Below are 288,358 nucleotides of genomic sequence, written 5' to 3'. Positions count from 1 at the left end.
TACCCTCCATCAAAATTAGCTCCAGAACCACATCTGTTCGATTTTTTTCATCACCTCCAGGCTCTCCTCTGTGCTTCTTCAACACTCTCTGGTTTATTTATCTCCCTCAGTAGTCTTTGATAGGGACTGGCAAACAGTGGCCTGGAGGACAAAGTCAGTCCATTGTCTGTGTTTGTAAACAAAGTTTTAAGGAAGTGAGGTATCCTTGTTTGTTTGCATATAATCTGTAACTGCTTTACACTACGCTGGCAAAGTTGGGTGCAGACAGTGACCATATGGCCTGGAAAGCCTAAAATATTTACCATCTGGCCGTTTACAGAATAAATTTGCTGACCCTTGGTCAATGAGCTCCTTTATTTACTTTTTGTTGCTTCCTGTACCTATTAGGTACCTCACTGCTGCTGAATACTTTTGTAAAATTATAAAGGAGTCCAGGTATGGGAGATAGGGTAGTGAACAACCCTATCAGTAAATTGAGGCTTGGGTGACTTCTAGATGTGTTCTAGTTCTACAGATGGACTGCATAACAATAAGACCCAACTGAGCTTAATTGTCATCTTCTTTTTGTACTTGATTCTGACCTTCCATGGCTGAATTAATTGCTCTCTCAGTGTGCTAATTGCCATTGTAAGACTCGCGCATTTTATTATAGGTATTTGTTTACATTTCTCCATATGAACTCCTCAAAGTCAAAAGAACTGTATTTCATTTTTTTCTCACAGTGCCTTATGCGAATATGGAAAGGATCCTAAAATTTGTGTGTAGTCCTTAATAATTATCTATTGAACTGAACTGGGAGGTTTGCTTTTTTTAAGAAAATTAATTTTAGGTTATTTTAATGTAATATTTATTCTTTTAAGAATGCTAAAGAGATAATAGTAAAAAGGGAAGCTTGTTACTGACCTTTCATTCTGTTTTCTGAAATTTTTTTTCCTTTAGGTAAACACTGTTACCTGATTGGTAGCTATCCTTCTGGTTGTCCTCGCTTTATTCTTTCTTTCCTTCTTACACATACCACCCACTCCTACACAGTTATGTTGAGTTAGGTGTGTAATATACATAAACATATACTTTATGAGACTGACGCCCTGCCTACTGCGCTAACGAGGCACCTCATAAACATAGACTTTAAAAAGTAGGAGTATGCTGTGCATAGTGTTCTGTAACTTTCTTTTTTTCACTTAGCAGTGTACATAGAACTAACTTCTTTCTTTTCAGTGGCCGCATAGTATTTTAAGTACAGTGATATCACAATATATTGAACCAGGCCCCTTGATGGACGTTTAGGTTGTTTATATTTTTTGCTCTGACAAACAGTGCTGGGGTAAATATCTTTGTAAACACCCCTTTATATGTGTGATACTATATCTGTAGGGTAAATTTGAAATTGCAGTTTGCTCTTTCAACTGGTATGTGAATTTAAATTTCTTACAAACTTTGCAAAATAACTGTAATTAACTTTCCCACAAATAAGGTGTGCAAAGACCTGTTTCCCCACATTCTGAGCAACATTGTGTATTTCATTTTTGTCAAGTTCAGATGGCATATTTTTATTGTTATTTTTTAATTTGGAAGGAGGTCAGTATTTTGTATATGTGTTTATTGGTTTTTTTCCCTCTGTCATTTGCCCTTCCAGTCTTTTGTCCACTTCTTGTTTTGGCTGCCAGCTTGAAAATACATAAGCTTGATTATGTATTATTCTCAGTGATTTGAAAGAACTTGTGCATACTAGAGAATTAGCAATCTATCAATTTTGTTGCAGATATTTTCTCATATAATTATTAAGCTTGATTATGTATTTTGTCATGCAGATGCTTTAAACTATAGAGTCAACTTTCTCATTCTTGTTTCTTGTGAGTTGGGGGACTTGTGTCATGTTTTTGAAAGTTCTGCTTTAATCAAGGATTATAGAAAATTAACATGCCTCTTTTATTATCTATTATTTTTTTGTTTCAAAATGCCAACAACTTGGAATTATTTTTGTATGGTCTGAGGAATAAATTAAGCCTTTTTACTTTCAAGTGTCTAACTCCAAAATTTGTTTGTATATGGTAAATATGGGGAGAGAAAGAAGGAAGAGATGTTGTCCGAGTTTCCAGCCTGATTTTTTTCCTCTCGTGGTTTTTATTCATGTAAAAGAAAAAGCATTATAGAAAAAAAGATTAGTTTAAAAACAGTCACTCACTATCATAGTATCATACAATATAAATTATTTCCATTTTCAGTCCTGTCTAGAAATGTCTTTCCATATTTATTCATATTTATAAGAGATGCTTTGGTAGCAGTCTCTTACATTTTAAAGTTAGTATGTGCTTTGCACATAACGTGTCCATTGGCTTGAGTATTTATGTAATGTTAGTGACTAGACATTAAAAACAAGTTATAGCCTAAATTTTTTTAAAGGATTTAGTTCCCTTCAACCCCAACTATTCCTGAATCCTTTTAGTGGTCAAGGAAAGAGTGCTGTGAAATGTAAATTTTAAAGGAAATAACAGATCTCATTTCCCCCCCTAGATTTTGGACTGGTTTGTACAGATATGTTTGGCCCTGAAACATGTACATGATAGAAAAATTCTTCATCGAGACATAAAATCACAGGTATGTTTGTTCTATTAACTAAATATCTTCTGAATGGACGTAGAACCAGCATTGTCTTGGGCCAACATTTTTGAACCCAATTCAGTCCGCATCGGATTATGCTTTCTCCTTGCACTCTAATCCTAGGAGTCTTCATCAGCATCTTGGGTTCGATCTCCTACTTACTTCCTCTTTCTTGATTTACTTTCTCATTATAACAGAAAATATATACCAAAAATGGATGTGTGGAAAGTATATTTTTTGAGATGAAATTATTCCATTCTCTTTAATGATAATTTGTGTATCACTTTCTAGGTTGGAAATTATTTCCTTACAGAAATTTGAAGATATTTCTGATTTGTCTCTTGTCCTCTACTTGATGTTTAGGACTTTAAAGCCATGATTATTTCTCATCCTTTTTTCTTCTCTCTGGAAGATGTCAGGATATGCTGTCTGTCCCATTTTTGTGAAATTTCAGTGTTGCGCATTGGTGAGGGCCTGTTTTTATTCATTTTGCTGTGTACTTTTGATCAGAAAAGGTGTATTTCCCAGGGAACGTTTTGGAAAATGTTGTGTTATATTTTTTCAAATATTATTTCTCTATTACTATCTTCATGGTTGTCTTCTGGATTTTTTTCTAGACATATGGTGGAGCTTCTTAATCTATCCCTTCGAGTATCTTACTTGTTCCATACTTTAATTCTTTGTCTCTCTATTGCGTTCTAGGTGATCTCCTTACCTTGCCTTTTAAATTTTGTGTAAATTAGTGATTAATGTAATCTATTTTTAATAATAATTTAGTTCTCTTCAAGGTTTTAAAGTGAATTTTCACATGCATCTGTTCTTACTGGTTCTTCCTTCACAATGTTTTGCTTTTTAACTGGATATTTATCCCTTTGTTTATCTCTTTGCAATTTCTTAAGATCTTAGGAGTTTTTGCTGGACTGTTTTATAATATAAATTCTATCTGGAGTGACCTTTTTGTTCTGGTGTTTTTTTTGGCTATTTTTCTTTGCATTATATTCCTTCGCATGTACGGTTTGTCCCCACAATTCATTCATCTTTGCATAGAGGTTTCAACATTACCTCACTTAGGCTCTCTCAGTTCCCAAGTGAGCAGTACAGAGGGAGTTTGTTTCCTGTGTTAAAGCCTGAGTGACAGTTTTCTTACCTCACACCTGCAGCTTTTTTGTGGCCTAAGAGCCCCTAGATGAGTAGTGGGAAGGAGAGGAACTGTGGTGGAAGTTCCACGCCCCATCTTTCCTGGCCCTCAACGCCCTGACACCTGGTCCCATTTCACCCCATTTTACCCCATCCCCATCAATCCCACTTTGTGTTATTTTTAGCTGTGATCATGTGACTGATTCAAGTCTCCTGACTGATACAGATAGAATTTTAATTCATGTTATTCCACAAACTCTTGACTTCACTGTTTGCTAGACTGCTGGAGTTCTGTATTTATAAATGTACTGGAGTTCTGTATTTATAAATGCAAAATATTTAGGTAAATTATTGGAAATTTTAAATGTTTTTATATCTATTTCATTAGACTTTTATTTTTTATTTATTTTTATTTTTTGGATGGTGCCCAGGGATCTGCACTAACCCAATGAAGATTTATTTCTCTATTTTCCTCTAGAAGTTTTATAGTTTTAATTCTTGTGTTTAAGTATAGAGTCCATTTTGAGTTAATTTTTGTATAATGTGTGAAAGGGGTTTGTATTCATTCTTTTGCATGTAGATAACGAGTTATCCTAGCATTTCTTTAAGCTGCACAAAAATAATCCGCAATTAGTTTTTATGAAAAAAGTTGACTCAGAACTGAACTGTATTAATAATTCTGTTTTTTTCTCTTTTATAGAATATATTTTTAACAAAAGATGGGACAATACAACTTGGAGATTTTGGAATTGCTAGAGTTCTTAATAGGTAAAATACTAGTTTAAGATTTTGTTTTGATATGTCTTCTTCAGTGAAATTTTAATTCACGATGATGTGTATATGATAATTTATATCTTTAAGTATCTTAGGCTTCTCCAATAATTCTTTTTGTTTCAGTACTGTAGAACTGGCTCGAACTTGCATAGGGACCCCATACTACTTGTCACCTGAAATCTGTGAAAACAAACCTTACAATAATAAAAGGTATTTGAAATATTATTACATATATATTTTGTTTAAATCTTTTTGTTAACTATATATGTTAGCCTTAAGAATATTATTCTAAAATCAGTAATATACATATGTGTATATTATGTATATTCATACACACATTTTTTTTTAAGTCCTCACTCAAGGATATGTTTGTGATAGAAAAAATTGGTTTCAATTTTGAAAGTGCTCATAGAAGATAAAAGGCAGAAAGTGGTAGCTGGCCATAATGCGTGTTGTTTGTGATTACAGTCTGTCCTCTCTCTCCCCCAATTTTATTTATTTATTTTTTTGAGAATGAGGACGAAGCTGTATTTCAAACTTTAGCAGTAGAGACTGAGGACATCGTTCTAGCAATGTATTTTTGAAATCAACCTGTATTACAATAATCAGTCTAGTCCATGGAATATATTATTAGTAGATATTCTAAAAGATAACAGCATTTTCTTTCAGCTACTTTCACATTTTGATGTTACATCTGTGTCTTGTGGATAAGTCAACTGTAAAAACAAATAATTCTTTAAATTAAGAATGGATTTAATCATCCTTTAAACAATTTTATATAAAATTAATTTTGTGGAGAAAATTCTTTAAAACATAATGGATGAGCATCATTAATTATACTTCAAAATTCATATTTTTATAAAAGTATTTTAAAGTATTTTATAATAGGATCATTAATATTTTTTGTTTATACCATTTAATTTGTAACATGCGCAAGTTACTAACTAGCTTAATTATATTTACATTCTTTTCTCAGCTGAATCTAGAAATTAAACAGAAAATAGGGATTATAAATTTATATTTGTAGATTTTTGTGAGACTTCTGGTAAAGATAACCTTAGGATTTCAATAATGTGTTTTATTCTTTTCCCTTAAGTTCAGCTTTCGGGAGCTGTAGTTTTTGCTTTGTTGCCTTCTAAGGACCACTGTAATTCTGAACTTTGAGTATTTTTTTTCTTTCAAAAATAGAGGTACTTTTTTTAATTATAAAAATACCTGTTTATTTTAAGATAGAAGAGATCATGTATAAGGAAGATAGTATAACTAAGTCCTCTCCTTTTTAAAAAGATTTTATTTATTTTTAGAGAGAAGGGAAGGGAAAGAGAAAAAGAGGGAGAGAAACATCAGTGTGTGGTTGCCCCTCATGCACCTCATACTGGGGACCTGGCCCGCAACCCAGGCACATGCCCTGACTGGGAATCGAACCCGTGACCTTTTGGCTCACAGGCCAGCACTCAGTCCACTGAGCTACACCAGCCAGGGCCTAAGTCTTTAATTTAGAATAAAATCAGTGAATATATTCACTCTTATATAATATTTCACTCTTATATATTTCACTTGACTGTCACAGGTTTGTTTGAGACATGAATTTAGTAAATTAATATTTTCTTTGTGTTTATTAGATTTTCCTTTTATTTTTTTTGTCATATATTTTGCAAATAAATGAATAAAGCAGTTTGACTTGTGAAATAAAATAACAATGGAATACCTGAAATTTTTGTAATTAAATTTCTTTAATGAAGCTTTAAAATAATTGTGTGGACAGCCATTGTTTTTCTCATCTGGGATAGCTGCTTTCATTATTTGCTTATGGTTGAAATTTTAAGTTTTAAAGGACATGTTTTATGGAATACATTTTTGCAATTTTCATATTGGTATTGTTTTTTTAAATAAAAAAAATTAAGTAAAATCTGATACTTACAAAACTGTTTTTATTCATGTTTCCTAGTGACATTTGGGCTCTGGGATGTGTCCTTTATGAGATGTGCACTCTTAAACATGCAGTAAGTAGGAGTTTCTGAAATATTTTAAAAATTATGTCAAAAGTGACTATACTACTTTTATTTTTTAATAGTCATAATGCATCTTTCAGATGACCCTGTTGTACTAGAAATTCTGTCAGTTTTTAAATTTCTCAACTTCTCTGAAGTATAAATTTTAATTTATTTTCTCTTAATATGTATGCATATTTTACATATTGCATATTGTATATTTATTATAATACATATACTTTTTTCTAGGAAATTATTTCTAAAGACAAATTTGCCATCCTTTTAATGTTAAATTCACATATGAACTTGATATTTTAGCTTAAGAAGTGTTATTATTTGGCTTCTGGCCAAGATGGAGGCATAGGTAGATAAGCTTCTCTTCCCCGCACAACCAAAAGAAGGGTAACAACCAATTTAAAAACAAAAAACAACCAGAACTTCCAGAAAATCGAACTGTATGGAAGTCTGACAACCAAGGAGTTAAAGAAGAAACATAGATCCAGACCGGTAGGAGGGGCGGATAGAGGAAGCTGGGGCGAACTGGGTGGGCAAGACAGTGGCTGTTGGACTGGAGTATCCCACGTTCACATGCAAGTAAGCTGGGAAGAACAACTGGGGAATGAGACGGACTGCATAACCCAGGGTACCAGAGTGGGAAACTAAAGCCTCAAAACCTCTGGCTATAAAAAACTGTATGGGTTGCAGTGGCAGGAGAACTCCTAGTCTCACAGGATAGTCCTTTGAAGAGATCCACAGGATCCTAGAACGTACACAAACCCACCCACCTGGGAGTCAGCACCAGAAGGGCCCAATTTGCTTGTGGGTAGCAGGTGAAGTGACTGAAAGCCCACCAAGAGCTGAGCAAGTGGCATTGTTCCCTGTTGGACCCCTCCCCAACATACAGAAGAGTGGGTTGCCCCCTTACAATGTAACAGGTGTACTAAGACAAAGAAATATGGCTCAAATGAAAGAATGGATCAAAACTCCAGAAAAAGAACTAAGTGACCAGGAGATATCTAACCTATCAGATGCAGAACACTGCATCAAAACACTGGTAATCAGGATACTCACAGAAACATTGAGTATGGTTGCCAAATAAAGGAAGAAGAGAAGGCTATGCAAAGTGAAATAAAGCAAAATATACAGGGAACCAACAGTGAAGGGAAGGAAACCAGAACTCAAATCAACAATTTGGAACAGAAGGAAGAAAGAAACATTCAACCGGAACAGAATGAAGAATCAAGAAATCAAAAAAAATGAGGAGAGGCTTAGGAACTTCTGAGACAACTTTAAACATTCAACATCTGAATCATAGGGGATCCAGAAGAAGAAGAGGAAGAGCTAGAAATTGAAAACTTATTTGAAAAAACTAATGAAGGAAAACCTCGCCTATCTAGCAAAAGAACTAGACATGCGAGTCCAGGAAGCTCAGACAGTCCCAAAGAAGTTGGACCCAAGGAGAAACATACCAAGACACATCATAATTACATTACCTAAGATTAAAGAGGAGAGAATCTTAAAAGCAGCAAGGGAAAAGGAGACAGTTACCTACAAAGGAGTGCCCATAAGACTGTCAGCTGATTTCTTAAAAGAAACCTTGCAGGCAAGAAGAGGCTAGAAAGAAGTATTTGAAGTCATGAAAGGCAAGGACCTACATCCAAGATTACTCTATCCAGCAAAGCTATCATTTAGAATGGAAGGGCAGATAAAGTGCTTCCCAGATAAGGTCAAATTCAAGGAGTTCATCATCACCAAGCCCTTATTATATGAAGTGTTAAAGGGACTTATTTAAGAAAAAGAAGATCAAAACTATGAATAGTAAGATGACAAGAAACTCAAAACTATCAACAACTGAATCTAAAAAAACAAAAACAAACTAAGCAAACAACTAGAACAGGAACAGAATCACAGAAATGGAGATCACATGGAGGATTATCAGTGGGGAGGCGGAGGGGAGAGAATGGGGGAAAAGGTACAGGGAATAAGAAGCATAAATGGTAGGCACAAAATAGACAGGGGGAGGTTAAGAATAGTATAGGAAATGTAGAAGCCAGAGAACTTATATGTATGACCCATGAACATGGGCCATATGGACATGAACTAAGCTGGGGGGGGGGGGCGAGCGTAAGGCTAGAGGGAGGGGGATAAAGGGGAAAAAATGGGTCAACTGTAATAGCATAATAAAATATTCTGCAAAAAAAATGTTACTAGTTTCATTTTTGCAATTACTATCAAAACACCTAAATTATTTGAGTTTGGAATTGAAATTAAGGAACGTTTTCCAATATATTTATCTAGGGATTGTATCATTTAAATACTCTTTAATTCAGAGTTCTTAAAATTTTAACTCCTGAGATTCTTTTGAGACGGCACATACCACACCAAAAAGGGGAAGTTACTGTCTTTAATAGGTTGATTTTTAATGACTTTCCATTTCAGAATCTGCTCTTTAAAAAGTCTTCTCCCACTGATTAAAAAATAGTGTATTTTCATTAGAGAAAACTTAAAAAAAAACATAAAAATATAAGGAAAGTGAGTAAATATCAAAAGCAGTTCTTTCATCTGGTAATGACTACTTGTAATATGTTATCACTTCCTTCTAGGCTTTATTCTAGAATAATTTATAAAATGAGTTTTGTTCTGTTTTGTGTTTCCCCTCAAAAGTTTGATTACCTTGTATAAGCAGTTTTATAGCTTTTTTTAAATTGCATGATATTCTTTGAGCAGTATTTTTTTTCATGTTTGCGTACTCCCCCACTGTGTTGCTTTAGATTTTATTTTTGTCTCTTAAGGAAAAATTACAGACTGCTCGATGGTGCGCGATGGTGGTTGTTAGACCTGTATTTGAAGGGATCGGTCAGTTTTTCTGTGACAGTCATTTTCAGGGTAAATCAGAGTTTTGTTTTGTTTTTAAATATTTAACTGTCACCATTGCTTCTATATTTTGGTTACTCTTAAGTGGACATATGAAATTAAGTAATTGACTAACCTTTATTTATGGAGAGTTTGTCAGTTGAGAGATAAGTGAAAATTCTTTGTAGTGAAGAAATAAAGTAACATCTTTCTGTATGTAAGATTTCTTACACACATAGATATTTCTGGACAATTGAATTGTATTCAAAGTTTAATAAACTGAGCGACATATTTTAAATGTGCTAAGAGGATTCAGCATTTAACAGAAATATTTTATGATTGGTATAATCAATGCCTGATTTATGGCGTGTTTTATTTTCCTCGTGTGTATAGGGTGGGGCAAAAGTAGGTTTACAGTTGTGAGAACATGAAAGGTTTTTGTTATTATTTATTAATTATTGTATTATTTTTCCATACAAACAACTGCTTTTGTCCTACCCTGTATTCAGAACACATCGATAATGGACAACTCTTCTGTACCATTTTAGCTGAGATGTCAAAGTTTCATTTTACTTACCATCCAAATGACATCTGCTTTCGATTTTAAACTACCTCACTTCTGGTTTTGTTTTTTATTTCAGTTAGAATTCATATTCTGTTTAATCCTGAAATATATAGTATTCCCATTGGTATGACTTATATTCTCCTTTGGAATATTTGCCACATTGTTGATTCCGTGGCTTTTGGGAACATCACACGCTTAATAATAATGAGGAGTGTTTAAAAGGAAAGTAATTAGTACTTTTATTTATCATATTTTACCAAAATACTTTTAGTTCTGCAGTTGATTTCTTGTTGTAGTTACTACAATAGCAGCACAGGAAGGTAGGTCTTAAATGAATACCACCAGGTTTGTTTTGCCATCTTTGTTATTGTCATGTTTTAATAAAATCTTTAATTATTCCTTATATCCCATCTCTTAATGTGTTGAATAAGTAAAAATCTTATAGCAATTTATACATATTATGAGGACTGGTATTCTCTTTTAAATATGTTTATAAATAACTGAGTAAAGGAAATAACCAAGAGAACCTTGCTCTAGAGAACATATGCTGAGTAAAATATTTGAAAGAGGACTGTATTTCTGTTCTACACTGATAGGAAATGAACTACTTATCATTGTTGATATTTATACTTTCGAGATACATATATATTAACACATGTATATATGTATATACACTCTGTATATGTTACTTTGTTTTTTTGAATTTCAGTTTGAAGCTGGCAATATGAAAAACCTGGTACTGAAGATAATATCTGGGTCTTTTCCACCTGTGTCTTTGCATTATTCTTACGATCTCCGCTGTTTGCTCTCTCAGTTATTTAAAAGAAATCCTAGGGATAGACCATCAGTCAACTCCATATTGGAGAAAGGCTTCATAGCCAAACGCATTGAAAAGTTTCTTTCGCCTCAGGTACGTATTTTCACGTTAGAATTAAACTGAACAGTTGGGTTGTGGTACTTAACTAGAACATGCCCTCCTCTGTTCTGAGAGAAGTGCACTGGGACTTTGGGAGAATTAAGTGCTTTTTTCAAACCACACTGGAGTCACCTTCCTTTCCATTCCTGTGTAACTTCCCCTCCTGATCTGCTTTTCAGTTGTGAGTCTGTAGGAGGGAATACATTCCTTCTGTGTCTCCTCTTAACACTTAATCCTTGACTGCTGACCACCAGTTGTGTGGTAGCTTTCCCCCACACCAAGCAATTTTGTGGTACTAGCTGGTTGGATGTCCTACAATTGGACTCACTTCTGACACTATCCAAAAATATGTTTCCAATTATATATTGATAAGAGTGAAAACTCACTGGAGATGTTGAGAAGATTCAGAGTAAAGCTGAGGGAACTGAGAGGTTAATCTGAGAAGGGGATTATGAAGTAATTCTTCATCAGTTTTGAAGTAAATAAGGGATATGGGTACACAGAAATATAGAGGGAGGTTATTTCAGGTAGGAGGTACCTGTGTTAAATCGCTGGGATACAGCACAGGTGAGCAGTGTGGGGGGGGGGCTTGTGGTGCATTAGGCTAATTTGAAAAGAAAGCTTGTTTGGAGAAGTCATAAAAATAAATTGGTGAGATTGGGAGGATGTTAGTAAGAGGGGAATTTCTGTGAATAGATTATTTGGGTTTAATTAGTATAGTTTATTTGGCAGCATAATTGTTACTCAAAAGGAAAAAAATGTGTTCTGATTAATGGGTAAGTTTTTTATTTTGGAAATTTAACATCTTTTCTAACTTTTCCCCCCTCTTTCATTCTAAGCTTATTGCAGAAGAATTTTGTCTAAAAACATTTTCCAAGTTTGGAGCACAGCTTATACCAGGTAAATAAGTCCTTTCACCTGTTTGCAAGGGAAACCTATCACCTGTTTAGTAATTAGTATACTAATTATGCTAATTGGTAATACTTATTCTACCAATCACTTATGTCACTTGTATCCTAGTGATATATGTGGATATAATCAATTGGGGTAATTGTAGATAAATTTAATCCAGAGAAAATGCATTTTAAAATTATTTATGATATGACAATATACTTTCTCATGAATTAATAACAAAATTTCCATTTGTCTGCCTTATTTAAGTGAAATTTGCCTGAGATGTGAATTACAGCGTAGGGAATGTAGTCGGTACTATCATAATAACTATGCATGGTGCTAGGTGGGCACTACATTTATTGGAGTGATCACTTTGTAAGTTACACAAATGTGTAATTGCCAGATCATACACCTGAAACTAGTATAATATTGTTCATATACTATAACAAATTTTTTAAATTTTTAAAAATTAATAAAATGGTAGTGGAGGAGGAGAAAATTGGGAGTCACTCTGTAACTTGGTACCCTGCTGGTGCTGCACTGTCAGCCTCGCGAAGAGAAGCCTGGTCTTTGGATGTCCTCCAGGACCAGTGCTGGCGTGATAACCACACTTAGGCATGACCTTCGGCTGAGTGTTTCCCTTCGGGCCCTGTTTGTAGGCAGCTTCCGTCTTCCTTGGTCATTGTGCAGCACCAGCTAGGCACAGTGGTCTGTGATGGCCACACATTGGGCTGTAAGACATGCCATCCCTGGGCGAGGGATTAAAAATTTCTAGGACATTGAGGATGGTCCTAGGGTTTAAGAAGTGCCTGTAGATAAACAAACAAAGCTTGATCGATGCCTTGCTATACTTCCTGACCCAAAAAAAGCTGCTTTAAGACAGTGCACTGAAATTGTATAGGTGAATATGGTAACGTGCATTGAACGCAGACTCATTATTTTAATGACCACTTTCAATGGTAGGTTCTGTTCCTTCTCTGGTTGTCATTTGGTGATGGGTTTGCACTCCATTAATGTGGTAGAGTTTTTATAAACCAGCACGTCTACACTGAGTGAAACCTGCAGTGAGGCCAAGGAACACCTGATGTAATGGATCTGTACAGAAGGCCCTTTGTTATGTTTCACTGTCTGTCTTGAATAGTCAGTCTGTCTTGAAATTTTTTATCTTTGTCAAAAACTTAAGTGATATTCTGGAAATATTGTTATAGAATGTTATGAAATGTCTTAACTAAGTGTGTACATCTTTTTAAAAAATATTTTGATGCTTCGTTTTTGTGGGTTTTTTTAAAGGATTTTATTTTCAGAGAGAAGGGAAGGGAGGGAGAAATAGAGGGAGAGAAACATCAGTGTGGTTGCCTTTTGCACGCCCCCTACTGGGGATGTGGCCTGCAACCCAGGCATGTGCCCTGACTGGGAATCGAACCAGTGACCCTTTGGTTCACAGGCCTGCACTCAATCCACTGAGCCACACCAGCCAGGGCAGTGTGTATATCTTTATGTAAAATGTTTTTCTTTGAGAAATCCTTCATATTCTATAATTAAAAATAAATAATGTGAAGTTAGGTACTTTGCCAAATGTGGGCATTAACAGTATATTTGTAGCATTGTGGGTATGGTTTTTATGCCATGTGCATATATATGCATATATTTGTGTGAAAGGGAAATTATACTTTTTCTACATAGAATGACCTCAGAATGGACTTCTAAATTCCATGGACATTATTTAAGATTTGAAGAGTATATTGTTTTTAAAACATAATGTTTTTCATGTTCTACTCCATTATGAGTTTTGAGTATTAATAAAAATAAATACTGTATCATGAAACTGAGTTTCTGTAAGCTGGAAGCGGTGTGGCAGTGCCTTCTCAGGAAGACCAGCTACACTTAGTTCTTCTTCAAGACTCTTAGACTCATCCTCTCAGTGTGAGAGACCCAGTTCCTGGAAAATCAGTTCACTCTAGATAAAACTCACAAGGACAGACACAGCGGAATCAGCATGTCTCTCTTGGCAGTCAAAGTCCAGTCCCATGAGAAGTCCAATCTTAATGAAAAGCCTCATTGACACAAAGGCCAGAAATACCCCATGCCAGCACATTCTTTCCACATGGGTAAGCCTACGTACAAATTAGAAAATTATTTTGTTGTAAGAGTTGGATAGATGGAATGTTTAATAGCATGGGGCTAAAATAGGAGTTGTATTGCTGATCGGCCTGTATTTTGTGGACTCCAACTCCCTGTATTAAACTTCATCCCACTGGTGGCCTTGTCTCTTGAGCCTGAGAAATGCTCAAAAATCAGGTAAGTAATTCTCCTTCTTCTCTAGAAAGTGAATGGAAACTACTCATACAGTTCTTGGGACTCTTCATTTTTACACTTTTGTGCCTCTTGCCCCTTTTCTGGCATACAGAGTATTTCTTGAGTGACACTTATACATGTGTCCAGGTTACAGTGTTGCGACTTTGTATGTCCGTAGGCTGGATTAATACAGTTGAACTCGCACAGGGAAACTTTTTTCACATTTCCTAGTTCCTGTCAGGATACAGTTGGAATGTGTGTTTGGAAAACCTTACTCTGACGTACTCACTCATATCTTCTACCCAAATTACTTATGAATCTGTAAACTGCCAATCAAATAGATAATATTTTTTATTTTTATGAGTTTACCAAGTTAGATGAGTAATACATATTCATTATAAAAGTTGAAGAAATAAAAATTACCTCTAATCTTAACACATAGTTGTATTTGTTTTTTTTTTTTTTTCTGTGATAGCATGTGTATAGCAGTTGAAAATTGGGGTTGTGTTTTAAACAATGGTTTGTTTCTTTTAAATCATAGTAATAGATGATGATTATTTTCTAATACAGCTAAATATTCTTTGAAGAACTGAGTTTAATGGTGGTATTTCACTGTCAACTACCAGTTAATTTCTTCCTTCTTTCCCTTCCTGAAAAGGAAGAATGCTTGTTGGAAGAGATTGATTTAAATTGATTTAGCACATGGTCCAATCCTGACAGAGCAGGCTGGAAGGAGCAGAAAGAAGGCTGCTCTTAGGCTGCGAGCCAGCTTGAGCAGAGAGGTCCCTTAGCGGATGTGGAAAATAGTTAGAGAAAAGAGGGTCTTGGTAAGCGCTGATGTTGACTGTACTCTTTGACCTCCTTTAATGTCTTTGGAAGATGTAAATAGTTGACTTTCCTTTTAGTTACTTTACTTTAATTGTGTTTTCTTGAATGTGTCATTGGCCTAAGACTGAACCTTGTCTGGGCTTCAGTAACAGTTTAATGCATAAATGCTACAGGGTTTATCCTTGTGTATACATTTTTGTTTCTTTGATTATTTTTTTAAAGTCATTTCATAAACATTGTTCTTGATCTAGATAGTCCTCTAGAAAGTTTGACCAATTTTTATTCCCACCAAGAGTGCATAAAGGTACCTGTTTTATGGGATCATGAGCTATAATGACTGTTTTAAAGTGTTTGTTCTTCAATGGTCTGTAGTATAGACATTCAGACTATTTATGAAGAATATATTATTAAGCTTCTCACAGTGATAGAATTAATGTTTAACAGTTGTTCTTGAAGTTTATGTTCTGATTTTGAAAATAATTTCTAAAACAGTGAATATTCTTTTTAAAACTTAAACAGCTTTTTTGAGGTGTTAATTCACATACGATTCAGTTCACCCCTCTGAAGTCCTCAATTCAGTGCTTCCTAGTATGTTCACAGACACTGCAGTCATCACCCGTTGTCCATTTTAGCGATGTGCTTTTCTTGCATGAGAAATTGCAGTATCTTGGAGGAGCGTGGCTTTGGCTTCTTTTAAGAAGTAACGTTAGTAAAATAGTTATAATTAAGGCATTGACTTATGCTAAGGAGTGAACATGTTTAATGAAAAGTTTCAAACTAAGTGCTGTCAATGATTATGAAAACGAGAAAGTGCAATCTTGAAGAATTTTAAAATTTAAGATTTAACAAAGAACTCTGGAAAAAATTCTTTTCACCTTTTCATGTAGCTAAAAGACCAGCCTCGGGACAAAGCTTGGCTTCTGTTATCTCTGCTCAGAAAATTACCAAGCCTGCTGCTAAATACGGAGTGCCTTTAACATATAAGAAGTATGGAGATAGAAAATTGCATGAAAAGAAACCACTTCAAAAACATAAACAGGTATGATCGTGTTGCACACTGTGTCATTAGTAACAAATTCACTGTGACCTTATTTTATGGCAGCTCAATTCAGTTATCTTGGTATTTATAGGATTGCTTTTATTTGTTGCTGAAGAACATTGCTGTTCTCTGCTTCACCAGTCTTCCAAACCAAGAAGCCTAAACAGAAGTTATAAACATTAAGTAAACATATTAACTGAAGTAGCTGGTACAAAAAAGAAAGTGATGTTACAAATGAAATCATTTTTTAACAACCTAAGCAGAACCATTTGTTTTTGTGCATAAAACAAGTAAATATCTGTGACACACTTGATAAAAATCTGGGAAATTTTTATGTTTGAAAATTCACAAGCAGACAGATATGTCCACAAAGCCCACTTATAGTAGGGTGTCAGCAAAATCCATTGTATTCCAAACTTCTAAAGATTGTCCTCACTGTTTTTGTGTGAAGCCTGGCTGTGTCTGAACACACTGTTCGGCAGCTCTCTCACTTGGTGACTGCTTTCTTTCTAATCGGTTAATACCACTGAGTCTAGGGATGGAGTGAGGGAGGTAGTTTCCCTGTCATTGCCAGACTCTTTCCTGATCCCCCCTCCCCCGCCCCTTCCCCAAATTTCGACGCTAGACTAAATAATCCGTTACCCCTCTGTATTAGGTCATCTGCAGGGTCACTGTTCTCAGCACTGTCTTAACTCCTAGTGATTTCAGCATCCAAAAAAGATGGCCCTTCCAATAATACATGGCCTTTTATTTCCTTGACTGTTCTTTTTCAGTGCTCTTGTCTCCCACCATACCTTAGAACTTTCATCTGTGGTAATCATGCCATCAAACTTGATATTATCAGTGATAGCAACTATTCTGTAGTCTGTGTTATAAACATCCCCCTCCCTGATCACTACTTTCTGTGTTTGCTGCTCATTCCTCAACAGCTCTGCCTCCAAAACTTTTCTTATTTGGACTCATGGAACTTACCAGCTTTTCATTGCCCATTCCCTCCTAGTTTATATTTTCCTTTTCCAGCTTAAATTCCATGTTCTCACATTATAATAATTTCCAAAACCTCAACTCTCTTGCCCCTATTGAATCTGTTCTCACTTTAAATGTTTAACCAACAATGTCAAATGAGTACCTTCCGATTACCCTATTATATTTCCTCAGTCCATTTACTCTCCTCTTTTCTAGATGATTATTTTTTTACTTTTTGTTTTTCACTTCAAGCTACTGGCCTTGCTTCTTATTTCATTGAGAAAATAGAAGCATTGGAAGAAAAATTTCCTACACTCTCAAAACCAGTCCTGCCAATCAATCAGTCATATCCGTTTGAAATACTGTCTTTGTTTCTGTTACTTTGGATAATCTGTTCTCAACTATAGTCAGTTCTGTAATTTTTGTATTATTATTATTATTATTATTATTATTATTATTATTATTGCCTTCTAAAGGTCTTCGGGCTCTCCTGCATCATTGTATTTCTCCTCTCTACTGAGTCATTCCTGTTAGCAAACAAGTATATTGTATCTTTAGCCTCTAAAAAAATGTTCCCTTATTTCCCATATCTCCCCTCCAACTATTTCCCTATATCTCTGTTTCCTTTAACATCAAGACTGACCCAAAGAATTGTCTGTGCTGTCTCCTGTTCCTCTCTTCCCAGTTTCTTTTAGGTCCATTTTGCTTAGGGCTCTCTTGTCATGCTGTTATGTAATAGCTCCTGACTTGGGACGTCAGTGACCTCCCTATTGTTAAGTCCAGGGGTCAGTTGTTGTCTTCTAATTCCGAGCTTTTTTTTCTCACCTGAGGACATTTTTCCATTGCTTTTAGACAAAGGAAGGGAAGGCAGGACCAGAGGCAGACAATCGGTGTTTCTCACATGTACATCTGTCTGTCTGTCTCTCTCTCTCCCTCCCTCCCCTCCCTCCCCCCACCTCTCTTTCTCCCTCTGAAATCAGTGAATGTATCCTCAGGTGAAGATTAAAATGATTACATTGGTAAATTTTGTGTGTCTTTTACTACAATAAATAAGTAGAAAAGAATTTAAGAGTGGAGTAAAATAGAAAAAAAGAAGTGGCAATCAAATGTCTGGAAAGTTTTTCAAATCTTAACAATTAATGGAATTAAAGGAAAAAAATCTAAATTAGACAAGATTTTTAAAATCAGCTTTTTCCTTTTGGGTTTTTACATGACTCTTTTTTTTTAAAGATGTAATTTTTTCCTGAAAATCTAAAGCATCTTAGATTTTTTAACTTTCTATTAAGCTTAAAAATGAGAAGTTCTTAAGGAAAACCATACTGCTTAATGATACTGTCTTTTATTTAATTTTATTTGCAACAATTTAAGTTAATAGGCATTAAGTTATTATTACTCATCATACTTGTGTATTTTGAGTATCATAAAATGCTTGTGTATCATAAAACTTTCTTTACTTCAGTTCCTCTAAAAATCAGGTTTTTTTGAAGGCTTCTGTTAAAACAAAGAAGTGGTTATTTAGCCACCAGAGGGCACTCCATGAATACATTTCAGTATTTTGGCTCTGCTTTTAAAAAAGAAACAAAAAACATTTCTCTTAATATGGATGTTTTATGTTACCATATTTTTCTCTTCTGCATAAACATAGTGTTCTGAAAATACCTGTGTGATCTCATAGGAACAGTTCGGTATTTTTATTTATTTGAGTATTTTATATTGTAAGGCAATATGGAACATGAAAAGGTGAATATAATTTTTTTCTTTTATGATTATTTAATTCTATTTTTATTTTATCTTTTCCATTACCCTTTATCCCCCCATACCCTCTTCCACCTCCACCCACCCCCTCCCCCGAAATCACCACCCTGTTGTCCATGAGTTCTTTTTTATTTTTGCTGAATCCCTCCACCCTCCAACTCCTTCCCCCCAGAGCTGTCAGCCTCCTCTCCATCTATGAGCCTGTCTCTGTGTTGCTTGTGAGTTCAGTTTGTTCTTTAGATTTCATATACGAGTGGAATCATCTGGTATTTGTCTTTCTCTGACTGGCTCATTTCACTTAGCATAATGTTCTCCAGGTCCATCCATGCTATTATAAAGGGTAAAATTTTCTTATTTTTTGTGGCTGAGTAGAATTCCATTGTGTACATGTCCCATAGTTGTTTTATCCACTCATCTACTAATGGACACTTGGGCTGCTTCCAGGTCTTGGCGATTTTAAAAAATGCTGCAATGAACATAGGAATGCATATATTCTTTTTGACAGGTGAATATAATTTATGACTTCATGTAACGTACCTAAGAGTACGTAGGTATCTTATTTAAACATTCTTGTATTGTATTGTATTATATAATATATTTAAAACCTAGTCATTTAGGGTAAGAATGTATAATACTTGCATTAACATTTTTAAATTGTTTGGTGTTGTGGTTCACAAATTCTGAGACCTGTGCTGGATCTGTTATAAAGGAGTTAATCTGTGGGACTTGTCAAAATACAGAATGCAGGGCTCCAGGTTTAGAAGTAATGGTTCAGCAACTTTTGGGGATATATATTTTTTAGAAATAGATTTATTGAGATATAATTCTCATACTGCACAATTCATCCATTTAAAGTTTGGAATTAAATGGTTTTCAGTGTATTCACAGAATTATGTGACCATCACCACAGTCAATTTTGGAACATCTTCGTCACCCCACCCAACAAATCTTTTTCCCATTTGCATTCACTCCCCATTTGTTCCCACCCCTATCCGACTAGGGAACCACCCTTCTATTTCTGTCTCTGTGTAGATTTGCTTATTCTGGACATTTCATGTAACTGGAATAACACAATATGTAGTCTTTCGTGACTGGCTTTTTTTACTTAGCATAATGTCTACAAGGCTGTAACAGGTACCCGTTTTGTACCATGTATCAGTACTTCCTTCTTATTGCCAAATGACATTCTTTTTGTGTGGAAGGAATATGTATTTTTACAACACTCCTGGGTAGCATTCCTCAGTAGTTTAAATTTTACATACTTAAAACATGCTTTAAAATGTTAACCGTGTGTTTATAATACTATGAAGAGCATTATCTACGATTGTATTTTTTTCCTTGTATTTTAGTAATAGTGCCCTTAGAGCTCTTTCTGGATGATTTTAAACTGTGAGTTGTTTCTATTAATAGTGGCAAAATCATTTTAGTGGGTGAAGAGCAGGAACGTTTCTTTAAGTGATAGGATGGAAAGTAACAGAACCCACTGAACATAGTAAAGTTATTTTATGAAACTTTGGGAGTGGTTATGAAACATATTTCTTACTGTGGGTTACTTTTAGAAAAAGCTTGAAAGCTACTGTTCTTCAGGTATACTAACATAGAAAACAAATGTAGATACAAATGTAGGTAACAAATCCTTATCTAATTTGTAGTTTTACTTTTTGTCCAGGCCCATCAAACTCCACTGAAGAAGGTGAATCCTGGAGAAGAAAGGAGGAAAATGTTTGAGGTATAAAGACATCTGTCTGCTTGTTTTAAAGCTTTGCAAAAATAATTATAAGAAAAGAAGCAAAAGCTATAGAAACCTCCAAACCTTTCCTCCTTATTTCTTTCAAACAAATACCTTTAACTTATTTTTTTTACCTCCCTAGGCATAGCCCTACAATTGGTGTACTAACTTTCCTGATGTAACTAGGGAAAATAGAAATTATTATTGATAAAAAAAATGTTCTTTTTTATTTAAGGAAGCAACAAGAAAGAAAGGGTCGGAATTTACTGATAAAGAAAAGAAACAAAAAGATCAGGTAGTTTTTTTGCTCCTATTTTTCTTCCCTTGCCAAGCTGTAAATGATATTAGTTTCAACAGTTCTAAGAAGTTTTTCTCTAAAATTATTACAGATTAGTTTAATGAAGGCTGAGCAGATGAAAAGGCACGAAAAGGAAAGGGTAAGGGGATCATTCACGTTCCTGCGGTATATCCCACACTCTCCCTCCACCACACGCGCACTTTCTCTTTAAAAGGAAGACACTGAGTTCCATTTCGTTACTAAATGTATTTTATGTACTTTATATTAAATACTTGAAGTGGTGTTTTGTTTGTTTCTTTTCCCCAAAGTTGGAGAGAATAAATAGGGCCAGGGAACAAGGATGGAAAAGCGTGCTAAGTGCTGGAGGATGTGGTGAAGTAAAGGTAGGCATTTGATACCAATGTAGATATACTCTGCCATTTTGTTTTAGCTTCACCTTGCTCTTTAAAATAAAAGTAATTGGCTTTTTGTGTTCATTTATGTTTTATCTAGAATTCTTCAGCATCTCTTATGAATTCTTAGTTTTATTGCATGTATCTGATATGTAACTTGTATTGATAACTAATACGTGATACACTATTCCTGCCAGAGGAATCTATTTAAAAATCAAATACAATAACGTCACACCTTTGCCTCAAGTGCTTCTGTAGCTTCATGTAGCCTCAAAGATTGAGTTTTCAGAAGACCTGTATTAACTTGGCCCCTGCCAATCTCTCTAAGCTTATCTCCATCCATTCCCTACCACACACTATGTGCTCTAGTCGTGCTGAACTGAGACCATACTTACAGTTTCCTTACTGTGTGCAGTCTGCTGAATCTCTGTCTTTGTGCTCGTGTTTCTCTTTATTTGATAGTACTCTTCCCTACTTCCTCACTTTCACTTCTACCTCCAACCTTAAATAACCAACTACCTGTCCAACCATTAACCGGCAATTACCTAGCTGACAATTTACCTAGACCTCTTAATTCAAACATTTCTTTTGGATAGATCCAGACTGTATGACCTTATGCAAATCCCTTAAGTTTTCTGAGCCTTACATTCTTCATTAAAAAAAATAAAGAAGAAGAAAAATTTCAAAAACAGTACCTGAAGCTTGGCTAGCAAGGTCTCATATGTTAACTTCCTCTTTCTTTTCTTTTTCTGCCAGTCTTTATATTTCACTTCTTCTTTGGCTTCTTTGGCATCCCTTGCATATCTGTGGTAGGCTGAAATGTGAGTTGGTCCCTCAAATTCCTGACCCCTGGTGTATGCATCTTGTGTATTTCCCTCCCCTCGAGTATTTGTGGAACTTACGAATGTGGTGGTATAGCAGCTCCTTAGTTAGGTTTTATTTTATGGCAAATGGTGATGGGACAGTCTCTCCTGTGATTACATTGATATTTTATAAGACTTCCTGATGGCAGACTGGGGGGGGAGGAGAAAGTTAGAGATATGCTTGTGCTGGCCTGGAAGAAAGCAAACATTCTTGTGGTAAGGAAGTTAGGTGGCCTCTGGGGGTTGATAGTGATCTCTGGCCAACAGCTAGCAAGAAAAGGGTGACCTTGGCCGAGACAGCTACAAGGAAATGAATTCTGCCAGGAACCAGTGAGCATGGAAAAGACCTGAGCCCCAGATGAGAATTGCAGCCCTGGCCGACACCTTGATTTCTGCCTGGTGAGATCCTGAGCAGGTGTTCAAATAACCGGTACCCAGACTTCTGAGCCAGGAAAATTGTGAGATAATAAACGGGTATTGTTTTAAGCTGCTACGTTTGTGATCATCTGTTACAAAACAGTGACATTGAACACACTATTATTCCTCTGTAGTATAATTTTAATTTGTATCATCCAATCAGCTGTTAGTCAGCATGACTTTAAACTGTGAATTTTTCTGACCCGTGATCATGAAACTCGTTATTTAAGTGCCGAATAGATTATTTTTCAAGTCAAATTACCATTCTTACTTGTTTCTTTCCTTCAGCAGTTATGAATAAAAGCTTGCTTTGTCTGTTTTATGTAGACAAATATGTTCTGTTCTGGCTTTCTTGATTTGTTTTTCAGTCTCTTGACATGCATAAGTTTTTTTATATTCCATATCAGTAATATTCAGTAATGGTTACTTTTTTTAAACTTCTGTATTAATATAGATTTATACAATCTTGAGTAATACAATTTTATTTAAAATTTTACTGTTATTTTTGTACTGTACTATCTACTTTACTATGAAGTACAACTTACTACCTCCTGAGTGATAAGGAATGACTCAGACAGAATTTGGCCCATTCTCAAATAACTAACTTCGTATCTTATCTGACTGGAAGGTAAAAACTTACCAACCGAGGTGTAGGCCCTCAGAAATTGTCAAGCATTTTATATCAAGTCTATGATCAGTGTTGAGAATTTGATTATTTTCTTCTCCTTTTGTGTTTATCTTCTTCTATGAAATAAAATATCTTACTATGATACCTAAAGCTATATTTAGTCCTAAAGTCCGGTTTTATCAATATTGTTTGGTAACTGAGACAATTTTTCAATGGTGTTAGATAGTATGTACTTAACAGATTTCTGCCTCACTTTATAAATTCTATAATGCTTTCATTTAGCGTTAATAAAGTAACTTATTAGCCCTAACAAAAATTTCCCATGAGTCTAATTCTGTGTTAGTTTCTGTACTTATTCCCCACAGGGTTTGAAATATTTACTTCTTAGGCTATTCTATTTCTGTATAGTTGATAAGGATCTGGAGGCTCCTTATAATGTGAATCAAATTAAGGAGATCCCCAAAATAAAGATGAAACAAAAACTCAATATTAAGGGAAGTATCTCAAAATTAATATTATTACTATATGCCTCTAAATAATAGGACATTATTTACTGTATAAATAACCAACCATCTTTGATAATTTAGATCTGCAAAATCTGGGACATTTTTGCTTTATTCATTTTTATGTTAAATCTTAAGAATGTGTTTTAAGAAAAATTAAATATTCAACATATGTAGTTTAATCATAGTATGTCATAGTATGTAATCATAGTACGTTAGAGCATGTCTGTTTGAAACTATATTGGAATACGCTTCAGCAATATAAAGGAACAGGCTATTAATACATGCAACAGCATGGAGCAATCAGAACATTATACTGAGTGAGAGAAGCCAGACACAAGGGTGCATACTGCGTGATTGCATTTGCATGAAGCATCAACTTATGCTTATATTTGGTGAATAAGTGACTTTTAAAGGATCATATTGCTTCAGTACTCTAGTATAGTATTTTCGACACTATTTTGAGTGTAGGAATCTTTGGTGATGTTTACATAACTTTGTTAAAGAAAAACATTAAAACACTCAAATTCAAGTTAACATGATATTAGCACCAGACTAAACTTAAAGAGGAAACAGTCTCATAAGAGATGTGACTACCTTTGACCAGAATTCTGATTCTGGCCTTGAGATTCAGAGTTTGGAGATGTGTGTGAGGAACCCCTTGCTGGAGTCTCCTGCCTAATTGTCTCTCCTATTTCCATCAACGAACATTCATCTCTTCCTATTCAAATATATTTAATCAGTTATCTGTTTTTATCTTGAGCTGATATGTTAAAAAACTACGCTTTCTTACAATATTGCATGCAGCCTACAATGTCAAGATGTTAACACAAATTCTATCTTGTTGAGTACTCTGAAATTCCTTTTATTTGACTCTAATATGTTTCTTTGTATCTTTTCTTAGCCAGGCTTCTTCCTTAAGATGTTATCACTTGGCAGCTCTTCTTCCTTTACTGTCAGTATTCTGGATTCGGTTCTGACCACTTCAAGAAAACGGGTTTTTTAAACACTCCCGCTCAACTTTAGTCATGGCAGTCAGTCTTATTTTCAATGCCTCGACCTCCGCATTTGAGGTGATTGATTTTCTCATCTCGGTGAGATTTTCGCATCTCAATTCTTCCACCACGACTTCTGTAACACTTACTCCTTTTTAACTCCTACCTTCTCCTGATATCTCAGTTTTCTCACTGTGAGTTTCTTGAGTTCTTAGGTATCTCAGGTTGCATCCTTATGCCTTTGCCTTTATCCTTTGTCACTGTCACAGGGAATCCAGATCTCCCTTCAGCATTTACTTTTTAGTGGATTGCCTTTTTATTTTTAGGTTTCTTGGCTTCGAGGCAGGGCAGCAGGCCTTCTAATTAGTCCTCCGCCTTGTTCTCTCTCTTACTCCTGCTTTTCATGTATAATTTGACTTCCTGAACTTCTAAAAACTGTCTGCTACTCCTACTAGAAAGTTGCTTTCTGTAGTTTATATATTACATGAACTCAAACACCCGTGCTTGGCAGCAGTTAGCTGTACCAACTTTCTATGACCAAGCTTAGTGTTCCCTGGTAGCCTGCCTTCTAATTTTGTCTTCTTAATCCCTCCCATTGCTGCCAAAACCCAAATACAGTCTATGCATACGTTGCTTATTTTTGCTGTAATACCCTGGCTCATATTTAATCTCTCTTTTTTGCATTGCTTTGAAAGCTGGGTTGAACAATATATTTCTCCAGTGTTTTAGTTTTTAATTGTTTTATTTCTAGGGTTTTTTACTTCGGACAGTTATTTTTCTATTTTGTAAATTTGCTCAGTGCCTGCTGCTTTAGAGTGTGCCTATTACCATTCATTAGCCACAGGCCTGAAATATTTTTCCAGTTTTGTGCTTTGTTTGCCGACCTGTTTGTAAACTGCCTAAGGATAGATAGATGTTTTGCTTCTTTTAGTCATACCTAGAGTATGTTTCAGTGGTGTTTATATCTTTATTGCTTGTTAAATTGAATGATTTGGGGTATAATAAATACCATGTGTAAATGTTTTTGTTAAATTATAATTTTGAGCATTATAAAAGCAAGTTCTGCTTTACTTACAAGCTATACATATTAAACAATAAAATGGGATCACATAAAATGTTCACTAGATTCTTGTTTCAAAACCTGTTAAGACCAGATTTTTCCATATTTACTTAAATTTAGTGACATTTTATATTTTTTGTTACATTAAATTATATTTTATTGTTAGTAACAAAATATGCTACTTTTTATTGTTAATGGTTATAATATAGCAGAAAGACATTTTCCTCTAGGATATATGTTTATTAATATTTTCAAATTAGATAACTATATTTTAAAAGAGTCAAGTGTTGAAATTTTTTTCTTCTGAGGATACTGTAGGCGTTTTAGGCATTATGAGATAGACATGTAAGAGCTGTTTGTTTAATTCCTAGGCTACCTTTTTTGGCAGCGGAGGGGCTGTGACTCCATCTTTTTCTTCTCGAGGACAATATGAACATTTTCATGCTATTTTTGATCAAATGCAGCAACAAAGAGCAGAAAATAATAAAGTTAAATGGAAAGGAGGAATACATGGCCAAAGGCTTCCAGAAAGGTATGGCTATTCTTTGCTTCAGAGAAAGTAGTAAAACTTCTTGTGCATATTTACCTACAGAGGAATTTCACCTGGAGTACATGCAGGACTTCCTAATGGGGCTGCAGGTCATCACTGTTTTCCTGATGGTGACGCTACCAGAAAAACTTTGAAGAGATTGAAGGCCCTGTCTAAACAAACCAGTGCAAACCGGTTGGACTCTGATGATTCATAAATTCATCCTTGTGTGTAATTTTGTCTTATGTCATGTCTAGCTCAGTATCTATGCTTTGTGAATATTTTCTTTGTGGATTTCATTGACTATTTTTTGCCTTCTGGATGCAGTAATTTTCTCAGGTGCAAATTTGGTTTTTGATTACACATGGCAAACATGTAGTTCTTCAATTCAGCCTAATTTTTATAGGCTGAACATACTAGTTAAAGGAACATGTGATAACTTTGAGCTAACATATGGTTGTAATAACTTCATCCACTTGCTTTAAATAAATCAGAATATATTTAAATGGAATCACACTTTATGCAAAACTACAAAGCATGTTTTTTTTTTCTTTTCCTCATCACTTAGAACTCCACTTTTCTCTTTGTTGTTTTGGCTTGTTTTCTCTTTACATTCAGCTCTGATTTATGACTCTCTATGATCCTGTTCATCCGATTTTTCCTTTTCTTCCATTGAATTAATTGAATATGGTAGTAGTCAGTCGTTTTAGTTCATATAGTTCCTTTTTTCTTAAGTATGCATATGTGTTTTCTTAGACATTCCCATTTCTTTTATAAAACATTTTAGTTTTCAAAATATCATTTTGTGAAGCTGTAGGTACATTGCTTTCTCCTTGTCTTTTTAAGGAGAATACTTTTGAGTATAATAAAAATCTTTATGTTCCCCCTCATTAGAAAAGATGATTAAAAGATAGTTGAGCAGAGGTGAACATAAATTAACATCATGAATTATATGCAATAGCCTGAGGTATTAAGCTAATTGGAGATTCTCCATTTTTGAGAGAGGAAGGCTATATAGACTCACACATAAATGTGGTTTTTTTATGAGATGGCAAAACAAATTTTACATGTGGCTTTTATTCTTGTGTTATTGATCTTTCTAGTATGTAATTGGTTTGGCTTTGTTTTATTTTTATCATATCTCCTAAAATAAGTACATGTAATATAAAGAAAATAGGAAAAACTGTGTTTTGCTTCTTTACACTGTTCATCTTCCCGAATGTTTCTTGCTGCTTCACACTTGAAATGACAAATAATGGACTACATTGGGCCATTTGCATCAATCTCCTATTATAACCTTGAAATATTTGCATGTATTTATACTTGAGTTTCAAATATTCTTAAACAGCTGTGTGCCTCAGTTACATCTTCCAGTATGCCACACTTTCTAGTCAGTCTTTTTTTTTGAGCATCAGTTTCAGTATTTTAATTTTTCAATTTTTAAACCATTTTTGGTTGTGAGATCATTAATCCTTTTATTTGTATCAACTTTGGTGGGCTTAGCTCTACTCAAACGTATAGTATACATTTTCTTTTTTTGTGCTGGAGTTATTATCCATGATAGATACTATTTATGGAACACTTATTACATAACAAGTTGTATCAATTCATCACAGCAATTAGATATTATTTTTTAAATAAAGATGAAGAAATTAGGATTTATAGAGATTTAAAACTTGGACATGGTCAGGCAGCTAAGAAGTATTAGAGCTGGGATTTAAATTAAGTCCATCTGACTAGAGAGTTCAGCTCCTTAAAACAGTCTTCTGTGAAGCTTTCTCAGCTTATTGAGATACTCCTAATGAATAGGCTAAAAAGTTATTGATTTAGTTGGTTTTAAAGTTTGGGGAACTTTAAAAATGAAACATGATACCAAGTGCTGAATGAACTTCCATATACAGTGGTCCTTGAACAACATGGGTTTGAACTGCACAGGTCCACTTATACATTGAGATTCTAAAAATAAGTAGACGGTTGGCCCTCTGTGTCCCCAGGTTTTGCAGTGGACATGTCTGAGCACCATACCCTCTGAAAGTTTGTCCGCCCTTTTCAGGCCCAGCTTCATATAAATGGGGCGATAGCTGGCCAGCATCCAGCCTTGCCTGTATCATGTATTGGTATCTACTACCTAAATCAGATTCTTTCCTGTGTTAAATAGAAGTCATACTACTACTACACATCTTAACAAGGTCACTCTTACATTTATTTAATCTCTTCTACTTACACCACATAAAATTATTTTAGATTATACTTAATTACAGAAGAATGTCAGGAGCTTCCAAGTAAAGCTTATTTCAGAACTCTGTATAAAATATGTCTAACATCCTTCTTTAGTCAGTGTTGAAGTAAAATTAAAGCAGTATAGTAGCAATTTCAAAAATGAACAAAAAATTTTATTTGTGTGAAATTTCAAAATTATAGTAAAAATCAATGTCTGAATTCCTTGAATATCAAAGCTATGAAAAAGTAAAATAAATAGGTTAGGAAAAAATTAATAGCACAGTTATTTGTTTTAATCTTTTCCAATTATATTTCTGTATCTACTCTGAATCACTAGAAAGTATAAACATGTTGTCTAGACTACAAATAAAAAATACCGATAATAAACATTTATTGAACTTCTAATATATATTGTGCCTATTACCATGCTAAGTGTAGGAGATGCAGAAATAAATACAACCAAACCCCCAGTAATCATAGAGCTCCCAGCATAGTTAATTTTGGAGTCGAGGAATAAAGGGGAGTGAGTTGTTGCCTGTGCTTCTGCTCGGACTTTGTCTGCTAACGCGCACAAACTCCCTACAGCCTTTCTTTAGGACTGTATCTCAGTTATGCTCTGAAAACTACATGCAATAATGTGTTTCCTGTCTTCCACTAGATTTAAACACTTCTGATTTTTATGCCTCAAATACTCATCTTTTACATATTTTGTTAACTAACTGAAACTTTAAAATATTTTAGAAATGAAATTAAGCTATAAAAACTTAAAATCTTTTCCACCACAAAGCTGTGAATGAGCATGGCCTAAAGTTCATTTACCTTATGTGGTACTTAAAAGAGATTCTGGGGAAATTTCCATCATTGGAATCTTCTGGGATTAGATAATCTCTGAAGCTGGGTAAGAGCCTCTTATTATGACTCTCAAATATGTCTAGGCAGCTGAATTTTCATCTAGTTCCACATCACCAAATTCAGAAATAAACTCCACCCAAGTCACGGTAGCTTGAGGATTAGGAATAATGAAAGGGAAGTTTGTGCCTGTGCCGTGCACGTGCGCTGTCCTCTGCCTGTCCTACTACGCACTGTATGACTCCGGGGTGAATAAGGTGCATCTGGTCTGGATGCAACATCAGTCCTGTGCACACAATGGTATCTCTTCATTACAGAGGAAGATTTTGTGTCCTGTCAGCCTTTCTTCCTATTCTGCAACAAAGAAAACATGTAGAGTAATTTTTAACTTTATGGAATATTTCATGTTCAGATTTCTGACTTTGCCATTTGTTCACATTGCTCAGGCAAAGAGGGCAGCTAGCTGTGGAAAGAGCTAAACAAGTGGAAGAGTTCCTACAGCGAAAACGGGAGGCAAGGCAGAATAAAGCTCGTGCCGAAGGACATATGGTATGATTGTTTTTCTTCTGAGGGTTTTGAACGTATTAGTGTTCAAAGTGAAGGTCTGGAATAAGGTAGGTATAAGTGGAAAGAACTGTAATCTTTTACAAACATTTACCCTAAACATTTGCGGAATGTAAAGTTGTGATATATCTTAACTTATTTAACCCCTCTTCTGCTATATCTTTTATACCAGTGGTAAAATTCTGTTGTTGGTTTGATTAGTTGGGAGTAAGTTCATAGCTGTATCTTTCCTATAAAAAGAGTTGAAGTAGGTATAGCAACCCAGATATTTATATTGAATAAATTAGTTCTTACATTATTGCTTATTTTATATCCCCATATGCTTTTGATTTTAAATACTTTTTAGTAGCAGAGAATGTAAAGAAAAATGAGGGAAAATATGTGTAATGCACATTTACTCAAAAACAAATTAGAAACAAAAGTGTATCCATAGTTTTGACTTGCAGAGGTGCCCAAATGCCTTTGGAGCTTTTGTCCACAGAAAACGGATGACTGTTCCTTTCAGCTCAGCATCCCATGAAACATCATGCTCATGTAGGAAATAGTCAATTTATGGTAACATATTTTGATTAGACTTAAATCTACGATAAGTTCATAAGTGGTATCTTTGTGACTTAATGCAATCATTTTCATTTAGGATTTTGGGGGGAGAAATATATCATAGAAAGCTAATTTTTTTAATGGTTATCCTTTATATTTTTAACACACAATAGTTTATATTTCTCTAATATCTGGAATTAATCTGTATTTGTATGCTTCCTGTAGACAGTAGAAGAGAAGGTCCAGCATTTTCCCTTGCCCCATACCTCTCATATTAGCATCTGGAATTTTAGCTTCAGATTTTAATTTAAAATATTTTAAAATAATTATTAGAATTATCCAGATTTACCGATTTCTTTCCTTAGTATTGTTCTTTCCACCTTACTATTTTTCCCTCAGTTTATTTTCTTCATGCTGGGGAATGTTTTCTGGTAATCCTTTTGGGGAGAAATTTTTCAAGATTTTTTTGGAAATGTCCTTATTTTGTCTTCATTATTAAATGATAATTTATAGTGGTTGTCTGCTGGTGAATTTGTTCAGCGTTTGTGTGTCTGAAAAAGTATTTTGCTGCCTTTTTTGAAAAATACTTTTGTTGGCTATAGTATTATGGGTTGAAAGACTTTTTCTTTCAGTACTTTAAAAGTATCTCCCCACTTATCTCCTGGCATGTCTGACAACAAGTCCACTGTCATTCTTACCTTTTATCTTTGTATGTATGTACGGTTTCTTTTTCTCTGATGGCTTTTAACATTCTCTCTCCATCACTGGAAGTGATTTGGTTATGCTGTAGCTTAGTATACTCTTCATGTTTATTTTGCTGGGGTTCATTGAGCTTCTTGGATCTGCGGGTTTATAATTTTTGTCAAATTTGGAAAATTTTCATCTGTTATTTCTTCAAATGTTTTTTTCTGTTCTTCTCTCTTTCCTCCTAGGATGCTCAGTACCCATATATTAGATCATGCAGTGCTCTCTCAACAGCTGACTGATGTGTTCATTTGTTTTCACTCTTTGTTCTGTGTTTCACTTTGGGTGGCTTCTGTCACTGTATCTGTAGTGCATTGAGTTTTCTTCCACTTTGTGTAATCTGCTGTTAATCCCATCCAGATATTGCATATTTTTACCTCGGATGTTGAATATTGTGTGTCTTACCAGTTAATTTATTTAGTTAATTTTTATACTTTTCATGACTTTCTTTGGAATACTTATGCTTTTCTTGCCCTGGCTGGTGTGGCTCAGTGGATTGAGTGCTGGCCTGCAAACCAAAGGGCCACAGGTTCAATTCCCAGTCAGGGCACATGCCTGAGTTGCGGGCCAGGTCCCCATATGGGGGTGCACGAGGGGAAACCACACATTGTTGTTTCTCTCCCTCTCTTTCTCCCTCCCTTCCCCCTCTCTAAAATAAATAAATAAAATCCTAAAAAAATGATTATTTATGCTTTTCTCTACTTTCTTGAACATATGGAATATAATTATGATAGCTATTTTAATGACCCTATCCACTAATTCTATTATGCTTATCATTTCAAAGTCTGTGTTTGTTGATTGATTTTTATCCTCAATGGGGTCATCTTTTCTTGCTGGTAATTTGTGATTGGATACCAGGCATTGTGTATTTGATCTTTTTTTTTTTTTCATTTAAATATGTTAGTTCATCCTGGTACGCAGTTAAGTCACCTGGAAATAGTTTAAGTCTTTCGAGGGTAGCTTCTAACCTTTGCGAGGCAGGTTCAGAACAGCCGTCAGTCTAGAACTAATTTGGCCCACCGCTGAGGTGGTACTCTGGAGTACTCAACACCCTGTAATTTGGAGGCCTTTCCACTCCAGCTGCTGGAATAATGAAATACTCCCAGGCCTAAGTGAGCCTTGAGGTATTATTGACATTATGCTAATTGTCACTCAGCAGGAGACTCAGAGGAAACCCTGAACACATTTCCAGTACTCCTCTCTATGCAGCTGCCTGTTCTTTGGTTCTCCATCCTGCAAATTGTAGTGATCTTCAACTTCCAAGCTCTGGCTGCTGTTTCCTTAACTCAGGGAAGCTGCTGCGCTGTGTGGGGACCTGTACTGCAGCCTGGAAACTGCCAGGCAAGCAGTCGGACAGTCACCGGGCTTAGCTCGCTGGTTACCTTCTCTCAAGGATCGTTGTCCTACGGTCCAGTGTTTGGTAAACCATTGCTTCATTTATTCTGTCCAGACTTCGCGTCGTTCAGGAAGCGTGGGAGATCTGATCGTGGCTGCGGCTGAAGGTCTGGAATTATTATGTGGCCGGATAATGAAATCTAAGTTTGAAATTCTTTTTCATTCCACTCTGAAGATACTGCCTTATCATCTTCCTTTCATTATTGCTAATGAGACATGTGATAGTGTTCTGGTTCCTGTTCCTTTTTAAAGGATTTTCCCCCCTCCCCATCTCATAGCTTTTAGGACTCTTGCTATTCTTGATATTCTAGAATTTCACTTGAATGTTTCTTAATTGTTTTTTCATTAACGTAACTCATATTCTGACTGGACGTTTGCAATCCGAGGACTTATCTTCTGTTCTGGGGTATTCTCAATTAATATTTCTTCAAATGCTACTTCTTTTCCTTTTGCTCCCTAAGAGAACTTCTGCTGGACAGATTGGAACCTCGGCATCAGATGTGCTTTTTCCTGCATCCAGCCCCTCTGATGTTTCAGACTCCCAACTGTCACTCTGCACCCAGCAAGAGAAAGCTCTGCTGGTACAGGGCTCACGTGATTTTTTGAAAATAGAGACTTTGAGAGGTTTTCTGGTTATGATACCAAGAAAGAAAAAACTAACAAAAAGATCATAAATTACTCAGGTAGTAACATCTGTGTTGTAACTCCTGCCTGGCCAACAGTTCATAAGATTATAGCAGTTTATAAGATGTCATTAAATTAATGATTAGATGTACCCATTTCAGAGATATTAAAATGTGAAAAATATATGACGAGAGATGATATTCACTTCTTGTTGGGTTTTACTTTTATAACTATATTATAAAAGAGAGCCATTTTTGCAAAAGTGGCTGAGATTTTGTCAGTTTTCCAAAGGTCTTTTCTTAATTTTTTAATACCCAAAACATTTTCAGAAGCCAATGTCATAATTCTTTGTAGTTTCTTTTATTCACTTAACTTACTGAATTCTGTCATATTTGTATGTGATTTTGCATGGTATCTGAGGAGTTTTCCAATATCACTGTCATCTTCACGAAATCCTTTATCTTTGGCAAGATTAGCAACTTCCTTTGTCAATCAGTTTGTACCAGATGTGCATTATGTTGTCAGGTATTTACACCATCCGACAATCAGGGAGAGATGGATCCAGCAGAGGTGTTGGTGTGATGAATGTGACTCGACACTGGTGTTAAGTGCGGATGGAGTGATGTGTGAGGGCTAATTTCATACTGGTTATTAGTGCATGTTTCTGGGCTGTGACAACTTTTGCTTCTCAATCCAACATTGTAACTGCTGAGATCTTTATATAATAACTGTACCTATAGCACACTACAGTGAGGAATATTTAAAATAAGAACCCTCACTCTTTAAGAAAAATATGTCAGCATCAGTAATTTCAGACAGCACATCATATTTTTCCATTGATATATATTAATACTTATTATTTGTACAGTTTAAAAGTGTATGTACATTTACATTGAGACTCACCCTTCTGTCCACTCACAATACCTCTTCTTCCTGACGAAGGGAAGCAGCAATCTTACACAGGTTGTGGCACATGTAGGTCTTAGACTTAATGTGTGTTTTCTAATACTTTTAAAAATCACATAAACAAACGAACTAAACAGTTAAGATTCAGTTCTGGATCTTAAAGATTAATTCTCTGGAATTGGAAAACTGCTGTAGTTAAGTTATGTGCTTAGTACATTTTATTTACTGCTTTGGGAAATCCTAACATTGTATGGCAAATGAAATCAAAATCCTTGACCTGTGAATAAGCATTGAAAACATAACTAATTTTTAGGTGAAATTGTAATTTCAAGAAACTATGGATTTTAAAGTAACTTCATGTGCTTGTGTAGGAGTTCAAAATTTTCGATGTTTGGGTGACTGAAAGTTTAAAAAATACAGGTTAGGGAAATTGTAACAAGAACGACTTCAAGCCAAGTGGTGTGTTTATTTTTGTCTGAACAGTATTAATAAAAATTTACTAAAGTTACTATGAATCTAAACCTGACAATAATTCTCTGGGATGGGGTTATTAGTCCAAAGTTGCAGGTTTAAAACTGGCTCAGAATCACTGGTACTTTACTGAAGACCACATAATATGTCCAGAGGCAGGTACAAGCTAAGCTGTCTGACTCTCAAGGTTATCCTTTCAACTATTTTACTATACTGTTTGTTCCTTTTAAAATCCTCTATTAGTTTTTGCGTTAATTTCGGTACAGCTTGTAGACATAATAATTTTGTAGAGCAGGGATAGACAAGCCTTTTCTGTAAATGGGCAGATAGTAAATATTTTAGGCTTTGAAGTCCATATGGTGTCCTAACATAACTATTCATTCAACCCTGCCGTGGTAGTGAAAACCCAAACAAGGGGGTGTGGCTACACACTAGTAACGTTTTCTTTACACCGTCAGGCAGCTCGCCAGATTTGACCTGGAGATTAAGTACTGTAGATACTTAATCTACAGTATCCTAATATTAAATTCTTAACACTAAATTGTTTATTTTGAAAAGATTATTTTTCTGGTTTTAAAATTTTTTTTCTTTTATCTTTCTAAAGTATAAAGTTTGCATAGAAAAGAATATATATAATGTACATATAAATTATGAAGCAAAATAATATATCCAGGAGCCACTAGACTAACAATAAATTTCTGTGTATTGTTCCCTAATCTAGGGATCAGGAAATGTTTTACAGTGAAGGGCCAGAAAGTAAATAATTTAGGCTTTCTGAGCCATAAAGTCTCTGTCAGATGCACTAACTCTTCATTGTAACACAAAAGTAACCATAAATACCGTGTGAATGAGTAAGCATGGAGGAGTTCTAATAAAAGTTTAATTATAGATGGGGAAATTTGAATTTCATGTGACTTTCATGAGGTCATGAAATTTTCTTCTTTTCATTTTTTTCCACCATTGGACAAGTGAAAAACTATTCTTAGTTTATGGCCCATACATAAGTAGGTGGCACACTGGATTTGTCCTTTGAGACATTTTTTGCTAATCCCTGTCCTAACCTGTTCCTTTGTCCTCTCCCAGTGGTATCATTATCCTAAATTTTGGATTTATCATTCCTTTGAACTTTTTAAAATACTCTTTTCCACTTATGTATGTGTGCATAAATAATGCTTCTGTTTTGCTTATTTTGAGCATTATAAAAATACACTGTATATAGATTAGCACTTGCTTTTTCTCATCAACATTATTTTTTCTAAGATTTTCATGTAGTTGAGTATAGCAGTATAATATTCCATTGGTGAATATATCACAATTATTAACTCTCCCGACAGTAGGTTGGTTCTAGTTCTGCTTTGAACATTCTTGTACATGTTTCCTAGCACACATATACGAGGATTTTTCTTGGTTATCTATTTTTTTCTTTTGAATAACTTAACAGAAAAACTTCTGAATTTTATAAAACGTAGTGGAGTATTATTTCCCTTGAGAAATGTTACATTCTTAACTCATTTTAAATCATTCTGTGTCATACTAATAGGAAAATGCCTTTAAAATGTGCAGTTGTATTAAATATTTTATTCTTTCATGCGTATACTTAGTATTACACAAACATTTATTGTCTATATTATATTAGGTTTTGTGTCAAGAAGCATTTAAGATAAGGAATAAAGGAGATAGATAAAAAATAATAGCAACTGTTTATTGGAAGCTTACTGTGTCAGATGTTATGTTAAGCAATTTGTATGCATTATTTACGTTATTAGAGCTACTGTAACAAAATACCAGATGAATGGCTAAAACAAAAATTTACTATCACAGTTCTGGAGGGCAGAACTCTGACAACATGTTGACAGGATTGGTTTCCTCTGAGGGCCATGAGGAAGAATCTACCCTGTACTTCCTCCCCATCTTCTGGTGGTTGTCTGGTAATCTTTAGCATTCCTTGATATGTAGAATTATCACCTCTAATCTTTGCCTTAATTTCACATGCTGTTCTTCCTACATGTGAGTCTATCTCCAAATATCCCCTTTTTATGAGTATACTAATCATTGGATCAGGGCCTACCCTAATGATCGTATTTTAACTTGATGAAGATTGTATCTCCAAATAAGGTCAAACTCTGCGGTACCAGGAGTAAGGATTGTAACGTAGAATTTGGGGGGAACAATTCAACCTATAACATTCTCTTTAGTTTTTACAGCGATGCCATCTAACTCTGTTGAACTTTCATGTACTGGTCATATCATAGAATATATTGCAGTACAAAACCCTAGCCACTAAAAAGCAGTTCTGCACAGTTTGAGAACAATAAGGCATAGATTCACTTTTCCCCGCTCCTCCTCTCTAAATACAATTAAGTACTTTGGAAATTACTTAACACACAATGATAATGGGATTTTAAATGCTGGAAAGAAGAGGAACTGGCTAGGGACTTCAGGATTTGAGGAATAACCATGCAGTTTCATCCCCCATATGTTCTGGACTGAGGTTGGCCATACTTGCAACCCAGATCCACCATAAACACAGAGAAAACAAGAAAACAAGAAAGGCCTCTCACTCCCCAAAATACTAGAAAAGAAGAATCCCAATTCCTGCTACAGCAGGACTCCTGTGAGTAATTTTAAGCTGTGGGCAGCAGTGAAGCCTTAGGCTGGTCCAGCCCCATTCTGCAAGTGGAGCATGGGCAGGTGACTCACAGGGCAGTTGACCCATCATTGGCAACAAAGCCCTTGACCATCTGTCTCCCACTCAACAACTAGGGCACTAGTGATGATTCAATCTGCCCCACAACAGCAGTCACCACAAAGCTATCTTTCCGTGTTCTCCACCTAGTAACATAGGAGACCAGGCCCAGTGGCGTGTATCTACCTCTCACCCTGTGGAGCTCTTCCCAGAATAGCAAGTGGCCTGGGGAGGCAACAGGCATCTTCCCAAGATGGCAGAGACTTCCATAAGCACCAGAACAATGAAGCAGACCAGAATAGCGTTACAGGAGTTCATTGGAACGAAAGCCCACAACAGTAGGCCAGAACATAAATGCTAAACCTAAATGGGGTTACTGCCCACTAAAATAGAAGGTATAAATAGGATTGAGTCTTTTAACATAATAACTAAAATATTTAGGGTATAAGAAAAAAACTTGTCACACCAAGAGCCAGGAAAACCGCAACTTGAATGAGGAAGGACATTGAGCTGACGCTACTAGTACCAGAAGAAGCAGATAATTGGAAATAATCTGGCAAAGATTTTAAAGCTGCTTCAGCAAGCAATTAAAAATTCTCTTGAATGAATGGGACAATTTCAGTGAAGTAGAAGTTTTAAAAAAGAACTAGATGGATATTATATGATTGGAAAAGATAATCACCAAAACTTAAAATTCACTGATAGTATTAGTAGTGGTGGTGACAGAAAATAGAATCACAGCAGTGAACAGGACAGATGAATTGAATTTACTCAGTATGGACAACAGAGCTAAAAAAATACTAATAAAAATTTATGAGAGTCTTACAGATTTGTTGGATAATAACAAAAGATTTAATACGTGCTTCATTGGAGCCCAAAGCACAAGAGAGAGGGGGTTGGACTGAAAAAAAGTACTTGAAGAGATAACAGCTGAAAATGTTCTACGTTTGGCGAAAGACATATGTCTACAGATTCAAGAATCTAAGCAAATTCCCAAATAGGCTACACTTAAATTTTTACCAAGAAATATTATTAAGTACCTGGAAGTAAAAGACATAGAAAATATCTTAACATTACCTATGAAGGAGCACCAATTGGAAAGACAGCAGATTTCCTATCTGAAGCTGTGGAGTCCAGGAGGAGGTGGCATGGTCTTCAAATACTGAAAGAAAAGAACTGTTCTGAAACCCATGTCTAATGAAACTGCCCTTCAGAAATGAAGGGGAAGGGAAGACATTCTCAAACAAAGCAAACTGAAAAGAATTTGTTGTTAACGTAGCAAATAAAATTACTAAGGGCAAAGAGATTAAGATATCTATCACATAAGAATAGAAGAATCAGTTCAATAAGAAGTTACTGCAATCCTAAATGGATATCACCAAACATCCAAGTTTTAAAATACATAAAGGAAAAATAAATAGAGCTAAAAGGAGAAATAAACAAATCCACAGTATCACTGGGGACTTGAACACTCCACTCTCAGCAATCGACAGAACTGCTAGACAAAAATCATCAAGGTTATAGAATAGCTAAACACCACCACAAGCCACCCAGATCTAATTAACACTTGCAGAACATTCTACCTCACAGTAGCAGAATATCCTTTTTTCTTTTCCAGTTGCCTATGGAACTTTATTTAAGGTACACCATATGCTGGGTCCTGAAAGAAACCTGAACAGATTCAGAAGAATCAAAATTATACAGTGTATTATTTGAACATAATGGAATTAAACTAGAAATCAATAATAGAAAGATGACAAATTTATAAACATTTGAAAATTAAAAAAATAAACTTCTAAATAATACAGGATCACAGAGGAAATTTAAAGGGAAACAAAAATACATAGAACAGAATGAAAATGGACACATTACCTATCAAAATTTGTGAGATGCAGATAAAGCACTGCTGTGAAGGCAATTTATAGCACTAAATGTTTAGGAAACAAGAAAAGTCTCAAATCAATATCTAAATTCCCCTTAAGATTCTAAAAAAAGAAAAGAAAAATAGACCCAAAGCAAGCAGAATGAAGGAAATCATGAGAGTAGAATTCATTTAAATTGATCTCAGGAAAACTATTGAGAAATTTAATATAACAAAAAATTATTTCTTAGAAAAAAATTAGCAAGATTGATAAATACCAAGATTTATAAAATTAAAAAGACTCAACTCACCAATATTGGGAATGAAACAAAGGATATCACTATAGATTCTGTAGCGATTAAAAGGATAATTACAAACAACTTTCCACTTATAAACTTAGAAAAACTTAGATGCAACAATCCTCAACAAAATTTCAGTAAGTCGTATCGAGCCATGACCAAGTGGGATTTAGTGTGGAAATGCAATACTATTTCAAAATTAGGAAATCAGTGTGATACACCAGGCTAAAGAAGAAAATCATATGATTGTCTTTATTCATGCAGACGATCTTGGACAGAGTTCAACATAGATAGTAAAAACTGGCAGAACACTGAGAATAGAGGGGAATGTCCTCCGCCTCATAATAGACATCCACAAAAACACTTGGATCTGAGTTCCTGCATACAGGTAGAAGCCTGGGTGCTTCCCCTCTACAACTGGGAAAAAGGCAAAGACTCGTGCTTTCGTCACTGCTAATCGACATAGTACTGGAAGTTCTGTTACTGCAATAAGGCATGAAAAATGAAAGGCATACAGAATTGAAAAGAAGAAATAAAAGTATTGCTATTTCCAGTCGACATGATTAGCTGCATAGGAAATTCCAAGGACTTTACAAAAACACTCCTGAAACTAATGACTTCATTGTAGTTATAGGATACAAGATCAATACACAAAAATCAACTAAATATTTATACATTGGCAATGAACAAGTGGAAACTGATATATAAAAAAACCCTGAATATCATTTATGGTTGCTCCAAAGAAAATTACAAAATCTAACAAAACATGCAGAATTTGTGTGATTTCCAGTGACAAAATGACACAATGTTGATGAAATCAAAGAAGATATAAATACTTGGAGAATCAAACCAATTCCATAAATTGGAAGACTCAATATAGTAAAAATGGCAGGTCATCCTAAATTGATCTATATGTTTAATGCAATTCCTAGTAAAATCTCCGGAACCTTTTAATAGACATAGACAAACATTCTAAAATTTATTTAGAAAGAGGAATGCATTAAGGCAGCTGAAACAAGTATGAAGAGGAATGAGGTGGGAATAATGGCTATTCCTGATGATGAGGCTTATTTACAGCTGCAGTAATCAAAGCAGTACAGTGCTGGTGGATGGATAGACACATACAGCAGTGGATCAGTATGGGTAACTCAAAAATAGATCCATACAAGTCTGCCAGCTCATTGTTGACAACGAAGCAAAACCAATTCAATGAAAGAGGAATTGCCTTTTCAATAGTAGTGCTGAAGAAATTGGACATTCATTCCTAGGCAAAAATATAAACCTTGATCTAAACATCACACCATATAAAATAACAAAACAGATGTTCTGTAATGTAAAACATAATATTATAAAACTTCTATAAAAAGACATAAGAAAATTTCAGGACCTAGGACTAGATAAAGAGGTCTTGGACATGACACAAAATCACAGTCCATAAAAGGAAAACTCGATAGGCTGGACTTTATGAGAATTTAAAAATTTTTGTTCTGCAAAAGACCCTGTTAAGAGGAAGAAACAGCAAATTACAGGTAGGGAGAAACAAAGAACTTTATACCTACAATATATAAAGAATCACTCAAACTCAACATTAAAAACACAAAGAACTCAGAATATGAATTTTAAACACTTCACTTTTTTTAAACACTTTATTAAAGAAAATCTACGCGTGGCACATAAACACATGAAAAGATGTTCAATAACATTAGCCATTTGGAAAATGCAAATTATTACCACAATAATGTTCTACTGCACTTATCAGAATGGCGAAAATAACAAATAATGCTAAGACCAAATGCTGGCAAGGATGTGGAGAAACTGGATCACCCATATGTTGCTGGTAGAAATGTAAAATGATGTAGCCATACTGCAAAATAGTTTGGCAGTCCCTTTTAAGACTAAAAATGGATTTACCACTCCAAGAGGATGTAATTCCACTCTTGAGCATATGTCCCAGAGAATGGAAAATTTATATTCATTTAGAAACCTATATTTGAGTGTTCTTGGCAACTTTACTCTTAATAGCCCGAAACTTAAACTACCCAGATGTGCTAAAGTGGATTAATGAATGAACAAATTATGCTGTATTTGTACCATGGTATAATAGTTTGCAGTAAAACGTAATGAACCATTGATTAAATGCACCCAACACTTTGGATAGACTGCAAGGAAATAATACTGAGTAAAAACAGTCTCAAAAGGATACATACTATAAGATCCTATATATGTAAAATTTATGAAATGTAGAGATGGAGAACAGATTAATAGCTGATGGGTCTTAGGGATAGGAGTAGTAAATAGGGCTATGAAGTGTTATAGTAATGGTACAAAGTATCTTGGTTATGGTGGTGGTTACACAAAGCTATACGTGTGATAAAGTTACACTAATACAGATACACACGTGTACATGTATAACTGGTGAAATCAATCTTTGTGGTTTCTACCATTGCTAATTTCCTCGTTTGATAGTGTACTGTAGTTAAGCAAGATGATAAAGTTGGGAGAGACTAGATAAAAGATGCACACAACACCCCTGTACTTTTCACCTTTAATACTGCAAACTAAAATGTTAAAAAGGTTACTTCAAAGTAACTCGGATTATTTTTACTTGTGTCTTTCAAATACCATGGAGGGAAGGTATAATCAATCACAATGTTCAGTTTGCCGCCCACTCTCCTGTAGATACTCCCATACATCGTTCCAGAGTTCACCTCGTATCTTTGCCCAGCGCTGCCTCTTCCTTGTTTTCCCTCACCTCCCCCATCTCTGACCTACATCCCAAAAGCTCAAGTAACTGCCCAGACTTTGAAGAGGGGAAGAAACTGAGTGGGCAGGAGCCTTTTTTTCAGGCTGGAAGCGGAGAAAGGCAGAACATGCTCCTAGGGTAACAGTTTTGGTTCTGGGACACCCATGAAGTAGGTAGTATTGTTATGCCAGTCTTACTGCAAGTTTAAGTAATTTTACCGAAGGTCAGCAGTGCTTAGGTGCATTGACCAATATGTGAGCTGACAGATTTCACAGTCTGCCATAGTCCATGTTCTAACCATCATAGCATCCTGCCCCTGTACCACACTAATGAGTGCAACTGCAGGAGGCGTATATACAAAGCGGTATGGTAGGTCACACCTAACTCACTAAAGGAGGCATGGGCAAGGCCTTCCAGGGTGAGGCGTTGGTTTGCCTTTTGGAAGGTGAGTTAGCCATTTTAAGAAGATGAGATCATGGCCTAGTCCACAAACTGCAAGCAGTTGCCATGGCTAGAATGTAGACGTTATGATTGAGCAGTGGCAGAGATGAGACAGGAGATGCTTTATCTGCCATTCATCAGAATGTGGAATATGCCCTGAATGTAGTGGAACCATTTCGGGATTCATGTGGGACTCAGTGTGAAAGAGAATACTGGGAAGGTAACCCTGCCTCCTTGTAGAGATAGACTGGGGGAATGTGAGAACATGTGAGGTAGAGTGGTAAGTTAGGAAGCTCTTCTGGAAATCCAGAAGTCAAAAGAAGAGCCTGAGCTAAGGCAGAAACTAGGGATAAATTACTGAGCCAGTAAGAGGTAGAATTAGTAATTTGGTAGTCATTTGTATTTGACAGAAGAGAGAGAGAGAGAGAGAGAAAGGTAACTCCCAGCTTTCTGACTAGGGTGACTGGCTGTGATTAATAACCGAGGTAGGAATAAGCTCACGCAGTAAAAAGAATGATGATGTCCCATCTATACATTATTTGAGGAAGCTTTGCTACGTAAGAGAGGAGTTGTCCGGATGCCAGTTGCGTATACTCAGAAGTTCAAGAGATAGGACTATGAAGTTGGTTCAGATTTGGGAATTGGCAACATATCTTAGAGCCTGGGAATGAGAAGAAAAGGTGGTCCAGAGAATGAATCTCTAGAAAATACTGACATCAATAAGCCAAGAAAGAAAAAATCCTATAAAAAATAATGAAGATTGGAAGATCTCAGGAGAGAGTATTGTTTTAAATACTCAAAGAGAATATTTTTTAATGTGTAAATTATAATTCACGATTTAGTGGAATATTATGTAGTCAGTTAAGAGTAATGTTTTTTTAAAGATTTTATTGATTTATTTTAGAGAGGGGGAAGGAGGGGAGAAAGAGAGGGAAAGAAACGATGTAAGAGAGAAGCATTAATCACTTGCCTCGCACACACCCCAACCAGGGACCGAACTTGCAACCTGGCACGTGCCCTGAACCAGAATTGAACTACTGACCTTTCATGTTGCAGGAAGAGGCCCAACCTACTAAGCCATACCAGTCAGGGCACGAACAATGTTTTTAAGGATATTGAATGTGGAAAGAAACCCTGAATGTTAATGTTAATTAATATTACATGAAAAAATCAGAATAGAGTAAAATTCCAATTTTGTAAAAATAAATGTATATATATTCATACATATGCATAGGAGGAAATTCAGAAGGTAATATTCTTAAGCTTTGTCTTTCAAGATGGTAGAATTATGAATGATATATATATTCTTTATAAATTTTCTATAGTGGACATACATGATTTTTATGAGAGAAAAAATACTTAATGTAAATTAAGTAGATTTAGTCCAAACTAGTTTCCAGTGGAAATGTTAATTGCCAAATTTGCTCAAAAGGGTCCATTTGAATTGTGAACTAGAGGTTATAGGTAACCATAGAAAATTTTCACCCTGGCCGGTGTGGCTCAGTGGACTGAGTGCTGGCCTTTGAGCCAAAGGGTCACCGGTTCAATTCCCAGTCAGGGCCCATGCCTGGGTTGTGGGGCAGGTCCCCAGTAGAGGATGCACAAGAGGCAATTGCACATTGATATTTCTCTCCCTCTCTTTCTCCTTCCCTTCCCGTCTCTCTAAAAAGAAATAATAAAATCTTAAAAAAAAATTTTAAGAGTCATAGTGCAATCAGAAAATAGATTGTAGTGGGTTAAAAATTAAATGGCAAGCAGGAAAATGGAGGCAGTGAGTATAAAAAGTACACTTTCAATAAGCTGATAAAAAAGACATTAGATGGGGAAGTAGGACTGAAGAGTTTGCTAATTAGGGGGAACATGAAGCATAGTTGTGTGCCGAAGGAAGAGAAAATAGATAATTCAACAATCTAATACTTTTATTGAAGGATAATTCTAATAAGGTAATTTTCATGTTTATGATAAACTATGTTTAAAAATGAATCAGTTTGTGATTGAATATGATTATTTGTGGTATAGTAATAGGACATGCCCAAGTGCAAAGAGTTTAAGCTCAAATATTTTATATTGTGGGTTCAGTATATAAACAAACACGTAGAAATGATTGGCCCTTTGTAGAGGAAAAGCTTGACTTGGGGATTAGCTAACCTCCCAAGAGGCTAATAAAAACATAGCTGGTCTCTGTTTCGAATAATTATATGTGAGGTTTAATTGCTTCCTTCTGTTGTCACTGAATGAATATGTTGATTAAATTGATACAGGAAAATGCCAGGGTTTGTTATCAGTTTATCAGCTAGAAATAAATGATCAGAATTACCCAAAGGAAATAAAATGGCACCTGGATATTCCTAGGTAAGATGCTGATGTAGCCTTAGTCATTCTTTAAACTTAGTACATTAAATGATGAACAGGGAATCCTGCAAAACCTGGCAGCTATGTATGGAGGCAGGTCCAGCTCTTCAAGAGGAGGGAAGCCAAGAAACAAAGAGGAAGAGGTATGCTTCCCGCATGTTCGCTACCTCTGTCACATAGCCATTTTTGAGTTTTTTGCCTTCCTTTCCTGCATGGTTTAAATGCTTAACAATAACTTGAGGTTTTGTAGGTCTATAGGGACCTGTTAATATTTTTTTGACTGATACACTGTGTCATAATTTTTCCCCATAACTGTTATTCAATGTTGAGTTCAATTTCTTTTCTTTCGATAAAATTAAAAATTTGTAATTACAGTGTATTTCTTTTCAGAAATAAGTTGATCTAAATTAAAAACTCGAAAGCTAATATTATATTTCCATTAACCAGATTTCAAAACTTTTATTTCTTGTATTCAATTAACCCTTTTCTTTAATTGAAAAATAATTGAACAGTAAAAATGATGGTTTTCCTTTTAAATTAAAATGTTGTGTTTTTTTCCTCCTTGTAGGTTTATCTTGCAAGGCTGAGACAAATAAGATTGCAGAATTTCAATGAGCGCCAACAAATTAGAGCCAAACTTCGTGGTGAAAAGGCAGGTTGAATGAAAATCAATTTTTAAAAAAGTAATTGAATGATGTTATAATAGATTGAGATTAAAAATGTTGTGCCACAAACACAAGATAAAAATCTGATTAAGACAGTGGAAGTCCAGAAAACTATACATGAAGATAAAGTAAATCTTATTTAAAATTGATAAGACCATTTATTTGTTCCAGAGGAACTCTAAGAGAAAAATATAAATAGTACATGGCCATGAGCATGGAAAATGGTAAATTTTCTTTTCTTTCTTCTTTTTTTTTAATCCTCACCTGAGGATAAGTTTATAGATTTTAGAGGGAGAGGAAGGGAATGAGAGAGAGAGTGAAACACCGATGTACGAGAGAAACATTGATTGGTTGCCTCCCATGTGTGCCTCAAACGAGTCAAACCCACAACCTGGGGATGTGCCCTGACCAGGAATTGAATCCACAACCCTTTGGGGCACAGGACAATGCTCCAACCACTTGAGCCACCCGGCCAGGGCAAGTGGTACCTTTTCTATCATTCTCTTTTTGTCTTTTTCCTCATTTTCCTTAAGGGTTGATAGTTGTGAAGAGTTCACATGTAGCTGTGAAAAAAAATTAGTAACACTGTACAATTTATCATTTTAAATATTTTTGTTTGGTTTTATTTTTGACTTTTTATTGAATTTATTGAGGTGACACGGGTTTAAAAAATTATACAGGTTTCAAGTTTATTCATATTCTCTTCCACAGAGCTCTGCACTGAATTTGAGGTTCTATCCTAAGTGGTTTGCTCATCTACTTACTTTACAGAGAGAAGTTGATAATTCTGAAGGACAAGGAAGTGGGGAAGCTGATATGAGGCGTAAAAAAGTCGAAGTTTTTAAGGTATAGACTAGAAATAGTTTTCTTAGAGAAAATTGAAATCTAAGATAGAGAATTGTGTTCTTAAGTCATTTGTAGTTCAGGCACATATTCTCTTGCCTTAATTTTTCTTTCCCCTTTATCCCTCACTTTTTGGTTTCTGAAAAATAGCACTATTTCACACTTTATATCATATTTATGGAGAGAAATTTGATTAAACCATGGCATAAATATCTGAAATTATTACACAAGTAACCTTAAAAAGAAAAAAAATGGTAACCTTAAAAATGAAAGATATACATGGTCATTTCTATGAAGAAAAATGAAGTTCATGTATAATATAGTTTAAAATTTTTATGTTTGTATTTCTGTTAGAATGTATCTGAATTTATTTTCATTCAACAAGCATTTTTGAGCAGCTGCTGTTTGTGGAGCCCTGACATAGGGGCTGGGAATATGGAATATGGGGCTGGCTTACATTTTTATTCTGAAACACCACACCCACACGCACACACACTTCTTTTTTGGCTGATAAATAAGTATCTTTATAGACCTGAAAAACTAAAAAAAAAACCTTACGCCCTTCTTTCTGGTAACTTGCTTGTTGTTTTTATTTGCAGGCCCAAGCAAGTGCACGGGCCGCTGTTCTAAAAGAGCAGTTGGAGCGGAAGAGAAAGGAAGCATATGAGAGAGAAAAGAAAGTGTGGGAAGAGCATGTAAGATGCTTAATCCTGGTTGTGTTAATGCTCTTGTATCGCTTACCGGGTAGTCTGCCAGCATTATAATTTTGTAACTCTATTTTTGTCTTTTTGACTTCTTACTAGTTCTCGCTTTCTCTTCCCGTCTCCCACTCCTTTCTCTCTTGCTCTGTCACTCTCTCTCTTTCATATCTAAGTATGATCTATATGGAAATTATTTGGGGGTTTGATTTATTTATTTATTATTGCCAAGTAGCTAATCAAAGTCCCAGCATCATATAATGGCAACACTTTCCTTCCACCACTGATTTACAATGTTCCCTTTAAAATAAATTCTTATATATACTAGAGAATGAATCTCTGGTATATATGTATCATGCTTTCTTCTGCTCCATTCTTTGTTTTACCAGTACCACATTGTATTAGTAGTTACGGGTTTAGAATATATTTTCATTTCTAATACAGTTCATTCCTCATTTCTTTTTCTCTCTCTTTTTTTAATTTATTGATTTTAGGCAGCGAGAGGGAGAGAGAGAGGGAAACATTGATTTGTTGTTCCACTTATTTATGCATTCATTGGTTGATCTTGTATGTGTCCTGACTGGGGATCGAACCTACAACCTTGACGTATCAGGATGATGCTCTAACCAACTGAGCTGCCTGGCCAGGGCCTGCTCTCTTTTTCTTTATCAGATATATTTTAGGGTAGTTTTTTTTAAAATCCTGCTGGAATGTCTGTATTTATAGGTTTCTTTTTTTGACAGAATATTGCTGATATATGGAGAAATTACTGGGTTTTTGTTTTTTGTTTGTTTGGGGATTTTTGGTTATCTCTTGTGCAGTGAATTTACCTATTCTACCAATTTTCAGTTAATTTTATGGGCTTGTAACATGAGACTATATAATGGCAGGTAGTCATGGTATACACATAATAATTCCTACAATTTACTTGCTGTTTACTGTACGCCAGGCACATTATAACTGCGGCACATGTATTGCTTTGTTTAATCTTTACAACTTTACAAGGCAAATGTAGAAAGGATAACACAATTAGGTGAGGTCACATTTCCAGTAAGTGCCGAACAGGGATTTGAACCTGGTTCTACCCTGTGTCAAAGTCTTTATTCTTATGCACTACACCTTAATTACTTCTTCTTTTTATTAAATTGTACCTTGTATTACCATTTTATCCTTACTGCATTGGCCAGAACTTCTAGGACAATGTTAAATAAGAATAAGGTTAATATTTTCTTCCTGTCTTTAATGGATGTGCTTTATTCATTTCTCTGTTATGTCCGGTAAGATAGAGTTGAAGTTAGCATTACTGAACTTTCTGAAATGTTAGTTAAAAGTTTGTATGTATGTTGTTGCATTTTTCTTCATTAAGACCACATAGCTTTCATTGAATTCTCAAAAGTGTCTTTGATCTAACAAATGGTAAGAATTGCTGCCTTAATTATTAAATCTTTGGCTTGTATAACCAATTTTATAAGTTCTTCTCTCTGACATATTTAATGGTAAAAACTGTAGTACTAAATAGGACTTTAATATGGAAAAATTTTCATGTATGATGATAGGGTTTTTTCCCTCAAATAATATAGAGTTGCCTTTGTCACCTAACATATATGATCATATTGTGAGTGAAACATATAAGAAAGATACTCAATTTTTTAAAAAGATACAATGTATTTAGTAATCAAAATGCAATGAAAAATACAACTAGAGAAATTCTGTCTAAGGTAGGTTAAAGACTATATTTTGATATGATGAGTTCATATTTAATTTCATTTACCTTTCTTTTGTTATTTTACTTTGCTGCTTTCTCCTATTCTTTGGACCTGCCATGTAGGTCTATAGGCTTCCCCCAGGGTGGAAGCACTGCCCCCTTCCAGCTGCCTTGGGATGTTCTTTTCCGTAGACATTGGTATAAATGCACTGTAGCAATACTAGTTCAGAAACAATTTTTAAATACACGTATTTTTATATTTTTGGTTCTTTAGAGACAAGAATTCTATGAATTTGATAAAATTTGGCCATGCAGTATCTTTAGCTATATAAAATTACATGTGGAATTACTCTCTATTCAAAATATAAAATCAGGTCACTTAATGTTTTTCTAACATACATCAAATCCTTATTAAGCATTCAGTATAGACAGATGAAACAGTATTTGTATTTATCTGTGCACCAAGTAGGGTAAACTAACAGTTTCATGTGTTTGCAAACCTGGCCTCAGTATTTGGTGAAATTTTGAGTTTTGTCATTTGGTGGCACTGCTGGTTAATTTTTTAGCAAATAGAATTAGTGACATAAAATAAATTAAGTTTTACGTTGATAATTAAAAAACATTTTATGGAAAACTCTTGAGTTTTTGAACCTGGTGATAAAATGGCTAGAATAAAAGGCACCTAAAACAATTTGTTTTTTTAACCTGAGCTATGAAACTTTCAGGTCAATGTATTTATCTTTGTTACAATTTTTAAAAAGTCCTCATCTGAGGATACGTTTATTGATTTGAGAGAGGAAGGCAGAGACAGAAACATCGACATGAAAAAGAAACATCGATTGGTTGCCTCCCATACATGCACCGACCGGGCATCAAACCTGCAACCTAGGTATGTGCCCAGAAATCAACCCGCAACGTTTTGGTGTATGGGAAGATGCTCCAGCCAACTGAGCTGCCCAGCCAGACCCACCAAATGATATTTTAATGACATAAATATTCACTGTACCTATTAGTTCTTCCATGCTATGTTGACATTTTTATAATGAGGGCTCTTATGTTGGGTGATTGATATTTAAACTTTAAGAAGATTGTACCAAACTTGTACAAATTGCAGAAGCATTTTTAAAAAAAGATTTTATTTATTTATTTTTAGAGAGGGCAAGGGAGGGAGAAAGAAGGAGAGAAACATCAATGTGTGGTTACCTCTCAAGCGCCCCCTATTGAACACCTGTCCCACAACCCAGGCATATGCCCTGACTGGGAATCGAACTGGAGACTCTTTGGTTTGCAGGCACTCAGTCCACTGAGCCACACCAGCCAGGGTGTAGAAGCAATTTTTAAGTGTAAGATTAATAAGTATAATATTTTTTTCTTTCCACAAAATGTAATGGATGAAAATAAAAGTGAGAGGACTAATATTTAGTCTTCTAGAAGCCCATTTCTTTTTTAAGCTCACTCTATGAAACATTGTAATGCCGTGGAAAGGAATGATTTAGTTCTACATAATTATGCTTACAGCTGAGGCCTGAGATATTTTTCTTTATTCACTGATCTTTCAAGACCTAACACATTGCTTTGCATTATGAAAATGGAGGAATAACAAAAACTACTCTGGATAGTACATAAACAAACAGTGATTTTGTGTATACCTGTTATCTCTTCATGCACATATAAATTTTCCAATATGTATTTAAATTCTTTATTATAGTTGGTGTCTAAGGGAGTGAAGGGTTCTGATGTGTCTCCTCCTTTGGGGCAGCACGAAGCAGGCGGCTCTCCGTCAAAGCACCAGATGAGATCTGTTATTTCTGTGACTTCGGCTTTGAAAGAAGTAGGGATGGTAAGTTTCCTAAAATTTAGAGCTCCCTAAAGTCAAACAGTTATTACAGGATTAAATGTAATGAAATTATATTAATTTCTAATATTCCCTTGTTTTTTTTAGGAAAAAATTACTACTTGAGATTTTTGTGCATGTACTCTGAATATTAGAGCTTTGCTGCTCCTAAGTTTTATATCTAGGGCCACCTGGGAGATAAAACCATATTAAAATGATTTTCTCTCTCTCTCCTTTACTTTAAAATAACATTGAACAAATAAAATATATACACAAATATACCAAAAATAAACCAAATACATCTTTATACGCCAGCTTTCACAATAAACAAAGATTTACTTTTTAAGACATAATGTCTCATTGGTACTTAAAGTAATTCTAGGACATAAAGTTTAAGATATATTTACATTTATTTTAAATTTTTTTGGCATAGCAAGTATTAGCGGACTCTCTATAATTATACTTAATACATCAATTGTTTCTTTTACCTTCTATTTCTGAATCTCTGTAATGCCATATGTAAAACACAGATATATAGGGAACTACCGAATTTAAACTCTGAGGTATGTGTCAGGGATTCATTTAAAGTGGGAAGAATTTGGTCTTAGGATAAGGGAAATGGGCTCATGATGTGGAACTTCAGTCTAGAATTCATCAGACAGAAGGGAAAAAGTCTCCTGAATCATGTAATATAACATATTAACCTGATTTTCTTCTTTCCTGGTAATTAATGTCTGTGCCTTGTAATTGCTAAGTTTCATTAATTTTTTGTAGAAAACACTGGTGTTATTGGTACACCAATTTTTACACCTTCGTGTTTATCTTGAAAGCAAGACTGAGTAGGAAAATACAAATACAAGTTTCTTGGTCACTCCCAAGAACTTGATAGAAAAAACCATTGTTCTTCAAGTAGGTTTAGTTTCTTATCTTTCTGATAACGACTTTGCGTATGCTACGTTGTTCACTTCAACTTTAGATACCACTGTGTGGTCCCCCTCCTGGTACCCAGTTTCACATCTCTCAAGTAGCTGTTCATCTCTCTGGTTGTAGCGACTGCTAATTCCTGACTACTTTACTGGGTAAAATGCTCTTTGTCTCATTCCTGTATTGCTTTGAAAATGACCACTATACTTTTTTGTATTTTCTCAAATACTACAAATTGAGGTAACCCATGTAACTAAATGGTTTCTCTTCATGTGTTTTCTTGGTAAATATTGCTTACTTAAAACTTTGAGCATTGCTCTTCCATATACTGAGTCTTCCAGATACCTTTGCTTTCATAACTACTAATTTCTTCTTTTCATATATTTAAATATTCTAGGTGTCTAAGATTGCTATGATTTTACTAATCAGAAGACAGAATTTATATTATCATTAGTACATGGGACTCAGCACTCACTATTGTTACTCTCTTTGCTTAGGGAGAAGAGCCGGTTCTCAATTATGTTTAGTGATTTTGCTTTAAAAGAATGCATATATATATATATATATGAAAAAAAGAAAGTGTCAAAATAACACAGCCTATCTTGAAATGCTTTATTCATCATATAGTTAAATATGATGATCAGCAATCCAAAAATATGACAAATAATTGAGAATTGGCCCTTTTACTATATATTTAGTCTATTACTTGATCATATTTAACTGTTTCTCACTGCTGATAATGAAGGAAGTTGTGTTAACATTTACAGGAATAACATAATTTCACAAGGAGCAATTCAATGAAAAATGAAAGTAACAAAAATATCTAAAATTTTAAGGTAGACTTTTATAATAACATTATTTCTTACTCTGAAACTATCTGTATTTAAAGGACAGAAGTTTAACTGATACCCAGGAAACCTCAGAAGAAATGCAAAAGATGAGCAATGCTATTTCAGTAGGTACAGTTTTCATTTTTTTCTCTGCCATTTTACTTAATCATATACATCATAAAATACAGCATTTTAACTGTTTTAGAGTAAGCGAGAAATACTGCGTAGATTAAATCAAAATCTTAAAGCTCAAGAAGATGAAAAAGGGAAGAAGTGCCACTCTGATACAGGTGAAGCAATTGTTAATGAAGATGACAAAAAGCATGAAAAAGAAAAGTCGGTATCATCCGATCGCAAGAAGTGGGAGGCAGGAGGTCAACTTGTGATTCCTCTGGATGAGTTTACACTGGATATGTCCTTCTCTGCAACTGACAGTAAGTATAAAAGTGTTTGTATCCTATTTTGGTCTAGCACACATGTAAACTTGTAGACTGGACACTCTGAAGGAAAGAACACTTTAGAAGGATTGAAAGAAGCTGGAAGAACTTCACATATATGTGAAAAATGGGGAAAAGTATTCAATCTTAAGAACAGCAAAGATTGCCCTGGCCTGTGTGGCTCATTTGGTTGGAACATCGTCCAGTAGCTGGAAAGGTCATGGGTTCCAACCTGGTCACGGCACATACCCAGATTGCAAATTCAATCCCAGGTCAGGGTGCATATGAATAGGCAACCAATAGATGTTTCTCTCTCTCTATCTCTCTCAGAAAGCAATGAGAAACAAAAGTGTCCTCATGTGAGGATAAAAAGAATAGCAAAGATTGGCCCTGGCCAGGTAGCTCAGTTGATCAGAATGTCATCCTGATATACCAAGATTGTGGGTTCAATCCCCAGTCAGGGCACAGACAAGAATTAACTGATGAATGCATAAATAAGTGGAACAACAAATTGATAAGAGTCTTCTTTTATTATTATTTTTTATTCTTCTGTATGAATGTGCCTCATTTCTTCTCAGTGCTTTTTAGGTTTTGCCCCTAAGCCTTGGTTTTAGTAGATGTGACTATGATGTACCTTTGTGCCATTTTCTTCATCTTTCTTTTGCTTGGGTTTTGTTGAGCTTCTTGAATTTGTGAGCATATAGTTTTCATCAGATTTGGAAAATTGCCATAATTTTTTCCAGCCTTCCTTTCTAGAAGTTCAGTGTGGATCTTGTTAATGTTTTCTCTTTTTCTAATTATGATCATTAGTCTTGTCTCTAATTTGTTGAACATGTATAATTTAGTCATAGTGACAACTGTAAAAATTCCTATCTACTAATTATACCATCTTTGTTGTTTTCTGGTTGGTTTTGATTGGTTAATGTTTTTAATTTTTTTTTTAATTTATTGATTTGAGAGAGAGAGCTGAAGGGGGAAGGGAGAAAGAAAGAACATCAGTTTGTTGTCCCGTTTGTGTATGCATTCATTGGTTGCTCCTTGTATGTGCCCTAGCCGGAGAGCAATCCCACAGCTTTGGCGTATTAGAACGATGCTCTAAACTACTGAGCTACCCAGCCAGGGCTTGATTGGTTGATTTTTTCCCCTCTTTATTATAAGTTGAATTCTCCTGTTTCTATACAGGCTTGGTAATTTTTCTTTGGATGCCAAACAGTTAATTTTACTTTGATATGTGCTATATATTTTTGTTTCTATAACCTTTTTTTCTGAGACACAGTTCACTTACTTGTAAATGGCTTGACCCTTTATCTCTTGCTTTTAAGCATTGTTAGGTGGAACCAGAACAATGTTTAGTCTGTGGCTAATTTTTCCCCTTTTACTGAGTCAAAAACCTTTCTGAGTAATATACTTGATGCCTTGTGAATTATAAAACTTCCTCTTCTGGCTGGTGGGAAGAGGAACTATTTCTGGTCCTGTGTAAACTCCAAGTTTTGCTCCTTTTGGGTGTTCTTTTGTCTAGACTACAGTAATTTTTTCACACATGTGCTGATCAGTATTCACGTTAAGACTCAACAGGACTCTACCGTTCTCCCAAGTTCTCTGTTTTACTTTTGTCACCCTAGACATCCAGTTCTGTCAACCCTGCCCCCTCCCTGCATCCAAAGGGATGAAGCATAAATGTTTTCTTATGCACATTCAGTTTTCCAGTTCTATTTGTTAAAAAGACCACCCCCTAAGAGATTGCTTTGACATCTTTTTCAAACACCAAGTGGCTGTAAATCATAGGTCTGTTTTTGGGTTCTCTACTCTTTTTAACTATCTTTAAAAAAAAAGTGGCTCCCTGATCATAATCATTTTGGCTGTACAAACTGATTATTACCTGCTAATTTGCAGGTACTTACTTTCATGGAGCTGGTACACAAAAATTTGTATCAATGAGTATTTGGATACCATTGAAAGTTTATATGACTTATACTCTATAATATTTGAAATTTCATCCTATCGCTGCTAAATGTATTAACATTCTAAAGACTCAAACGTCAGTAGATAATTTTCCATTTTTCTGCTTTCCTAAATTTTATTTTTGAAGTGTACCTGAAATTATGATTGTCAGAAAGAAAGTGTTAGTTGCCTTCTTAAGATAGATAAAATAAAACAAAATTTCTTAGATATATTTTTCTCTACTTTTAATCCATAAGTGCATTTATCTTAGGATTTGTTTTCTATTTCTCTTCAATTACATTCATAGAAAAAATATTAATTTATATCTTATCTTTTCTGTAATCCAAATAATTGCTCAATTATCTTAGGTTTCTTTTCATTTTCTCAAGTAAAAATTGTATAGAAACATACATATTTTTTCTATTTTTATAGAAACTAAAGTCTCTATAAAACTCTAGAAACTAGAATTTGGGTTATAGAAAACCCAAAACTAGAGTTTAATTCCTTGGTATTTAAAAGGCAATTATAGATAGATGTTTTTCATTACTAGTATCAGTTGCTCCTCTTCTTTCTGTCTTTCCTCATTCGTCCCCTGCAAGTCTTTTTTAGGCACCTTCATCATATGGTCTTTGTGCCTCGTGAAACGCTCAGTTGAATGGAAAACCTCAAACCTGCCTTATAATGCAGTATTTTATTATTTCATTGAAATTATTTTCTATGTCTTTTTTTTATAGAACATACAGTGGGAGAGGTTATTAAATTAGATCCTGGAGGATCGCCACGAAGAGTCTGGGGGAAAAGCCCTACAGATTCCGTTCTAAAGATACTTGGAGAAGCTGAACTACAACTTCAGACGGAACTGTTAGAAAACACAACTGTGACCAGCGGTGAGCAGAAACTAGCTGTTTTTCTATACTGGAAATAATATTAAAAAATAAATGGTATTTTTAACATATGGTTAAGTAAATTTTTTGTAAAAGAATTTGTTTTGTTATAATAATTTCCTAATTAGATGAAGAATAGTTTTATTTTCTGGGGAGTTGTCTCAAATGGTAGTCTTAAGTTTTGATCTGCTGTAAGTTCAATGGGATCTAAAGATAAACAGGAAAGGAAATGTGGATGGGAGAACCAGAAAAGTAGAATTGTCAGAATGATGTTTTATGTTAAGAAAGATGTAGGAGCATTATATTGAAATGAATGGTGTATGTTTTAGGGTGGATTCAGGAATTCGGTTGACTCACAGACTAAAAGATACCTGTAGTGGGTATGACCGATATCCTAGGACAGGAGGGTGAGTTCTTGTGTGGAAAACATTTATGATCCATGAGTGTGTTGGCTCTTGGTATTGCAACTGTGCATAAACAAGTGTCTGCATATGAAACAGGTATTTTCAAATTGCACAGGTTATTCAAATGAAGAGGAAGTTGGATGCAGTATCTTTTAACGTTGTGTCTAGGCATGAACGTGTGTTCCTCCGTGTCTTTCTACAGTTTGATAGCTCATTTCTTTTTGGTGCCGAATAATACATTGTAAGGATGTGCCACAGTTTGTATGTTGCTCACCTATTGAAGAACATCGTGGTTGCTTCCAAGTTGTGGCAATTACACGTTAAATTGCTATAAACATTTGTGGGCGGGTTTTCATATGGACATAGTGTTGCAGTTCACTTGAGTGAATACTAAGGAGTATGATTGCTGGATCGTATGGTAAGGTATGTTTAGTTTTGTAAGAAACTGTCTAACTGTCTAACAAAGTGGCTCTTCCATTTTGCATTCCGTGAGAAATGAATGAGTTCCTGTTGTTCCACATCTTCAGAATTTTAGCCATCGTAACAGATGTGTGGCAGTGTCTCACTCACTATGTTAGTTTGCAGTTCCCTGATGGCACATTATGTGGAGCATCTTTTCATATGCTTATTTGTCGTCTGTGTGCTTTTTTTGGTGAGCTGGCTGTTCATAGCTTTTGCCCATTTTTAAATTGAGTTGTTTGTTTTCTTATTGTTGATTTTTAAGAGTTCTTATACATTTTATTTAACAGTCCTCTATGTGTTTACATGTTTTGCAAATAATTTTTCCCAGTCTGTGGCTTGTGTTCTCATTCTTTCAACAGTGTCTTTTTCAGAACAAAAGTTTTTAATTTTAATGAAGTGTGTACAGTTTATTAAATCTCTCTTTCATATTTTATGCCTTTCTTGTTCTATCTAAAGAGTCCTTGCCAGCCCTGGCTGGTGTAGCTCGGTGGATTGAGCGCTAGTCTACAAACCAAAGGGTCACCGGTTTGATTCCGTCAAGGCATGTGCCTGGGTTGCGGGCCAGGTCCCTGGTGCGGGGCACACAAGAGGCAACCACATATTGATGTTTCTCTCCCTCTCTTTCTCCTGCCTTTCCCCTCTGTCTAAAAATAAATAAATAAAATCTTTTTAAAAAATAAAAATAAAAGGTCCTTGCCAAACCCAGGGTCATCAGGATTTTCTGTTGTGTTACCTTCTTGAAGTTTTATAGTTTTGCATTTTAACATTTAGGTTTGTGATTAGTTTTGAGTTAATTGTTGTGAAGTGTGTCTAGACACATTTTTTCTGCCTGTGGATATCCAGTTGTCCAGCATTGCGTATTGTAAAGATTATCCTTTCTCCATAGAATTGCCTTTGCTCTGTTGTTAAAGATCAGTTGACTATATTTATGTGGTCTATTTCTGGCTCTATGCTGTTCCATTGACCTGTTTGTTTATTGCAGTACCACGTTGCCTTGATTACTATAGCTTTTAGTAAGTCTTGAAGTTGGGTAGTATCATTCCTCCAACTTTGTTCTTCTCCTTTAATACTGTGTGGACTATTGTGAGTCTCTTGCCTCTCTGCATAAACTTTAGAATCAGTCTGTCAATACTCATAAAATAACTCGCTGGGATTTTGATTTGGATTGCATTGAATCCATAGATCAAATTGGGAAGAACTGGTATCTTGACAATACTGAATCTTCCCATCCATGAACATGGAACATCTCTTCAGTTACTTAGTTCTTTTTTGATCTTTTCCATCAGAGTTTTGTAGTTTTCCTCATTATGTAGTCGTCTCCCCACCCCCAAATTTAGGAAAGTATTCGTAAGTTCACTTTTCTGTTTTGTTCCTTAAGTCTACTGAGGGACTTCTGCTGTGTGTACTTTGGATCTCTTTTGTCTTTCTTCATCTTTCACCTTATCTTGAGTCTTTTTTGTTGCTTTTCTTTCATTTTATTTTTTAATTATAATTTAGATTATTTTTGAAGTCCTCAAGGATATGCTGAGGGGGGGGTAGAGAGAGGCAGAGACAGAGACAGAGACATGGATGTGAGAGGGAGACATTCATCAGTTGGCTCCCTTGCGTGTCCTGACCCAGGATCAAACACGTAACCTTTAGGTGCAGGGGATGGCACTCCAACCAACTGAGCCTCTGGCCAGGGCTATTTAGATGATTTTTTTCTTCTTACTGCATTTATTAGGCCTTGCAGAGCCATCTTTAGTAATGATGATATCTGGCATTTTTGTACCTGATATGAGTAGACATTATTTATAGCAGAAGAATACAGCTGAATGAGTGAAAACACAGATATGACCTCTACCGCAATCAGTTTGTTGATGGGCTTGGTGAAGGGAAGATATTTCAGAACATGAGCAGCACCGGTTTTGTTCTCTGTTGACTAGGAAGAAGTAAGAGGTAACACAATTTACAAATACCTGGACACTACATTTTTCCTAAGGAAGCTAATGGAACCAGGGGCAGTCCCTGCCTGCCCAGTGTTTTAGGATGACTGCAGGCAGCACAAAGGGCCTACCTGAATTGCAGTCCAGACCAATAAGCTGGTTCTCTGTTTTTCTCCCGCCATTTCAACCATTTGTGTACAGACATAGTAGGCAGAAAATCGAGTTTTTACAGGGCTGGGGTTTTGCTGTGGGAGCACAATGAGTTGAGGATGTATGCAAAAGAATGATTGTAATGATGGACTTTAGATGGATTTTAATGGGGATGAAGGGGAGAGGAAACATGGTAGGATCAATACATTGTAGGTACTTGTGGAGAAACATTTATTAGAATTGGGGTGGTAGAGGGAGAAATAGGATGTTAGAAATTAGAAGGTGGAATATTTAACAATGAACATTTTGAGGAGCTGTGGATAATGATATGGTCTCCAAGGTATGACCATCGGAGTAACTGAGGTGTGGTGAATGCAAGATCATTGGGGAGGAACTGAGAAGCCCAGGTGCTGGAAGGATTATTGATGTAGGTCAATAAGAAGTCAATTAAGTCAGGTAAGACAGAATTAGTATTGAGAAGATCTGTCGGTGAGCTAGAAAGTAACACCTTAAAAGAATGAAAGGGAAAGACTTGGGTGTCTAATAGATAAGTGCAATGAGTTGTTCCGAGGTAAATCCATTCGCTACTGGCATCGATTAAAAGTATGGAGAGTTTCTGAGCAATTAGAAGTAACTAGCACTACCAGAAACAGACAAAACAATTAGTTAATAATTTCAAAACTACCATTGTAACATATATATTAGTGTCACGAAAAGGAAGAAAAAAGTAAAGCATATATTAACCACCCTAGAAATCGTTATGTATAATTTAAATAAAATTTGGCTGTTATGTATTTCAATGAATTACTAATTTCTAATATATAACAGTTTAACCAGTTACCCGTTATAAGAATGCAATTTTGAACTTTTTTCTAAATGCTGTTACAGGTAATATTCGAGTCACTTTGAAAATGTAGTATGATTTTTCATTTTTATTGTTTCAGAGATTTCTCCTGAAGGGGAGAAGTACAAACCCTTAATTACTGGAGAAGAACAAGCAAAGGGTATTGCACTTGAAATGAATGTATCAGCTACTGGTGATTCTTCTGTTGAGACAAACAGCCCGAAGTTTAGGGAGGTAGCTCCACAGATGTCTTCGCAACCAGAAGGAAATTTGGATGGTATGTTTTAACGGGTCAAAATGAGCTATATTTAATTTATTAATACTTTAATTTCTTCTTTGTAAAGGAATCATCAAAATATGTGTATATGTTTGGGTAATCATCTCAGATTAGATTCACTGTTTTTATACTTCTGTTAACTGGTCTGGTTTCTTTACTGCAGCACAACAAATCATCTCAAAACTTCGTGTTAACAACCGTCTTATTATATCTCATGATTTTGCATGTCAGGAACTATTTCAAGGCTTGGCTAGTGTGTTTTTTTCATCCATGTGCTTTTGTCTCTGGGATGGCTTGGGGGGGCTCAGCTGGCAGCCAGGATGATCTGACGACCCCATCGGCTTAAGTAACTACCTGGAAGGCTGGCTAAGCTGGATCCCTCTCCCTTTTCATGTAGCTTCCAAGCCTTTCTGTGCACTCTTTACAGCAGGATAGTCTGGTTTCACATATGGTGGCCCAGGGCTCCCAGAACCTTAGGTAAAAGCTACTTGTACTCCTGAACACTAGTCTTAGACTGGCACAGCATCACTTCTGTCTCTCTCCATTGGTCAGAGCAGTCACAGGGCAGCCTGGATTTACAAGATGGCAAAACACACTCCTCCTCTCAAGAGTTAAAAGAACTTGAAGCCATCTGTAACCTGCCATAGTCTGCCATTTAATCAAAAAATTATTCACATTTCCCCCACATGCTAAATACCCCTTCTCAAAGCTTCATCTTCTTATGACATTGGCTCAAGGTCTGAAGATGTTGTCAATGTCAGGCCCCTCTGGGGGTGCAAGATGATGTCACTCTCTGTCTTGTCAGGGCTCGGCTGGACCTGCTCAGCTGGGTGCCTTTTCTTGGTTTTAGTCTCATGGCCTTGCCACGTGGTCTTTCCTGAATAGTTAAACTCCTTTTACAGTGGCTTTGGCTTCCAGGTTCCAAGGTGGACAATGCCAGTTCTCTCAAAGGCTAGATCTAGAACTGACATAGCAGCCTTTCAGCTGTACTCAGCTGGTTAAGGCAATCACAGTGCCAGACCAAATTCAAGGGAGGGGAAACACAGGACCCTCTAGGTGAGGCAGACATCAGAGACTTGCCGTATGTGTGACCATCTTTAATTCACCACAGTAACTTAAATAGTCTTATTCATTAGAATCATAGTTAATAGGTATCTTAAGCCTTTTTTAAAATATAAAACACTGTGAGGCATAGAATAGAGGCTGTATAGCCTAGTGCACGAGTCAGCAAACTTTTTCTAACAAGAGCCATATGGTAAATATTTTAGACTTTAAAGTCAAACAGTCACAGATTGAGTTTGCAGAGTAAGGCATGTTTATACGGCTTAAGGTGCTAGAAAACAATTGTTCTTTAAAAAGTAGATTAAGCCCTGGCTGGTGTGGCTCAGTGGATTGAGCACCAGCCTGCGAACCAAAGGGTTGCAGGTTCGGTTCCCAGTCAGGGCACATGCCTGTATTGCAGGCCAATATTTCTCTCCCACTCTTTCTCCCGCCCTTCCCTTCTCTCTAAAAATAAATAACCAAATCTTAAAAAAAAAAAAAAGTAGCTAAAAAAGGATTCTCCCAAGTGCTTACCTTGTATGAGTGACCCAAAGAAATCATTTGAATAAAAGCTAAAAACTTTAAGGATTGATACAGTATCAATTATCTTTCTAAATAGGACAGATAATTGGAAACTTAAAATCTAGAAGGAAAGAGTATCTGAATTTCAGGAAAAAAGAGGGGGTAATGGTGGCTTAAACAAGATAGCATTGATATAAGAACTGGAAAGGAAAAAGAAAAGTCAACAAATGAAGAAAAAAGAACTCTTCTCATACTGTTTATTATCAGAAAATATCAACCAGGTAAAAAATGAGCCACTACCAGAAAACAGTGGTCATGCCCTGGTTGTTAATTATTTGAAGGTCTAGGAAATTAGATTTAGTGCACTTCCAATTATGTTCTCAACATCATTGTAGAAGTCTGGGTAATAGGGTTTTTTTTTTCTTTTTTGGTTGTTCAAAGATAGATTTTGATGATTGAATTTTCTTGTCAGTTTTCGAATCCATGATCCTTATTACAGTCTATTCTTCCTTGTTTCTAACCACAGTATTGTTATTTTTAAACTACTTTTTATACCTTCTTTAAAACAATTTGCATATTACTGAAATTTGAAGGAAGAGAAAATTTTATATACTAATGAAAATTCAGTGTACAATGTTTCTTTTCAGTATTTTTATTGCAATGAAAAATGTGAAAGGAAAAGTCAGAAATAGAAATAGCTGAACTAGACAGTTAACACAGTAATAAGATTAAATATCTATAAATAAAACATTTACTTTTTTTGTTATAATCAATATATTAGCCTAAAACTAGGTAATGATAATTTATGGAAATTTATTCCATTCTTTCTAAACTGATTTTGCTTTGAGACATGTTTTTTGGCATGTTTCTGCTTTTCAGAACCAGATGACTTGGAAACAGAAGTTCTGCAAGAGCCGAGTGAAGCAGACCAAGACGGTGGCTCGCCTTGCCCTGTTATTGACGTATGGGTTAGTGAGATTAAAGAAACAAAGGAAACTGAGTATGTTACCTCTTTTTTCTTACATGTCAAAACCTGGGTCCCATTTTGTACTTCCCTTTGAAGAAATACTGTAATAATAATTTAATATTATCTACATCCTGTTATTATAATACCTTCTAAAAATAATATGTTTTGGATATTGTATTTATATGGTTCAGAAATCAACAAGTATTTAAAAACATACAGTAAAAAGTCTCTCCCACCCCCACCCCCATCCAGCAAATTCCCTCTCTCCTTCCAGATATTTTTCATATGTACATAAGCAAAAACAAATATATTGTCCACCCCCCTTTTAAATACAAGCGTTAATATAATATACATAGTATTTTTCACATTTTTTATTTTTAGGCAGCAATTTGGGAATATTTTTCATAGTAATACATACAGTGCTTCTTTTTATTTTATGTCTACTTAGTATTCCATTATATGGATATACCACAACTCAGTGTGTCCTACATGAATTCATATTACCAATGATGCTGCAATGAGTAACCTTTTAATAAGGTCATTTTGCATGAATATAAGTATATCTATAGCATAAATACATAGCTGTATAATCCTGGGTCAATTGCATTTTTGTAAATTGCATTTGTAATTAAATTATTATTCCCTTTGGGGGTTGTACTAACTTATGCTCTCGGAAAGAACATATAAAACATCATATTTTCCCCACAGCCTTGCCGAACTTTTATTGTCAGTGTTTTTATTTTTGCCAATCTGATAGGTAAGAAATAGTATCTTGGTTTAGGATCTTTGTTTATCTCTCTTATTATTGGTGAAGTTGAGCAATTCTTTTCAAATCTTTGTTTCATTTCTATTTTTTGTGAGTTCTCTGTTTATATGGAAATATATCCAAAATATTGAGTGATTAATGAAACAAGATTATATCAAATAAAAAGCATTTCCACATAGTAGAATAACACCAGTGATAATTCTATGTAAATATTATTATATATGTTCTCAGGTGCATATATATGTATGTGAATTTAAAGGGAAATTATGGTAGATGTCCACAAAACCGACAACAGCAAGGGGTCTGATATTTGAGTGGTTAGGGCTGTCCTAAAACACTTCTTTTTGGGGGTTGAGGTAAATTTACATAACATAAAGTTTATCATTTTAACTATTTTAAAATGTAACATTTAGTATTATTTAGTAAATTCACACTGTTGTCCAACCATTGTCACTGTATGGTTCCAGAACATTTTCATCACCCAGAGGAAGCCCTGTACCCATTGCACAGCCACTCCCCATTTTCACGTCCTCCCAGCCCCTGGCAATCACTGTGTGCTTTCTGTCTATGGATTTGTCTGCTCTGAATGCTTCGTATGAAATTTCATACGTGGCTTTTTCTGCCTGTCGTCTTTCACTCAGCACAATGTTCTCAGAGTTCATCTATGTTGTAGCATGGACCAGTACTTCTTTCCTTTTTATGGCCAAACAATATTGCATTATATGAATGTGGCATACATTTTTATCCATTCAGCAGTTGGTGTGCATTCAGCATATGGTGGTGGATCCTTTCCAGGACTGTTTCTAACTTTTGGCTATTGTTAATAGTAATTTTGTGAACATTTGTACACAAGGTTTTGTTACAACACCTCTATTCACTTCTTTTGGGTGTAGACCTAACCTTGGAGTGGAATTTCTGCAGCGTATGATAATTCTGTGTTTGCCTTTTTGAGGAACCAAGGAATATTACATTTTAAACAAAGAAATGTGTCACCTGTCTGATTAAAAAGAATTTTTTTAAGATTTTCTCTACTTATTTTTAGAGAGAGGGGAAGGGAGGGATAAAGAGAAGGAGAGAAACATCAGTGTGTGGTTGTCTCTTGTGTGCCCCCTACTGGGGACCTGGCCCATAACCCAGGAATATGAATTAAATAAACGACCCTTTGGTTTCCAAGTTGGCACTCAATCCCCTGAGCCGCACCAGCCAGGGCAATTTTTAAAAAATAAAAATAGAAAACTATTCAAAATTTAAAACTGAAAAAGTAAAACTACTTAAATTCGAGATGGATTAAAAGTATTAAGAAAATAAAAATTGCCTATAAACCAGACCTCCAGAAATAAATTACGGGTACCTTTTGGAATATATTCTTCTCATCCAGCAACTTTCAATCTTTTTCATCTCATAGCACATGTAAACTAATGATTTAAATTCTACAACACATCAAAAAATACATTTTTTGTCAATCTGAAAAAATAGGTAGAATTTTGATTCATTCACACCAAATGGCTATTGTTGTGTTGCCTGTTGTCTTTTTTTATTTGATAATCTAAGGGAAAAGAGATCAGTGCAGCTGACTAAATAATCAGGTGTTGCATGTTTTAAAAATTCTTGTGGCACACTGATTGAAAAACCGCTGTTTTAGTCTTTAAATTTTTATTTAAAATATAATACATGAGTTTAATTCCCAGCTATATTGAAATAAAAATTGAGTTCTTCTTTACCTTTCAGCCTCGGTTAATTCATTCCCTTTGAGTGTTAAAACATTTTGTGCCTGTCATTCTATTCTTTTACTTTGCTACGCACCATTTTTTCAGAATCTAAACTAGTACCATTTAATGCTAATCGGCCTACAAACTACCTTGCTTACTTTAATAATATATCTTGACTCTCATTCCATATCAGTTTATATAGATTTCTGCTTCATTTCTTAAAGAGCTTCATGATATTTCATAGTATTACTATATCATGATTGCTTTATATTCTCTGCTATTAAGGGGTATTTTGATTGCTTGAAGTAGTGATTTTCAAACAGCAAGCAGTAGAATTGCTTTGAGATTTATTCAAATAAATTGCTTGAACTTATCTCCCCCCCCCCAAGTTTCTGATTATGGGGACTAAGAATTCACATTGCTAACAGTTTCTGTGTGTGTGGCTGCTGTCTAGGGACCATGCTTTGGGAATCACTGTTATAATAAATGGTGAGGCTGGTTGTTGTGAATGATTATAATCGGTGAAGGTTTGTACAGGGCAAAAATACATTGTGCTTGTGAGAGAAGGTATACTCGTATATATAAATAAGAAGAATATTTGGAAGAGGGATCACAACATGCTAGTGAACTTGAGTTCTCTTTTTTTTTAAGTATTTGAGTGTCCTATTGCTAGTCAACTGTGGGCTTTTTTAAAACTGGTGTATTTGTGTGGCAGATTTGAAGACCGCATTACCATGCAGCAAAACGAAGTTTCTGAAGATGCCGTCTCGAGGAATATGGATCAACTTAGTGAAGTTCACATAGGTAAACATCACTGTATTGGTCTAATTACTTTCTGGAACATTGTTAACACTAACCAGTTTTAGTTGAACAATATATTAATAGAGAGCATTCCTTATCAGCCACCTCAATCATTTAAAACATGTCATAGGCACAGGGCACTGGACTCTGCATTTATAGGCCTGGATTGTTTGACAGTGTGAGCAATAAAACTTTTAAGTCAATTATTGTATTGAATGTTCCAACTGAAAAGAATTGCTTCCCCAAACTAACCCAATAAACTAAGTGCTTCGATAAGTTGTACCCTTGTTTTCAATAGCATTAATTAAAATATAGGAGAAAAGATAAACTGAAACTAAAGATGAATGTCTAAACATTTTTTCTTCATATTTTCTTGCTTTAGTGTGTACCTTTTAGAACTTATAATGTGTTGGAAGTATGTAACATTAACTCTGCTTTCTGAAAATGAAACATATCTTGTTAAAGATTATTTATAAGGTAGTGTAATTATATACAGCAGGTCCTCTAATAACATCATTTCATTATAACATTGATGAGACCCAGTAGGAACTTTACTCTAGTGTATATGAATTAACCTGTCATAAAATTGGTATTGCTGTGTGTCTTTTCGGTTAAAGTTGCACAACATACTGGCAGCATTACCTGAGGACTATACTGTATATATTTTGATTTGGTTTTTCTGATAGACATGAAGGGTTTTTTTGCTAGACTCTGTTAAATACTATGCCTTATCAATAAAACTTAGAACTTTTATTTAAGTACTATATGCGCTTATCACATAATCTTTTGCTTTATACCACAGAACCGAGAGCAGATGATTCTGAGCACTCTAAATGTGACATAGATAAATCTATGCAACCAGAACCATTTTTCCATAAAGTGCTTCAATCCAAACACTTGAATGTAGTCTCTCAAATTCAATCAATTCTGTGTTCACCAGAAGAATCCTTTCCACTTCGATCTCACTCTAATTCACCACCAAAAAATAAAACCAAGAATTCCTTGCTGATTGGACTTTCAACTGGTTTATTTGATGCAAACAACCCAAAGGCAAGTATGCTCTTTGTTCACATGGAAAATGTTATTCATTTGATAAAATTTTTATGAATTTTTTTGGTAAACCATAATGAGTTTTAATCCCTTAAAAACACAAACACATATTTTCACACACACGCATTAGAACAATTTACAGAAACAACAAAAAACCTCCATTTTATCTTCTGAGATACTGAAAACAATCAGGACAAAGACTGTTTCATTGACTTCCTGTTCAAGATTCTTTTTATAGGGTCTTCTCTTATTTAGCAAAAGGTCCCTCTTATACCCTTTTATACTAAATTTCTTTCCCACTACCCAACCCACATCTCAGTTTGAGTATGAGACTAGGCTTAAGCAATATATCGTAAATGGATAGAAGTGCCATATTGCCTAATTTATACAAAGAAAGATTAATGGATGTTCATATGCACTTTCTGATAAAAGTTTTTCAAACCTCTTTTCTCATTTGCTAAATATGGAATTAATTTACTTCTTGGTAAGAAATTAAACATTATAGAGAATTTTAAAATGCAAATAAAGAAATCACATATCATTTTGTTATGTTACTTTGCACATATATAATTTTTATATATATCTTTTTACCAAAATAGGATATAGACATACTCTTTCCTGCTTTTCTATGTAATATGGATTATAAAATTATTACAAATAATGATACAAAAATAGAATTTTGTCATATTGTCAGGTTGTCTCATATCATCTTCAATGACCACAAATTTCATTTGTTGTGCTATATCATAATTTTTAAAATCTATTTCTTTAGGTTTGGGCCTTTACATTTCAGTTGTGATTGCCACCCTCTACATCTGCATCTGGACATATCTACAATTATTCCCATAAAATAAATTTCCATAAGTGAAATTTAAAAAGTTATGTATTGCCTAATTTCCCCATCAAGAAACAGTTCATAGTGCTGTCAGCAGTGTATGAGAGTCTGTCCCCTAAACAGCACCAACTGCTATCGTTTACTTAAAAATTATATATTTAACAAATGAGTAATTGTGTTCATGTTTTAAATTTTGTATTTCTGTGTTTACCAGTAAGGTTGATCATTTTTAATACATTTCTCTATATATGAATAAATTGCCTGCATTTTTTGGTCCTTTATTGGTTTTTAAATATGTCATTTTGATGTTCAATTTAATTTCCCAATTATACAAGCTTTTATTTTGTGAAGTATTTTTTTTATCCTTACCTGAGGACATTTTTTATTTTTTTGCTTTTAGAGAGAGAGAAAGGGAGCTAGGAAGGGAGAAAGAAACGTGGATCGGTTGGTTGCCTCCCACATGTGCGCAGACCAGGGATGGTAGCACCCATACCAGGTTTGGTTGTGGGATGACGCTCCAGCCCACTGAGCCACACCGCCAGGGCCAGGGCGGTGGAGTATCTTCTTACACTTATCTTAGATGTAGAGATTGCTGACTAATAGCAGTTAGACTTTCAAAGATAAACGCTTGGTGTATCCTTGGTGGAATAGACAAGGATGATCATATAACCCATTTACTTCCTTTTGTAGTAAAGGTGTATCACTGTCTTCAGCCCAAGGCTTTTTAAAAACTTATCGCTGTCTTTAAAGTTACTACTCCTCACATAATACATTTGATCATTTGATTTTCTTTCATGACCTCAGTTTTAGTCTCACTAAGTTCTATAAAAGTACTTACTCTGGGAGTATACACAGCAAAGCAGGTTTCACGTTAGAAGAAAGGGCAAGAAAAAACACAAGAAAATCAAAGCAATCTGTAGCCATTTCAGGCAAGGACAGAAAACCATATCTGCCTGTCCGATAAATCTCTGAAATATGAGAGTTCATCACTGGGCCAAAATAGTAAGTAATCAGTAAGTGGTGGTCTTGAATCATGAAGAAAAGGTAAAAATTATTTATAAGCATTTATTTAATCTGTTTACTAAAATGGGATAATTAACCTCTTACAAAGGTAGTATAATTACATACAGCTGGTCCTCTAATAACATCATTTCTTTATAACATTGATGAGATGCAGTAGGAACTTTAGTTTCTTTTTTTAAAATGTTGTTATACTACTTGTGTTATCTTTTCTCTTAAAGGAAATCCATCTTGTGCTTTGGATCCTAACCTCTCTCACCTTCTCAAGGAATCACTCCTTTTACTTTTGTCATTCTCACCTGTATTGTCAACTTCTTCCACTAGAGTGGATTTCCTGAATGTACACGTTCTAGTAAGTCCCATCATGAATAGTGAACTTCCTTTGAGCACGTGGCCTTCTCTAGCTGCCACCCCATTTCTCTGATCCAGTGTACAACCAAACATCTTGAATATGTTGCATCTTTCCAGTCTCCACTTCCATTTACTTCCCTCTACGTTCCAATGTGGTTTTTAGCCCACTGCTTTACTAAAATTGCTCTTGTCAAATCATCAATTACTAGGGTGTTATCACACCTTTCTTGACTTTTCTTCCTTCAACAGAATTGATATACACCTTACTTTTTAAATCATTTTATCTGTTGGCTTCCTTTATATCGTAACTTCCTAGATTTTCTCTGTGGTCATTAGTTACTCTTCAGTTTTCTTTGCTGGCAGGCAGCTACTACTATGAACATATCTTCTTAAAAGAATGTGTACTCTTCTCTCATTGGGTGAGGTGTTCTGTAAATGTGAAGAACTAAGTCAAACTGGTTGATACTGTTGTTCAAGTCTTTATCTTTCATGATTTTTTGTCTACTTTAACTATCAATTGCTGAGAAAAAAAGGTTGAAAATTTTAACTATATTTGTATAATTATTTTTTCAACTGTGTCAATTTTTGTTCCATGTATTTTGAAGTTCTGATATTGTGTAAATAAAATTTAGTATTGTTATGCCTTCTGGATAAATTGATTGTTTATTGTTAGGAAGTGTTCCTCTTTGATTCAGGTCTTCGATAGCCTTGCTGATTTTCTTTCCCCTTATCAATTACTGAGACAGGACTGTTGAAATTTTCAGTCAGTTGAATGTAAATTATTAATTTTTATTATTCTTGATGAATATGACCCCCTCATCATTATGAAATGATACAGTTGTTTTCCTGGTCATATCTCCTTGTTCTGAAATTTACTTTGTCTGGTTTTAATATAGCCATTCCAGCTTTCTTGTGCTTAATGTTTATGTGATATATATTTTTACATCCTTTACTTTTAATCAAACACTTTATATTTAAAATAGATTTCTTAAAGTTATCATATAGTCGAGTTTTGCTTTTTAACCATCTGACAATCTTTTAATTAAAGTCATTAGACCATTCAGATTTAATGTAATTTTTGATAATTATCATTATGATTGAGTTTAAACTAATACTTTGCTTTTTGTCTCATTACTTCTTTTGTTTTTGTTTTTTTTTTACTTTTATTCTCTCCTTTTGGATTGAATATTTTTAGTCTTTTATCTCTATTACTTGCTTACAACAGATGTTGAAAAATATTTAATAGTCTTTCTCAATTTTCAAGATACATCCTTAGCTTATCACAGTTTTTCTTCAAATAGTGCTATACCAATTCACATGTAAGAACCTTACAAGAGTATACCTACTTTGATTTCGACTCTCTTGTTTATCATTAGTGATATTGTTACTACTTGTGTTATATGTTAGAAACACTACAAAATATTTTTATTATTTATGCTTTAAATATTCAATTATCTTTTACAGAAATTAAAAATGGAGAAAGTCTTAAATTTACATATTTACCATTTCTGACATTCTTCATTCCTTTGTGTAAAATTCAGGTTTCTATCTGGTATTATTTTCTTCGACTTCAGAAACTTCCTTTGTCATTTCTTGTGTAGCCCTGTTGGTAATATTTTTTTTTCAGCTTTTGCTTATTTAAATATATTTTCATTTTCCTTTCATTTTAAAAGGATATTTCATTATAGCCAGACTTATATTGTCTTCTGGGTTGCGTTGTTTCTAACAAGAAACACTGTTAAAGAAGTAGCAGCTTTGACAAGGTATATGTAGCCCTGGCTGGTGTGGCTCAGTGGATTGAGTGCTGGCCTGTGAACCAAGGGGTCACTGGTTCGATTCCTGTCAGGGCACATGCCTGGGTTGCTGGCCAGGGCCCCCAGTTGGGGGCGCACAAGAGGCAACTGCACACTGATGTTTCACTCCCTCTCTCTCTCCCTCCCTTCCCCTCTGTCTAAAAACAAATAAATAAAATCTTTAAAAAAAGAATGACTTGATAAAATTGAGAGTATAACACTTAAAGAAGATTACTGAAGGTAAATGTTTAATAAGTCAAAATAAAATAGTCTGAAGATGTGATCTTCTCATGATTTGACTTGTGTAAGACAGAATGCAGGCTGCCAAATGAAGGAGCTACTTGTCCTTCCCTTGAGTCCCTCCTCACTCTAGGGGACAGTGGATAATGGTAGGGGAGACCAGATGTGTTCCCTGATACTTTTCTCATCTGGGGAGTGGAGTGGAAAACTGATCTCTATGAATACTTGAGAATTTCCGTTCTTTCAATTGACAACCAGACATGTACCTCGAATGTCTTCTTCTGATTTGCTAAAATATCAAGTCTTAGGTAATGTTAATAATTTTTACCTTTGGTAAATACTCATAATTTTTAAATTAGTGTTTTAAATTCATTTTTAATCTGGTTTATGGGTTGGAGTGAGCAAATACTTGTAGAAACTATTTTGAGAGCACACGGTTATAGTTTAATTACAGTGAGGAAAGGCTAAACAAATGTGCTCATTATAAATCACTTCATAGTATCACCATAGTACTACTAATTCATAATTTCGTATGAAAAATACTACAGATGTGAAAGCGAGTTAATAGTTTTTTTTCAAGTAGTTTCATGTGAAGTTTTGTTAGTGCAACTAGTATTAATTCTTCTAGTGTCTTACATGGCTGTCTTCATTTCTGAGGAAAAAATAGAAGTAATCCAACAATTTAAAAAATCTAAAGGAAGCATATATTTTTTTACTGTTTTTAAGTTTTCTAACACATTGCTCTCCTGTTTGATTTATAATGCCACCAAATCCTAGTTGTGTAAAATCATGCTGTGAAGAATCTAGGAAAAAAGTCTTGACTATAAATAGAGATCTATGAATGTTAAAACTAGAATATTGCTTTTAACAAGATAAAAAAATTAGTAGAATCAGAATTATAAAGCTCACAGTTTTCTTATATGAAATTTTCTGACCAAAGATGAATATCCTATTAAAAGCTTTAACAGTTTATCAAACAAGACTACGAACATTAGTGATTTTTAGCACAGGACGGATAGCTGTGGGGTTGGTAGGTGTGTAAACCCATTCTGGGAGGAAGGTTGTCAGATTACATAGCACTTGACTTCCTAACTGTATTGTTTATGTTATGGAAGTTATTTTAATTAGTGAAGGGAATAAATTAGATTGAGATGATTTTCCAGCACTAAAATTTATGTCAACCTAAAAAATACTCATCCTTTCATGTAGTCGCTTTGTATTTAGGCATGTAGTGCAAATATGCTATTAATTTTTTTGATTATCGTGTATCTGGAGAAACTGTTGCTGGGTGTATATTTTACATACTGCTGGTTTATAATAAACATGGTTCAAACCATTAAAATAATAAATGAGGCAAGCATACATTCTGCTGACAGTAGGAGATTCAGCAAAAAAAATACTTTTGGTACTATTACTAAGTGCTTTAACAAGCAGTGTATCCTTACCATCTTGTAGTTTGTAACCATTTGTTCCTCCCGAGTGCTATAATATGTAAATTATGTTCAAATAATGGAAATTTATCCTTTCTTATTCTCAAAAACAGATTGTACCAATAAAATTGGCCAAGTATACAAATTGCCATTAACATGCTGAACATTGTGTTTTCACAGTCTCCCATCTGGTGCTGGGTTCTTATCAGGGCCCTGGGAGTCCTGATTCGGATCTCAGGATTCCTTTGGGGTGAACCCAGCCCCGAGACTTCTATGATAGGTGTTTGTTTCGTAGCCCTGTCTGTCCATTGACATTCTCATTGTTGGTGGACAAAAGCTAGTCCTAATATCCCTGGTCAGGTCCAACACAAATTCAAATTCTAAACACCTCAGCTGTGTGCATTGTTTTTTCTCAGCTCAGTTTGCTGAGTTCTTTCTCACCTTGCTGCTACAGCTGATGCACTAAGAACACTTGAAAGGCTCCACTCGTAGGTAGTCCATCGCTGTGGGAAGCAGTATTAGGCTTTTTTTTTTTTTTTTCCAAGCTAAATGGAGGCCCCTGATTTAACCAATGTCGGCTAGCCAGCAACTCCTAGTGACAAAGTGATACAAAGAGCCACCAATTATGTATAACTGTGCTTAGCCAAGCTTCAGACTAACTCTAGGATTTGGGCAAAAATATATATGGAGGGTTGGCCCTAGGAAAGTAGAGGAAGACTGAAGAGAGACACCATGAAAGTGGGACAGTATCGACCATGAGTGCGAAGGAGTAAGCTGGCGGTTTCTAGCACTGCTGGGCTCCTGACAGTGCCAGTTCCATGCTACGTGCACTTCCCACAGAGACAACCCTCCCTGCCTTTTGAAGGTGACTTTGTGTTGAAACCTCTGAGCGGAAAATCAAGCATAACTTGCAGGTTTAGTTTCCTCACTGAAATTCAAGAGAATTTGTTCTCACCTTGGACAAGTCAGCCATTTATCTCACATGGATTTAATAATGAAGTTATTAGCTCTAATTTTCTAATTTTTTGGTTTTATTTTCTAATTATCTTACTTGTAATAAGCAATCTGTTGACTCTTTTTAGATGCTGAGAACATGTTCACTTCCAGATCTCTCAAAGCTGTTCAGAACACTGACGGACGTTCCCACTGTGGGAGATGTGCGCCAAGACAATCTTGAAATAGACGAAATTGAAGATGAGCACATTAAAGAAGGACCTTCGGATTCTGAAGACATGTGAGTATGACATCATTAACAGATAGTCCCAGTAACAGAATGTCTGACTTTATATATGTTGTAGAGATGATGACTTACCTAGATAGTTTTTTAAAGAATGATCCGTAGCTAAGTTTTCACTACTCCTTTAACTTTTTACAGCATATCTAAAGTATAGTCACGCAAATTTTCATATGTATTTCTGCCTCTGAATAATGTAACTTAATCTCACTTGAAGAAAAAAGAAAATAGTTTCTATTGGTATCCGCTCTCTTAGTCACCACTTAGCATCCAGCGAAATGACTTGCATCTGGAAGGTGCTTAATAAATATTACGTGAATGAATCTTAGCAGGATAATGACTCTTCAGTAGTGCCACACCACGCGATGCAGGCTTTGCAATGGGAATTTCTGAAGTACTTACACAGTAGACTACAGTGTCCCAGGAGGATGACCAGAAACTCCATCCACATCTCTCTCCTGACGTGAATGATTTCAAAACCATGGCTGCAGAGAGTTAGCGGGGGAATCGTTGTTTGATTTGTGTGTGTCTGCATGTGCTCACGTGTTGTTCTGCATGTAACTTAATAGCTTTCACAGAATTCCTTTTTTCATGATTCATGAGGAATCTAAAATTTAGGGGGGTGATTTCACCAACTCTTCTGAGAGGGTTGGAAGTAATGCTCTTTAGGCAGGAACCCTGCTCCATGTCCTCTGATACCAGCCAGCCTCTCAGCCCCTCAGACAAAGGTACAGACTTTGGGGGAATAAAACCAGAGCACCCGGGATTGAAGTGTGTGAGAAGGGACAGTGTATTTAAGTCACCAGGAAGTACATTACAAAAAATTAAAACTTCTTTGATTTATTTTCTCATTTATTAACTTGATTTTCTCCTTTTCACCTCTGCCATTCAGTAGAAAGAACTTGTGTTTTGGTCTCATGGCGCAGTGTGTCAGTCTCGCCATTTCCCCTCTAATACCTGAGCCAGGGCTACTTCATCTGCTACATTTCGTTTTCTTTGTTTTTGTTAAGCCTTGTTCCTTCTTAAGTTTCTAACCGAATTTCATCTTTTAAATGTTGCCCTTTATTTTCATTTTTCATGGAGTTCTGTGGAATTTTGCTGGTGCCCTCAAAATTTGGAAGAAAGGTTACCTTTTTATCCTTATTTCCTTCTGCTTAGCTGTGGTCATTAGCATTTTAACTGTCTTTTTATTAAGCCTATTGGAGAACACAACACTTCAGCACCTTTATGTCTGACAAAGTGCTAGGTTACAATTTCTCCCTCAAAGTTTTTATATAAAGTATCAGTTATCTGAGTGAGCTGTAGCTCGTTTGCGGCTTCTCTCCTTTCAGTCACTGGTTGATTACAGTTTATTTTACAATTTAAATTAGAAGCCTTTAACATGATTTTTTACATTTGAAAACTAAGTGATTTTTGAAAGTAGGCTATTCCATGTCTATATAGGAAAATTTCACTTGATATTTCCTTTGTGGCAAAAATATTTTTTAAATCCAGATTTTACTCAAGATAGTATAACATGAAAGCCTAGTTAAAAAGTGAATTTGGGACCAGGTTTTAAAGTACCTGACACAATTTTTTTAATGTTCACTTTATAAGAGATCTTAATCTTCTCACATTTTCCTCACAATCATAGACTTAGCAGCCCTGCTTAAAATAAGATTTTATCAATGGTTATTGTCCAGTCACTGTAGTAATGGTACATGGCAGATATGCCTGGTATGTTCGTTTTATAATTAAATAGTAAGTTAAATGCTACTGGTAGGATGATCCAAAAGCATTACACATTCTCGCTTTCTCATAGATGCTTTGCTTTTCTACAGGTTCTACAAAGTCAAAGTGTAGGAGTTTGTACCATAAGTAACAAAGTAAAGATATTTCTGTATTAAAAGGTTATTTTCTTTTTCTATTAATAGAAATTTTATTCACTGTCTCACATAATATTGTTGAAATTTTAGTGCTTCAGTAAACATTTGTCTGTTTGATTGGAAAGTAAACTTTAGGAAAGGTCTTTCTCAGCCCTTGTATTTGGTTTAGCAAGTTTTTCTCTTTGCATGCCACTTTAGGAGAAAGAAGTGAATCATAAGAGAGATAACACTGTGAGTACATTTGGGGGTATTGTACAAGTGTCAGGACACCTAGACTTCGGCCCTGTATTTGTCATTTATTGACTGGGTGTCTATGACTAAATCATTGAAACAGTTGAATTCACAGTTCCAAGGCTCTGAAGTGAGTTTTGTGGGAATAAAATTGAAATAATAGAATAAAACTAAACTACAATACTATATAAATATAAAACATTATTTGCATAAATTAGTTCATTTTGGCATTTATAAGTCCATGAAAATAGAATTAATATCCTCAGGAACTTCTTGGAAACAAGATTCCTCAGATAAGATTATTATGGTTAGTGTATTATAATTACAGTAATGTCTGCTTATTATGTACTTTACAAATATTTCCTTTTTTTTGAGATTTTATTTACTTTTAGAGAGAGGGGAAAGGAGGAGAAAGAGGGGGAGAGACACATCGATCGATTGCCTCTCATATGCTCCCCGACTAGGGATCAAACCCACAACCCAGGCATGTGCCCTGACCAGGAGTCGAACCAGCAGTGTTTCGCTTTGTGGGACAACACCCAGCCAACTGAACCACACCGTGAGGGCTTCAGAAATATTTTCAAGAATAAACATCTAAAGATAAGACTTCTGGAGACCATTTTATTCACTAGATCATCCTGTTAACATGAACATGTAATTCCCCTATTTCCAATCTAAGAGGTCAAATGCCCAGGGAGCGTTTATATGGAAAGTTTTTTGTATAGAGTGCTATACACCAAGATTTTGCTGACTTTCAAAATTGCATAAAAGAAAAATATTTCAATAAGTAGTTATTTTAGAAAACAAGTAAAAAACCTCTTTAGACTGTCCTCTTCAAATACTGACATTTTCTTTCAAAATTTAAGCAATGAGTAGTATTGATAGTTACATGATTCTCTTTGGCAAGTCAAGACCCATTTTATTTTAGTTTAGTTTTTATTGATTTGAAAGAGAGAAGAAGGGTAGGGGAGAGAGAGAGAGAGACATTGATTTGTTGTTCCACTTATTTATGCTTTCATTGGCTGTTTCTTGTATGTGCCCTGACTGAGGTTCAAACCTGCAACCTTAGTCTAACGGGATAACACTATCACCAACTGAGCTACCTGGCCAGGGCCTCATGCCCGTTTTAAATAAGTCATCTTCTGGCTTATGTATTCCAGACTGTGTGTCATGTACTTTATTTATCAGTTGTATTAATTCTTGTTTCTTTTCTTAAAAACTGTAGGGTTTTTTGCCATGACCAATGTGGCTTGGTTGGGCATCATCCCACAAAACAAAATACTGCAGTTTGATTCCCAGTCAAGGTACACGCCTGGGTTGCAGATTCAGTCCCTTCACAGGGCTCATGCAAGGGGCAACCAATCAATATTTCTCTTTCACATTGATATTTATCTTCCTCGCTTTCTACCCTCCTTCCCCTCTCTCTAAAAATAAATAAATAAAATCTTTTTTAAAAAACTGTAGGTTTTTTTCAAATTTCTTTTTATCCAATATTAGTACTTTTAAAGTTTAATTTTTTAATTTTCAGTGTATTTGAAGAAACCGACACAGATTTACAAGAGCTTCAGGCCTCTATGGAGCAGTTGCTTAGGGAAGAACCTGGGGAAGAATACAGTGAGGAGGAAGAATCAGTCTTAAAGAACAGTGACGTAGAGCAGACTGCGAATGGGACGGATGTGGCAGACGAGGACGACAACCCCAGCAGTGAAAGCGCCCTGAATGAAGAGTGGCACTCGGGTGCGTGGTCGTGGCCGTGGTGGGCCTTTTCCTTTTTCAGTGTGTACAGGTATTTCAAGTGGAGTATGCTTTTCTGATACCTGATTTGAACCATTTCCAATTTTAAATAAAACTGAAGCATGTTTCTTTGTCCTTTTTATTCATTCTTTTTCTTTTCACACAAATGCATATACCAATTGTTCCATTTTTCCCATTAAATTATGAAAATGATTTTTGAAGCATTTTTATTCTTCTTGACAGAATAATAATATTCATTTCTTCCTTTTTTAGTAATAAAGTAGTAACTTTGTTTTCTTAGCGTATTATGTTTTGCAGAGAGCATCTATGTACACTGGTTAACCAGAAGTGTGTTAATACTAAAAACAGTTTTTAAAACTGGTTTAGGAACTATTCTTTGTTCATAGCATTACCCCTAGAATACAAAGAAAATTTGTGTATTTCATTAACTATCTATTTGGAAAGAAGAACCCAATGTGAAAAGGAATGACTCCAGTAATTAGGTCTTTCACTAGAATTTTTCAAAGTACCTTTGGCGTGTATTTGACATAAAATATATAGAGCATTTATAATGCTTTTTAGGTGCTTGACTAAAGTTTTATGGTGTGTGTCTTAGGTTGTCTGCCTTCTGCATGCTTTTTTGATGTTTTGCCCCCTGTTTAATATCTACTTTTTAAAAATAGTTGTTAAGGTTGGTTACCTCCATGCAGAACATAGGGGTGTACTTTAAACATTGTTTTTACTAAATTTGATGACAACTCTCAGGAAGTTTTTATTCTAACCAGGTTTACTATTTATGTCTATAAAAGAAAAGATTTTCAGAGTAACATTCTTATTAAGACAGATTTATATATATATATATATACATTGATTACCTGCATAAATGACAAGTATAACAACAAAAACTTTTTATTTAAAGCACATAGTAGTCTATTTCAATGACATTATTTACTTATAGAATTTTAGTCTGTTAGGGTAATAATTATTCAGTCTTTTTAATCATAAATGATCTTATTTTTTAATGTTTTTTAGATAACAGTGACGGCGAGATAACTAGTGAGTGTGAATATGACAGTGTCTTTAACCATTTAGAGGAACTGAGACTCCACCTGGAGCAGGAAATAGGCTTTGAAAAGTTCTTTGAAGTTTATGAGAAAATAAAGGTAAGTGTAATGTCAATTAAAACATTTAATTTTGAAATATACTCTGTTTGAATTACTAGCTAAATGTCAGTGATTTTTTATTGGTTAATAGATTTATTATAAATAATTGACATAGTCTTCATCAGAGAAAGATGACATTCAAATATTACTTTATATTTGTAAATATGGTATAGGCTATTCACGAAGATGAAGATGAAAATATTGAGATTTGTTCAACCATAGCTCAGAATATTTTGGGAAATGAACATCAGCATCTTTATGCCAAGATTCTTCATTTAGTCATGGCAGATGGGGCCTACCAAGAAGGTAAGATTTCCTCGCATCTTTATACTTTAGATCAATGTGCAAAGAAACAAAACGACAAATGTAAATTGATGAGCTTATGTCACGTGCATTTTAGTGAACTCTGTATGGGAGCCATATCTAGTACACTTTAAGCAATTATAAAATTAGTTGTGTCATATACTTTTACTGGTTCTGACATATACTGATGCACTTTTATTGGCTTACATCCTTTAAGTCAATATTTTCATTTAATTTATAAATAGTATTTGAATGAGATTTTTTTAAAGTCTCCTTGTTGGATGGCTCTAGAAGTTGTAACACTTCCTTATCAAGGATATAGTGTTAAACTTTTAGACACGTATGCTTCAGTAATATGTAAAGTTTCTCCTAAATACTAACTGTAATCTCTTCCAGAGTAAGTAGAGTTCATCTATAGTGATGTGAATGTAACCCGTTTTTATATTTGGAAAATATTTACCTATAGAGCCACTCAAAATATGTTAGGCCTTTTTAATTAAAAGTTGTTACAGTTAAAAATGATACCTCCTTAAATTTAGTCAGGAGCACTAAACATGGAACCAAGAGACCAGTGTTATAGTCCTGACTCTTCAGGAGACTAAAAATGTGACATTGCGTGATTTATTTTGTCTTAAAAGTTTCAGTTTCTTCACTATGAAAATAGAGAGTTGATCTCTACTCTGAGGTACTATGGTTGGTTTTCGAAGTATGTATTGTGTGCCTCTTAGATGGCTAGCACTTCATTACTCTGGACATTAAAAGACCTAATCTTTGATCACATGTCATCTTTGATTACAGTTTCCTTGGGAGATGAGACATAAATATATGAAGGCACGTTTAAAACTATATATAAAAATACTCACCTTAGATACTTTTTAGTGCAGTAGGTATTAGAGAAGGGGGGGAGGTTGGACTGCCAAAAATGGAAAGAAATGTAGAGGGAACAACTTGTGGGGAAAACAGAATGAACCAGGAATTACTGTGTATTAAGATTAAATTGACCGTATTAGAAACTTCTTACTGAGAATTAGTCTTTGTCATTCTAAACTGAAGTGTTTAAAATACCCAGGAAATCAGTGAGGACTTTTGAATTGAAAGAACTGACATAATGAATGAGATGTTTTATAAAGTTCAGCCTGGCAGTTATAAAGTATTCTGATGGGTTGGAGAGCGCCGAGATGGGAATAAGATCTGTTTTGAAACTATAGGTGTGTTTGGGCATGAGATGATGCATACCTGGGGTTAGTGTTTGTAGAACTAGAGCTGTTAATATTCAGTTCAAGGATTCCAGAGCAAGGCTTTTTACAAAAATATATGATATTTTGACTCATGAAAAATGTTTGCTAAAAGGAAATTCAATAATTTTTTTAAATTTTGGAAGCAGCTTTACAGTTATGTAGACTTATTTACATTGACTGTTTTTTTCTAAACTTTTATATGTATTTTATAAAGCTCAACAAAAGATGTTTCTTTGAATTGCTTTAACAGAAGTAAAAGTCTTGTAAAAACTCTAATACTTATTGATTAATCAAACTAGAAAATCTTCAGGTACAGTGAATACTGATATAACATCAAAAACCATTGTATTTTTGTTATTCTTCTTAACAGAATAACTGTCGGAAAAAGTTACAGGAGCTACTATAAAGGACACATGGACAAAATCAAGGGGGAGGGTTGAGGTGGGGAAGGGAGGTGGGTTAGGCTAGGGTGGGGTGGAGGGATGGGGAGAAAAGGCATACAACTGTAATTGAATAACAATGAAAACTAAAAAAAAAAAAAGTTAATCATTATCGACATGTAATGCATTGAATATAGACCAGTCTTCTTCATAAGCCAGTAATTCATGCTGCATTTATTATTCATTATGATTTCCTTTAGCTCCCTTAGTAGTTAAGAAGATAACAATTCAAATAATATTTTATATCTGTGGGACATTTACACAATGGAATACTACTCAGCCATAAAAAAGAAGATTTTACCCTTTGTGACAGGATGGATGGACCTGGAGAATATTATGCTAAGTGAAATAAGTCAGTCAGAGAAAGATAAATATGTGGTTTCACTCATATGTGGAATCTAATGAACAAACTGAACTGAGCAAAATAGAGATAGGTTTATATAGAGAGAGCAGACTGACAGGTAGGGGGAAGCAGGGTAGGAGGTGGAGGGATTTAGCAAAAAGGAAGAAAGACTAATGGACATGGACAGCAGTGTGGTGATTGTGGGAGAGGAGGTATAAGGAGACTAAATTGTAACAGAAAAAAAAACAATTAAAAAAAAGAATTGACTGCATTAGGGAAAAAACTGGACGAAAAAAATCAAGGTCTGATGAGAGTTTCTGGATCTACCAAAAATTATTTTTTTACAAAAAAATTATTAAAGAACTATAAAATAACACCATTTGGAGGAAAAATGTAAGATTTTAATGTATAGATATTCCATTACATGAAATATCTTGAAAGTTCTCTTCTAGAATTTCCCAGACAGCTTGTATACCAGGTTCTTTTGATTATCCTTCTTGGTGCAAGTACATTTTTATTCTGGGGGCATTTAATTTTTTGGAAAAAGCTTCAAGTTACTTAAAATCAAGCTTAGTGAATGAATTGGGTTATCAAGGTAAATAATATGTGGTCTTCTGTTTTAAGTGTTTTACCATGAAGTAAGGAGTAAAAGAATATATAAACTGATTCTGATTATTTTGAACAAGAATATATTTCTAAAATATTTATCCAAAACTTCTATTGCTTTAAATGTATGATTTGTGGACTAAAATTGAGGATTTAGAATGTCGATGCTTAAATTTAATGATATAAATTTTTATTTATATTTTATGCTATTCCAAAAAAGTTAAAGATTGCATTTAAAAATATATATAGTACGAGATAAAATTAAATTAAGAACAAGCATTTGGGAAAGTCAATGTGTCAGGTAAATACATGCAAGCAATATAATATTAAGCTAAGTCCGAAGTTAGAATACAAAATTATGTTCAAACAGTCTCTCATTTTGTGGAAATAGATCACAAATTTGGGGCTGATCTTTCTAGCAAAGCAAGAAACCTAATTAAGCACATGAGTCACAGTGTTCAAGAGACAAAACATGTCAGTTACTCGAAGGACAGCTATTTTTGGTATTGAAAGAAAGGAAAAAATTTCCCATGTTCCTAAAAAGAGGGGACTATGATACAGTGCTCCTAAAATTTGAATAACATGTCAATTCCATCAAAGGGGAAGATTTTTTTTAGATTCCAAGAATCTAAGTTCTTAGATGTCAGTGAAAAAAGTCAAGTCTTAGTCCTTGAAAATGTCTGTTAGTTGTGGCTTATTATTATAAGCAGATGTTTTTTCCCAGAATATTAAAAGATTATTCTTATTATCAGCAAATTAAAAATATAAAATTAAAACATTAGCTGGAACTTGTGGATTCCTGATTTTATTGAGATCATGAGCCCCATTTTATAAAATAGGACTGAAAAATAATCCTCAGCAATTTTTACAGTATTTGGATTTTATGGGGCTCTTTCTCATAATATGGCATGGTGTAAGTTACTGGCATAAGTTCAGACTTTTAGTTTCTTAAGCAGGAAATACATATATTTTTTCCACATTCATTTTAGGTAGTACACCGTGCTTATGTAATGAAATTCTATGTAGTAGTTAAAACAAATGAGCTAAGCTTTCATCTATCAGTATAGATAAGCCCACAAATATCATCAGTAGAATAATAGTAAGTTCATAGTATCATTTATGTAATGTTTAAAAGCAATTTTGTTTAGGTGTGCCTATATCTGATAAAAGTGAAAAACCATGGGAGGGGAGGACACACACCAGATTCAAGATGCTGATAATGTCCTTGGAGAAGACGAGAGGTCAATAGGATTGGAAAAGGATACATTCTATCTGTGAAATGTTTTCCTTAACAAATAATCCAAACCAGTATGGCCACAAGTTAACTTTTATTAATTCTATGTGATTAGGTACACGTGTGTTCGTTATTTTAGTCTCTCTACTTTCCTGACAATTTGAAAACTTTGTGTAATTATAAAAAATAACTGAATTGTAGTACTGAGTAATAATCGTAACATTAGAAGGAATAAAATACATGTTGCATAAGGTAATGAACCAGCTCTATTGGAAGAAATAAAGATGTCAGGGTAATTCTTCCTAGGGGAGAGGACATCAGAGTTGGATTTTGAAAGATGAATGGGAATTTACCCCCAACTCAGCACGTGTACTTCTACACAGAGGGATGCAAATGTTGCACTAGGGGAACTATTTGCAGTCCAGTGTTACGAAAGCACAATTTGTGGGGATGCTTAGGGAAAATGGGCAGTGAAAGTAGAGAAGGCTAGGAATATTTAAAAAGCCGGATAATGAAGGGCTTTGCACTCCGTACAAGGGCACAAGTTCTATCCTGAGGCAGCGGGGCACCAGTGAAGGGAGTAAAGCAGTGCAGTGATTTGCGATGACACTTGGATTTTAATGAACAACCACCTTCGCTAGACTCTGGAAGATAGTGACTGTTACTTAAGATTAAATTAAGTGCTCTGTTTAATTCATTGAACAATGCTTTTTTAGAATAAAGAAAATTGGAAATAACCAAAATGTCTATAAATAGAAATGCTTAATTATGTCATTTCCATAAAATAAAATGCAATTCAGCCGCTGAAATTGACATGGAATATACCTATAACATTCTTTTTCAACATGTTATTGTACAATCATCATTATATGGAAATATTGAAAGAACTTTCCAGTTACCACCCATATACCCACCACCTATATTCTACCATTAACATTTTATTGTCTTGCTTTATTACTTATTTATCCATCTTTTCGTTCATTTTGTGTTTTAAGGGGAAAAACTCTTGTCTCAAAACTGCATTTTCTTATAATTTTTTAAAAGATATTTGTATATGCATAGGAAAAGACCTGGAAAGATTTATATAAAATTATTAATATAGGTTGCCTTTGGGTTATAGATGATAACCCACTTTATTCTCCATTGTATTGTCTAAATATTTTACACTGACTATGTGATATTATAATAAGAACTACATTTAATACTACATTAAAGCCCTTTTTCTGTAGCAATGAAAAGTATGAATTTTTTTTACAACTAGATACATACTGTTTTATTTGAAGTGAAATGAATTAAATTTTTTCTTTTTTCTACAGATAATGACGAGTAATCCTCAGAACATTCTTTAATCTTCAATTGTATGAAAGCATTTAAATTTGGCTCATCAGAATAACAAGCTTCAGTGGAGAATGTAGCAATTTTTTATAAATGATATGTCAGATTTAAGATGGGCATGCTGATTGCATGAAAAAGATGGACAAACATGACATTTTTCAATTAAGATTCAATTGAGTTCTACAGTTGCTTCCTGCAGAATGTATACTTTATTAAATCATCCAACCAAAGCAAAGAGACGTTGATCCAGAACTGGACCTAATGGTTTTGAAGATTTACTATGAAGTAAGGTGACTTTTACTTTCAGCAAATGTCTTTATGTTGAAAGAATTACATGGGTTGTGAAAGACCTGCCTGTGGCGTCTCATTTGCGTATTTAAATATAACTCTTTTTTTTCTGTTTACTTGTTTTCATGACTGGCAGTTAAGTATCAAATAACCTTGTCAAGGGCTCTATCTAAATCTTTACATTTTGAAGATGGAATTTTTAGCCTTCAAGTTTATATTCTCAGTCCCTTTTCAACCAGTGTGTTTCCTGAAGTAGCTCAGTGAAAAGTCTATAGAAACAGTCTTAGATATCATTGAAAAATTTGATTATGAAAGAATAGCAAAATTCTATTTCCTGATGTTAAAAAAGAAATGGTTAATTACTTTTGTTTCTTTTTAATGACCAGAACCAGGAATATTACATCTAAAAATTACTCTGTGAGTTTTCACATTGACCTAGCATATAGCATAAAGTTGTTCCTTTATGTTTTTTCTCATGCATGTACTTATTGGAGATTAAAAAGGAGAAAGGAATCGTTTTTATGTCGACACTGTGACAGTTTTGGTAACTGTTATTCCAAAGGGGGGAAATGTCTGCCTCTTTCACTTCCATTATGAGAAGATCATTAAGATGATTGTCACACAGCTTCATTACGTAGTTTCATTAGCGTTGTCTAAAGTCCAGATGCTTTGAGTAATAAAAGCAGATTTTTTTTGAAACGAGTATAGAGCAGCCTGATTGGCATAATCTGTAATTAGAACAATAAAATCGTGTCTGGCAGCACCATCAGTACTGTGCTGAATTTATTATGTGTATTATTTCTAACGTCCAAAACTACTTGGTTTTTATACATTTATTCTGTAATATTACTATTAAATTTTTACTGTCTACCTGAAGACCTGTCCACTGTTGGTTGTTATATATTTATTAGAACTAATCACAATAGAATTCTTTTACACAGAGCTGAGAGCACTTTTTTTTCTTTTACCTGATGGTTTTCTTTTTTCTTTTGAGTAGAAGAATATTTGAATTCTATACTTTAATTCTCTATAATCCCCCAAAATGGGAGTGATTTGGAGAGGGGGTTATTTTTTTGTCTTAACCTATCACAACTATTAGAAAAACAAATAAAGGTATACCAGTGGAAAAGTTGTTTACCCATATTTCAAAAGATGTCATATATATAAGAATAGGGATGACACATAGGGTTTGTGTCACCTTCAGTCAGGTGGTGGTGAGTGGCTCTGGAGTGTTGTTATGGAAAGGTGTTCTTGTCAGTGGGGAAGAGGGCTGTGTCGGTCGGTAAGGTGTGTTCAAGTGTTGGAGGCGAAGTGTGGAAGCATTTGTAGGTTGGTAGAACAGTGGAGCTAGAATGGGCTATAAAGGCAGTTTAGTACTATCTCCATTCAACAGGCAGGGGCATTGAGTTTTAAGATGAATGAAGGCACTTGCATAGTGGCCAGCGTGAGCCAAGTTCTAGGTCTGACACAGTGCTGTTGGTTACACATCTTTTTAACAATGTCCTTTTAAAAGTAAAAGTTTATAAACTTTATGAAGTCTGATTTTTCTTTCAGAATGTGTATTTTTTTGAAGTCTGTTTGAGACATTTTTGCCAAACTTAAAGTAACTATGATTTCCTCTATGTTTTCTTCTACTAGTATTGCTCCTTTTGATCCACAATCATGGTGTATATGCCCACTTAGGTCATCTTTCATTTCTCTCGGCAATGTTTTTATTGTTTTCAGTGCACAGATCTTGCACTTTTTTTGTCCAATGTATCCCTCAGTATTTCATAATTTTTGATGCTATTATAATCGTATGTTAAAATTTTCTATTTGTGATTGTTCCTTGTCAGTATGTAAAAATTTATTTTTAATATTGACCTTGTATCCCGCAATCTTGCTTAACTCTCTTTCCAGTTTTTTTTGTTAAAGATTGTATTTACTTTATTTTTTAGAGAGGGGAAGGGAGAGGGAAAGAGAGGGAGAGAAACATGAATGTGTGGTTGCTTCTTGTGCACCCCCCACTGGGGACCTGGCCAGCAACCCAGGCTTATGCCCTAGACTGGGAATAGAACTGGTGACCCTTTGATTTGCAGGCCAGCACTCAACCACTGAGCCACAACAGCTGGGGCTCTTTTCAGATTTTTTTAAAGAGCTAGATAGCATATAATTTAAGCTTTGTGGGCCAAAGAGTCTCAATTGCTACTATTCAACTCTGCCATTATAGTGTAGAAAGAGCCCTAGACAATACATAAATGATCATGACTTATTCCAATAAACTTGATTTTATTGAAAACTTGATAAGTCAAAAACAGATGGTAGCCTGAGTTTGGCCCACGGGCCATATTTTTCTGACTTTTTTTCCTGTACGCTACCATTTAATTGAAATTTGTCGAACTCTGCTTTTGCCTAAAAGAATATGCATTCTACAGAAGTAAAATCAATGTTCTATCTACCCAGTGGGTAAACTTTTAATTTAATGTAATTCATCTGTTATTATCTATTGATTTTTTATTGATTTTTCTATCAATTACTTAGAAATGGCTAAAATATCCCATTATGATTGTATTGTGCTTTTTTCCTTGTACTTTCGTCCATCTTTGCTGTATATATTTTGAAGCTGTCATATTAGCTGCATATTATTCTTATAAACTGATACTTTTATAATAATATAGTAATTTTCTTCTGAGGACTATAAGGCAAAAAGCATATCCAGAGTTAAAAAACATTAGTTAACTCTGGCTGGTGTGGCTTAACTTAGTTGGAGCATCGTCCGGTGTGCCAAAAGCTCTTAGGTGGCAGGTTCAGTCAGGGGTTGGGAAGAGGCAACTGATCACTGTTTCTCTCTCTGTCTGTCTCTCTCTCTTCCTCTCTCTCTCCCTCTCAAATCAATTTTTTAAATTAAAAAAAAAACATTAGTTTACTGTAAGGCAAATATCACTTCTAGAGTGAATTTTTGCATTGGTGTGGTCTTCTGGATGTGCTGGCGTGGCTCACTGCAACTTGTAAGATCTTCATTAGGGAATATGCAGGACTTTTATGAACTGGTTGTTACAACATTGAAGCCTGAAATCAAACCTGGTGAGAGTATCTACTGCGTAGGGCGTGGCGAGCACTGTAAATCAAGGTTTCTTTTTCCCCCTGAAGGCCAGTGTGCCAGCAGACCCCTGAATCTAATCTACTCTTTAAAACTTTCATTGACTTCTTTCTCCTTTAAGTAAACTCGTTATTGAAATGAAAATATTATAACAGGGCCCATTCATAATTATTCAGCTCAACTACTTTTCAAAAAGAGAGTATACTCCTGTAGTCAGCATGTGGATACATAAAGGGAAGACTTCTAGTTTCCCAGAAGCCCCATTTTGTTCTTACCCCTCACAGTAACCTCTGTCTTCCCTTCAAATATCAGACTTGTTTTGTGAACTATATGTAAATGGAATCATATGGTACACACTCTTTTGCATCTGGTTCCTTTTGCCCAACATTGTATCTGAAACTCATCCATGTTGTTGCACTGAGTATAGTTTGTTTACTTTGTTCATTCTCACTGGCGTATTATGTTATTAAAATATCACACAACTTATTTACGCATTCTACTGTTCCAGAGTTTGGATACTTTCAATAGAGCTGTAGTGACCACTCTTCTACATACCTTCTGGTGAACATATGTATGAATTTCTGTTGAATGTTCACCTAAAAGTGGAATTTTGGGTCATAAGAGATGCATGTGCTCAGTCCTAGTAGGCAGTGATGAACAGTTTTCCCGCCAGCGGCCCTGATTCGTACTCCCCGCGGCACTGCAGGAGTGGTCCAGCTGCTCCACACCCCTGACAACGTGTGGTTGCAATCAGTTTTTAATTTAAGTTATAATATTCTTTCCTTATACGAGTTGTACGTTTGTTTCAAATATGTTTGGTGGTTGAAGATGTGCATGAACTGAAGACAGAGAACTCGTGTGTGCTTTGTGTGTGATACTCAAGAAAATAATCATACATTTTAATAGTTGTGTGATACCCAGCAATTTGCATTACCAGCTTCTACATAAATGTATAGGTTTAATTATAATAATCCTATGAGATCAAAGGAGTTTATTATTATCCTCATTTTTATAAAAGAGGAAACCAATGCTCAGAACATCTGTGATGTACACAAGACCGAGGCAAAGCTGGACTCAAACGCAGATGTTCTGAGGGGTCGTTCTAAGTGCTTTCCACTTCCTTCTCTGACTGTTCGTGTCAGTGGCTAAAGAAAAATCAGATATGGCCATGGTACAGACCAGCTCGATTCTACTCTCTGGTCTATTATTAATAGTAAGTGTAACTTTATACACGCAAATATTTTGGATGTAATGTTGATTTGCCAAACACCTTGGGATCCTCAGAGATGACCGAGATAGATTAGGGATGGTCCGTCTCCTCGTCATGGTTTTTGTTTAATGAGAGAGGCACAGGCATACCTACACAGACTTGATAGATATTTATATAGGTGTAATCAGTAATCATAGAGTTAGAATAGAGAACTGAATTTGGAATTTGTTGGAAAAATTCCACACAATTTACTTAACAAATTTGTGAATGTTTATTGTGTGCTAAGCACTGTTTTTAGGCATAGCAATGATAAGATAAAGTCCTATCCTATGGAGTTTAGCTTCTAGTGGAGGTAACAGAGAATCAGCAAATAAACACAAATATATATATTTTAATGATTGCAGGTAGATATAATCACATTAGGAAAAGTGACATAGTAAATTATAATTCATAAGAATTATTAAAGCCTGACAGAAGAGAATTACTGGATTTTTTAAAAATTATTTTTAAAAGGGCAGGAAGTTTCTTTTCCAATTTAAAGAATAATAGATGAAAACACTGTTCACTCTGGGTAGGAGAGAATTGAACAGACGTGGGCCTCTGGGCTGACGGCCACAGAGGACAGAGACAGGTAGCTACAGGATTGATGATAAGCAAGTGAATTGAGGTGAGAATGCTAAAAAGTAAAACTTTTCTAGCGGGAGATTCAGTCTCATTAAATAATCCCTTCTTGGAGAAGAATATAAAGTACCTGCTCCGAAACTCTAAGAGTTCTCTGTGTAGTGGAATTGAACATGTAACTGTCAGGTTAGTGTTTCTGAGGGGTGAGTGTCACTGAAGTAGGTAGACAAGATATTTTGTGAGTACAAGGGTGAACATTTTTCCTTTTTGTGGGGAGGTGAGGGTCAGATTATCTTAAACCAACTTCCTCAGAAGCAGATCCTGACAGGGATTTGTGTGCTGGGGATTTCTTAAGGAAGTGCCCCCCAGAGGAGGCTGATACAGGGGGAGGTGGGGGTAGGACAGGGAAGGTACAATTTAAGGCAAAGTTTCACAAAGGGTGGCTTCTGCCTAATCTCCCAGGGGAACTGAGGAATTGTCCAAACCCAAGGTAAGGGAGGAGAGCTCTCACACTCCCATATGCTCAGGCTTTGGTTAAAAGCCACACCCATGGTACAAATTCAGGCTCTGCAAGTGTGGGCAAAGTGGCTCCTATAGCCTAGCCCGAGGGCTGTTAGTCAAAGAAAAGTCACAAGTGTTGACTGTTGGAAGCAAAAGCACACTGAAGCCTAGAGAGTGCACAAAAATGTTTAAAACAAAATAGAAACGGCGACATGGATATGTGGAGCAGAGTGACAGCTGTCAGGGGGGAGCAGGAAGGGGAAACCAGCTGAAAGAAGGTGAAGGGATGAGCCAAAGAACATGTGTGCATCACCCACAGACACAGACAACAGTGTGGTGATGGCCAGAGGGAAGGGCAAACAGGGCAGGGAGGAGGGGAGCAAAGGGGGGGAAATGGGGACATCTGCAATAATGTCAACAATAAAAATAAATTAAAATTCTCAAAAAAGAGATCCAAGGGGAACATTGTCCATTACAAATATTTTTGGGAAGATGTAACTAGCACATCAAAAACAATTTAATTTTTATAAAGTGACTCATTTAAAAGGATAATGTCAAGAAAATAGTGGCATAAATGGTACATAAGGTGAAAATGATTAAATTGACACGCGCTGGTAGGGTATTTGTTTTCATTTCTGTGGTGCAGTCAGGAGTTCAGCTGCCATTTGGTGGGACACTTCAGTCTTCTTTGATATTCTCCACACCCTCCTACTGTCCCAAGACAGGACTAATTGTACACTTCTTACATTGCCTACAAATCACTGATCGCATGTTCCTCCCCTAAGGGCTCGGGGAGGGTCTTAGAGCAGTGACTGTGCGGTAGTCCTCTCTGCACGTCTAGGGTCTGGCTCCGTGCCGGCTTACAGTAGGCAGTCAGTAAGGGTTTGGGGGGGGTGGGGGGGTGGCTGAATACAGAACTCCTTTAGAGCCTATGGAAATTCCAGAGAATAAATTTTATCTTCAGGATAAAGTTTGTGTCTTGTATTAACTAGGCAAAAGCAATTAAAATGATAAACTCCCTCTAGCATGCCAATAAAGGTTACTGAACCTCAGCAGATAACTTTTACATTTGGCACAGAAAGCTTTTTACCTGAAAATGGAAAGTGAAACCTTTAGTGGAGGAGGAGAGCATTCTTGATTAAGAGCACTTGATTAAAAAGAGCTCATTAATGAAAAACAGTACTATTTTTATAAGGACTGAGCTCCTTTTATCTTGCCCTGGTTTGGTTTCACGCTTCAATAAATAGCCCCCTTGGGCAGTCACGGCTCCTTGCACTGCCAAATGCAGTATTCGAGGTTGGCCATGCCCTTCCCTGACGTCACTCTGGAAGCGGCATCAGCTAATTAACTGCTCAAACTCGTCGCCATTATTGTTCCCAAGCTCCAAGTTGTGCTGTCAGATGGAATCACAATGACTTAAAAAAAAAAAGAAGTTGATTTTTTTTTTCTTGACATTACAGAAATGGTCCTTAGATGAAACTTAGGACAATTATAATGGAATGTGCCTGATTAAAGGTGACCTATAGATACTCACAAGAGCAGAAAAAACTCTCTTGCATAGGATGAATGCTTTTGGCTTTTTCTCCAGATTAGGCATGGAAAAAATGTCTGTTACTCAGATTTTAGCTTCGCCCTATTCATCCCTGTATAGTACCAGTTAACTGCTTCTTCTCACATAACTGGGATCTGGCATCTAGGCGCCTCTGCGCACGTCTCTTCCACTTTTCTCTGGTGGTCAGCACCTTCACTCTGCCCCTTGCTGGCTCGAGCCCCCACCCTCGAGAGGTCTCGTGCGTGCTGTCCTTGCTTGTGAAGACCATGCTTTTGTTTCCAAGGCAATACCTAGTCAGCTTGAAATTTGTCACCTATATCTATGTAAGTCTATTAGTGGTCGATCTTTTCATCTTTTTAGATAAAAATTGCTCAGAGAAGCAACTCCGTGTGGATGTTATGCCCTTTTGCAGCTGGAAGGGAAAGGATCATAGAAGAGGGAACATTATCTTTGAAGGGGCTCCCTGAATTACAGCATAAGTAGGTTAGGTCTTATTTCCTTCTCCATTCCTCTTTCTGGGAATGGATTTCCAATGCAGAACTTTAAGCTTCAAACATTTAAAATTTAAATAGAGTAAACTAATTCATGATTTTAGCCAAAGACCATTATATACAATACACCATAGTCTTTAAATTAAGGAATAAAGCACAGAATAAAGACTTGAATTATGGGCAGAGGACTTTGTATTAGAAATTTCCACGTTTATTTGAAATATGTACTCACCCAATCAAAATGTCACAAGGAATAACTCACTAAGTTGTACATTCCATAGTACAACTATGGGAAAGGGATTATGTTTAGTTCCCATTGTTTCCCTACAGTGTCTAGCTCGGAACTTCAGAAATTTATTGAAGTTTTATTAACACTCTTGAGGCACTTAATACAAATAAGAGGCCAGCCTCTTCAGGTCACAAACTTTTATATAAAACAATAATGTACTCAAAGGAAGTCACTTAGACTGATGAATTTTGCTCCAGAAACAGGTGATTTCTAGTCTAGTAACCTAGCTCAAGTTATAAAATAGGACTGCCTTGAGGTAGGGTTAAGGTTAAGTGAATAACATAAAATGCCTTGTTGAGGTTGAGATAACAGGTAAAATGTGCCTGGCCCACAGCAAGCACCCAGTATGTGCAGGTTCCCTGCTTCCTTCTTTCGGGTGTTAAATAGTCCCGATGCACATGTGACATGGTTGCAGATCCACGAACAAAACAGAACAGGGTGAGAGATAGTCCCTAACTCAGGCACTCCAAACGTTACTACTTACTGCAGTGAAATACTAGACAGCTCTTTTTTATTGAGATTTGTGCTCATTTTATTATACTATATATACCCTATTAAAGACCCTTGGGGTAATAAACGGTATTAACATCAGAAATACATTTCTCACAAGCCACTAGGTTGGTGTGTTTTTCTTGAACTCTGAATTGTGTAATTGGTCACAATTCTCTGTTGGCTGGTACAAAGCTTAGAATCAAGCTTGTTCCTTTATGTTTAGTAAGTATATAGAAATTCATTATATTCTTGCATTATCCTTGTTTCTAGTTCTATTTTAAACCTTTATTTTTTCCTTCTCTGCAATGTATTTTTTACCTGCATTTAATTAATGCGAACTTGATACATTATATATTTCTTTTTAAGCTGTCTTAAATCCTAGAGAAGAAGCTAGGAGACAGAGAGATTATATGTATATATTTATATTATATATATTTTTATTTATAATATATATATCTGGCAACAAAAATCACTTGTAAAAAAAGAAGTTAAAGTACAACAACAAAGACCAAACCGCCTTATCTATTTCCTTTGACAAAACCTAATAATGGAGGATTTTCCTATTCTCTGTGCTATTTTCCACCCAAAAACTTGCTTATCATGTTTATGTAGCCTTACCATTCTGGGTTTTTTTACTGCAAGTAGAAAAGGAATCTATTTAAAGCATATTGGGCAGGGCAGGAAATCACCAGGATTGCTCGAGAAATCCTCAGGAACATGGGGCTCCCTTGCAGCTGGAGCCACAGTCTGCACCTCACCACAAAACCAGTGCAGGGTGGGCGGGGGGTGGGGGGGGTGGGGGGTGCTGCCACTGTGAAATGTGCACACAGACCTTCCCATCTGCCCCTGACGCTCACAGACACTGAATGGATGGATTCTGCACAGCCGCCCTTTTTTCCTTCCTTCTTTTCCTTTCTTTTCTTTTCGTTTTTCTTTTCTTTCTTTCTTTCTTTCTTCTTTCTTTCCCTCTCTTTCTTCTTCCCACCCTCCCTCTCTGCTTCCCTCCCTCCCTCCTTCCCTCCTTCCCTTTCCTTCCCTCCCTCCTTCCCTTTCCTTCCCTCCCTCCTTCCCTTTCCTTCCTTCCTTCCTTCCTTCCTTCCTTCCTTCCTTCCTTCCTTCCTTCCTTCCTTCCTTCCTTCCTTCCTTCCCTCCCTCCCTCCCTCCCTCCCTTCCTTCCCTTCCTCCCTTCCTTCCCTCCCCCCTTCCCCTGCTCCTAGTTCAAAGTTCTGGTTAGGAGCTGCTCACTGGCTGAGTCTCAGTTACGTGATCATTCTCCAGTTGCAAGGGAAAATAGGAACATGAGTACTGATTTTTGAACATCTTTTTGCTGATCTGATCTTTTACATCTTTATAGTGAAAGGGGAGTTCTGTGTCTTTCCATATTCACCCAATGGAGAGTCTCCCCCAGATAAGAAGGTTCAGATCCAGGTCAGCAAAATAATGACAACTGTGAACTCCAACCCCACCCCTTTGCCTACCTCATAGCCACACACACACCCTGTTTTTAGCCTACAATTTTTTAAAAATGGTATTTACCTAACCAAAATACACAGCAAAAATACCCCCACGTTTCTAACACATTCCAGTGGGATATAACTCAGAGTCTCTGGGTCACTACAGACAGCTTCATTCGCACTCTGGCTTCAGCGCAGCCTTGTCCCAGTAGTCTAACACCTATTAAAGTTGCACTGTGAATAACACACACTGTGTAAAATAACGTAGAAGAGAGAAATGTGACTTTCAACTTAATTGAAACATATAAACTATCAAGCAAGGTGGAGAAATTTGGATCAATATAGAATCCTATTAAAATGTACACACATAAAAACAGACTTTAAAACTATTCATTTCCTGGTTCAAATTTGAGTTAATAACTCAACTATGGTTATAATTCATCAACAGAAACATAATTCTGTGCTGCATTTTGCTCTTAATAGAATGTTACATTTTATTGAGATTTATGAATTCATTATTCTGGTAGATGATTTAATTGTATAGTCTCACCTATGTTCTGCATACAGAATTTTAATAAGAGGAACTTCAGTATCTTGAGGCTTCCAAATGAAGCATAAAAGCTGCGGTTAAGTTATATAAATAGTAACTTTTTTGAGGTATACATCATGTGCTTCAAAAAACCCTATTTATGATATTTATCTCCTAGGTGTCTGCCTATTTTAAATAAAATAATATTCCTGACTAAATGTGCAATATAAAAGTTCTTAAAAATTTCTCGAGAATTGAATAGCATATTTCTTCATAGGTTCTCAGTTTTGGCTGCATATGGGATCACCTGGAGAGCTTCAGAAATCACTGACACTGATTCAAGCACACAAATTCTGACTTAATGGACCTCAGTTGTGGTCTGGGCATTAGGACTGTAAAAGTCTCCCCAGGTGATCCAGATGTACCGGAGGGGTGGGGGCAGTGAAGAACCTTTGATCCAGAGCTGCTCCCCAGCTCTCCTCCACATGTACTTTGTAGATAAAGGGAGACTTGGAGAGTTCAGGCCTTATTTCTAGTCACCAGCTGCTTGATGGTAGTTTATGACTTCAGTTTAGCCTTTTTCCTAAGACCCAGGGCCAGTGACTGAACTTGAGGCTTTCACCAGCAGGGCTCCTTTAGGCTGTCAGGACACAGAAGCGTCTGTCCTTGGGGCTCCTGGAATGACCACACAGGACAAGCCTCCACTGTTGGATCAAGTCGTCGCTGTGAGGTTGGCATGAATCACCCCCATTTCACAGATGATAAAATTGATGGTCAGATAGACTTTCATAAGGTCACAGTTATTTTAGGTTCTATGGGAGCTTTTGAATAAAATCTTATTATAATTACTCTAAAGTACTTCCAAGTTATTTTATTATTAGAAACCATATCCCTTAGCACTTAAAACTTAATTGATTCACAGCCTCACTTATGAATTAAATGAAAGGAAGCATTTTTAATATAAAGAGAGACATATGAAAGGATAAACACTTTTACTCTTGTGGCCATGTATAGTTAACGAGGTTTTATTTTAATGCCAATGATTCATTTGTAATGTTGTCTGTATAAGAGGATTTTCCTTATAACACAATCTCATAAGAAACCAAAATCTAATGGGAAATACTGAATTAGGATGAGTAAAATGCACGGGAGCGTGTGTAAAAGGATCATACATAACTAATGCATTTGTCAGTCCTATCCTGAGAGTGGAAGATAATTATGGTTTCACTGGGAAGGCTCGTGTGAGTCAGCATTGACCTCTGAGCCCACTGGCATTTGCAGTACTGTTGGCAGAACTCCCCCGTCACACTAGGTCTGTGGCTGGGGCCTGGCACTGGAGTGGGGGTCGGGGCAGAATAGAGGAACAACGCCTTTAGTTGATGAGGGGGGTGAGCACATAAAAAAGGGCCACGCTTGACTGTAACTCACAGTGACTCATGCTCTTACCTCTGAGGAGACAGTCACTTATTTCACACTGTTGCTTGTGACAGCTTTTTTATTGTAAACCTAATGATTATTGAAAATGTGCCATTCTGGGTGGGCAGCCACTTCCTTAGCACTCCAGGCTCCTTCCAGTTGCTGGCCAAACCCAGAAACTAGAGGGCTTATTCTTCTTCCAGCCCCGACAGAAGCCCCTGGCTGTCTGCCTGCGGCCAGACAACCCCTGTATCTGCTGTGTAGGTAATGGTAGCTGCTTATAGACCTGGAGATTTGACCAGCTGCCCTTAAAAGCTGCTGCCCCCATTCTTTGTCTTTCTTTTGTAAAGGCAAGAGAAAAGGGCATAAGAATTGTCTGTCTCTTTCATGGATGTGATTGATTTCCAGAATGTTAAAAAATGTTTAATACATAGATATATAGATATGCACATAGATAAATAACAGTTCTCTCTGAATGTATCTGTGTCCCTGTCTCTCCCTCCCTCCCTCCCTCCCTCCCTCCCTCCCTCTCTCTCTCTAACAAAGAAAAAAAATCAAAGAAAATATAGGATGGGGCAAAAGTATGTTTATAGTTGTGTGTGAAACAGCATGTTCTTAAATTATTATTTTCCAGATGAACAACTGTAAACCTACATTTGCCATACCCTACACATCAAGTTGGTAAATACTTGTCTCTGGATAGTAGATGACTTTTTTCCCATTCCTAGTTACTGTGCTTTCTAAATGTTCCATTATGAGCTGTATATTTTAATATATATATATTAAAATATTTTCTTGAGTGTAGACCATCTTAGCCCTTTGGTCTCTGACAAACAATGTAATTAGCTGAAGCACTGATTTCTTAAAACCAACAAGGTGGGTTACTTAAAACCTTATTTTTTCACAGGTAGAATGAAGTACTGGGTTAGCAAAGGAAGCGTATTCAGAGAGAAGTGGGAAGGTTGAAAAGATGCTGCTAGCTGTGAAAAGGCAGTGCGGGAGGCCCTGGCGATGATGAAAATGCTTTGTATCTTGACTGCCTCGATGTCAGTAGCCTGGAGGTGATGTTGTTAATGGTGATGTTGCTGTTTTTGACAAGATGTTCTCATTGGGGAAAACTGAGTAAAGGGCATATAGGATCTCTTCATTATTTCTTACAACTTCGTGTGACTCAACAATTACCCCAAAGTAAGTTTTATTTTTTAAAAGTTCCTAGAAAGTATTGCTCTGCTATTTCTTGGGAGTAGTAAAGGCAGAAAGGCTTCCTCATTGTTATCCAACTCAGAGTCATTCTGGAGGTGAATATTTAATACTCTCTGCTCATGACTTTGATGATAAAATTTTTGTTGCGTTGTCTTTCACTACTTTTTAGAACACAGACATGCATTTCAAAATAACTGAAAAACAGAAAGAAGAGAGTATTCTGTCAAATGGGAACATGTACTCTTGGGAGCCACACCTCCACGGGTTTCTTGTGTTTTTGCAGGTCTTGTGAGTGAGGCAGTGACTGCTGTTTATTCTAGATAATGTCTTCAAGGAGGTGTATTTAGCCAACAGCCTTGGGAGATAGAGTGTCCCCCTTGAGAGCAAAACGCAGGCATGCTTATTGCCCATATAAAAATATTTGGGTTCCCTAAGCTCAGAGTCCCTTCCTGTATCACAACCCACTGGGAATGCAGGTGTCATCTGGATCCCTTTGTGTCACTCTGTAGGGACTCAGGGGACCAGTGCAAAAATGACACTTAGGCTGCTTCTATTGCTGTAAATTATATATTGTCTTTGCTTCTGATCCAAGAGTCTCATGTCTTTTACCAGCATCCGTGAAACTACCAGGCTAACTTGGTAAGCTGCAAGTAGGGTAAAAAGCTCAGACCCTTCAAGTTTTTGACAGTTTTGGTGATGAGTAAAGAGGTGACTTTGTGGAAGAGGAAGGATGAGGGCCTTATAACCAGCTAATGGGATTTGAGGAATATCTGTGGGAAATATCAGGAAGTATGTTGATGAAATTTTATGATCAACAAAGGGAATAAACAGTCTTCCACTTTATTTCGTACTAACGAGGAAAAATTGGGAATTTGGTTGCAGAGCAAAGAGATTCAAAGACAGCTGCCCAAACAGTGCCCTGTGGTTGCTAACTATGATCCAGATGGAGAATTTCCTTGCTGATCTGGCAGACAGCCTCAGGGGCACACCTCAATGCAGCAACTAGTAGCAAGATTTGCCCTGGGTGGGCAGAAGTTTCTTTTCACTTAATAGTTACTGAGATCTGCACCTACACTTAGTATGAAGGGGGGAAAGGCATGACTGCTATGGGCAGAAACCAGGGATTCACAGATCACTAGAACTTGGGTTGCTTTGCATGGGAGATGAGATACCTTGGAACATGTTTACAAAGAAAGACTAACAACAGCTGTGTGTTAGTAGGAGGCTGAGAAGACCAAGATCAAGGCTCAAATACTCCTGCAGTCCATAAGGACAACCTCAGATCCATTTGGAAACCAGGGGAAAAGGTCTCAGATTTTTTTTTTTTCCTGTGGGTCCTGGCTTCCCTAGAGAATCTTGGGCCATTTTAGGGACACTTTCCTGAGACAAATTAGTTCCCATAGAAAACCACTGATGAGGCATCGACTAGTATCTGGGCTCCTACTGCCCTGGATTGGGTTTATTTACAATGCGGATGCAGGTGATCAACTGGAGAATGAGGATTGGACTCAAAGAAGAATAAATAAATTCTTGTGGTCAGTCTTGCCACCCTGACAAGTTCACCTGACCCTGATGTGGAAACAAGATGAGAACATGAGATGTTGTCTGAGTAATGGGCTAACAGTTGTCCCAGATTATGGCGAACTCCTCAAAGAAGGTCGCAGCTGTGTGAGCCATGCCTGAGTCAGCAGAGGGTATAAACCTCATGACCCCAGGAAACAATGCGGCTGTGGCTGTGGCTGCAAATCCAAGGACTCCCAAGGCTGAAACAGTAGCATCAGCCATGAGAATGCCACCACCTGGTGCAGAGCACTGTGAGGGCCAAGAACGGTGGAAGCGCGCTGGGTCGAGCATTGAGCCACTGCTGTGCTGCTGGAGACTAAAAGTAAACGAAAAGCCTTGCTTGACAAAGCCACAGCATCAGTCAGCTAAGGCTGGCAGAGCAGAATACCCTGCCTGGGTGGCTTAAACAACAGAAATGCCTTTCTCACAGTTCTGGAGGTTGGGAAGACCCAGATCAAGGTGCAGGCCATTTTGGTTCCTGGCGAGAGCCCTCTTCTCAGCTTGCAGCTGACTGCTTTTTCAGCGGGTCCTCACATGGGGGTGGAGGGGGAAAGGGAGATACCGAGTGCTCTGTTCTCTCTTCCTTCTCTTACAGGGACACCAATCCTGTTATGGCAGCCCACCCTCATGAACTTATCTATACCTAATTATCTCCAAAGACCCCAGCTCCAAATACAATCACATTGGGGGTGAAGGGTTCAACATGTAAATTTTGGGGAGATACAGTCAGTTCCTAACAGCCATTCTCAGCCTTAATGGACCTGATTCTTCCCTCCTGCTCTAGCTCAATCTCTATCACTTTAAGGAGAAAAACAGTTACGAGGTGATGCTGACATCTCTCTGTCCACAAGGGGGATCGGAGGCCATACTCACCTGTCTTAAGTATACTAGGGATCTGGGGGGAAAGAAGGACTTAAAACTTCATGGCTCTGTTGGATATGACTGACTGCTCAAGGCAATACCCTATCTGGTCCTGTTCCCACAGGGGCTCCCAATTTAAGAGATGGAATTTGGGCCACAGAGAAGGGAAGCTAAAGTGGTCTTGTGCCCGGGTTCTTTGGGTCAATGCAGTGTGCTGTTGTGGATCCACTGATGAATATTTCGTCATTATTGATGTTTTGTGCACTTGCATTGTGAATGTTGATGAAGTCCAGAGGGAGTCCCCTGACGGAAAAGAGCCGCATTTTGACAAGTGCCAGGGGAACACATACTTGCTCCTCAGTCCGCCTCCCTGATTGTCCTGGGTGGTCCAACAGAAACAGTTTAGAAGTCTAGGGGAGAACACCCTCAAATTTAAAGATAGCAGGGTCATAAGAGATGCCGTATCGTAATACAATAATCCTGTACAGCCAGTGAAAAAAGCTAACAAGAGCTGGAGGCTTACAGCAGATTACTGCCAGCTGAATTCAGTTGTTGATCCCACAGCCCCAGCTGTTCAGACATTGTGACTGTAACTGAATTCATTACGCAGACCGATGGCACTTGGCATGCTGTCTCGGACATTGCCATTGCATTCTTTGCCATACCACTGGCACCTAATAATCAAATACATCTCCTCTTCATGCTGCAAGGCCTCCCGTATACATTTGTGTCACTCCTTCAAGAGCACCTAGATTTCCCTGCTACTTGGGTCAGAATTTAGTGCAAGTGCCTCTACTTCTGGTGTCCAAAGCTTTCATTATATAAGTGATATCCTCCTGTTGGTTGGCAAGTAGAAGCATCAGTTTCAATGTCCATAGCTGAGATTATCATACCTCTGCCAGCCGGTGAAGCTGATAAATTCTGACAAAATTCAGGGGCAGCTTCCCAGGTAAATATGTGGGTAGATCGCAATGCCCAGTTGCCTTTGAAGTTAGGGAAAAACTGCCGTCTCTTTACCGCTACCACCACCACCATCAAAACGGATGCCCATAACCTTCGTGGACTTTTTGGCTATTGGAAACAGTATGCGCCTCATTGGGTATTCACTTGTTCCTTTACATCCAGATACTTTGAGTGAAGCCCCAGCAAACAGACTGCACTAGCAGCTTTCCTGCAGACTGTGACACGCCCTGTACCTTGGGCCCTCCACAACCCTGATGAACCCGCTGAGCTGCAAGTCTCTGCGGCTGCTTATTTTTCTGCCTGGAGCCTCCAACAAAGGGAGGCAGCCGCCACTCAGAGTCCGTCCTTAGGGTTTTGTACTTGTTACCTCCATGACATGGTTGATAGGTACACCCATTTTGAAAAGGAGCTGTTAGTTTGCTACTGGGCTCTTGTCGTAACTGAATGCCTGGCCCACAGAGGCCTTGTGACTCTTCTTCCTGTGTCCCTGTTTTGTGTTGGTTGACTGACTCAGTGGTAACAAGGTGAGAAGTCCCGTCAAGTCCTGTTTGTCAAATGGTTGTGGTACATTCAAGAACACAGCTGCCTGGCTCCCATGGTATGTTGGCTTTACATGGAAAACTGGCAGCTGTTTCTTTGGAGAAAACTCTATCTCCATTCTGCCACCTGAAGCAAAGCCTCTGGTTCAGTAGGGTCCTTGACTCACAGTGGTTTCTCTGAGTGTCTGGGCTGGATCACCGATGGTTCTACTAATCCAATACCTGATGGTGTCCCCTGGGCTGGCTGCTGTGACTATATAACTTGAGCACCAGCTGTGAAGAGAACCCAAATGTGGTCATTCTGCTCTGTGGGCAGAAATCAAGGGCATTCTCATAACTTGGACCTAGACCCCTCTTGATGAAGCTGGTTATATTTTTACTGACTCTTGGGCTGTTGTCAATGGCATAGATGCCACTTTGAAAACTGCAGCCTAGCAGATCAGACACCTGTCTCTGGGGCTATGCACTGTGGAAACAAATTGTGGCCGCTGATGGAACTGTACGGGTCATTCACATGGATGCCCACACTTAGGACCCATTCTCCAATTGGAATCAAACTGCCAGCTGAGCCCGCACCTCCCAGAGTGCCCCCATTGCTGTCCGGTTCCATCATTGCCCTGGTCACGGCCGCACATCCGCCGTCACACACTCGGCACTGAGTAAACACCCTGTGTTTCTGATGCAGAGGCCACCGCTGCATTGGGATTCCTGCCATAAGTTGACCCGTTTGTCCTGGGGTGAGGACTGCCACGTTGCATGGGGTGTTGCCTCTATAAACTCCTGGCAGATTGAATCAATTGATCCTTCTAGGGACTGTTGGCAATGCCTCACTTTTTTGGCTATAGTGTTGCTCTTGTAGTTGGAACACTTGAGTCTGCCCACACCACCGTGGCCCTTGAAATATATCCATGACAAGCTTCTGTTTTTCTGGATGATTTAATTCCAGTGACAGTGTACCTTTTACCACAAAAGCTATTCAGCAAAGTGCTGATACAGTCAAGGTTTTCAGTGGACCTTCCATGGTGCCTACAATCCACAGATATCTGATATTGTTGGCCATTGGAATGCCTCCTCAATACTCAGAGATTTCTGACTCAACCTTTCTCACCCCATCCAGGTTCCTACACCTGTCTGAGGTAGTTTGGTCACTGAGTCAGCTGTCCCCAGAAAGTGATCATCTCCTCTTGGCTGCTTCCTAGATAGTATCATGACAAAAGTGATAGGAGATCTTTTTTTGGAAGTTTAGGATTCTGCCCTAACTATTCCTGGGTATGGTGTGCCTTTCTTTCCCCTGAAAGTAACCCTAAGCTGGCCTGCTTTGAACACTGTCTGGGAGAGAAGGGCTCTAATGATCTGTAAGGATCACCCAGAAGCCTTCCCCGGGGAGGAAAGTGCCCTGGTGCATTGGGTGCCCTGCCTTTAACTGGCTGCTGGCTCTGCTATCCCCCGCCAGGCAACTCGGGCCAGAATGTGATCTCCATCCCCCTTACCCTTGCCGAGAAGTCTAACGAAAACATCGGGGAATAGCCCACTTCGTGCAGCACATGTGTCAGCAGCTCTGGATGTCTTCACACTCTTGTCCTTTTTTAGGCACCAGTCATTCCATGTAGCAAACATAGTGGCGGCATGGACAAAAGGACAGGCTGGGCTGACTGCTCTCAGGCAGTCCCTCCAAAACCAAGGATTAGACTCAGTTCTTCCCCCGCACTGGAAACGCTAATGCCTCCCAGCCAGCCAGGAGGTCATGTTTGAGGCACTGTCAGCCATGGTCCCCAGCTGGTGTACCGGCTCGAGTGGAACCAACAGTGGTAAGACTTTTTTTCTCTAGGGCACAGTATGCATTCCGAAGACTTTCATTCTTATGTGGAAGCCAGGCGTTAACTTGCCTCCCCGCTGAAAACGCAGTGATGCACACATTAGGAGTAGTCAACAACAAAACTTCAGCCCTGGAAAGTATTCAGATAACTTCAACTCGCCAGACAGGATGGTCATGGATGAGAGAATTGCTTAAGGCTTCCTGCTGTGCAATCCTTAATACATCCTGCTCTACTTGGAGCAATGCCTTGCGCCAAGGGGATTTCCAAGGTAGACTGATGTTTTACAGGGTTTGCTCAACGTGGGACGCGGGGAAGGAGAGAGAGTGGTGTGGTTGAGGTCGACTCTGTCAGTTGGACTTACGCTGGCACGTGCAGTCTCATTAATGGGTAGCTGTAATTAAATACTGTGTGAGACCATCTGAATGGATTTGGTCTTAGCCTCTGTCAGTCAGATTAATCGGTGCAGTGGCATATTCATGGGAAGATTTACCGGACCGAGGCCGAGATGGTTGGGTTGAAAAGTGGCCCCTAAAAAGATATGTCTGTGTCTTAGCCCCCAGAACCTGTAAATGTGACCTTTTTAAGAAAAAGTGCTACAGATTAATTAAAGACCTTAAAATGAGATCATCCTGGATTATTGAGATAGGCCCTAAATCCAATGACAAGTGCCCTTAGGAAAGACACAAGAGATAAGGAGGCCACAGGAAGATAGAGGCAGAGGTTGGAGTGATGCAGCCAGAAGCTAAGGTCCACCTGGAGTCACCAGCAGCAAGGGAGGGTTTGAGCCTTCGGAGGAATGTGACTGTGCCACAGCTGGAATCCAGACTGCTGGCCTCGGGATCAGAATAAATGTATGATGTTTGACGCCACCCAGTTTGTGGTAATTTGTTAGGTAGGGCACTCTCGGGAAACTAATACAAAGGTGCTGGAATGAGTGTTGGCTATTGTTGGGGGAATTTTACCATGAGTATCTCATTTTTCTGTGTGTCCTACATGCAAAGCACTGACTGCTCTTTATTCTGGGTTATCTTTCCAAGAAACAGATAGTGCCTCCCTTCAGAGCAAAGGGCAGGTATGGTAACTGCCCCTTATAAAAGATTCACGTTCCCCAAACTCAGAGTTTCTTACTTACAGTTCAATCTACGGTCTGTTCAGGTATCGTCCGGTCCCCTTCACATCAGCGGTGGTGCTTGGGGGACCGGCATAAAAAGCTGGTGCTTTGGCTACTGCTGTTACTGTGAGTTGTAAATTGCTGTCTCTAACCCCAGGAGTTTCGTATCTTCTACCAGCATCCAGGAAACCGGCAGATTAACTTGTTAGTTAGAATGTGGGTTAAATCTCAGCCTCTTCACAGATATTATTCTTCAATCTCCTGTAATTAGTCTGTGAGTATCACTTTAGCTCTGTCCCCACCTTCCGCAAATACCTAATTTCATTCTACCCCTCCTTTACAATTCTCTAAAATTACGTGAACATCATTTTTGTCAAAGCAGCACATAAATTGTAAAGAAGTTGATTTATTATAATATTTTGTATTTTCATCAGTTAGGGAAAACAAGTAAAGAAGAAATATTTGCTTTTGAAAATCTGCTGAGTCAAGGGGTGAAGACATTGATGAACATGCGATCATGAACAAATTTTATTTCTAACAAATCATATGGCATCAAGAATGCTTTAGTTAGAATATATCATTCCTACTTGTCACCTCAAATTAGGTGGAGAACTGATTCGTTGACAACTTTTCTTTAGGCAAGAGACACATCTTGCTCCCAGCTCCCGCTCCCCCACCAGCCTCAGAGAGCCGAGACCGGGACTCTGTTGGTGCATGCTGAACTTTATGAAGTGACTAATTGGTGCCGTTTGTGGTTAGATGTTGCAAATGCATCGTATCAACAAGCCTGTCGTCATTCAAAACAAGGCAGGAGAAAGGAATAAGAACAATGTTTTACTTAACATGTCTAAGCTGGTCAGGGCAGGCTGGAGGCAAAGTCAACTGTTGGTCTGAGCTCGTCTCTGGCACCACCCACTCCTTTTCTCCCTGGCATTGTGCACCAGGATCTTCATGCTGTCGCCCAGCTGCCTGGGGCTGTCATCTACAGTGCCAGAGCTCCGGTCCTCCCCCACCCCTAACATACCCCCAAGACATACCTGCCCAAGAATTTCCAAATTGTCCCTGTTGCACACTAGCAGCACCCCACTCATCCTAGTTTACTTTTCAATGGCATCACTCACTCACCGAGAGCCACCGTAGGCCCAAGTGGGCCACACTGTAGACTGAAAGCTATATGCCAAAACCTGGGAAGCTGTCTTTGACGGGTTGAATTGAGAAATGAATTTCTATGTTGTGTACACTCTGCCTTTTACCTTGAAGAAAGGGAGGGTGGCCAGGAAGAGGTGGGAGAAGTTTCCAATCTTGCTGTAGTCTCGTAGCTTTGAGGTAGGGAGAGTGTGAAAACCTGAGAGCCAGGCAGCTAGACTACACTGTATGACTCTTCTCAACCACTCAGTGGTGCCACCTGCCTGCAGGACTTCACTCTCAACACTCACTCTGTGACTTGTGCCCACCCGTGTGTCGTCTGCGGCTAGGGCCTCAGGGCCTCTGGAGAGGCTCAAAGGCAGTGCCTGCAGTACAAGTGAATGCACCTCCGTTCATCAGTCCCTGCTAAAATGGACAGACCAGCCAACTACTCTCAACCAACAGTGACAGCCATGGAATTTAATCCAGACTCTCAGTTATAAGGGACACAAAGCCAAATCCAACTGGTTCCATTTAAAATGGAGTTGCTGACTCTCATATTTAAATCCAGGGGTGGGCTGCATATCAGAGCTCAAGAAACTCCAACAATGCCAGCAAGTATCCCCCTCCGTAGGTGTGTCTGTCTCTGCCTCTTCTCTCCCCTCTGCTTTTCTTCGTCAGCTTCCTCCTCTCTCACCTCACATGGGTGTGTTTCCTGTGCTGCGGGGTTCAGAGGGCTTCAGGCTTCCATCACCCTGCCCAGCAGTTGTAGAGGAGAGAGAGTAGTTTTCTTCAAGTGCTCATATATAATCCGAGATAAGGACTCAGTTCCAGTTTAGGTCACATACCCATGTGGGGACCACTTTCCAAACTGGGCAGGCCCGTGTCACTTGCCCCGTCCTATCCAGTGATAGCCTTACCAGTGGCACTGGCATGAGGAAGGCTAAGCTCCCCAAAGGGTGGTCACTTCTTTTAGGTAGGGGGAGACTGAGAGTATAAGGGTGGAGAGCCTGGCCGGGTGTCAGAATAGATGTCTGCTTCCAAAGGCGCATGCAGACACAACTCTGATCTGGCTGTGAAAAAGCTGGGTGCTTCCATCTGGACACACGGTGGCTCAGGTAGTTCACCACTTAATCGCACAGCTGGCCTGGGTTTAGTCTATTGGTCTCTGGAGTTTGGGCTAATTTCTGATCACTAATGTCTGGGGGAAAGCACTTCATAAGAAAGATCCACTGTCAAATAATGCTGGGTCATGTGGAACTTGAGTCACTTATAAGCTTCAAGGAAACCAGGGCCTTTTAAACATTGCTGACTATTGATTTCTGTATCTTATGCCACACCTGTTGGCAGTCATTAAGATAGGGACAGAAAATAGTGGCATTCATTCTGCCACTCCCTAGTCCTATGTTTCTAGCAGATATTGCTAGTGAATCAAAACACTCTTGCCCACTGAGCCAGAAAGGGCCTCGTTCTCCAGGCAGCCCCTCCCTGCCTGGTGTGTGTGTTTGTATCGAGGTGAGACCTATTTGTTATCCCTCCGCTCTGCTGTAGCACGCCAATTACTCGATAACCTCTTTTTACTATGCCTTGACCGGTCACGTAGGAAGGACTGTGTGAGGTTCTCATTGCTAAAGTTGCATATAAACTTCACCAGACTGAAAAAGAAGTGAGGGCCTGTGCTCTTTGGGGGGGGTGTCGGGTGCTGAGCACTGTGAAAAATTCTGTCTTTAAAGACATTGTGTGAAGAATGTGTACTAGAACAATATATGACCTTTTTATCCAGATGTTTTCCAACTGTCAACATACATGTTATCTTTCCAGGTTTTCTCACTGAAGGGAGAACAAACTGAAACGACAGTATCGGGACCATGAGATTGTTTTAAAGTGTGAAAACCGGGGCTGGCGGCGATGCCGAGCGCTTTAGCACTTTGAAGAGGGGCTCCAGGACGGATGGCAGTCGGCCTTGGGAAGCGGCCTTTTTTTAAAAATCTCAAACAGTCACAGGAAAACACTAAGTTTATAAAACGATAGGGAAGATACAAAAAAAGCAACCGACTGGACAGTGTAGAAAACTGAATTTGAAATGTAAAACACAAATTTAAGAATCCAAAAATCAAAGACATAAGGATGAAGAGCATAAATGATTTGAATAAAACAACACACTTCTGTTATGGGTGTATACAGAAACCTGCACTAGGTCCAGATAGTGTTATAAATTAGCCCTACCAAACAGTTAAGGAATCTGTACCATATATACACTGTTTTGTTTTTAAAGATTTCATTTATTTTTAGAGAGAGGGAAGGGAGGAGGAAAGAGAGGGAGAAAAATATCTATGTGCAAGAGATACATTGATTGGTCGCCCCTCCCGTGCCCCCAGCTGGGGACCCGGCCTGCGACCCAGGCATGTGCCCTGACTGGAAATCAAACCAGTGACCTTTCGGTTCACAGGCCTTCGCTCAGTTCGCTGAGCCACACCAGCAAGGGCAAAATGTTTTAACATTAGAAAATTGAATATAATTCAACATATCCACAGGTTAAAAAGATAGACCATCTCAGTAAAAGCAGAAAATGCACTCGATAAAATTCAGCATTAATTCATAATTTATAAAATGAGAAATTTAGTAAACTAAGACTACAAGGGACTTTTTTAAAAATGATGAAGAGTAACAGTCAAAAATCTGCATCACACATGATACTTTACATTGAAATAGTAAATATTTTCTTTTAGTGATCAGGTACAAAAATGCCAGCTATCAACACATCTACTCAACAGCATACTGGGGATCTTAGCTGCACAGCAAGGCAAAAAAAAAACAACAGAAGGGATAAGGCCGAGAAAGGAAGAAGCCACCTGTCAGTATTCACAGATAACATAAGTTTCTCCACTGAGAGTCCAAGAGAATCTCTCTGTAGAAAGGTTTTAATGTGTTATTAAACACTGTGCACGTTACATATATAGTGGTATGCACATGTGTGTTCATTGGATAGTATCAAATGCCTGCCCTCTGCCAGGTTCTGAGCTCCACGCAGAGTATCCCGTGGTGAACAAAACAGATACGGACCCTGCCTTCGAAACTTATCACTAGTGAAGGAGATAAGCAGTTAGACAAAAGGATGATAATACACTGGGATAAATGTGATTATAGGGGGAAATTGCAGCAGGGACCTCTAATCCTGTTCAAAGAGAGGAAGGGAGTCATATGAATCTTCCAAAGAAATTGAAATACGACCTGAGGTTTGAGGGCTCAACGGCAGCAAGGCAAAGAGCCTGGGAAGAGTGTTCCAGTGGAGAGACTGCCGTTTGAACGTGCAGGAGAGCAGAGTGGGGCCAAGGGCTGTGGAGCTGGACGGAGGCAGACAGAGGTGAGGTGGGAGCGGTGAGGTGAAGGGCATTGGAAGCCTCAGTAAGCAGCATGAGCATTGTCCTGAGGGCTGTGGAAGCCATCCGAATCTTTTAAGAAGTTTCTGTTTTTGCTGCAGTGTGGAGAGTGAATGGAGAAAGAGTGTCCAGACTGAAGCTAAGGAGACTCGTTAAGGGGAAGTTGCAACAGTCCAGGCAAGAGGTGATGGCAGCCTGTACAAGGAGAGAGGCTGGGAGGCGCTGGGTAGGTGTGGGGTATATTCAGAAGATAGGGTCACAGGACTAGGAGACATGCTGGATGCCATGTATGGAGGAGACTGGTGTTCAAGTTCTGTGCTAGGATGTCCCAAACACTGGAATTTTAATATGTTAAAATTACATATTACTCATGAATTAATGGATGATTTTTGTGTCCTTTTTTTAATATTCTTTGTATTCCAGTTATCTAGTAAGTATTTACTGTTTTCATAATCAAGAAAAGGGGATGAATAACTGTTTTCTTGTTCCTAACATCTATTCCTTAGGACTCAGCCCCCTTCTAGGAAAAGTAAGCTTCTGTTATAATCCATGCTAACAGGATAATAGGTTGGCCATAATCTAATCTTCCATGTAAAACATTTTGCTTTTTATTGGTGGTTTCTTGTGGCGGTTTGTAGTCCCAAAGAACTTTATGGTTTGGAATCTAGCAATTAATATGAAAAAGTGAGGAAAACCCAAGTTTTACAGAAACAGAGACCTCTACTACCCAGTCGCTTAGTTGTCTAGGGAAGGTCACCTAATATCTGTGGATATACCACCTGTCACATTTTCAGTGTCAAGTGTGATGATGTTGGTGAAAGCACTTGTCAAACAGCAGACAGCTATTCGTAGTTGTATGTCATTACCTCCAGGTGAAGTTCAAACTCCTTTCCTGGCACTTTGGCTCTTACACAATTTCCCTGAAGTTACCCCTTCAATTCTGTCTTCTCATACTTCACTCTTCTGTTATGTCCTCCCCATAACTATATTTCACTCTCTCAATCCCTTGCACATTTGAGAATTCGCAAAGACTGAAGCCGTGGTGCACATGTTTTCAAAATGATGCCTCATAGCTTCAGTGACCGTATATATGCCCTGGTTGGCCTGTTGTCTCGGCACCTCATACACTTTACATTTATCTTGAACAACTGTGTCTTTCACTGTGCTCAGCTTTAGGAACTGTAGACCTGCTTGGTCTGCTAAATCCCCGTGGACTTTGGATTCCATCCACGGGGCTCAGACTTTGGACATATGATCTCTCTTTGAACTTCAGTTTACCCATCTGTAAGTTACAAGTAATAATACCTACCTTGTGGTGATAGAAGTCACCACATTCAATAAGTGCTTAACAAATCAATACCATTAGTCCAGAGGTTCTGTAGGAATTAGTCTGGTGATTTTTGTATTTTCCGAAATCAAGCAACAATACATTATTGTCATCAATATGACCAGCGTTTTGGTGAAGGAGGAATAGAGATTTATTTTTAATTTTTTATTGATTGATTTTTTGAGAGAGAGAGAGAGAGAAACATCAATTTTTGTTGTCCCACTTATTTATGCTTTCATTGGTTGATTCTTGCGTGCGTCCTGACTGGGATCCAACCTACAACCATGGAGTACCGGGATGATGCTCTCACCAACAGAGCTACCTGGTGAGGGCTAGATTGATTTCTAAAATAATGTTTTTCATATTCTTATGTAATGTACAATTTTCTGTGCTCATTCTGTGTAATTCTTTCACAAATTGGTTGTAACTCAAATAATGGCCAACTGTTCAATCAAGCCAAGAAGTTCCCAAAATCCTTAGCGTCCACTGAATTAGTTACCTAAGAGAAAACATTCTTTCACCACTATTCCTCTCAAACCATTTTATAGTCACAACTAGGTTTTCAGACCTGGTGGAAGAAACTTGGCAAAACTGCAGGGGAACGAGAGGTGGAGTGTTAACAGCCAGAGGAAAATTCACCCATTAATCTTCATCCCTTCCCGACGTAGGATGACATGAGCTTTCAATTGACATGTCCCCCTGGAAAGTATAGAGTAAAAAAGAACCACGTGCTGTGTAAATAAATGCAAAATGCTTTTTTAAAGTTATATTAAAGTTAGGTTTCACCCTTTCAAACATCCGGTCTGTGAGCAGGGTCTCAACCTTCAGAAGCTGCTTCCTCCCCTCAGATAAGAAGCGTCAGCAGCAGCAGCTGTCAAGTGCTTCAAAGGGTGGAGCTGAGATAAGGCCCAGGACCTCCTACCCTGCACAGTCAGTCAAGGGGGACCAGGGACCCAGAGGCGCTGAGTGACCCCTACCCTTGAGCAAGGTCCAGGGCTGTACTTCTGGGGTGACACAACATTTTTCAATTGGCCTTTGGGGGAAAGAAACATTTCTTTGTCCCTTTCTAAGACCAGGGAAGCAAAATTCAGCTGTCTATTGTCCCCAGAATTCTGAAAAGAACTGGTGTCCTACAGGCGCTTGAGCAGCCTGCCTATGGGAACAGTCAACCAGGAAACACAGGCACACGCGATGGGAGGAAAACCCCAAAGAACCAGTCAGCTCAGTCGTGGTCTCTCTCACATGAGCAGCAGAGTTCCTGTGAACCCTCTTTCCCAGGATCCACAGGAACTCAACCAGGGCTGATTTGGCCACAGGGCGAAATACATCCTTTTTCTTGGGAAAGCCCTGGGAAAGTAAGTCAAATTAAGCTATTGATACGGCTATATTAATCTTATTTTTTCTAAGAGCTACAGGATGCCTTGCCCATAATGTACTTGAGTAATTTCAATAAAGTATTTTACTTTTAATTTTTCTTTTTCTACTCTCTGATGTCTTCCTTTGGCATTTAAGGAAATAACTTATTTACAAACAGGAATGGCTTTCAGATGGCTTTTTTCCCAGAAGAGACATTTCCAAAATAGGCTGTAAATTAAGATAATCAGATGTACTGTTTGCCAGGGATGAATCTCGGGATTTGTAATGTTTGGAGCGACTTTATATAGAGCCTTTAAGACCTTCCAAACCATGTCTTCACCTCACCTCTATATTTAGGGTTGGAAGGGTGAAGACACTTGTCTGTAAAGACTGAAATGGGATCCTTGAGAATTAGGTGTCCGTAGGTCACCGGAGAGCGCACTCTGTAGTGGGAACGCGAGCACACCAGCACAGAGGCCAGGGCTGTTCGGCTGCAACTCAAGTGAGCTCGTCGCTGGCCTGGAGCCAGACCTGGGAGCTGCAGAAGCCATTTGCACTTTGGACCGCCTGGAAAGTGCCGGCGGATTGTGAAGCAGGCACATGCAGGTGACCTCTGCGGGACTCCCGTCCTTTCAACTTCAACTCCAGAACCACATGTTCTTTCTTTTCCTATTCAGTGAATTTAGGCATGCTCCCTTTTCTGGGCTTCATTTTTTAACAGAAGAATTGGCACCACACTGATATTCTTACACTTCACTGCAAGAGAAACATTTGCATGGGTTTTATTAATTTATGAGCTGAAAAACCATACAAACTGTTTATAGTTCCTTGGGTGACATGTGAAGTCTGAAGTGACATTTTACTTGCATCAGACGCCTGAGGAACGAGTCCTGTATTTTGATATCTCTTTGTTTTACCACCTAATGAAGGGACAAAGGGGCAGGATGTTTAAAAAGCACTGGCTTTAGAGACAAAAGCAGCTCTACTACTTACCAGCTGCGTGATGCCTGGTAAGTAATTTCTTTGTGCTCACTTGTTTGTGGGGGATAATAACATGGGCTCGCTCAGGTGGTTATGAGGGTCTCCCAGTAACAATAGTTGGCTTATGGTAGGCAGTCAATAAATAGTAGTTTCCTTTCCTTACCCCAAATGTTGACCCCACAGCTCTGGAAAATATTATTCCAACCTATCTGTGAAACATAAAGTAACAACCAAACTATCCTTTTGAACACCAGAAATGCATAGGACCACAAACATAATCCCATCCTGTGCTGTTAGGTGCACTGAGGAATATTTAAAAACTATGTAATATATAAATAACACAACTCGATAAGCAAAAAACAACTAATTATCCAGAATATATTTGTAAAGAACTCTTACAACTCCACAGCAAAAAGACAAACAACCCAATTTAAAAAATGGTCAAAAGATTTGAATAGGCCCAGCCTGCAGCAACCTCCCTGCCCTCCCCACAGACCAGCCTTCATATCCCTCGGGCCGCAAGGGGGAGCCCCTCTGGTGACTCACCTTTGTCCAACAGTTTAATTATTTGCTGCCTGGCAAGGGCTGAGGTATCAGTCCCCTTTTTCTGAGATTCCTGTCAATTCCTTTTGGAAAGCAGCAGAGGAGATTGTACAGGTCACATTCAAATACGGAAGGTGTGGAGACTAACCTGTGTTTTTGCCAGAGGAGAAGGCTATCCCACATTCACAAAGAGGGCGGCCACACAAATCGTGATGTTTTTCTCAGGGACAGCTTTGGGCTCCCCTTAGTACTTAAATACCACACGTGTTACCTGAGACCCCGAGTTTCATAACATAAGGCAGAAATGGTTTTGGTATGGAAAAGTTTTCAAAGCAGATGCTAGTGGTTGCCCACTGTGGATGTAGAAAACCTTTAGGAGTGGATTGTCTGATGGGGAGCAGCAGGGAATTAAAATACACAGCCATTTAAATAAATTGGTCATCGGGAAACATGCATAAAGGACCCATACACAAAGCCAAAGGGGGGTAGGCTTGAAGGTGGGAGGTTGGGGGGAAGTGGTGGCAGGAAAATGGAGACAACTGTACATGAACAACAATAAAAATAAAAAAGTTGGGCATAAAAGGTATTATGTTTCTGACCCTAGTTGATCTTCAACTTACTCAAATTTTGTGGCTGGGTTTTGGCTTTATGTCCAAACTCTCCCTGACACCTGAACCTGGGCAGCCCCGGTGTGAAGATGCCCCCTTTTCGTGTTGACAGCTCGTAGGAACCTCACTTTGCTCATTGGACAAGATAGGCCAGCTCCTTTATAGCCAGTCACCCATGAATGGAGTTGCAATGGAAAGCCTTGACCCAGAGAGCCTGAACAACAGCATGAAGCCATCATAGAACGATTCTGTTAATTTTCATGCGTTCTTAATACAAATTTTCCCCGTGCAACATTATCTTACTCCGACAATAAAGAGTAGCTATTAATTTTGATTTGGCTTATATAAAAGGTTTCCTTTATTATTTAATTTGAGGAGATTATGGCCTCAGTGAGCTTTAATGTTTGCATGTTTTTACCCAGTCTGCCATAGGCATACAGAGAGGCTGCCTGTGAAGTCAGTCTGCTGGGCCTACCTAGTGGTTTGGATTTCTGTCACCTGCTTAGAGATACTCCTGGGGTCTTTACTGACAAGACTCGTGGGCCAGTCTGAAAGTGGTTTTCCTTGACATGTAATCTCATACATGAGACCAATCCCTCTCAACAGGGGTAGTTCGTGTTAGAGGTGATGTGGGGTAGTTCTAAAGCTGTTAGCATGTTGCTGAGATGGCATCACGATCTCGAAGATTTTCTACGCAGGGCATGCCCCAGTCTTCCTACCGGATGGTGAGCCCGCCATGTCCATGGGTTGATCCTGGATTATCCTCGAGACACGAAATTGAACTGAGTTTACTACAGAGCAGGCAGAGCTTCTGCAGCTGCCAGGCAGCAGCACAGAATCCTCAGATTGGGGGGCCTGTAGACCACCTGCACTACACCTGAAAGGGGAAATGTGGACATGGATTAGATGCGTGGGTGCCCTTCTTTGCCATATCTGCCACTAGTCCTTTACATAGTAGCTTATTGAAGCCAATGCCATATGTAAGACATTTCATACCTGTGTTAGATCAGACAGCTGAGGCTTCAGGTGATTGGTAACTTCCTTGCCTGAGGTCACAGGTCCTCTAGGCGGCAGGACAGGATTGGGGTCCGGGGCTGCCTCCACGTTATGGTATCAGCCGGTCATCCTGGGAATGTTGTGAGAAAATTTAGAATCACCTTAATAATTCCTCTATGAAACTAACAGATGAAAACAGTGTGTGTGTGTGTGTGTGTGTAGATACCTAGATACTAGGTGCTTGCCCCACCAGTGTTTTCTGTAACGTTTTACTCAAATGAAGTGTTCAGCATGTGAAGCAGTTTAGGCCCCAAACTCGACTATTCATTCCTCTTGCCCTGCAGGGCTTTCACCAACAGAAAGGCTAGTTGTGAGAATCACCGGTCACACATGGACCAGAGCATAACCTTTGTATTAATGGGTTTTTATCGATAAACGGCTGAGCAGGGTTTCCAGGAAACCAGGCTGGAGAATGAGGCCTAGAGCTGCAATCTATTGGGGTCCTCTGCTCCCTCCCGAGATCTAGACTCTTGTGGCCACCCTGTCCACGTACACAGCAGCCACAGAGAAGCTCAAGCTGGCCGCCTCCTCCCGATTGCCAGAAGAGAGAAGCAGGAAGGGAGGAGGAACACTTTATACACTGGGAGCAGGAAGTGATAGGGAGGTCGCAGGCCGTCCGATGGCCAGCAGGTCCAAGAGAGCGGCAAGCCACCTGTGACCTGAGACACATAATCCTCTCTCCTACAGAAGCAGGGCCGCAGGAATGCCAGGCCCTCCCTCATCATATTAGCCGCCCCTCCCCCGTGTGGGAAGGACAGCAGGTGTCCTCGGGCCGTGCTCCCCTCTCGTGGCAGGGAACAGAAAATCCTGTCCTCGCTGGGAACATGAACAGGGATGATAAATGTTCTGGAGCATGTGAGCTATGCGGAAAGCACGACTGAAAACCAGAAATAAACAGGAGGCTTTGAGCCAAGATGAAGTCACAGTGGCAATCTTGTCATCCGAGCGAACTTTTCACGCTCAGAGGATTTCAGGGCCTGCGAGTGCACCCAGAAGCAGGCGGCGTCCTGTTCTCTCCGCACAAAGTTTCTGTTGGAATTTGTTTAGATTTAATCTACATTAGCTTGCTCTTAAATTTTTTTTGCAGCGAAATATAGTACTTTATTGGAGAAGTATTTTCCTATTTTGTACAAAATGATCCCAAAATATTATTTTACTACAGTTTAACTTGCGCAACCTTCGAGTGGATGTTTCCATATACAAACACTGATGTTGCAGTTATTACCAAATTATAGCAGCTAGAGGAATATTTTTGCTTTTGCATTTTATTTGTGCAGCGATGTAATTTTCTATAGTAATTACAGATTCACATCATCCCTGTTACCAACTTGATGCTTGAGCTTACTTTGTCAATAGCACAAAGTGTAGCTGTCATTTACTAATTATAGCAGCTACCACTTCCCATGCGCCAGGCACGGTGCCAGGCGCTGTTCTCTGTACTTAACTCATTTACTCCGCCCCACAGTCTCCTAAGGTACTTGCTGTTTTTAGCTTCACTCTACAGATGAGGAAGTTAAGGTAAATAAAAATTGTGAAACCTATTGTGCTTTTATAAAAGCTGGAGATATAATCTACATCACACACACACACACACTCAGTGGCCAAAAGTGTGTGTATAATAAATACATGTATAAATGTAACAGAATTCCCATATGCTCCCTGGCCCCCCACACATGCATAAACTCCCCCATTTTTAACGTTTCTCACCAGAGTGCTATTACACTTGCTATAATTATGAACCTACACTGAACACGTTATCACCCAGAGGCTGGAGTTTACATTAGGGTTCACTCTTGGTGGTGTAATTTCTATGGGTTCGGACAAATTTATATTGAGATGAACCCACCATTATAGTGTCATGCAAAGTACTTTCACTTCCCTAAAAGTCCTCTGCGCTCTGCCCATTCATCTCTCCTTCCCCCAATCCCTGGTAAACTGATCTTTTTACTGTCTCCATAGTTTTCCCTTTCCCAGAATGTCACAGAGTTGGAATCATGCCGTATGTATCCTCTTGAGACCGGCTTCTTTTACTTACTAATAGGCACTTAAGATTCCTCCATGTCTTTTCATGGCTTGATTGCTCACTTCTTTTTTAGCACTGAGTCAGGTTATTATTGTACATTGTCTTGATGGACCACAGTTTATCCATTCACCTACCGAAGGACATTTTGGTTGCTTCCAAGTGTTGCAATTGCACCTAAAGCTGCTACAAATATCCTTGCGCAGGCTTTCGTGTGCACATAATTTTCAACACCTTTGGGTAACTGCCAAGGAACGTGATTGCCTGATCATGTTTAGTTTTGTAGGAAACCACCAGACCGTGTTCCAAAGTGGCTGCACCATTTCGCGTTCCCAGCAGCGATTGAGAGTTCCCGTTCCTCCACATCCTGGATAGCAATTGGGGTCGTCAGTGTTCTGGGTTTTGGCCATTCTAATAGGTGTGTGGAGGTAATTTTCTGTTACTTTAATTTGCAGTTCCTTGGTGACACATGATGTGGAGCATCTTTTCATGTGCTATTCGTCAACTGTATTATTTTCTCTGTGAGGTCTGTGCTAAGGTGTTTGGCCCATTTTTAAATCGGTTTGTTGTTGGGTTTTAAGAGTTCCTTGTACATTTTGCATGACAGTCCTTTATCAGATATATCTGCTGTAAATACTTTCTCTTAGTCTATAGCTCGTCTGTCATTCTCTTGACAATGTCTGTCGCAGAACAGACGCCTTTATTTTAATGAAATCCATCTTATCACGTGCCTGTGGTGTTGCATATAAAAAATCACCACCAAACACAAGGGCATTTGAATTATCCGCTAGGAGTAGTTTTGTGTGGTACATTTTCAGTTGATGTTTGTGAAGTGTGTATAGCCTACGTCTAGAAATTGTTTGGTTTGTTGTTGTTGGGGTTTTTTTGACTGTACAATTTTCATTCTCCCAGCACCATTTGTTGAAAAGACTGCCTCTGTTCCATCGTATCACTCTGCTCCTTTGTCAAAGATCAGTTGCCTGTATTTATAGAAGTCCATTCCTGGGCTCTCTATTCTGTTCCATTGACCTATATGTCTATTCTTCCACCAATGCCTTACTGTCTTATCGTAGCTTTATAGTAAGTCCTGAGATTTATAGTATCAGTCCTTTGACTTTGGTCTTTTCATTCATATTGTATTGGCTATTCTGGGTCTTTTGCCTCTCTATATAAACTTTAGAATCAGTTTTGTTTTTTAATATACAAAACGATTTGTAGAGATTTTGATTGGGAATGCTCTGAATGTATGCATCAAGTTGGGAAAAAACTAGCATCTGGACGATATTGAGTCTGCCTGTGCATGCACATAGAATATCTTTTCATTCCTTTAGTTCTTTGATTTCTTTTATCAGACTCTTGTAGTTTTCCTCCTGTAGACCTTGGGCATCTTTTGTTAGATATATATCTAAGCATTTCATTTGGGGGGATGCTAATATGAACAGCATTGTGTTTTTAATTTCAAATCCCACCTGTTCAGTGCTGGTATACAGGAAAGCACTTGACACTAGCTCACGGGCCCTGTGTCCTGGAGCCTTGCCACAATCACTGATCAGCTCCAGGAGATTTGTCAGGCCTTTCCTACTTTCTACACAGATAATCATGTCACCTGTGAACAAAGTTTTATTTCATTCTTCTCAGCCTGCATACCTTTTGTTTCCTTCTCCTGTCTTATTGTTTCTAGGACTCACAATAAAATGTTGAAAAGGAGTGGTAAGAGGGGACATCCTTGCCTTGTACCTGATCTTTGTGGTGGACCTTCGAGTTTCTCACTAGTAAGTATGTTTCTTGTAGGGTTTTTACAGATGTTATTTATCAGGACGAGGAAGTTTCCTGCTCTTTGTGGTTTTCTGAGATTTTGTATCATAAATGGGTATTGGATTTTGTAAAATGCTTTTCATAATTGTATCTGTTGATACAATTATGTGATTTTTCTTCTTTAGTTTGTTGATGCGATTGATTACATTAACTGATTTTTCCAATGTTGACCCACTCTTACAAACTTGAGATAAATTCCACTTAGTCACGGTATATAATTCTTTTTATACATTATTGGATTAAATTTGCTGAGAGGATTTTTGCATGTATGTTCTTAAGAGATATTGGTCTGTAATTTTCTTTTAATGTGTTTGTGTGGTTTGGGTATTAAGGTAATGCTGACCTCATAGAAGAAGTCAGAAAGTATTTGCTCTGTTTCTATCTTAAGGAGATTGTGGAGAGATGATATAATTTCTCCCTTTAAAGGCCTGGAAGAATTTATCAGTGAACCCATCAAGGATTGGTGCTTCCTGTTTTGGAAAGTCATCATTAATTCGATTCTTTAACAGATACAACCGTATTCAGATTGCCCATTCATTTACATTATTTTTGTTTATAATGGAAGTTGCATTTTATTTCTCTCAGACACACCAAATTTGCAGACTTAGTATCTATGACCCTGTGGGATGCTCACTTGTTTTCTAAGAGTCAAGTCATGCAGTCCATGTGGTGTATGCTACCGCTGTGTCTACGCCATTATTTCTAAGGCAGGCACACAGTAAGTAAAGAATCTTCAAAAGTACATGTTCTGTAAAAGGCTTAGGAAAACTGGAAATTAAAATGCTTGAAGTTTGGCGTTTTCAGCACTTGAAAAATCAGTTTGGTGTGCATCTTCTGAGATTGGTTTAATTTCAACTTGACCTCGGGATGTGAATCTGAATGAGATAGACTCTGAGAGGGATTCCTGATGTGAACAGCCCTGTGTGGTCCGATCACACCTCAGACAGAAGCTGACCGGAAGGACTTGGATTGTCTGTCTTTGGTCATGGCCTTACATTCATCCATGATCACAAACACAGTGTTTAATGTATAAATACCTCTCTTCTGTGGGCCTGTCCTTCTACAGCAACGTGGCCGCATTCCTCTCCAGGCCCCCTGCATAGCTAATACTGTGGAACTTTCTGTCCCTGCACCCTGTGGTTTGATCCAGTCTCTTTCAGATCCCACAGCTTTTTCTTGTTTTACTGCCTTGTTTGCTGGAGCACATCTTCACATCTCTTCTTCAGAAAAGTACTTGAGAGGTAGGCTTTCATCATGTGTGAAGGTCTGAAAATATTTTTGCCTGTTTTTTACATAGTGGATAGTTTGGTTGGCTCCAGGGCTGCAGGATAAGAATCATCTTCCTCACACATTCCACGAAAGATGCCTAACCGTGTTCCTCAGCTGTGCTCTCTCCTCTTCCAACTCTGTGCGACCATGAACTCCTTGAGTGGAGCCCAGGAGGTGGGAAACGAGGAGACACAGGGCCTTCTGTGCTGAGGAATCCAGTGTAGAAAGAGCCTGTACTGGACGTGACCTTGACATTCTTTCAGGGCAGAGACATAGGGCCTCAGGAAGGTGCCTGGAGGCAAGGGTCAGAGCTCCAAAGTTTTTGGAGAGCTTGGCCCATGGGACCCAGCAATAAGAGGAAATACAGGGTCCAACACAAATAACGCCTCTTTTTTTAATTACAAAACCTTTTGTTACAAAATTGTAAGTGTGGGATTCTGTAACATAACAATATTACACTCAAGCATACCATATGACATTTTAAGCGAAATGTTCAAATTAAAACTATAAATTATTACACCCATATTATTAACCTACCAGCCACACTGAAGCTGACGTTACTTCTGCCGAACCCTGTGTTAGAGGGAGAACAATGCAGCTGTTTAGGGTGGCTAGATCAGCCATAGAGAGAGAGAGAAGGAAGTATACAAGACACCCAGTTAAGTTTGAATTTCACAGAAACAATTAATAATTTTTAAATACAAGTCTGTCCCATGTAATATGTTTTATCTGGCAATGCTATAGTTGACACAGCTGTCCCTGAAAGGACCTACTGCTCTCTCTGGCCCTTGAGAGTCACTGGTGAGTTAACAGGGGAGCTGAGGCCTCTGTGTTTTGAGGCTGGGAGAAAACTAACCTCAGTGAGCTGAGGAAATGGGGAGCAGAGAAGCTTGGATGAGAAACTGAGAGTTTTCCAGCTGATACCTTGTCTGTCCATAGGGGTGGAAACCACTGAGCCTCCTAGAACCCATGGGATGGATAGCTGTTGCTTAAGACCTTTACCCAGGGTGGATGCTATTGCAGGTGGGCAAATAGCAAAGCCAGAGAGGGGGAAGTGAGCAGAGCATGCTGGGTGGGCAGCTGCCAGCAAAATAGATGGACTGCAGGAGTGCATAGCAACTAGAACAAAAAAAAAGTAATTAGTGCAATCAAGGGGCACAAATTAGAGCATTAAATGGCTATCAATGGAGCTCAAGAACATGATTTCTAAGTTTAAAAACAGAGCAGATATATCAAAAAAGAGTATGGCAACTGTTGAGAAGTGAAGAGAGGCCTGGAAGAACAAGCAGAAAAAAATGTCTGAAAACCCTAAACATTTAAAGACAGAAATCATAAAAGCAAATATAAGAGAACTGGAAGATAGATCCAGAAGTTACAGTGTAGAGGTAAATAGGAATTTCAGAAGGAAGAAAAAGCAATAGAGGGAGGAGAGGCAATGTTTAAACAAACACGTGAAGAAAATACTACAGAGCTAAAGAAACACTCGAATCTTCAAGTAGAGAGGATTCTTTGAGTTCCAAGGAAGGAGTGACAAAGAAGGTAAACACTAGACAAGTTCCAGTAAAATGTCCTAATTCCAAGGATAGGACAGAGTCCTACAGTGTGCCAGATGGTAAAAACAAGTTATTGAAACAGAAAAAGACTCAGACTGGCTTTAGATTTCGATATGCAACTCTAGAATCAGGAGAGAGTAGGATAAGTTCCGCTGACAACTGTCAGTGTGGGTTAAAAAGCAAAGTCCATCCACATGTTACTAAAACAACTCACTTTAAACAAAGTGGTGGAGGTTGAAATTCAGAGGCTACAGAATAAAACATCTCATAACTATATTTCTTTTGTATTTTAATGGGACATTTATAAAAGTTCATCTTATCTTTGGTCCCAAACAATATCAAGGATCTCTAAACCAACTCACAAAAGTAGAGATTTTATAGGCTATATTCCCCAACTGTAATAATTTGTAGAAAAGGAGTAACTAATAAAAAGCAGGTGCCCCCCCAATATTCCTTCTCCCCCCTCAATATCTTCTCTAATTATTGGAAGTTAAGAAACAGCATTCTACATAATCCTTCATTGGAATGCAAATAAAACTGACATCGCAAACCCCTCCAAAGCAATGCTTCAGAGAACTTCACACCAAACACACACAGCACAGCTCAAACTCTTCATGTCGGGGACTTCTAGCCTTAAATGCTTTACTATTGTCAACGTAAGAATTTTTATGAGTTTATTTTGGCCAAACTGACAATTGCGGGGAAGCAAAACTTAAACAGTTGAGGAAATGCCCCAGAGAAGGGCAGTTTTGCACCTTATTTTATACAAGTAAAGGAGGAGGAATAAGGGGGTTGCTTGAAATTCATTGGTGATAGATTAGAGAGGCAGAGAAGCAAAGTAGGTCAGGAAATCTCTGGGATTTGGAGGTGGGTTTGGGTGGGGTGGGGGGAGGGGGGAGGAGAAAATGCAGAGAACTGTAATTGAACAGCAATAAAATAATTTTTTTAAAAAAGTAACCCGAATGGACACATACTGCTTTTACATGGGTGGGCACAGGGCAGTTAACAGTCAACAATGAACACGACAACACTGACAAATGAGGGCACTGGAGGTCTCTGCTCTGAGTGATGGTTGTACCATGAGGGGTCCAAAAAAAAAAAGAATTTACCCTGACATTGCAAAGGCATGTTCTCTTCGATGTGAAAAGACAATAAATGGGTCAGTTAAGGTGAAGATTGACCCCTGTCAGGGAACGTACCATCCCATGACTACCTGCCATGACCTGCTTTTAGCTAGGAAGTTTTCGTCTCAGTCCACCCTGTGTGGTTACTTTTGGTCTCCGAGTGTGTAGGGCCCACCACGCAGGCCTCCTTTGAACTTGTCCAGGTTAATATGTGGTCCTTTTTTCCTCCACATTATTTTAAGAGAAAGAGAGAGAAATTTAGAGCTCAATCTAGGAAATTAGAACAAGAACAACAAAATGAACCGAAGAATTAAAAGAGAGAATAAACATGGAAGTTCACGCATAAAAACCAAATCAAGTGCGAAGGATGAGTACACCTAAAGCTGATGCTTATGGAAGACTCCCCTGAGCGGACCGAGCCCCGGCTGAGGAAGGAAGATGCTGGAGGAGCTGCCAGCGCCAGGGTCACTGCCGGCCCTGGACTAGGCCAGGCCGCGCTGGGTGCAGCCAGGAACAGCTTTGTTTTCGCCCACTTCTGCCTCACACTTTTATTGTGTCTCGGTCAGAAAATATCTCCTTGCTCTTGGTGACATTTCCGCTAGATCCCATGCCTTTTTGCCCACTTTCAGTTCTAAAAACAATCCCATTTTAGCTATTTTGAAGTTCGATCCAATCTAAATGAAAGCCTCCACATCCCATGCAATTGAATGCTTTTCCCCTCGTCCCAGCTCAGGCCTCACTCGCTGCTTTCTCCCCCGGAGGTGAGGATGGCGTGTGAGTGCCCGTTTCACCTCCCCTCCCCCCAGGCCTCCTCCAGAGTGAGGCAGCCAGTGTGTGGAGAGGAAAAGGACTATTTGTACCACTGTTTTATTTTATTGTACTTTATTTTATTTTAGTAACATTGGTTGATAAAATGACATAAATTTCAGGTATACAACATTACCATTAGATATCTACATATTCCATTGTGTGCTCACCACCAAAGTCGAGTTTCCTTTGGTTACCATACATTGTACGATTTTTTAAATTAATCATACACCCTCTCTGATGACACACTTTAAAATTCTGGTTCTTTCTTGATGTGAAGCAGTTGAATCTTTGGGAATTTCACTTGGACAGCTCCACACCGGGACCTTTCCCTGGAGCAGCCAACCTCTGAACTGCCCCAGCCACCCCCAGCCCCTGCCCTCTGCCTTTTGTGTGTGTGTGTTTTTTTGGTGGGTGGGGGTTATTTTGTTTTGTTTTATTTGGAATTCAATTCACATTGGCCAGTAGCCCTCTTTCTAGGAATCATTTCAAGGTGACCCAATCCCTGCCACCTAACAGTACTATGAAAAAAGGAGGCATTCTTCTGCTGTGAGACGGCGAAAATCCCCCTAATTACATTGCAACCCTCCCTCCCTGCCCTGTTGTAGAGACTGCTGCAGTCCACCTGCCTCCTCCAGACTCAAGGAGAGACAAGCTCTAGCGCTACTGAAACTGGAAAAGCCGGGGTTCGTGCTGCAGTCACTACCAGACCCAATAAGCAGAGACAGGGACTGAATCTTTATGGGCGCTTTGTTCAGATGGCTGGTGATCTGAGAAGATGGAGAGTTATTTGCCCTAAGAGACCGTCTTACATTCCATTTCCAACGCCCTTTTTATGAAGAAAAGTGCAGGCAAAGGGTTTGGAATTCAGGGAAAAGGTTAATCAGATAAAGCGCTGCCACATACTTTCATCTGTTGACTGGGGCTTCTTTATCTGTGTCCTGGGCGGTGGACATCTCACCCCGGAGTGCAGTGGCTCAGATACCATCTCCATTGCTTGCAGTTCTCCTGAGGCACAGAGGTGGAACTCCTTAAGGCCTCTGGAGTCAAGGTGGGTCATACCTTTGGTTCCTGGAGCAGTAGCTTTTTCCATGCATTAATTACTAAGCTTATTGACTATTACCTAAAATGAAAAATGTCCAACTCTCGAGTCTTCCCCATCACTATGAAGTGACCCTGAAGTTTCAGGAGACACAGGTCAGCCGCTCCTAATGAAGCTTCTACTGCGCTCCGCTCTGGTCCCACAGCCAGGGAGGGAAGTGCCAGCCTCCTTTGCTATCAAACATCCACTCCTACATTCCTTAGAGATCACTTCACCTGGCTTGTGGGGGGAGGGGAGGGGGAAGGAGAGGGGCACTCCCCGGCAAGCCCATCTAGGCCTGCGACTTCCGCCTGGCTGGTTCCCTTCCAACCCACTTTGGAAATTCCAGTTTTGTCTTTTGTCCCTGGAGGAGCGTGGAGAGGTAAGTGATGATGGACCGCTGGCCATCCACAGTGAGTACAATGATGAATCTCATGCCATAACAAACAAACAAGAATCAATTCCAGATGATTAAAGACTTAAATGTAAACAACAACAACAACAACTGTTAAGGGACTGTAACTTAGGGTTTTAGTGTATCTTTCAAATGAAACAGAAGACAATCTAGAAGCAATAAATAAAAAAATCATAAGGAGCTCTTTCTTTTCCCTTTTCTTTTCTCATTTCACTTCCTACTCCTCTCCGTTTTCTCTTTCCTCCACTCCCATCCTTTTCCATTCCCTCCTTTTCCCTTCCCTACCTGAACAATTCAGCCCTAAAACCGTTACATGAAACTGAGGTAGATGCCTATGGGTGGTGTTGGGGGAGGTAGAGAGGAGTGGCACAGTGACCTGGGATGAACTGTCCTTGACTGAGTGGTGTGAGGAGGGCATGAGGGAGGTTACCCCAGCACAAGCTGACAGAGCTTGGGCAGAAGGATAATGAAGCTGTCCCCATAAGCATCAAACTGGAGTAGGGTATCAGAGACCTAATGGGGGAAGGAGAGCTGCTGTGAGGGAGGGCGGCCCAGAGGAGATGTCAGAACTGAGCAGGGTAAAGAAGGTTGTAATGCAGGAGCTACAAACCGGGGAGCTGCTTAAGTGTTCATGGTATTCCCCCCGAAGAAATAATTAAAAAAAAAACCCACCCGATGTACCACCAGATGTGGACATGCTGTTTCTTACATTACAGGAGAGTGGAGGGTTGGGGTGAGAAAGACCACATTTCTGTGTCCAAGACCGGTCCCAGACAAAGGAGGCACGTGTCCTGTGCGTGACTCTAAACTGCATTACCTCAGTGTAAAGGGAAAGTCAAGAAGCAGTCACAGGACAAGAAGCCACTCCCAAAAGGTGATAAGGAGGAAGTCACAATCCATTCCCAGAACAATACACATTGTGTCTGGCCAGAGGCCCTCTGACTAGTGCTCAGTCATGGGAGGGGAAAGAGCCATGTACTGACCCCCCAAAGATGACTACATGGAGGGGTGGCCAGGTGTGAACTGTTAGAGATGGAGCAGGGTAAAGAGTGGGTCTGGAAGGGAGGGCTCCCGCTTGGAGACATCCCAGTGTGGGACATCAGGGCCCAAGCCAGGTGAGGAGGGTTGTCTGCAGGGAAGCAGAGAACAATTTAGAGTGAAGAAGTTGCCCCCACAGGGGATGGCTTGTACCGAGGTGTGGAAAAAAATGATGTAGAGAGGATACCCTTGTGGGAGCCCCTGTGTGGGGAGCAGGATGGCAGAGCACAGGTAGAATGAGGGTTTTCTTCAAGAAGGAAGGGCCAGCGTAGGGTATGGGAGCTTGACTGCATACAGACGTGTTGATCGAAGAAGCATATACACTGAGGAAAGAGAATCAGGGGAAGGGAGTTATAAATGTGGAAAGGGAGAAAATAGAGTGAGCTCCATGGTATTGATTGGAATTAGAAGTATCTTGGGCTAATGGATTTCAGTGTGTATAGATACAGAAATGGATATGGATGCCAGTGTGTGTGTATGCGTATTCCTTCCTTATCAGTCCACAGAGCTGGCCTGGGCTAGAGAGACTCCAAAGCAGTGAGCACGGTAGTAGCAGGATGCTGATCCCAAAAACCATACTCCACTAAGAGGAGCCAGGGCTCCTTGGAGAAGTGAGATTCCAGGGCTGGGGTAGGGTAATTCCAAAAGGAACTTAGAACACTGTAGAGTGCTGAAAAGCAAGGGGATGTTTAAAGAATTTGGGGACAAGCAAAAAAATACAGAAGCCAGCCTAAAGGAATGCTTACAGATCTGGGATAAATTGAGCATCAAAATAAGTAATGATAGAAATGCATATAACCCTTTGAATAAAATTGAAAACCATGAAAATATATATAAATACATGAATAAATTGAAAGTTTGATAAAAGAACATTTAGTCTCAAAATGTATCCTTAGAAAATACCACAGAGAACAAAATACAACTTTGTAGAATAAAAGACACCGTCATAGTGAAGGCATCAAATTGGGCCACACCAGCTCCAAACTGTGTGCCGCCTGAGTACACACCATGTGAGGAACACAGCATCCCTTCCGTGACATTGTTTCCAAAGGTGCATTACCTGAATCTAAGAATGAAGACTATTTTCAAACCCAATCTCTCCAAAATATCTGGTCTATCATCTTCAAAAGAATTCAAGAATAAGAAATGATTTCCAGGTTGAAGGAGACTAAAGAGGCAAGATTATGAACGCAACGTGTGATTCTGAACTGAATGGGCCTTTGCTCCAAAGGCTGTTGTTGGCAACGAGGCTGACGACTGAGAGCTGGCTGGTGAGAAGGTGTGAATGCCCATGACCCGACTTTGGCGGTTGTATGTGGCCACGTCTGTCTGTGAGGTGATGGGGCACCGGGCTGGCAGCTTGCAGATGCTTCAGGAAAACGAAAGGTCTTTATACAGCACCTGCAACTTTTCTATGAATTTGAGATTGCCTCAAAATTTAAAAAATTAAAAAGTGAATTTATATATAAATGTGTAATTTATCTATAAATCTAAAAATATAGTGAAGGTGCAAAGACTAATTTCCATTTGGGAAACCTATTAGTTGTGCCAGTGTCAGATGCAGCCAACATCTTTAACATACCAAAGGCTCTTAGGAAACTGGGAAGATGAAGACTAACAAACTCAGGACAAAATCCGAATGACAAGTGAACAATAAACTCATAAGAAGAAGTTACCTCATTTGTTGTCAGGGTCATGCTATTTAAAACATTAATCTGATATCATAACACACCTACCAAATGACAAAAATTAAGAAGAATGGCAGCCAGCAAAGGTGATCCGGGGATGCAGAATAAGTATTTTCATGCCGTGATGGTAGAAAACTAAATTGTTTAGTTTTTGTGGAATTACATATGGCAATATCTGTTAAAAATATGCATTCCCCTCAACCTAGAGATTCCATCCTGGGGAATCTAATCTCTACATAAGGATATAGAAACAAGAATGTTTACTGAAGGTTTGTTTTAGTAGCAAAAAACAAAATAGTGAATGACTACTAATAGGAAAATGATTGGGATATGACCATTCCCTGGAAAACTATGCGACTATCATCAAGAATAAGTTAGTTCTATGCCAGTTGACTAAGAGGGATTCCTAGAGTATATTTTTAAGGGAAAAAAAATGAGATACAAAGAAATATATAAGATATAACTATTTTTAAACAAGTCAATTCCCCAATGTATGTACACGTGTTTTACATGTGGTCACAGGAGGGGTAAATACAGATAAGGAGATGACGAATTCTGCTCCATTGCTCCATTTTCACTCATTTCTATTGCTGCACACACAGTCCGTACAGTCTGAGTTAATTGATTACTGAGATGCTAGCAGTTTGGATAAATTAATTGAGATAGCCCGCACTGTGAAAGTGGTGTGAATAGTCTGTAGATCTAGAGCCAAGCCCCCGCTGAGAAGGCTGGGATCTGAGAACACCAGCAGTTGGAAGTAGGACAAGTGACTAACATGCTCAGGGGAAAAAAACGGTTGACAGCGAGTTCCAAGAAAAATTTAAGATAAAACCCACAGGTGATGACTGTTTCCCAAAAGTGGATGAAGAGGTGGTGAGTAGGAGAGGAAGATTCCAAACAGGAGAGTCAAACATCAGAGGGTATCGCTGGCCAAGAATGTGAAAAGTCTTAGGATCAAGCTCTTACAGTAAGAATCACGTAAGTGGAAGGTGGGTCTGGAGTTTATCTCGGGGAGGTGGAAGTGTTGACAAAGCACTGTAGCTGGGTTGGGCTCACATCTGCTCTTCCCCTGTAAGGCAGTTCTAACCCCTCAACATTAAAAGGCTTGAGTAGCTTCTGGTGCCAATAGAGAGGGAAGAGAGACAAAAACAAAAAAAGATAAACACAAGATTAAAAATGTAGAATGCTGATGTTAAGAGAATAATGCCCCTAAATTCCTTGATGTAACATAATCACGTCAATACTAATACTGATATTAATACTAAGACTAGTTAAGCTTTACTGAGTTCTTTAGAAGCCCTTTCTTTTAAAGTGTATTATCTTTTTGAAGCTTCACAACAACCTGTGAGGTAGGTACCATTATCTTTATTTTATAGATGATGAAACTCAATCTGATGCAGGTTGAAGAAAATTCTTAAAATCACATAAGTAACAATTCCCAGGGCCAGGACTTAAACCTAAGTCTGTCTGACTCCACAGTCTTAACTATTCTGTTTGTACAATAATTAATGTTTACAATTATGACCTGGAGTCATCTGTAAATGTTAATAGTTTATGTCTTTTATTTAAAAATCCAGGGTCTGCCCTGACTGGTGTGGCTCAGTGGGTTGGCTATCATCCTGCAAACTGAAAGGTTGACAGTTCAATTCCTGGTCAGAGGTTGTAGGTTTGGTCCCCGGTGGTCGGGGTGTTTCCAAGAGGCCACCAATCAATGTGTCTCTTTCACATCAATGTTTCCCTCTCTTTCTCCCTCCCTTCCCCTCTCTAAAAATAAATACATAAAATCTTTTAAAAATAAAAAGTAAATAAATAAAAAACAGGGATTTTCAAATATTTTCATCCAAATAAAAGATGATTTTCCAGAGTAACCCATGGTTCAGAGATTCTGAATAGCTGAAGCTTTAACTGTACTTTGCAGCTTCTTACTAGATTTCAGTAATTAGAACTCTACAAATTGATTGAAATTGAGTTGCAAATAAAATTTTTATGAAATACTATAAAATATATTGGTTATACATTCTGAGTACTATAGAGACTCTATTGCATTTCCTTGTGAACTTTTAAAAAAAGCCTTTTAAGTGTTTTTGGCAGAAAACACTTTATTTTTTCTAAATAATACTTCAGTATGGACTTATGCTTGGCAATCCATGCAATTTCCTCGAAGTTCCTACTGAGTATATCCTTACTATATAAACATAAAACTTGATTCCCCAGTAAAAGCATCAACCATTTGCAAATGCCAACAGGCTTTATAAGCAATTTGCAGCCTGTGAGTAAGGTCCTCTTTTTTCCATATTTTCTCTAATGCTGATATTATGGGCCATAGAACTCTTACTAAGGCTATTTGAAAATTCTTCTTTGCTTTAAGACCTCCAGACCTTTTGACTAAATATTCTTTCATTTTCTTGGAGTAAAGAGTCTGATTTAAAAACTCTAGCCAGCCCACCTGATCACATTTCCTCCAATATGTCAAGTTAGCCGTAACTGCTTTGAACAGCTAACCTTCCCTTAACCCCCGTCACGTTTCTACAACTACACATAACAATATATACAGTTCCTTTTCATTTATCAAAAGAAAGAATCCTTGGGGAATAAAGATTTGACAGCTCCTGTTACGCGATAATTGTAATACTTAAAAAAGAGAGAGAGAAAGAGACGAGACAGATGGCGTACACTGGAGACATGTGGAAGTTTGCTTGAAAAATAGCTTCAGAAATTCAATGGAGACTGAAAAGAAATTATGCAAATCATCATTTTTGCATAAAAACATCATGAAAAACAAGGAAATTATTTTAATCTTTAGTCTTCCACATTCTTGTCAAAGAGAAAGAATGTTAACTGGACTGATAGCATCTTAGTTTCCTAGTTAAAAACAAAACAAAACAAAAAACCTTTGTAGCTACTCATTTGAATTACAGAGAAAAGGGATTATTCTGAGTGAGATGATTAAAACCTACCTTCTATACTGCTGTGCTTAGGTCTAATTTGTTAACATCAACCATGAATACATTTTTTGATGAGTTATTCAGCATTTTTATCATTTATTATGTAATTTACATGGAGAATGTTTTACGATAAATTTTTTGGTATTCTATGCAATTATGTATAAAGCATAAAATGATGAAATTTTAATTTAAAAATTATGTTTATTTATTATTTATTAATTTTTGAATTATTGCAAGTACAATTGTCTCTTTTCCTCCCACCCCTCCCCCCATGTTTATTACTTTAAAAATGATAAACTTTACATACTTGCCTGATACACACACACATGACACACACATGTCAAGAAGCTGTGAGGACAGAAATTCTGTGAGAACGATGTGAAGATCGGGGTGGACATCCTGGCGGCATAGGTTGAGGTAATGTGGGGCAGAAGGATAGGAAACTGATTGCAGTGAAAGGAGGAAAACCACTTTGAATTCAGGTAAGGTTTCAGAAAAACAAATCTGAAGTGCAGCATGAGAAGTATCCGGTGTCATGACAATTATGTTCTTAGGAAGATGAATAAATATACATTTATTTAGGAGTCAGAAAGAGAGAAGGTGAAGTGGTATGCTACAGATAAAAGAAAATGTTATGACGTGATATTTTTATTTATTATGAAATCACAGAAAATAGGCTTGTATGTGAGTTAGGGTGGAAAAATTGAGAAAGACCCATATCTTTTGCTGACAATTACGTTGAAAAAAGAAACATGGATCATATGTGATGAGTCTCCAGTGAATTCATCACATTTTCTGTGTGTGTGTGCGTATGTGTAAGCTGGCCTATTTAAATACATTAGGAAAGTCAACATTTATCTTTAATTTGATCAGGAAAAAAGAAGTCTGAAAATTGATAAACAATCTTTAATATATAAAGGTGGGTTACAAAGAAAGATTATGGAATTTCATTTCCCAAAGTTGGTCAGATAAAGTCTGTTGGTCAGATGTTTTCCTACTCTCTCTCTCTAATAGTGTGGGTTAGGTAAAGTTTGCTTAGAAGCAAAAAGACCACTTCAAGGTTTAAACTTTTTAAATGACAATAGAATTTGACAAGAGCAAATATTTTTAATAGAAAGGAAGAAATCCTATTCAATTTTCCTTGTATGGGTTAAATTTATGTTTAAACTTGGGTCAGACATGTACTAGGGGCACCTAAGTTTTAGTCATGTTATCACTGAAATTTAACAATACTAAGCAAAGGACCTTCTGAGGCTTGATGTGGGTGACCCTGGTCTACTTTTAGGTAACTTGGGGGCCTGCCACATGTGTTTCTCTGGACAGGCTAATGTTTTAGCTCCCTTTAAAAATGATATTGTAGAAACCCTGTCCAGTATTTATTAAGAGCAGAAGCCAAGCACTGCATGGTGGAGTGGACTAGGAAGGGGGCAGACCGGAATGCATGGAGGTGGCAGCACTCAATGGCTCTCCTAGTTTCCCCAGCTCTAAGCTCCCATAACCTTCTCAACAAAACTGAACCCCTACAGGGCCTCATGTTGCTTCCGTGGTCAGCGCCTGGGGTAACCCCCTTTTAACGCGCCTCTGGGTGACTCTAGGTTAGCATTTCTCAAATTATAGTCCCAGCATCTCCTATATTAGAACCATGTGATTCTTGAACCCACGCTAGACCTACTAAGTAAGAATATCTAGGGAGGACGCTGGAGTGTCTGCATTTTTAAGGAGCTTTGCAGGTGATGCTGACTACACTAACCCTCCAGAACCACTCCCTGGAGGCAGAGCTGGATTTAGTCAGTTTAGAGAACTCCAGCTCTCCCCAAGTATTCCCCTGTCAAACAGCTCCTCAAATATTCAGACCTGTTTCGAGAAGGCTGGAGGAAAATGCAGTTCAGTTACCTCCCACTCATCTCCTATCATCTATTCCAATTGAAATGAAATCCTTGGGGAGTGCCCATAAATATGCCATCTGCTCAGATATTTTTTTTGGGGGGGGCAGACAGTGGAGTTCTCACCACCTTCCCACTCCTGTAGACCAAAATAGCTTCTTTGGGTCTGCCTGATGCTTACTGCTAGGAGCCCACTTTCCTGACAACTAGGGCACCTCAGGACCACTTGGCTTTTTACAAGAGGATTTCATTGCCTTTGGGTGTTTTATGCAGTTAGATGGAGATAAACATTTAATGCTGGAAAGAACCTTAGAGATAATCCAATCCACTCTCTAACTATGTACGGAAACAGATGCAGATAGATACATAGAAAAGGAGGCAGGAAAGAAATAGTGCCAGAAAGATACTGTGCTAGATTTTTCAATGAGTTTTGTCATTATTTTTCTTACAACAAGCTTTTAAAGTGGAGAACATTATGTCCATTTGTGTACCTAAGGACGTTGAGACTCAGAAAATTAATTTGCAAAGTCATTCAGTTAACAGGTAGTGGACCCAAGATTGTAGCTAGATTCTAACAAAAAGAGTGATATTAACTATCCTTTATGAAGCACTTACCATGTGTTGGGCTTGGTTCCAGACATTCTGTTTTTATTAACTTATGTGAAATTGCCATAAAAACCCTGAGGTAGGTGGTAGCATTATTCCCTTTTGACAGGGGAAACTAAGGTACAGAAGACTAGAAACATGCCTGAAGATCATTTAGTAAATGGAGAAACCTTTGACTCCAAAGATCTCTCTAGAAACAAGTACCTTACAGAGACCAGGAGCAGGGAAAGTAGTTAGTGTCCAGGCAGGAGATAAACAGACCTGAAATTAGGATTGGGAGGAAGGGACAGATTTAAGAAGCACTCCTGATGGTCTCTGGATCATCTGTCTGGATGGGAGGTTGGGGGGCAAGCATACACAGAAAAAGGAATTGGAAATAACTGCATTTGCTTGCTTGCTTGAGAAGTGTATGGTGACACCATTAACTATACCTGGGAAGACAAACTGGCATTGCCTTTATGTTCTGTGTTCCATAGATGGCATTTAGCTTTTTCTCCAGCTTAACTGTGAAACAAAAGAGGTTGGATAGCTCAAGTGGTTAGAGCATCATCTCCATATGCCAAAGTTGTGGGTTTGATCCCTGGTCAGGGCACATATAAGAACCAACCAATGAGTGCATAAATAGTGGGACAACAAATCAATATTTCTCTTTCTCTCCCCCTTCCTCTCTCTCTCTCTCTGTCTCTCTCTCAAGTCAATTTTAAAAAAAGTAATAGGAAGAATCATGTTTCTTCATCTTCCACATAAAAACATATTGATTGATAGATTATAAGACTTTCAACAGAATTTGGAACATTGCCTGATTTCCTATCTAAGGACAGTGAAGTACTAAGTACATATGTAGCTTTAGGATGGAAAAAATATAATTCTGTACTTGATTCATTCCTTATTTGAGAATTATTCTCTGGTACCCATATGGATTGGCTATGAAGGACACCGTGATGAAGAAGACAGACCCAGGCCATGCCTTCAGGGATCTTATATTCAGGTAAGGAGCACAGACAATAAGTAAAGAATCAAAAATTAGACAGTGAAAAAAAAATTATACAGTGCTGTGGTCGAGCATAATAGCCCAGGGCCCAGGTGATTAAGGTCTTGCAGGACATGGAAACCATTTGATTGCAAGTGTGATGGGAAGAAATTGATGAGTTTTGAGCAAGGAAGTAACGTAATCTGTTATTCCATTTTTGTAGCTTGCTATGAAATGTTACTATATTCAGGCGAAGATTGTCGGGAGACAGAAATGAAAGCAGAAAGGCTGGTTAGGAGGGACAGAAGTGAAGAGTGATGATGGCTTAAATAAAGGTGCAGTGAAGGCAAAGGGAAGTGGGTAGAAACTGAAATATATTTTGGGGGTTAGCTGGCAGGCTCATTGATGGAGAGGGATGAGGAGGAAGAAAGGAAGAAATCAAAGATGAGCCCTACGTTTCTCGTTTAAACAACTGGGTAAACAGTGCTGCTATTTACCATTATCATGGCAGCTGGAAGAGGAATTAGTTTTGAAGGAAAATGGTGGTCAGACATATGCGTGTATGAGTATGATAGCAAAGCTTAACCAAAGAGTGCTCTAGACTGGGAATTTAAAAGCCTGATTTGTGTCTGAATGTCATCAGTAAGAGCAATAACTTCTCTACACCTCATTTTTTCCCATCTGCAACATGGGGATGATTATATCTGTGTTTGCAGCTTCAGAGGGATGCCGAGAAGATAAATGAGATAACGTATATGAAAGTACTTTGAAGTCTTGGGAGGATAAAAACTGTGTAAATCCAAGCCATCATTATTATGAACAGGGTGTGTTTATATTTTTTCATGTATCTAATAGAAGTCACAGGGGCCATCAGTATATCACGCTTACATTCTTTCCTTCATGTTCAGTTCTCAGAAATGGCAAGATGAACATCTCATTCCCCACGTGTACCTTTACCGATATTGTATTCTCTTGACAGGATTCTGCAATTAAGAGTGTTGTCTCAGATGTTTTTTCAGACCGTGGGAAAGAAAAGGGTTTTGTTCAGTATAACTCAGCCTGGGTGGTTCTTGGCAGGTAATGCCAACGATGGTCTATCTTCTCTAACAGAGATGGACCGATTGCAGAGGGCCAGCACATTGTCTTGTTGACTCCTCCGGCCGCAGTCTAAGAAAGGTATTAGTTTCTCACCATTCGACAAAGGGAAGATGGCTCAAGAGGTTAAAGTACTTTGCCTAAAACTTCATTTCACAGCTGGAGTGATTAAGGCTAATGAAAGAGTTGTATTCTGAAAAATAGCGTGAACTGGGCCTAGGGATGTTCAAAGAGCTGCAGCCATGTCCCAGATAATATTCATGGACAAGCTCCTTTGATCCCTGTAGTCTTGGGCACATGGTCTTCACTTCTTTGATAATGGGTGCGACTGTTGATTTTCATGCCGAATCTTAAGAGCTGTACCATACACCATCCATGGCCTTGTGCTAATGTTCTAAATACAAACAAAAAATAAAATAAGAACAAAACAAAAATTGTCCCTTGCTCTCCAGAGTAATTATGTGATTAACAGTATGGCTTTTCCCTTGGAAGGAGATCATGTGCACTCAGCTCTGTCTGGGGTGCTGTTGTGCAAAAGATTGGTCTTGGGAATGGCAGGAAGAAAACTGGACTTGGAATCCAGAGACACAAGGTTGTGTCTCGGTTCAGAATTACTCACTGTGTGCCCTGGGGATGATGTGAACATATTGGAGCTTCAGTTTTAATGACTATCAACTGTGTATAATAATATTGACCTGTTTACTGGTTGTAAGCTTCCCCTTCATCTGCACAGTTCCAGAAACACTGGTATGGGGGTAAGCAGTCACTTTTCAGAGTGCCTTGTTTGTAGCTTATTGGACTAAAAATTCTCTGTTCTGTACTTTTCTCCCCTTGTCTTTCTCAGCACAAGGGCATGTGCATTTGCTCACTTCTAATGGAGGGGGAAGTGGGCTATTATTGCTGGTATCATACAGTATGACTCTCAGCATGTGAATCCACTCAGGACAAAGCGAAGGAGGAATGATGCATAGGGGTGCGTGAGGATTGGATTAATCCACGTAAAATGTTCAGCACACTGATTGGCATACAGTGAATGACTGACAATTGTTAGCTGTTTCGATTTTTCTTACTTAGGTGATTCTCGTTTGTCTCGAATGGTTTAGCTGTGGCCCTGTCTGGAGAGCAGACACTGATCTGACTCCCTTTAGAAATGTCAGTGTGGTCGCGAGCCAGGCAGGGCTTTCTTACATACTGTCTGTAACATTTTCCCTTATTCTTCCTAGTTTCTGCACACCTAGGAAAAGTATCTGGATAACGTTTTGTAAATTGATGGTATATGCAAGCAGAATAATGACTAGGTTGAGACAAAATTTTAACTTGTTGTTCTCTCTGAGTTGAGTCTGAAAAGCAACACTAAACCTGTGGACAACTTGTTTTTCAAAACTACTTTTCAGAGTTTACAGGTGTGTGCCCGGGGCAACCAAAACAAAGATTACAGGGATGGTTATGGCTGCCTCCCAGGCTGAGATAAACAGGCGCCTCTCAGTTAGCTTTGCGTGCCAGCTCACCTGAGGTCAGACTTTGAATTTTCCCCATTAACGGCAGGTAGAACAGGGCCTCCCAAGGTTGGGTTTTGAACCCACACTCCCGTTTCCCCAGCTCCTCTCCCTTCCCATTTTGAGTGTCTGGATCAGCAATCCCCCCTGTTGGTCAGGTGTGTGTCCCTGGGGAGCCAGGGTGGTGCCCGGATGCGGGCCGATCGATGGGGGAGCAACACTGGAAGGCGGTGGCCCCGGAAATCGGCCGGTGGACACCTGCCCCGGGACTGTCCGCCCTACGGATTGATTCAACATGCCTTCCTCGGGCCGAAAGGGTCGCATTTGAGTGTAACCCTACGCAGTGTCTCTCCTGGGCTGGGCAAACAGAAGCCTACCCGGGTGCGATCAGTTTCCGCCCGGGCTGCTCCCGCCCTCTCCTGGGACCCAGCCCCTCCCGCACCGCCGGCCGGCGGGGGGCCACCACCGGCCCCGGCCCCTTCCTCCTTTATTCACCCGCCGCTCCCCCAGGCTCTCCCCGCCTGTGGCTTCATTTTACGGGCGTGTGCCCCCATGTTTGCCCCCTCACAACCCCTTGGGGCCCCCGTTTCCCGAACTCCCGGCCCTTGCAGCGAGCGCCTCGGTGCCCCGCAGCCCCCGTCGCGGCCCCGGGGTGGCAGGGGCCTCGCCCAGGTACCTAGACGCCGGCTGCTCCGAGGGGAGGCGCTGTGGTGCAGCGCGGCCCCTCGCGCCCAGGGCGCAGGCTGCGGCCCGGCCTCCTTCTCCTCCTCCTCCGCTTCCTCCGCCCTCTTCGGCTGGGAAAGTGGGAGGCGGCGGCGGCGTGTGAGTGCGCGCGTGAGGGGGCAGCGGAAAGGAGTCTCCGGTGCGGCCGCCGCGTCAGAGGCACAGCGAGCCGCGGGCGCCGCGGGGCCGCATCCGCATCGGCTGCAGCCCGCGCTGCGGGGCCGCGAACAAAGAGGAGGAACCGAGGCGCGAGGTAGGTCGCGGGGACCGGCGCGGGCAGAGCCTCGCGGCGCCGAAGGCGGTGGTCGGGGCGTCCCCTTCTCCTTCCCTCCACGCCGATCACGCTCTCCGCCCCCCACCCTCGGGTCCCGGTGGGCCCGGAGCCGGGACGTGCGGGAGCGGAGCCCGCGGCCTCGCAGCCTCCTCCCGGCAGGAAGCTGCCCGGGCTCCGTGCCGAAGTCTCCGGCGCAGCCCAGCGTCCCCCCCGCTCTCCGCTGGCTGCGCGTCTCGGGGGACGCCCGCCTCCTCTCTGCGGGGTGATAGCTGTTTCCTGGTGGCACTTGGTGGGGCAGACTTTCGCAACTTAAGGGTTCGATCTATTTCTAAGTCCTTGAAAACTTCCAGCTGGGGGGGGAATTTGGTGCCCGGCCTGACTCTAAGGGAAGCGGAGATGCGGCTGTTGAATGAGATCCGCGTTCGGGCACCGGCCGGGCCGCAGCCCCAGCCGGGCACCCTTCCCTGCGGGTGCCCGCGACACCTGGCCCCGGGGTGTGTCCGCGCCGCCGCGCCTCCCTGCGGGTCTGGAGTACCTGTGCTGGGCGGCGTGGGAGAGGGGCGCAGCCTGGGCTCCCCCCGCCGCGACTGTCAAGAACAGCTGTTAGTACTCCCAGCAAAACCTTTCACCGCCCCCCCACCCCCACCCCCAGACATTCACAGTTACATTCATTTTCGTGGTGGTGGGAGAGCGGCGCAGTCGCTGGTTTAAAGGCTTTTTCTGAATGGCCCCGTTTTCATATGATGCCCAGTTTTCCGTCCAGCATTCCATTGTCAGATTCTTTGGGTGATAATTTTGCCAGATTTTCTGAATGGGATTAGGACAGGCCGTTCAGAAATCCGTTTCCGAGTGTGCTCTAAAGGGTGCTGGTATATTTCAGCTGCTTTCAAGCAGGTCTTTAGTTGTGTCCTTTAGAATTGTCACAACCTTCAGCTGAAATTGGTTGGGCAACATTAAACAGTTCTATTTTTAAGGCCAGTGAAGAAACACATGTATTTAATATTGGGATCATTTACCACAAGTGATCACATGAGGCATGGTTTTTCTTAAACACTAAAATTGGGAATTTTGTTGGATTTAAAAGTAATTTCAGGTGGAGGAAACTTTAGTTGCTTCTGTTCAGCTTCTCATGAGTTGAGGACTTTATTAAGGCAGCTAATATCACTTTGAGAACTGAAGAAATTATGGTCTTTATTGCATTTCATAAATCCTATTTATTGCAGGAATCCTGATGGTACCTCATAGCTTTTCTGCACAGAAAATCCTAAATATTGCTAGGAATTAATTTTGAATTGTTTTTAAAAGCCTGTTTTGTTTTTAATGGTTGACTTTGGAGTTCAGGAACCACATTCCAAAGCAAAGCTGCACTATTCAGAGGAAGCACTTTTGTGTACTTTTTGGTTCTTGGCTCCTCTGTGAACCTTTTCCCCAGAGAACAACACTAATTTTTTGTCTTTTTTCCTTCTCCCCCGTGACTCCAGAGCAAAGTCTGAAATGGATGTTACATGAATCACTTTAAGGGCTGCGTACAACTATGAATATTTCTGAAGCCTTTTCTCAGTAAACTAGATAAACATGGATGAGTCTGCCTTGCTGGATCTTTTGGAGTGTCCTGTGTGTCTAGAGCGGCTTGATGCTTCCGCCAAGGTTTTGCCCTGCCAACACACGTTCTGCAAACGATGTTTGCTGGGGATCGTAGGCTCCCGAAATGAACTCCGATGTCCCGAGTGCAGGACTCTCGTTGGCTCGGGTGTTGAGGAGCTTCCAAGTAACATCCTGCTGGTCAGACTTCTGGATGGTATCAAGCAGAGGCCTTGGAAGCCTGGCCCTGGTGGGGGCAGTGGGACGAACTGCGCAAATGCACTGAGAGTGCAGACCAGCTCTGTGGCTAACTGTAGCTCAAAGGATCTGCAGGGCTCCCAGGGTGGACAGCAGCCACGGGTGCAAGCCTGGAGCCCCCCAGTGAGGGTGAGTAGCCTGCAGAGCAGTTTGATAAATAACGGTGGTAATGACCACATTTTTTCTTTATTCTCTGACTTGATGTTTTCTAAATCAGCTTATCGCTAAAGAAGCCACACTTACCATAACAGATAGGAAATTATGCTTCAGGATGTTTTTTTTCTCCTTTTGAAAGGCGATTGGAGATAAATAATAAATTTGCTTGTTTTTAAATTCTCTCCAGTCTCTATGATCTTTTAAAATAAATTTTGGGAAACAAGTAGCAATTCAATGAAATTTATCACACAGCATTTTTTTTGTGCCCACTTGAAAATGAAAATTTGTTATCGTTTTACCACTTTGATGGATTTGGGAGAGCCATAATTATGTAGGTAGGTGTACATTTGTGTATACATGTTATAACTATGTGTGGGGATAAATCATAAGTATGAAGTCAAGCCTTAATTTTTATGTTGCTTAAAGCCATTCTGTTGGTTTTATGAATGCACAGCACAGAATTTACTGGTTGGAGGAATTCTTAACAAATCATGGCCACAGGTAGCAGAGTTTCGTTGCCGTAGCAACGAAATGTCATTTAGGACTATGCTAAAAAGCAAGAGAATCTGGCTTTTATGTTGGATTTTACAGGGGGTATAATGAAACATTCCATTAAAATGATTTTTCTTGGGTTTTGGGTTTGGACTGAAATAATTTTAAGTGAAGCTAAATATTTGGACAGTTACCACAACTTAAATTTCTAGAAAGAAAGGTATTTTGGGTAAATCTGAATTTATGTTGTGGGTGATGGCACAACAATAAGACATGCTTCTCTCATCTGTGTGAAAATAAAAAGTAGTTGTGGACATCAGACAGTGAAAACAATTCAGTTTGTGTTGGAGTAAACAATTTTGGTAATCGGCCAAACTGATAAAATACATTTTTAAAAAACAGCAAATCTGGATGAGAATATATGTTTTTCAAGTATTTGTAGTATATACACACAAAACTGGCTTCTTTAATGTAGGAACAGCCCATTGGGACAGTATTAGGGAATGTACATTCACACATGTGACTATCAGATCACTATTACAACTAACAGCCCTGTAATCATTCCCTTACTTCCTTCTCAGTTCATCTTTTAAAATGATATAAAAGTATTTACATCACTAGATGTAAAGTATGTAAAGCATTTTAATCACTAGAAAACAGTTTCATCACTGGGCTTATCAGATTTCTTTTGATGTATATGTAATTAACACTTTTTTTTTTAAAGACAGCAACAACTTTGGCTTAGGGAGGTTTTCTTTCTATATTTGAAGCCCCCATGTTGAGAAATTGATCTGCATATAACACTTTTCTTAGACTTCCTTTATCTTATGGAGTTTACCCGTACCTTGATTAGTGGATATGTATTCGTCAATATTTTAACCACAGATCAGTGACGTAGTTGATCGTTTCTGAGACACCTGACCCAGGCCTGCCTAGCTTAACTAGGCAGTAGATTTTGCTGCTTTGGAAAGATTTTGTTTCCTCATTAATTATACCAGAGAAGGCATAGCTTCTGGCTATGAATAGAAGTATCTTAGTGGTTGACACATGGCCTTACCTGTTGTGAGAAATACATCGAGGGCTTGATTCCTGATGAAAAGGAATTAATAAGGCTCAAGCATTCAAATTAACATTTTCTTTCTAACAAAAATTGACTAGGTAATGTTGTAATGTTCATTTATTTGCACTGCTAAGCTCCCAGAGTTGAGTTTCACTTTTCTTAGGTAAATTTTTGTGAGATTTTGATGATGTTAGTATTATTTTTCTGGCTTTTCCTAATTTACTTCATGTTTTTTTCTTTAGCATGAGAAAAGCTACTCACCAAGAAGGGCAACAGAACTTGAGCCTTGTAGCTTGTATAGACTAGCTGGGGTCTATAAAACAGGAGATGGTGCCTGTTACTTTGGGGCGGCACAGAGTGTGGAGATCGAAACAGCCAAGTTCTCCAGTTATCTGAGTCGATGCATAGGCTGTGATTCTTATAAAAAGACTAGTCTTTTTCTAGTCTAAAATAATTTGTCATTAGTGATTACTAGGACCTTTTATTTTCAAGTATTCAGAACAACCAGGCTACACAAATAGTCCAAGCATCTGAAAGGTCAAACCGTCTCAGAAAATACTCCTTTAAAAAGTAAGAAATCTGTAAGGTACAGACACGTGGAGGTTGTAATGCACTCCCTCGGACACTTTCTGAGGTGAGTGACCATAATAAATCCCAAACGTGCATCCTCCTCCCTTAGATGTTCTGACATGACCAGGCAGGGCGTGAGCCTCTTTCCACATGTTGCGCGAAGCTGAAAGTGATAACATGTGGAATGTTGCTTCAGTTTATTAGTTATGTTCTGTGATCCGTTAGGTTGTGACCATGTGGCTTCCTCATGTGTTTAGCCGAGGTAGAGTGAGTGTTATCAGCAGATACGAACATTTCCAATGTGTGACACACATCTTGTTCCCAGAATTTTAGTGTTTCCTGTCTAATATGAAGAAGAAAATGAAAAAGTGTTGGATTGGAGTCACTAGGGGAATCCGTCAGTTCTTTACCCCAAGTAAAGAATTGCTGTTGGTTTTAAGCCAAAGTCAAGCTGTGGAATGAGCCACAGGGAGAAGGTGACTATAGGTATCTGTTTCATGGACAAAAAAATACCTGCAGAGGATAGATTTCATATGTACATACAAAATGAGATATGGAAAGTGTATTTAAGTAATTCCTGTGGATTACGACCTACTAGGATAGCTAAATTTCGGCTTTCTCTGTGTGGCCCCCGTGTTCAGGATCTCTGTGCATACACGCATCTCTCTACGTTATTACCTAGTGATTTCACACTGCCTGCACCTCAGAGTGAGTCTGTTCGGCAAAAATACATCACATAGCCCCTGATTTACACTAATTTACACACCACTTACCATTTTTATTAATCTAACAAGTATTTGCTGAGCCCTTAGATGCCCGGCCCTGCCCTGGGTGCTGGATAGATAGTGAGGGACAAACCAGATACAGAGTCTGGTTAGGAATTTATGAGTGTGTGTCAGTATCGTAGGAGGGACACACAGGAACAGTAACAATGCAGGTAGGTAATTAAACATGATACGTGTTAATGATTGAGAGCTGGAGAGAGGATAGGAGAAGGACCTGTGCTAAGTGTGAGGGTAAATTGCATGTGTGTGTCTGTGTGTGTGTGATCTTCAAAAACTTCCTTGAAGAAGAGGCATTTGAGCTGAGGTCTAAAGGGGGAAGTGTATTATTAGTTGAGATGGGACTGGACAATCAAAGGGGCAGAGGGGAAGAGTATTCCAAAGGCCCTGACTTATAGTGGGACAGGGTATGGCTCTTAGAAAGAACTAATGAGAGGGGAATGTGAACTAAGCAAGGGAGTGGATAGCGACCTCTAAGACGAGGCCTCAAATGCAGTAATGTGCAAGGCATCAACAGCCGCCTCAAGACACCCTGGCTGGTGTGGCTCAGTGGGTTGGGTATTGTCTTGCTAACTGAAGGGTCACTGGTTCAGTTCCCAGACAGAGCCCATGCCTGAGTTGCCAGCCAGGTCCCAGGTTGGGAGCGTGTGAGAGGCGACCGATGGATGTTTTTCTCTTTCACTTTCTCCCTTTTTCCCCGCCTCTCTAAAAATAAACAAATAAATCTTTTTTAAAAAAGGCCACATGGGGCTCAGGGCCAGATGAGTGGTATAGCGAGTACGGGCTCTGCACTTAGAATGAGGAAGACAGATCGTAGGACTGAGGTGATCAGCAAGGCTTCAGAACAGAAGTGGAGCTTGGTGCCAAAGCACTGGGAGGCAGAGGAAAGGCAGGGCATTCTGGATATGGGGGAACACGGGCGCAATTTCTTTTCTCCAGCAAATGCTGTGTGTGCTTCGATTTCTCCAGTCATACCCACACCTCCTTTCTCTCCCTCTCCCTATTGCTGACTGTTATGGGCTGAATCATAGCCCCCAGAATTCAGAAGTTGAAGTCCTATCCCCCAGTACCTCAAAATTTGCCTGTGTTTGGGGATAGCACCTGTAAAGAGGTGGTGAAGGTAAAATGAGTGTATACGATGGTGCCTAATCCATAATATGAGTGTTATCCTTACATGAAAGGAGATTAAGACACAGAGAGACACAGAGGGAAGACCCTGTGAAGACACATGGAGAAGAGGGTTATCTACAAGTGAAAGAGAGAGGCCTTCAAAAGCACCCAACCCTGCCAGCACGTAATCTTAGACTTCTAGCCTCCAGAACTGAGCAAGTGTCTGTTGCTAAAGCCAGCCTACCTGTGGGATTTTGTTACGGCTGCCCCAGCAAAGTAACACACTAACTAAGGGCGTATTCCTAAAGTTCAGCCCATGGAGTGGCCCCTCTCTCCCCTGCCAGTCTCTTCAGTCCCGGTTTTTCCATAGACTGCAGTGGGTCCAGCCCGGCTGTGCTCTTTACTCCCGAGGTACAGTAAGCTTGAGAAATTGTGACACTGGTTAGCAAATTCATACAGGGGTACACTGTCTCCTGTGTTCCCCACCCAAGTCAAGTCAAGTCTGTCCATCACCATTCATCCCCCTATCCCCTCCACTACCTCCCCTGACCCCCCTCTCCCTGGCAGTCGCCACACTGTTGTTCGTGTCCCAAAGTTTCCCTCTTAGGAGGACACCAGTCACGCTAAACTAACGGGACTTCATCTAAACTTGGCTACATCTGCTAGACCCTGTTTCCGAATAAGGTCACATTCATAGATACTGGGGGTTCAGACTTGAACTTACCTCTTTGGAGGACACCGTTCAACCCATACCAGAATGAATGGATGTGTGAACGCATGCGTGAGTGAGCGAGTGATGCGAATTCTAATCACCCAATAAGGATCCTTGGGTGAACATTCTCCCAACAGCTGATATGTGCTTAACCCCTTTGTGTTGTTCCCTCTCAATCTGTATCCCTGTTTGTAGGTGGTTTTGTGGATAAATGCACGAACTGATATGCAAACATTTTGAAAATTATGAAGTCAATATATGGATATATTATTACTAGTATAATTATTATTATTAAAGTATCAGCTTTCCTCACAAAGGAATATTATCCTTTCTATTTGGGGTGACAAGAACCAAAGTAATTGAAAAGAAATTTGAAAGGTCACCCAGTGGATGTGTTGTTTGGATATAGGGCTACACAGAATGGGGGCCTGAGTTCAGTTATTTTGGTTCTTGACCTGTGAGAAACAGCCTGATGAATGTCCATTCTCTTTGGCTACCCCTGGGGGCTGCCCTCTTTCCCTGTGTCATTTCTCTGGGTGACTGAAGGAGCGGACAGGAAGGGAAAATCATTTTATTGTTGCTAGCTGGGCAGGAAAAGAGAGGAAAAGGAGAGAAAAATCTGGTTTTGCTTTAGTTAGTCCCTGCTGTTCTGCTAGTCTGTGAGAAGTCCCGCCTCTGCTCCCTGGTTCCCTGGCTTCAGCCCCTCACCCCAGCTCCAGCATCAGCTGGTGTGGAACCTCTGTAGTGTATTCACTTCCCTGCCTTCCTTCATTGCATTGCCTTGTCTTGCAGGTATGGTCTGCATTTTAAGAGGGGGAGGTGGGAGAAATGGTAGAAGAGAAGCGGGAGAGGGACAGTAGGGTGCATGCCGATCCACTTTCCTTCCTTAAATTGCTTACCCAGGTTTCTTTCCCAAGTTGTTCTTTTTGACCCATAATTAGTCTCTGGGCTCATGCAGGGAAGAATAAAAACAAGTACAAAAAAAAAAAAGGCATGAAGGTAGGGTACTCTGTCAGTCCCTATCTCTGACTCCTTTCCTGTTGCCTGTGGTCTCTCCCTCACCACTCTGGGAGCCCCTGGCTCCACCTCTGCCAGGAAGGACGCCTGCTTCTTCCACTGCAGCCAGGCACGCACTGTGTTTAGTGATCCATCCCCTCTCCAGTCTGTTGCTTTAACATGGTTTAAGCAAACCTGAGACAATGCATGACAAGCCTTTTTTATTCAAGGCCAAAAGGCAAATGACTGCAGTTCACTTTGTAGCAGGATTCTTCAGGAGGACCCGCAACAGTGGAGCAACATCACACGTGCGGTATAGTGAGGCACACCTGTGGTGGAGGTACTCCACCTGCAGACAGCTGTGCTGGTGAGGCTCCTTCCCTGTGGAACTTAGACCCTTCACACTCCCAGAGCTGTTGTCACGAAGAGCGTGTGGGTCTCCCTCCCCTCCCCACCCCCTCCCTCTTCCTCTCCATCCACCTTTTTTAATTTCAGAGACTTCTGAAAGTAGTAACCTTAAAAAGAAGAATTCTGAGCCCCAACAGCCCCTTTTGTGGCCCTTCAGTCCTTTGCCATCTTTGTGCCTGCCAGCGCCTAGTCTAGAGGGTGGCAGCAGTGGCTTCATGAATGGTGACATATGGGTGGCTGTAAACAGAGCCAATTTGAAGACATGTGTGAGTGGGCTCTTTTGGGGTAGCTGAGAAGGGAATGGAGATGCCATTTCAAAGGGTTGCCGGTAGCAGTTAAGTAGTAGATTATTTGCATTGTGAAACATGGAAAAAGAGCAGTAGGCGGATGTGCAAATCAATTTTAAGTCACATTATATATAGCACAGAAAGGCAAGGACTGTCAAGTGTAAACATTTTTCTGTTAGCCTAAGGAAATAAGTTCCTTAAAGCATTTTTTGTAAGAAAAAATACGCTCTTGAAACACTTCATGATCACTTTTTATAATTCAGCGATGAACGAACAGGAGTCAGTTTTCGTTACTTTAAAGTGTCGTGAGTGAACGGAAGCAATGAATCACTGTGCAGAGGTGACAGTAAAGTTTCCTGTGTGGTGCTCCACGTCCAGATTTAATTTATGTGCGGTGCCCCCTCCAGTAATACAGTAGCAATAGAATGAGAATATCAGCGTGGTTGGTTTGGGGTGGTGCACGCACAGCGCAGCGCACAGGTGACGCGTGGTACAGCCGTGCACCTGAAACCTGCATACTTCTGTTAGCCCGTGTCACCCTAATACATTCAATAAAAAGGAAAAAAGAAGAAGTCCCACTTTAAAAAAACGTCAGCGTGGGACACGAGCGGTCCTGGCATTTGTACGAGGTCTCTGGTCACGAGTTTGAGCACTAACGCTCGAAAGCTGAACTTTTGATTTGAAGAAGATTCAGTTGCTACAGAGCTAAAAATAGTCTTACACTCCTGATTATATAACTGTGTAGTTTTTAAAACTCTTTAAAGAACTGTAAAAGTTCTTTAACACATTAAGTGCGTGGATTAAACATTAATATATGAAATAACATTACATTTCAACCTGAAATTTTTGTTTTGCTCAGCTCATTCAAAGTGGCATTGGTTAGCAAATTGCCTCATTTTTTCCCTAAAGTTGTCTTTTAAGCACACTCTTTGATAAGCTGTTTCTAGCACTTCATGTGTTTTTCCTTCTTTCCCCCCCATAGTACAACACAATTGAAGAGCTTAAGTCCATGAGGCAAAACATTTTTTCCATTTTTGGTAGGCCTGATTGTTTTCATTCAATATTATATGTTTCATAGTGCATAATATTATGTGCTGGTGTTAGCACTTTCATTTTTCTCTTTTTTACTGAACTTATGAAACAAGTCCAGAATACTAGAATGTATGGAAAGCCTAATAACTTCTGTTGTACAAAGACAGTGATGTTGTTGAAACTGACCTGTTGGTTGACAGGCACCATCACCTGACAGCTTGAAATGTTCACATGTTCCAAGATGGCCCCACTGTGGCTGCAGAAAAGTATTGGGTCTTCACGCATGAGTACAGAAATGTGTGATGTGTGGACACTGAGCGTCACCTATACAGTGGCAAGAATGATGGAGACCTGGTTTCTAGTCTGGGGCTTTAAGCCGGTGATCTCTTGTCCACAGGCCATAGTTTCCTCTTCTATAAAACAAGGGCTTGTGGGATACGAGTCCCTTGCCGAATAATCTGGGCATGCAGAAGAAGGCTGGGCAGGAAAGCAAGGACAGCTTGGGGAACCTGACGTAGGATCAAGCTCCACGCCGGGCTGGCTTTGCTTGATGGGACTCAGCCAGCCGAGAATGATCTCTCTCTGTTCTGCCTAATACTGCCTTCATGTAAAGTCGTCACTGGCTGAAATTCCAGCTGTTAGAGATTGAGTGTCCACATATTAAAATGTTCTGCTCTTTGGAAGGGTGCAGATTCATCTCATCACATTGCTTTTCCCATTCTTCCTGACTTGAGAATGCCTACTCTGATGGACAGGATGTTGATGCTGAAAGGGAGGGATGGAAGGAACTGAGCTTCTATGGGGTCAGACAAGCCAGCTGGGGGAAGCGCAGTGAGAGGCTTAGGTGGGGTGACCCTGTAATTTATCCCTACACTGGGACACTGTTGAGAATGAAAAGGGATGCTGGTGATAATTTTGCAGAGTCAACAGAAGTTACACCGGACTGTCTGGGGCAAACAGGGCCGAATGGTTACCCTAGCTGAGGGCAGTGTGATTTAGCCCAGGATATAGAGGAAGGTTTCAGCAAGGATGGGGAGGATGCCAAAGAATACAGAAGCTCTTTCAAACATTTGCAGGGGAAGTGAAGGGAATTGATTTCTTCCTCTGAATGCTCCTTTCTGTGAGCTTTGTGGTTTTGCTGGAGCGCAAATGTGATACAGAAAACGCCAGGGATTTTAGCATCAGGCCAACCTTCCGCTATGCCCTGTTATCTGTGCAACTCTTGGGCGTGTTATTTCCTCAGTCTAATTTCTTAATTTGTAAAATGATGGCCATCTGCTTTCCGGGGTTGTAAGGATTACATGAGATAAGGGATCTTAAGTGTCCATGACCTCGTAGATGTTCAGTGAATGTTAGTACCTTCAGTTTTCTCTCTTTCCAGATACTAGAACTGTTAGTGCCACGTATCAGTTATATTATAAAATGAAGTCTGTTGGTGTGAGGGCATCATGCGGCTGGATGTAGTTTGGTAATTTAATTAACGTTTATAATGTTAGCCACAGGACATTTGGTTCTGTTTTAAACAGCCACCTTAAACCTCAGGTACACAAGCTGTTCATCAGTTAGCGGCTACAAATGATGTTACTAAATATGTGGTTTGTCCTGGTTCTACCAATAATTGTAGTGTGACACTGGTTCTCTGGGTCTCACTGGGAAAGGAGATGGCGAACACCGTGATTTCTCGTACCTCTTCCTGTTCCCTCATCCTGGGATAAGAGACCCGGCCAGCAGGACCAGGTATATATTAGACCACCTGTGACCCTTACGTTGCTTCCTTTCCCGTCCCTACCCTTCCCTCTTCCCTCTTCCCTTTTCCATCTTCCCTTCTTTTGATGATATGGGGAATAGCTCAAATGTTTTAAAATGAATGTCTTTTGGCTTTGTTCTTTGGCATAGTGTTGAACAGGAATAGATCCCTACGTGTGCTTTGTAGTGCAGTTTTAATTTTTAAAAATTAGTGTTAGGAAAGATTATTATGCCCTCACATGGGTCTTTTAATGCCACTGTTGGATATACAGTGTGTGTGTGTGTGTCCTTTGTGGCTGATTTTTCATACCCTTGTCGCCCTCTTCCCATAGCATCAGATTATGTTCCTTAAACAGATATTACTGGTCAGTTTATCCATGTTTTGATTATTTTTATATCCCCTACCTAGAGCAGCTGATTGTTTTTTTAATGTGGCTAGACCATCTCTGACTAAGTAAGTACATTTATGTAAATGGTCACTTTCTGATGGATTTGGGAAATGCAGCAACAGTCAAGAGCCTTACTGTGCTTCGGCTTTCAATACGTTTGTATTTTTTTTTAAATGGTGCTTCTATTTATAGTTAAAATATTCACTTCCTGATTTTGTAGGGTAAGAAAGGACACTGAGTGAACATTTTCTGACAATATCTTTTTAAAAAGTCTCATGAAAAGGACATTTCAAAAGCTTGTTGGTAACTTATTCCAGTGCTTTGCAATCTTCAGAGCCAGGAAGGTGCGCTCTCTCTCTCGCTCGCTCGCTCGCTCTCTCTCTCTCTCTCTCTCTCTCTCAAATACAAATCCCTGTCCTTGCTGTTTAATCACATTCCCCTCCTCCCGTCCTTAATGGAAAAGAAGCGCTCCCCTGTATACTGTCCTTCATAACCTTGCAGGCTGTTGTGCAGCCAGACTCCTCCCTAGCCGTCTTTTATCTGACCTAAATAACTGTGTTTCCTTTACATGTCCTCTTAGGACCTATTTCCTAACGTTTTAATCATTTTAGTCGCTCTCCTTTGGATGCTTTCCAACTTCTTCCAGTCTTGCTCAGGTCCAGAATAGCTCTTAACCAGGTAATAAAGTTCCTGCTGTGGAAGGGCTATCCCATGACCCTTCTGAGCGGGCTGCTTGTTTTTACCTGATCTTATGTACCTTTAAAAATTAAAAAAGAAAAAAAAAAAAAAAAAGAAGCCCTGGCTGGTGTGGCTTAGTGGATTGAGGCTAGCCTGCAAACCAAAGGGTCGTTGGTTCGACTCCCAGTCAGGGCACATGCCTGGGTTCGGGCCAGGTCTCCAGTAGGGGGCGTGTGAGAGGCAACCACACATTGATGTTTCCCTCTCTTTCGCTTTCCCTTCCCCCTCTCTAAAAATAAATACATAAAATAAAAAAAAAAAAACTCACTGCATTGCTCATTCTCACGTTGCCTCAGCCCTCAGATTTTTCTCTTTTACTTAATCAAATTGCTTTTCTCCCATCTTTTATTTGAGCCATTAGTTTTTACTACCATCCTAACTAAACTGCCTCCTGTTGTTTCTGTCATCCTCTAGTAGTGTCAGCAATTTGCAGCTATCAACAGATACTGGAAGATGTCAATCCAAAATTCTGTTGCTTTAATCGATATTTGTAATTATATGAATGTTTGATTTTAAACTCATATATAACTTGTTTATTACTTTTGTTTTAAGTATTCTTTTCCCCTATTTGGCATTTGATTGTTCTCAAGTTAATTGTGTTTTAGTTTTGTCTCCAAGTGACAAGTAACTTGAGAGCAGGATCCTCTGTGTTTTTTTAACCTCTTTTCTTGAGAAAGTAGTAGCTGTCCCATTCAGTAAATACACTTGATGGGATTGATAGATTGTTCACATTCCAGAGTTCCAAGGTCCTAGGGACACATTCATGTTTCCATAAGAGAGAGTACCTAGGCACACACCTCTTTTTGGTGCACTTAACGATACTCATTTTCCATTATTTAAGTCAGCAATGAAAATATTACCCAAAGGCTGGGTACGCCCTCATGAAACTTAGCTGTAATCGGATCCCGAATAACATTTCTCTGGAGGGTGGCCCTGGAAACATTTGTGTTGCACCCACCAGGGTGGTCTAGAAATCATGTTTTCCTAGTTAATTAGGAAGAATGTTCTGCTGAGTTTAATCAGAAGCTTTATACATGTTAAAATATGTGGTCTATTTTCTCCTATTCCCCAGGCACATCCTCATTCTGACACAGAGGAAAACGAAATGGAGTTATTAGGATGCAGGTTGATCTTCACCAAACACCTTGTGATTTCTCGGTTAGCAAATCTCTGCTTTTGGAATGAAAATGTTAACGTGTAATAATGGCCTCTGTTTTGATGCAGATTATCTATACACTAAGTAATTCCCACATCAGGGAATCCTGTGGATGGTGGGAAGCACAGGCAATGATGTGGTTAGCAATAGCACCTTCCCAGGCTAAATCGCAAGAGAGGCAATGTGCACATTCACAATTAAATTAAAATTCTTGAGGACGAAGAGGAAAGGGGGCAGAAAAGGGCAGTTAAAAGAACAAATTAGCTCCAAGAGACTTTCAGTTCTTGAATCATAAGCCAGCTGTTTATGACAGGAAACCTGACAAGGACCCCAGGCTCTCTAGTTCAGGTACCTGCAAGGCTGCTTCTCTGAGTGTTACACTGTAATGCATAGAAATACCTCGAGTTGTTACTGCCTCTCTCAAGAGACTAAGCTATGTGATACCCACAAATAAATCACACTAGATGTACCTAACATTTCATTATCGATGGAAGAGAATGGCATATCTCGAGGAGTAGCGTGTTAGGAGGGCTTGGCAACTTTAGAACTGTGTCACGCTGTGGTTTCTAGGCATGTTATGAATGAAGAAGAGCTTTGTATGGAAGGAGTGGCAATGCTGTGTGAATGTTTATTATGTAAATTTGTGTGCTGTTAGGTTATTTGAGTATCTTCTTTGAGATCCCAGCTTTCTGTACTTCCTGGACTGAGCGCATTTATTTTTCACATTAACCTGATATGTACATTTCTCAGCCCCCACTGGTGGCTTTTTTCTCCTTCCAATTTAGTGGTGTCATACCTGGGCAGGGAGTACCCATCGTTAACAACGAGCTAGTGTCTGTCTGTCTTTAACTTCAGCTATGCTCTGACCTACCCTCCCCTTCCGTGACTGGTGGTCGCTGGCCAATGGGGGATTTATTTAATATGCCTTGTGTTCAGCGACATATGTTGAAATTCAGAATGTATGAAAAGCATGCTTCTAACAATTGTTCAATATATATTTCTTTTCTGTGCTTGGGCTGAAAGGTCACCATTTCTTGGCACTGTTACCAGACACACAGGCATATTAAATAAAAGAACCAATAGATGAGTTAATGATAAATTGAGGCCAAAATTGATTTTCAGTTTGATACTTGATATCAATTTTCCTAGTCAGTTGACTGTTATCTGACAAGTACGCAAAGTTGCTAATTATTGGCAGCCACGTACTAGATAATACAATCTGCAAAGTTGGGAGTAATTAGATCACAACTATCTTATCAGTAGCTTCAGAATGGAGATATTAACAATTTTAGTTTGACAACAAAATCACTTAAATGGTCAGGAAATCATTTTAAGAGCTCGGATCCTATGGAATAATGTACATCCAATTCAAGAAAGTAAATTATTGACTGCCTGAACTCAGGGGAAAATATGTAACAAGATGTTTTGTGATCTTGAAAGGGTGAAGAAATATTTTAGTCACTATGTCCTGCTTGTTGCATTCTAGGGTAGCCCTGGATGAATTCATCCTGTTCTCAAAGAATTTGTTTTGCACTGATGTCACTCTTTGTAAAAGGAAGTTGCGATCAATTTCTTAAGCTGAAAAACTCAACATACCCTAAAATGCAAAAATGCAGTGCTTCCTTTTATAACCAACCTGAAAGTGCAACCTGAAACTAGGTTGCCTTTACTTCCCACATGCCAAGGTTCTTCAGCCTGGACAGCATACCGGAGGCCCTGTCCCTGTAGACTGTTTTCGTTTATAGCCTCCACCCGATGAATACACTTACGCGGTATAAACAAGTATGATCAAAGGTGATCTGAACAATTGTACATAGTTTTGATTAATGAATATGCTAGGCTTTTTTGGTAAGGTTTGAACAAAGAATGATATCACTAACAGTTTTGTTAATAAAATAAATACAGATTAAAGACTGGAACTGTTTCTGGTAGACTGCGGAGCCCTAAATCATTCAAAAGTAATGAAGCAGTAACAGATTGTGTTTCCTTTATGAAGGAGCCACCTTTGTTCCATGTCACCGATGCATTCCTTCTAGGTGAGGTCACTGCCTACTGATATCTTTTTGCTTTCAGAAAAGGGAGATGTGGACCCCTCCCAGTGCATTCCACTTCTCACAGTCTGTAAAATAAGGCTGAAATGTACCTGTCGATTAAAAGCTTTTGAAGGACGAAAGCCAACCTCAGAGGCTTTGTGAGCATGAATCGACAATAAAAGACAGTATGCTTCTGTTTTTCAAATAGCCTGTTTAAGGACAAAAGAACTACTCACTCCTACAAGACTTCTGTGTAGTTATAATAGAAGCAAGGAGGATGGTCATCTTTTGTGCATGATTTCAGGCTGCTTGACTGAGATTATTTGAAACAAGTTTTCAGTTACTCAAACTAATAAAGTCATTGAGAGGGGGTCTGTGTATACAGTGTATAAATGTCCTCATGTCTGTATCTGTAGGTAGAATTACATTTAAGAAGTAGCCCCCACCCCCCTGCAAAAGCTAGAGAGTGAAAACATTTAGAGAGCATCAGGGTAAGCTCTGTTGAAATAGTCGCCTAACTAATCTTCCCGTTCCACCGTGTCTCCTGGAGTTGTGCCCTTGCATCGCAGTCAGTGTGACGTGACTCTCTCGGTCAGAACTCTGCAATGGCCCATTACACTGAGGCAGTGTCACTGAGCCATGGCTTTTCCTTCACCTGTGCTGTAAGCTCATTAAATATTTTGACCCAGCCATACAGGTTCTCTTGGTGTTCATCAGACCACCAAGGCCCGGGGCCTTTACACCTGTTTGTTGCTCTGCCTGGAAGGAAGGTCTTCTTTCACTCAGATTTCAACACGGCTTGCTCATTTACTTCAGTTTGATCTTTTCTCAAATGCCACTTCTTAGAAGGGTCTTCTGTGACCACCATACCCCCAAAAGCCCCTCCCCCGACTGCTGTCAGTTTTCCTGCCTTCCCCTGCTTCACTTGTCTGTGTAGCACTTATGTCCATTTGAAAATGATAAATTTATTTCTCTACTCCCCTACCCCCTCAATGATGGTAAGCTCACTGAGGTCCAGGACATTGACTCAACGTATTCCTGTCTGTATCCTCAGCAGCTAGAACACTGCCTGGTACATAGTAGGCCCTCAATAAGAGTTTGTGAAATTCACAAATCAGTGAGTTTTACTTGATGTATGTTGGTCTTAATTGCTCTGCCAACCTCATGCTGAAAAAATGTGGCAAATAGAGAAATTGACTGTTAATCATTCAGATGTTTAGGTTGGAACTGAAAATTTTTATAGATGAGAGAATTAAAGTGTCATACTTTCTCATTCGGTGATTCATTTTGTATTGTTTTGTTTTATGAAGATAAATGTGGAATGATTTTAAAAATAATCTTGCCATGAGCCTTTACTTTTTCCAACCCAGAAGATGTGCAACGTGATCTCAAACTGTAGCAGTATCTCTGTTTTTAGCTTTTGGAAATGAATACGGACCCTTTGTAGCCGACAGTGTGCATGCGCGTCAGTGCTCACACTTCTAAAGCTACACGGAACGCCAGAGAATGAGAGCATGGAAAGGAATGCTGTCTTTTGCACATATTTCTGCAAACTCCTATGCTTCACATAATCTTGGGGAGAGAAGTGGCATTGTTTTCTGTACCTAAAACTGTTTAAGAAGTGGGCGGAAACACCTATTAATCTTGGCTGTGTCGTGACTGGAGCATATTTCCTCATATGAGGTAGTGTGGATTCAAATTAGCCTTCCCATATCCTTCCTTTTTCCTGTGCAGAATAGTACAGCTGAATTGTCGGTTGACTCTGTTGAGTGTCCCGAGCCTGCTGATTAATGTCAGAAACGAATTTCCTTTTTCCGATCTAAACCTGGCTGCGCACATTACAAAGGAACTCACGCGTGTGCCTGTCCGTAGGCGCTCACAAACGTGACTGCAGTCCCATGTGGCCCCAATGGCCATACGCAGAGCTGCGTGTGTTTTCTCTGGCGTATTGACTCAGGGAGTCCCAGCTCGCTGAAAGTTCACTTTTCCCATCATTGCCCGCTGTGTATCCAACAATGGAATGTGTCTTTGTATTTTTTTTTCAAGGACAGATAATTCTGTACTTTACCATGTATTGGTCTGCTTTCCACGTAGAATTAGAGGATGTCTTCTTTGCTGCTGAATGGGGAATCGCCAGATGCTATTTCAGGCAGTTCTGCAGGGTCACTGGAAGTAGGCAGCACCATTCAGGCTGGAGGAACTCCTGGTGTCAGCCTCCGAGAAATCAGTCATTCCGCTGTTCCAACCAAGCCCTGCATCGGGAAACAGGATGCTTCCTGTGGGTGTTTCCCTTTCCTACTTGTATTCCCACCGCCAGCAACAAAGTTTCCGTCATCCCCTGGAATGTCCTGACACCCCCTCAGACTCAGACCCCAAGGTCAGAAACACCCGTGTTGTCTTCAGCTAAGTAATACTGCCCTCTGGAGCTCCAGCAGGAGATTGGGGCCCCTCCCCAGCCTATGTGTTACTATTATTTGTCACGTTACACGCTTTCTTCACCCTCTAGATTCCAACCCTCCTGCTGAGCTCAGGGTCACAGCTCAGGCACACAGCATAGTCATCTCGAAGTGGCTGCCTAGCTTCCAGACCTCCAGGCTCCAGCTCCCACCTTCACACTCGCCTCACATGGCCAGGCCTGTGGGTGGGCTCTGTGGCTCCCCTCACTTATCACGTGCTAATTATTGTCCTCTGGATTAGGTACACGGCGCTAAGGTGCTGTGGACACCGTCCACCATTCATTCACTCAGTAAATATTTATTTGGGAGAAGATCCCTGAGCCGGTTTGACCACCTCTTCTGTTCACCCGCTGCAGTCTCTGTGGAAACCCATCAAGCTTGCTTTTTCTCCCCCACCCTTTTTACTTTTTGTTTGCCTCTTCAGGTCCCTCTCTCCTATATACCCCCTCCCAGCCCCATCTCCAGTTTCTTGTCTGAGCCTTTGTCTTCAGTCATCACCCTTTTCCCAGTGAGCCGGGAGGTCTTACTTGGCTAAACAGTCCCCGAAGCCCCTTTTTCAATTCCTTAACTACGTTCAATTCACGGTGGAAAAACCAATAGAGAATAAAGCACATAGTAAAAGGCAGCTTTAAGAGTACATTTCTCTAATTATCCTGAAAAATGGAACTTTATCTTCTTTCACCTTCCTTTTTTTAAAAAAAAAATATTTATTTATTTTTAGAAAGAGGGGAAAGGAGGGAGAGAGAGAGGGAGAGAAACATTGATGCGTGAGAGAGACCTCCATCCGTTGCCTCTCGCGTGCCCCCAACTGGGGACCTGGCCTGCAACCCAGGCATGTGCCCTGACTGGGAATCAAACCGGCAACCTTTCAGTTTACAGGCCGGCACTCAGTCCACTGAGCTACACCAGCCAGAGCCACCTTCCTTTTTTAAATGAAGAGCTATGAGGTTATTATTAAGTTTTTCTGTAGTAGCCTTGTAAGAGTGTCATATATACCAGGAATTATAGATGAAAAAATTTGAATTGACTTCTAGTTGCAGAGTAGAATAATTGCTAAATTTCTTGCATTGGTGGGTGGGACCCAGTTAATGTAAATTTGTCTTTCTCTTAAAATGAAAGTAGAAAAATTAAATTTATGCCTTGGTAATTCGATTTGTAGGAAGTGAGGAACAAAGGATTCCAAACAGGGCTTTTAAAGTCAGTTCTAATTAATTGTGTGTGCAGATGCATCAGCTAAGATTGGGAGGCAATTAGTCTAATTATGTTTAAAATACAGTTGCATACTTAAATAGATAATCACATCCTCAGGCCTGCCTATCTTTTTCTACTTTCTCCTTTAGTGAATTTTTTGGCTATTAAGCATGACCTCGTCAGTGTCTTTGGAGCAGAACAAAGTGAAAGAAGGCACATGAGCTGGGCCGCACATTGTCCCAGCTCAGTCTGCTATTTTAGAGACAGTACCCAGCACATCTAGATGGAAAGATTAAGCCATGCTGGGGGAAGATCTGTGTTCCCCTCCCGACTTTTAAATATTATTTTTGGAAAGCTGAGCTCTCTCTATACAACATGTTTCTCATGCTCCAATTTGGAGTAAACCATAGCTGAGTCCTGTTGTGAATGTTATACGTTAATTTGAGTTCCAGAGTCAGGCTTGAATAACACCTTGCCTAACAACATACTATTAGCACGAAAGAGCCAGTGGCAGGCCAGGTAGAGGGGCCAGGTAAAAATGTCATCTGGGCTTCTGAAGTAGTTGTTTTACCCATCAGGTCTTCAGTTGGTATGCCTTACAATAGATGTGACGCCCCTGACAAAACTGTGTTTTCCTTTCCAACCTAAGCAACTGGTGTTTGCACAGGTGAGTGAACAGAGAGGTTCTCCCTGCCTTTCATTAAAGACCAGTGTGGCCATTTTTCTCTTCGGTAGATTGTTTGATGGGAAGAACCTGTTGCAGGTGCTCTTGCGCACATATTCCCCTGTTGCCCTTCCTTTGGTTTCTGGTAGCATTAAGAATGACTTCTAAATTACATTTTCACTGTATAGGTTATCCTGCAGTTACAAGACTATCTAGTCCTTATTTCTGACCTGCTGCAGTGATTTTGCTTTTTCTTTCACCTACGTTTACTGTATTTCTGATTGGTTTTTCTTGGTAGCAGAAAACTGAAGTTTACTATCATTGCTGTGTTTATACTGGATTATGTGGTTTCTCCATGTAGGTTTTCTCCCGCAGAGCAGGATCTTGACAGATAGATAGCTGGTGATATTAGGCCAGCTGGAGCTTTGTTTTCTGTACTATTTTGCTACTCCCGGTATAAGAACACAAGCTTACTTCATGAGCGGCTATCAAAGTAGAGTGAACAGTAGACAAACCCAGATGGAGATTTGAAACACAGATGTTGACCAATAAACATGTAGATTATTGCTCAACATGGCCTGTGCCGTGACCCCAGGAAGCGCAGCCATTGGGGCCCTCTGTTCATGTAACATCCACAGACACAGGCTTAGGTCTAAGTGGGGTTGTTCAGAGGTGGCCAATGAAGAAAGTTTCATTTACTTTCTTCTTTGCGGTTACCCTGTTGGATGGAGTTGGTAGAGTTAAAGTTGCATTTGAGAACTTCATTCTTTCTTTCATCTTTGAAACAAACTGTTCTTATAATGGTACACATAAGTGTTTTTTTTTTTTCAAAATCTAGACCAAATTAAAGAGTTTTTCACCTGTTTTACTCAGAGCCTTTTATGCCTCTCTTTTTGTTTCTTATTAATAAAATATTAAATAATAGAACTTTTTAAAGATATTAAAGTAATTAACATTATAACAAAACAGTACTGGAAAACACTGATTAAGTTTAGAAAAGCTTAGCACCGTGGGGTTGTCCTTGTGTCCTAGTTAAATATGTGCATCTTAAACAAAAATTATTCTGTTTTAGGTGTTACTTTTTTAGACATTCTTCACATAGCAGTTTATCTTCAATATTCCCACATACATTTTACTTAGTTAGGACACTGGATTTTGGTTCATTCCCCTTCAAGTAGTGCTGGTTATAGTCAGCTGAATTTAAATTATTAATTTATGGTCTAGGAGAATTTAGATTGACATACTGGCATTGGCAGTATATTATATTTTTGAGTCCACAAAAAAGCTGTATTGTAAAACTCAGGAATTGGTAGAAAGACATCATCTGTCTAGTGGCTTTTAAAAAAAACTGGGGAAAGCTTTCACAAAAGCAGCAGGAAGTATTTACTGAACCATCCCTGGTCCATTGTGTGGAGGGGGTTGCAGATTTCTAACGAAGCCACTGAATACTTATGGTCCTCAGTTCACATGGAAAAATTTTTAAGTGGTGGTGAGGCAGGTGTAGGTATGTGTATACATAGCATAGTGCATGTAATGACTAACAGTGAAAATTAGAAAAAAGTCATATGTGGAAAAATTGAAACAGTGTCTCAAAAACATAGTAGAACAACAACCGCAAAGCCACTCCATGTAATTTTGAGATCAGACAAAAGGATGGCCAGAGCAGAATGGGAGCGTGTAGAAGCCTGTTGCTAAATCAGAAAGGAACAGGAATGCAGTTCAAAACCTCATTTACTACGCTTTAGTCTGTTGTCCTAGAGACAGACTTAACATATTGATTTTGGCAACTCCAAGGTAGCTTGCCCTGTCTGCAGTTGTTTAAGTGAAAATCTGAATTTGTGATCTAAAAATGTAAGTTATACGTAGTGAATGCAACAAATTACATTTGGGGTTGGGTGGGAATTTCCAGAAGGCTCTAGGTCATCTTTTGGAAAATAATGAAATAAATGGATCAAATAAAGAATTCCCAATTCTAAAAAATTCAAATAGGGAAACGTGGAAAAGGAAAGCAAGACTCATTCAAAACCCACAGCAAGAGGTTATGGAGACTGATTTAAATTTCAGGCATCATCTCACTTTGTTGCGTGAATGAGGTAACTGGAGAATGTAGATAACAAAATTAATAGTCAGGGGAATGCTTAAAATATTGTTTAAAGATTAAAATGAGAGAATTAGCTCAGAATGATTACAATTCCGTCCAGTAAATTATTTTCAGTAATTTCTTGGAGCAAGTGAGCTTTTCAGCGAAATTTCTCTTGCTCTATCTGCCATGCCTTTTTGTGTTCTTGTTATTCTGTAGTTGCAGTGAAAACTGCGTTTCAGAGATTTCCTTGAAAAACACTCATCCAACTAAGGCTAGTTTAAAAAGTGGGAAATGAAAAAAAAAATCATGGAGGTGGGAGAAGGAGTTCAAGCCTGGACAGCAGCTATCATGGAAAGAATTCTCTTCCCTGCAGTGCCAGTTTTGAAGACCACCTGCATCAGAAACACCAGGGAGCTTAATAAAAATGCAGATTCCCAGTCTCATCCCAGACCCGCTGATTTCAGTTTCCTTGGGCTGGGACACAGGAATTGTATTTTGAGTAAGTTCTTGTGCCCACTAATGTTTGAGGGAAAACACTTCCAAAATTTTAGTGCAAATCTTAGCTGTTTAAGACATATGAATTTAATGTTTCAAATTTCTCGTTCTTCTGGGTATCATTTTGGAAGCGGTATTTTATCCTAAAAATATTGCTTGAAAGGAAAAGATTATTTAGATGCTGGAACTTGAGCCACTGCGCAAGTGAAGTGAGATGTCTGTGTGGGGAGGAAAGTTTTCATGGAAAGAAGTTTTGTGTTTGTGATTAGATCATATGTCAGATTAATGATTGAAATGGTTCGGGCAGAGTATTTGCCCTTTGGGGATAGTGGTAGAGAATCATTAACCATTATAATTTTTACTCTTGTTAAAAAATATGTTCTAATTGAAGTAGGAAAATGTTTCATTAAGACTCAGATCTCCACCTTCCCATGAAAGGATCCTATTTATATTTTTAGCACATAAGCTTTATCATTCACATACATAATCTTCAGATTTTCTTCAAAATATGAATGCCCTGAAACTCAAGTGAGATGAAACTTTATCTCATATTTTTAAAAATGGTTTCGATTCTATGCTTTCTGCTATTTAAGTACCTGGTCAACAGACTTAGGGACCTTGGCCAGAGAAGCCCGCAGCACTGACTACCATGCGTCCCAGGGCCTTACAGGTGGGAACTACCTCCTGTGACCTAGAGCAGTATGTATTTCAGTAACTGTGCTACCAGGTCTGGTTGTTTGAATGACATTTCAGTAGGATCTCAGCCTGTGCTTTTGATTTTTCATTTTAGAAAGAGAGCCACACTCACCTTTAGGTTTATGTGCATTTCTACAACAGCTGAATTGGGGCCCTACTCCATCCAGGATGGGGCCAGGTGGAACTCAGGTGTGCTGATGTTGGCGGTGGGCCTGTACCAAAGCACATCTGGTTGCTCAGCTGCTCACCAACCCTTCTGTTCCCAGACGGCCTTCTGCTTTAGTGGGTGATGATTTTAAATGCAAACAGAACCCTCAGAAGTCCAGAGCAAACAATCTATACATAGTTGGGAGTGAGTTTTACTGCCTGTCTGCTGAAGGTAAATTTGTGGAAGGAAATCTATTCAGTTCCCTTCTAGTGTTTAGCATGTATTTATTAATTGGGGAACGTTTAAACTTAGGTTCATTTTACATAGACTTGAACAGGGGCATAGGTTTAAATTTTTTTAGCCCATAGTAGATGTTTCTTGAAGAAGACTTCACTTTTTTCTAGAAGGCCTCCCTGCAATGAGAGGGGGCTTGGATGAAGTCCAATTAGGTCTTGTAAGCACATGGATCCTCATTGGACTGTGAGGGGCTGGTGTAGAAGCGGTACCAATCAGGTACTGAATGAAGCAGGTTAGTATCCTAAGTTAATCACAATTTCTCAAACCGCTTCCTTAAATAATTAAGTGAAACTGCATTTATTATAAAACACGCTTCCAAGTCAATTCATTAATTGACATTGAACGAGTTGATTGTCTTAAGATTCCAAACTTAGGTGTTCCAGTGTCCACTTTGAGAGTTTGTGCTTTGTAATTCTCACTGTAGATCTTAATTATCTTTTAAGAAAAGTATTTTATTGATAGGTTTTGCGTTATACTTCACAATTAATTAATAGCAATTATTTTACTTTAAAATACTACACTCATTAATTAGAAATGTTCGATACTGGTCGACATTGCTAAAGCTGGAATGGTTAAAAATTTTAAATCTTAGAGTATGCCTTTTGATCTCTTTGGAAAAGTCTTTGAGCAGCTGTTTTAATAAAAATGCATACAGTGTACACATTGAGTAGCGGTGCCTAGTTCCAAGGTTGATCCTTACAGATGCCTGTTTTCTGAGCAACACTGTGACTCTGAGCCTACTTCGTTAACCTCTCATTATTCCTATGCTTGACTTCTTGAACGTCAGCTTCTTCCTGTGTGTCACTTGTGCGCTTGGCCTGCATTAAATTCTTCATGGTTTAATAGAAATATGTGATGGTAACAAAAATAGTCCCTTTATACAAAGTGGATAGATTGAGAGCCTCTCTTACTGGTGCAAGTTTGGCCAAAACAGAGACGCACATAGGGCTGTGAAAGGCAAAAATTCTATGTTGAAGAGGGAGGTGAATAAGAAAAAAAGAATGATGAAGGATTACTTAAATGAGCTCAACATATATTCTGATATTTAAGAATTGAGCAAGAACAGTGCCAGCAATTAAACTATCATTTTGAGAATGCATGAAAGACCAATGTGGTATCTAGAAACAGGAAAAGGACAAGGGAGCAAAAAGAGAATTAACTTGGGAATTATTTACCTGTCAATTTTTATACCTGAAATAGATAACCTAAAAATCAAATAGGAGGAAAAAGGAGAGGGAAGTAAATGTAAATGTTGCTTTTGAAGTGAGGGGAGGCGGAACCAGATGTGAGGCAGGAGGAAGATGTGAATGATAAAAGAATTCTTTGTAGTAATATTAGTGCAGCCAAAGTGCTTTCAAGGTGGAAGTGAATATTCCCTAAGCTAAGGAGCCCTGTAGTAAGTTTTATTTAGCAGTTATGTGATGGGAGAAGCCATCCCTGCTGTATAGTTGACTGAGTGGTTCCAGAATAATGGAGGCAATGACTCTGTTTCTTGTGAAAGGAGTGCAGAGCTGATTCTTGACCTTTCTGCTGTCAGATCTGATCTTGAGAAAGTCATTTCACCCTGGTAGACAATAGCCCTTGCTTCTCAGCCTGCGCTGCCTCACAGGTGTCTGTCAGGACAGATCTGTAGAGTGCTCTGTTCGGCACAGAGGCATCCCATTGATGGTTGGCGTTGGCAAGTTGGAAGGGCAGCAGAGTATCTATGGCAGCTTTATATTCCGTCTTTGTCTTAGTGGTGATGATGGCTTATGGGCCCCCCCATTTGGCTCATGGACAGAACACCTGGTGGACCCCCTTCCCCTCTGGTGGTTTTTCTGGTGCTGGCTGGACTTGGGCTGCCATCTCAATTCTGGAGGTACTCTCAATTCTCAATTTTTTTTTTTATTTATATTTGAACCAAGTCTTAGTATGATTGTAGAAAAACATTATGGTGTTTGAGCAACATTTTTGTAACAGTGTCCTAGAGTGGTGACCAAGTGCTTAGAGAGGCTGTATTGTCCTTCTGGCTCATCCCTTTGTTCTGATGTTCAGTCTCTCATCAAACTGTTGGTTTTAGCTTCCCATTGTCCAGCTTGCAGAAGAGGAAGTTTTTTATTCTCTTCTCTCCTTTCTTGTCCTTTGACATAGGTCTAGAGTGTCCAGAAACCTCTTGACATTTTTTCTCTTTTCTTTCTTCTAAATTGGTGTGAAGAATTCTGTGTGTACATGAAAATGGTTTGTTTGTTTTTCCTGAAGAGAGCGTCCACACACTTCCCTCAGACCCTCCTAGGGCTCCATAACCCCCCAATGGTAAGAACCACAGGTCTCAAATGAGTGTATTTCTTGTTTCCCGATGAAGACTGTGCAATGTTCTTTCTCTGCAGTCTGATTACTAACTCCTTTTTGGCAATATATATGTGTGCAGCTGACCTTCATCGTAACTGTCTTGTGTGCTCTTGCTGACCTTTCTTTTCTCAGGACACTCTCTTTAATTATTTCAAAGCTGTATAACTTGCACAACCCAACTTCCAGGATTCCATCTAACTACGTGCGACTCAGCTGGGCGTGTCTCTCCCTGCATTAGCCACCTTCAGGGCCTTGTAATTCAAATCTGCATTTCAAAATATGTAAAATTCCACATACACATTTTATTACACCAGTTCTCTAAATTACTTTTAGTAGAGCAAGGTATTTTTTTTAATATGTTAGTGTGGTTTTTAAGAAAGCCTTCTAGGAAGGGCAAGAAATTGAAAACTTGAAAAAATAATGAGGGAGAACTTCCCTGATCTGGCAAAGGAAATAGACTTCCGGGAACCCCAGGAAGCTCAGAGAGTCCCAAAGAAGTTGGATCCAAGGAAGAACACATCATAATTACCCAAGATTAAAGATAAGGAGAGAATCTTAAAAGCAGCAAGAGAAAAGGAGTTACCTACAAAGGAGTTCCCTTAAGACTATCAGCTGATTTCTCACAAGAGACCTTATGGGCAAGAAAGGGCAGGAAAGAAGTATTTGAAGTCATGAAAGGCAAGGACCTACATCCAAGATTACTCTGTCCAGCAAAGCTTTCATTTAGAATGGAAGGGCAGATAAAGTGCTCCCCACATAAAGTCAAGTTAAAGGAGTTCATCATCACCAAGCCCTAATTATATGAAAAATTAAAGGGACTTATCTAAGAAAAAGAAGATGATAAAAAATATGAACAGTAAAATTACAACAAACTCACAACTATCAGCAACTGAACCTAAAAAAACTCCCCAAAACAAAAAAACTAAGCAAACAACTAGAACAGGAACAGAATCACAGAAATGGGATCACATGGAGAGTTATCAGTGGGGAAGTGGAGGGGGAAAGAATGGGGGGAAAGGTATGGGGAATAAGAAGCATAAATGGTCGGTACAAATTAGACGAGGAAGCTAGGAATAGTATGAGAAATGGAGAAGCCAGAGAACTTGTATGTATGACCCATGGACATGAACTAAGGTGGGGGAATGATGGGGGGGAGGATATAGGATGGGGGGGAATAAAGGGGAGGAAAAAAATGGGACAACTGTAATAGCATAATCAATAAAAAATTATTTTAAAAAGTCTTCTTCTGTTTTTTCACCAAATTCTATCTAATAAAGACTTAAGAATCTTGTATGTGAATTGTTGATATGGGCAGCCAACTTGTGGGCATTAACAACCATTTCTCCTTGTGAAATCAGTTTTACTTCTTTTCTGAGTAAATAAAAAAAGCACCCGGTGAAAATCACCTTTGGATGATTATGCTCTTTAAAATGTTCCATGATTACCCTGGCTGGTGTGGCTCAGTGAATTGAGTGTTGGCCTGCAAGCCAAAGGATCGCCGGTTCGATTCCCACCTAGGGTGCATGGCTTGGTTGTGGGCCAGGTCCCTAGTAGGGGGCATGTGAGAGGCAACCACACATTGATATTTCTCTCCTTCTCTTCCTCCCTTCCCCTCTCTCTAAAGATAAATAAATAAGATCTTTAAAAAAATAATAAATAAATAAAATATTTCACGATTTTACGCATGACCCTCTTTCTAATCAGATCCCCTTCACTGTGTGTCTGGTAACATTCCAGGTTGGTTTTCCACATCACATCACTCCTTTTTTGTCTGTGTCTTCTATTCCCAGTTACTAGATGTCAGGTGCTGGTTTATTAGTAGACACCACTGTGCCTGTCACACAGCCAGTTGGCACCACATTTTTTTGGCTCCTTCTGATGAGTCTCTTTCTAGTTCTCTGGCAAATAAATCTGTTCATTGAGAAGGGTGTGTGTGTGTGTATTTGTGTTTGTTTTTATGTGTATTACTGGTGGAGGATGAGGCAGAAGTCAAAGTTGGGCTGGTTAAATACAGTCATCTCTCCTCTATTTTCTTTCTTTTGTTCTTGTTTCATTATTTTGTAGCTGAGGGGATTCTGGGTTTTGTTATTCAGTTTTTATGCCTGTCAGTCAATTAGTCCTTAGCTTTGGAGTCTGCATACTTAGCATTTTATTATTAGAATGATAAGACACAGCATAGGAACAATGTGCGTATGTACATTCCCGGTGCTCCTGGTGCAGAGCCCCGTGACCACAGTGGTAACACGAGGTAGCTTGCATGAGGGTGTCCACGGTAAGCTGTGTGCCAAGCGACGTTCTGGGTGCTTTACGTGTATTAGCTTGTTGAATTCTCCTAGCAACATGATGAGGTTGTTGCTATTATTATCTCAATTTTATAAATGCAGAAAGAGACACAGAGAGGTAAAGAGATTAAATAAGTTGTTTAAGGTCACACAGCCAATAAGCAACTATATTATTTAGAAGTTAAGCTGTGTGGTAAAGTAACAAACAACCCTTAAATTTGAGAGGCTTAACACAACAAAGTATTTTTCACTCATGATACTTGTCCAGTGTGGGATTGCCGGGGCTCTACTCAGAGAATTAGTTACCTGGAGACCCAGGCCTGTGAAGGCTCCATCTCAGCACACACTTCTGGGGCAGGTGGTGGGGAGATTGGTGATCAGCTCTGGATTTTAAAGCTTCCACTTGGCAGTGACACATTTCACTGCCGCTCACTTTCACTGTCCAAACAAGTCACTTGGCAATGAGCCCATTTAAAGGAAGTAGGGAAGTGCAGTCCTACGGGGTGCCCAGGGAGAGAGAAGAATTGGAACGTTTGTGACCCATCCTGATAATTCGCACCGTGGCGGAGCCAGGGCTGGAGTCCTGGCCGTCGGGCCGCAGGGGCTGTGCCGTTACTACAGCACAGTGACCATAACTGTAAGAAAACGTGTGGCAGGTGAGCTGAGGCAAAAATTGTCCAGAACAGCTTTGTCACTTAGGATGGGGAGGGCATGTCATTGAAAGAAATTAAGTAAAATTCTCCTCTAATATGCTCATTATTACATGATTTATAATTATTAACATGGCATGCTATTGAGTGAAAAAGCAGTGTAGCAGGGTAGGTGAGAACATGGATTCTGAAGTCAGGCTGCTCTGATTGAAAGGCCAGCTGTCACAGATTACCTGTGTGACCTTGGGCACGTTACTTCCTGGCTCTGTGCTTCAGTGGCCTCGTATTTAAATGGGAATAGTAATAGTGCCTGTCATATAGACTTACTGTATCATTGAAAGAGATTTTAAACATTTGTGTGTATGTGTTTTGTTATTAGAGAAGTAAGTATGGAATTCATAGTAAATATGGAACACATGTTAGTATTTTTATAATGAATTTTAAGGTCATAGTACAATAAATGTCATCTCTAAAAACTAAGCAAAAAAGTTTGATGACTAGGTTATTACTTTGTTATTATGTAAGCTAAATATTTTTCATGCTTGGATATTTTTAATGTTTATAAGTTTCCATTTGTATTTATTAAAAATTAAAGAAGTATTGTACTGAATATTGTTTCCCACAGTAGGATTATAGGTGGAGTCCTGTTTTAAGAATATCACGTAAGCCCTAGCTAGTGTGGCTCAGTGGAATGAGTGCTGGCCTGCAAACCAAAGGGTTGCCAGTTCGATTCCCAGCCAGGGCACATGCCTGGGTTGCAGGCCAGGCCCCCAGTTTTGTATGCAAGAGGCAACTGATCATCTCTTGCACATGGATATTTTTCTCCTTCCCTCCACCTCTCTCTAAAAATTAAAAAAATAAAAAATAATACATAAAAAGAAAACAAAGAATAATAAAAAAAAGAATATCAACATAAAATAACTTAACTTAGTTATTAAATATATTTGTACCCAGAAGGCCTAAGGTATGAAATGTAGATGTGGGAAACTTAAAGCAGAAATTGTTTTTTGTTTTGTTTTGTTTAAACTTCAGAGTGGTGGTTGTCAATGGGGCCATGGGGGCAGTTTTGCCCCCCAGGGGGACTTTGGCAGTGTCTGGAGACAAGTTGTCGTACTGGACAGGGCAAGGCGGTGCTACCGGCATCTACTGAGTAGGGGCCAGGCATTCTGCTCAATGCCCTGTAATTCACAGGGCCGCTACCCGCCCCGGCAAAGAACCATTAGGCCCAAATGTCAGCAGTGCCAAGGCTGAGAAACCCTGACCTAGAAGTGGAAGTTGATTGACCGTGGATTACTTTAAATGGAAAGAATCCTCAGAGTGCAGGTAGATCCTATTGTAGTAAATGCCACGGTAATGACTCGTTGGAAATAGTAGGAGGCTATTTCCAAACACTGCCAAGCGGCTTATTCTAGCAAAGCTGTACTGTGAGGTATAGTGATTTTTTACAGTGTTAGAAGTGTGTTAATTAATTCTCACCCATGCAAGCAGCTATTAGGATATCTCTCTTTAGGTATAGTAAATGTTCTTCACCACACCCATTGTTCTTTAAGTGCTGTGGCAGTATGTTTGAGGAGTTAGGTGTTAATTCACTTCTTGAGAGAATCAGAAGATGGTGGTACTTGGGCTGAGACCCTAGTTTAGATCAGGGTTTCTCAGCTTCACAGCACTGACCTTGTGGGCTAGATGCTCCTCTGTCTGCGGGGCGTCTGTTCCGGGCATTGTAGGATGTTTAGCTGCGTGCCTGAAATCTACCCTGTAGGTGCCAGTACACTTCCACTGGAACAATAGGGAAAATAAAAGATGGGTTTTGCCAAGTGTTCCCTGGTCGGGGAGGGGAGAATGCGCTCAGTGAAGCTCCAGAGTGATTTTGAGGAGGACGCTGCTTTCTCGGCGCTGGGGGTTTGGGCAGCATTCAGGTGGGCTGAACCGACAGGGTTATGGGAGTGAGGTAGGAACAGTAAATAGTAACACCTACAAACCTGGAGTGCTCCTTAGCTTTGGGGATCGACAGAGAATCAGAATGATAGTTGGCAAATGGCTCCGAGTACAGGGTGGGGAGGCAGATGGTAACTCCCAGGCACAGAAAGTGTTTTATAGCTGCTGTGAGGCAGGGGCAAAAATGCAGAAATCGAGGGGAAGGGAAGAACCTCAGACTTACCTGCAAGCTAGGTTTTCAATTACATCCCTTAATGAAATGTCAGCTTATAAGGGCAGAGCTGACAAGTATGGAAGAGAAATGGTTCTGTGAAATAATAGGGCCGAGGGAGGTGGTTTGCTGATTAAGTTGCTCATTATCTGGAGGCTATGAAGAAAATCAGTCAATGAGTTATTATGGTAGAATATAACCTTCATTTTGACAGATGCCAAACCACCAAAAAGAATTAAAATTACTGGATTTGGTTTTCATGACTTACAATGACAATTTTTGTTTATCAGTGAGTTAAGGAGGAAAAGTGTAATGCAATGAGTTAATAGAGGTAAAGCACCTGGAAGAGTACTGGCCCATGGTAAGCTTTGAATAAATGTTAGTTATCATTAGCTGTTAAAACGACCATGAATAATCATATTCAATATCGTTTTAATTTATTTTATTTTTTAAAAATTATGTTCTTTTTAAAATTATTTATTTTTAATTTATTTTTAGACAGAGGAGAAGGGAGGGAGAAAGAGAGGAAGAGAAACATCAATGTGTGGTTGCCTCTCGAGCACCCCCTACTGGGGACCTGGCCTGCAACCCAGGCATGTGCCCTGACTGGGAATGGAACCGGCGACTCTCTGGTTCACAGGCCAGGGCTCAATCCACTGAGCCACACCAGCCAAGGCACAACAATGTTTTAATTTTAAATGATTGTACTCTGTCTTTGAAAACTGGTAATTCTGCTATGATGTGTAGAATACATGTTAACTGTCAGGTAATCAGAACATCTCATTTAATAATTATTTTGGATAAACCAGAGTTTTATTATAAATCTGCTACATATTAAGACATAATATTTACAGCCAGGCAGTTTCCACCATTGATCAGATTCATAGATTATATATATCATGTTCAGAATTTAGGGATTAAACTAAATTCCTGCTTAATTGTTTGATGGGCATGAGCCTTGAGTTTGAGCCTCTCACGGAAGAAGGGTCAGACATATCTGGTAGCAGCTGACTTTCAGGACTGAAGGCACAGTTAGTGAGAATGTGCTGATCCAACCTGATTTTACATAGCTGTGATGCATGCACTGTGCTTTTTCAATCAGAAAGCATCTTATTAGTCAGGTTCAGTTCATTTGCCCCAGCTGCGCCAAGCTCATTACCACTCTGGGATGTGACGTGACCAAAGTTTGCCTTTCATTTTAACTTTAAGAGGTTGAACAGGCAGGACTGGTGGGATGAGAAGACCTGGATTCAAGGGGCCACCTTGGCCGTTACTTCGTCATCATTAGGGGAACTTCGGTGGGTCTTTCGATCTTGCTGAAGTTCAGTTTGCCATTAAATGGAATGATCATGCCTACTCCACACAGTTATTTTAAGAGTGAGCTGATTCTGAAGACGGTTATGAAAATCATGAAGCTCGATGACATTCTTATTCTCCACATTGCTACAAATGTGGATCTGAACACTAACTCCCCTGTTTAAATTTCTCCAGAGTCCTCCGTTGAATAGAGAATAAAGTCCAAAAATTTTCACACAGTCTACAAGACAGTCGGACTGTTGGGTCTGGCATCTACTGACTCTTTCACTTCCCAGGTCCTTCTGGTGCCTTCACCGGCCACCCAGCATTTAGAAAATGCCACGCCAGTTCCTGCACAGCTGCCTTTGTGCGCGTCATCCCCTCTACCCGCGCTTCTTTCCTCTCCCTTCGTCCACCTGACCAGCACTGACGTGGCACTCTCTCCCTCCAGCAAGGTTGTCAGGCCTTGTTTTTTGCCAGTGTAATAAATTCTAGACTGGAAATATTAAAATAGATGAAAATTGCCCCCACTTTTCTTCTAGGCTAATAGGTTTTAAAGACAGAATCTGAAACTTGTATACGAGTATCTTTATATTTCTGAGGTCAAACAGTGCCCAACATATAGTAGGTATTTGATGGACACAGGTAAGTGAATCAGTAATTGAAGAGAGATAGTTCAGGCAGAAGTAGAAAAAGGCATTGACCATTCAGGACTGTGATGGGAAGAGAAATGAGTAGTTGGTGGAGGAGTAAGTGTTTTTTCAGCTTTGGGCGAAAGCTAATTTTGGCAATTTAGAATCTTGAGTGTGGAAGAAATTTGTTTCCCTTCTTATTTATGAATAACAGATTTGGGCCAACCAACATGATCAGACAGAGTGTAGCAAAACAACAGAAATATAATAACAGGACACATTTGTTGAATGCCTATGTGCCAGTACTATTTTAAGTCAATTAATTCTCAGAATTAATTGACCCCATGAAGTAGGCATTATTATCCTCTCCCACTTATAAATGAAGGAATGTGGGCCCTGAGAAGGCTACAAGCCCAGGGCACCGCAGCTGCTGTGGGGCAGAGCTGGGGTCCCGCCCCAGGCCCAGAGCCTTGCAGGCCTCCGCTGTTTCTGACCCCCTCACAGCGGGAAGATGCCCAGTGGCCAAGACATTGTCTGTTAGCCTTTGAGCCTAGTGTGTTCTTTTTACTTAATGGCCCTACCCATAAAGAAGTAGGCCTCTTGTTTATAGAATTTTCAAAACGGGGGGAGCCAGCAATATGTGAATAGTTATTAGTATTTTAAGCTTAAAGTTGAGATTTGAAATTGAGATCGGAACATTTCTAGAATTTTATTGAAAACAGGGTGAAAACCACTTAAAAGAAATTGTTCATTTTTAAAAACTTTACCTTAATTTATTTTAATTGAATATTATTTTTTATTAACTCGGTGGACGCAGGGAAAAGGGCTTTGCAGTGCACTTTGTGAATCTGTTGTTTATACGAGTCCATAGTGATGGAGCATCTATGGCCCTGTCGGAGGGCCAGCGTTTTGAGTGAGATACATTTTGACTGTTTATAAACTTGGTATGGATTGTTTAGACTTGGATCATTTAAAGCCATATTGAGTTAAACATTATTTCTTTTAAATGACCCATCCATATAAATACAATTTGAGGCTGCAGTATATTTTTAGATTTGTGTTGTTCCAAGTAAATCTTAATCATAGTTGCAATTTGGCATTCTTTCGACATTTGATGTTTGCAAGTATATATCTCATAAGCTCTCCAGGACTAAACTGGGGTTGGTTTTGTTCCCAGTTGTGACGAGAGTGCCCTGAAGTGCTCACTCAGTAAGTAATACTTGAAGGAGATATTCTCTACATTAGTATTCTCTTCTCACTCTCCGGCCTCAGCCCCGATCCTTAAAACTTCCTGAAAACGGCGAGGTTGAACAACATTAGAAGTGTCAGTGCTTTGAGACTTAAGAATTTTATATAGTTAATGTGCCTCATGACCCTCAAAAGGGGGGCATAGTATACATCCTTTCCTAAATGCATGTGACCACAAAATAGGGCTTTTGGTTTTATTTTTTAGAAAGGTATTTTGATTTACATTTTTAAGTGTTCCAAGGAACACAGTCCGTTTGGGGAACTGAGAAGTCAGGTATTTTAGGATAAATTATTACTGTTTAAATTGCTGTTTTGAAGATTCAGAAATTGTTCCTTTGATCATTATTCAAAGAACAGAAGTATTAAGAGAATTAAGTTGTTTGACAAAAGAATCATTCTTAATTAAGTTTAATTATGTATTTTAACTAATCTGTAAGTCTCTTCACTTAATTAAAAAACTAGAGTTGTAAAGACAAGTCCATTTTCCCACAACTGAGGTTAGAATTAAAATGTCATGATTTATTTTTATTGGAAAGCAGTGACAGTTGAGACAGAGTTCAGATATCTTTGGTTAACCAAACGGAGACCTAAGAGTTTCTGGAAAAGCTCAGTCTTTTGAGATAAAATAAAATCAACTTTACAAAAGTATAGCCGTAGGTCAACCCGCCTCTCTAGCAGCATGAGTTGTAGCTGTAGGCAGGGACGTTAGCACCTTTTCCAGAGCAAGCCCCGAAACGCGATTACTCGAGTAGATATCCAACTATTTGTGAATCTAAAAGAACTCTATTGTGCTTTTATTGTTACGTTTGAAAATTAAAGTAAGATGATTTAAAAAAAAATTTTAACACTATAAAATTGTAGGAGATGTTTGTGGAGTTATTCAGCTGAATTAGTCTAGGACTCATAAATTCAAGTAGGGAGATCTGAAGAATTTTGTGTGTGGATATGGGTATATGTCTATGTGTGTGTAAGAAAAAATACAATGTTATGTTTACTAAATAGGTGATTGCAAATTGTGGGAGACAGAATAAATGTCCTTTTCTCCCAAAGATGTCCATATCCCAATCCATGGAAACTGTAAATATGTTATTACATGGAGAAGGGGAATTAAGCTTGGGATGGCATTAAGGCTGCTGATTAGCTGACCTTGAGATGAGGAGATGGTCCTGGGGTAGTCAGATGGGTACAATGTACTCACAAGGGCCGTTAGAGGTAGAAGACAGAAGCAGAGGCCAGTGATGCCATGTGAGCACTCAGACTACCGTGGCTGGCTTTGGTGATGGACCCATGGACCAGTGAGTGCTGGTAAAGGCAAGAAAGGAATTCTTCCCTAGAGCCTCCAGAAAGGAATGCAGTCCTTGACACCTTGAATTTATCCCACTGGGACCCCTTTTGGACTCCTGGCCTCCAGAATGGTAAGGTAATTTGTATTGTTTTAAGCCACAGAGTTACAGTAATTTGTACAGCAGCCATAGGAGACTAATCCAGTATACATGTGTATTGTGATCTGTTTAGGTGAACTACCTGTATCGGAATCACCTGATTTTATAGCCAGTATTTTCTAGTGCATATTCTTAGCTCTTATAGAAGGTAAAATATGTATTCAATGGTGATCTGCCTACTGCTCCTGGAAACAGTTTTAAAAGTAGTAACAGTGAAACAACTTGATGACGAAAGATAAGAATTGAAAATGCATTATGTTACTTTTATAGGGAATAAAATCTTTAATAAAGTTCATATCAGGCATTTGGGATTCGGAGTCACTTCATGTCTCCAGGATTTATGGAGTTCCCTTCATTTACTCCTCTGGCATTATTTTTTTAAAGTTTTCCTTAGAAGTTTCCCGAATTAAAGCATTTTGGGGTGCTGTAGATTCTGCTCAAGTTTCCAAAGATGGTATATTTCCAGGCGGGAAATTCCATCATAGCTCTTTCATTGCCCTTTGACTTTCCTCTTCAAAGTGTCTGGGTTTACCTTGGTGGCAGGTTTCTGCTGCCTGGGGATACGGAGTCTCTACTCTGACGCTGCTCCAGTCGGCGGGTGGAGAAAGGCACACAGGGAATACTCACAGATCCCTACGGCAGTGTGGTAAAGTAAACAATGCAGGGGTGTTGTAGGACACCCAGGGATCTCAGCCACCCCTGTCAAATGTTGTTTCAGAATGTAAAATGCTAATTCAGATTTTAAAAGAAACACTATGTTGCCGTGGTCTCCGTTACAAGCTGTAAAGCATGATGTCCAACTTGGCACCTGACGCCTGTTAAGAAAACCATGTGTTTTTGTAGTTGTGGATGGTCTCCGTGAATCGTTTTGCGATGTACCTGTTTGGAGACAGACACAGTTTATAGAACATTTAAAAAATATGTGGAATAGGGGATAGTTCTTTGTTTCTCATTTGCCATTTTGAATCTTTTTAGTGTTTAATAAATTGAGTTTGTTGAATAGGTTATTGATCAATGTTATAGTCTAGTATTTTAAAATTCTTTCCTGTTCTTGTCACTTTGTAATTGGAATTAATTGAACTCCTGATGCTGTTTTGTGTGTTTTTAAAACGAGTTTGATGTTTGAGATGGTACAACTTAGATTTAGAACCGGGGTAAGTAATGTTGGTTTAACTCATTCAGTTCATCACTCAACCACAGCCATTGTAACACTTCAGCTTCACTGACCATTTTGGCACACTGTGTAAAGTATAGTCTCAAAGATACATTTTTATTATCTATCATAGTTTCCTATAAAATTGATGGTGCATCATGGCCAATTATTTGAAAGGCTCCTGACCTACACGTTTGCTGCTGGCTGCGCTTTTTCTGTAACTCCCTGTTTTCAGACGATGGGTAGTTAGCATGAGCTATGATTGATTATCTCACTAATTACTTAATTCTTCTAGGTTTTCTGTTTTCTCTTGCTCCCTTTAAAAAAAAAATCAGGCTTCACCATATTTTTCCTTGTTAGAGCATTTTATATATATATATCCTGCTTTTCACTGCTGTGGAATGGCGGTGTTATGGTAACCAGGAAAAAAACTTGATATATAGACACGACAACTACAGTGAAAAGCAAAATCCGTTTGATTTATGAAGTTGAAACTGAATTGTAAATGCCAAGAGATTGCGAAAGACAAACCAAGTAGGAGTTTAAACTATTTTCAGACACAAAATACATTCTCTTTATATATAGCCTCGCCTCACATTGTCTGGAAGGTTCTTCATTCACTTACCAAAGGTACTTAACCACCCACCTCTTTCATTCACATTAAATGTATGAAACAAAGGAGACACTTTGTGAGTCACAGCATTTGGTTTTTCTGATGTCACGACATTAGCTAGAATAATGGCATTAGTCAGAATATTGTTCCTCCTAAAAGTGATGATCAGAAGTGTGTTATTATGTGTAGCTGTGTTCCTTGCCTCTTTGGTCACCCCATAACTTCACATATTATTGTCTCCAGCCTTGGTCAGCGGGGTCTGTCAGCAGCACACCAGCCACAGTGGGTCACAGGCCTGATCCCCTTCCCTTGGTGTCCCTTCTCTCCGAGGGTATCCTGTCTGCCCACCTCCTCTCTTACCTCGTGCCTTAGTAGATGGTTTCATCCTGAGTTTTAGTCTCTCCTTTTGCATTGATTCTTCTTTAAGTTCCTCCAGTTAATTCTTACCCTTCAGAGAAACACACACACAGCCCCCTCCCCTCAAATCTGCTACTCCCTCAAGCCCTCCACTCCTTTTGCTTACTTTCTTTTATAACCAGGCCTTGCAGGTGGTGTGCACTCATCTGTATGTCCTGGACAGACTCACTCCTTTCAGCACTTGGCAGTCACCTTTCTGTCCTGATGAAACTGCACTGCGGACAGTTCCTGCCTCCTCTTAGTCACGGAATCCACCAGCTTTTTCTCAGTCTTTATCGTCCTTTACATCTGTGCATTTGACCTTTTTATACACAGCCGAATTCTTGAAATGGCCTCTTTCCTTTCTCCTGTGCCTGGGATTCTATCCAAGATTTTCTCTGCCAGCCTCCGCTCTGTTGGTGACGCAGTTTCAGCCTTGTGACTTTAGAGGTCATCACCTTGATGATGGCTCCCAAACGGGGTCCCAGCCCTGACCGGCGCTCGAGCTCTGGTTGCACACACTCAGCTGACCTTTCTACCTGTAAGGTTGGCCAACACTCAGACCCAGTGTCTGTGAAACTGGACACACTACTCATCTCCTCACATCCTCTCCCTTCTCCATGGAGCCAGCTTTGTGTGTGGCCCTACCGCGCTCTGTCACCCAGGGTTGACTCTCAGGGTCAGCCAGTCAGTAACCAGCACTACCTTTGTCTCTGTGATGTCTTTTTTTTTTTAAAGATTTTATTTATTTATTTATTTATTTTTAGAGAGAGGGGAAAGAGAGGAAGATAAACATTAATGTGCGAGCGAAACATCGATTGGCTGTCTCTCACTTGCCCCCAACTGGAAACCCGGCCCCCCACCCACTGAGCTACCCCAACCAGGGCTTTGTGATGTCTTTTGGATTCACCAGTGCAGAGCCTGCTGCCTTCGCCCCCAAGGATTGGGGCTTGGGGCTCCCTCTCTTCAGTCTCTTCTCTTTCCCATTTAGTCTGCACGTGGCTGCCGGATTACTCTGCTTAAGCATGAAGTCCTTTCTCTGGCCCCTGTGACCTACAGAACGAGACTGCGCCTCGGGCTGGTGCTCCACGCCCTGGTGATCAGGTCCCGATTTCCCATTCAGACCTCATCTTTGACGCTCCGCCGGATGAGCCACATTAGGCAAATTCTGACTTCTCTTTCTTCAGAACACCCCTGTGATCACTACTTTCCCGCATGTCCACTGTGACCCACCCCAGTTTACTCTGCCACAATCTCCTGGATGCGTTCAGTAGCCGCCTCTCCTTGTACTGTTTGCATCACTTCTCTCACTTGGTTCAGCTCCCTGCTCACGTATCAGCCTCTCACTGATCACTCCTAGAGAAATCCCCTAAATCACTGAGCCCTTGCCCTGCTTTCTGTTTCTTCTTTGTATTTACCACTCCCTGACACTTACTTTGTATTTAGCTCTGGATCCGTTTGTCTGTCTCCTTACTGGCAAATACGTCAGCTCCGTGAGAGTGGTGACTGTGCCTGTCTTGTTCACAGTGGGCCTCTCGAACTGAGCGCGCTGCCTGGGGCCGTGGACACTGTGCCCATCAGACAGTTACTGAGTGATTGGAAGATATGAGCCACTTTTACAGATGACGTGTCATAGAACCGTGCACCTGAGGCCTGTATAATTTTGTTAACCAGTGTCACCCCAATGAATGCAAGAAAAAGGAAAAAAAGAAGAAGAAAAAGACATGGATCACTTTAAGATATGGAGTCGAATGAGTTTAAGATATGAGTCGAGTGAGTGAGCAGGGGTCTGGCCCTTGCCTGCCTCGTGCTGTGCGGTCCCTGCCTTCCTCACCTGTTTAGAGGGCACTTCATTTTGCATTTCTGATTCCTCCCCATCCTTCTCTGGCCTTCTCAGCTGTCACCTCTTTCACAGTCCCTTCTCTGATCTTGCCACCTCCTCAGAACTCTCACAGAGCTTGATCTCTCATGGGGGGGGGGGGGGGCAAACGTGGACTTACAGTTGGAAGACAATACAATAATTAACACAGTACAATACAATACAATACAATAACTGCACTCTAGGCCGTTCCTGCCTCTTCTTGGACATGAACTCTTGTGCTTCATTCAGCACTCACAACGGTAGGCCTACTTTTGTCCACCCCTGTAGGTGTGTGCTGCGTTCTGCGGGGAGGTGCGGTTACCTGTTTGTGTGTCTGTCTCCCTGGCTGGTTCATGGCCTGTGTTCATTTTATCCTACTGTCCCCATGTGCTGAGCACCATACTTTGCACTCAGTGGGTATCCATTCCCTGTCCGTTGGATAGGTGTCCTTCTGTACGTTCCTGAGAGGAAAGTCTCTCCTTGAAGTTTCATGCCTAGAAGGCCCTGGAGGAGTGCCACAAAGTAGCTGATTTGTTGGAGGACTGATGCCACGTGGGAAAGAAGTTGGAGGCAGTATTGCGTGCGCCTCACCTTTGTGAAGAGCTGCAGCTGGGCCAGCCGTGCGGGGCACACACTGGACCACATACAAATCCACAGGAGTGCAGGGTGCTGTTCACACAGGCATTTACAACCAAGCGTCTGCTTCTTAGTCAGACAGCTCAGAACTTTTCATTTGAGACTAAATTTTCTCAGCTGAACTCATGTATGGGAGGCGTGGTAGGGAACCAGATGGAACCCGGGGAATAAACATGTTCCATAAAAGTTGAAGTGTCACCAAGTAGAGAGTTGTTAACCTTAAGTTCTTTCTCGCACTTAGTTGTAAAATGCATTTTAGCAGGTGAAAGATTAATGAGGGAAGCAGTAAACTGACTGAAATTTGTCCCTCAGATTGTGATTTCACTTTTATTGTGGCAGACTTTGTTATTATTTTGTCATGGTATTTATCCAACACTTGTTAATTTGCAGTTAATTCTATTATCTTAAATCCTTGTTAGGAAGGTGTCAAAATACACAGAACAAACAATGACTTATAATTTTAAAGCTTGTAATAATCACCACATTGCTGATTTTATATTGCAGTATGCTTTGCCTTGGGAGGAAATATAAGTCAACCTTAAAAAAAAGAATATATATTATCACATAACAGACATTGACACTTGATATTATTATAAGAAAAATAATAGTAGAGAATGTTTTGGATGGGTGAGAGAGGAAGGCTTACTTATAGAAGGATGGATTGTATAGTTTATTATTATGCTAGTCTGTTTATCCACTGAGCACTAATTTATGCTTTAGCTTAGCATAAATTCACTCTGTATGCTGTATAAAGTCCTGTATATAGATAGTATCCCTCTGAGAAAGGCTATTAGAATTGTAAAAAAGAGATATTACATGAACGATGGATTTAAAAATTCCTGGCAAATTTTAGGGAGTAACAGATGAAATGTTATGCCACCTTGGATTTAACGGCTGTGTTCTCAATTTCATAAGACTAAAGAGGTTGCCTTTGGTTATTAATTATAAGGAGCACAAGAGTTTATTTGTTACAATGAAACACTGTCATGAACATTTTACCCAACGTATACATTTCACTGAACTTTCTTTCCCAATGTCACTGTTTTCCGAATTTTCCCAGAACCGAGCTATTAGTATAACTGATTATGGTAGATCTTAAGTCATATGTTATTTTTCTTTGGTGGAGATTAAAACCAACAATTTGGGCAATTGAGTTTTATTTCTGTCAAAGCTCGGTCTCAAAATGCTTCCAATTCCATGTCTGCAGGATGAGGTCTCAGCTGGCTGATTGTCCATCACAGTTTATTGGAAAGACCTATTTCTTTTTGTATTCAGATGCTTCTCAAAGTTCTGTTTATAAACAATGTCAGAAGCAGGGAGTGTTAGGAATCTTCCACTTGAAAGAAAAATGACAAAAAGAATAAAATCATCGCTTGACTTGCCCGTGGTCCGTGCTCAGCCTCATCTTAACGCCGCTGAGGATTACTCTCGCTCCCGCGAAAGCACCGCTGATGTTGTGTCAGCAGTTTGAAAACAGTGTAACATGCAGCGTGTGCCTCTCGTTTCTGATTAACCACTGGAGACATTTTGGTATTAAAGTTGTGTTTAAGAGATTTTGACACGTGATGTTCAAAGACTATGTACTTGAAACTAAACCAGAATTACTCGTCTGCTAAACTTCTGCCTTGAAGGCAAATTTTACCTGTGACCGACCTTCAATAATATCATTAATTTTAACAACAATGAAAACTGTAATGACTTTGTTCTTGAAAATTATAGATACTAACCTAGTAAAATGCATGGATTTATAGCTTCTTACTCCAGTTTTCGTGTAACTACAAGTTCCTTCGTGCATATGTGCCAATAAATACTAAGAGGTTGTTGGTCTGTTCAGGCTTTGTGGCGCATAATTGTGAACTCTCTGGAGCTTTGTGGGTCAGTTGTTTGAGGGACCCAGAGCAGGGACGGCTAATTCCACTGGAGCTGGGTCCTCTGGCGTCCAGACTGCTGGAAGGCTGGCAAGACTTGAGATCGCCAAAATTGCCAAAAGCCAGACAACGGCTGCTTTCTTGGAACAAAGCATGGGTTCCCTACCCCGAACACCTGCCCCGCTCCTCTATCCACCCTTGTCAAACTGTGTACTTTAAAAGTACCAGAAAAAGGAAACTGTATCCTGGAGAGGAGAGGATCAAACAGAAGTTCATTGGGTTCATTCATTTTTGACTGAGGAAAGCTAGTGTAAATATTTAATCATAGAATATGGGAAATGGTATGTATTTAAAATGAAATTATTCTTCATGTGAAGAGTCAGCTAGCCATGGACACCACTGATGTTTTTCTGCCAGTTGTAGTTACAAGAAGTTCAGAGTAAAGAAAGAAAATTACGGCAATTTGAAGTTTATTATTAAATGGTGAAAATTAAGCACAGTTTATAACACAGTTTCCTGCAGTGGTTCCTTCTCTTCATCATAGATGGGCATTGCAGTGTATGAGGCATGTTGATGGATGATTTACTTTGACTGGTTCGAAGTAATTTTAGTATTTCATTGAAACATAAACCAGAAATTTCTCTTTTCTTCTTTCCTCCCTCTGTGTTTCCCCTAATTTAGATCACCACAGACTAATTTGAATTGATTGCATAGATGTTGATTGTTAGTAAAAAAAAACCCCAAAAAACAAAACACCAAGTATTATTTTTGTTAGCTGAGACAAAATAAAAATCTGGGAATTAAAAGCATGACGTTTAAGTGGATAAAATGATTTTACAGAGGGTGACAAGTAAATATTGGATTCAGATAATTGCTTGCTTGCTAAGAGAAAATGGTAGAGGGGCACAAATGAAGAAGTCCTCTCTTCTCCCTTTATAACCCCCTGGCTTCAACAGCAAGAACGCACGAACACGGTTCCCGAGTTTGAGCTCTTGGAGGGACTGAGCAGCTGTCTGCTGGCCTTCTGCCTGCAAACGGGCTGAAGGAACCAGAAAACAGTAGACAAAGAAGAACACACACAAGCTGCCCCTTATACACATCCCTCAAATGTCTGGTAAGGGATTTCAGAGAAGAGCATATTAGCTTTTTAGCAGGCCATCTTTGATAGCATGGAAATAGTTTCGTTTAGGAAGAAAACCTTGAAAATAAAACAATGTCTCCTTTATTTGACATTGGATAGAAAGTAAGGTGTTCTTGTGGGTGAATATTTATCTAACTGAATTTTATTATGTCAGATACCAGAACTTTTTTTGTTGTTGTTGTTAATTTTAATGGTCTTTCCTTAAATACTTCAAGCACTCCTCACATTGATGGAGCAAAGACCAGACGGCAAGGGTGAACCCTCCGCGCGGGTTTAGGATTACCATATTTACATATGCTCACTGTCGCTCCAGGCCTCAGCACAGCCCAGAGTCTTCTTTCTCTCTCTTTCACAGAGGTCAGGCTGTCAGTTTTCCTCTCTTCTACATTATTATGCTCGCATCTATCAGCTACTCCTTCCAATTTTGTATGAGTTGGGAAATCAGATAACCAGACATACAGTGAATTCTCTGTTCTACGAGGAAGGGTTACTAAGGAGTTTGTGTATGGAGGCTTTGCGGTAAGTTGTATTTGGGTGGAAGAATCACGCTTCTGTGCTCAGGGCTATGTTTTAGAGGGTGGATCCGTTAAAAGTCTGCTTCTAAATACTGTAGGTCACTATGTTTTAAGGTTCCTTGAAAGAATGGTTAACTCCTAATTACCTGAAACAAAATTGTTCTGCTAGACTACCTTTACTTAACCTTTTAAAATTCTAAATGTGTCTTCCCATTAATTAATTAATTAATTGGCGTATTTATTTACTGGTCAGTACACCTATGTTGCATACCCTCAGATATATTTTAATATTAGCTTCGACCAGCTATAATTAGGCAGTGAATGCTGCTCTAAACGTTTAGCTAACAATAAATGACTTGGGCTTTGTCTGCATTTTAGACCATGGGTGGTGGTGGTGTTCCCTTCTGGTCCCTGCTCTACAGGCTTCCCTCCCTGCTCGAGAGTGGCTGAGCCCCTGTCTCAAGGCTCCTGGTCCCAACTCCAGGGAAATGGGTGGAGGGAGTTTCTGTTCAGGCCAGGGACTTTTATGGAGAGAGGGACAAATACGTAAATGTTGTAAATAATAAAACATTAGACACTCCAAATGTGCAAGTGTGTATGTATGTACAATATTTAAGCATGTGTGCGCATATATATCTACACACAACATATTTAGAGTAAAGAGGATCTGTCATACTTAATTCTGACGTAAACCCTGGCCATTGCTTCTTCCCTCTAGGGAGAAAAGCATTCACAGTCGAGTTAAGTTAATTTCTTGCTGGAAGGTCATTCTGTAGACTCTTTGTACTGCAGTGATTTGGAGGATCATAGGAAGTTTCTTAGGGAAATTGGAGAGATCCAGTATTTTTGATCCATCGTGCTAGAAGACATTTTCCCCTTGTTTTTGGATATTTATTTTTTATTGTAGTAAAATACGTATAACACAATTTCCCATTTTAAACTATACGGTTCTGTGGCCTTCACACTGTTGTGTACCCGTGTACAGAACTTTTTCATTTTCCCCTAATTAAACTCTGAACCCATTAAACAGTAAGTTCTTATTCCTTCTTCCCCGGACTAGGACAGTGTGTTATCTGTCACCATCAGGTCACATCTGATGCTCTCCTAGCTGAGACCTGTGGCTTTGTCTTGTACGCCCTCCAGGTTTGGGCTTTGCCTTTTTGTTTATTGTGCTTCTTTCCCTTTCAACTACCCCTGAGCTCCAGACTAGTGTCCTGGGCCCTGGGGCTGACCGATTTCTTTGATTTTGCCATTACCCACCCTGATTTCCTGTTTCTGATTCGCTGCCTGGTGACAGGCATTCCTGGTGGGGGGACAGCTTTGTGGAATCGAGTCTGTCTCCATTGCCTAGCTCTAGGATTTAGTGTTCTGCCTGCTAGCTTCTAGACTTCTTCCAGATTAATCTGTTTTTCCCAACACTGCCTTTACTTCGTTGCTCCCGTCCAGCCTACCAGCCAAACCTTGTCTGACCACGAAAGAATTAGTATCAGGCAGATTTTAAATATCAAACTAGCTTCTGTTATTGAAGACCATGGGAAGTCTACTATATAAGGTACTAAATAGTTTTTTATTATAACATGTAACATTGAAAAATTAAATGTCAAATGTATTTTATTTACCAAAATTGTAAAACGCAGGAAAAAATACTGAAGACTTAACTATCTTTCTAAAAATAGTTTTTGAGTTAGCAATTAGTGAATAATACAAAAGAGATGGAAGAGTAACTCCCTTTAATAGATTTGACTGTGTGTTTACAAAAAAAAAAAATTGTATTTACCCAACGTATGAAGATAATTTAAGTTATGTTGCTGTTACTGCTGTATAATAAACCGCCACTAAATCTGATGTCTTAAACAACAATTTATTATTTCCTATGCTTCTTGGGTTGGGTCAGCTGTGCATTTTTTCTGGTCCATGTGTTTCCTGCTGGGGTCACTCATGAGGCTGCAGTCAGCTGGGACCCTGGCTGGGGCTGGAACATTCCAGGTGGCCTCACCCTCACACCTGGCACCTCAGAAAAGTCTGCCTGGGCTTCTTTTCTCTCTGTGGTCTCTCAGTCTTGTCCACCCTCATTGCATGGTGGCAGTATCCCAGAAAAGATTTTATTAACATTTTATTCTAACATTTTTTAAACTTTATTTCTAACTTGATTTTATTAGTTTACGGTTAACTCTTTTAAAGAAATAGTTAAATACACCAATTATGATATATGATTTACCTGTGTGTGTGTATATGTTTGTATCTGGTAGACTAAAGAAAATAATTTTTGCTTGGGATAACTGGACAGTTATACTGCTTTCCACATGTAGATATAATTTTTAAATGAATTGCTCTCATGAGATATTCTTCATATGTTAGAGTGTAACATGAGTCTTTGATATGAAAGCATGAGGAGAAAGCCTTTCTTGTTTCTGAGCAGACATTGTTATGCTCCAGAGTAGTCATTGCATACATTGTATTTATACTCACAACAATGACAAAATAAGTAAAGGCAGTTACAGAAAATCTACCTCCGAAATACATAGTATTTCAAAAATGCTAGAAAGCAAATAAAAATAGCTGGGTATATTTAATTCAGGAATCATGAAGATGAATACTAAACTAATTTTTAAAAAACTTAAACCTCATAATTTTAAACATTGTAATTTCCAATTTTTTAAGCCTTTTTCAGAATATGGACTTTTTAAAGATTATTTACTTATTATTTGCCTGCCTTAGAAGTAATGGTTTATATTGTACAATAAAACTAACATATACGATAGTACCATCTTTCCACAGTCTTTTTAAGAGGATAGAGACAGAATGAATACTTTCTCACTCATTCTATGAGGCCAGCATTATCCTAATACCAAAATTATAAGAAGACAATGCAAGGAAAGAAAACTACAGACCAATATCTCTTATGAACATATTATAGATGTAAAATCCTCAACAAAATATTGGCAAGTTGAATCCAACAATATATAAAAAGAATTACACACCATGGCCAAGTGGGATTTATCCTAGGTTTACAAGTTTGTCTGGTTCAGCATTTCAAAATGAATTAATGTAATCCATTATATCAACAGGCTAAAAAAGGGAAAAACCCACATGATTATCTATAAATCCAGAAAGAAACACTTGACAATCCAGTACCTGCTCATGATAAAACTCCCATTAAAGTAGGAATAGAGGACAACCTCCTCAACTTGACAAATAGCATCTATAAAAACCCTACAGCTAACATCATACTTAATGGTGAGAAGGTTGAAGCTTTTCTAAAAGACATGGTACAAGGCAAGGGTGTCCCCTCTTACCACTCCTTTCAGCATCATACTGGGAGTCTTAGCTAATGCAATAAGACAAGAAAAGGAAAGAAAACATATATGGATTGGGAAGGAAGAAATGTTCACAGATGACATGGTTATATAGGAATATTCAGTAGACTGGAATAGAAGCTCAGAAATAGACCTACATAAATATCTTCAAATGATCTTTGACACAGGAGCAAAGACAATATAATGGATAAAAGATAGTCTTTTTCACAAATGTTGCTGGAACAATTGGATATCCACATGCAATAAAATGAATCTAGACATAGACCTTATAACCTTCACAAAATTCACTAATAATGAATCTCAGGCCTTAATGTAAAATGCCAAAGTATAAAACTCTTTGAAGATAACAGGAGAAAATCTAGGTGACTTTGGCTATGATGATGACTTTTTAGGTGTAACACCAAAGGCACAATTAAGAAGCTGGACTCCATCAACATTAAAAATTTGCTCTTTAAAAGACACTGTCAAGAGATTAAGAAGACAAAATCTACCAAAAATTCTTAACACTCAACAATAAGAAAGCAAACTACCCTATTAAAACTGGGCAAAAGACCTGAACAGACACCTCAGCAAAGAAGATATAGAGATAGCAAATAAGCATGTGGAAAAATATGTCATCAGGGTAGTTCAAATGAAGACAACCATGAGATACCCACCGCATCAGAATGGCCCAAATCCAGAACACCGACAACACCAAATGCTGTTGAGGTTATGGAGCAACAAAAACTCTTATTTTGATGGGAATGCAAAATGGTACAGCCACTCTGGAAGACAGTTTGGCAGCTATTTGCAAAACTGAAAAAACTCTTAGCTTATGATCCAGCAATTGTGCTCCTTGGTATTTACCTAAATGAGTCAAAACTTATGTTCATACAAATGTTTATAGCAGCTTTATTCATAACTGCCGAAACTTGAAAGCAACCGAGTAGGTGAATGGATAATTTGTGCTACATTCAGACAATGAAATATTTTCAGCACTAAAAAGAAATGAGCTATTGAGCCATGAAAAGACATGGAGGAAACTTAAATGCGTATTACCAAGTGAAAGAAGCCAATATGAAAAAGCTGTGTATTGTGTGATTTAACTATATAATATTCTGGAAAAGGCAAAACTATGGAGACAATAAACAGTCAGTGGTTGTCAGGGAGGGTTGGAGGGATGGAGGAATTTTGGAGCAGTGAAACTATAGTGTGTATAATATTAAGTGATGTCATTATACATTTGTCAGAACCCATAAAATGTACAACATCCAGAGTGAATTCTAACTTAACTATTGGACCTTGGATGATAAAGATGTGTCAGTGTAGGTACATCGATTGCAACAAATGTGCCCCTCTGGCGGGGATGTTGTTAGTGGGGAGGCTATGCATGTGTGGGGTGGGGCAAAGAGTATATAGGAATTAATGCTTCATTATTTTTTTTTGTGAACCTAAATCTGCTCCAAAGGTAAAGTCTGTTTACAAGGGGAAAATGCAAGGAAATTATGAAAAGAAAAAGATGTTTGCTTAAATATTAAAGAGAGTCTTGAGGTTATGGTGTCATTCTGTTGCTTCAAACTAGAACTTTTTAACCTTTTTGATAATGATTAGGTATTTCAGAGAATATTTTAAAAACTGGATGTCACAGATATCACAGAAATATTTCTCTTAAACACTATTCGTGAAAGGCTAAGTAATGGCATGAAAATTGGAGAGATGAATCAGCTACAGTTGAGAAGAGGCATCTAAAACTGGTTTTTGTGGTTTTTCTTCTAATTTTGGTATTAGGGTATAAAATAGATGAGAAGTCAGTATCACTTTGAAAAGCCCTGTGAGAGGAGAATCAGGAGTGGTGGCCATCCACAGGGTGACTTTGGGTGAGGTCAGCATAATTTTGTGCCAGTTTTATTGGCTTCTGACAAATTCTCTGACATCCACTGAAATAAGACGTGAATGCTTTCACCCACAATCACACACATATATTTATACATTGTTATCTAGGCTCTAATTGTTCATGGAGCTTCCCCCCTGTAATTATGAAAAAATGTTGTAGAAGCACACAAGGCCTTCACCCAAATTTAAATAAGTATCTAAGAACAGTTGGACGAGGTTCCTCCTCAGAGTAGACAAGTACTGATGTGATAGGTAGCCTGCTCGTTCTGAGATCTCCAGTGAGTGGTGGCAGCATGGTGATCTTGGAGTTAGTTCCTAGAGAAGAGGGTGAAATACCAAAACCTGCTCACTAGTGGACAGTGGAGTGGTGACTTCATATGGGAGCAATCTTGATATGGCCCCTGTCCTCTCTGGGCTTAAATTCCAGTGGGGATGGTAGACAAGGAATTAGACAGTTATAAGGCATGGTGGTAAATTCTCTGGGCAGGAGAATGCAGTAGGGAACTTGGGGTGACAACACCTGAAACGTATGACGTCAGGGACGGCGTCCTGGATGACGTGGACCCTTGTCTGAGAACTGAAGGACAGGGTGGCTGAGACCAAGACCACTCTCCTGCAACAAACTGCCTCACTTTAAAATTTTGTTTTCATTTTTTCCCTCTCCCTCTACCCCTTCCCTTCCTTTCTCCACTCCTTCCTTCCTAAACCCTTGCTTATTTTGTTGGCCATAGAAAGTAGAGTTTTGAGGGAAAAATTCTTATTTTTTATTCATTCTTGGGGGTTTATGCATGTTTAGGGCTCACAACCTGCTTCTTGACTTTGCCCCTTGAAGGTCAAATTCTCGCAGTGACTGTTGTTGGGCAGCTTCTGAGGAGCAGGACCTGCCTGAAGGAGGCACATAAGGCAAGCCTACAAGTTTGATGCTTGATTCAAAACTCACTTTCATCTCATTTGTCTTCAGCTGCTCAGGCAGGGTAAAGTGGGCATAATTAAAGGTGGCTAGTTGTCATTGACGGGCCTTTTAGGTTATGTGTATTTATTTGATTTAATAATTAAGAATGAAAATTATTTACTGAATCATTAGGGGAGCAACATTTGACTTGATAGCAATTTTTCAAGGGTTATTAAAAATAACATAAAATAGATTGTGTGCACACACGTTTTTTTAGGAATTTTGTGTCTGTCTTACTAAAAACAAAAGTAGCTTTATGGTGTTAAACTTATTTTTCAACCTCTTCCCACCCATACCCAGCGATCCCAGTGATAACTATTTCCTTTCTCTCTTAAGCTTAACTCTCTTAACTATTTTTCTTTCTCTTTAGGACTGTAAGTAGAAGTGAGAAGAAACCGAGGGCACAGTGGGCTTCAGTGGCAACAACAGGGTGAATGGAATTCCTGTAGAAGATGAAGTGGGTGGGAGGGCAAAGGTCATTTAAACTCTGGACAGAAACTGCTAATACTTGGAGTCAGCCCTCAGGGTTGTGGATGAAGGAGGTTAGTGAAGGAATGTGGTTTTCTTTTAGGAAAAAAACAAAACAACACTGGAGGCCTTAAATAAGCAAGTTGAAGCTGAATCTCTACATTTCTAAATAAAGTTCTCTTAGTTTAGTATGTTTCATTTTATCTGCTCTATACTGCAGATATGAAAACTTGGCAAATCAGACTGGAGGCTCCACTCACCGGTTTTGTTTGGGTTCCCCCCCTCCCCAGGCCCTGCCTCTCAGTGTGGTACAGGAGGACACCCCCCATGGTGTCGTCATTAGCCCTGAGATCTGAGCCCAGCCCCGCTGGGAGGGTTGCTCCTTGGGAAAGTGGCACCTGTATAAACAACCACGTCTCCTGTTGTCCTCTGTCATGTCTTGGTGGTTTTTGTCCCAGTAGACAAGCAGTTAAGAAAAAGGAGCTTTTTAAACAGTGGCCTCCACAGAGGTAGACTGGCTGGAACTGGCCTGGCCATCACATTCTGCTGTTGGGTTTATTTTCCCAGCAGAGCTCACAGTGGCCGGAACCTGGAGGGCTGAGCTTCCAGAGTGCTGAAGACCATAGCAGAGCTGACCACACAGACATGGAGGAGCTCTGGCTTTTCAGTCCTTGCTGGGGTGGTGTTGATTCACAGGCCAGAGTCTAATCCTCAGCGGTGTTAGTATGTTGTGGTGACTTGTTTTATAATGTAGGGATTTTGTTTTAGCAGATGGTAGAGTTTCTGGAAGTTAGCAGATCTCATTTCTTTTGAGATGAGGTGACTGCCCCACTCGCTTCTTCGCTCACCATCTTCTTCATTTCCCGTTGGTAAAATGACAGCACTAAACGTAGTGTTCTTACAGCTCCCGTGGCTGGATGTATTTCTACTGCATGCCCTATGGAGGCTGGACCTCCCAGCACCCAGGGTGTCCCGAGAGCCTGGAGCAGGGATTCTCAGTATAACTTAGCCTTGTAGCACCTTTGTGGAGCACTGCATGTGGCAAGCGCTGACCCAAATGTTTCTGGACTCCATTTATTTAATATTATTTTATTCTATGAGCATTGTTTTCTTTTTTCTTTTTAATGTGACGTTAGACCCCAGGGCAGTGTTGGCAGACCCCCTGGGGCGAAAGTGTTGCGAGGGGTCATGACTCCAGTGGAACGTCAAGCATCCTGCGTAACTGGAATCATTCATGGCTCACAGAGGTATCCTTTGCAAGGATTTGGAAGTGCTGTGTCATTTACAGCAGTCAGTATTTCCCAGGTTTTGTCACATTTTGTCTCTGCGTCCTCTTGAAGTGTTCCGATGTTCAGGAGTGCTCTTCAGAACCACTCTTCTAAATTCTTTGAAATGATTGATCTCAAGAGAGACTGCAGGTGCTCTGTCTCTCGGGTTGTTGCATTTGCTGCCTTCCGCAATTCCATCATTATTTATTCCATTGAAATATGAATTAAAAAGTGTATTTATTATTCTTATGTTGGTGGTGACGGGCAGAACCAACTGGAAAAGGCCCAGAATTCTAAGCATAGCTACAATGTCAATGTGTCCAGTGAGTGGGAGTTGCTTTTTCAGAAGGGGATTTTGCCAAAGGGGATTTGAGAACTTCTTGGGATATGGTTTGCTTGTTTTCTCAAGTCAGGATTTGGGTTTTTCCTGTGTGTATGTGTTGTTAAGAAATTCTTTAAATATTCCTGGTTTTCTTTCCTTGAAAAATTCCACCCAGCATCAGTGTACTGTGTTGGCAAATTTCAAGAAAGGGAAAGATAAAAATTTGTTAGTCCAGTTAAGGATGTCATTGGGCTCCTCTTGGAGTTTCTAGCTGTATTACTATGTGGAAAAACATGCTGGAAGATGTTTCTGATAGGAGAGTATTTGTCAACACTTTAATGAGATCAAATGGCTTAAAAATAACCCAAAAAGGATGTGCTCAGTGCTGCACTACGCCCCTCAGTTTAGGGCAGTTTATATGACATGCCTGGAAACCGGCCTGCATTTTTAGGTGATCTGACCTTATTTGTACAAAATTACAGTTACTAATATAAAAGAGAGAGCACTTGGGAAAGTTTGCCATGCTTATTATTGCCTTATCAGTGAGATAACAGAAATATAAATTGGTTTTTGTGATGGAAATCTGACAAGTAATTTCTGTTTCTCCAAAGCCATACATGTGGTATTAATTTTGACCTCATTCATAGTTCCTCTGATACTCTAACACACAAGAAGTGTGTGTAAAATAGCCAGACTTATTGGCATTAACTTCCTTGCAGCTCTTGCCAACAAAGAAACACTATGTACTAAATTTGAATCTCGTTTCAAAACAAATGTCAACATTTTAAGACACTGGGTTTACTGGAAATGTAAATAGCACGTTTAATGAAGTCATTTCTCTTGACTCACTGTTATTCTGTCAGCACATCAGGTGACTCCACGATGCTGGTGAATTTCCATCATAATATATGATTCCCATCTCTCCTTCATTCACTAATGACTCACTGACCCAGAGAAAGGCAAGTTTTGCCCTCTGATAAAGTCTTTTAATCAACAGATCAACTTCTCAATATTATAAATTGCTTCAAATTCCAGAAGCAAGATGAATGTGAATACAGACTCATTGAAGGCTTGAAGCTGATTCCTGTGATAACAAGATTCGGTCTTTCTAGTGTAAATTAGGTGTACATTAAATACCCAACTTCAAACTCTATTGTTTTCAGTGTATGTGGAAAATTAAACTTGGTTTATGTTGCGAAGTTTTTATGTTTGAGGGCTGTTGGAAGAAAGAGACAATACAAGGGGGAGACCCAAAAAACTTGGAATTTATTTATTAAAAAAGGTATATTTATTCTTATATGTTTAAACATCAGCTACCTCCAAAGTACTCTCCATCTGATGCAATATACCGGTTGAGATGTTTTTTCCACTGCTCAAAACAGTTTTTGGACTCACCAATTTTAATTCCTTTTAGTGCTTCTGCTGTTTTTTGTTTCACCTCTTCCACATTGGCAAAATGTTTCCCTTTGAGGACTTTTTTTCATCTGGGGAAACAAAAAAAGTAGCTGGGGGTGAGACCAGGTGAATAGGGAAGGTGAATGGGGAGGGTGGGGCAGGGGGGTCGTGATGCCATTTTTGGTTAAAAACTGCTGAACACTCAGTGCAGTGTGGGCAGGTGCGCTCATAAATCATCCATTATGAAATGGGCAAACGAGTTGAAAGAGTCTTCAAAAAAACATTCACTGAAGCCCAGTGCAGCCTCTCACAACAACGCCAGCTGGTGCACTGATACAGATGGGTTCCTAGGACACCCACCTAGCAGGGGAAGCCTGTACTTATAGGGGCTAGAAAAACCCCGGAAGATAATTCTGGGGTTTTTTTGTTCCCCCTCATATATTATTTTACCATAAAAATACGCTACTTTGATTTGGAAGATGATGAGCCTTTGACAGGGAATAGAATAATTTAATGAAATTATGTGCTAGAAGTTTTGTTTAATTAGTTTGATTAAAAGAAGATATATACCTGAAAATGAAAAGTGCAATACTGAAGACCTTTAGGAAATGGATGGGGAATAGTATTCCAATTTTTAGAAACTGGTTCTTTATTTTATCGTATTTAATGTGGGATTTGTTTTGGCTTCCTTTATCTCATTTAATAGCCTACTGTGAAGTTTTACTTATCCCTGAGTTTCTATTTCCTCAGGGCTTAAATTAGGGAAAAGTATATTAGAATGAGAGAGAAGAGAGAGACAGCGTGAGGACCGGTAGTTTTTGAATCTGTGTTCTAGGATTACGACAGGCACTTTCTTCACAGTAGTCTTGGGGGATGAAAACCATTTTAATTCCCGTTTTGCAAAAAAGTAACTACTCAGGATTACACAGCTAGTTAGTTCTGCAACCAGACTTTAAACTCAATATGTTAAGTGCTAAGTTCTGTGTTCTTTCTTCTGTCGTGTGCTCCTAAATACGTGTTTTCAGACCCACAGATTGCTGGGACCTCTTAGGGAGTCTGGAAGAGCAGTTCAGAAGAATTATCTCTAGAGTAAGGAAGAAAATGAAGATTGTTCAGTCCTTCGTTGAACAAATATTTTTATATGCCAGATACTGTTCTAGGTGTATCTTCAACCAACCTATCAATACAGCTTGCATTGTTTTATATTGTTTAGCTATGATATATACATTTATAGAGGATATTTCTGCTAGGGATTGCGGGTTATCTTTATTTTGTAGGGAACTACAAACAGCAAAATGTTTTGAGTTGTGAGTTAATACTCTGTGACACACTTTTAGTAACTGTTACTATTTGGCATAATTGGAAACGACTAAATAACAGCCTATCTTTGGGTGCATTCTGTGGGGTATTGGTCAACTACTTCTTGGTAATGCTTGGTTAAGTACAAATAAACAGGTTTCTTACTGCAAAAGGTCTTAGAGCCCTTAAGATGCAATGTGCACTGTGAGTCATGCTTTATTTCCCATGCTTATTTGGTCATGGGCCTTCTCTCTAAGAACAGTGTAGCCCCAATAGTGTTCATGAGAACTGACGTTACCATTAGATACTTTACTTCTACTCCTTTACTTTTTTTTTTTTTTTTGCTTTTCTGCGTAGAAGGCACACAATAGTCTTTTGAAGTTCCTTTCCTTGATGATCACCTCAGCATTTCTAACAGTAAATTTATTAAGTTTTACTTTAGGTGCAAAGATTAAATATCTGATGACAGTAATGTATCTAAGGGATTCCAAAGGGTTAGGCTTTTATTTTGTCATAAACTGTGTCTCCGCTTGTCATGAACTTGCCGGGTAAAATTATGATGCTATTTCTTTAAAAATAGGCACTTACACAGGCCTGGAATGAACTGATACTTTGGTTTCTGAAGGTAGGAATTTGCTGCCATTGTTTTTTCAGAGGCTCAGATGATTTTCACTCTGCTTTAAATCCAAATAATAATTATAAGCTGGCTACAAGCTGAAGACTTTTCTTCCTTTAAATTACCCTTTACAAAGAAGCAGATCCCCTCCTTCAGAGGAGATGGTAAATTGACAACAGCACTGACCACCCCGGACTCCCTTGCTCACCCGCACAGAGACTCGCTGTTTGAGGTCATTAAATGTGTGCTCTGTTTGCCTGGGCGTGTGGGCACAGAGAAAACACACAGGGCGGAGAACCAAGGCTGCTCTCAGCCGGCCTCCTCCGGAGGGAGGTGAGCGTTGAACCGAAGGAGCCGGGCACAGAAACAGTTTTCGTTAGGGCCGCAGCAGGAACGCTGCTCTTATCTTCCCGGCGCCCAGGCACTATCTGGCACAAAGTAGGCACTCGATACATATTTGCTGAATGACTAAAACAATAGCTTCCTCTTTAATTCCATATCCCGAGGTCAGAGGTAACTGTGTAAGTTCTGGGGAACTCAAGATAGTTTCTTTTTTAAGTTGACATTTGCCAGGTGCTGTGCTAAATGTCATGTACACATTGTCTCATTTAATTCTCACAACAAAATGAAGTACTTTTCCACTTTACAGATGGGGGACATTAGATACTGTGGCCAAAGAACCATACCTCATAACTGCTGGGGCCTGGGTGTGAATCCGGGTAGACTGACTCTGATATTGGCAGTTTTAACCAGTGTCCTGTGCTGCTAGGTTTCTCTCTCTGTGCCTCTGTAATCGTGATCGATGGGGTTTCAGCTTGAAGATCTTATACCCAGAACCTTAAATAATAAATCTGTTATTTACATTGGATAGAATAAAACCTAATGTATGCTTTTTGGACTGGGAAATCAGAACTGCAGGGAAGTCAGTAGTGTTTTCTCTGTGACATCACAGAAGGTAACCATGGAAATGATTGTGGTATTATGAATACAGAATTATAACCTTGAGTGGGAAGTAAGCTGCCTAAGGAGACAAAACACTGAGTAGCAGTAAAGTTGTCTGTCATGAAAGAGTTTTTTAGGTTTTAGGTGAACAAACTTAGCCAAATGAGCGCTGAATGCCTAGTCTCTTTCCGCATACCCAAACATCAGTGTTAAATCATTCCTTTGACTCTTGCTTGTTTTGTTACTACTTTCAGAACTTGTTGAAAGTAAAATAATTCCCATGTGTGCATATGTGTTTTTAGTTTAGCAAATATTTTTTTTTCAGCGCTTCCCCACCCCAGGCCCCCTCTAATTCCTGCTTCCAGATATTCCCAGTGTAGATAAACTGTTTTCCGGTTTTCGCATCAACCAGTTCCCTGCAGAGTAAGTTAGCACTGGTATTTGTTAATTGTTGAGCCAATTCTGGCAGTTAGATGGAGTAAGTGTATGATTTTTTCCAACAGAAACTTTAATTTCCAATTCCATCTTTCCTATTGCTGTTGAGTAAATGCAACGCTATCAAGAAATGCTTATTTAAGAAACACTGGACATATATCTTAAACCTTCTCATGGAAAAATATTTTTTGATCTCCAGTAATTGGAAGTGGCAACAGTACTGTATTGTCGTTCACCATCCAATTTCTTATGTCTGCATCGGGTCTGACAGGCTCCAGGGCACCCTGGAGACTTCTGCCACCTGCGCTTGTCACTGTACTTTGAAAGGGCTAACGTTCTAGATGGGAACCTCAGAGTACTTTGAGTCCCTTAAGCTTTAGAAACGTGTCAATTTACTCATTTCAAATGGTAGCACAGATTATTCTGGGATTCAGAGTATCTTTCTCCTCAGTCTAGACTGATCTGAAGTATTGTCCTCATCTGTGCACGAAAAGAGAATGGTGAATAGCAGTGGCGCTTTCTGTTAAATAAAAGGGAATGTTAAGATGATAAAAGGAACACAGAGAGAGTTGAATTAGTCACAGATATATGTGCCAGGGCATGAGGTGATAGTCATAATTGATGCATATAAAATTATGACTAGGTAAAGTGTACGTGTTATGGAACTTACCAGCCAACTGAAGGGCAGAACATTACCGGTACCAGTGAGGTTATTTGAATGTTCTTTCCTTGTTCCATTCTATCAATTAGTGTTTTAACATTCACTTGTCTCGTAAAAGTAGAGTTGTGTAGTTTACTACATAAGTAGAAGTAGTTTTTAAGGAATGGTAACACAGTAGCTGTAGCAATTTGTTTTTTTCCTTCAATATTGTGCTGCTTATTCATCCACGTTGTTGCGAGCTGTATACGTTTTCTTTCCAATCTTACCTTTAACTTACGGGTTATTTAGAAATGTTTAAAAATATTCCCTGGGGGGAAAAAAATTTTTCCCAACATAAGGGACTTTTAAATTTATCTTTGTATTACTGATTTTTTAACTCCCTGCTTTGTGATCAGGGGACATGGTCCGTATATTCTTGGAAACCCATTAAGATTTATTTTGTGACACATACAAAAATTTTGAAAATGTGTCTGTGAAAACAGTGTTCACTCTTTCATTATTTGGTGCACTCTGTGTTTTTACTATATCATGCGTGTTTTGCAGTCTCCTACTAAATAATCGGTTTATTAATTTCTTCAGTGTTTTCATTAAATTTTGCTCTATACATATTTGAGGTGATTTTAATAGATGTATTTATATATAGAATTGTTGTACCTGTCTGTTAAGTTAGATTTTTATCATTATATGGATGCTCTCTTCCTTTAATTTTTTTCCACGAAGTTCATAAAAGAGAATGTTGGCCTGGCACATTTTTCCATGTTTTCAACCTTTCATGTCTTTGCTTTACATGTGTCTCTTATAGACAGCATATTGCTGGACTTTATTGTTACTGTTTTAAAATACATTGTAACAATCTCTAATGTTTAACTGACATTATTTTACACTTATTATGATTAATGATATGTTTGATGTAGTACTATCATTTTATCTTATATTTCTATTTGTCTCACATTTTTATTTTTCTCTCTTCTCCTTTATTGTCCTTCTTTTTTAATTGGTTGAATTTTGTTTGTTTTCTTATTTCACTGCCCTACCCCACTGGTTTGGAAGCTGTGACACAGACTCCTAGCTGAGTTCCTAAACTTAATAGCCACTTTCTTGAGCACCCAACTAAACTACATTTCCCATCCTCCTTTGCAGTTACACATTCCATGTGGCTGAGGTTTAGCTGTTGGAATTTGGAGAGAAGTGACATATGCTATTTTGGGGCCAAGGTTTTTAAGGAGTACCCGAACCTCATCCATACTCTCTTTCACCTTCTGCTTTCTGGATGCAGAAGGTGATGAGACTCTAAGAATTGGGAGAGCCACAGATGGAAAGAAACTGAGTCTCTGAATCTCTGTGTGGAGAGAAACCACTTGCCAATTAAACATGAGACTGTTCTGAAACATATTGTGCTAAGCCACTGAAATCTGGGGGTTTATATAGCAGCTAATGTTTTCCTAAATAATGTCAAAATTACATACTTTTTGTTCTTTTAGTGGTATCCATGAAATTACCCATGCATACCTAGCAGAATCTAAAGTTAAATCCAATTGTAAACCCTTACCAAAAAGTACAAGGATGTTAGAACACAACTCCAGTTATATCCTATCTTACTCTTTTCTTTAAATCCCTAGACATTCTTACCGTTTTGTTGATTATTTAGGTTTACCTCCATTTTACCAATATTTTGTTTACCTTTCCACCTTGCAACTCAGCCTTGCTTTCTAGAGTTATTTTCCTGCTTGAAGTATGTTCTTTGGAAGCTCTAGTGGGTAAAACTCTACTGGTAATAAATCCTCTCAGTCTTTGTGTCTGAATATGTCTTTTTTATTATATTTTATTGATTATGCTATTATAGTTGTCCTGAGTTTTTTCCCCTTGCCCCTCCACCCAGCACACCAACTCCCTCAGGCAACCCCCCCACCATTGTTTATTTCCCAGGGTCATACCTATAGGTTCTTTGGCTACTCCGTTTCCTATACTGTACTTGTCATCCCTATGGTTATTCTGTAACTACCTAATTGTATTTCTTAATCCCCTCACCTCTTCACTTATTTCCCTACACCCCCTCCCATCTGGCAACCATCAAAACACTTTCTGTATCCATGATTCTATCTCTATTCTTCTTATTTGCTTAGTTTGTGTTTTAAGATTCAATTGTTGATAGATTCCCTACTTCTCATGACTTTGAATATTTCTTGCGAATCCCTTGTAGCCTGCAAAGTTTCTTGTGAGAATCAGCTGACAGTCTTACGGGAACTCCCCTGTAGGTAACTAACTTCTTTTGCTGCTTTTAAGATTCTCTCTTTAACCTGAGGCATTTTAATTATGATGGTCGTTGAGTGGGCCTCTTTGCCTCCATCTTATTTGGGACTTCCTGTGCTTCCAGAATGTGCATGTCTATTTCCTTCACCAAGTGAGGGAAGTTTTCTTTCATTGTTTTTTCAAATAGATTTCCAATTTCTTGCTCTTTCTCTTCTTCTTTTGGTACCTCTATGATGTGAATGTTGGACCTCTTGAAGTTATCCCAGAGGCTACTTATCCTATCCTCATTTTTTTGTATTCTTTTTTTCTTGTTCTGATTGGTTGTTTTTTGCTTCCTTATGTTCCAAATCATTGATTTGATTCTCAGCTTCATCCATTCTACTGTTGTTTCCCCTAAATTGTTCTTTATTTCGATTAGTGAATCCTTTGTTTCTGACTGGATCTTTTTTATGCTGCTGAGGTCCTCACAAAGTTCCTGGAACATCCTTATAACTGGTGTTCTGAGCTCTGCATCTGATGGATTCTTTATCTCCATTTCGTTTAGCTATTTTCCTGGAGTTTTGATCTGTTCTTTCATTTGGGCCATGTTTCTTTGTCTCCTTGATTTGTCAGCCTCCCCGTGTTTGTTTGTATATATTAGGTAGAGCTGCTGCTTTTACTCCATGTCTTGGTAGTGTGGCCTAATGTAGGAGGTGTCCTCCAGGGTCCAGTGGCACAGTCTCCCCTATCACCCAAGCTGGCTAGTCGAGATGTGCCCTTCTTGTGGGCTGAGTATACCCTCCTCTTGTAGTTGAGCTTTGGTTGCTGTTGGCAGATCAATGGAGGGATTTACCCAGGCCAGTCAGCTGCAAGGACTGGCTGCGACCACTTACCACCATGATCTTCCATCCTGCATGGAGGTTCAGCTGTGCAGGGGCAGGGTGGTGGTGCTCTGATGTTGTCTGTAGCTGTCCACTGGGTGCCGTGGCCCTGGGGTTTCCCAGGTGGTACAGGCCAAGGTCAGCCCCCACTCGTGTTTTGCCCAGAGCCACCTTGCCTGAGCTATAAAGCAATCTGAGAAGGCTGCTACTTGGTGATTCTCAGGAGAAGCCAAGCTATGAATCTAGGCTGACTGCTGCTAGTGCCATGCCTGGGGCTCACTGAGGCAAGCTGTTGCTTGTTTGAGAGGATTTAGGAAGTTGTGAAGCATGAGCCAAGACAAGCCATTCATATGGAAAAGCAGCTTGGGTGGGCCAGGAAGTTGGGTGGGGTGGAGTCTCTGGGGATCTCCAAGGCGGGTCAAAGAGTGTTAGCCAGGTTGATGGAGCCTCAGATATGGTACCAACTTGCCAGCTCTGTGGGGGAGGGTTTAGAAAATGGACAGTGGCCTCTGCTCACCTTGATGTCAGACACCTCAGTTTCTCCCTGTATATCACTGGTGCCTTTCAAGCTGCTACCCCGGTGCTGAAGCTTAGAGGGACTGAGTCTGAACCCATGTGTGGGTTCTTTAAGAGGAACTGCTTGGGGGCTCCAGCAGTTTCTTTCACCAACTCAATCCCTGCTGGTTTTCAAAGCCAGAAGTTGTAGGGATCTATCTTCCTGGCATTGGAACCCTGGGCTTGGGTATGGGGCTGGGACTCCTTGCTCCTGAGATATCCCTCCTGAATTTTTATCCACCACATGTGGGTGTGGGACCAGTCTGTTCTGGTCTGCGCCCCTCCTACCAGTCTGGATGGATGTGGTTTCTTTAATTATGTAGTTGTCATACTTCCATTCAACTCAATTTCTGATGGTACTGAGTGACGGCTGTTCTATATTTTAGTTGTAATTTTGGAGTGGCTGGGTGAAGAGGCGAGCCATGTCTGCCTACTCTGCCACCTTCTTTAGTTTTCTAGTCCTGTTAAGCCTGGGTTTTAAGTCTAGATTGGTGTCTATTTTCTTTAAGCACTTGAAAGATATTTTTACTAAGTTTTGGCCTCCATTGTTTGTTTTTGTTGGAATTTGTTTATCCTAATTGTCATCTCTTTGTTAGATATTACAATTTCTTTTCTCTTTTACCTTTTTGTGTTTGATGTTCTACAATTTCGTTATAATATGTCTAGGTGTGATTTCTTTTTATTTATCCTTTCTAGTATTCATTGCTTAATGTGTTTATTTGTACACTTATAAAGATTTATGTAAATTGGATGATCTCAAAAAGATCAATCATTTGATTTATTTCTGCAGAGCATGCATTTATATTAATAAAATGAATTTCCTTGTAAATAGTATAGAAATCAGAATGCATGTGTTGGTGCATTTACATTATATTGAACATGGTGTAAAAAGGTAGTGAAACCAACTATATATATATTTGGACATTTACAAAGGTACATAATTTCAAATACACATTTATATTCACCAGCCCTATGGAAAAATTATAGCATATAAAGAGTTAAGAACCTAGTGATTTAATACTCTTTTCATATATAGACTATATTAAGTGCAGAAGCAGAACACTAATATTAATATAACTAGGATGTTAAGAGTATTTAGTAGCCTGTGTTCTAAGAATAAGGCCTTTCATTTGTGACGCAAAGTGTTGAAAGCTACAGTATCCTGAGAATCAATTTCTGATTACAGAAAGCAAATGAAAGGTGGAGACAGGGACCCTTGTTTTGGACCTTTCCATAAGGTAGTTTCCTTTTTCTCCAGCCCAAAAATATTGCCAGAAAGGGTGGAAAATGTTATTAAATGGAATAGTTTTGGACCTATTAAGCCTTCTAAAGCACTATTATGAAACGTTTTTATTTTTCCCTTCAAGGAGAACATTCTGATTTTATATTTAGCAGTCAGAGGGTGAAGGTGGAGGAGGATGAATAGACCATGTACAGAGGATGTTTAGGACCATGAAAATACTCTGTAAGATACTGTAATGATGGGTACATGTCATTGTACATTAGTTGAAACCTAATGAACAGAATGTACAACACTCAGAGTGAACCGTAATATAAACTATGGCCTTTGGGTGATTGCGATATGCAAATGTGAGTGTATCAGTTTTAACAAATGTACCATTCTGGTGGGGGGTGTTTATATTTAGGGTGGGGGTGGGCTCTGCCTATATAGGGATAGGGTGCATATGAGAAACCTCTGTACCTTTCTCTCAATCTTGCTATGAACCTAAAACTTCTCTAAAAAATAGTCTTAAATTAAAAAAAAATACTACTTGGGGGCATTGGAGCAGTTATAAGGGAGTGAAAAGTTATGGGACCAGGGTCAGGGAGAATGGAGGCCCAGTTTGTAAGCCTCTCGTCTGAAATTAGGTTGAGGTGGTTCCGGGGTGCTGGTCCTGCAGGTGTCTGGCAGAAACAAGCTTACATCTCCTCCAAAGGAATATAACATTACCCTCGGCCTCAGATTATTCTGCTAACAATTTCGCAAAAAAAAAAAAAAGTTTAACAATTAAAAGTGAACACTTGAGGAAAAAAGACCACATTAGCAAAATGCAGGAAAACAATAGCAATAGAAAATGCATAGAAGCTTCATATTATTATTTTTCTATTTTAAAGAAAAGACAAGTCACAAGAACTGGAAAGTATAAATAAGAACCAAATGGAAATTCTGGAACTGAAAATTCTAATAAGCAAGGTGAGCAGATCAGTGGATGAGTTTCACACAGATTAGATATCACTAAAGACAGAAGGAGCAACCTGAAAAATAGGTGAAAGGAACTATGCAAAGTGAAACAGAGCAAAAGGATAAAAAGTACCGAACAGAGGTTCAGAGACATAAAGAATGTGCTGAGAAGGTTTAACATGCTTGTAATTGGGATCTTTGAAGGAGGTGGGTTCTGAAGTGGGGCACAGCAATATTTGAATAGAACATGGCTCAGATCTTTCTGCCTGATAAGTAACTTCTATCTGCAAACATAAGTGATCCTATGAACTCCAAGAAGATAAATAGAAAGAAACTCATACCTAGATATATCATTGCAAAACTGATGAAAGCAAAAACAAAGAGAAAATCTTAAGAGCAGCCAAAGAAAAAAGACAAATTGCTTTCCAAGGAGCTACACTTCCACAAGCAGCTGGTTTCTTAGCAGAAACCGTGGAAGCCAGAAAGCAACAGCATGGTCTCTCAAAAGCATGGAAAGAAAAAAACTGCCAACTCAAGAGTTCTCTGCCCAACAGACACATTCTTCAAGCATGAGGATGAAATAAAGACATTTTCAGACAAACAAAACTGGACTTTGTCACCAGCAGATTTTAGCTAAAGAACATATTCACGAGTGTTATTTAGGTAGGAGAAAAATTATCCCAGATATTTAGAAATGCAACTATAAATATGCTATACAGAGAAATCTATTAACTACATAAAATAGTGACAGTGTTTTGTTGGGTTTAAAATATACTGAGAGTTAAAACACGACGAATAGGTTTTGAAGAGGTGCTCAACATGATTTGTTGCAGGGAGATGGGAGATACCGTTTCCCTGAGAATAGTGAGATGCTAGCACACTCCACCAAGTGTGGCAAGGGTACGAGGCAGCTGTTGGGGAACATGAATTGGTCCAGCCATTTTAGAAAGTTGCGTGATCTACAAAGGTTTGTGATAGGCCTACCCTGTGATCCAGCGATTTCACTTCTTACACATGTAACAGAAGTGCCTACAACATGCACATTCAGGAACATTTATAACATCACCATTCATAATAACTAAAACCTGGAAAGCACTCACATGTTCGCCAAGATTAAATGGGCCAATTGTTCTATATTCACACGATGGAATATGTCAGTGAAGAGGAGTAAACTGACAACCACATGTCAACACTCGGATAAATTGCATAAACGTAATGTGAAACCAAAAAAAAAACCAGACACAAAAGAATACAGACTACACGATTCCTTTAAGTAACATTTGAAAAAGGTGAAACGGAACCGTAGTGTCTCTGAGTGTGTACTTAGGTAAAAGGTTGGTGGTTGGCTTTTGAAAAGGGAGGGGCTAGTTATTAGTGGGATCATGAGGGAGGCTGGTAGGTTCTTGCAAGTTGAGTGTTTCCCTTTGTGATTAATCTTTGAGCTGCACATCTTGTTCTATGCACATTTCTGTGAGTGATATGTTTCATAATAAAAAAGGTTAAAATACATATTCATATAATTTTTGAACCATACAGAAAAAATTTTAGATGGAGAACTATCTTAACTTCATATTATCTAATTGTGTGTGTCTGTCTCTCTCTATCTAAAAAAACATTTTGGAGGTTGTCTTGGTTCAGTTTTTCAGCGGCTCCCATGCCAGCTGCCAGGAGCAGACCAGTCCTCTAGTCCCCCTTTACCACTCTGGCCAAATATGAACAAAATCTCCATCCCTTAGTTTGCCTTAGCACAGCTGAAGAAAGATTTTACCAAGTATCCAGGGAGGAAAAGGCAGAAAAAAATACCAGTAACAACAAAGGAACGTAAACATGAAAAACAGTCTCTTCTGTTCAGAGTCGAGTCTCACAACAGCTAATTTATTCCCAAGGCTTGTAGACTCTGTCCTCTTCCTTCGTAGAGAGAGTATCTGTTCACTTCTAAATAGAGACCTCGTATGGTTGCAGTTCCCAGGCCAAGGGACCTTTCCTTCATGTGACTAGCAGGGCTGCGTGGAGAGACCCTGCCTCCTGATTATATTGATGGGGTGATGTGTTCCCTGATAGGCCCTACACGGTGATAATTACTCAGCGGTACAATCAGCCAAGCATGCTTAGTAACAAAGACTATTTATCTGTCCCAGAGGGAACAATTTTGGAATGACAGTTTTGACTTGCAGGCGTAATATCTGTATGTACTGAAGTAGAAAATAGCAGTCCTGGAATAGCTACAGACACTGTCCCGGGGGTGGAGTCCTTGTGCTGTATCTGGTGGAGGCTGACACATCTGCAGCATTTCTTCTGAAACTTAAACTTAGCTGGGGGAAGGGGAAGAAGAGGGAAAGGAGCTAACATTTGTTAAGTGTCCAAGCCTCATCTCTTCAGCCTCATCTCACTCCAATGAAAAAACTGAATGTCAGGGAAGCTGAGCAGTTTGCCCACGAGCACATGGCTAACTGAGCGTGGTGGAGCAGGGAGGTCTCAAGGCTTGTTCTTTCCCTGCGCACTCTACTTTCTCTTACAGTGTTGGGAAATACTGATTTTATCTTAAACCTGGGCTATTGCATGGATGGCCTTTGAAACAGAAAATTTGTGGACGGTTGTGAGATCTGCAGAGGAGCCACTAGCAGGGGAGAGCAGTAGTGTGCTTGCCTTTTCACCCCGCTCTTTCCCGGCCTGGACGCTGATCTCGTTCTGGCTTTTCGCGCCCAGGGCTGTGGGGAAGAGTAAGAACACTCATGCAAGCTCACCAGGACTTCTTGGCTCCACGTGGCACCCATTGAAATAGAATACCAGGTCTTTAAAGGAGAGTGTTTCAATGGGACTGAAATAACAGCAGAGTATCAGCACTAGGTGCTGATGGCTTTACTGCGTTATGACATATTTGACTAATTTCAGAGAGTCCTTTCTAAATTGACTTAAATGGTTTAGGGAGGGTATTGAGTTCATTATTGTGATAAATGTTTGCTTTATTCTGGGGGGCACTTGACTATTGCGTCATTGGAGAGAATCATGAAAACCACAGTGTGCTTCATCTTAAACATTTGGAAAAGCTTCTCCTTGAACCAGTAAGAGTCTCTTCAGAATAACGATTTACACCAAAGCTATCTGTACTAGAAGGAGACAGTTTAATTGTATCCCCACAAATTGTCCTGTTCACTCTATTTGTGTGTATGAATATATTTGCCTGTCAAGTATACCTAACTTGTTGAAAATGTCAAGGTGACTACATAATTCCATTGAAAAGTCAGTTACAAGTGATACAGTGATAAACTATTTCCTTAGTGACACAGCCACCAAAATACTGGAGGAGAAAAGAGCATGTGTTTAACATTCCCTGCTGAGAGCTTGAAACACACACACACACACACACACAAACTGATACAGGGGGTATGGAAGAAATTATTTTGCCAATTTTGGCCACTTCTGCACAAAGCTTCTCATTTAGAATGTATTGAGCTGTGGCAGGCAGGTTGAAATTGTTAAGTAAGCCAGAAAAGCTTTAAAGATTTTTTTTAAAGTATGTCAATGTTTTTAGATGCAGGCTTTTTTTTTTCCTGTGAATGATAGTGATTACAACTGCATTTTCATTACTTTTTGTACTGTTAATAAGGGCAGGGTTTTCAGAACCGATTAGAGAGAAACTGTATCATTCCTCAGTGGTCGTACCATTAAAATAACAATCTTCATATAGTACCTTTGATTTTTGTAGTTTGGTTTTGCTTTTGCCTTGCAGCCATATGAAGGAACAAAGAGCTACTTACTGAATGTAGGAACGAGTTGGTTTACAAGGCCAGTGATGAAGGGCAGTAAGGATTGCATTGCTGTTGATAGTAAGTAGGGAGTTGCTCCAGCGTGACACACCTTTGCTGCGTTAGGATTTCATTTTAAAAACAAATGGGTCGTGGGGAAGCTGTTTTTCTCCAATCATGCCTTTCAAAGGTATTACATATGTTTTCACGCCTACTGTTGCCAATTACCACAAACTGGGTAGTGTGAAACAGGAGAAATTTTTTCTCACAGTTCCGCAGGTAAGAAGGCTGAAATGAGGCGTTGGCAGGGCCTCGCTCTCTCCGAAGCTCCTGGGCAGAACCATCTCTTCTGTCTCGTAGGGGTCTGGTGAGCGCCAGCAACCCTTCGTGTTCTCTGGCTTCCCCTTCATTACTCTGTGTGCGCCTGTGCGGTCATGTCGCATGGCCTTCAGTCCTCTGCGAGTGTCTCTCCATGTCTTCACACAGTCTTCTCAGGACACCCGTCATTGGATGCAGAGCCCACACGAATCCAGCATGACCTCATTTTACCAGATGACATCTTCAAAGACCCTTTTTCCAAATAAGGTCACATTTTGAGGCTCCAGGTGGACATGAATTTTGGACTGTTTAGCTCAATACAGATACCCTTTTTTATTTGTTCCAAAGCACATTTATTCTAATTTTACTGATACCTCATTAATACCTAATTTAACTTATTTAAACATTTTAATTTGTAGGCTGCAGATACATGATTAGATATTTCATTTTAGTAAGACCTTAATTACTTCGTTAAAGCTGGGCATTGCTCTTGTGAAAATGGGAATAAACTTAAACAAGTTGCTTATCAACTAGTAGAGCAAGAAAGGTTTGTCATAAAGAAAATAAAACTATATGAAATAAGCTGATTTAAAGCTTTTAATCACAAGCTAGAATGATACTTGCTAGTAGCCCTAATAGTTGAAAAAAGAGTCCTTTTGTGTAAAGTAGAGAGATCTTGAGGTATTATAGAGAATCTTAATTTACCTGGGAGTGGGGATGGTGCTGAAAATTTAAAGGACTGATTCTTTACTGATAGGATATTTTAATAGTTAAGAAAAATACTGTGAAAGTACTGTTTTTATTACTTACATCTGTATTTTGTAAAGAATATTTTGAAATGTATGAAGTTAAGGGGATGCTTTTAAAACAGTAAGTGCAATTTTCCTTCTTTCTTGCACCTAAAGGAACAGGATATTTTATAGTGGGATCAGAAAGAAAACAGGATTTGAAATAAACAATCATTTTGTGGCAGTCTTTGAGAAGAAATAAGTTTTCTTCCGCAGTTTTGTAAAAGTAAGATACCCAAACTGCCTAAACCAGGGGTGTCAAACTCATTTTCACCAGGGGCCACATCAGCCCCGCAGTTGCCTTCAAAGGGCCAAATGTAGTTTTAGGACTGTGTAAATGTAACTACTCCTTAACTAGGGGCAAGGAGCTTGGTGCTTCCACTAGGTAGAAACAAGGTGCTGGGCCAGATGAAACAAGGTGGCCCACGGGCCTTGTGTTTGCCACCTGTGGCCTAAACAAACTTCTAAGGATGACTTCAGGCACTTTCCAGCTACCACTCTGAAGTTAAGTACTCAGAAGATGGGGCAGTCCTTACTTGTGTTGGAGGACAGATTCATTTCTTTGCTTGCACTAAATTTCCATATAACCTACAGGTTCCTAAATCTCTTCACTTTGTAACATGACTTTATCCGTAGTGGTTGAGTAAAATGAGTCCCCATCCCATATACCTGGGAAGTCTCTGTCCTCCCTGGTGTTTCTGAAGATCTCAGGAAGGAGTGGGCGATCCAGGGGATGCCTGTATGTGTGGAGAGAGCTTGTGACCTACGTTTTTCTGGCTTCTGTGACCTTGGGATCCCACTCCCCTGGGGTTCTGATTACCATGTATGTTTCTCCCCAACTGTGGTTGCTGCCTTTTCTCAGGCCTCATTGCTTCATGCCAGGGGGAAAAAACTCTTCTTGTTCCTAAAAGTACCATTTACCCAAAGCTGTTGTGTATAACAGACTCTCCTGAAGGCTTGGGGGGTAAAGAGGACTGAATTAGGAAATAGTTTAAAACAGACAATTTAACATCGATAAGTTCCTGTCACTCTTGAAACCTAGCGGTCGGGGCTGTGACTGTGGTGTTGGACTCATCCCCACCCTCCCAGACCCACCTTTCCACCACCTGGGCCTTCACCCTGACCTTCCTCCCCAGAGTCCTCCCAGTGAGCAGAGACTGCCCAGCTCTCCAGTTCCTTTTACCTAATGACGTGGAGTAAGTGAGCTCTCTCGTTTTCCTGTCCACCCCAGCTTTGAGGGTAGGGGATGGCGATTGGTCATCACCTTTCAGCCTAAGATATTGTCCTAAAAGAAAACAATAATGCTCCCTAAGAAAAACACTTCTTTTCCGTGCATCTAAAGAGAGCAGCCGAGCCTGCAACTAACTCACTTTTAAAATTTTAGAATGTCGTCTTCATCTAGAACATTTCAGCTGTTTGAGAAGTCTGGGGCTGAATTTCCTCCTGCTGCAGTTTCTGTCTCGGCACTTGTCCCTGGATTCCGGTGTGGGCTCCTGGCTGCACAGGCTCTATCTTTCTTGTCCATCTATTTTAGCCTCAGTGTCTAGCACGGTGCTTGGTGTGTGGTAGGTAGGTACCTGTGCCCCACTTAGCCAGTGTGCAGGAAGTAACACAGCTCTCTTACCTCAGCTAATTGAGAAGTTAGGAACCTTTTCTCCACCAGCCTTCTTCATCCGGAGAGAGGCATCTTCTTTTCAGTGGCTCACAGTTAATTAGCGGTTGCTGTGGATTGCACTTAATGGTCACGAGACTCCGCTCTCTTCAGAATATTACTGCATTGTTAAATATGAATGGCTTACATATTTGCAGGAAAAATGGAAAAAATAGAACACCCTCTTTATGTATAAGGAAGGAAATCTTGAAATTCCTATTAAAACATGTCTCTTTCAATTGAAACTTTATTGTAGGAAGCAGATAACAGAGGTAAGACCCTTGGAAACATTTGGAACAGGGAGGTCTTTATCTTAGTGGTCCTGCAACATCACTAGTTGAAAACTAAGGTGAGGCACAAAGAATTTGAGTCAGGAAATAAAATCTTTTATCTTGAAGATAATCCCTCACGTGTACAATCTTGTCCATAGCTGTCCCTTTTCTTCCGTGTGGCCCAGTTTAGTTTTAGGTGGTGCTATCCAAGATGTAATTGAGATTGTACATCTAGGGCATATTCCTCACTTAGCCAATGTGCAAAAACTAACAAAACTCTCTTACTTCAGGTAATTGGGAAGTTAAGAACTTTTTCTCCACTAGCCTTCTATCTCCAGATAGGCACCTGCTTTTCAGGGTTCATTGTTAATTAGTGGTTGCTGGGGACTGTGTTTAAAGGTCATGAAGCTCAGCTCTCTGCCACTGTTACTGCATTGTTAAATGTGAATGGCTCCGGAGGAAAAGAATAGCCCTCCTCCTGTGAGGCTCCGGAGAGGGAAATAACTTGTGGAGAAGTGAGGCAGCCTGGATTCAAGCCCGGGTCTGACTGACTTCACAGCCCGTGGTGGTTACACACTGCTTCGTGGCCTCACCATCTGGTTTTCTGGAATCTTCAAGTGTGGCAGGTCAGATCTGTTTTGATATGTGCATTTATGATGTGCTCTGGTATCGCGGCTGGAGCTAGAGCCATTTGAAAATTTAGAGTTGAATGAAGAGTATTGCTGTAAAGTATTCAGTAGATAATTTGGTTTGAAAACACAGATTTCCTGCAAGAGGTGTCCCGCTTTATGGAATGGATTTCGGAGGTAGGGGGTATGTAGGTTCACAGTCAGCCTGCTGATGGGTACCCCGAGGTCTGGTTCCATCTGTGAGTGAATTTCCATTAGTTCCCAAGGATTGTTTGTGAGTGCTCCCCAGCCTCCTCACTACTACATCCCAGGTGACAGATTGAAGGAAAAAGAATGACATAAGCCATTACTACTTTTAAAAACAAACAGCCTTTCCTGTTAGCCTTGCTAATGGAGACAGTCTGCTAGCTTTATCTTTGTAGTCTCATAAACTTCATGATTTTATAGAAATAGTAAGTCCATTTCCTACATTCCTACAATCTTAGCAAAGGCTTTCAACAAGTAGTCATGCCCTAACTCATTTGTTTCTTGTTCACATTTAAAAAATTTAAGCAGTTATTAAAAAGTCTTGAAAGACACTACTGAAAGCTATCTTCCCCCTATTTTTAACACTAGAAAAAAGCAATTCTTTACCTACTCACGTCATAGTGTAAGCTCTGTAAGGAAACGGTGAGCATCCTACTCTCTAGACAGTGTGTTGTTGTTATTTACACTTGACCGCTTTGCCTCCTCTAAGTCCTTTTCTAATAGAACCTGTTATGAAGACGGGCAGGAAAGGAACAGTCATTAACGGGATACTGAAACAGCATTGGTGTTCAGGAAAAACATTGCCTATAAGTCTTTGTAAGTCATATTAGAGCAAGATTGGATCTGAAAATCCGCAAATTAATCTGTGATAGAGACTAATAAAATGTCTCTTAAACTGTAGAAGTTAGATTTTATGTTATATCAGTTTCCATACTCTCAGAGTTTCCATCATATTTTTGGGAGGTTTTGAATTTTCTAGGCAATGTTGGCACATTAAGAATAGTTTGAAAAGAGCATATTTTGGTATCCTTAACTACACGTGTGTTGAAGCACACGGGTCACACTACCCTGTGTCCTCCTGTGCAAGCAGCCGCTCAGTAAATGGCTACTCTTGGTCGTCTCTTCTGTCAGTGATTGTTTTTTACATGATCCGACTGTAAAAATCAGCTATGCCTAATAAATCAGTTGTAATAATGTATTCGCTTTCTTTTCATTGATAGAATAAGATACAGATGACTTTAAAATTATTAAGTTGATTGCATGGAATCAAGGATATATAGTATAAGTATGACAATCATGTATTTGTATTTTCCAGAATAATCTCCATTTCAAATATTCTATGCCATTCTCCCACATGAGCCACAAAACATTTATTCATTCAACAAATATTATTTCGGTGCTTACATGATGCCAGGCACAGCTCTAGACACCGAGGCTACAGCAGTAAATAAAACAAACGTGGCCCCTTTTCTCATTTTAGTGGGAGAGACACAATATACAACAAAATATAGGTAACTGATAGATTATCATATATAGTACATGTGTACAGGTATAGTTGAAAGGACTATAAGTACTACAAAGAAAAACGACAGAGTAAGGGGATTTAGAGGTTGGTGGGAACATAAACATCTAACCATTTTTGTCAGACCATGCATCTTAATATTTAGTTTGAACAGGCAATGATGGCTCTTGCCAGTAGGGTTGGTGAAACCCTGACGGGAGAGGTGAACTCACTGAGACCATTTGCAGAAATGACCGCTCGGATGATAACCTTAGACCCTGTTTTCAGCTCTGAGAGCCAAAGAGGCCAAAGGCCTCCTGCTGTTCTCCATCCCACTCTGTCTGTACCACAATCTTAGAAGAATGAAAACAAGAGGGAAATAGTAGCAGTTTCAAAAGGACAGAGTAAGCAAGAGAGTGGATTTTAAGAGGTTGAAGTTTCAGTTATACAAGAAGAGTAAGTTCTAGTGATTGCTGTACGAGATTGTGCCTTGAGGTAACAATATTGTACTGTGCACATAATAATTTGTTGATCATAGATCTCGTGTTAGGTGTTCTTACCACAATGAAATGAACAACTGAGCAGGAGACGGAGTTACATGTATGCGGATGTAATAGATAACCATAGGATATAGATGCAGAGTGCTGGGGGGACTTTTACACACTCAGATCAGGGTGCCTCAGATTTCAGCATGACTTCTATTTCTTTGGTACCTAAAAGATCTTATAAATCTTTTGGAGTCTTCTATTAAAAGGTTTTCCAAAGTGAGTATAGTATGTAGTGTCAACAATTCAGTGAGGTGGAGTATCAGTGTTTACACAAACAATTTTGGATATGGGACATAGGTCTGAAGGGATAAAGAAAAGATGAGGTTCCATCAAATTAAGGGAGGAAAGGAGCAGGTGAAAGAACACAGAAAGGACATTGTTTTCAATACTGCTCTCCAAATGAACAGGAGCCCCAGCCCTGTTTCTGTTCTTACCCTGGAACAGCAGCAGGAGAGACTAGCCCACCATGGGATGCTCAGCATGGCAGGGGTTATGGTTTAATTGTAACAGCAGAGAAAAGAGATCATAGTTCTGTTTCTTCTGTAAAACAAGAGGAGTGAAATGGATGATCTTTAAACTCCCTTCCAGAATTGATGGTTAACAGGGCTGTGGTCTCAAACAATTGTAAAGAAATACTTGTCCTCCCAATGGAAGGATTGAGCATTTCTTTACAGTATGTCTAAGAACATTCAGAATACCCTGTGTGACTTTCCTGATTACTTGGTTTGGGCTACATTTTAGATTTAACTTACTAAGAAAAGAATACATCACCCTCCTTTCCCTAGAGCGAATGTGTGATTAAAGAGAAAAGGAAGGGTCACGGGCAGGTGAAACTCTTCCTCTGGCTGTGAGGGGAATGTTAATTTTCAAAGCATTTGTTTTTGTTTGTGTTTTGTTTTGTTTAGCTTAGGGTTTAAAAAGTTGAGAAATAAATGTGTCTAAAAGTGTTGGGTTTAAGTTGTTTGGCCGGAGGGGGGTATGTTAAAGTTTATAAATGTGAAGAATAATAGTGCCTGAGTCTGTTTCATATACATACTAATCCAGTGTAAATTAATATGTATTTTTTACTCTGTCACAGTGTCTGTGAGCGCTTTTACTGAAACTTACTTAAGTAGGAATCAGTGAAAGGCTGCACCAACTTAAAAAAAAAAAAAACAAAAAACAAGTGGGATGAGTGAGGGGAACCCAGGAACTCAGCTCCTGGATGGAGCAGACTCCTCTCATTTACGCTGCGTTAGTCTGCATACTAAACGTTCATTCTTTTCTGTCCCCTTTTTTGCTTTGAAGCTCAGCACAAATGTAGCTGCTGACGGGCAATTCACTGGAGTAGTTAAAATTCCTCTGGTTGTGGCAGTGTGTTCAGCTGTAGTGTTATTATTGTAACTGGCTAATTATGTAATGTCAACAATTCAGTGAGGTGGAGGATCAGTATTTACACAAGCGAGACTTGGAACATGAGCCTTTAGACTCTCTTCTTTGGCATATATTTCTCATATGCAAGTTTTTGGTTTAACTTTTCCCCCCCCATACTACTTTATTCTTCATGGATAATCCCTTCCCAAGTTGGGACACAGTAAACTGGAGCTAAGAAAGGAAAGAATCAGTTAAGACTTGGGTCCCATTTTGCTGCATTAGCTCCTTTTGCTTTTGCTGTTATGCACATGGTCTGGCTTCGGTTGTTCAGCGCAAGAACTACAAGTCTTCCTTGAATTCTGCTTGCCCCTCTGTGCAATAGATATGACCGAGGTTTATGCAGATTTCCTTTGTATTAAACTTAAGGTGTTTGATATATTCACACCTTCCTCTACAAAGCTTAGTACAGAATGGAACTCTAAAGGATTTGTATTCACACTGTAATTTACCATGATTACTAAGGCTCCTGGTATGACTTAGTGGGTGGAACATGTCTTAGGAAAAAAATGCATAATTCTGACAAGATGCTTTTTGAAAAGTCCAACCAGCTGTTTCAAGTAGAACACTGTAAAATTTATTCAAAGTCAATTTTATTTCACTTGGAAGCAAATGTAGTTCAAAGAATGAGCTAAAGTAAACAGTGAAATTTAACTCACTCCGAGTTTGTGCGGTGTTGTCTTCCTATCGGGCTTTCAGCAGCTTTCTTTTCTGTTGTCAAGCTGTGCCCCGTTCTCCTGAAGTTATCCTTGTATAACCCGAGGACTGTGGGAAGTTCCTCAGAGAGAGACGTGATGGAAGGCTGGGTCTGTCCCATGTGGACTTGGACCTCAGGCTGGCCAAGGGATGAGAATGTGGGATATTGATTCGCATAGTAAATTAGTTTTCTTTTGCTGCTGTAACAAATTACCATAAATTTAGAGACTTAAGCAACACACATTATTCTAATTTTGTAGGCCAGAGGTCCAACAAGGGTCTCCCTGGCCTGAAATCAAGGCATAGTCATGGCTGTGTTGCTTTCTGGGTGCTCTGGGGAGGGAATCTGTTTCCTTGCCTTTTCCATTGTCTAGAGGCTACTCCCTTTCCTTAGCTTGTGGCCTTCCATCTTCAAAGCAGGCAGTGATGCTTCTCTCTGCATCAGCATTCATAGCCAGCAGTGTTCTTCCACAGTCATATTGGCCTCTGACTTTGAATGTGGCTGGGACTGTTTTCTGATTTTAAGAACCCTGCGACTACCTTCGGCCTACCTGGATAATCCAGGATAACCTGCCCATCTCAAGGTTCTTAACTTCATCCCACTGGCAATGTTACTTTTGCTGTTAAAGTACCATCTTCTGAGGTTTTAGGGTCTTGGCTTTGCCACTCACCAGCTGTGTGGCTTTGGGCTCTCAGTTCGCCTTCCTGACCTGATGTGTGTGAGTTGGGCTGAGAATCAGGAAGGTCCCTTTCAGCCCCAAAGTCCTGTGATTTGTACCTCGAAACAGGGTCAGGTTCATAGTTACCGAATTAAAAAAATAAAAAACTCTCAAGGATATCATATGTGAAAACCAAAGCCTTACACCTTTATCTGTCAACTTCGTGAGTATCTGTATATGTATTCACATTATACACACACATATATGTTTTTCATTTGAATGTACAAGAAACTGTATCTATGAAGTACATACAGAATATTTCCTCTATTTTTTAACTCCTTAACTCCATGGAAACCTGTTTACATATATGTAAGCAATTTGAAAATATAGAGGTCTTTTAAAACATTTGAATACTTATTATAGTTTACTTTAAAATAGTAGATCACACAGTTAATGCTTAGTTAAAATGTCCCTCACTGTAAAATTATTAACATGTAAAATAGCTTATCTTAGACTAATCCTTTTAGTGTTGTAGACATATACAATGGATTATGAATGGTCTTTTTGTTTATTTGATGAACTTACTGCATTTACAAATTTCTTGTGTATTCAGTAAAATCAATGTGGGGGTCTTTCAGTGCTTAATTTTATGTCTTCTCTTTATTTCTGTTCTTGCAAATGTCCTTTGTTTAGTTGGCATCTTCGTAATTAATTAGAGGATGAAAAATATGTCCTTTGGTGCAAGTGTGTGTTTATAAAGTAAAGATCTCTAGGGTACAAGCTGAGGACATCTGCAGGAAAAGATCTGTGTTTTTAAAAGAATTTTAAATTGGAGGACAAAGAGACAAGCGAAACCCTAGTTATGAGGACACTCGTGACTGCCAGGCAGCTGTGTGCAGGGTTGACATAGGGTGGTATAGCGTCCCTTATTTGTTTTATAATAATTGAATTATATACAAGTGCTTTACCTGAAGATGTCTGATCATCCCTTCAGAGTAACTAGCTAACACTGCTTTTGAAGAGTTGTAAAAATGACCATTCAGCGTTCTTTGCGGTGCGTTAAAGTGGGCTTTTAGGTGGAAAACATGTATCATTGAAGACTAGTGATGAGAAGGGGAAGGGACCTATGAGTCCCCACCCAAGTTGGCTGTTTTCTGGGCAGCGTAATGACAGATGGTTAGCCAGCCTGCACTTGGACACTGCTGTTGACCGGCAGCTCCTTATTGGAAAATTTCTTCCTTACATTGGAAAAGAACTTGGCACATTGTACCTTCCCTCTGTTGTTCCCTTGTCTTTTATTCAGTCTGCTGTGAAGGCAGGTCTTCTGTAGTTTCCTGTACCTGTGTAAGTGGTTTTATTAAACAATGAGATACATAAGTTGATGTTCATCCCAGTAAGTATTTGCTTTGCTTGGTCCATATTGATCATCAGTGAAAATCTTTCAAAATCATATTTCTGTCACCCTGCCTGTTAGTTAGCTCTCTCTTCTAGGATTGTGTCACTAGCTAATTAATCATCCCCTAAATCCCTTCGTTCAGATTATTAATAAAAATGCTGGACATCCCAAAGGATAGACAGTTACAGAGCTTTGGGGCAACGTTACAGAGCCCTCCATCCAGGTTACTTTCCGTTGACTCATTCATTTTACCAACGTCTTAGTCAGTTCGGGCTACTATAACAAAATACCAGACTGGGTGGGAAACAACAGGTTATTATTTCTTCTAATTCTGGAGGATGGGAAGTCAAAGATCAAGATTCTGGCAGATTTTGTTATTGCTGAAGGCCTTCTTCTTGGCTTGTAGATGGCCAGCTCCTTGATCTGTGCTCACATGGCTTTTTTTTTGGTGCACCTGTGTGGGAAGAGAGGAAGAAGCAGCAGGCTGTCCAGTGTCTCCTCCTGTAAGGGCACTGACACCATGGTGAGAGCGCCACCCTCATGACCTCACCTAACCCTAATTACCCCCAAAGGCCCTATCTCCAAACGCCATCACACTGGAGATTAGAGCTTTAACTTAGGAATCTGGGGAGGACACAGACATTCTGTTCATAACAACCCACGTGTGGTGCCACCACTTGCTAGGTACAGACATAGGCCTATGATCCTACCTTGAACAAGACAAACTCAACTGTCTTTTAGACCCCATGGTCTAGTGTTTTGGGGTAAATGGGGAGAGACAGTAAACAAGCCAACACATGAGACACTAGTGTAAGTCCAGGTGGTGAAAAATGCCGTGAAGAAAATGAGCAGGGTAGAAAGTGCAGGGTGAGGAGATCAAGGTTGGGTGCTGGTTGTTCGAGGCTATTTTGGTACAGTTAGGAAAGGCTTGCCGGGGTGACATAGGAGTAGAGACCTGGACAGTGTGCAAGAAGAAGCCTGCGAAGAATATTGCAGGTTTAGGAATAACAAGGGAAAGATCCTGAGGCAGAGCAGAGCCCGAAGTGGACATGAGCATCAACAAGGCCAACAGGTATAGGCAGGCAGCAGTGGGAGGGTAAGGAGTGAAAAAAGGTGGAGAGAGCACCAGAAATTTAAGCAGGTTTTAGAAAGCCTTGGGGCCGTGGGAAGGAGTTTGTGTTTTATTGTAAGTGGGAAGGAAAGCCATTGGGAGGTTACAGAAGATAGTGTGAACAACACACGCTAGGTGTTCAAACTAGCAATGTGGAGATGGTGTTGCCTTGGCTTAGGCTGGTAGCAGTGGGAATTGGAAGAAGTGGACTGGTTTGGGACAGACAGGGTCCGGCAGAAGTAACGCCTGCCTGAGTGTGGTTGGTAGGGTAATAATGTGGGTGTAATAATATATAGTTTTGATTTGAACATTTCACCTAAAATGTCGTATGATGTGCTTGAGTGCAATATTGTTATGTTACAGAATTTCGTGCTTATGATTTTGTAATAAAAAGGGGGACGTTACTTGTGCCAGATCCTGCATTTTTGAAGGTAGAGGTCCAGCAGGTGTGCCAGATGTGGGATGTGAAAGAATAGGAATGGAAGCATCGTGGTAAATAAAGCTCAGTCTTTGCATCCCAGCAGCTAGGTGAATAGTGGGGCCTTTTACCCAAATGGGAAAAACGGGTAGAGGATCAGGGCTTAGGGAGGGCATGCGGAAATCAAGAGGTCTATTTTAGACAAGTCAACATGGAGACGCCTCCTAGACATTCAAGAGTAGATGTAGAGTGGGCACTTGGAATGCAGCGGGGAGGTCCTGGCTGAGAGCAGGTCAGGAGACATCAGTGTGCAGATCGATGGGCCGTAGCCCTTTCTGTGAGAATCATTAAAGAGCTTTTTGAAAGCCTACACTTCTGACCCAACCCTGGAAATTTTTATTTAATTGGTTTGCGGAAGGGCTTTTAAAGAAGAAAAAACTCCCTAGTTGATCCTAATATGCAGCCAGGGTTGGTAACAGCTCGTATAAATGGTTTTAAAAGAAGAGAACAGATGAGTTCACCTTGGGAGTGATTTTAGAGAGAAAGGAGGAACTGTCAGGAGATTGAGCCCTGGAGCAACTGAGGTAGGAGAACCAGAAGCTCTGTGTCTCTCTGACTTAATTTCAGGGGAAATTAAAATGAAAATATAATGCTATATATCCTTAGTGTCAGATCAATGGTGGGGGGGGCGGCGGGTGCTCTTACATTTCTAAAAGACATTGGGAAAAAGAGAGAAATGGCTTTATTTTAAACATTTTGAACTCTTGTCTTGGATTACTCAAGTTTTTGTGGCTGTGGTTCTAAGAATGTATATACTGTCAGCTTGCTATCTTCCCCTCCCCCCTTTAAAAAGCAGCTTATAAATGATTAAATAACTGGTAGTTTGGATCACACTTTGATTTCCTAAGTTTGCCTAAGAAGAAGGCATTATAGAAGGTGACATGTCAAGAGACTTCCATGTATTTCACAAGTTCAGTAAACAAACCCCTTCTGAATGGAGAGCATGTATTTACACTTTTATTTTCTCCCACGCAAACAGGCTTAACTCCCTAGGTTCCTTGCACAGCGTCTGAGGATCCTCAGCTTCTAGACCAAAATTCCCCAGGTGATTAATCAAATCGCAAGGTCTTACAGAAGTGGGGGGCATGATTGTAGAGACAATTTATGCCTTTCCTTTTGGGCTTACTATATATACTGTTCCTTTTTTATACCCAGTAAGGAAATTAGCACGGCAAATTAAAAAGTCTGTATGTATTAGAAAGATGGAGTGTGAATAATGGGAGTTCCGGGGGTGGGCATGGCGGAAATCTTACTGATGCTCTGTGGATGTCGAAGTGTCAGAGTCACTTAGGAGTAATAGCAGCGGGAGTAGGAGGTGCATCCCTAGGGTCTACCTAGCTTTGCTTCTTTTCATTTTCTCCGTATGTCTGAATTATTTAATAAACAAGATAATCTATTAAGATTTATAGCAAGGACATTAAATTTTACATATTTCATTCTTTTTTATACATTTTATTTTTTAAAGTTATACTTGTTCACAATAGAAAATATGTAACACACAGAGTATTCCAAAGTAAAAATGTCCCTCCTCTCATACTCTGCCCTGTTTTCCAAAGCTAAGTGCTTATACTATTTTCTGTTCTTTAGTTCTTCTGCTGGTTACCTTTCCAACCTCAAATAATATATCTCAATTTTTAAAATTTTTTGGCCTCAACAATATCAATTTCAGTTACCAGGTGAAATTAGATCTTTTTTAACATCCCTCCTCCCCTTCTTCCCTAACCCCTGATTTTTGTTCATTACATTATTTTTTTTTAATGTTATCAGGGTCTATAACATCCTGTTCTGTAGGTATAATTCACTCTTCTTTGTTATGTGTGGAGATTGATTCTGGAAATTGAAACCCCGTAAAAACAGCATTTTCAGTACTGTGATTATACCAACTCTGTTTTACTGCGGTGTGGTTGGCTCCATAAAGAAGGGACTTAGCCCATGTCACCAGGTCCTGCCTCCCTGGGAGTGGGACAAATCCAGCTTCTAAGTCCAGTGGGTCCTCTTTAAACTTCTTTTCCGTTTTCTTAGCTGTCCATGTTTCTTCTATCACATGTCACCTCCCTAGGAGTCTTCTGTGGTGTTTTGGGAGGTAAGTGGGAGATACCTCCTTGGATAATTTTTTCTTCATTTGAAATGCACAGGGGATACATTCCCTGAGATGTTGTATGTTCAAAAACATGGGGTTTGTTGTTTTGTCCACACATTTATTTAACAGTTTAGCTGGCTAAGTAAATCATGTTGTCTTAGAAACTTTAAAGGCATTGCTTTGTTTTCTTTTATTCAGTATTGCTACCAACAAATCAGATTCTAATTTCATTAATGGTAAACTCTTTTGTCCTAAATCTTTTAGAACCTTTGCTTATCTTTGGAGTTTTGAAATGTAATGAGATGTTTATGAATATGAATCCTTTTCCCCCTTATTCCTGCTTGGTACTTGATGAGACTGTTCTAGCTGAGATTTTGAGTGTCTTTAGCTGAGGGCAAATTTCTCTCATTACTGTATTTCTTTCGTGATTCTTATCCCTCTCATTGTTTCTATTACCTCTTCTTCTTTTATGAAGTTCACTTTGGATGAGATACTGGACCTTTTTAGAGCTATCTTTCGTTTCTCTTAACGTTACACATTTTCCATCTCTGGCCTTCTCCCTCTGTGTTGGGACACATACCCTTCCTCAGGAAGGGCACCGCCGTTTCTTCAGCCACTCTCCATGCAGTTTTCAATCCAGCCTTTGAAAGTTTTCTGATTCCACTTACTGTCGTTCTTCTAGAAGTTCCTAAAGTTTCTCTAGTATGCTAATGGATGTTTTCTCTATTTTCTAACACTGCTATGGTTTTACTATTTTTTTTAAATTTTTTATTTGTTGATTTTTTAAAACATTTTTTAAATTGCTGTTCCAGTACAGTTGTCTCCAGTTACCCCCCCACTCCTCCCTCCCCACCCATCCCCACCCACCTTCCACCCTCAATCCTACCCCTTTTGGCTTTGTCCATGTGTCCTTTATATATGTTTCTTGAAGACTCTTCCCCTATTATCCCTTGCCCCCCTCCCCTCTGATTACTGTCAGTTTGTTCTTTGTTTCAGTGTCTCCGGTTATATTTTGATTGCTTGTTTGTTTAATAATACTTTTTGTTATTTCAATATTTGACCTTAGGAGGGAGGCCACTCAGGCAATTAAATGCATGTGTGTAGGCCACCACTGCAAACTACTGCCTTGATTTAAGTCTCTTCCTTTGATTTCCCTGCCTGGGTCAGGTATAATATCAAAACTACAAGCACACCCCATGTCAGTCTCTGACCTTGTGTTTGGGTGGCACATAAAGGCAGACAGCATCTGGGCCACCCTGCTAATTTCCCAAGCAGAGTTCCCTGGAGTGGGACACCACACATACACTGCCAGCTTGGACAGAAGTACAAGACAGGAGGGGAGGAACATCCTCCTCTCTTAGAGTTGCTTAGAGGGAGGAAGAGTTGTTTAGAGGGGGGACCAATCTAATTCATTCAGCAAATATGCTTACTGTACAGAAGGTGTAGGACTAGACTCTGCAGGCGGATTCAGAAGACATCCCAGACCATCCCTGCCCGTGAAGGGTTTCTGTCTAGTCGGGTCATTAGTTAAGGACACAGAGGTGTATGATAAAAGGTACCATAAAGCCAACAGAGAACTATAAACAAAACCTGCTAGGGTTCAAAAGAAGAATCTACATCCATATTAGGAAATCGGGAAGGGCTTGGAAAATGTGGTATTTGAATTGTCTTGAACGGTGAGTGGACTTCTGAGAAGTGTACACGAGGGCTCTGTGGGTGAGGGGAATGGCGGGGAAAAGTCCCAGAGGAGGGAGAACAGAGACTGTGTCCAGGAACTAGAGGGCATCTAGCTTAGTTAGAGTACTGGATACTTGCTGGAGAGGAGAGTGAAGTATTGGAGAAAACCGTTTGGGGTCAGAATGTGGGCATCTTACATGCCAAACAGGGTTCGAACAGAGGTTGTTAGAAAGGGAATTTTAGTTGGTCAGACAGATGATGTGGAGAATCTGGTAAATCTTTAAGAAGATGCGCCTGGCAGGCCTCTGCAGTTTGGCCTGGAGCAAGAGGCCGCCGGAAAGCAGCCTTTGCGTAAGTGGTTCTGTGCCGTGCGCCGGGCTGTCAGGGCACAAAAGTGAGTGAGGATCAGTCCTCGCCCTCAGGTTGCTCGCAGCCTGGCGAACGTGGAAAACTAGTTGCTTTGCCCAAAGAAACATTTAGATAAATAATTTTTAAAAACATACGACTGTAGCATATTATATGAGTAGACATTTCAAAACAGTAATTTGTCGCCATGACCATCTCAGATCACCAGTTCTCTCACTATCTCAAATTTACTGTTATTGTGAATACAGGTAGAATGATATGGAACATGTATTATTGACAGAAGTAGTCTTGGGTGCACATGTGGACTCTGGCTTAGCTTTATATTCTTTGCTATATATTTAACCACCTAGAAATATAAAAAACAATATAAAGAATAACATAAAAAATCACTTTTATATAATAGTTATGCTCGTTAAAAATACTGTAATTTGTATTCTACTGTTTAATTATGTAAGCGAAAATAAAAGACTTGCATTTGGGCTTGTCAGAACTGGCTTAGTTAGTAAATCTTTTCCCCTTATGTTTCTCTTATTTTTTATTTTGGGTGATTAGTGTACTTGAATTTGAATATTTGAATACTTTTTTTTTTTTGGAGGGGAGCTTCAATAAAACTGCTTGTTAAAATAACTGTTGGTAAAATTATTTATTGTAAATGGATTTTTTTTCTTTATAGTAGCATTTCTTGCCCAGTCAGTGAATGGAGAAATTAGAAAGTAAAGGTAATTAGCATTTTCCAGTAACACTCATTTTACTACCACAGAATATTTGCAAGTATTTTTTAAGCCTCATTTTACAGTAGACTTGATCAGAGGTGAAAGAGCTTAGCTGTAACGTCACTACATTCAGGTAATACTTTTATTACATTTTAAAGCCAAAATTTCAAAACATGTGCATATTTTTAATAAAAAGATTTCATTACATTTTAAATACCTTCATTGTGCCCTATCAATTTCACAGAATCGGTTTTATATCTTTGTAATAGATTTATTCCAAAGTAAGAGGATGTTTCCTGCAGTAATCATTCAATTATCACTATGCAAACTTCGCATTTAATCGACTGGCAGAACACTGCTTTGAAAAGGAGTAGAGTAAAACACATTATGTATTACTTTTTTCAACATAAGCAACAATAGTAAGATAAAAGACAGCTTGGTGTGCTTGACCGCATTTGAGCGTCCCTCTTTTTTCCTGACAATATTATACTAGGTTGTGATAGACTTTAGAGTATTGAGACTGGCTTGATTTGATTTGATTTGATTTCTGCAGGCTAATTCATATTCTCATTCCCTCCCACCCCCAAATGTCCCTTCCCTGCTCACTCCCCCATACCTCATCACTCACCATTATTCTTGAGATTCCACCCCTAAAAAAGAAAGGACAAAATTATCGAGACTAAAATTGCTCTTTCAAATGATCTGATTGCCAAAGAAATCATAGTATTATTAGAGATCGTAAGTTATAATCTGTCCCTTTGCCTTCCCAGCTTGTGAAACTGTCCTATTTTAAAGTCTCCAGTGAATGATGTCATAATCCATTGAAAAATTTAACAACCTTCACCATCAGGAAATGCCTTTATCCAATTTAAATAATGCATGCATCGATTTAAGCCTGTATTTTTTTCTTCAGTGAATACCTTTTCATTGTACTTGAAGACTTACTTTAATGCTACCCACTAATATATTGCAGTTTCTGCAGCTTGTCTGTCATAATATTTTCCAGACACTTTTATCATCTCTATCCCTTCCCACTGAATACTCTGCAGTTTTCCATTCCTTTTGTTGATGGGATTCAGACCACATCCTGGACGTGTAGTGAGGACTGAGGAATGGTAAACGTGGGGTCAGACTGTAGCAGAAACCCTGCATGGCGCATCTCCATTTCTGTACATCAGTTTTGGAAAAGGAGTCATCTTTCTAGGCACAGAGCTCTAGACTTCTGGACTTCACGGTTCGTGTTTTTTCCAGTTCGTCATTTTCTGACAAATGGTTGCCATGTAGTTTGTTATCTCTGTGGAACTTTTATATATTTTCTTCCATGCGGGTACGTAGTCACATATCTGCTGATGTGGTCATTTCTGATTTTTTTCTAAATGCTGCTACTGCTTTATTTTGAAACATTTTAATAGTGAGGTAAAATTTACCTATATGAATTGCAGTTCTTAAGGGCAGAATCTATTAAGTTCTGACACATTTATGCCTGGATAACCAACATCCCAGTCAAGATGGAGATCACAGAAGTCCCCCTTTATCCACAAGGATGTGGATGCCTGAAATGTCAGATAGCAGCAAACCCTAAATATATGGTGTTTTTTCCTCTACATACACACCTGTGATAAACTTTAGTTTCTAAATAAGTCACAGTGAGAGATTAACAATAATACCTAGTAATACAATAGAGCAATTATGACAATATCTATAATAGGAGTTATGTGAATGTGGTCGTTCTCAGCATATTTTATTGTACTGTACTTGCCTCTCTTCTTGTGAGGATGTGAGCTGGCACGATGCCTCAGTGCTGAGACGATGAGGTGAGGGGCAGAGGCATTGTAACTATTGTTAGGCTACTCTGAGGGTGACCTGAACGCAAGGACTCGCGAGCACTGTAATACCCACAGGCAACCTGATAACCGAGACAGCTATTAAGTGAATAATGGGCGGGTCACGTATAAAGTGTGGAGACTCTGGCCAAAGGGATGAATCACGTCCTGGGTGGGATGGTATGAGGTTTCATCAAGCTACTCCGAATGGTGCTCACTTTAAAATTTATGAATTGTTTATTGTTGAAATTTCTGTTTAGTATTTTTGGACCACAGTTCACCATGGGTAATTGAAACCACGGAAATTGAAACCGCAGATGAGGGTGCGGGGGGACTACTGTACAGTAACAGACATTCTTCTCATGTCCCCTCCCATTCATTGTCCACCTCTTGCAGACAACTGCTGTCATGATTTCTGTACAGTAGATTGGTTTGATGTCCTTGAATTGATGAAATGTAACCGTATAGTTTTCATCCTGGGTTTTTTTCACTCATTTGTATCAGTAATTAACTTTTTTTCCTAAATAAGTATTCCAGAGTTTATCTATTCTGCTTTCCGGATGGACATTTGGGTTTTCAGGTATTGGTGTCAGGAGTCGTGCTGCGGTGAGCATCTTCGTGCAATCTTCCTGCGGACATACTGCATCTTCATTTCTCGGGTGAACGCCTAGGGTTGGCCTTGTTGAGCCACAGGGTAAGGGTGTGTGCCGATTTGATAAGAAACTGCTCAACAGTCTCCACAGTGGTTGTAACGTTTTAGACTCAGCCACTAGCAGTGTATGTACGGAGTCTCTTTGCTGTGTATCTTTGACAACATTCTCTGTTGTCCATCTTCTGAAAATTTTAATTATTCCAGTAAGTGTGTTATACTATCTCCCTGTGGTTTTATTTTGCATTTCCCTGATGACTAATGATACTGCGTACCTTTTCATGACTAGGTACGCATCTTTTCTTTGTGAAGTGTGTTCAGAGGTTGTGCCTGTTTTTAAATTGGGTTGTTTGTTGTCGATTCGTAGTTCGTTATTACTTCTGGACCCATGCCCTTTGTCAGAGATGTGGATTGCGCATATTTTCCCTATGTGCGGCTCGAAAGTTTTATATCCTAGTTGTGTGTTTCAATGAACAGAATTGTCGATGAAGTCCAGTTTACACATTTTTATGGTCAGTTAGGCTGCTTTTTTGGCCTACTTGATCACGAAGATATTGTCTTAGAAAACTTACTGTTTTAGCTTTCACATATGATTCTTGGATTTATCTCAAACTAATTTTTGTATATGAGGTGTGAGGTAGGAGTCAATATTCCTTTTCCCCTGCTATGGGCTTCTAATTGTTCCAGAACCAGCTGCTGAAAAAGGCTTTATTTTCCCCAGTTGAATTGCCTTAGTGCTTTAATCTAATTGTCCACATAGGTGTGGGTCTGTTCTGATGTTTTAATTCTGAAATTGTGAACCATCTTGCACATATAATGTCATGTTTAAATTATATGAGTATCTTCTCTCCAGGATATTAATGAAGGCACTGGACAAAAAAATAATAAAAAATCTAAAACCAGGCAATTGACTTAGATCAAGATGTCTCCCGCCCTTTTTACTTAATATTAAAACCTGCTCCCACATACCCTCTCCCTCTGTGTTTCTGACTCTCCCTGCCTTCCCAGGTTTCTGCAAGGGTTACACAAGGGCATGCAGAGTTCCTCGGATGGCCCTTCCTCCAGTGGGAGGCTTAGGCAGGGGTAAGGGAAGGGCAGGTGCCTTGCCAGGAATCAAGCTGTTTTCCAAATAGATAGAAACTTGACCTTTTACCAGGAATTATCCCTCATCTTGCCTTAAGTGCTGAAGATGGTAGCTCACGTTACTACAGGGAATATTCCCAATAAATTGTCCTGCTCTTTGAAAAATGCTATTGTAATTATTAAACACGTGATGAAACAGAAAACTAAAATTCAGAGCCATGAATGGTATGAATTTTCTGCATTTCAGTTCAGTAACTGCATTCTCAATAGCTATCTTCCCTTAGAGAAATGAATAAGATTTATTTTCTTTAATGGTTTGTCTGTCTGTCGAATACTCCCTTTTTAAGGCCATCCAAGAAAAAAGCTATATATCATTTTCATGACTATTTCCTCATAACTCCCAAATGAGTCTGTAAGGGAAATATTTGTTTGCTGTGGTTTGCTGCATAATTTGTTTCATATTTTTCAAACACCAACAATTTGCTTAGTACAAAGAGTTCAGCTGCCCATTTCCAGAATGTATTGTGTTTCCAGAGCACACTGAAGTGGACACCAGTGAACAGTCCTAGCTCTCGTTTCCCCACGTTTTCCTACGCCCCCTCTGTGTGCCCAGGTTTCCCAGCCTTCTTAGGGAGTGGGGAATGATCTTCCTCCTTCAGCATCACTGCTCCTCTATGTCTCAGTGTCGCATGTCCACCAAGTACCGTGCACCATGGGAGGCACTAGGGACAGTCTCAGAAGCACAGGCCCACGGTCTGCCAGTCACGAGGAGTACCAGAGACACGTATATACATCGGCGCACATACTGCGCAATATATTCAAAGCTGGTGGGCCTGACAGTCCATAGCATTGTCTTTCAGGTTGCTTTTCTTTGGATATGGTAATTTTCCACGTAGGTGTTCAGTTCACATCTGAATACTCAGCCCAGTAGAGACAGCATTTTTTATTTATTCATCCAGCAACAATCCACTTATAGACCCGAGGTGGGTGCTTATGACATGAAGTTGCTGCTTTGTTTCCTCTCCTTTTACTCCCAGTTTTTTTTTTCTCTCTCCCTCCACCCCTTCTTTAATCCATTCATACGAATAAAACAACAGGGCTGCAAACTATAACTGGCTGATTACTATTTCGTCACAAGCTGGGATAGAAACTCCATAAGAATTGGTGGATTGGATTGTAGCAGCTAAGTGTGAGGAGGGGATAGAGAGTGTGAGCCGGACCTAAGTGTGCAGAGAGGAGTGTGTGGACTGTGAGCAGGGGCTGACTGCACCCGGGCCCTAGAGCAGTGCACAGCCCTGCCTGGGTGAGCCCACTCCCTTGAAGCAGCAGGGAGCTGGAACCAGGTCTGGAGTAGAGGTACCAGGTCTGGCAGGCTGGAAGGAAACTACTCTCAGAGAGTTCTGAAGAAAATGAGTGTGCAAGAGGGGACACTGGGATTGTGGACTGAGGACAGAAAAGAAAAAATGTGAATGGAGAAAATAGGTTTTTCTTCATTTGTTTATTCATCACTGCTATCCTCAAAGTGCTGGTTGATATGATTCAAGTTAGTCTAATTAGAACATTTTTGTGTGGCAAATTTGGGGTGGGTGGGAGGTAGCAAGCGATCATCAGATAAAAATGCCCTCCACAAATAAATATTAAAGGAAAGAACAAATAGAAAAATGGAAGGATGATGGGATTCTCAGTCCCTTTTGATGTTGCTTTGGAAAAATAACTTGAGCCCTGACTTGTGTGGCTCAGTGGATTGAGCACCCGCCTGTGAACCAAAGTGTTGCCGGTTCGATTCCCAGTCAGGGCACATGCCTGGGTTGCAGGCCAGGTCCCCAGTTTGGAGTGCATGAGAGGCAACCACACATTGATATTTTTCTCCCTCTCTTTCTCCCTCCCTTCCCCTCTGTCTAAAGATAAATAAATAAATAAAATCTTAAAAAAAAGAACTTGTAATATTCTTCTTCAATGTTTGTTGTATTGAAGTTGAAATATTTCAAGTGATGGTTAAATAATATTTAAGTGATGGTCCAACTTAGACTTCTTGAGTTTAATACTTAAGATATTAACTATTAAAGAATCAGTATTTTTTATGAAATATTGTTATTATTTCCTGATAGATATTTCACTTTGTAGGGAAAAGCCAACATGTATTTTGTTGTACAGAGGGTGTTTTAAAAAACTTTTCCCTCAACCCATTTTGCTACTTATTACTCTGTAAGCAGTACCTTCTATTACTGTGATTTCCTTGTGCCCCAGTTCTTTCTGGATAGTTTTCGAAAGTCAAGTTGGAATCAGCCAGAGTTTGTGCCAATTAAGATATAACTAAATTACTAAGTTATACACACTTTATTGCTGTTCCCACAGCAAGAGTGTCTTCTAGATATTCTTTTAAGTAGGTCATTGAATCTTTTTTCTCTATGGAGCAGTAAGAAATGCATGAAGGAATTTGAATTTCAAGAGGCTGTCTTGCATTTATATCGGAGCATTGGCATTTAGAGACCATAAAATAAATTGGCAGTGAATGTTTTATTTACCTGTTAGACTCTCAGCTGGATCATCAAGTAGTACTTTGCCAGATATATTGGAATACACTTGATGGCACAGAAATGGAGTGTAAAGCATTTAATCAAAAATATTTGTGTGCAGATCCCATGAGGATTTTAATGGTCAGAAAAAATACCTGTACATGTAACATAGAAGCAAAAATTAGTGGAGAAGTAAAACTGGCTCGCTGTCATATGTATTCTTTCTTTTATATGAGCAAAACAGTCACTATTTATTGAAATGTATTTTAGAATAAGAATTGTTACACTGCTTCACCTGTCAGAATGGCCAAGATTTTCCATAAAGCTGGCAGCATGAATGACAGCTGCAAACCCAAGGTTAGACTGCGGAGTTGGTTTCTCTCTAGCTTTCTCTCCTTTTAAGCCTTCCTTTCATGTGTAGCCAAGTGAAATGTAAGCTGTGCAGATCCTCAGGGGCCTGGGCCTGATGAGAGGATACAGAAGAAAGGCATCATCAGTTTGGAAAGCCTGCCGAAGGCACCGAGGGCAAAGGGCCCAGGTGATGACATGACTCCCAGACCTTTGTAAGGAGATGAATGAGAAGGCAGCGCCTCTGTGAGCTCTGGATGTATTTTACTCACAAGAGTAATCCTAGGCTATCAAACCAATTGTCTTGGCTTTATCCTTCAGATGTTGCAAAAGAAAAATACATTCTTTTATTGTTCTTCCAAGTCGTTAACCATTCCTCCTTAATCATCCGCAGCCTATGTGGGAATAAGTCTTTTAAAGATCACTGAACTTTGCTTGATTTGAAATCAGAGTAGAATTCATTTCATTTAATGTGGGAAACCTCCTTTTGCGAAACTTGACACAAACTGGCTTCTTAGCCTCTTAGAATTGAATTGAAAAAGAAGAACACAGCCAGATGCACAGATGTCTGCTCATGGGTTAGATTGCCCTAAGCTTTATGATTCTTTGTCTGTGCTTATTGATCGCTGAAATAACCTTGGCAGTCAAGATTTAGAAAGTCAGTGTGAATGAATGAATTTCAGGTTGCAGTTACAGGCATGCGACTAGGCTATCCATAATGTATAGTGAGTGCTGTTATAAGTTTTGCCACTCGTTTAATGATTTTAGAAGCACTTAATATATTTGCTTTGGTGGAAAAGTTAATAAGTCCGCTAGGCCACTGGTGTGTAGAAGTGATGTGTGAAGAAATAAATTCCCTCAGTTCCCACAGCAGCATATCACAAAAGAACTGGCACACTGTGGATTGTTTGGAATTTTACAGGTCTCCTCAAGGAGCAAGTTCAGAATGGTTTCTAAGAGTGCTAAATCAGTATCCCTGCGCATGGATTTGGCTGGCATGGATTTGGGCAGAGTGCGCCAAACAGAGCTAATTGAGGTGGAGAAAAAATCGAGAGAGCAGGCCGTAATGGTGAATAGAGTTATTTGTCACTGAGTTTGTAATGGGATTTTCAATTAATTCATGCAGGCATCCAGTGCCTTACATTAGCCTTGTCAAGATGAACTACAGCCGCATCTGAAATGCCATCCCCTATTAAACGGTACATGTCAGTGAATTTGTAATTTCTTCTGTTCAACCAGAAGATGAATGGATTCCACTCAGAAAACAAATGTGTGCTTCAGAAGTGCACATTTTGAAATCCCGAACACTTCCTAGGAGGAACATTCTTTGCATTGTTATACAGTGAATATGTATTAAAATGTAATTGCTATGTGAATTCGTCCAAAAACTAAAGCATCCAGCTGTATAGAGACAAGTACATTTTCAGGTACTGCGTTTCACTGGTGAACAGGCTTTTCATTCCGGGTGATGGTGATGGTGACGATGGTAGTCCATGCATGTAGCACTCACTGCCTGCTGGGCCCTTTGTAGTCGTTTCCATCCGTTAATTCACGAAATCCTTGCAAGAACCCAGATGAAGAAAATGAGGCACAGAGAGGTTAACCTGCCCAAGATCGCACAGCCGAGCTGGGGTTCAAATCCAGGTGTTGGGCTCTGGAGTCTGTGCTCCAGCAGGTACCCTCTCCTGCCTGGTCCCGGTCCCATCAGCTACGTTCCAACACTGTTTTACTGCAGTGTTGTTAGTGCTCTGTCTCTGGGTCTCTCTCTCTCTCATAATATTTATTGCTGTGTTTATTTACTGTTATCTCCTCAAACCTATCTTGGGAAATATTGTTAAACTGTGATAACCAGAGCTCAAGAAACATATAATAAAGAAGAGAATGTATTGAGGCGTCTCTGTGAGGACAGACAGAGATTAGAATCCTTCCGCAGAGCTGGACACTGGATGGAATATGACCAAAGTTCACAGGACTGTGAAGCACCAGAGTTCCTGAGGGGCCTTTCCCTTTGAGGGAAACCAAAGGGCACAGCAGAATTGTTTACAAGATTAAGTCAAGGATGGGTAACAGGAGTCAGGCCATTAGAGGCAGGATCTTAAAAGGCAGGGTTCAAAAGTCGGGGGGCACATGCAGGTCCCAGGACTTCTGGAAGGCTCACGTCCTCTCTTCCCAGGATATTGGCCTCTGGAACAGCTCTAATTAACCAAACGCAACATCACGTGGACCAAGCCAAGACAAGAGGACTGCCAATAGCAGTTTGAGATCCAAGAATTGGCTAGTTCCCTTCAGCCAAAAAAAATGAACAAAAAAAAAAGTTTGGCTTTTATAAGTAGGTCAGACTCTAAATCCCTGACTAGAAACCAAACTATTATTTAAAACTATATTATGAAGGTTTGTTGCCATCAAGGCTAAAATATTTTGACCTACTTTTTTTTGTGGGTGGGGGAGCACTAGGGAGAAGATAGTAATATGAGTAATGCTCCTTATTGTTCTACTTCATTAGAAAGATTAAACTTAATAAAACTATTTCAACTAGTGTAGGCCTGTGCTTTGCACATAGCTGTCTGCCTACCAGCCCACTTCCTGTCCATTTCCCACCCACTGCCTGGCTCCTGGTTCTTACCAGGGCTGTCTGAGCTTCCAACCTGGGAGTGGCTGATCACTGCCTGAAGGAAATGGCACTAGGAATTCTTTGATACGTCATTCAAGACTCTCCATAAGCTAGCCTCTGCCTACCACTTCTATACTTCATATTCCATAATTCCTGTCCAGGAACACCGCGTTATTTATAAAACCCCACTCCCCCTGTACAGCATGCTCCATTTCTTTGCTGGTGCCATCTTCTCTGCCTGCAATGCCCCCACTTTTCTCTTTCTTTTTTACAAGTATATTTTATTGATTATGCTATTAACAGTTGTCCCACTCTTTTTTTCTCCCCTTTATTCCCCTCTGCCCAGTACCCCCTTCCTTCCATCATTCCCCCTTCCCCCTTAGTTCATGTCCATGGGTTGTACTTAACAAGTTCTTTGGCTTCTCCATTTCCTACACCATTCTTAACCTCCCCCTCTCTATTTTGTACCTACCAATTATGCCTCTTATTCCGTGTGCCTTTCCCCCCATTCTCTCCCTCCCTCTCCCCCTCCCCACTGATAACCCTCCATGTGATCTCCATTTCTGTGATTCTGTTACTGTTCTAGTTGCTTGCTTAGTTTGTTTTTGTTTTTGTTCTTTTAGGTTCAGTTGGTGAAAGATGCAAGTTTATTGTCATTTTACTGTTCATAGTTGTGATCTTCTTCTTCTTAGATAAGTCCCTCCAGCTTTGCCTGGCTAACTCCTTCCTATGTATTCTGTAAGACTTGACACAGGTGGCACTTCCTCCATCTAGGAAGTGTTTCATTTTTCCGCCCACCAAAGGCCTATTCTTTCTGCTCCTGTATCCAGTCTCCTTTGTTGCCGTCTCTATCCTTGCATAACTCTGTCGTTGCACTCACTACACACTGTACTATAGTTATTTCTAATATCCCTTAGGAATAATAAGCACGGAGCCCCGTTCCTCTTAAACCCTCAGCACTAGCATATTGCCTGGTCAAAAGGAAAAAGCTCAATACCTGTTTTCTGGGTGAATGAATAAATGAATAAGTACATGAAAAGCAAGAGCCCAGTAATCTCATTCAGCAAATTACTATAAATGTTTGATTTGTCATTTAGTCTTCGAATCAATGATAGGCCAAGAAGCCAGAGAGCTTCTTAAAGTGACAACTTATGCTCAAGAATGGGTGCCTCCACTGCCATTGGGAAATTTCATATTTAGTCCATTTGATGATTAGGTTACCTTGGGGGACACACACATTTTTAAACCTGCCATTTAAAGTCTTCATGCAATGCAGTAACATTGAAAACCTTAACTATCAGCGTATCAGCCTAACAGTGCCTGTAACTAGGAACGAGCAAACTTGAATGAGCTTATACAGATTGTGAAAGGACCATATGGCTGCATGATGATGGGTTACAAACTCTGAGAGGGCAGCAAAGGTGGCTGTCTTATGTGGTATTCTGGACCCTGGCATATAGTAGACCCTCAATAAATGCTTGAGTTTATGAGAGAATAGGACCTACTGTCCACATTAAATCAGTTAGGAAAGTTTTGCCCAAAGTCAAACTCTGATTCTTAACCAAGTTTAAGAGCAGCTAGTAAACGAATAAATGGTGCTTCTGTTTAAATTTTTCTTCTCAGTACTTATCATTTATCCTGCTGAATAAAGTGGTTACTATCAGAAAATAAGTTTGCTCTTTGTGAGTTTTTGAATCTTACACCAGGGAGCCAGACTCAGCAGGCGTGTTTCCATGTATTAAATACCCCAAACTGACCCTGCTAAAGTAGACTTAGGAGTAGAGAGCTAAATCACAAAGGTTGTGTGGGTAGTCCGGTCTTCTTATTTCAGTGTGACATTTATTTGGTTTGCTGTATCTTGGTTAGATACGTGTATAGTTTTTCTGTGTGAGATGTTCTTCCTAGGGCAAAGTGTTGGTTTGACCATGGCTTAAAAATAAGGATAACACAGTTAAGTTTTTGGACATTATGGGGACATTTTTTTCACCAAACCTCATCTCTTTCTTTAAGGGTATACCTCAGTTACCATGTGCCAAAGCATTATACAACTACGAAGGGAAAGAGCCTGGAGACCTTAAATTCAGCAAAGGTGACATCATCATTTTGCGGCGACAGGTGGATGAAAATTGGTACCACGGGGAAGTCAACGGGATCCATGGCTTTTTCCCCACCAACTTTGTGCAGATTATCAAACCGTTACCTCAGCCCCCACCTCAGTGCAAAGCACTGTATGACTTTGAGGTGAAAGACAAGGAAGCGGACAAAGATTGCCTCCCATTTGCAAAGGTAAAGGTAGAATGATATTGTTTTCCTCCTGTCAGCTGTTCCTCTGTACCTGGATACGTAGCAGTGTGGCTTGTATTATTTCGTTTTGCAAAAAAGGTACAATAGTTGTATGTGAACTATATCACTGTGCTGTTAAAAATACCTGGAAGCGGACTTCTCAGAGTCACATAGGAAGGAATTTTGTGCTTGGATTGTTCTATATGAAAGATAATTGTTTGCTGTTGTATGTGGTATCATTTCATATTCAGAGCCTAAATTTAATTCTGAGCCACTTTACAGGGTAGGTGTGCCACTCAGGGATTTTAATTCCCTGTGAATCATGAATAACAAAATGAAACTTCATTACTTCATTTTATATGTAAATTTCTTTGCTGAAAAGCACACAGGAATATGTCTACTGAATTGGTAATACCTGTATGCTTTGGAATTTTAAGTAGGATATTGTATTTTTTGTAAAGAAAAACAGTAGGATGTGAATTTAAATGGGCATTTGGTGTATTATCAGAGAGAAAGTGACAAGAGCCTGAAAATCAATCTAAGACAGTTTCAAGAGGCTGGGTAGCACCTGAGGTTGCAGTTTGCACATCTAAACAGAACAAGCAGCCAACCCTTGTACGGAAGGCTCCCTAGTTTAACAGTGTTCTGAAAAGGACACCAGGCTGACTGAAAGTTGCCATTCAGTTCATCACACCATTGGATTCATGTACTAAAGATATGCCGTAGCGTTTTATTCACGCACTCTTCAAATGTTGGTCTCTTTATTGAAAGGGAAATTAAGTGGCAGGCTTGATGGGAACAGTAGACTAATGTTTACTGTTTCTTTAGGATGATGTTCTGACTGTGATCCGCAGAGTGGATGAAAACTGGGCTGAAGGCATGCTGGCAGACAAAATAGGAATATTCCCAATTTCATACGTTGAGGTAAGTTAATCTGTAGAAATGTGTGTCGTGTTAGTATTCAGCTTAGCAAATAAATCTTAATTATGCCATTTGAGGATTAAGTCCTAATAATCACTTTACAGTATAGACATATATTAAATCATTAGGTTGGATCTCTTAAAGAAATACAATGTTTTATGTCAATAATATCTCAGCGAAACTGGAGGGAAAAACAAAGACAAAAGTCTAGTCTATTTTAAAAAAAGAAAAGTGCTCCTAACACAAAGCCCCGGGAGGGCCCTGTTCCCGATCATCGGTGCACGAGGAAGAGTCCCTTGCCCTGCCCTCCGGTAACTGAAGACTCTGAGACTATGAAATATTTGAAACTCTTCACTTTGTGCCCCTGCTCAACGCGTCCCTGTGTCTTGTGAAATGTCACTGTGTGCTTCTTGTCAGCACCTATGCTGTTTCCAGGTATTCTATTCCATGTGCCAGCTTTGGGTTCAGAAGGCTGATAAAGTTCTTGAGTAAGATGGAAGACGAGTGTATCTGTTTACTTGTTTACTTTTCTCTTTTATTGTCTGCCACATCATCAGAATGAAAAGAGTGATTTTTCCGAGGAGGCCTCCAGTAAACTTCAAATATATGAATGAATCTCCGTTCCATCCCAGCAGCAGCTTGTCCCTCTCCCTGTTTTTAACCAACTTACTCAGAAAGGTTACGGCCAACCTGATTCAGTGAAGTCCTTTTAGAGAATATGTCTACAGTAACATGGTTGTATTATTTTGAAGAATAATATGAATTAAAAATGAACCAGGGAGTGCAGTTTACAATAGGCCTTCATTATATGATACATCATAAACTTTGCTGTCCTTTAGTCAAAAGAATTTCTTGCTGAAAACAAAACTGAAGGCATTTTCAAAGAATGAAACACAGTCCAAACAACCATACAAGGTTAGCTGAGGTCTCAGGCTTCTGGAAACGTAAGTTCTTAGTGAGTATGTGTGTCATGGATAAAAGGGGGTTAACCAAGAGAAGTGGAAAAGGTGAATTTTTATGGCAGGAAGAATATTTATGCAGGAAGACCGGCATGTGCAAAAACCAAAAAGTAAGAGACATCACCAATTGCTTAGGGAGCTGAAAGCGATTCTGTTATTTAAGATATCAAAGCATATAAAAAAGAAAAACCACCATCACTCATTTTCCCATCTTTTTATCTGAGGCATTTGTTTTGGCATGATTCTCAAAACTAAAATGATACTCAGCTTCTCCCACAGAGAGTGAGATTGCCAAAGTTTTCATAAAAAATCAGTTTGACGGTTGTATATCCCTGGAAAAGTAATTTAAACCATCTATGAGCCTTGAACTTTATCCATACACTTCAGATATTCCTTTTTATTGAAATATTTTTTCCTCCTTTGAAAGTAAACACCAAAAACAATTCTTAACTCTCAGGCAGTCCTTCCTGTATATTATTTGTATATTATAACTATGGGTCATGGAAAATGACAGCCATTTCCAAGAATTTCAATAGTTACGCTGAAGAGCATGGGTAAGCACAAGCTTAGTAATGAAAGCCTGTCTTTACTTGTTAGGTATTATCAGTATTGCATGCCAGCACTCGGTGTGTGATGCATGAAGAAGGATTGCTGTACTTTTGTTATTGGACAGGTGCGGAATTGCTCAGATAGGCAGAAGGATCCACCTAGGGAAAGTCCACAGTCGGTTCGAGTCGCTCAAGTCATTGGATTGTTTCCTCTGACTTAAGTGGGAGAGATAAACTCTGCCCAAGTGGAAAGTATTTTTATTCTTCTGCCTCATTTCTTTCAAATGCATATTTTCCTCATTTGAACCAGAATTGTGGCAGCTGAGACCAGGTAAACAAATCATCTGTCTTCCAGAGACTGTGACTATTTCTTTGATGTTGGGCCATCAGATTGAAGTTTCTGATGGTGAGCGAAACATCCGGGGATTAGTGACACCTGGCTTAGCCTTTGGGCTGATAAAGGGGAAGTAGATTTCCATAGCAACCTACCAAAATTCTACGATTTAAATAAAGTATAGACTGTCTTACAAGGCAGTCCCAGATAGAAGAAAGCCAACTATAGGAGTCAAACTTGGGGATTTTTTTCTGAAAATTGCTCTTTCTTTAAGCTCTGTGAACTACTTCAGGGCCCAGGCCATCCTGAATGAAAAACAAGCTGTGTTACAAAAATTCATTTGTGAATTATTTTCTTATATCTTGTAAACATATTTACATCTCCATCAGTTACCTGCTTTTGCTTTTTTCACAGTGCTGCCAAAAACCGACCCCCGCCCCCACTGCCCCGATGTTTTGAGAAGATCAAACGTGATAATATATCTCAAAGGGTCTGGCACTGCTATGTCTTACGCATAGTGGTTTGGAGCTCAGATTAGACTGTGACTCACAGTGTGCCAGAGTGTAGTCGTGATCAAATAAAAGAATCTCACCACCACATGTAATGAGGCAAATGAGTTCAGAATTGAATTCCAAGTCACCAGAGAAATGTCTTTGTTTGCCACAGGCTTGTCAGCAGAAGCTGTAACTCCCCTTCAACTCCTTGGTTGGCTTTGGTAATGGAAAGGCCCAAGGAACTTGCTTATGGCAGAAACTAAACCGGGTGGTCCTGGGGGTAGGATTCTGGACTGGAGTAGATTCTTTGGGGTCAGAGGTTCAGCTGTGGAATTAAGCAGTGGGGTAAATTGAAAGGAGCTGAGCATTAGAGGTAAGGTAAAGAGGAGATTGAGTGGGAGGACAAAGATAGTGAAAAATGCTACTGGAATAGATGGCCCTCTCTTCTTGTCTTCAACTGCCCTTTCTCTTCTCCCTCAACTTTCCGTAGCTGTGGACCACAGCCTCTACCTGTGTTAGGGTAGGTAATCAAATGGTGGTAGTGGTGTCGTGACTTGCAAACAAATGACCTCACCCCATTAAAGTACAAAATTCTTCAAGAGAAAATTGGTTGAGGGGAGTAAGTAGGAGCAAGAAAGGCTGTATAAATGACCTCGAATTCTGTCCCTCGGAGTCTTTGTTTCAGTCCTTCAGACAGCATCCTCTTACTTTGATCACATTCACTCTTCCCTTCTGGAGATTCTCATCAGACCCTTTCTGGTCACCATAGAGCACAGGTGGCAAACACACCTGAAGGCCAAATCCAGCCCCTGACCTTGTTTTATCCGGCCTGGTACCTTGTTTCTACCCGGCAGCAGCGCTGAGCTCTCCCTTAACTGTTAAGGAGTAGTTACTTTTATACAGTCCTAAAATTACATTCAGCCCTTTGAAGGCACCCTCGCGAGGCTGATGTGGCCCCTGGTGAAAATGAGTTTGACACCGTTGCCATAGAGGTTGTGGTTTCTGTTCTGTTTAGACAGGATCTTCCTAAGCTTGAGCAAGTTGAAAATAGTGAGGGGTAAGAGTTTCTTGGAAAAACCCAGGGAATTCTGGAAGACACCATGCCAGGGTATGTATAAATGAGTATAGTTGTCAAGAACCGAATGCAGTTAAAAAAAGAAATCTTTGTTCAAAAATATCAGTCTTCAACAAAATGGAATGGAAGATTTTAGCACCCTCATTACTCGGAGCTGACTCATGCAAGTTCAGCAGTCATTTGGTTAAGGATGACATGATTCTTAGCAAGCAAAAAGTTTGAAGGAAATAAGTGCTAAACATCGGATTTTGGACATTTTTCAAACATTGTGTATTGCAAGCTTATGATAAGCTATAAATTTTCATTAAGTTTATCATTTTACTTGATTTCTAGTCATTTGTTTAAAATACCACTTGCCCAGTTTAAAAACAAAAACAGTATTTAGCAACTTGCTCCTCTGCTGTAGATACAATAAAAATAAGCATTCGTAATGGCATGTGCCGTGAGGTAGGCTGAACAGTCAAGTACCCTCAGTCTTTAGTTACTGCCAGGAAGAAGGGCCACGTGTCTCGTTCTTTAGATTTCTGCTGGAATGTCACTTCTTCTAACAGACTTCCCCTCACCACCTTGCCTAAAGTAATTTTTCTTTCTGTACTTGACACATAAGGCGGTGTGGCCGTAGGGAAAAAACTTGAACTCTGAATCCAGATGGCTGAGACTCAAGTCTTGAATCTGCCACAAATTGTCCAAGTGACTTTGGGCCTTGTCTCCTCATTTGTAAAATAATAGAACCCCTTCATAGGGTGAGTTAGTTCCAATGGTATTTATACACAGTGCTGGCACCTGGTAAGGGCTGTGTAAGTGATCACTATAATTATCACCTATGTTATTATTATTCCTTCATTGCACTTTTTACTCTCTGTTACTGTTCTAAGTTATTTGTTAATGTGGTTACTGTCTCCCAGGACTCCATGCCTCCATTAGGATGTGAATTCCTGAGGCCAGCATCTTGTCTTTCTGGTTTACCTTGTTCTCCTGAGGTCCTTGTATAGCATCTTCCCCCTAGTAGGCTCTCAATAAATGTTTGTTGAATGAATGAATGAATGAGCAACCTAAGAGCCTTTTGAACCTAAACCAAAAGCAAATGAGTTTTTAGATGTTGCCATCTTTTACATTTTTTCAACTATTACTCCCATCAATCACCACCTAAGCATATATTTTTTCATCAGTTTATCTTCATGCCATCTCAGGAGTTACAGTCCTCAAAGTCAGGTCTCTTCTGTGACCTTAGTGAGGTCTTTCAGAAATGAAGCTGAGCGAGTATTTGGTCATACCAAATTTAGAGTTTTTCCAGACTAAGATAATGGTGGATTATTTTGGACGCTCTGGGGATTAGATCATGGGGCCTCTATCTTTTATCTCTTACATAGAGAAGTCTCCCTGATACTTTCTGAGATGCATTTCCACCTGCTTGAGCTTATTTCTTTGGTTAGGGTAGTCTTTCTGTCAGGGAGCCTCATTAAAAAAAATAACTTTATTGAGATATAAATAATACGCAATAAACTGCACATATTTAAAGTGTACAATTTGATGATTGTAATGTGTGTTCTCAACTTTTAGAACCAACCCATAGACAAATCTTGGGAGACCTTCCTGGGGCTAGGGAATGCAATTGTGTTATCAGTCTTAAGGGAAAATCTCATGTGTGAGTCTCAAGTGGACTGAAGGGTGGGAGCACAATTTCCAAGTTAGGGAATTGGGAGATATTGTCTGTGTTCTAAGGAATAAGAAATGGAGGTTTAGATATGCAGTTTGAAGTTGCTAAGGTGACTCAGAGGAGCTAAGAATAGCAGTATTAACTTTATTTCTTAACTTGAAGCCTTTGTCTCAAAAATAATGATAGCAGAAGCCTAAATAATAGTCTATGATTTAATAATCAGAGTTGATTGAACAATATGAAAAGATATTCTATCATTTGTATTTTGAATGTATTCTTTTTCTTTAAAATTAAAAAGTGAAATGTTCAATTGATTGAAATCATTTTTATTAAAAATTTTAGGGAAAGTTGGAAAGACAGAATTATTACTACATTACTTAGCGTCCAAATCTACCCCCCTCCTTTATTTCTGAAGTAAATTCATTTTTATAAAAGCAGTTTGGAGAAATTGTTGGAAAGGCAGAATTACTGTGTTGCTTACCACTAACTTTCTCCTTCAATCCTGCAATAAATTAGTTTTTATAAATGAAAGTTGGAGAAACTGTTCAGAAATTAGTAAGGGAGAATTATCCCATTGCTTAGCATTGTAAGCATCTTGCGCTCATCTTTAATTCTGACTCACTGATACCACCCACAGCATTTTTTAGCTCTACGGGCTGCATCCCGTGGTGCAGGTTTTCATATCTTCTCAATGTTATCAGCTTGATACAAGTAATTATTGCCTTTCTTTTGCCACAGTGATAGAAGGAAAAATGACCTCTGGCTCCTGAATTTCTAAGGGCAAAGGCAGGTCTGCTCTGAACTCCAAGAACCACTGCTTAACACACATCCAGCTAGAGGCAGCTGGACTAGACTCAATCTGAAAAGGAGTCCTTTAGATTAGATAAGGAATTTTATTTAGGGCAGTTTATGCTCTGTCTGTTATTCAGCAGCTTCTTACTAATTTAAGAGTTTCCTTTTGTTTTCCATTAGGAAAACATCAGGGAGCTGAGAGTCTAAAGATCAGTTAATGTTTATTGAGTTCTCACTGCATGAATGGACAGTTTCGGTACTCTGGGTAGTTTTATAGAACATAAAAATGCAGGTCTCCTGTAGAGCCTTAATCAGAGGCCAAGGATAATGGCCAAATGGTGTCTAATGTCCACAGTGACTCCCCAAGGAACCCTCAAATTCGTTAGCCTGGCCCTATTCCCCTGCACATACCCAGAGCCCCAGGTAAGTTGGTCTGCTGATCATTCCTGGGAATTACATACCTTGGAATTGCTGCCTTTACAGCTCACCTGGGATAGTTCTTTGTACCTATATCTGTGGAAAACTCAACCTTTTTCCAGGTTCTAATGAGTACTCTTATTTCTCATGAAGTCTTCCTTTCCTAATTCTTTTGTGCAGAAACAGAACAGAACAGAAGAGAACACAGAATAATCCTTCCCTTGCTTTAAACTTCTACAAAATGCTCCGTTTGTTACCATCCTTATACATTTGGCACATGCAAAGAGTATAGTTCTACACGTAGATGATGTGGTGTTTTCCTGTGTGGGGAGCCAAATCTTACGTAAAAATATTTAAACTTGCTCCCAGAACATAATTACATTCCAGAAAAGTTGGAAAGGAAGTAAATGACCCATAGTGCCATCACATATAATTTTGTTAAATGTCCTTCCATTCTTCTTCCTTGTGCTTTAATGATACGACACCCGTGGTTTTGCCTTTCTGTGCATTATTATAGTGCTGCTAACCCTCAGTCTCTGCGACTGTGTAATGACTGTGCTCGTAGCTAAACCGTAATTTGGTTAATTATTTTTTCCATTGTTTAAACAAGTTAAGTGTCTCGTTTGGGAGTACACGCCCAGTAATTGAGAAGTGAATCTTGGTCTCCATCCATTACTGCCCTAGACCCCTTCACTAGCCTCAGAGCACATGCGATGCTAGTGTTCGTAATGTTGATACAGAATCACTATTTACATAAAGCTTCCCTTAAGAACTGTGTAGCACATATTGATTTTTCATCAAGAATAATGACAAATTTTCAATTTTGATTGGTGCCCACACCAATCACACACACACATAAAAAATTAATTTTCACAAATAATTTCATTACTCAATGGTTTCAAATATCTGAGGTTGTCTTTTTTAAGAGGAAAATCACAAATTAATTCAAACCTTAATATTTTAAGGTCTTACAAATTTTATTTTCTTTTCTAAAAATGTTATGTTGCTATATACACCTTCAATTTTGCTAATAACTAAAGGGTTTTTTAAAAGATTTTATTTAGTTAGTTTGAGAGAGAAGGGAAGGGAGGGAGAAAGAGAGGGAAAAAACAGCAATGTGCAAGAAATACATTGAACTGTTGCCTCTCACATGCTCCTAGTCGGGCACCTGGCTGGCAGCCCAGGCATGTGCCTTGACTGGGAATCGAACCAGCAACCTTTGTTTTGCTTTGCAGTCCTGTGCCCAATCCACCGATCCACACCAGCCAGGGCTAGTAACTAAGGTTTTAAGAAACACAGGGGGTTCACTTTAATTAACCAAGTGCTAAATCATGTCTGTATCCTATGAGGAAACTGGATCAATATTCTATACTGTTCTGCAGTCTTGTGTACATATGTGGCATATAATAACAGGAACAGGTGAAGCACCTTAATTACTACCCAATGGGGAACAAGTTTCTCTGTAGTGAAAGAGAATGTGTTGCAGGAAGAATTTTCCTAAGTCTTATAAAATGACATTGCCTTTTATAATAGAGGTTGGTAGTGATGTACCTATGAGGTTTCACATATGTATGGAATGAAAATTTGGCTATGTGCTGAGAAGAAGGAAGGTTTTGAACAAAAGTATGATGTCATTATGGCCAATACTCTCAGCATTCTCTTTCTGTGCCAGATTCCTTGGTGATTGCCCCCTTACCCATGTCCTTTATATCTGTCGGTCTTTCTCCCTCTGTCTCTGTCTCTGTCTCTGTCTCTGTCTCTCTCTCTCTCTCACACACACACACACACACACACACGTTAGGTACCAGGGCAGGGGGACTATTCATTCACTGATTTATTAACCAATTACACATCGCTATAGAATTTCTGTCAGTGTTTCATTTTACATTGACAAAGTTTTACTTTGAGTTTAATGACAATTCCATATTCTTACCTCCTGAGATACATATATGTTTCTTCTATAGTTCCTACATCCGGTAATGAGGTCCTTGAAAATGAATCGTGTCAATGGAACGTATCTTTTTGGTTTATAGACATTTATTTATAGTGTGCATTTGGTGAATAAATACCAAATAGAAGGAAGAATACACAAAAGCCTAGTGTATTGTCAGTGCCTATAAGCATTGAACTGAACTGAGCCCAATTTTTAAATTATTCATTAGTCTGTCTCCTCAGCAACATAATTAGAATGTAGCTCTATTTGTTGCTTCAGAAGTAACAGATTACTTATATTATTATTACTGCCTCCTTAGCCTTAACTTTCAGGGCAGAGCTTTCCTCTTTCTTGACATCTTTTCTGCAGTCACTATTCACAGCCTCTCTCTCATCTGGGTGGATGAAGTGTTTCTCTTCCTTTGCCACCTCCTTCCTCCTGGGTCTTTCATCACCAGCGACTTGGTCACATCATATATATCTTTAAGCTATGTTCTTTGACTGCACTTCCTTCCAGTTATGGTTCTACCTCTTTCTTTCCTTTTCCTGCCAAAATCCTCACAAGAATCACAGCCGCCCACTGCCTCTGCTCTCTTACTCCCTGCTGTTAGCCTTCAGCACCTGCGGTCCCTGAAGTTGTCCTCCTGGCTGCCGCCAACTCACTGCCTTTTCTTAGCTCTCGTTTTGTTCTTTTATCTTCAGTGACATCTCCTATCTATCTATCTATCTATCTATCTATCCACCTATATCTTGCTTGCTTTCTCTCTCTCCTTCCTTCTTTCTTTTTCTTTTTTTCTTTCTCTTTCTTTCTTTCCCCCATACAATTAACCATTGTGACCACCATTCTCAACCTCCCTGAGGCTCTGCCTTTTTCATTCCGGGGCACTGGCTGGATGGTTGGTCTGGGAAACCTTGCAAGCTCTTTCCGTAGTGTGAGAGTTCTAAGTGCCTTTTGCCTTTCCTCCTGCCCCTGCTTTCTGCTCTACTTTTTCCTCCCTAAGTCAGAGAACATCAACTAGTTTGACCCCCCATGACTTTTATACGTGGCTTACGGAGTGATTTTGTTTCAATTAGTTGTTAAGATAGAAAACTCAAAAGATTTTACAAGGGCCTAAATTCCTTGCATTTCTTAATAAACAAACAAAAATCAGTGGACACTGGCAAGCAGCTGCCCTTCTGAGGGAGGGTGGACACTCCTTCGTTCACCACAGGGTCTGCCACTCCCTGTTGGTCTCTATCTGGTCTTCTTCACTCATTGACCTCACCTGCTCAAGCCCTGCTGACACATGGATTTACACCTGCTTCCCTCTGTGTTAGGTCTTCATAGTGCTATTTCCTAAGTTCTCTTTTTTCACAAGTCAGAGGGGCTGTTTCTCTGTTTCTCTTCCCCCTCCCCACCCTGCCCACCCACCCATTACTATGCCTAGCTTTTATAGTTACTCAACATTTGGATGAGTGAAAGGCTCCATTGGGTTTGATTCTGGATCTGAGGGCTCTATACTTGACGCAGAGGTCTTTGCCTCTGAACATTTTTGTTTGGGGTTCAGAAATGTTATTTCTACTCTACATAGGCATAAAACCTTACAGATCACTAAGTCCAACTTCATGTTACAAATGAGAAATAGCAGACACATACAAGATAATGTGATTCACCGAAGGCAACAGAGCCAATGAAGGGCCTGCTAGAACCCCTCAGTGAATAGTGAGTATAACTCACGTTCACAGAGCCCTTTATCCTGTTCTCATTCCCACCTAGGTATGCAGAATTGACATTATTGTACCCTTATCGTTTCATACAGCTGAGGAAGCTGAAGCCACAGAATTTAAATGGTTCACCCAAGGTTACTGAACTAGTGAGGGCAGAGACCTGACTCCAATCTAGACCTTTCAAGTTCACGGTTTTCCCTGTGGTTTTCTCTGCCAGTTCTTTATTCAGCTCTTTAAGCTAAAATGTGAAGGCTGTCTATGAAGTGCATCCTCCCTTCATCCCTTACATTTCAAAGTCAGAAACAGGAAAAAGAACATTCTAGTTTATTTATTTATCGTTTGACAGCTGGGGCCAAAAGAAGTGAAGAGAATTAAAATGAGCCATGAGCTGAGTAACTGATGTTTCATCTCCCTAACCTAGTGCAGTGAGGCAGTTACTCTGAAAACCCCTCTCCCTTGGCAGACACTCTGAGGGCTGTATCGGGAGTCTGTGTTTCTCAGTCTTACTGCCAAAAGGAGTGACCCCTGTTGTTATTACCAGCGAGCTGCTGCAGGGCCCAGGAGGCTTCAGAAATGTGGCCTGTGGGAGGTCAAGAGAGCAGTTTCAGTCCTCCTCTTGTTGACATAAGAAAGGTCCAAACCTGTGGAGAATTTTCATGAGTTGATTTGAGCCAAACTGACAACAATTGCTGGGACGTGGAATCTCTATGGATTGTGAAAATGATCTGGAGAATGGCAGTTTTGTAGCTTATTGTACACATTAGAATCAAAGTTGCAGACAAAGGAGGGTTGCATGAAAGTCTTGGGTAGTATATTGGGGGGCAGGAGAGAGCACGATGGGGAAATCTCTGAGACTGGATAAAGAGTAAAACAGAGTCATGTTCTTCTTTTGCATCGGAGGGTACAGGGTAGTTAATAATTACCATTTACAGCACATGGAGATGGTATTTGGGGAGCAAGATAATAATGAGTGTTTGTGATCTCTGCTCCAGTGCGAGTCTGTACCCTGAGGGGTCTAGAAGAGGGGATTACTCTGACATTCCAAGGGTGTATTACCACAGATGCAAAAAGACAGCAGACAGCCTCACTTACCCTACAGACTGACCTTTGTCAAGGAAGCTACAGGCCTAGGATTGACTACCTGCCACGACCCACTTCTAGTTAGGAGTTTCTATGTTCAGACCATCCTGTGTAGTTGCTTTCTGTCTCTGAGTGTGTAGGGCCCACTATGCAGGCCCCCTGTGAGTTTGTCAGGTTTGGTTTGTGGCCCTGTTTTCTTCCACACTTTCTAAGTTCAGCAAATTGTTGTGTTTATTGAGCCTCCGGATCTGGCCACCTTGGAAGCCTGAGGTCTTGAACTGCTCTGCCCCATATGTAGGACCACTGAGCACTCGAAATGTGGCCAGTCCAGATGTGACACAAGTGGATTGCAAAGACTCAGTACCAGAAAAAAAGGAGTATATCTCAATAATGATTACATGGTAAAGTGATAGTGTCTTGGATATACTGGGTTAAATAAAATATAGCATTAAAATTCATTTTACTGTTTCTTTTTATCTTTTTTAAAATGTGGCTATTAGAAAACTTAAAATTACAATATGACTCATTATATTGGGTCAGCCAAAAAGCCCGTTACTTTTTTTTCTGTATAATGGCTCTAGTATTGCTTAGTTGTCTTTAACTTCATTCAAAACAGTTTTGTTAGATTGTATTGTGACAGCTGTCATATCAGCATGCATCTGTAAAAAAACATCAAAATTGGTAAATTTTTTGCTGCCATTTTAATATTGAAGATGGAAGAAAATAAGCAACATATTTGACATATGCTTTATTATTTCAAGAAAGGTAAAAATGCAACTGAAATGCAATAAAGGATTTGTACGGTGTATGGAGAAGTGTATGCTGTGACTGATGGAACGTGTCAAAAGTGGTTTGTGAAGTTTCTTGGTATTATTGACATTTTGGCCAAATAATCTTTTGCTGTGGGGCTGTCTTATGCATTGGAAGATGTTTAGCAGCACCCCTGGCCTCTACCCACTAGAGGCCAATCGTGGCAGATAGCTACATACTTAAAATATTCAAATCAGTAAAGTGATCAGTGAAAATGAAAACTGTGTCTTTTTTACAGAAAAAAATGTAAGTAGACTTTTTGGCCATCCCAGTACTTCAGCTGGACAATGCCTGACTAGAGGCAGCCCTTTCTTCCTCCCCTTGGTAGTTTTAAGAGAATATTTTTATTCATTCAGCAAATGTTTACAGAGGCCTAAATGGAGCTGTTACCTGAGGGAGGCTTTTGGATCAATTTGAATAGATTCCCAAGTAATCCCCTTCGGTCTCTCTAATTATTCCTCTTCTGTGGGGGGAGTCTTGTATTATAAATGAAGACTGAGTTTGCTTTTGTATTTAGGTCATCCCAAAACAAAAGCCTTTTTGCCTAAACTGCAGGGAAGAATAGAAGAACAATGGAAATACAAATTCCTCATCACCATTATGTGGAAAACATTTTGCGAAGAATTATAATGTGAGACAAAATATTTTCCTTCCTTTTAAGCGGAGGTGAATGGCACGACTTTCCACCCATAGCATTCACTCACTGTTTTCTTCAGTGTCTGACTCTCTGGAGAAGGCACACTGGGCCTAGCAATGCCGCAGAGGTCGAAGCACTCCACTTCTTTCTTTCTTTTTTAAAATTGAATTTGGGGGGGTTATAATATTTTATAAAAGTCAAGCATGCGACTTTGGCATACAGCATTTAAACATGCATGATGTTAAATTGAGATGCCATAATGGAAAAAGATTGATAAATTTGGCGCATAGTATAAAAATATATGTATAGCAAACACATGTCAAGTTAGAAAACAAATTGAAACAATATTTTTACTTTGATGGATATATATACACACATATATACATACATGCATATAATATTAGAGAATGATTTATATAATACCTAAAGAACACATAAATCTATACGAAAAATACCAACAACCTAATAGAAATATGGCTAAAGCTTGAGAATAAGCAAATCCTAGAGAAAGAAAATAGATGCTTAATATCATTAATAAATGGAGAAACAGATTAAAACAGGTTTTCTTTTTTAACCTCTCCAACTAATAGAAATTTTAAAATTATTGATAACACAAAACTATTAACAATATAAGGAAACAGGCTTTTTTATGCGCTATTAGAGGTGATGAAAATTGACTCTCTTGGAGTTCAGTGTAACAATATCTTTCAAAAAAATGTTTTAAACTTACGCATCAAGCTAACAATCTCACTTTCAGAAGTTTACCCCGGCAGGTGTGCGTGCACAGGCGTGCCAGGATGTGTGATGTGATGGCACATCCGCGCAGTGGGGTAGCGGACTCTCAACCTGCCCATCGACGTGCAAAGGTGTCCATGAGGTTAGAGGAGAGAGTAGTGTGCTGCTTGGGTTACAATTAATGAAGGAGCTGCATATTTAACAACAGCTACATGGAAAATATGTGGAAGGCTATATTACTTTTGTAATATATATTTTAAAATATTTGCCTTTTATTGAGAAACACTTAGGTTCAGGGCACTCTAGTGTGTTATTCATTCCTCAGACTTACTGTTTGTAGTCTTTGGTGCTCAAAAGCTGGAGACTGATTCATCTCTGAAGCTTCATTTAAAATATTGAGTATTCATGCTACTTCTCATGAAATTGTTTGTTCTCTTTTATAAAGGCGAAAGTCTCTTTAGCAGAGAGGATAGCCACATACTCAAAAATTTTTTGCTATTTCTTAAGTTCCTTGTTGTTGTCACTATTATTTTGTCAGTATTTCCTTTTTCTGTTTATACTTTTGATAAACTCAAAGACTAATTCTTTTTAAATTTTAAGGTTTACCAAAAAGGGACATTAGAGTTTTAAGATCAACAAATCACACTTGTCCATGCTTTTAGCTCTTGTGTCCGACCTAAGTCTTATCAAATATTCCTTACTGAGTACTTGGAAGAAGGTATTTTAGGATATAAATTTATTTTGCAGGTGATGAGTGCACTCCTCAACTTAAAGGTCGTGTCTAGGTAAATGTCACGAACAGCCCACACTGCTGAGCTCAAACATTCGTCAATGAACTTTATCAACCTTTCATTAAAAACTGTCAGATCTCTGCTTTCCTGTTGTTACTCCAGGTTAAATTATACTTATAACAAAAGCCTCCTGATGTTCCTGCTTAATTTACTTACTGCTTCTACTAAATAGTCCCAATTTTATTATTTTCTTTGTAACTCATAAGACGGCAAATAGTGTTCCTTAATACCAACCTCTGCTGCTTTAGTAGAACTCTAATTTTGAAATATGACAACATTCGTCTAACAAATATTAGCATCCATGTGTAAAAATGAAATGCAGGAAAGCTATACTAGCCTAGTTAGAGTAGAAATAAAAGGAATGGAGTGGAAAAATAAACGATACCTGTTTGAAGTGAGATCATTATACATCTGGGGAGCTAGAATGGACAAAAAGACCCCTGGCTCCACCTTCCTTATTTTATAGCCGAGGAAGCTGCCGTCGCGAGAGGCCTCAACGTGAATGGCTGTGCCAGGACTAGAACGGTGCTCTCCTGTCTGTGGTTTGCTAGTCGCCCACACCGTGTGTCCACCTGCGTACCCGGGCTTCTGCACATAGACTGTGTTTTTCTAAACATGCCAGTCCTGTGGCCCAGCAGTTCCACTCCTGGACATATACCCAATAGCCCCCAAAGGACACATACAAGATTATCCATGGCAGCGTTGTTGTTAAAGCCAAAATCTGTAGGGAGGAAGCAGAAAGGGAAAGGGAGGAGGGACAAGAAGGCAGAAGAGAGCAAAAGAAAGAAGGGGAGGGAAGGGGGACCCAAATGTAAATCAACGATAGAATGGATAAATAAATTGTGGTATGTCCATGCAATGAAATATTACACAGCTATTAAACAGACTGATTCATGGAGCAATATGCATAAAAACATATTGTTGAGTGAAAGAACCAGACATAGGAAATTATGGAGGGTCTTTGTGTTATTTATTAATGGTCCCTTAAGGTCAGGGACCATTTCCCTGCATCTCTAGATCTCGAGCACCCAGCCCGTTATCTGGCACATACCAGCTGCCCAGTGTATGTTTATTGTAATGGAAAGTATATGATGTAGATAAAGACACAAGGGAAGTGTTTCTCTATTGAGAAAAACAGCAGCAAGTAGAGGGAATAATGATTGATTTTCCATTGTTTTTATGAGAGCACAGCCTATGGAAACCTGAAATATTAATATTAACTGTAACTGACACTTAGCTAGGTATGACCATAACTAGATGACGGTGATATTTCAGAATATTTCAATACAGGTGCTGCTATTAGAGCCTATGGTTTGACTCCAGGATTAATTCAACCACGAAAGCAAGCAGATGTAATAGTTTCCTCTGTTCCTATTTTAGGAAGTCTTCTCAATTTCTTCCCCTATTTCTTACTCTGCAATGCAGCAGAAGTGCTGCTGAGTTAATTGGTCCAATTTTAGCACACCGATTAGGTCATGTTTTTGAGGATTTGTGCCTTGGGGACTGAATGAGCTTCTGTTGAAAGAAGGCTTTCTCCTACTCCTTGTCCTCTGGCCTTGCTGGGTGCACCGGTCCTTCATCTCATTGAGATGATATGTCTGGGACGAGGGAGATGGAATAGCTCTTCTGTCTGCTTTGATTTCGGACTCCTCATACCCAGCTTGTGTAGGAATGAGGACCCTGCCACCACATGGTCTGCTGAAGTTTATTAGCACTCCACACTGAGGTTTGGGCAAGTCCCACCACAACAAATAAAACAAAACATGGCTTCCTTGAGTCATTTGATTCTCTTAGGGACCAACCAGAAGGTGGGATGGCTAGACCAAGGTGGGATTGGTAAATTCAGGATCTCCTGGTCTGATGCCATCATAATGTTATTAGAAGACCATGCTTTAATACAACCTCATCTCTTCATCCCTAAACACACGCACAGAGTCATGGTTCTCCTTTGGTGTGATTATTCTATTCCTGCATTATTCCAACTTCTCATGTGGAAGAAACCCTTGAAGTCTATAGGAAAGGTATGCTCATGTTTGGAAAAGAAGTGCCCTACTAATTATAGATCGGACAGGCCAGACGAATTTGAGTCCTTGGGGGAACCACAGGAACAAATTGTTAATCAATTTGCAATCACCTTTAGAAGCACTGGTTACTGAGCTACCATTCATATGGCTTTGTGAACAGCCACTTGTGCCAAAGCAAGTTCACTGTTAAGCATTGACCGACAGGATTTTCACTTTTCTAGTAGGACATTCGCATCAACAGGATGAAGAGACACGGTCCTAACCATTTAGGTGGGTGAAAAATAACATTTGATGATGTTATTTTATCTAAAGGTATTTGTGAGGTGCTGAGCATGCAGTGCCGGGGTGGGAAAAATCTCTTATTTTTCCTGCTACCTAAATTAACCTTTAAAAAGTTTATTCTTTATCTAGTGTGTTGTATGAGAGGTTGAATTATGCTCACTGTTTTCCTGTTTTTGTAATACCTAGAAAGTTATAAGCAGCTTGTTTTCCGTGGAGCTATCCAGAGACGTAGTCTACCTCAGGGAAACAAAAACCTCATGTTCTTTCCTTTCTTGCTGGCGTTATCAGCCCAGAGCACAGCTTTTGACCCCTTGGCCCCTTATTTCCTTCACACTCAGGCACCTTTTGAAATAGAGGAGATTAGCTTGCCAACAGGACTCGAATCTCACGTTTTACCCTGCTGGGATTTAAAATTTTGGCACATATAGAAATAACTGACACTGTGACATGACAAAACTATATCAAGCTCCTACCATTGTTTTTGTGAGGCTCCCCCAAATTTATGTGGAAGTATATGAGGTAACATCCATGATTTCATTCTTCATCATCCTCCTCATTTTTACCAAGCCCCAAAGCTGCGCCTTCAATGTCCGTTTGTGCTCCGAGCAAATACCCAGCCATTGATGGGCAGCAGAGTCTTCAGGTGGACACGTGCATCTTTTTTCATTGCTCTTCTCCAAGTTTTCATTGCTCTTCTCCAAGTTTTCATCGCTCTTCTGCAAGTTTTCATCAGTGGACTGACATAAATCTTTGTTTGTTAGTGGCAAATTTTAAAATCAGGTATTCTGAAGATTCTTGGGAAAAATTGTTTTAACCTTTTTAGTCTTGCATTGGAATTGTTTATTCTTGATTTAGCATCTATCTGTGACATAGATACTACAAGGAAATCCCGATATTGAGAGAAAAGGTATCTCACGTGGAAAAAAATACATGTACTTGCCTGTACAAATTTTAGAGTGGTGATGTTCAATTTTAGATAAAAGTGTGTTGAAAGTCAGTCTCAGTGAGTCCTAGAGAATCATCTGACTTGTGTTGATTTGTTGGTCTGCAGTTTAATTCAGCTGCTAAGCAGCTGATTGAATGGGATAAGCCTCCTGTGCCAGGAGCTGACGCTGGAGAAGGTACCTCGGCAGCAGTGCAGAGCAGTGCTGCCCCAAAGCACTCTGACACCAAGAAGAACACCAAAAAGCGGCACTCCTTCACGTCCCTCACCATGGCCAACAAGTCCTCCCAGGCGTCCCAGAACCGCCACTCCATGGAGATCAGCCCGCCGGTCCTCATCAGCTCCAGCAACCCCACTGCGGCCGCGCGGATCAGTGAGCTGTCCGGGCTCTCCTGCAGTGCCCCTTCTCAGGTGAGTCATCTCGAGGGTGCGAGAAGAGTTGGCCAGATCTAGTCACCAACTGGATTTATGTGTGTATTCACCAGCTGAAGAATATTGTTTATTTTAGCCTTCAGAAGATAGCAGCTTTCCGGAGGAGCAAAGCTTTCCTCATTTTGTAGGTGGAAAATGGAGAAATAACTTGAGCGTGTTAATCCAGAGCTATTTAGTCACTTTCAGAGGAAAGACCAGAAATTAAAAAATGATTTATCAGTTTCACTAAGCAATCCCTCTATTTTACACAAAGCTGCTTTGGGAGATCCTGGCAACGAAAACTTTATCTCCATCCAAACTGAAGCTGCTATGGTCAGAACTCATAAGGTTTGCCATTGCCTGCATCTGTGTAACTTACCTTAATGTTTGGGTCCCCAGTCAGACTTATAGAAATGGGGCATTTAGTTTAGTTTAGTTTAAATTAGAAATCGGCCTAGCATTTTTTAAAAGCTCATTAATTCATCAACACTTTGGACTATTTTAAACAAATATCTGTACATTATTCATGTGTTAGTAAAAATGCTCAAGAGGATAGGGAACATTGATTAATTCATTTGGCAAACATTGGCTAGGCGCCTTATTGTAGGTTCTTCGTGGAACTACGTGTACCAAACAAAATACTGGGTTGGCCAAAAAGTTTGCTTGTTTTTTTCTGTAAGATGGCTCTAAAGCACATAGTTGTCTTTAACTTCATTTGAAACAATTTTGTTAGATTGTATTATGACAGTTGTCATATCAGCGTGCATTTAAAAAAAAACTTACCGAAGTTGGTGAATGTTTGTGTATTCATTTTAATATTGACGATGGAAGAAAGTAAGTGACATTTTTGGCATATTGTGCTTTATTATATCAATTGCGTAAAACAATTGAAATGCACAAAAAGATCTCGTGCAGTGTATGGAGAAGGTGCTGTGACTGATCAAACACGTCAAAAGTGGTTTGGGGAAAAAAGAAGAGGTTTGGAAAGTTTTGTGCTGGAGATTTCTCGCTGGACGATACCCCACAGTTGCATAGACCCGCTGAAGTTGATAGTGATCATGTCGAGGCATCGAGAACAGTCAGTGTTAAACCACACAGGAGATAGCTGACATACCCCAAATATCCAAATCAATAAAGTCATTGGTGAAAATGAAAAATGTGTCTTCTATTTTATGGAAAAAGCTAAACGGACTTTTTGGCCAACCCAGTAAGATAGAGGACTTCCCTATTTTTCGGCCTTGACCTTGGACTGTATGTGAGCATAGCACAGGCGCTGCTGTAGTCATCCAGTTAGAGGACAGCTGTGTCCTTCTCAACCCACAGTCCAGAGAGCCTCTTTCAAAGGAGCTGGCCACAAGTGGGAGAAGTTTCTTTGAAGTCTCATGTTCTATTGCAAAAGTTCATGCAGATTTTATATTCTACTCTGTAGTATCTATAGCTGTGGTTTTTTTTTTTCTTAGTTCTTATTTAAGGAGCTGTGGTTTCTTAATTCCTATTTTTTTTTAATGTATTGGTTTTAGAGAGAGGAAGAAACATCGATTTGTTGTTCCACTTACTGGTACTTATGCATTCATTGGTTGTTTCTTGTATGTGCCCTGACTAGAGATTGAACCCACAACCTTGGCATATGGGGAGGACATTAACCGACTGAGCTAGCCAGCCAGGGCTATAACTGTGTGTTTTTTGTTTTTTTTTAAACCATAAAAATAAATTATTTTCCCTTAAAGGAAAGAAACAGAAGGGAAAAAGAAAGAAAGAAACCAACACACACAGTCCTTATTCTCAAAAACCCTGCACAGTTTGATATTATCTGCTTTGGACCACAGAAAAACTTTACAGCAGCTTTTTGTATTCCTTGCTAATATTGAAACTTATTTTCTTCAGACTCATTTATTTGACCCTGCTCCTTTAGATTCCTACTGTAGGTTATGAGTTAAATGCTTTCACTCTCTGAATAGGATTGCATTTTGTCAGTGTGTTTTAAGTGGTGGGGCCATGAAACCTTTGGTCTTCTGAGCGAAATAGGACACACACACACACACACACACACACACACTAGCACACAAGGGCGACGAGGGCAGTGGTCTTCGTTGTGTTCACTGATCTATCCCAGATGTCAGACAGTAACCACTGCTGAATGGAGCACGACGTACCAAGTGAGGTTGCTCTGGAAGGGTACAAAAGGGAAGATTTTTGAATCAGGTTCTGATGGAGGAGGTTAGTAAACATTGTCATTCACGATCGAAAACTGAATCATTTGAGTGTTTTTTAGTGACCTGCCAACATTTGCATGGTGATTTTTTTTTTTCTCAAAGACTTATTTATATTTACAGAGAAGGAAAGGGAAGGAGAAAGAGAGCGAGGGAAACATTGATATGTGAGAGAAATGTCAGCCGATTGTCTCTCACATGCCCCCAACCAGGGATCTGGCCTGCAACCCAGACAAGTGTCCTGACCAGTAATTGACCTGGTGACCTTTGGGTTTGCAGGATGATGCCCTGCTTAGTGAGCCACACTAGTCAGGGCTGCAGTGATGTTTCTTGAAATAAAAGATCGGCTTCTGTTAAGAATAATGGCAACTCACAGTGGGAAATTGCTTTAAAAGCACGGGCAGTAATCTTTTGGCAGGAGAGAAGATGAAAAGAGAGGAAGGTAAACAGTGTTCGTATCTTCCTAGAGAACTCGGCAGTCAGGTGTGAGCATGCCCGACGCTGCCGCCCCAGAGCTGGGAGTGAAGACTATAAAAGTAGAGCTGTTTTTGTTGGGGTTTGAGTAGCTTAGGAAACAAGGCTCTTTCTGTGTTCCATTAAAACAGCTCCCCCTTCAACCATTCCACCCCCCTCCCATATTCTGATTCGTTCTGTTTTCAGTAGTAATGTGTTGCCTCGGGGAGAACTTATTTCTAGAAGAGGACGGGAGATGTTTGAAGTGCTGCCTGGCTTCTCCAGCCTAGGTTTACAGAAAACACCACTTGTCTGGGGTACTGTGTACGCGTGGGAACCACAGTCCACAATAAAGCCAGGAGTGTGTGTGGCATGCGTGACAGGCCATCACTCCCCCGACCACAGAGCGGAGGGGACGTGGAAAATGGTGCTTGTGAGACTGGTTTAAGTAGGGCTGTCTTTTTCTTCCGCCCAGGGAAGGACTGCTCAGTAGATTTGACTGAGGCCCATGGCTGAATGTGTCTCTTGCTATTGACCTGATTTTGTCTTGCTTTACTTTAATTAGGTTTGGTTGCATTTATTTAAAAATCCAAAGTCAGGGCCCTAAAGAAGTAAGTGTTCATTTTTCTCTCACCCAAGTGAGAGCCACACGTAGGCAGTTCAGTGCTGGTGTGCTGGTGCCTTCCAACTCACCTTTTCACCACGTGGTTAAGTCTTTGTCCTCATGTTTGTGGAGGGCGGTTGGAGATCTCTGTGTCCCATCCAAATTCTAGGCAACAGGATGGGGAAATGAACCAAAGCGAGGAGCAAAGGGCTTGCGTGCTATTTTATTCCGTGACTACTGAGTGAAGACAACTTTCCAATACATAAAGTGAAAGATTATTTAGCAGGCTCTGCTGTCCAGGTGGGCCATCAGAACAGATGTGCCCAAACGTCTATGACTGACACCTGTAAAAGCACGTGATGCCCCACACCTGTGATGGGTTTTTTTGGCCTTTGCCAGCTGGAGGACTGATTCATATAATTGAGTTTTTGTGGCACTTTTTTATGCTCAGTGGCTTCTGGGAAAGCAAGAAATCCACCCACTCATTCCCATTTGCTCTCCCCACCTGTTTCCCCTCTCCGCATAGTCCTTTCTGGTAGGGGGGACCCACCTCACTTGCAGTTTCACGAGAAAAGGATGAGCACAGCATACAGTCAGGTTGTCCCTCTTCAGGGCATTTATTCTGGACATGCCCACCTTCCGCCACTTTTCTGCTTTTCATCATGCTTTGGTGACTTCCCTTTCTTCCTTCAGCGGCAGCTCTGTGTTGAACTGGTGTTTGCAGGGTTCTCCATGTTCAATGCTTCACTCCTGTGCCTGTGATGGCAGAGACGTCAGGGAACCTCTGGTCTGGAGATGTGAAGTGACGTACTTGTCCCAGACCATGAGCTTTTTAGCAGCTAATTCTCCTGATTCCCAGTCTGGGGCTTTTAGAGAAACGTCAGAATTGTAAAGACCGTACATAGTGAGGTCTTTCTTAGATGTTTGTAGGGCCAGGCCCAGGAAGCTGTATTGTGGTGGGTTTTCTTCTGCCCCCAAATCTTCCTTAATAATGGCGCACGCTTTGAAGTGCACTCCACTGTGTCTTCTAAGAAAGACCATCTTTTATGTGGTGCCAATCTTGCAGGTGTCCTTGGAGTGTGTATGTCAACCTTCATTGATTCAGTGGCCTAATGAAGGCCATTAGGTTTTATTCCAAGAATGAAAAACCAGTTCTTCCTATTACCCAGTGTTCTTCCTATTACAGATTGATTAGAAATAGACTTTGATTCATAGAAGAGACAGAAAGTGAGGGTTCGAGGAGAAACTCTTGTTTGTGGCACCCCTGGAATCTGCTTAGGTTCAGTCAGTATGTGAGCTAACAGGTACAGAGGTAAATTTAAAAGGACGTGGGGTCCATGTATAATACAGATTTATTGGTGACAATTAAGTCACAGGCTGTGATGCTGAATCTCCCGGTCCTGGCAGGGGCTGACCCAGTGGGAAACTGTGAAGGTTCCTCAGTCCCTCTGGGAACTAACTAATCTCGGAGCTTTTCTTTGTCCTGATCATCTTTTTCTTAATTTGTGGGAATTGAGGAAACCATGTCTGGGATTAAGTTTTTATTACCAAAAGCCTAGCATTGTTTGGTGCAGCATTGTTTCCATGGGGAGACAAGGTCATGCCAACGCCACGTCTTCAGGAGTGAAGGAAAGACGTCATTTGCACAGGAACCCACACCCCTCGTTCTGCAGCATCAAGTGACACGCTGCTTTCTGCAGTCGGACCTGCTGTGCAGCTTGGCTGGAATCGATCGAGTAACCAAACCCAGGCGATGAAATGACCTGAGTAACTCAATTTCTTTCTAGTAAATTAATCTTAGGTAGTATCGAGGATAAGACACCTTTGAACACAGCTAATTTGGCTTGACATCGTTCCCTTAAAGGCTCTATAAGTAATTGCCTGTGATAGGCATGTCTAGGCAGCTGCATTTTAATTACGTGTCCCCACCGTAAGGTAGAAATCGTGAAAATGCTTCTGAAAGTAGCAGAGCACCTGAAAGATGTCACATAGATTCAACATACTGATAGAAAGGCGGGTATTAGGCTACGACCCCTGTCAACAGGATTGTCAGGGAGATGGCCAGCAGGCTGGTGGAGCACCCGAAGGGCCTGACCATCTGAGCAGCCACGTCGGTGGTCGGTCGGTCGCATCCCCGAGAGGCAGCACGTTATTGTGAAAGGCAACAGCAGTTGACCTCTACGTGTAAAACATTGTAGTGACCGGTACTTATCACGTGACTTCCTAGTGTCTTAATACAGATTAGCAGGCAGTAAATTTTGGTTGAATATACTGAAAGGGATTCTGCCTTCCAAAATAATAGAAATTATGGATTAAAAAAATTGTTACTTGCCTTTGCAAGGTTTAGCTGCATGGTATAATCCATTGTATTAAATACAGTCTTTTTGTTACCTTTTTTTCTTGGCAGGTTCATATAAGTACCACCGGGTTGATTGTGACCCCACCCCCAAGCAGCCCAGTGACAACTGGTCCTTCGTTCGCATTCCCATCAGACGTCCCCTACACAGCTGCGCTTGGAGTGAGTACAGTTTCTCCCATCTCTGTTTGTCGTTTAGGTATTAGTCACGTTAACCTGGCGCACTCCACCTCCTAACACCTGCAGTTTACCTGACACTTGCTAGGTGGGGCGTATCTCTTATCTATCTCTGTTAAACTTAGAAAAACATTAGAAAGTCTCTTGCCTGCGGCCTGCCAAATTTTTCACAGTGAGGGTCAGTGGCCTGAAGCTATTAGAAGAACTCTGTAAAATACTTTTAATTTTCCTTATAGTTCACCCTGATTTCCAGGAGATTTAACCTTTATTTCTTTTGAGTTTGTCGACCTTTTCACAAAAACACGTTAATAGAAATACTGAGGTAGCTGGGATCCCTAAGGCTAACTGGTTTTCTTTAGTCACACAAGTAAGTCGATTTCAGATCTCTGCATTTACGATTCACCTTCCTTAGTTTCTCGTCTTCTGTTGGTATAACCATAGCCTTGGCTGCCCGAAGGCCCTGGCTGCCTTGGAAGGCCCCTTGAACTATGTTGGTTTTCTTTCTGCCCATATAGCATCCTGCAGACAGAATCTAAACACTGATTGCTTTAAAACATCCTAATGGGGGAAATTAATAGGAAGAATGAGGGCAGCCCAGGGAAGTAGATACTAAGAAGGAACACTCTGGAGAGAAAATTAAAAGGGAAGAAGCAAGCAAAGGCAACCTCAGGTAGCAGAAACACAATGGTTTAAATCCATGTTTCCTAAAATTATAGGCAGTTGAACTGCAAGGAACCAGCAATTGTGAGACATCTCTCATTGAGGCCAGTGCCTTGCCTTATACTTTCAGACTGTTTCAGTGCTGAGTTGAGCGAGGATAGGAAAGATCACCAAGTCAAATGATTCCAGTGGACCCCACCCCTATAAATTACTCAACCAAATCTCAACTGATTGTGATATTTTCAGAGAAGTGGTGTGGCCTGTTGATGGGGGCACAGACCTGGGCTGGAAGCCTAGGTCGGCCACTTACGTTATAGGACCATGAAAAGTTACCCAGCCGCTTTCAGCCTCCATGTCCCTACATATAAAATGAGACTAATAATAATACTCACTTCAGAGAGTTAGCGCCACGCCTAGAACGTGAGCGAGGTGACTGTTCCTGACCTAGTTATTGGCCTCTACTGAGCACTGTGTCGAAGTGAGCCTGTGACTGTGCTCCTGGTTTACTTCAAGAATGCCTTGGAGGGCCTGGTGCACTTCTCACGGGTTTCTCTGCCCCCCTGTACCAGGAATAGTGAGGCTTCTAAGCAGCTGGTTTGTTTTTAGGTTGTGGATTTTATATATGTTGTAAAGATTATAGTTCCCTCTGCTAGAATGCTTAGAGCCAAATTGGTACCCTTCTCCAGCTGAGACCTCACACTGTTGTTAGTTAAAATGTTGGCCCCACCTCGTTTTATTGTCCTCATTTTATGTTTGCCTTGTTTTTCCTTTTATATTTGTCTTGATACATTTTATAAATCATTGAAAACCGACTTTGAAACAAAGTGGGATATAAATAAATGCAGTTGTAACCTAGCTTGACTTAGACTTTTGGAAACGGTTTATGGAGTTAAGCATGTTCATGTTTTTAAGTGGAAGTTAATAATGTTCTGGTTAAAGGTTAAAGGGTTTTTTTTTATGTTTCCAGAACGATTCTAGCTTCCTTGATAGTATAAGAGTTTGGTGCGGGAGGGCAAGTTGCATTGACACATCTGAGGAGAAGATGAAATTCCGTTAACTTGAGGAAATGGGGTTCCCTGACATTCCGGTAGCCTCTGGGTATTTCGACTGGAGCCCAGTTCCATAGCCACCCTGCCCTCTGTCCTCGAGAGAAGACTCTCCTTTCCTTCCTGCCCCTTCACCATCCGCTGGTATTCCCATTTCCAGAAGACTACTTTGCATGGAAAAGTTCTAACTTGATTTCTTAAGGGGGGAAAAACTGACTTTCCTGATCTTAGAAAAATTAATTAGTAGAAAAGACACAGAGCTGGCTGAGTTTCACCCACGTGAGCTAAAAATTTTACGATAATAGTAAATGGCCAGTTGCTCTTAGCTGGAGGTGCACTCTAGGGCAGATCAATGGGACCCGTCACAGGAGAGCACAAATATACAAAAGTTAATTTACGTTCAACGATTTTATCCTAGAATCACAGGAGGAAGCTTGCATGTTAAGCAAGAGGAAGGTCTATTAAGTGGTATGTCTACTGTGCCAATATCACTTAATGAACAACTAATTATAAACAGACATACCTGTCATCCCAGGAGATGTCTAGATCTCAGAGTCCCTGGTAGGTTGGCAGAAATGAATTTAATGTTAGGTGTAAGTGGAAAACATCTCAGTGGCACGCACCCTCTGCATCTCTGATTAATCACAGCAAGTATCCTTTTTGAAGTCTGAAGTGTTTCCCACGACCACGAGCAGCATCACAGCGATAGTATGCGCCTTGGTAGGATGGAGACTATGCTCTCCGTGGCGTGGGTTTGTAGGTAATAAATGCCACCTCTAGAATAGAAGTTGAACATTATGTCTGGTGCTTTTTATGAATTGAGAGTTTTTAATCTTTTATGCCAAATGAAGTTAGGAACATATTGTCTCATACATCTCACATGGAACAGTTAAAATGTTAAATATCTAATATTAGAAACAAAACTGTTATTATGTCTGTCGGATTCCGACATCAGTCTGTTAATAGTAGTGAGGGTTTTTTCCAACTGATTTTTTGAGGATAAGAGGATAAAGATCTTAGCCTTGCATCTTCCGTACAGTGGTAGAAAACCTTTTTCAACAAGTGATTCATAACCCCTGATCCTCTCTGCCCGCTGAGAGGTGTTTAGCTGTAAGATGTCATAGGGTGCTCAGGTCAATAAAGGCCAAATATGGCCCACAGACAACTTATAAACAGATTGCATCACAAAAATGTGTAACCCTAACTAAAAAAGTATTACACACACACACACATTGTTTAAGGAAACAAGATGAAACGATGCCAGGTTCTCAGAAGAGCCAATATGTAATTAATTCATTGAAGCCCACGATAGAGGCTAAACAGAATTTACTCCTGTCAATGGGATCGGGGAAGCTTCTAGAAGTGGAAGGATGGGGCTGCCAATCTTGGCAGTTTGAGAGGAAGAAATACAGCCTCTGGAATTGGCAGGAGTTCTGGAAATGAGGACGAGGGGTAGGATATGTCCAGCAGCAAGTGTGTCCTGTCCGCGGCCTGGCACCCAGCCCACGCCGAGAGAGGGCACTTCTTTCCTGGTGCCCAGTCACAAAGGCGGGGAATCAGGGACTGCCTTCACAGACGGGCACAGAATTCGGATCTGTGTTTTTCCTGATCCCAAAGCCCATGCTTCTTCTACCATGTAAAACTGGTGCTTCTTCCAAGATCAGTCGGTCGTGGGAGGGAACCCGGGCATGGCAAAACATGACCAGTTTACATTAGCAGACCACCACTAAGTCCTGTTTCTGAGCTAAGTGTTGTTCAGAAATAGTCACTCTTGCCTCAGGTCATTACCACGTACTGGTACACAGAAGGCCTGAATCTGTGGAAGCACAAGCAGGAAGCTCATTTTTAAGGAATATCAGCATAACATCCAGTTTTCTACATCAGTGTTTCTGTGGCCTGGGCCATAGCTACGGACAGCTTTACTGTGATGATATATAGACTTTCTGCATTTCCGTAAGGCGACCAGTGATGGGCACTGTTTAAGCCCCTATTAATTTAGCATGCAGTATCCAGTGAACATGGCATTTAAGTATAGGATCTGGCTCTGTACAATAGTAAGTTAACAGAATACGGTTAGCATGGTGTTACCTGTGCTCCTAGCAGGGACCATAGATGTTTGTGCTTTTTCCTGCTGGTGGAGAGTGCGTGCTGGCCGCTGGAGCCAGGGCCACGAAATAATAGGCAGGTCTCCAGGTCAGCTCTGGGTGAATGAAAGGCTGTGGTTTGCTCTGTAGAAATTTCAGGTCTTGCAGGATAGCAAACTGCCTGAAGCACAGCACCCAGTGGATTACCTTTTGAACTTCCACATCACCAGATTATTTCAGTTTAGGTTGTTTATAAAGCAACCCACAGAACTTCCTAGTCTGTCACAGCCCGGGACTCACAAGAGCCCTATCATTTTACCAGCCCCGCAGGGCTGAGCAACATCTAGGAATCTGATTTTAATTAGACTTTCTCTCTTGGTCTTTGTCTGTGTGCTCACATACCCACGAATACACATATACACACATGCACTTTTCCCCAAAGATAGGTAACCCAGCATCGGGGGAAAATCTGCCCGATTTTATTAAGATCACCTGTTTCAACCATATAACGGGAACTATAACTATTTTCTCTCAAGTACAACCTTTGTGAGCTTTCAGAATATTCTTTTATCCACATTTCCAATGCCTACCGTTTACTCTTTGTAAAAGTAATGTGCATGAAACATTTGCTTGCTCTATCCGTTAACTATGAGAGGTGACCTTTTTTTACATTTTGTTAAACCACGACACATATTATTATTAGGTCTATAGATGTCCTTGCCTTCTTTTTTGGACCAATTTAATACATCCTCTGTTTTAATAAGTTAAAATATAACAGGTGATTCTGATTTCCTTTCCTCTTGAAAATGCCATTCTACGTAGTGTGCGAAATGGAGCTTTTTGGTTCTGTGCCTTCGGTGCAACGTTAAGTAATTTCTAGGACCGTTATTGCCGGGCTCCTGCTGAGCGCGTGTCATTTGTCTTCTGCCTTTCCACAGCCGCGCTGTTGTGAGATTGGGCTCAGGGAGGTTGAAATGGAAATCAGTTCAATGGTAATTTTACAGTCTCTGTATATTATTGGATGTACAGTCTAGACTTGTTATCTCACTTGTCAAGCCACTGGTGTGTTATTACCCATGAACTGCCCAGGTCACACATTTGCTGAGTGTTTTACCAAGGGTTAGCTTTACTGCTCTCTTGCTTTGTCTCTGGAAGGAGACCAAATGGAATGAATGCTTGACCTTCTCCTGGTTAAAGGGTTTGAAGGCTCTAAGCCCAAGTCTATGCACATTCCAAAGCTGTAACAAATCTTAATGCTGCTGTGTTTTGTGTGGAGAACATGAATAACGTTCACGAGTTCTGACCTTCTGAGCTGACCTCCGCCTTGTCCAGGTTAGCACTCTGTAAGCAGCTCTACGCCTCATTTATTTCCGCTCTGACTTCTGCAACAGTGTCAGCTGCTGTTTGGGAAAAATTCTTCCTGAAAGCCACTTTAGCCAGAAAATTAAATATAATGTGTGAAACAGTTGCAACATATGTCTAGAATTTTGAAATTTTTTCTACTCAGTTTATGTTTGTCGAACTATGTACATTAATAGGCAGATGAAGTCAGTGTTGATGAGATTCAGATTTTCATTCCAAAAAATAGACATAAAATGTCTGCTATGAACTATGTTTGGAAGTCATTGGATTTTTTCCTACTAATATGTTGATGTATCAAAGTCCTTTATGTTTTCCTAGGTGCATTCTTTACTCGTCACGTTTCTCCTTTGCTTCAGTTTTTACATCTAGTGGTTCAAAGATTTGGGGAGGGCGAGGTGGAGGTTCAGGCAGGTCTTTGTGTGCCCGTTTTCCCAGGAGTTTCGGTGTACAGACCCTAAAGAATTATCTGGGGTTTATAGATCAGAAGGTAACAATTGCGCCATTGATTTTCAAAAGGCATGGAATCCTGTAGGCAGAACCCCATTAGTCTGTGCCCATAAAAGAACCAGCAGCTTTTCACTGGTGTGCTTGTTAAAGATTACCATCCTTGATAGTACTAAATTTCAAAAGCTGGCATAGTTAAGAAAAGAATAAGCAAAAGTAGCAACAACAGCCCAGTGATTGTGGCCTGCTATTGTTTGGGCTTTTTGGAGACCAGGCATCAAAGGGAATTTTCTTCTGGAGGCATGGTTTGAGATACAGCACAGCCCTATCGTTTTGTGTTGTGTCCAAGTTTCAGGTTACAGAAACAGTCGCAGGTTAACTCCTAGCAAGCAGTGTGACATTGTAGCTGCCTCCTTGGAAGGCATTTGGGTTCTTGTCCAAGTCTATACTTAAAATGTTATTAATCTTTAAATCGCCTGTGGTTGTTTCAGTTTTCCTTTCCCTCCTCCCAAGTGTGATAACTTACCTGTATGCTGAAAACGGTTGCTGTGGCTTTAAGATCTTCTAGGAGAACAAGATGGGTTTTTTTTGTTTATTTGTTTGTTTTAAGGAGGCTTTCATATTAGATGGCCTGCTGGTTCTGCTCTGTTTGGATTACATTAAAGTCTTTTCCCATGGATTTCTGATTCCTTTTCCTTCCCACCGCCTGTTTCTTTCTTATACCAGACTATGAATCCTCCCCTGCCCCCACCCCCTCTTCTGGCCTCCACACCACCGGGCGCTACTGCTGCTGCCGCCGCTGCTGCTGCTGCTGCTGCTGCTGCTGCTGCTGCTGGAGCTGCTGGAATGGGACCGAGGCCCACAGGGGGACCCCCCGACCAGATTGCACATTTACGACCTCAGACTCGCCCCAGCGTGTAAGTGAGGGTGTCGTTTATTACTGCTTAAATGTCCATTTCAAACTAAGCCCAAACTAAGCAGAGGTAGAGAAACGGCTTTCTGATATGAGCTGGTGACAGGCTTATGGCTTACCATAGTGGTTTGTATTCTGCAAACTTCCACCCAGTCATGCATATAATTAGGAGACTGCTGAAACAAAATGGGCCTGATACTGGAGCTCGCTGGGCAGCCGTCCTGCCGAGGGAGGGCCGCGCGTGGTTGAGGGAAACGTAGCTGTTTGCTTCTTCCTGATATTGGCTGTGGATGGGACTGCCTTTTGAGCCCTTTGTCTTCACGTTTGTTCCTCACACTGGGACGTTGAGGAACGGGAAGGTATTCCTCACAAATCAGATAGAGTGGTCCGTAGTATGCATGTGAAAAGCTGTAAACCCCCAACAATAAGTATCCAGAAAGGTCTAATTGTCTTGTTCAGGGTTTATCCATGGCAGCATACAGTTAGATTTTTGCAGCTCTTATACTGAGTGAGTTCATAGGATACAGAGAACAGTTTAGAGCCCCGGTAAAAACAATTGGTTAGTGTAGCCAGCCTGGTTTCCGTAAGTTGGGGGCATAGTCACCCTGCATTATGGGATTGTTCTGTACTCTCTGTGATCTGGACTTTTATTTCCCTTTGGCTTTTTCAAACTCTGTATTGCTCCTGGCTGAGCGTGCCAAAGCAGGTGCAGCCCAAGCCTCTAGGTCCAGCTTGTGTGTGGAAGGCAGCATGTCGTGCTTCCCAGGGGGGGGTTTTACCATATGTCCTCATTTGGGGCTACTTCCCTGGCCTAACAAGTGCCATTTAAAGAGCTCAATTTTCCCAGTGGGCACCTAATTTCCAGCAGCAGGTTAGGCACTCTGGGAAGCTGCATTAATTCTTTCACACCCTGCAAATACCACTTGGTGGGATAGTCACCTTCACACCGGGAGGACCTGCTTGGCAGTTCTTAATCAGGAGGGCCTCTGCCTTTTACATGTGGCTGGGAAAACCTGTTTCAAAGGACGAGCACCAGTACTACATACAGGGTAAAGGATTATACTTTGTTTACTTTGTACAAGATGCTCAAGACTGCATACCAAGGACCAGTTTTGAGCATCTTTGATTTTGTCTGTTACTCAGCCCGAAATCAGATATTCTTTCTACCCTAGGTATGTTGCCATATACCCCTACACCCCCCGGAAAGAGGATGAGCTGGAGCTGAGAAAAGGAGAGATGTTTTTAGTGTTCGAACGTTGCCAGGACGGCTGGTTTAAAGGGACGTCGATGCATACCAGCAAGATGGGGGTTTTCCCTGGTAATTATGTGGCACCAGTCACAAGGTATGGTTGGGAATAAATGGCTTACCAAGTTCTAAACAGAGAAGCTTTGTTCTTTCCCACGGCTCTCAGCCTGTCCGGGTTCCTTCTCATATTGTAATCGCCTGTTACAAGCCACCATTTAAAAAATCTGTATCTCTGTTTGCTGAGATCCCTTCTAACTCTGAAATGGTTAGCTTACTGTTCACATGGATATATATGAAATTGTAGGTTTCTATGAATAAATGTACTGGGTTTTAAGTTCCTTGCTTTAAGTAATATGTAGAAGACTCAACTAGACCATTTTTAATATTTTTGAAAATAAAACGTAATGTTTAATATAAACAAAAGCTATATTATTAATACTTACCTGTTTCTGTAAGGCTTACTATGTGCTGTGCAGGCAGATTTCTAAATGCGTTTCACACATTAATTCTTCAGTCCTTAAACAACTCATTGTTGTAGTTTCTGTCATGATCCTCACTTGATAGACGAGGAAATGGAGGTACAAAGAGATAAATACCTTGTGGGAGACCACATAGTGAGCAAGTGCTCAACCCCAGGTGGTCTGGCTCCATAGTCCAACCACTTGATCACCTCTGAATTTGGCAATTATTAATAATTTCTGTACTACAGACTAATAAAATTCTTAAATATAACATGGATCCTTTATCCTTCTTCGCTGAAGGTGATTTGGCTCCCCAGGGCCGTTGGGCAATGTATGGACACATTTTTGACTGTCATTACAGGAGGGGAGGTGGGGAGAGACATTGCTCTTGGCATCTAGTGCAGAGAAGCCAGGGCTAGGGTCCAGCAGTGCACAGGGCAGCCTCCCGCAGAAGGGATGATCTGGCCCAAAACGTCCCTGAGGTTGACAAACCCTGCTATAGGATGATGGGAAGTAAGAGCTTTTAGATATAAAAAATGTTCTTTATTTTCTTCAGAGATAAGGCCACCTTCTGGTCACTGAGGAAGGTAGCCTTGGAAACTCAATGAAATGACCTATAATGGCATCGACACTGAGGGACCCTCCTCAGTTTCTGGCCCCTGGGCTCTTACGTAGTCCAGGTTTAACTGTGTTAAATCATTCCCTAAACCCTCTGATTCTGAATAAATGGCTTAATGAATTGACATGTTTGTCAGATGTTGGCTTTGATTTATAGGTTGGCCAGCAGCCTAATCAAATGAAAATCGGTATTGTTGCAGATGGTGACAGGATGCTAGCTTTAATTAGACTCGCAGATTTGGAATCAATATAAGCCTTCTCTTCTGTGCATGTTAAAATCTCCACTCAGGATCCACAAGATGGTAGATAGACCCTCCCTGGTGGGAATGAAAAACAAAAACAAGGGAAGTAAAATAAACCAAACAACAACAAAATATTAAGTTTTCTTTTTAAAAGAAAAAGTTTTCATACAACTCAAAAACAAATTATTTAAGGCCTCCAGAGGGATGCTTAGAGTTAATCCTTTGTTATTCATCATGGTAAACAATAAGGACATTCAAGTTTAATGAAGTATTGTACTTAATAGAAAGTTGCTAGTAATAGAATTGTTTCAATGACTTTAGGATATCAAAAATTTACGTTACACAAAACTATATCAAGCCTAATTTAATGATATTCAACCGGTAAGTATTTAGAGCTGGCTACACCACTAGAACTCCAAATCCTGGAGAAACGTGAAAGAACCTTGTCACACTGGCCCTGTCTTCAGGGAACTTCTACTGAGTCGGGAATATAAGGAATTTACTAAAAAATAATGCCACATTTTGCAATCAGGGTCATAGAACAAAGAAATCCGCATGAACTAGAGCCATAAAATCTTAAGCCTGAGCTTAGGCCAGGCTTCTTGAAATCATGGGATTCCTGCTGGATCTTGAAGTGTGAGTGAGCGTAAGAGAAGGTTAAGAAAAGACAGAGAGGACTTCATGGAGTGTGTGTGTGTGCGTGTGTGTGCACATGCATGTACACAAGCACTTGGGTGATGTGGGGCTGAGGGCAAGTAGGGGCAAGATCAGAAAACATGAGCAAGGCCACGGAAGTGTGGTGATTGTACGATGACAAACCTGGCTCCTTGGATAGATGAAGTAGGAGAATCCAGGGCCTTACGTCAGTGGACAGGTTTGGCCTTGGTGTGGAACACTGAGCCCAGCAACTGTATGTCCTTGAACAGAATACGATGGAGAGTTTTCTGTGACTCAGAATACATTTCAAGACCCTTCTCAACCTCAGGGCCATTGTTTGTTTGAATTTGCTCTTCTTACACTTTGTAAAAATAATTCCATTCATTTTTTTTAAATGTTTTGTCTTAAAGCTTCTTGCATGTAGTTGTTGTTTGTTCTGTTTCCCCCCCAGGACTGATCAGACTGTCTGTGTTTCTGTCTCGGCAGGGCAGTGACAAATGCTTCCCAAGCTAAAGTCCCTATGTCTACAGCTGGTCAGACAGGTCGGGGGGTGACCATGGTCAGTCCTTCCACCGCAGGAGGGTCTGCCCAGAAGCTCCAGGGAAATGGAATGGCTGGAAGTCCAAGTCTTGTCCCCACAGCCGTGGTGTCAGCAGCTCACATCCACACAAGTCCGCAGGCCAAGGTCCTGCTGAACATGACTGGGCAGATGACAGTCAACCAGGCCCGCAATGCCGTGAGGACAGGTAAGGGGGAGCCAGGCTGCAGAGGGTCAGGAAAGGTGGTTGCCTGCCTGATAGCAGATCTTTTATGACAGATGTTGAGAAAGGCAGATGTGATATTAAAATAACAAATAACAGGAAGTAGAAGTAGGCATGGTCTAGTCAATGGCACTTTGCGTCTGCTTATTTTGGCTAAGCCTGCCCTGCACATTAATTCCAGCCTGACCTACAGATTAAAAGCCTGAAAGAAGTTCGGCTGCTCCTAAGAACATCAATAATATTTGGGCATATGACTTCTGTGGTCAAGATTACACGATCTCAAATCTCACCACTGCCACCTGCGTGTCTACTGCACGATAGTCTGCTGATCAGTGCGCAGATGTGTTTTTTTAATGAATTTAGTCACAAGTCTATTTTAGACCTCATGGGACCTTAAATAGCCTTCTCCTTTCTATAGCATTGAACACCTACCAAGAGTCTTGGATAACAGTGAGAGTAAATGTGTTACTTACCTCTGAAAAACCAAAAGAAAGAAAATGGTTAGTAAGAATGGAGAGAATAATTTTTAAAAAGGACAGGAGGCCAGTGTAGTTTGACCGTGTACACTGCCATCAGAACCGGCTCCGTGTCTCTAGCTGTGTGGAAAGGCCATCTCTCTCTAACCGAAGGGCCTTGGGGTTACAGCTAAGCTTCCAGGCACTCACCAGACTCGAGGGCTGTTCTGGAAGGGAAATGGCATCTAGGGACCCAGCTAAGATTAAGTGCTTTTCAACCACCATACATCCATTATTTACTGTAATAAATGCAATAGTAGCCTTTCATTATGGTCTGATGCAATGAAATGACTCATGTTTTGATGAGTAGCATTTACCGGAAAGCTAAATTTTACCGTGTTCCCTCCTGTCATTGACTAGTTTTGGCACACAACCAAGAACGCCCTACGGCAGCAGTGACGCCCATCCAAGTACAGAACGCCACAGGTGTGGGGCCCGCAGCTATGGGCCTGCCCCATCATCCCATGGCCTCCCCACAACCTCCACCTCCAGTAGCTGCTGTCAGTGTGGGTCGAGCCAGTGCCCCCCTAGCCTGTGCTGCAGCTGCTCAGATGGCCTCACCGAGCATCGCCTCCACCTCCCTAGAGACTGAGCCCAGTAGCCAGATAATGGCCATTCTCTCTGGACTTCCCACCTCTCCTGACAGCACTTCATCAGCTTGTGGGAGCAGTTCAGCAGCCAAACCAGACAAGGACAGTAAAGTAAGACCTACCTCCTTTTTCTCTGTTCATGTTTTGTCCCATCATTTCTACTAATGAAAGGATCCATTCAATGGCCCTGAAGTGCTCACCGTGCCGGTTACTGTGCAGGAGCTAGATTCATGTTTCTCTGCGTCCGAGTGCCCACTGGTTGCCAGGCCCCGTGTTAGATGCTGTTAGTCACTTCTCCGCCTGCAGCTTTCGTCTCATAGAGAAGTTTCCTTCCTCTGACTCATTCTTTCATCTTCTTGCTGTCCTTAATTCTTCTTGGCCAGCCAGTTTTGCTTTTTGTGAGAAGGTCTTCAGTGTGTGTGTGTGTGTGGGGGGCATACAGAGGGGATGAAATTGTTAATCAGAAGTGTTATTTGTGGGTTTATTTCTTCTGTAGTGTACTTGATGATAATCTGCATGGATAGTTTTTCTCTTTGACTTGAATTATAGGGGAAAATTATTTTGTAAATCCATTGATCTTTTTAAAATCTCTCACTTAGGGCTGAATTTCAAAGAAAACATAAATGGAAAGTTGTGTTTGAAAGACTAATCTATGGTTGAGTTTGGAGGTAGGTGGATGGAGGCAAGGGAAATTGATGATGATTTTGGAAATTGATGAAAGAGAGGACTGATAACAAAGTCTGGACAATTGCATTATAGTCATGACCTTTTCCTTAGTATGTCTCGCATTTCTCCTTTTCAACAATAAAACCCAGTTCTAGGAAGCTCTCGGCTAATCATAAACTCTTAGCCACCTGGTTCAGCGGTAATAGATGTCGCTCTATTTAAGACGTTAGGCCAGCCTGTAAATAGGGGTTTATAAGAAAATAAACTTTACAGCCTACTAAAAAGTTAATATTTAATTGTTGGGTTAACATGAGCGTTTTTGAAAAAGATTGGTATCTCTTCAGCGTTTATAATTAACTACATTAAACTTGTACTCAAGCCGACATGTTCAACTTTGTCAGTATCGTTAAAAGAATTATTTTATAGTTTAGATTTCAAAGTTTTGGAACAGCGTGTCTCAGGGCCCTTGTCCCTGAGGAGAACAGAGACCTCAGCCCCTGCCCTCCCAGAAAAGAATCCGCTGATGCTCTGGAGCTTGAAAGAGGCGCGGGAGACAGAGACGTGGCTCCCGCAGGGTGTCTACGTCCCACCCCTGACATTTGAGGATATGTTTCCCTCCATAGCAAAAGGAACATCACAGGTGTGATTCAATGAAAGGTTTTGAAGGGATTATCCTGGATTTTCAGGGTGGGATGAATATATAATCACAAGGATCTCCATGATGGGGAGGCATGAGGATCAGGGCCAGAGAAGATGTGACCTCTCTGAAGAAGCAGAGGTCAGAGTGATTCAAGGAAGGAGCCACAGCCAAGAAATGCAAGTAGCTTCCAGAATCTGGAAAAGGCAAGGAAAGCGAGTCTTCCCTAGGACCTCCAGAAGGAATGCAGCGCTGCCAACACCTTGATTTTCGGACCTGATTTTTATCCCGTGTAGTAAACTAGTCCAGGACCTTATGCAGGTATGCTGTTGAGTACCCACCCTCGACCAATGGCCCCTGGCCTCTGTTTGGATACCGTATCGACCACCAGCACCCTAGCTCCAGAGCGTCCCATGCCATTTTCTTTATGTTAAGATGCTGTGTGGAAAATGTTGGTCTCCTTTCTATAGGATGCCGTACAGTGTTTCAGAGTTACCTTCTTTTTGTGTGTGTGGGTACAGTCTTGAAGTTTGTTCACCGTTCTTTTTGTCACAGGTTACAAATGTTCCCTTCCTAAATCTACCACCTCATTTAATGTTCCAGGTCCACTGAAGAGACTTTTCCTGATTGATATAAACTCAGTAACTTCATGATTACCAAGACTGGAGTGTCATTTAGCCCCCATTTCTCCATCCTGTCTACAAGGACGGCATGGAAGAACTTTTCAAACCACCGCTGAGGTCCAAACGCCTTTCCCACTCTCCCATCCAGAGGGCTCCCTGGTGGCCCCTCCATTTTGGCCATTACTGTTAGCAAGCATTTCCTGCAGGAGGCTCCTCCTCACAGTCTCATGTCCTTTCCTAAGCAAATCTTTCATTAATACACTATTCTAGAATTTCCCAGGTGGTCTGCAAAGTGCATTGTTGTCTTTTTTTTTTTTTTTTTTCCTTTTTAAATTAGGACCACACACGCCCTTCTTTGGCCTGTTGTGTCGACCTGACCCCAGGTTCACCAGGATCTGTCGAAGATACTTGGTTGCATTTTAGCTGTAAATTTTCCCTGTACTCTGAGGTGAATTCAGCCTATCACGAGTACTTATTTGATCTCTAAATCCCACTCTCTTCATCTCTTTTCCTCTCATCAAGGTTTGTTCTTCCTTTCCAGTCAGAAGATTGCCCTTGCCTTTCTTCGTACCACCTGAGAACAACCGTCCATCCCCAACAGCAGGTTTCTGTCTTTCTTGTTCTCCTTTCAAACATAACTTTAAAGCAATGCAGCCCCCGCCCCCACCCCCTTTTTTTAGGTCTTTAGCATTTTTTGCAACTTTAAGCTCATATGGGCCATGATTATGTTCTTTCATAGGAGCCATTCTCTTCATCTCTTTGTAAAAGTCCTTTAAAAAATTGAGCCCATTAGGCTGCTCCCTGGGGGAATCACATTAGTACCTTAGGTGCCTCTACATTTTCATCTGGTGGGATAATTTGCAGTTGTCTGGTTAGAATTTTATTCCAGAGAGCCCTCCCTCTTGAAGTATCTTTCCTTTTGAGTTTCAGGTCATGCATATATTTTCTTTGAACTTTTAAAATATGTTCTCTTAAACTTTAGAGTTCAAATCTAACTTATCTTTGAGCGCTTACTTCTAAGTTCTCAATATTTCTGCTTCAGCGGCCGAACGTCTTCACCCCCTGCCCTGGTCTCAACCTTTCCCCCAGTTGATCAGAATTAGATCCAAAGTTGCAGTTTGCTCAGCTTGCGGTGAGGTTACCTTGTCCAAAAGTCAAGGAAAACGTGTATCAGAGATTCTAGTTTCAGTGGAGACCTCCAGCAAATAGTTAGGTGTTTGAAAACGCTCTCGTTGTTTCTATCTTCTTCTGTCATTTTGGGATGAGCATCACGCATTTACGCAGACCCTCCAGGCAGTGTGGGGTGTGCCCCCAGATGACAGCTTGTCCACGGCCCTCTTCTTTTCTCCGAGCCAGCGCTCTGCTGTGGCCACCACTGGCGTGCCGCGGCGCCGTGTGACTTTCCATGTGCATGCAGCACCGTGGCAGCTCCGCACCTTGCTGGGCTGTTCCTTTTGAATGGTATTTTATTCGGAAGTCCTATATCACAGAGTCTCAGACGTCAAAAACGGGTTTTTGTCCCTGACTTAAAGTCTCCAGCTAATTTGGTCTGGTAACTGCATTCTGTGATTTGATGAATGGGCATCTGAAACTGTGTAATATCTTCCCAAACATCATTGCAGTTATTTCTTGGTTGAAATCTTGGGCCTTCTTGCTGTTGTTCTTTCGATAAGATTTTTGATGTTTTCTACAGTTGGTAGTTTAACAGTTTTCTCTGGACATTTTTCTAACTTCGTTTTCAGTTTTAAGGCTTCATTATTTGGTTAGCTAGGCTCCAGGCAAGTGTGTTTACCAATCCTTATGAGATACTCATGACTATGTATGTATATTGTTACTGTGTTTTCTTATTATAAAAAACATATATATTTAGTTAGAGGGAATCCAAGCATCCAGACAGAAAATCTAAATATGGTTTGTGATCCGAGATTTTTTAAAAAACCATTAATATTGTTGTATATATATCTTTTTTCCCTGATATACCAAACTATAAAAAATATTATTTTGGTATAGTAAGCTTTCATCTAGAAAATCTTTTCCTTCAGCACCAATTACATAATAGTTATTCTTATACTTTCTAAAGTGTTAAAAGATAAACTGGGGGATATTAAAAATTTTAAGAGTTTATTTGAGTAAAAGTCCATTAAAGTTAGGCAGCGCCAAACCAGAAGTGGTCAGGAACAGTCTACCAACAGGAATCAGGGGCGAGACTTTTACAGAGAAGACAGGAAGCAAAGCAAGGAAATTATCTGATTGGCTACCTTGAGCAGTTGCCTCACCTGGGAAAGCCTTGTGGCCTGTTTGTGACGGGTTCTCCTTAGGTTTGGATTTCTTAACCGTGAGGCGTTTATAGGTTCAGGCTTCGGTGTGCTGTTGTAGGCTGCCAAGGCGCTAGAACCACCTCAGTCTAATGCCTCTAACGAAACCTCTAATGGTTTAATTAACTTAACAGTTCTAATCCTGGCATCAGAAATAGAGAAGAAGCCACCCCTAATGCCCCACCCCCCCCAAGTGCTCCCGTTTCCTACCCCTACCTTCCTAGTGTGGAGATGCCTGTCAGTCTCCTCCAACATTGTCGTTAGTTCCTGCAGGAGTCAGCAGGAGCGGGTGTTGGTTCTCACGCTCTCTGCCATGTCCCGGGTATGTTCCTGAAAGGCAGCATTTCTACAGAGGTCAGCATCTAGTGCCTCAAGCCCCCCACCCCCAAATTCCTAATGACTCTCTCCCCTAAGGAGCGAACCACAGGTTTTTTTTCAATCAACCCACCAATGTCTGCAGATCCTTTGCTATTAGTTTTGGTTTTCTTAAAAAGAGGGCCCATCTAGTTTGTAAATGCCCATTTTCTTCTATTCTGAACACGTGTCCTGAAGTCCCTAGTGATCACTTTCCCTGCTCACATGATTTTTCCTTTTTCCCCAGCTCTCATTTTGCTGTAAAAAACAAGGCGGTCTGTGGGCTTCGCCATTTCCTTCTCTTAAGGAGAAGCTCACTCTCCTTGTTAAGTGGTCCGAGGCGCTGTCACAGCCCCTGCCAACAGCTGGGATCCAGACTGCTTGTGGACGGGGTGGATCCGCACCCAGTGGTCGGCTCAGGGCGACCTTCGTGGTCAGCAGCCGCCGGGTAAATGTGTCTGCTCTTGCCCTTGCACGAGTAGGGGTAGGTGCTTCTGGAGATGATGCCTGTGCTAGACTCACAGAAGAGCAGGGGCCTGCCTCCAACGTCACCCCGTACTAGCAGTGTGATTTTAGGCAAATTTAGAGCAGTTCAGGCAATGGGAATAACACTGATGCCTATCTCATCAGGTAGATGTGAGGAATAAATATGGAAATCCTTGTAAGTGTGTATATTAAGATCTTTGAATCCAGGTGGTGTTTAACCATCTCTAGAATTTCACATGACCTTTCCCTTTCTCTATGCCCCTCTTTAAAAAATGCTCTCCTGCCCCCTCCCATTTGGCACCCCCTGGTCGATCTCTCTCCCCTGACCCTGCTTTATTTTCCTGCAGAGCACCTGCTTTCCAGCCATGCTGGGCTCTGGGCTAGAGAAGTGAACTGCTGGCTGTGGTATCCCCAGAGCCTGGCACATTGTTGGTTCCTATATGACACTCAGTAAGTATTTGTTGAAACAATGAGTGTCTGTTATTGGTCAATCACATGAATTAAGTTTTTGAAATTCCTTACCTAAGAATAGTGACTCTGATTATCGGGAGTCTGGCTGCATAGATTTTTGATGACCAGAGGCCTGGAAGACTATTAATGTTTTGCTCCTTACTCTGTATATTCAAGGGCAGGAGAAGAATAAGAGGAAGACTTGGGGGTAGAATATAGTTAATCGGCTGTTGCTCATATGAAATTTATTTTTGCCTGGAAAGGAACTCTGACTTGATATTTCCCATATTGTACTTACTCTGTGTAATGTGACTAATACAAAGATATTAAGTTGATATTCAGAAATTATTTTTATATGTAAAAATCACTCTTTTTGGTATCTGGTGATGATTTCCTGATCCGAGTAGTTCTTTTCACTTTTTGGGGTGGTGTCTGAGAGGCAGTTTTAAATCATCAAACTTTCTGAAGAGAAAATAATGACTCTAAGTCATTATTTCATCTGAGAATAATTTCTTGGGAAACCCACAGGAGAAGAATTATTAAGGTTTATGTTCAAAGATATGCCCCTTGTTTTTATGCATGCTAACATTACATTTTAAAAATTGCTTTGCTGAAGCGTAGTCTTCATTAATTCATCTATAGTTTTCACTTCTGCCATTGGATTTTGAAAAAACAAAGGTGCCCTTAGATGATAAGTATCTGAGTTTGCAGAATTATGTCTCTCATGTGGCACATTGTTCTGCTCATGTGGAGAACATCAGAATGTGATATTAAAAGCACAGCTCCTTGGAATTCTGGCCGCATCTTTTCCACGTTAACATCCCCCACACACCCCGCAACAACACCTAATCCTCTGCCTTCTGCTCTGTGGGTCGCCGCCAGCGGCTGATGATGATAACACATCCCCTAGAAGTCATTAAAGCAATCTGTATTTAATGTGTTTAATCATTTTAGATGAACCAAGTCATCTTTCTTGTTAATCACTTTAGAGGCTGTTCCCTGAGCGCCTTTCAGTTAGCTGATCTTTTTCTGAGTGCCCAGACTGAGCTTTTAAGAAACCTCTTTAGCTGTGGCTTGCCGAGATTGCAATTTCTCAATGGACTTGATGTTCTCAGCACATCTGTGGGGGTCCGGAGATTAGAGAGTGCTTTCTTACCTCATGGCAGAAATAGCTGGGAGCTGTGGCTGACTGCTGCTTTAGATGTGTAAGCCATTGGACGTTCCTCTTTCCCAGCTCATTTTCCGGCCCGCCACACCTCAGGCTCCGGTGAAGTGTAGCAGCAGCTCTGGCAGGTGTTTTTGTCCGGCCACCGCATTGGCCATTGTGTAGAGGGAAGTCTTTATCACCACCAGATAATCCACAATATCCTCTTACTTCTTTAGTCTTGGAAGGAGCTAAGTATTTTCCCCTCTCCCCACCTGCCTCATGCTCTTCCCGTCTTGGTCTCTCAACTCAGGGGGTGCCTGGCTGTGCACGAGGCACTGGAGGTGATACAGAGGTGTCTGAGGTCCAGGCACTGCACTCGAGCAGGTAGTCCAACTTTATAGGGTTATTTATTGCAACACATATAAGTAACCTGTTGGAAAGTGTGAGATCAGGTAAGTGAAGCAAAAGCTAGTATGGTGCATTGAGGCCAGGCCTTAAAGAAATAACACAAAAGAATATTCCTCAGGCTGGGGTGGGGAGAAGGAGGGGCCACAATCGACTGATGGGCTCTTCTCACCTGCAGCCTGAGTTGAGCATGTGCAGAAACGGCAGAATCCCCCACCGTCTCAGCCTTGTCTCTGTTTCTAACCCATGAGTAGCACATACTGTGCGCTGCGTTAGGTAAATGGGGCGTGTGGTGCAGTCTCCCCAGATGCCTTTTCATTGTCTGATGAATGATTACTCTTGTCTCTTCCTTTTCCCCTGCCATTCTGTGTCCAATGAAACTGTGTGATAACCGAGTCAGACTCTTTCCCCAAGGGATTTCTACTGAGTAGGAACTAACTCATATTACCAAGAAAAATTCCTTAGTGTTATATCTCCACATAGGCTCCTCATAATTCTATTTTTCTGCTAGTGGGACCTTAATGATTCTAATTTACCTGTAGAGTTTTCTAAAGAATTGTTTCTCTGTAAAACATTTTATTTTCAAGCCGTATTTCCATTCAGAGGACTTTATGATGTAGTTGACATCTTAGTAAAACATTCTGAAATGATGATTGTTACCTACGCTGGGTCGTCAGAAAGGACATTGACGTTTAGGGCTTGAGAATGAAGGGGAGCTAGCTCTGGATCTGGCTGTCCGAGAGGAGCAACGAACAGAAATGTCAAAGAGACAGAGCTTCAAGAACTGGCTTCTCTGGGGTGCTATTGCTGGGGATAAACCCCATTTGTACATTTGCTTGCAAAAAGAGACATGCAATGAATGGTTTTGATTGTACCGAAGCTTTCTTTGAATTTTTATAGAGTTGCTTTTGGCTTTCCAAACAGGGATATACTTGTACAATACAAATGGTTTGACTTCTGTTATTTTGGGCTTGTTAAATTTTATAAAGGTGACATGTGAGAAGTAGTTTAACTCTGATCAAAACATCACTACCTATAAATATAAGAAGTCAAGACTATGGATAGAGAGTAAAGTGCTATTGGGTTTATGTTTAATTCAGAATACAGGAACTAGAGATGGGATAGGCAAAATTTCAGGAAATTAAGTCAATAATCTGAGATTTCCATTTGGTCCTGAAATGTCTGCTTCTGCCTTCACCAAGCCTGAGATGTGAATTTGTGCACTTTCTGCTTTACATCTTTTTTATCTGCTTATCCTACCTCAGTAGAAGATAGTGATGAGTGATGGAATGCCCCAAAGAGGCAGAAAGGGAGAAGAAAGAGAAGCGCAAGGTCAGGTTAATGCCACACAGAGTTGACAGGTAGATAGATCATGGATAGCCAAATACCCACAGAAATAATTTTGAAAGATCAAACCAAAAATTGAAACTGCAGTGCCCCCTATAGATTACAACACAACAGTACTGTCAGTCTTCAACTGCTGTACCTTTTTTTTTTTTTCTAGAAGGAAAGAAAGGGTTTGTTGAAGTTGCTGTCCGGCGCCTCCACCAAACGGAAGCCCCGAGTATCTCCTCCAGCCTCACCCACCCTGGAAGTGGAACTGGGTGGTGGCGAGTTGCCGCTGCAGGGAGCAGTGGGTCCCGAGCTGCCACTGGGGGGCGCCCACGGCAGGGCCGGCTCCTGCCCCGCTGACGCGGATGGCCCTGCCTCCGCTGTGGCTGCTGGAGCAGCTTTGGCCCACGAGGCTCTTCATCGCAAGGCGAGCTCCCTGGACTCTTCTGTTCCTATCGCCCCACCTCCTCGGCAGCCTTGCTCCTCTCTGGGCTCCGTCATGAGTGAGTCTAGGCCTGTTGTTTGTGAAAGGTGAGTGCACCGTTTTTGCAGGAGAAAACTGGGAACTGTGTGCAAGCTTTATGCCGGAATATTTATTCTGATATTTAAGATATTTTTTCATATCCTCCTAATTTTTTAAGCTAAATATGTAATAACAACTAAGCATTGGCTTTCTTTTACCACTTGCTGTAACGTAGTCTAGTCTGCTTTTCCCTCCTGTGTGCCTTCTTGTGTATTTTCTCCAGACTACCACTCCAGAATTGTATCTGGATGAAGTTGGCCAGTCACTGGAAACTTGTTCACATCTCCTGCGTCTCGGCTTCTCTCTCCTATTGCCAGCGGTTGCTCCCTTGTTTCATCCGTTGCCCTTTTCACAAGTACCTGGTACTTGTAATGCAACTGGAGAATTCCGCCAACCAAGAGGATTCTCTCTTTATTCTTCCTGAGCCGGAGGAGTGTGGCTCATTTTTCAGAGACCTATTACCCCTCCTGACCCAGTGACTTGGTTCGGTTACAGTCAGAGCAATAGCCTGTTTTAGCGATTCTGTTCTTGAATACGGCGAGCAGTTGTGTTTGGTGCAGTTGCTGGGGTGTAGGAGTGCCTTAGGAAAGAAGATATATTTAATAAACAAATATCTGCTAGGATTCTCGGAATTAATAATGAAACACTGTTCATTCCCCAGGAAAACATGGTGAAATACACTCAGAGTAGTGGCCTACTTTCATAAACTTTATGCCCTTTGTACCTGCGTTTCATAAACAGAGAAGGTGTCTCATTTGGTGTTGCCTTTTAGGTAGCACTTCCTGTTACTGATTTGAAATCTTAATATAAAGTGTTATACTTTAAAATCACTTAAATTCATCTTAATTCAGTATTTCAAATGAACATTTTTACCCACCAAAATCTGAGGCCTTCATTCATATATTTTTGGCATTTATTTTTTTTACCCAAAAAATAAACTATAAAAGAATAAACTTCAAACAACCTATGTGCCTTAAGTATAAAGTACACAATTTATTGTATATTTTTATAGTGAGGTGAGATAATTTTCTGTAGTTCTAATCCTTATAAAGCCAGTTTTGAAATGAGATATTATGCTAAAAGTAGTATCTCATTTCAAATAAAATTCTGTCCATCCCCTCATCTCTTGTGCTCTTGTACAAGCTTTGAAATTTTGTCCTGAATTCACGTAAGCCTTTATTCTGAGAGTCAACCTTTTTTAATGCTGTATCACTCTGCTTTCCAGGGATGGAGCCTCTGCCCCTGGAGTTAGTCCAGTGACTTGTTTACTTTCTTTTGGTCGTGAGGGCTCCTCCTCTGCCCGCCTTCAGGCATCGATCTGCAGTTTTCCCTTGTGCCCTGAGTCGCTCTCTTCTTCCCCTGTCATTTGTGGTGTTTGTGTGTCTGTTCAGAGTGCGCGTTCACTTGGCCTAGACTCTCCCCAGGCGCTGGCCGGGCTCTGCTCTCCCGCCCCCATCGTGCGTCCCTTTTCAGTTGCCAGATGTCCTCAGTCTCTGTGGCTCCTGCACTGCAGCCCCTTCCTGGAGAGGAGCTCGTTTCTAACGGCAGGCTCCTGCTGTTCGGTGCCTCTAACAGAGGAGAACAGACAAGTGATAGTGGCTCAGGGAGCACAGGAGGCATCGGACAGGGAACGTGGGGACTTGAATGATGGGACACGTGGGCACGGACACTCAGGGATTCTCTGGCATGGTTTTTGTATAACCATTTCCATTTTTATAATTGAGAAATGAGTCTTTGGAGAAGATTTCTGCCCAAGTTTATATTTTTATAATCCACGTGTTCAATGGAATATTAAATGTGATAGCCAGGCTAACCACCTTTTCACAGTCCCTTTGCCTTCATGCACGTATGGTGATAATATTTATTTAACTTGGAGTCTTAGGTCTGCCTGGCTATAAAAACGGTAGGAAAAATGTGTGGAAACAAGTAGTAGGGGACAACATCCTATTTTTCACTGGGAATGAAATTTTTTCATTAACAGAAAGCTACCAACTATATCACTTTTGATATTTCAAAACTTTCAACACAATAAAAAGCACGTAATGCTACAAATGAAGCAAATGAAGGAACAATTAACTTTCACATCAGTGTAATTCAGAAAGCATCGCGGGCTCTTAGATTCCTTGATTCACAATGTAAATATCAACAATTCCTGCCCCGGCAAAGTGCAGAGTGCCTGGAGTTCTTTTGGTAGCATTTCGACGGATAGAATTTTGTAGAACTGTGTTTCAGTGCAGAGTATTGGTACAGTACAAGATAAGATTCATCTGCAGATTATAATGAGAACAAACATAATTTCTCCTCAGACCATGGCCCTGTCCCATAAATCTAAAGTGAAGGAATGTGACTAGGGCAGCCAGCGCTGTCAGTGGAAAGAAGCCTGCTCAGGATAGAAAGACCTAAAACGGTCTCACAATAAGGAAGGATGAACCTGGCGGTGTGTTGACAGGTCTTGGTGTCAGCTGAGAGGATTCTCTTGGGGAACAAAAGGATTTTTCTCTGTTTGTCAGAGAGACTGAAGAAAACAAGTAAGAGATGACGCTGTACCCTGGAGGCAGCGAGTGTATAATTGATGGCAGCAAAAATAATAGAGCAGATATTTTAGGCTCTGTTTTAGAGGGATTGAGGAAAAAATAATCGGGAAATTGCAAAGAGAAAGTAGAAGTAATATATTTCAGAAGGGATGGCAAAGTATATACGACAGCTCGTTTTGTCTTCTACTAGAAATTATACAGGTAAAGAAAGGGCTCAAGGAGATGTAGCCATTCATCTCTGTGTATATGTCTAGGTGCAGGAATTAAACTGAAGCCATATACCTAGAGGCTCACCTCCTAAATTAGAAAAGAGCCTGTGATCTCTGGTCAGGGATTAAGCTAGAACACTTGGAAACATACAAATTGGATAGAGATTAAAAATCTCTCTCCAATTTATAGAAAGGTAGTCGGCTTAACCAGCATGGGTCAGTGACAATGAACCCACTGGGTGAAGCAATGGAAATAATTTACTTGGATTTCCAGCAGACTGCAAAGACAGCTAGTATGGTTTTGCCAGTAAATTACTTAATTGGCTATTAGATTGTTGTAGCAACTAACAGAAAGCAGTAAATGGTTACCCACCCAGACCAGAGTGACAGGAAGAATGCCTCCCAGAGCCACCAGGGGTCCAATTTGGGCTATACCACGGGAGATTAGAAACAAAAAATGTACCAACTACAGAGAATGCGAGAGAGACCAGAAGAATGAAGGAAATAGAAAATGCGTACTAATAAAAGACTGCAAGCGCCCATTGAGATGGAAGCCAGAACACCATAGCCCAACCCAGGAAGGCTGGCAGTGGGAAGTCAGTGGAGCTTCTTGCTGCAGCAAGCTTCTGTTTCTTGAATTCCACCCTGGTAACTATCACCAAGAACTGCTTTAGCGTCCGTCCAACAGCCACAAGAGGCAGAGGCCCACTGAAGGCCAAGTCTGTGAGCCACACTGTACACGCCACACTTGCCTCCCAGGTGCTCTGTTCAGAGGGAGCAGGAAGCACCTTGCAACAACCAAGTTACCACTCAGTTTTGGATGTTTTTACTTTTTTTCCTCTCTAATCTTTCCATTATTTTTATTCGCTCATTCATTCCTTTATTTTTAAAATTGTGGCAAAATACATATAAAATGTGCCATTTTTTCAATTTCAAATCTAGTAGCATTATGTATATTCACACTTGTGTAACCACCACCATTGTCCACTCTAGAACGTTTCAGCGTCTCAGCCTGAAACTCTGCCCCCATCCAGCACTAACTCCTCCTCCCCTTCCCACCCCTCCCGCGGCCCCCGCAACCCCCGTTCTCCTCTCTGCCTCCGTGAGCCTGACAGTTCTGGGTATCCGTGAAATTGTGTGATGCTCTCCTGTTCTGTGTGGCTTGTTTCACTTCATATAATGTGTCACAGTTCATCCATGTTGGAATATTTGTCAGAATTGCATTATTTTTTTAAGGAACTTTGTGCATTTTTAAAAATAGTTTTACTGTGTAATTGGGCCTTTTCTTTTTGTCATTCAGCATGCGTTTTGAGAATTATCCCATGTGTTCCGCTGAAGGGTAGGAGGCATGTTAGTGAATTGCCGGTATCCCACCCCTCCAGTAGCGTACAGTCTAGTAGAGTAAACGAGGCAGGGATGCAGATGGCAATAGTACAGTGGAGACTGGGCCAGGTGCCATAAAAAATATACATGAGGCCTTTGGGATCTGGTCAAGCGTGAAATTACTTCCAGCCGTGGGGCTAGAGAAGATTTCACAGGGAGGACTGGAATGCAGCTTTGAGAGGCTGCTTGGGCGTGGATGGGCAGAGAGGCAGTCGAAGTCGGTTCCTCCTTCCTGGTGGGCGGAACTGCAAGGGCCCAGGTATGAAATGGGGGAAGTAAAGGTCATATTTGGGAGACGTGTTCAGGTTTAGAGAAGCGTTGGGTACATTCATGGAGATAATAGTAACTACAGCTATAAAGAGGGACTGAGGTCAGATCATGTAGTGCCTTACGTACCAGTCTGAGGATTAACCTCATTCACAGGCATTGAGAAACTGATAATGATTTTTGAGCAACAGGCCATTACAAATAGAGTTGCCAGTTAAGAAAATGAGTGTGCTCAGTGTAGTATGGAATGGGGACCGGGAAGGATCTGAGGCAAGGACAACAGGTAGATTATTTAATGAGGCGGAAGGTAATGAGTTTGTCCCCAAATGATGGCGGCAATGACAGCAAAGAGGAATGGGTGGGGTGCAGATTTTGAGGGAGGATCAGCAGGTCCCAGGGAGGTCGTGAGAGGGTTCTTTGACTCCTGAGGTTCAGAACTCCCCAAAAGTACTATTCAAATCCAGACAGGCACAATCCCAGCGAGGCCGAGGGCGTAGCAGCAGGCGGGAAGGGCCGCTACAGCTGTGCTTTACATCTGTTTGTTGGTCTGTAAACATTCTGCTTGGCAAACCCTTTCCGTGCCTGAGAGAGCTGGCCAGTTGTGCCCAGTGTTTGGCTTTCAGGGTTCGTATTGAAAATCTGTATGCAAACTACCTCGCAAGGCTCCAGGCCAGAATCGGAGCTGGAAGATTTCTAAGTAGAGTCTGTTACTGCTGCACCTGGTAGTCTTCATACAATCAAGACTGTGTCACAGTTTCCATTATGCACACAGTTGCTCATTCCACCCCCCAGAGGTTTATAACTTCGCCATGGAAATGGGCTCCCCCTGGGATCTTAGCAGGAAGATTATGTTCATAGCCCAGCAGCAGTTCGAGTTCAAAAAATTTTTGACAAAATTGGCTTAGTGCATTTCATAAAATGCAAATATTAATCTAATTCACTTCAAGTTTTTCAAGAACTGTTTTTGTTTCATTTCCCCTTGAAGGCAGCTCACAGAGAACCGGTGGGAACACATTTCATCAGACATCTACTCTGAATGATCTGAGTCACTTGTGTACTTTTTTCCCCCAGAATTATAGAGCTTTGCTGAAATTTAACTTCCCCCAAATGGCAACTGTTTACATTGCTTTTTACACGGATTTTTAGTGTGTTGGAACAGACTTGAGAAATCTCGTCTGGATCTCTTCCTTCAGATAAGTCCAAGATGGAATTATTTGTCTTGCTTTTACAGATGTCAGAGGAGGGATTCCAAGACCATCACTGCGCCATTCTAAAGTTTGTCGGATCTCGTTACCAGGCAGTTTGCCCTCAGGCTGTGTTCTGAGTCTGTTTCTGGCGCAGTGGTGGCCAGCTACTGCCTGGTGCATTGTTTACCCCCTAGAAGCACCAGACCCCGGCCTGCTTTGGCCGCAGCCGTATGATCATAATGGGGTGTGAACTATGTGAGCATCACACTTACACTCTCACTAATTACATGATAATACCTATTTAACTCACTACAGTCCTATTCTACAGATGAGGAAACTGAGACCAAGAGAGCTGAGATAATCGGCCCAAAGTTCATCTGCTTCAAATGACCTTTGAGGCCATGTCAGACCCAGACCAAGGCTCCTCCCACAATGCTATGCCTCTGCCCTCTTTCCACACTTGATTAAACCCTAAACCTTGTTGTCTATAAATATTCATGTTTGAATCAACTGAACCTTTCCTAGAATGACAAGCCAGCCTCCTTTTTGTGCTTTTGCTTCAGATCATGGAAGATAATTTAATCTGTGTGTTCAAAGTGTCTCTGGAATTGTTTGGGTAACCACTAGACCTTTGAGAGATGCCTTTTTAATAGAGTAATAGCCTGGGTCTCTTGCTCTGGTCCTTCTTAATGAGAATGGATTCTGATTTTTATGGGCTAGAGATTGGTGAAGCTAGCAATCTTCTGAAAAGACTAGGCTCTAATGGATTTTATGAATTTGGGGACAGTTCTATAGAATTTCATCTGACTATTATGTTTTAAATCATAATATTATTTACTTACAGTCACGAGAAGATTCTGTAATCAGCTGTGTAACAAATTACCCCCAAAATTTAGTGGCTTAAAACAGTACACATTTATTATCTCACAGTTTCTGGGGGTTGGGAAATTGGGAGCGGCTTCTCTGGGTGCTTCTGGCGTAGGATGTTCCTTGAGATTGCAGACCGGATGTCAGCCTTAGCTGCAGTCCTCTGAAGGCTTGGCTGGGCTGGCGAGCTCCCTTCCAAGGCGGCTCTCTCACAGCCCTATTGGCTAGTTAGCTGTGGTTTTCGACAGGAGACCTCGGTTACCCGCCCTCGGGTTGTCTCCATGGGAACGTTGAATTTTCTCACAGCGTGGCAGCTGATTTTTCCCCAGAGCACACATCCAAGAGAAAGTAAACTAGAAGCCACCTGCCTTTCATCACCTACCCTCATAAATCACACCCTGTCGTTTTCACAACATATTACCGATCACATGGTTTATCACGATGCATTGTTGGAGAAGGCCAGACAAGAGTATGAATACCAGGGGTACGGCTCACGAGGACCATCTCGGAGGGTGGGAAAAGCAAGAGAAGAGTAAAGGAGGGCCTTAGTGCTGGAAAAATAAAGAGATAAAAGGATATAGAGCATCTCCCTCAGGATGGAAACTGGATAGAGAACATTAAACCAATAAGGCTTCTGGGGTTTCCAAGTGATAATTAAATTACACCGTTACCCTCTGATGTCTGTGTTGAGAACCGACAGAGAAAGAGACGTTGTTACACTGATGGAGATAAGAATGTCAGCTTCCTTACCGGTGCATTTGGATTGAGTTTGTGGCCACAATCTTCCCCCCTCCGTCTAGACCTTAGGACGACCTGCCCCGGGGAGGATTTGAGTTTGTAAAGCAGATGGACTCCCTCAGATGTGCTGTCCCGTCTGTGTCAAGCCCCAGTGTGAGGGACACAGAGAGGCCGGCTTTCAGACCCACGCCCGCTCCCCCCACCCCGTGTGGAAGGCCTGAGCCCTGGCGCACTCTGTGCTCCTAGCTTGGTGGAGAGGCAGAGCAGAGCCCACTGGGCCTGGGGCAGGCACTCAGCTGGGGCTGAACCCACTGGCTGGGCTGCTCTCCCCAACCTCCCCATTCGGGCAAATCCACTCCTTTCTTCTTGGAGAAAGGAAAAGGCAGGGACATTTCCTCCAGGGAAATGGAATAAAACTTTCCTTCTGTGTTATGAATATTCGAAGAGGTCAAGAATGGCATTCAAAAAACCAGTCTGGGTTGTCCATACTGGGCTATTTAAGCATATTCAACCTGCTAATACCAGTCTCTACTTAACAGAGAATAGTTGTATTCAAGTTGTTTTACAAACATTACAAACAGACTCGTGCTACTTCCTGTGCTGTGTGTATACACCATTTCTTACCACTGCTCTGAATGGCCTTAACTAAAGTATCTCTCTTTTTTTTTTTTAGGCATAGGGTGGTGGTTTCCTATCCTCCTCAGAGTGAGGCCGAACTTGAACTCAAGGAAGGAGATATTGTGTTTGTTCATAAAAAACGGGAGGATGGCTGGTTCAAAGGCACGTTACAACGTAATGGGAAAACCGGCCTGTTCCCAGGAAGCTTTGTGGAAAACATCTGAGGAGGCTAACATTGAGGAGGCTTAAAATCCTATCACTCGACAAAAGAGCACAATGTAAATGTAACGGAAAGAGCACATCTGTGGACTCCAGATGGTCAGGGGAGAGCAGAGGATCGGCGTGTGACCCCAGTGCCCCCAGCACATTTAGAGCAGCAGGCAGCGTGAAGAAGGCCCGCGTGTGGGTTTTGTCACTCTGGATTCTGGTGTGTAAGGTGTGCCTTGTACTGTCTGACTTACTATACAGAGAAACCTTTTTTTTTTAAAGAGATATAGCTAAAATGGACAATTGTTTACAAGGCTTAACTAATTTATTTGCTTTTTTAAACTTGAATTTTTCCTGGAATAGATAAATTCTTTGGATTATGATTTTAAGGAATTATTAATTTATGAAATGATAGCTAAGGAGAAGCTGGATTATCTCCTGTTGAGAACAAGAGTCTTTGGAGACTGAACCCCTCCTCCCCCCACACCGGTGTTGGGTTTTTTGTCTTGTTGGGGTTTTGTTTGTTTGTTTGTTTTGGGCTTTTTTTTAAAGACAGAAATGCCAGTTCTCTGATTTGGTTTTCCTCTTCAGGAAACCGAAACATGCCACTGAATCAATATCAATAACGGCTTGGGGTCGGGAAGCAGAAACTTGAGAAAAGAGAAGTTAACGATTACCTGTCTTTCTGGTTTGGTCAGGAATCACCCCTAAGACCCAGTCCTCAATTTAATGTTGTGGGTTTTTCATTTTCCTGGAATGAAGTCAGTGAAAGGATAAGGAAGAATAAAGCACAACCCTTGATTAAAAATGTATTCAGAAATCTATTTAGTTTTATAAGAGAAGCAGCTCAGTCCATTGGTTGGGAATTGGAAAATTAGAAGTACTCTGGTCTCAGAATGGCTATGGAATATAATTTGCCCATTTTCTCTTAAGTGATCTGCATGCCCGGGACACAATAAAGCGTCTGTGAGATAGTGGTGGTAAGTGATGCTGTTGTGCTGAAGTCAAAGGCTGTAAGAAACACTGTGAAAAGTTTACATTCATCCATCGTGAATCTTCTCCCACCGTTTTGCATGTGTTTCTGGGTTCCCATGGTGACCTAGGCTGTGCATGGTCTGTGTGTTTCATTGCGACTTCCTGTTGAGGTGAGTTTGCCCTCGGAGTTGACCAACACGGGAGCTGTAAAATAAACAGTACTCTATTTTTCTTCCCCAAAGCCACTACTGACCAGTTTCTCTGAGTGCACTCCCTCCCTCCCTGGCTAAGGTGTCCATCAGCCATGACACGACGTCATTAGTGAAAGAGTCCTTTATCTGTCCCCCGAGCTCACAGATGTCAAGTGTGAGTCAGGGGGCTGCTCCTGTAACTGTTCTCTTGCAGCTCTGGGAGGCGTGGCTTGTGGGAGAGTGCCCGCACCTTACAATTGTGGCCGCATCCAGCTGAGCCTGTCTTTTTATATCCGTTCTTTGAAGTCGTTGGCCTCTTCTGCCCATTTTGTTCCCGGGCCACGCAGTCATGGGTCTGGGGCGTCCTAAAAACAAAAGGAGGGAAGACAGCCTGGTAGTGAATGAAATCATTGCCACAGTTTTCTCATGAACAGACAAACACAAAAACCTTTTCATTTCTTACTTCTAAGAATTACAGCTGGTAAATAAAAATACGAACTGAAAAGTCTCCTTGCAATAGCAAGAGGTTTCATGGTCTTAAAAAGATATGTGGTTGAAATGAAATCATTCCTAAATTAACCATTTTTTATAAGACACTGTACATTATGTTCCTGTGTGTTGAATTTTTAAAAAATACTTTACTTGGATATTCATGTAATATATAAAGGTTTGGTGAAATGAACTTTAGTTAGAAAAAAAAAGCTGACATCAGCTTTCATCTGTGTAAGTTGACACCAATGTGTCATAATATTCTTTATTTTGGGAAATTAGTGTATTTTATAAAAATTTTAAAAAGTAAAAAGACTACTACAGGTTAAGATAATTTTTTACCTGTCTTTTCTCCATATTTTAAGCTATGTGATTGGAGTACCTCTGTTAATAGTTTCCTGCTATGAAGTTGGTTAAAATTTCATCTGTTAATAGATCACTTAGATAATAAAATGTATGGGTTTTCTATTGTTTTTTTTTTTTTTTTGGAGACAGTAGATGGAGATTTTGTAACAAGGGCTTGTTCCACATTGATAGGGTAATGATAAAATCGCAATTTATCATGTTAATGATTTGAAGACTGGAGAAAAGGTTCAAGATTAAAATTTGATGTTCATCCTTAATATTCTCCTTGTGTGGGTCTTTAAAATTGTTATCTTTTATTTTTCCTTTTTGTAACCTGGGACACATTTGACTTAATATCCACTTCATAAATATTCTTTGCATATACATCAAACAGAAAATGCCCGCAATAATCATTTTGGTGGTTGTACTACATTTTATCCCTCCAACTAACCTCATTTGGTTAGTTCCCCAAGAAGTTTCAAGTCTTCTTAGAAGAGTTTGTGGAGTTTCACCAGGTATAACCCTTCTGCTCCCCTCTCCCTCTTTACGGTGACTAAATAAGGTCGTCTGGTGACTAGGGTTAAGTTTCGTCTTCACCGTAGAAGGAGTGCCAGACTGATAGGCAGCTGTGGGGTGGCCCGGCCTGGGGACATGATGTCTGATGTGAATCTTCCATGGAATGCCAGCAAGTCAACGTTTCAAAGGACCATGTGTGTCATTTAAAAATATATATTTTCCTACTTTAACTTTTAGTTGCTATCAAATTACTTATCAGAAGAAAAGATCATGAATTCTAGGTTGTATCATACCTTTGTCAAGAAGCTCTGTAATCACTTGAACAAGTCAGTTATCACTTAGTTTCCTCTCGTTGCTCCTCTGCCTGCCTCCCTGGGTGAAGATGAGGAGCAAAGGAGACAATGTCACCGTTTTTGAAAAATGCTGTGTTAATAAGTGGTGTTATTTTCATCTCTGGTTTCATATGTTTCATCTCACTCCCTTGGAGTATGTGCATATAATGCCTTTTACTGAGTGGAATTGGATTTAGAAGGAACAAATTGAGGTAATGTTTCCAACTGCTATGCATTTTAGTTTTCTATTTGTAATGAAAAGACATTTTTTCCTGCCTCCAGAAGTTCAGGTGAAAATTTCAATCCAGAGTTCTAATCCTTGGGATTCAAGTTTGGAAAATGTTTTCAATAGCCCAAGTTGTGTAGCTCATTGTGTGTATGTGAAAGTTTTAGAAGTATGTTTTGAATCAATTGATCTATGTCCTTACCAAGGTAGTATCTTATTGAAATTACTCCTTTCTCAGGAAAAGAATTTACCAACGTGCCAGAGTAATTCAGCGGATATTTACAGAAGAGATTAGCCAGTTCAAGCTTAGCCAAGGCTCACCCTTCACTCACTCCTGTGAGCTCCAGGTTGGAATGGGATGTGCTGGGGGGCTTTTCTTCTTCCTGGCAGGAAATCACCAGAGACAGGGCAGAACTCTGGGGAGTCGTAACCAGCCAATATGAACCATGACCGTTTTAAAAATACCAGCTCTCTGGTTTACAAATGAACATTTCTTAGTGTTTTTTATTACTAACGTTCTGACTGGGCTATTTCCGTTTCTAAAACATCACCTTGACCTTACTCAACGCAGATTCTTACTGTACTGCGATGACCCATATTCCCAGGAACCAGGCTGAGGGGCCTGCTGTTGGCGCTACTCTCTGGGCCACCACCCAATAACGTCATCCTGGGTCAGACCCCGGTTAGCCTTAATGCCACACCCTCTCAGTAGACCTGTTGTGTGGGCAAGTGAGATGGAAAAGGCAGAGTCCTTGCTGGCACTGTGGCTGGCGTCTTTTTCTAGCTCTTCTTGCAGAGTCTCCAGTTTCCCTTTCAAGAAATTCTGTTATTTTTTTTAATTTGATTATTTTTGAAAGGGGAGTCTTTGAAAGACCCACTAGTAGGGATCAATCAGCCACAACCCAGGCGACCATTAAA

General features: G+C 39.7%; 2 protein-coding genes across 12 annotated transcripts in view; both read left to right on the top strand.

Moving 5' to 3' along the window:
- NEK1 (NIMA related kinase 1) overlaps window positions 1–84,961 on the top strand; it is a 103,679-nt gene extending 18,718 nt beyond the window's left edge. For 5 of the 11 annotated variants that reach the window (XM_071219167.1, XM_045202737.2, XM_045202736.2 and 2 more), the window contains 30 exons: window positions 2,515–2,598; window positions 4,439–4,506; window positions 4,636–4,722; window positions 6,461–6,515; window positions 10,631–10,831; window positions 11,677–11,737; window positions 15,742–15,893; window positions 20,284–20,343; window positions 20,579–20,638; window positions 20,733–20,780; window positions 20,950–21,024; window positions 25,871–26,031; window positions 29,544–29,646; window positions 44,783–44,866; window positions 45,292–45,375; window positions 46,100–46,234; window positions 46,831–46,926; window positions 50,343–50,474; window positions 52,282–52,347; window positions 52,428–52,656; window positions 55,335–55,487; window positions 59,370–59,546; window positions 61,989–62,109; window positions 65,267–65,355; window positions 66,155–66,402; window positions 73,154–73,305; window positions 76,930–77,138; window positions 78,168–78,298; window positions 78,472–78,604; window positions 83,779–84,961. In XM_071219167.1, the coding sequence (XP_071075268.1) occupies window positions 2,515–2,598; window positions 4,439–4,506; window positions 4,636–4,722; window positions 6,461–6,515; window positions 10,631–10,831; window positions 11,677–11,737; window positions 15,742–15,893; window positions 20,284–20,343; window positions 20,579–20,638; window positions 20,733–20,780; window positions 20,950–21,024; window positions 25,871–26,031; window positions 29,544–29,646; window positions 44,783–44,866; window positions 45,292–45,375; window positions 46,100–46,234; window positions 46,831–46,926; window positions 50,343–50,474; window positions 52,282–52,347; window positions 52,428–52,656; window positions 55,335–55,487; window positions 59,370–59,546; window positions 61,989–62,109; window positions 65,267–65,355; window positions 66,155–66,402; window positions 73,154–73,305; window positions 76,930–77,138; window positions 78,168–78,298; window positions 78,472–78,604; window positions 83,779–83,792 (3,468 nt within the window). In that variant the 3' untranslated portion in view covers window positions 83,793–84,961. Of the gene's footprint in view, window positions 1–2,514; window positions 2,599–4,438; window positions 4,507–4,635; window positions 4,723–6,460; window positions 6,516–10,630; window positions 10,832–11,676; window positions 11,738–15,741; window positions 15,894–20,283; window positions 20,344–20,578; window positions 20,639–20,732; window positions 20,781–20,949; window positions 21,025–25,870; window positions 26,032–29,543; window positions 29,647–32,104; window positions 34,642–44,782; window positions 44,867–45,291; window positions 45,376–46,099; window positions 46,235–46,830; window positions 46,927–50,342; window positions 50,475–52,281; window positions 52,348–52,427; window positions 52,657–55,334; window positions 55,488–59,369; window positions 59,547–61,988; window positions 62,110–65,266; window positions 65,356–66,154; window positions 66,403–73,153; window positions 73,306–76,929; window positions 77,139–78,167; window positions 78,299–78,471; window positions 78,605–83,778 lie in introns of those variants that run through there. The other 6 variants (XM_024568954.3, XM_053912138.1, XM_024568950.3 and 3 more) reach the window with 6 other exon arrangements.
- A 51,781-nt stretch (window positions 84,962–136,742) lies between these two features.
- SH3RF1 (SH3 domain containing ring finger 1) lies at window positions 136,743–287,069 on the top strand. The gene is made up of 12 exons (XM_053930653.2): window positions 136,743–136,933; window positions 138,436–138,922; window positions 231,198–231,473; window positions 232,299–232,394; window positions 249,717–250,019; window positions 255,694–255,804; window positions 262,142–262,332; window positions 263,501–263,671; window positions 266,039–266,298; window positions 267,189–267,529; window positions 276,006–276,364; window positions 284,215–287,069. The coding sequence occupies exons 2-12, from the start codon at window positions 138,530–138,532 to the stop codon at window positions 284,381–284,383; spliced, it is 2,670 nt and encodes an 889-aa protein (XP_053786628.1). The 5' UTR covers window positions 136,743–136,933; window positions 138,436–138,529; the 3' UTR covers window positions 284,384–287,069.
- The last annotated feature ends 1,289 nt before the right edge of the window (window positions 287,070–288,358 follow it).

Source organism: Desmodus rotundus, chromosome 9, assembly GCF_022682495.2.
Source record: "Desmodus rotundus isolate HL8 chromosome 9, HLdesRot8A.1, whole genome shotgun sequence".
In the NCBI taxonomy this organism is placed as follows: domain Eukaryota; kingdom Metazoa; phylum Chordata; class Mammalia; order Chiroptera; family Phyllostomidae; genus Desmodus; species Desmodus rotundus.
The sequence above is the reverse complement of the archived record's forward strand: the minus strand, read 5'-3'. Positions and strand labels throughout refer to the sequence as shown.

Excerpts from the sequence above, each read along its gene's own strand:
- SH3RF1 (XM_053930653.2), top strand. The coding sequence starts at position 138,530 with ATGGATGAGTCTGCCTTGCTGGATCTTTTGGAGTGTCCTGTGTGTCTA. Across the intron at positions 255,805-262,141 it reads CCTACACAGCTGCGCTTGGA|ACTATGAATCCTCCCCTGCC; the intron begins GTGAGTACAGTT and ends TTCTTATACCAG. Across the intron at positions 276,365-284,214 it reads AGGCCTGTTGTTTGTGAAAG|GCATAGGGTGGTGGTTTCCT; the intron begins GTGAGTGCACCG and ends TTTTTTTTTTAG.